A 276,761-nucleotide genomic window follows, 5' to 3' on the forward strand; every position below is an offset into this window, starting at 1 on the left:
CCCAGCGCCGGGACAATAAAAAACCCATTCCATCGCTGTAACTGTAAGCATCAGCGACTGCTTCGTCAGGGTTCGCGGCTCTGCGAGCCACGTCTGGACGCGACGGTAACGACGCCCATACTGATCTCTATCTTGCATTATCTGAATCCTGATAGCCTAGTTACGTGATGTATTGGAGCAGAGTTGTAATGACCTCATCTGTCTACTCAAAACTTGAGTGATTCTCATCCTTGGGTCACCCGTGTGACCAAACAACAATTCTCACCCAAAATCATATGCAACAAAATTTGAGTGATTATAACACTTCTGTCACACAAAATCCAAAACCACTGGATTTAAAATCAACGAACCAAAATAAAACATGAACAAAACAAATAAAAATGAAAAATGATAAATGCAAACAAATAAAACAAAAACAAATGAAACAGATTTATTCTATGGAATGCAAATACAAAAAATGATAAAATGCAAACAAATATAACAAAAACAAATGTAACAGATTTATTCTATGAAATGCAAATACAAAAAATGATCACATTAATAAATAAAAAAAATTACACCACAATAACAAAAAAATTACACTGAATAAAGCAGTGTAAAAAATACATACATACACTGTAAGTAGATTATAAAATTGTATATCCTAGTTGCCAAGAGTATCAATTAACAAGCAGACCTACAATGTAGCTGTATACTAGTTGCTGAAACGGTTGTTCATAGATAATGATCAGAAAAACATAAATAATAAAATTACACCAGAATAACAAATAAGTTACACTACATACACCAGTGTAAAAAATACTATACATACACTGTAACTACAATAGAATAATATTAAACTAAATGTAGCAGGCCTAGATTTAACAATAAATAAAGCCCAATAAAACCCAACTAAGAGTAGCAGGAATAGGGCCCAAACACATAAAGCCCAACTACAAAAAAAGGCAACGATCAAAAGAATAAAAAGAGAAGGACCAAATTGTAAAAGAACCAAACCCCACGCACACCAACTTCATCTGCAAGTAAAGACCCCCACACAGCAGCCGGATCTCCAAATCAGATCTAGAAAGAGGATCGGGGAAAAAGAAGATGGAGGAGGATGAAATAAACAAAGGACGTCAAGAACAAAGAGATTCTGAACCTCGGAGCACAATCCAAGTAAGCTAAAATCACTCCCCAACACATCTGATTACATAGCACCAATGGGATTTCATCAAATAAATAAAAAATATTGCCAGGAACTCAAAGAGAAGGGGGTCGATCAGCAGCACATGTGGGGAACAGATCCAAATTACCTGATGATGAACTCAGAATTGAATTGGCAAGGAAGTTACACAGGCCTAATGATGGAGCAAATGAGAAACTCATAAGAAGACAACATGGTACCTGCAATGCTCCAGGTAAATAATTACAACATTAACAATAAATTTACAAAATAATATATAACATATTACACCTACAATTATGTTGTAAAACACCAAACATTATAGTGTAAAAAACATTAAAGCACTTTTAAACTGATTGATATTTCATATGCAGGACCCATATGCATCATATACATCTCTGCTGCTTGGCAATGTAAGCACACAGGTAAAAAAGATCATGAAAAAATAGCACCTCTCGATATACTATAGTGAAGTACTAACAAGACATGTGGAATTTTTAGCAGGAACCTGAATTGCAAGGTTTATACAATAAAGGGAAAGATACATTCACAACTACTGAAACTGAATTTACAGAAGACACGGAGGTAAGAAAAAAAACTCAATTGATGCATTCAAAAAAGTTTCATTACATACTCAAACTTACAGTGCCATAATCATAATAAACAGGAACATCAAATGAGCACTGCAAGCATGAATGGTTACATCAATTGGGACTACAACTATGAGGAACAAGATCAAGAGGTAAGTGAATTTAACAGAAACAATAATTCATTGAAGGAAATAAACTTATCTTCTTCATACATGCATTGCAGATTGCAGGGCTCCAACATGAAACAATGGAAGGAGAAACCTACAATTGGAGAACAGATATTTTCAGCAATATGAACATTCAACAGGTAAACTAAATATTTGAAACAATACATTACACAAATTAAAAAACAAAAACTAGCATACATGAATAATTGAAAAACACAAATTGTTGAATACAGGAAACCATGCAGAGCACTACAACAACAAGTACTATGGCAGAATCAGCAGGAGTACATGATCTACTACAAGGGACATCACATAGCATCGAGCAGGCAAACTCAAATGAAATCTCAGACAGAATTGAACAAGACAAAAACAACACAAATGACCAAGAAGGAGAACAAATACTAACAGAAGAGGAGATTGAAGCATTTATACAATCAGAACAAAAGGCAGCAAGTGAGGGGAACAATGCAGATAGTAATAGCAGATACACACCGCAGTTGGGAATGGAATTTGACAGCAAGGAAGATGCCCACCATTTCTTCCACTTCTATGGATTCTTAGCAGGTTTCCAAATCATCAGCACACATACAACAAGGACTACAGACAAGAGAAGAAATAATGAAATTGTCAAAGCTGAAATGAGATGCCAAAGCTATGGCAAAACTAGAAAGAAGAAAACAAACGGGGATGAAGAACAAGAAATACAAGTTGAATCAAACGGCAATGACAAAGCGAAAAAAAGAAAGACAAATGTGCAAGTGAAAACAAACTGCCCAGTAGTGATGGTGGTCAAGCTTATTGGAACAAAGTGGAGGGTCATAAGGTTAGAACTAGATCACAATCATTCACTTCAACCTGATAACAGACAACAGCTATTCAGTGGACATAAGTATATGACTGAAATGGAAAAAGCAATCATAAGAACACTGAATGACAACAACATAGAAACAAGAAAGATGATTTCAGTACTATCCTATTTGAGGGGAGGTGTCACTGCTCTACCATACAAGAAAAAAGATGTAGCTAATTTTAGAACAAAACTGAACAGAGAAATTACTGGATCTGACATGAGGCAGGCACTGAACTACTTCACAGAAAAGAAAAGCAACGACCCGTCATTCTTCTACAAGTTTGATGTAGATGAACATCTCAGAGTAAAAAATATATTCTGGAGAGATGCAGATTCAATGAAGTACTATGCTGAATATGGAGACTGCCTAAGCTTTGACACCACATACATGACAAACAAATACAACCTACCCTTTGCACCATTTGTAGGAGTCACAGGACATGGACACACTTGCTTCTTTGGATGTGCCTTTATATGTGATGAGACAACTGATACTTTCAAATGGCTCTTTGAAACATTCATAGAAGCAATGGGGGGAAAGCATCCAGTCACAATCATAACAGATCAAGACGCTGCAATGAAGGCAGCTATACAACAAGTATTCCCTGATACAAAACACAGGAATTGCTTGTTCCATATCAAGAAGAAATGCTACAACAAAAATCTTAAATGCTTTGCAAGCAATGAAGGCTTACCAGAGGAGTTCGAAGATATCATAGGCAACAGCTTGACAGTAGAAGAATTCGAAACCCTATGGACAAATATGATTGCAGATTACAAGCTAGAAAACAACAAGTACTTCAACAAGATGTGGGAAATGAGGGAGAGATTCGTACTAGTGTACTTCAAGAATGATTTCTTCCCATTTCTACAAAGCACAGGAAGAAGTGAGGGCACCAGTGCCAGGATCAAACACAATGTAGGGCCTACATACAGCATCACAAGCTTCATTAAAGAGTACCAAAGAATAGTTGATGCAACAAACATAGCAGAAGCGAGGGAAGACCACGCTAACAAACAGAAAACTCCTAAGCACATGGAATTTGGATACAGTATTGAGCTACAAGCAATGGAGATGTACAATAGAAACATATTCAACAAGTTCATGACACAGCTAAAAGCTACAACAAGACTAAATTATAGACAAATGGAACAACAAGGTCAGTATGAGGTATGGGAGAAAGCAAATCAAGTACACAGCAGACATAGATTGAGGAGATACATAGTCATTACTGACCTGACACAGGGGACAGACGATTATAGTTGCATATGTAGCAAATTCAACAAGGATGGAATACTGTGCTCCCATATCCTCAAAATAATGGTAGAAACAGAAGTAAGCAAGATTCCAGATAAATACATAATAGAGAGGTGGAGAAAAAAAGAAAGAAAGATGAACCTGAAAAGGGTACAGACAACAAATGCAACAGATGACATCCCCAGATTCAACATACTGTCAAGAGAAGCAGCACAATTAACTTCAAAAGGATCATCAAACGAAGAAGCAATGGAATACCTATTAGATGAGTTCAAAAGAATTGGAAAAAATCTGGACATCATGCTAACATCAGGAAATGGAACAACACCTGAAGTAATTGAAGGTGCAGGAGGGTCTAGAGAAGCACAGCATAGTAGAGGCCAAGCAATACATGGTTCAGATGATGGATCAACTTTACAGGAACCAGAAACCATTAAAAAGAAGGGGAGACCAGAAAAACCAAAAAGATGGAAAGATATAGTAGAACAAGAAAGAGAGAAAGCAAAAAGAAAAGCAAAGAAGAACACAAAGAAAGGAGAAAGCTCAAGTAAGAAAACCTTACAAAATCCAAAGATACTTACATATATTTGCATATACATACATGTACATCAAATAGCTATTATATACTAACAAAAACTATTAAAAAATGCAGGTCCAAATGGGAAAAGCAAGAAGAAGATGAGAAGAAACTCAAGCAATGCAGACAATTAAAACAAAATGAAAGCACAAGCAGCAAATTCATGGAAGGGCAGCACCATCACTGAAGACAAAAGTTTCACATTATATACAAATGTACTAGAGATACTTGGCTAATATAGTTCATCAAGCACTGTATTTATGTTCTACCCTATTACACACAGATTGATATGAACGAGATGTAATGTCTGAGCTATATGAACATCTATTAAACATCTGCGGACCACAACAGCATTATTTGGTATCTGAGAAAAAGTGGATGATGTCTAGCTTTCTTCATTGTCCTGTCAAATTTTTTTAAAGAACACAATATTAAAAACTAAGAAAATATATTTAAAATTAAGAAACAAGACAAGCATAATATAAACTTACAGCAAACTCAAAGTTGGTAACAAGATCCTTACGACCAGAGTTCTTCGGTGAAAGGAGAAGATCATTTGCAAACTTTATCCTCAGATTAGGAATATCTGATTCTTTGAATAGAGTAAACAAAGAATTGCGAGGAGATTTCCAATGCTCCAGGAACATCATCACATAAACTCCAGAATCAGTACTGCAACAAAAAAATGCTTATTAAAAAAAAACTAAAATACAAATGCAAACATAAAAAATACTATACTAACTAAACAACTTACTAATTCGTAGCAGATTGCCTAGGGACATATGGATAATGCAACTTATAGTTGTTGAAACCCATGTCAACCAAACCACAACGCTTCCACCAATGCTTGAAGTTAGGGATCTACAAAATAATGAAAAAACAATAATAAAAAAGAAACTTAAAACTCATACTAGGATACATAATATGAATCCAAGAAAAAGAAAATAACATACCATTCGATCTCTCACATCTGCCTGGTACTCATCATGTAATGCATAATATGAATCCAAGAACACAAAAGAACGATCTTTTATATCAACCACAAATACAAACCAGTGCTCATCATGAAAACATGGGAAAAAAAGCTGAAAAAACAAACACATTGAACAAAAGTTATAAAAAAATTATATAAGAAAGATAAAAAAGGAAGGGAAGGGGAAAAAATACAATACCAGATCAGAACAATAAAGAGGCCTATTCTTGCTAGATCTAGTCAAAGCTCGATTCAAAATCTCTTCACTAGCAACATCTGCATCCTTAAGGAGATGATCCTAGAATAAGAAAAGAACAAAATAAATATAACGGTTGTGAAGACAAAAATAAAAAATATGATCAAATGAAATAAAACAGACAGAGAAAAGTATCTAAATAAAAACTAAAACTTACACAATGCTAACATAATAACAGAATGATAAAATAGAGGTGCAAATTCTGAACTCAAACAACAAACTCACTTAACTAAACAAACTAAAAAAGCAAAAGGAAACAAAACTTACAGCAATATTAGAAAAGAAGTAGTGGCACTTGGAAAGATCAGGATGACCAGACGCCTGATTGAACAAATAATAGCAAAAAGCAGCCATAACAAAATTATTGACCATACCACCAGGTTTCAAGGATTCACCAAGAGCCCAAAAAGTACATCTAACTGATCCAAACAATATTGCATCAACACTGCAAAAAAAATAAAAAATGAAAACATAAATAGAAGATATAGAAACTAAAAAAAGAACAAAACATTTCTCAAAATACAGACAACCACAAACACATACCCACTGTCACGAGAAGCAGCCAAACTACAGATAGCCTTGTAATTCAAAATTTGAGATTTGCTAATTTTGAATTTAGATCTTTCAATCTCAAACTCGTCACGTATTTTACGGCTAGGCACAACAAGCCTCCTAGGACCATGAATAGGCACCTTGCCACCAGTAGAAGAGTCTCTAATCTTGAAGTCAGATCTACTTGAACCACCAGCACCCTCAATGGGAGTTGAACAAGCATACCCAAGAGTCTTAGACAAAGATTGATGAGAAGATTTCAAACCAGGAATAGATTTATTCACATTAGAATTATACACATCCTCTGATTTCTTGCCCATTGACTTAAGCTTCTGACTTAGAGATCTTGAACCAACAATAGTAACTTCAGGAGAAGAAATCTACAGCAAATTAGAAAACAAAATAAGAAGAAACAAACTAGAAAAAAGATTAAAACTAATTGAGAACCACAAAACTAAAAAATCGTAAATATTACTTACATTGACAGGAACAACAACAGAAGAACCAACCTTCGATAAATGATTCAATTGAGAAGCAGAAGACACAATCTTAGACAACTTAGGAGTAATGCGAGCAGAATCATCATCAGAATCAGGAATAGTCTGCATAACAATTGTAGGCTGAAAAAATAAAATTAAAAATAAAACAACAAAGCACAACAAACAAAACATAAAAGTAAAACCAAATTACAATAAAAACACTTACACCAACATAATGATTGGGAGAAGAAAAAAGTTCAACTTCAGCATCAGATTCAGTACCAACACGAATCACATCGACATTAGTAATTGCAGGAACACTCTTGGAATGATTAGCACCATCACTAGCTCGAGCAACATCATGGAATATACCTTTTGGGACATCCAAACCAAATCTGACATGCTTGCTAGTACAAGGAGAAGAACCTAAAAAATTTACAAAAAAAAAATTAAAACATATAAATTTAATTAAGAAAGAAGAAAAAAAACTAACGTTTCAAAGAAGACCCTGCAGGATCAACGTCTACAGCAAGCTTCGCTCCAACTTGAGATGCAACTGCAACATCTACTAATATGAACATATCACATTAAAGAAATAACAAACTGGTCAAAATTAATTTACAAACAAAAAAATATAAGAGATCAACATACTTGGAACCTTTGGGAAAGAATGAGCTCCATCCTCATATATCGCACAAGGCTACCAATTTTTTTTTAAAAAAAATCAAATTTCATACAACAAAATAAAAACAAAAAACAAAAAACAAGAGAGAAAAAGTACCTCATCCAAATTAGTTTTATGAATACCAGTACCATGCTCTGCTACTCTAGGAGACAAACGAGATGCACATACTTCACGATCAGCTAAACCACTCTCATAATCAGCAAAAACCTTCAACACTTTAAGTACTAAATCCCTGGACTTTGATTTCAGAGAATAAACATGCTGCATCAACTTGTTGAACAACTTTTTGAACTCATCTGGAAGAGTACCAAGTGAAACCACATCAATAGAAATAGGAGAGAGACAACTCTTGCAATGATCTTCAATAACACTGAGCACAATAGCTTTTAGATCATCAGGAACATCACAACCACAGGCTTCTTCAAGCTTTTTCAAAAACTGAACATCATCAGAATCATCAACAACAGGCACTGACTGAGAACATAACGCCTAAGAATAAAAAAATTATTAAATAGGAAATACAAAAAAAAGGAATAGAGAGGTACAAAAAAATTAAAGAACAAACCTTATGATAGCAAGTCTTTTCAAAATCTAACAGAGGCCTCATACCATAGATAGAGGGAGATTTCAGATCAAGATCAGAATAGTCTCTAATCATATTTAGCTTCCACACTTCAATTCGAGGAAATGAATCAGGTATGCGACGATGCGAAAAATCAACATGATCAAGATACATAACCTGACAAAAAAAACAACTAAATAAATAAAAGAGTTTATAACTAAACTAAACTAAAAAATATATAGACAAAAAAACTTACAGCAAGATAAAACATGCATCCGCCAAGGGTACCACAACTTCTCTGACCAGCTTTCTTGCCTTGGTTGAAACTCTTAACCCCATCAAGCATCCAACGCAGAACAAACCCACACCAATCATAAGAACTGATTTTCTCAATATCTTCAAACACACCAAGGTAGCGAGGACTAGGAACAATATTTGAGTTGGGACAAAGGAAACAATGAAGAGAAACAACCAAGAAACAGATCAAAACTTCTTCATCACTTAGATCAACTTCACTGAGCTTATTGGCAAAGAAAGATATCTGAGGAAGAGAAGTCTTATCAAACTTAGAAAGAACAACAGCTCTTCCAGTGGAGTAGTTAGATGGAAAAGGAGTGCCACCAAGCGGAATGCCAAGAACAAGATTCACTGTTTGGGGAGTCAACGATATAACCTTCCCATGGATAATAAGATCACCAGATTTAGACTCAACAACAGATGCCAGCCACTTAGAGAACTTCTTAGGAACAAAACACTTATTGAAAAGCAAAAGAGATCCAAATCCATGACTCCTGATAACATCCTTCTTGTCTTCAGACAAAGAACCAATGACAGAAGCAAACTTACTGACAGACTGCCTAGTGAAACCATCAGAAGAACGCGGACCAGCCTTCTCTTTCTCAGACTACGAACGAAAATAAACAAATTAAAATCTAAAATATAAAAAAAAAGTAATTGGAATACAAATACCTGAGCTAGCAAAGCCATAGTCATCTTCCTCTTCAAAGACTTGATTCTCTGATACTGAAAAAAGAAATCAAATCCCAATGAGGCTGCTGGTTCAAAAACTTGTAATGCAAAAAAACTTAAGTGATTCTGTCTACTCAAACAGGCTCATAAAGACTTACATCTCTTAAACACTGCTCATAAAGACTTTTGTTGAAACTCCTAATAGCAGAACCACCAGAGGAACGGTCCTACAAAAATACAAAAAAACAGGCAAGCTTAAAATACATAAAAACCAAAATGATAAACAAAAAAAAAGAACTTACATCAGACAACATTTCATCATCAGAACTTGATTTATCATCATAAAAATCATCATCAACATATTGAGAACACATCACTTCATCACTCTCACTGACTTCTAAATCAACAAAATCATCATTAGAAGGTAAACCACCAACCCGACGCTTCTTCCGGGATCTAGTGGCCATCTACAATAAACAACTAAAAAAAGTCAAACTAACAACAAAAAAAGAAATAAACATACAGTGAGTTAAATTATCAATTGAATAAGTAAATAATGAAAAAAAACTACTTTAAATAAAACTATATTATCATCAGAATAGCATTATATATAACTGTATTACAATGACCATGAACTGTGTTACCATAGAACATAATATTAACTACAAAAGGAAACACAAATCAATATAAGACTAGCAAACTAACCATAAAAAACATTATCTGACTGTAATAGTTGCATACAAAAAATACATAAATCATCAACTACAGTATCTATACTAGCAACCAAGAAATGACAGCAAACATATTTTGATTGAACAACCACATAACCATTTCAAACAAGCATAAGCCACCAGAGCATCACACTAGGATAATTTGTTTTGTTCATGTTTTATAGACCACATGTCCAATACAGAATAATAATTTATATACGAATCAACATATTTCCATTCACAAAATTAATCAACCCAAACAAAAAAAACGCCATATGAAATTAACCAATCATACAGGCATCACCTCCTCTATTAACCAATCATACTATGACCAAAATCTACAATGGGCAACAAATGACCAAACCTAACCTAACACACAACCAGAAAAATCTAGAAACACGGAACGATTTGAACAAAAAAAATCAGAAAACTGGAACCATACATACCTTAGATTGACGACTGTGCAACTCCAAACCACCACCAACCAACCGAATCGAGGAAACCGCAAGCAAAATCAGATCCATCAAACATGCGCCAGCAGTACCAGAGTGGGATTACAACAAAGCAACAACAGCAAATCATCAATCAGGAAGGATTTCAACAGCAAACAACATCTTAAAACCGGAACCAAACATACCTTAGCTTCACGCCTGTGTAACTCCAAACCGCCACCAGTCAACCAAATCGACGAGATTGCAAAGCAAAATCAGATCCATCAAACATGCGCAAATCAGTAGCAGAGAGGGATTAGAACAAAGCAACAACAGTAGGAACTCGAGCGACAAAGGGAGGAAGAAGAGGAATCGCGAACCCTACCTACCTTAGCTTCACGCCTGTGCAACTCCAAACCGCCACCAGCCAACCAAATCGACGAGATTGCAAAGCAAAATCAGATCCATCAAACATGCGCAAATCAGTAGCAGAGAGGGATTAGAACAAAGCAACAACAGTAGGAACTCGAGCGACAAAGGGAGGAAGACGAGGAATCGCGAACCCTACCTGTCGCCTACCTCGTCGCCTCCGCCTCACCTCACCAGAAAGAGAGAGCAAATGAGAATAAAAGCAGCCGAAATGAAACGGACAGAAACGCTCCACACAACACAAGCGCGTTTCCCAAAAATACGAAAAGGTAGGCGCCGACAGATTGGGCCCACATGTCAGCGACAAAAGCAAAAACAGACGCACCAGATCAATCCAGAGCCAGATCCAACGGCCAAAAAAAACGTGTGACAGGAGACAAAGAATCACACGGGTGACCAATAGATTTGAGGCGGTGAGCGATGATCCAAAGAGCCGTATCGGTTGCGTCGTATCCTTGATCGCGAGCGCCTTGTTTTCTCTGTCTGCAGTCTGCTCCGCTGGAGATGTCCGTCCCACTCCCACCATACTTATATCCTAATTAACAGGCGTAGCTGGTTCGTGGTGACCATCGCCACGCCTTCACAGGACGCCCATCATCATCTGTGGTAACACACGGCCGGCGGCGTCACCCATCCAACAAGGGAAAACCACGATGGGCTCCAACGCGCGCCCCCACGCGGTGCTCATCCCGTACCCGGCGCAGGGCCATGTCACGCCGATGCTGCAGCTCGCCAAGGTGCTGCACTCGAGGGGATTCTTCGTCACCTACGTCAACACCGAGTACAACCACCGCCGCCTGCTCCGGTCTCGTGGCGCGGACGCGCTGGATGGCCTCGACGACTTCCGGTTCGAGACCATCCCGGACGGCCTGCCTCCGTCCGGCAACGACGACGACGACGTCACGCAGGACATCCCCACGCTCTGCGAGTCGCTTCTCCGGAACGGCGCCGCGCCGTTTAGGGACCTACTGACGAGGCTCAACCGCATGCCCGGCCGGCCGCCGGTCACCTGCGTCGTGCTGGACAACTTCATGAGCTTCGCGCAGAGGGTCGCCAACGAGATGGGCATCCTCGCAGTGGTGTTCTGCACCATGAGCGCGTGTGGCTTCATGGGGTATCTCCACTACAAGGAGCTCATGGACAGAGGCTACGTGCCACTCAAAGGTACGTTACGACGAGATGTCCAGCAGCCTTTATAGCTGTCGTCGACCATCAAGCGCTCACTCGTTGCTCTATGCAACAGTTTGCTCACATATATGTGTGTATGTGTTGTACATACTGCAGATGAGAGCTACCTGACCAACGGGTACCTGGACACGGTGCTCGACTGGGTGCCCGGGATGCCGGGCATCCGTCTGCGAGACATTCCCAGCTTCATCCGCACGACGGACCCGGACGAATTCATGGTCCATTTCGACAGCAACGAGGCCCAGAACGCGCACCGCGCGCAGGGGGTCATCTTCAACACGTTCGACGCGCTGGAGCAGGACGTCGTCGACGCGATGCGCCGCATCTTCCCTCGCGTGTACACCATCGGCCCGCTCCTCACGTTCGCCGGCACCATGGCCCGCCCCGACGCGGCGGCGATCAGCGGCAGCCTCTGGAAGGAGGACCTGAGCTGCCTCCGGTGGCTGGACGCCCGGACGGGCGGCTCGGTCGTGTACGTCAACTTCGGCAGCATCACGGTCATGACGCCGGCTCAGCTCGCCGAGTTCGCGTGGGGCCTGGCGCGCTGCGGCAGGCCGTTCCTGTGGGTCATCAGGCCGGACCTCGTCACCGGCGACAAGGCTATGCTGCCGGAGGAGTTCTACGCTGAGACGAAAGAGCGAGGGCTCTTCCTCAGCTGGTGCCCGCAGGAACAGGTCCTGTCGCATCCGTCGACGGGGCTGTTCCTGACGCACTCTGGGTGGAACTCGACGCTGGAGAGCATCCGCGCCGGCGTGCCGATGATCTGCTGGCCGTTCTTCGCCGAGCAGGTGACCAACTGCCGATATGCCTGCAACAACTGGGGCATTGGACTGGAGATTGACAACAATGTCACGAGGGAGGAAGTGGCACGGCTCATAAAAGAAGCCATGGACGGCGAGAAAGGCAAAGACATGAAAGCGAAAGCAACGATGTGGAAGGAGAAGGCCGTGGCGGCAACAGAAGGCGGCGGGACCTCGAGCGTTAACATTGAACGTTTGGTCGAATTCATGCTTGAAGGAAATGTTCCTACAGCTGCAAGCTAATTGTATGAACAGTACATGCATATGAAAACCAAAGTACTCCTATAATATTGCCAGTGAACTTGTATTATGCAAGTATAAGTACTGAATTCCTTTTTTTTTATGACGGTCAGTTTCACAGTAGAAAATATGGTGCCACACGAACATGTCGATTTCAGAATTCAGAGTGAAGATACAAGCTTGCTTGTCAGTATTTTCAGGTAGGCCTGTAGTTTCACCTGCCATGCTACAGAATGAACTGCAAATCATTTTATTCTTCTGTGGGTAATAAAACAGCAGTAGAAATTGGTGCGTCTCTAGATCAAGGGAAAGAACTTTATTGTTGCAATAATACTAGGTGGCTGTGGCTCCTCAATGAAAAACTGTACTGCATATTGAGATACGAACTAACAAGACGGCAGTACTTTTTTTGAACACTAACATGCCACCGGAACTTACGCTAGCGAATTCCTGAATTTTGAACTTGAATTCAGTCGGCCGTACAATGGATTCGATGAAGAAATGCAATGCAAGAATTCAAAAAAGAATTAGAAATAATGAAAGAACAAATCTTTGGGAACTTTTTCAGTCAAGATGTGAGAGTATCATGGACTCTGTTACAGACCACCAATTGTCTGCATCAGATTGGCATCAGATCATGTTGCCAGGATTCTCAGAAAGTCAATTTGGTGTGTTTGGATCAGAATCTGACACTACAGGCCTCGAATCTTCTTGGTTGTTTGTGATTGTAGCTGGAGTTGAAGAAGTTGGCTGAGCTGACTGAGAGCCTGCTAAGAATGCCAGCGTTAAGATAACAGTTTATTGAAAACAAAGTGATTGTTTACAGTTCTTTTTCTGAGATTAACTTATGTTAGATACATTCAACTGTCAAAAAATGGCATAATTTTATGATACCAAGATTTTATAGTAACAGGTATCTTGCAACATTAGAATTATTAAACCAAAATGTGTTTGTTCCCAAGGTTTCAGCAAGAAAGACCACGCTAAGTGACAATGAATGATAGAAGTAGCATACCAGATACATCATCAGATTCCCTTGAGACTGCATGAGGAGGCAGCTGGAGTCTGAAATTAGGCGGAAGCGAAGGCCCTGGTGGGAAAGAACCATCCATCTGTGCCGGTGGCTGCTGAAAGAACGGTGGTCGCATGGGTTGCTGCATCGGCGAGAATCCAGTCCTTGGACTTGGGCCACCAGGCATATACCCCATGTATTGGTAGGGTGGTCCTGAAGGAGAGGCTGGACCATACATCTGAGGGTAGTAATGTTGTAGCACTTGAGAATTGTACAATGCCTGCTCATCAATTTTCAGGTTTCATGGTTTCAGTTAGAGTGCCAGGTTGTGCAAGGGTCTCATTCTGGTACAAAATGCATGATTGAGTTTGGTGACAAATAAACAAAGGCCCTATCATGCAGACATTTTCAGGTTCCATGTATTCAAAGACGAGAAGTTTCAGTACTGAATTCAGAGTTTCAGATCATGGCAAGTAAACAGTTTGATTTAGCCATTAATTCATATTGTAATGCCAATTATTGCAAAAACAACAAAAATGACATTGAAGGCGAGGAGATGAAATGTAGACTGGATTGCTTGCCTGTTGGTATGGATAATCAGGTGGGTACCAGTACCTGCAAAAGTTTTGCAGAACATCTTCAGTGCCTTATAAAAGAATGGTAGTGATTGCACTGAGCCTGAGGCCCATCGCTGTCCCTCACTCTCAGAGACATATCTACCAACTAGCATGGTTGTAAAGACTAAAGATTATCTCAGGCACTTTTATATGCCGTGCTCATCAGGCACTATTGATAGTTTATTAGGAAAGTTCTTAATGCAATACGCAGCTCTCCTGCGTATTCCAGAAAAAAGTTTATTAGGAAAGTTTGTTGCTGTTCAATGCGCGTACACCCTGCAACAACCTAAAAACATCTGACCAGTTGGCAAGAACACATCAGAAGTTCTAATCATCAACAAACAAAAATGTGAGGAACCTCCAAATAAACATGAAAGTATACTTCACCACACTAGGAATTAAATTAAACAAATACCATACTTATGAATTCCAAAACTTGGTCTCAGAGAATTAGCTTGTAAAGCAACTATAGTAACTTGTATAGAAAAGAAAGAAGTATGAGGTACCAAATTGGTCATGAAATCTTACTGCAACTTCTAATGAGTATTGCACCTATATGATCCATGCCAATGGATTGGTACGGAGCACATATTTCCAAATATCTGTAGAACCAAGTGGAACTAAGAGATGAATGCAGGCAATCAAATCTGCAGCAAACCAACAAAGTTCATCTGCAGCAAACTAATGAGTACTGCACCTATATGATCCATGCCAAGAGATTGTTTGCAGGGTAGGCAACACAGCCCATGGTGGTCTGCTGTCTGGGGTAAGAGAGAAGGAAACAGAGGGTGGCAGTAGCGGGACCACCAGAGTTGAATGCCCATGCTGAGCTGCTGTCTCCCTCCCATCGGCCCAAATTTAATGGGCCTATCTCAGGGCCCAGCAGAAGAGGCATGGGGACACGTGGGTCCATCTCCGCCCGGCTCTTGGCAACTGAACCCCTCTGTCCAGTCCAATTAAGGAAACGATAACTGAAAGCTGCTCCGTGAAAGAAACATCGGTTCAGTGAAAGTGAAACGCACGCAGATGTCAGCTGCTAGCTCGGTAAATGGAACATCAACAAAGACCAATAACCTTTTGTTGTTCTCCTCCCACAAAAGAGCAGCTCAATAACTTGCTTTCTGTCACAACTCTATCTGGCCTCTAGCCCTCTACGGTCAGTTCAGCATGCAAATGCTCTGACGATTCATATGGCTGCGGCTCTCTGAACTTCAAAATACCCAAAAGCAGCCACAACGATAGGGAGTTGTCACGACCTAACGAGTAACGATGGCTATCCTCTCCGGATCAGAACAAGAAGTGAGGGAGAACAGAATGACACGGCCTTGAAATGGACATGTGCCGCCCTATCAATTGATAATTCAGAGTTGCGGTGTGCTCGGATCCCACGATGACGATGCACAGCTGCGGTGATACAGGCACGTACGTAGGCATACGGCACTCGCTACAAGCACACGCGTACGTAGGCAATCTGGCAATGCTCATATCACCAGCGCATCATTCTGAGCTCAGCTCTGTACATGGATCTGGCGGTCTGCAGTACGTATTTCTATGGCCTAGCTCCAGAAAGATTTTATTCTGAGGAACAGCTGAAACGTATAGGCGACAGGAGCACTCACCCGTACTGGTGGGGATTGTAGAACACCGTGGCGGCCTGAGGCGCGGTCATCTGGGACGGCATCCTGTAGGGCGACCCCTGCGGCTGCTGATCCGGCACGTGAGGCCCGCGGCCGGCACCTCCTCTCCCTGTGGTGGCAATGGCACGTTAATTAAACGCAATACGCACCAAAGAAATAATACACCGAGCAGTACAGTACAGAACAGTGCAGAGCAGAGCAGGCGTATGCATGCATATGCATGTATTTACGGACAGGAGCATTGCTTGCGAGAACAGTTGTGCTGCCTGTGCAAGGGAGGTCTCACCATGTGCCCTGCGCTGGACTGGGGTTTTGACTGACCAGCAGACGGGCTCTGGTTTTCTTTCAGCGTATGATGGCTTCGAAAAGCATGATCTTTTCTATGTTTTGGATAATAACAAAAAGATACCATTCCTTCGAAAAAGGAAAAACAATCTGTTCTGCACTGTATTTGGTCTACTACGAATAATAGAAAAGGAGGTCTCTTTAAGTGAGCATTGCGTAGATTAGCACAGTGCTAAACGATTCAAAGATGTCCTAGCTAGCCAGCACTTGAACCTACTCCATTTGGTGTGCATTATTGTGTGCGCGCTGTAATGCACTAAACAGTTCTGCAGAAATAGCATGCAGGTTGTTCTACTGTGAAAAAGGAGAAAAAAAGACCAAGGCCATTATAGGCCGGCTTATATAATTGAAAGCAACAGAATGATAATTATCACATAAATAAAGGGAAATAAAAAGGAAAGGTTCCAATTTAAAATAAGAGCCTAGCTAGGAGATCCAGTATATATCTGTAGGCAATATTGAAACGAAGGAATGTAAAGAAACTCTACTCTGAAACATATCGGATAGGGCCATAGGGGGTATATATAGAAGCAAAAGCTCACAAAGCTTTTCATGCCGCAGAATCAAGCATCTATTCCTCAAGTGGTTGACACTCAAACGGGTCAAAGTCTGGAAAGACTACAGGAAGAGTGGTAGTATATGCTGCCGAACATTTTGTAAAGCCATGCATCGGTTTTCACTAGAAAAGAAAGGCGGCTGGATTCCTGATTCTCCAGCGATAATTCCACCCCTTTACACCTCACTGTCGCTGGAACGATGCAGCATACCACCAATGGCGTGCTCCCGGTCAATGCAACTTGATCTTCCTCAGCAAGCAAAGAGGAAAAAATTAATAGTACCAGCCCCACCCCACCCGCACTCTTCTTCCTTCCGTCACCGGCATTCGGCCAAAATGCTACCAGAATCCATGCATCTTGTTTGAGAGATGGTTGTACCAGCACTTCATCGAGATGTCTAGACTAATTTATCACCAGCTAGGTTCTGTTCGGGACTAATTAAGTAAGAAATTGTGCTAGGCAAAGCCCTCAGAAATCTCCAAACGTATTGTCAGCCAGATTTCATTGCTATCCTAGACTGAACAAGGTGGTGGGGTGCCGCCGTGCCGGGGTGGGGATGGGGTGAGTAGACCAGATAGCGTGCAGGAGTGCAGCGAATTAGGGGGCAGCCACTGCAAGGCCAGCCTGGGCTAGCACACAGCCATGAGACCATGACGACTCGTGATGGAAGCCGTGAGCCATCAGCCATGGTTGATTAGTAGTAGTGCCTGCCGCCTCCCCCCGTCCCAATGCAGATATAGTAGTGGCCGTCCTCGTTCCCGTGTGCTGGCGCCCAGTGTTTCACCAGCTGGGCTGGGGGTGGGCCCCACCCATCTGCCAATAATCTCCCCCTCTCACCCAAGGAAAATCCAGAGCGGAACATGGTGCCCTAAATCAAGCTTATCCGTTTAATCGCGTACTGCCGCCGGCGCTAATCATGCCCCGGTTATTACTGCCATGCACATGCGCGTGCCTTGCGAGAGCAAGGAAAGTAAAAAAGACAGCAGGGGGAGCATTGATTTGGTTTGGTTCCTCGGGTCGCTCACCTCCTCTCGGGTGCTGCGCGGCCCGCGGCGGGCCGAACGCCGCAATGTTGCAGTTGGCGCGCCGGCCGGCGATCACCGGGTTCGGGTTCTGCACCGCCCGCGCCGCCGCATCCGGGTCCCGGAAAATCACCTGCGGAGATGGATACCACATCATATCAATCTGACGCAAAAGGCAGGCGGCGGCCGATCGGCCGGAGCAAGGTCAGAGGCAAAAGGCAGGGGACAGGGGTGGACTTACGAAACCGTAGCCCTTGGAGCGGCCCGTCTCACGATCGGTGATGACGACCGCCTCGAGTATCTCGCCGTAAACTTCGAAGTGCTGGCGCAGCCCCTCGGACGGCGTCTCCCACGCCAACCCGCCCACGAACACCTTCGTCAGCGTCGTGTCGCCGAACCGCGACCGGTGGTTATGCGGCCCCCCGCTCCCGCCGCCGCCGCCCGGAGGCGCGTGGGCCGGGGACCCACCGGGGCCAGAGGACGAGGACGAAGCCGCCATCGGCGCGCCGCACGTATTTGCTGTCTGCGCCTCGTCTCCCCCCTCCACTTTGGTGCGGTGCGGAGGCGCGCGGAGGGCTCTGGGCTTAGGCTGCTGGTTCCGCGCGATCGATGCTTGCGGGCGGGACGAGCAGCAAACTAGACCCGGACTCTTTCCTAGTGGTTTCGGCCTAGCCGCGTCTTGGGTCGTAGAAAGACCTGCCCTCCTTGCGGTTGCTCCTCCCTCCCCTTGGGTTTCCTAGTATACTTCTCCACTACATCCATAACCTCCAGGTCCCTCCCCCTCGGAACTCAGTAGAGATGGAGCAGGATGGATGGATGGATATGTTAAGAGAGAAAGAGGGAGGGGAGACGACGACGGCAGGCGAGCAAAAGAGGGTGGAGAGTTGGCTGTGCGCTGCGCTGGAAGAGGGGGTTCGGGTGTGGGATGACAGCTGCTGCATGACCCTTTCTAGTCTCGTTTCCAATGGACTATAATAAGCCCCTCCTGCAACAACGCCAGCCAGCCCCTCCTCCTACCTTGTTCTCCATACCATCATCTTTTTTTTTTTTATGACGATGATGATGCGTCCCCTCCCTCCTCTCGGCGAGGGCGAGAGATCAGCAGCGCTGTGCTGTGCTGCCACCTTCCCCCACTTGGGTGGGCGTCCTCCCTGTCGCTCTCGGGCGACCACCCCGAGCCCGGCCCCCACCCGCAAACGTAACGAACGGCGACGGCGTGGCGTGGCCTGGTGGTACGCCCGGCCGCGCCGCACCGCGTCGGCGGCGGCTGGCCTGGCCTAAGCCTACTACTACTACTAGCCTAGCCGGTAGCCGCGCGCTAGGTAGTACGCCTAGTTGGCGTAGTTGTTTGCTACTGGTTAGCGGGAGTTGCTTCCTTGCCCGCATCGGCCACCCCAGCGCAGCGTACTACCTTTGCTTTGCCACCGATGTGATCAGGTGTGGACAGGCGGACACACGCCAAGCGATCTAGCTGGAAGCATAGAACAAGGGGTGCAAATTCGAAAGCCGGCCAAGTGTACTAATCATTAATTTGCAAGGTGGTCGTCGTCTCCGCTGCCAACAAACGTCGTCGCCATCAATTTGGTAATGGATTCATTAACTGAGACCTGCCATTTTCGCACAACGTACGTCTTAGCCGACTTATACTACGCGGTTACACGGTTCTGTGGAAACAAACAAAAAAAAAACATTTGGTTCCACACCGTTAATTCTATCGAAAGACTTAGTACAAGCAGATTCCATGAAAGTGCCTACTAATTCCGAGTTGATGATGACCATGGGGATAATCGGGGGTCTTTTTCTTTTCGGTACAGTAGAGGTTAACGTGAGTCTTCATTTTCGTTATCCACAAGGCAGGTTAGGGCAGATGGCAGTGGACCACCGGTGCCACGTCAGCATGCGACGTTTCCCGCGTGGCGAGAGCCTTTGGTCGACCGTCGACGAAGACCCGTGCTGGCCGAGAAAGCATTGCAAAATTTTAAGGCACGTTGGCCTTGACCTCTCTCTCCCTTGTTCTTGATCCATTGTGGTGCGCAAATCAGTGACCTGTCATCTGCCTGCATTTTTGGCTCGATCAGCACCCTGTTTTAATTTTTTTCTCTCTCCCTCCTCTGTACAGCAAATCAGGTTTTCAGAGCTTGGTTCACTTAATATGATTATCTTCATCAACTTGCAACGCCAACACGGTTGATTATCACTAACTGACAGGAGTGTAATTTCCACGACAGTACGCACTTAGTTGCTTGAAACTATAGCACTACACGGAATCGGCCGTTGGGAGGCACAAGGAGCTGCTGCTGCAGCTAGCAGCCTGCACTTTTTTGTGAAACCCTTTTGGATGCAGACGATGCGGCCAGGAATACCAGAACACGCAACTGGTGACAGCAACCGATGGGCATGCCGTCGTCGACCATTTTTTTTTCTCCCGCTAATTACCAACCTGTCCTCTAAGCAATCCAGACAGACGGATAGAGGCGAGCTCGCAAAAATACTCTACTCGCGTCGACTCGTCGTCCCACTCCCACATCTCCTGTTTCATTTCATCCCCGTCCCCGGGCGGGCAGCGGTCCCCGCGCCATGAACATTGTTTTATTCTCCAGCGCGCGCGTCGATCGGCCATTAACAATGGGGCTAATAATCCGCCGGGTCGCTGTCAGTCGTCAGACGGGCCTACGAAATCCTCCTGCGAGCACGAGCATTGGCTGGCCACGGCCACCGGTCGGTTTCTTTAACGGCAAGCAACGAGCGAGGAGGTCCGGTGAAGGAGGTCTCGTAGAAAGCCAAGCCATGGAGCGGGAGGAACAGGGCCGCGTACATACGCCAAACGAGAAGGACGACGCCAAGTAACCCACCTCGACCTCGAGCCTTGTTGGACTGCACGATCCGTCGATCGCCACCCGACGAATCGATCATCCGATGTAATGTAACGACAGAGTATATCACTTACTACTTGCCCCCGTTTTAATTAATTTTCTCGTTATATGTATGATATGATGATTGATTGATGACGAGTGGATCTTATTAGCTGGTGTCTGGCTGGCTGGTTCGGGCAGCGAATGAATGTCGTGAATGCAGGAGCCATCAGACTATCAAAGACATCTAGCGGATGCATTTGTTTATCGTTGCTGGCTTGCTGCTCGCATTGTTTAGTTTCTGCGCACCTGGCGTCTGTTTCGGCCAGGACGACGACACTGGAGGTTTTGTTTGTTGTCAACTGGCGCGGCGCGGGATCGTTAGCGGCGGCCGCGCCTTCCGCGCGCTAGACAGCCGGCACCGGCAGCGGCACGAACACGAAGCTTGCTTGCCGCGGTACGTACGACACGCGGAAACGTCCATTCATTTCGCGGCGAGCCGGCAAGGCAAATCGCTTTGCCCGGACGCCGGAGGGAGGACGTGAACTGCACCAGGGCGCAGGTGGCTGGCAGAAGCAATGCCATTACTTGGTCCTGTACTCCTTTCCGTAGCCGATGACTTCTGTGTGTTTATGGATCGTGGCCCCGCTCTCTTCAGCAAATTTAGCAGCAGATCGTGTCGAGCTGTCGTCGATCTTACTTGCAATACTAGTTAGGCTGGGCCTACGGCACGGTGCAGCTGGGAGCGCTGCGTACGGCGAACAACAGGTGATGCTATCAGGCCAGAGCTCCGTCACGTATAGTATTACTTTCCAAATTTTTTTGAAAAAAACGGCTACGGTAGAATTTTCGTTTGTATATGATAAATATTATCCAATAATAGATTAACTAGGCTAAAAGATTTGTCTCGCAAATTATATATAAACTGTGTAATTAGTTTTTGTTTTCATCTATATTTAATACTTCATGCATGTGTATAAAGATTCGATGTAATAGAGAATCTTGAAAAAATTTTGAGTTTTGGGAAGGAACTAAACAAGGCCTTACATGGAGAGATGGAATCACAGAAATGGTGTATCGGCAGAATCCGCGCTTTGATTTCACGAGTGTCTTATGTAGTATTACGGGCCTACGGGTTTCACTTTGGGCTCTGTTGGAAATTAGCCGAGTCCAGCCAGATGCAGACTGGCCATTAGCCCATTACTTTGCTGGATTCTCATTGGCGACCGGCGTGTGACTGTACTACCCTGTATGGCTGTATCGGTGTGATGAAGGCTGCTTGCAATGCAAAACTTGCAGGCTGCAGCTGCAATGGTGGAGGCCTATGGGCTAATGGTTACGGGCCGGTGGGCTCATTCAGCATGTAGGACGCTTGTTGCATGGTGCTGTACCATTACTTGTCTCGAAAAATTGAAACCATAATACATCTTCCTCCCAAAACCATTTAAATATCTCCTTGGCTCAGTTACGGTTTCATCATTTTTTTTATTAAAAAATAAGTGGATATCTTATAAGTTTCTTAAACCACAAAGAATATCTCTAAGTTTGTAAAATTTATATCAGGAAAAAAACAGAGACAGATTAGGACATAATAAATCAAAATAAATATTTAAATACCTTGAAATCATATCTAAAAGTTTCATAAATTAAATTTATTTCTAGAGATATGCAAAAAGTATGAAAAGTTAGTTCTAAAGCAACATTTGGTGTGTACACAAATAAAGACATTCCACAACACAAGTACAAGATATAACCAACATGAATGCATACGACATTAAATATATGTTGCCTCAGCAAATGTATCCTATATCGTAGGCCTTGTCTAGTTCGTGATAATTTTTGAATTTGGCTACTGTAGCACCCCTATTTGTATTTAATAATTATTGTCTAATCATGGACTATCTAGACTCAAAAGATTCGTCTTCCAAATTATAGACAAACTGTGTCATTAGTTATTTTTTATCTATATTCATCCAAATATTCGTTGTGACGAAGAATCTTGAAAATTTTTAGGAACTAAACAAGGTCCTAACCAATCAGTGTATTATTCCACACAGTCGTCTTTGTTGACACATTCTACTTTTGCTAGAGTCTCTATGGACGGTAGCATTCATAATTTGATTTTATTTCTTTGTTGTGGATTTTTCAGGGAGATTTTTTTTAATTTTGGGAGTGCCTTTTGTTTAGGTTACTTTTAAGAGCATCTCTAAGAATATCCTATTTTTTTTTCTCCTAAAAGCATGATGTTTTCAGACTCCTAAAAGATATTGGGAGAAAAATATAACACCATCTCCAATAGTTTCTAATAAATGACTTTTAAAACAAAAATCAAATCAAATTGATCCCATAATGGTTTTTTTTTTGTGCGGCATTTTTTTGGCTGTGCCTTTGCTTCGTCCCACGAAACCCTTTGAAGCTCCTGCTGCCTTGTTCTTCTTCGCGGAACGAATTGAAACGAAAAAGAAATTGATCTCTGGTAGACGAGCAGTTAGCTAGCATATCATAGAATAATCCTGTCATCGGCCGATCAGTGGCCATGGATTGCTCCATGACGAGCAGCATCCTGTTGGCCAACACGATCCTGTTTGAGTTCGGCGTCATCCTCGTATGCATAGATGGCCATCGGGTTGTGCCGGCTCGACACGGTGTCATGTCTCTATGGGCCGCCGTGCCTGCTCATCAGCCCAAGGCACGACCCGTGGGCTGTCGGGTCAGCCCAAAAGTACACCGTATTACCGTACCAAACTCGTGTCATAATGGCTAGATAGGTTAGCAACAGGGCTGTATTTTTTATCAGGCAACTCAAGATGGCTGGATGGGTCATTAGCACGCCAGCAAGCCTACATTTCCTTTTTTTAAAAAAATTAGCAGGCTACATTTCTTACTAGGCTATTAAGCACTAGGCCATCAGGTCGTGTCTGAGCCGTGCCACGGGCCACAATGGCGGCCAGGCACGGCTTGGTGCCTCAGGCCATGTCGTGCTCGGGCCGGGCCAAAATGCCAGGCACACGATGCATGGCCAACTATACATCCTGGTGAGCAGCACGGTCCTGTACGCACTACTCCGCAAAGTGTACCAGATGTGTGTCTTCTCTGACCTGCGGCTCGGCATCATCCTTACCCAGTTTCGCATGCTCTCCCTCACCAACGCCACATCAACCTTGTCTTCGGCAAGATCACCGGCTTCGTCTTTGCACCCTACCTCTTCGCGCTCGGGGTCAAGATGGACCCCACCACGCTCCTCGACGCCCCCACCGGTGACTCCATCGTCTCCTACACCGACATCCTCTCCACCCACGTTCTCGTCACGCTCTTCCACATACCGCTCATGCAGGCCACCTCCAGTGGCGGAGGACAGGTAAAAAACAAGGTGTGGCAAAGAGTGACAAAGATTGATTACTTGCACAAAAATTAAGAACTAACACATGACACAACTTGGATAAAGAAGAGTAAAACAAATTTGAGGTATGGCAGCTGCCACACCTAGCCCTACCGAGTGCTCCGCCACTGGCCATCTCCGACATCATCTACGAGCAGTCCCTCTGCTCCTTCCTCGACTGGCCAGAGGACAAAGACCAGTTGCAGACGGTGCTCAGGGTCGTCGTCCTCATCATCGTCATCGTGTTCGCCTTGGTGTCCAGAGCCATGGCCGAGTGGGTGGGTGCGTGCAACCTAGAGAGGGCTGCCGCATGTGCTGAGGGAAGGATACACACGATTCTAGGAGCACGTAACTTTGTGCATATCGGGTGGGTTTTTCAAGTGCCTACATTTTAGGATGAAGGATTATGAGTTGTTGGAGATAGGGTTTTCTCATCTTTCTGGAAACTAAGGAGTAGAAGGGGATCTAGGGAACTCTTGGTCTCTTAGAGATACTCTAAGTTATTAAATTAAAGCTCTTATTATATTTGAAAACCAATCGTACCTTTCCGACTTCTTAATCTATATCTAATAATAAAGAGGTAAAATTTCAGCCTCTTTTTTGTCTGGATTTTTTTCGTCTGGCTATTTATATTGTCTCAACTGTTACCGTGCGGGAATCTGCCGACAATAATTTAGAAGCCAGAAAAGACTAGGAATCAAGACATCACGTTTTTTTTACGAGTAACACAATGCATTCGACGACTAACAGAATGCATTCATTAACAGCAAGAAGCTGTGAGTAACCTTACAGACGGCAAATATTTATTTCAATCAAATGTGGCAATTTATTTAATTATAAGCTAAGCTATTCAAATTCACTTTTCTCTACTTCATAATCCGGCAAATATTTATTTCAATCAAATGTGGCAATTTATTTAATTATAAGCTTTAGCCATTAATTTCAAAAATGTCTACAAAAATTTATTTATTTGCTTTAAACCAGAGGCATGCCATGGCTGCAAGGTCACTATATATAGAATTAAACACACGATTAACATATGTGATATGTCCATCTCTATTATGCAACAAAATTACACAAGTAATTAAAATGTATGATGTGACCACTAGATCTCTGAGCTATAAATTATTTATTGGTTGTAAGGCGTACTTCATGTTGCATCGTACGGGCATATTTTCCTAGTTATATCTAAAGAACGAATAAAATATAACTGTGTGTACTGTAAATGGATGGTTTATCTGTTCGTTTGATTTTAGAAAATTATTATGTGCGTTTTGTGAAGGACTAGTTTGGTTTATTTCTTAATGCATTATATACAACAAAAAGGTATAACTTATTTAGTACACTAATATAAATTAGTTGGCATTGCTATACCGGCGGTGATCTGTACATCGCTATGAATGTTAGGAATCTAGCTATTGGTAGGTGTCTTGTTTTTCTTTATTTTCTTAGGAACATAGGCCCTGTTCACTTAAGTTTATCTGCTGAATTTATCAACTATTTAGCAATATTTTTTTCTTACAATAAATCAGCGAACGGTACTTTTAATCATGCCTTTTTTGCCAAGCGAATAGGCTTCCATTCTAATGCCTGCAACGTTGTCATTAGCTTCAGTGTAATGTTTCGTTGTGACATGATGTATGACTATTGAGTTCTAAATTGGTGATCTTGCTTGGTGGTTTATATTTTTGTTTATTACATACTCCTTATGTTTTTATTTATATGTCGTATTAGGTTTGTCCTAAGTCAAATATTTGTATCTTAGACCATTAATTTTAAAACTATTATATAGATTGACTATAAAAAATATGTTTATAATATATAGTTAGTGTGTTGTAAAAGTATAAGGATTTTTTTGAATTACATGGTAAAAATTAATAATGTTTGACTTAGGACAAACCTAATATGACGTGTAAAAAAGAATGGAGAGAGTATAAATTATGTGTGGGTTTGTTTGCACTCAAGGTTGCTGAAAGATCCGTCTAGATTTTGATAATTGAGTGACGATATTAGTAGATCAACATGTTTTATGTTAGATAAATAGGTGACAAATAGTCAACAACATAGTTGAGCAACATAAAGCCATAAAAAAGGAGATGACAAGGTTCCAAGTGCAAAGGCTCAACAATGAAGTTTAAGATGGCTGATAGATGTAGATGACAACAATTGAAAGCAAAGCAAGGCGGATGTATATGTATAAGGTTTTTGTCATGGTGACTTTAGAAGTTGAATGGTTGAGTTTAAGATAGATAACCGTACTATAAAGAGATGAAAACTAATTGCTAATAAGTTTATCTATATCGGTGGTGCTTCAGATTGGTTATTGCTAACACTTTCTTATTGTAACAATATCATACGGGATAAATTGCTTTTGTTTTTGTGGAGAGCTTGTAATAGCCATGAGCAAATGAAACATGACGGTAGGCAAATGCCAATTGAGGGCTCTGTTTGTTTTTTTGACCAATTATAAAGCTTCATTGCTACAAATCCAGCAAAAGCATCACCTTGGGGATGACAAGGGCAAACAAACAGTGGGTACATCAAAAGAAGGGAGGGTCTCTTTTGCTAGGATTTTCACCTACAGCTGGAAACCTCCTCAACCTGGTAAGGTGAAGATTGACACAAAATTGGATCAAACCTCGAATTGTATTGATAACAGCAATGGATGTTTTATAGTATTACAACTCTGCAACCTCTACTGAAAAAGCCATATTCGGGAGACAAGCGAGGCGCTGATGAGCACGGTGAGCATACGACGTGCACGACTAATGCGTGACACAGGCAAGCCCGAGCTAGCGCGTGGTCTCATGACTGCGTCAAGGATGGGACCACAACCTTCCGTTATCAAAGATTAACATTGATGCTTCTTTTTACAAGGAAACCAGTACAGTAGGCCTTGGGAGTGTAGAAAGGGATGAAAAAGGAAATGTGATTCTAGCTACGACAAAAGTTCAGTTTGACTGTTTTGATGCTAGGGAGGATGAATTACTTGCCTGCAAGGAGGCTCTTCTGGTAGCTATACAATGAATACCTGATCTCGTCATTGTTGAAACTAATTGTTATGCCATTTGCTAGGTCTTAAACTCACTAAGTGATAATAGGTCTCGCCTAGCCCTACAAGTAAAGGAAACACGAGCGCTCGTGGATGAGCTTTTGAAGGCTAAGTTTGTTCTAACAAAGAGAGAACATAATAGGGTTGCTGATCTTTTAGCAAAACATGCTTATAAAGACTTGTCTTCAGCATTATGGTTGCGACATGTATCCAATTTTGTTGTAACATTATTGGCAAATGATGTAACCCTTCCTAATTAATAGAGCTCAACTTTTCTCGTAAAAAAGGTAAGGTATAACATCACATGTCTTAGATCGAGTGGCGTGAAGTGGAAGCAAGTGAAACATATGACAACATGATTTGAAAACGCTAACTCATTGTTAAAGTGATGTCGTCTTATGGGAGATCTATTGTTAAACGCTAACTCACTGTTTTTCGGACGGTTTGATCATCAACAAAAATAATGACTAACTTAGCTGTAAAATTATTATTGTATTTACTCTAAATGACACGTCTATACAAATTCAAGGGCCACTAAGGCATTTAATTTAACTCTTAGAAACACTATATATTGTATACTTAGTTAAGCTATAGGTCACGTAAAGTCAAGAATATTATTTACAGTGTACTAGTTTACGTGTTAAACTATAGATCACGTATATTTAAAAATAGCGGAAAGTCTATATAGCACTTACACATTTTCCCTCCTTATGCGCAATTTCCCCTCCGCCCACTCCTACGCAGCCGTACCGTGCTCCTCCATCTCCGCCGCCGCTCCTCCTCTACGTCCTTTTCTTTGCCGTGTCAACCTACCGAGCCGGCCTACTCCATCGACGTTGAACCTCGTTGACCTAGAACGCCTCCTTCGCCATCCTCTCTCTCGACCGACGAGCTCCTCCTCGCTGATCTCCTCTCCGCGCCTCCTACCTGCGTCGGCTATAGTGGAATTGATAGATCTGACGACGGTCATGATAGATCAGGCAACGGCCATGGCGGATCCGGCAAGATAGGCCTCCTCCTCGGGCGAGGAACAAGAAGAAGAGTAGGGCGCTGGGAGGAGGAAGAAGAGCGTGAGCCGTTAGATGAGAAGATGGATGGTTGAAAAAGAGTGTTGGGAGAGAGAAACAGTCAGGTTCTTACCAGATTGTTCTGCAGGCTGTCTTTGGCTCTTCGCATCCTCCCTCGACTCCCGAGTCCCGTTGCTTCCGCCGCATAGTGACGGCCCTAGGCTAACCCTTGAACTCCACCCGATTCCCCGTTCCCACTCGCCGAGCTTGACGCAGCCCACCTCGCAGCCAATGGAGGAGGGCAGCAAGGCGCAACTGCCGTCCCCATCTCACACTGAAGCCATGGAGCAGCTGGCACCCGTCCCAATGGACCAAGATGAGGGCCGGGAAGCCGCGGAAACCATGGAGGAAGAAGAAGCCACGGCCGCAGATGTCTCCGATGCCGCGGATCCCATGGAAGACGGGGAGGCGGCAGGAGACTCCGCGGCAGCCGCGGAGCCCATGGAGGACGACGCGCCCACGTCCTCCCCGACTCCCTCCGCGCCGTCGGCCACCGCGGCCGTCGACGACTCCACCATCGCGCGGAAGCGCCGCCGCCGTAAGAAGCAGTTCCCCGGTATGATCCCCACGGCCGGCGTCCGCGTCCTGCGCGGCTCCTCCTCCTCTTCCTCCCATACCGCGGCGCATCTGACCGGCGTCCCTCGACGCCGGGGACGGCCCCCCACCTCATCCTCTCTCCGCCTTGCCCGGGAGCTCGATTCTGAGGCCCTCATCGCTCTCGCTGCGGGGTTCCCCGCGGACTCCCTCTCCGAGGACGAGATCGTGGCCGCCGTGCTCCCACGCATTGGCGGCGCTGAGCAGGCCAACTACCTTGTCGTCCGCAATCACATTGTGGCGCTCTGGCGTTCTAATCCCCTCTCCCCCGTTGCCGCCAACGCCGCGCTCGCATCCATTCGAGCCGAGCACGCTCCCCTTGTTGCTGCGGCGCATTCCTTCCTGTCTGAGCACGCATACATCAATTTCGGTCTCGCCCCCGCCGTCCTCTCGCTTCCCCCACAGCCTCCTCCCTCTTCTCCTACCCCATCCATCCTCATTGTTGGCGCCGGACTTGCTGGTCTGGCTGCCGCAAGACACCTGATTGCGTTTGGATTCAAGGTGGCCGTCATTGAAGGCCGGTTCCGACCTGGTGGCCGTGTGTTTACCAAGACAATGCGTTCTTCTGCTGTAGAGTATCCCGACACTGTTGCTGCTGCTGACCTTGGAGGCAGCGTTCTCACCGGTATCAATGGTAATCCCCTTGGTGTCATTGCTCGTCAGCTTGGATTCCCGCTCCACAAGGTGCGGGATAAATGCCCGCTGTATCTTCCAGATGGCCGCCCAGTTGACCCTGACATGGATGCTCGTGTTGAAGCTGCCTTTAACCAGCTTCTGGACAAGGTTTGCCAGTTGAGACAGGTGATTGCAGATGGTGTACCACATGGTGTTGATTTGTCATTGGGCATGGCGCTTGAGGCGTTCCGGGCAGCGCATGGTGTTGCAGCTGAGCATGAAGAAAGGATGCTTCTGGACTGGCATCTGGCAAACCTGGAGTACGCTAATGCTGCCCCTCTTGCTGATCTCTCGATGGCCTTCTGGGATCAGGACGATCCATATGAAATGGGCGGAGACCACTGCTTTATTCCTGGTGGAAATTCCCAGTTTGTCCGTGCATTCGCTGATGGCATCCCGATATTCTATGGGCAGAACGTGAAAAGGATACAGTATGGACGTGATGGCGTGATGGTTCACACTGATAAACAGGCATTTTGTGGTGATATGGTGCTGTGTACAGTTCCTCTTGGCGTGCTAAAGAAGGGCGACATCAAGTTTGTGCCTGAGCTGCCAGCTCAGAAGAAAGAGGCCATACAAAGATTGGGTTTTGGTCTGCTTAACAAGGTTGTGATGCTGTTCCCACATGATTTCTGGGATGGCACGATTGATACATTTGGTCACTTGACAGAAGACTCTGGCCAGCGTGGTGAGTTCTTCTTGTTTTACAGCTATTCTTCTGTCTCAGGAGGGCCATTGCTCATTGCTCTTGTTGCTGGGGAATCTGCAGTCAAGTTTGAGCAGGCTTCACCTATGGAAAATGTCGAGAAGGTACTGGAAACACTTAGGAAAATCTTTTCACCCAAGGGGATTGACGTTCCAAATCCGTTGCAAGCAATATGCACTCGATGGGGCACAGACAGGTTTACTTATGGATCATACTCATATGTGGCTATTGGGGCTTCTGGTGATGACTATGACATTTTGGCTGAGAGTGTGCATGATAGAGTTTTCTTTGCTGGGGAGGCAACAAATAGGCGGTACCCCGCTACAATGCATGGAGCCCTGCTTAGTGGGTATAGAGAGGCTGCTAACATCTTAAGAGCAGTTAGAAGGAGAGCAAAAAATGTTAACTCTCCTGAGAAAATGGATATTAATGTTGAAGTAAAAGTGGGTGTTAATGGTGAAGTCAAAGACACTGATAAAGATAGCTGCATTGATTTGGACGATCTATTCCGTTCTCCTGATGCTGCTTTTGGGGGGTTCTCAGTTCTCCATGACCCATCTACCTTTGAACCAGATTCAGTTTCTTTGCTGCGTGTTGGAATTGGTGCTAGAAAGTTAGGCTCTGGTTCACTTTTCCTCTATGGATTAATAATGAGAAAGCATGTAGTTGTGTTGGCTGCAATAGAGGGTGATGAACAGCGGTTGAGTACAATGTACCGAGATTTTGGGACAAAACTGGTGGGATTGGATAGCTTGGGTGATGCTGGGGAAAGCCTTATTTCTCGGATAAAGGCTGCCGCTAGGAAATAATACCTAAGTCAGTATGTTGGAATGATTTACTCTCACCTGTAATAGTTTTCAGCCTGAGTGCTGAGCTTTTATGCTCAGCATAGTTACTGACCTCTGTAATTCATTTCATTTGATCAATTACTTCATATCTCTTGACTCTCATCAATGCATAAGTCCTCCCATGTTGTTCTAAACTGCTGATAAAACAGCAGATAATCATGAAAGATCATATCACCACATCAAACAATATGGGATTCCTCTATACTCATTATTGTTCGTAACTGGTACATAGTAACATTATTGTCTACACATACTCCCTCTATACTCGTAAAGAAAGTTGTTTTGGACAAGGTTTGTGTCAACCATTGAGAATATAAATCTTGAATAACTTTTAAGTTGTTGAATTTAGAAATATGAAAACAATATGAATAGATTTGTCTTGAAAAATACTTTCATAAAAGTATACATATACCACTTTTTGATAAATATTTTTATAAAAACAAGGAGTCAAAGTTAGGCTTTGGAGACCGTGTCGTTGTCCTAAACGACTTCTTTTATGGGTATGGAGAGAGTATTAGTTAGTGGTTCATGTTAGTTTTCTTTATTCTTTAGAGGAGATTTTAAATAAATCATCATTTTTTAAAATTATTCATCTGTGGTCCAGCTGTATGAAAAAAAATATTCTTCAAGAAAGGTATGTTGCTCTAGGGAATTTCCAATTCAGTTCAAGTTTGAACGAAACTATAAGGATTCTGACCCCCTATCCATACAAGTCCTTTGTTTGGTCAGTAAGATCATTCATCCTTCTACCTAGCAGTCAATATCTGTGGCCTAACACAAACATCTTGTGAAATTACATGGTATTGGTGACACATGTACACAGCTTGTGAGGAAACACTTCCACTTCTCCAAGTTTTAGGAAATAAAGGTAACATGATTAATTTCAGCACTATGTTTGTATAATTAGCACCATTCTATGATTCTTTTGGCCGCACAGTTATGTGGAACCTTCTTTTTATTGAGCAAAGTATAAGACTTATGTGACTCTTATACTACCAATCCCCGTTACAAGATCGAGCATCTTTCTGCTCACCGTACTTGGTCTTGACCATCTACTTCAATTTCAGGGCCTTGACATTATTTGTTTTGTTAACGTTAAGTTTCAAGGATTCACACTGTTATAGTTGGCTATCTAAGTGTGCCCTTTGAAGCTTCTTGGGACATATTTTTTCTCGAACATTCTTGGGACATATTGAACTTTGAAATATTCCAGATAACATTTGCATTTTCTCTGATTGTTTATTTGTTTCCTAGCTCTCGGATATAGTAACATGCTTGTCTTAGGCTGACTAAAACTGAGGAAAATTCTGATGAAAACTCTGCACTCGTTGATTGTTTACATGCTGTAAACAGAGCAACTGTAAATCTATATGCTTCTTCTGTAGCATATCCTGAACTCCAAGTATTATTACATCATGTTGCTTTAGCTGAACATTTGCCATCTGACCCAAGGTGAAAACCTCGCAATGTTGGTTGGACCATAAGTCTGCAATTAAATCTTAAAGTTTTCCTAGTTTGCTTGGACCTCATTGGTACTACTATACTCCCGTCTGTAGCAAATAATTTTTTTTCTATCGAATACACAGGAGAACTGCGTACCATTGCATTAAAAGAAGAAGAAAAGGAGTCATACAGAGACCTAAACACACAGACACACAGACCCAAACATACACCCACACTCACAAACAAACTGACTAAAACTAATCGCCTATGACTGAGGACGACCTGACCAAAGACCTAACCACCATCCCAAGCTGTATGCAGGGACAGCCCCTTAGCACCAGCTAAAGACCATAAAATGGCCTCCTCCTGAGCGTTCAAAGCCGTAGACAATTTAGGGGTAGCGTCATTGAAGACGCAGTCATTTCGATGGTCCAAGAACCTAGGATAATGAGAGAATTTAATCCTTTTCAAGCATCTTCACTTACTGTAAATACCACCTTATCCCACCAGGCATAAAAAAAAAAAAGGAATCGACTGGGTGCGGGGTAAGTGCTGCAAGACCAAAACTATGTAAGATGTCATGCTAGAATTGTCTTGCAAACACACATCCAATGAGCAGGTGCTAGATGTTCTCTTTCTCTTGATCACATAATAGGCGGATGATGAAGGCCTCGCCGAATGTCTGTAGCAAATAGGACCTGTCTGTAGCAGTTGTATTCAGACGGTGAGCTCTTGGGGGCATCTTGCAAATGTGTGTGTGATTACTTGCAACTCTTGGGCAACCGACCACAAGCCATTGCACCTGGCGCTAATTGCTAGCTTTATATGATCTTTATTAATGGTGTCATTGGATTCCTATACTATCCCCGCCCGCTTTGATACGGCTTGTCGTTTGTTTTTGGCGATGAGCAACACTGCTTATTTTGTGATATCTTCAATTGTATCTATAGGATTCATTCTCAGGAAATTGGATAATGACCTGAATTTGGCAACCCTTCTTTGACTACTGACGCTGAAGACCGTTTTGATTTATTAAATCATAATGTGCTTGCTGTCCTATTTGTCACCTGTGATTCAGCAGCTACAACCTTGACTATGAATGGCCGGCACCAGAGTTTCAGGGCTATGATACTGATCTGAACTTCACCCGAGATAAAATAGTAGCTGAATTCTTCCGTTCATGTTCATCTCATTCTTACATCTCCTGGATATATCTAGTCTTCGATGTGTGAACATGTATATATTTGGAAAATGCAACTGGCCACTGGTGAGGCCTTGTTTAGTTCGCGATTTTTTTTGGTTTTAACTACTGTAGTACTTTCGTTTGTATTTAATAATTATTATCTAATTATAGACTAACTAGGTTCAAAAGATTCGTTTTGCAAATTACAGATAAATTGTGTAATTAGTTTTTGTTTTCGTTTATATTTAATATTTTATACATGTGTCTAAAGATTTGATGTGACGGAGAATCTTGAAAATTTTTGAAAACTAAATGTGCTTTGTAGCAGCTAAGAGTATCTGTAAGAGATTAGCAAAAACATATTCTAAACTTGATGATTTAGCTATTTTGTAAAATAAAAGGCCACCCAAAAAACTGGACTACTCCAACAGTCTAGTTAAAAAATTCTATTAAGGGCTCACTCATCATAAAATAAAAGGCCATCATCTTTCTATCTTCCGCCCATACGAGGAAACCGATGATCACGGCTACCGCTAGTCCGTCCAGAGGCCGCTGCCGCACAATTCACGCATGGTTTGGCTTGGCGAGTGAGCCCGCTAGCTTTCTTTGACGAGCAAAAAAACGAGCGATAGCTGTGGCTATTTTTTTTACAACGGGATAGACAATATGTTGGAGGCATATTTTTTGTATTAACTATTAAAATATCTAAATCGGAATATGCGGAAGCAAATAGCAAGTCTCTTGCAGCTGCTCTAAGAGACTGACAGGACACGTTTGATATCCATGGATGAGAGAGAGAGATTGCGATCCATATTTTAGAGTTGTTTGGTTCACGATTCAGAGAAAATATTTCCTCTCTCTCTATATATGGATGAGCTGGTCATTTTTTTTTTGAAAAATGGCCGGTTAGATTCATCAAGATTTTCTAACCCCGTGTGTTTGGCCCAAAATCAGCAATAGATTGCACGCTGTACTAGTAACCAGTAACCACTAGTGGGGTTATTGGGCTGGTGGCGCGATCTTGGCAGCATCCCACACGGATAACATGGAGTGGCCATCTACCAACCTGCAGTATGATATCGACGACCATGTCAAATAACAAATAAAATCCTAGCTGTTCTATTTTGTCTCGCCGACGGGTCCCGTCCGGTGCTCGTCCTCACTCCGCTTTCCGATCCGTGACCACTGGTGCCGCTGCGGCTCTCAAACCGCGTCTGTCTCGATCCACTGAAGTGGAGTACAGGGCTACAGGCAGTACCCATGGCCTTGTATACCGCTGTGCATTCGCTACTTCATGTGCAATGCATTTTGTACATGCCGTATGCCTACTCCTCGAGGGGGCAATGGACGTTTCCTCACCATTGATTACTTCTTCTTTTTTTTTGTTTTATAGAAAGGGACGAGTCGCCATTGATTACGTTGAGCTTACTACCATGGCCCATGCATCGTCCATGAAGAAAGAGAACACCATCGTCCATGAAAGAGAACACGAGCAGCACAGAGGACAAGGCCAGGACGATAGATGGACGTCGTCGGTGGCGGGCACTGTGTATCCAGCCAGAGAAGCAGTATGCAGATTTATGGCTGAGGCCTGGTATAGTTCAATTTTTTTTTAAACTAATTTTACAGTTTATTTGTAATCTATGAGACGAATTTTTTTAGCCTAATTAATTTATAATTAGACAATAATTATTAAATATAAACGAAAGTGTTGCAGTAGCCAAAGTTAAAAGTTTTCTAAACTAAATAAGGCCTGACTCTACTACTAGCGAAAGAATCGAACTGCTGGTCAGCATGGACCATGGAGAGCTGGCAATTCTCGCGACCGACATGAATGGTCCAGCGTTGGCATGTCCTACACAGCACACCCCCGCTCCCCGTTGCATGTCCCGACCTTCCCTTCCAGTGTATAGCATTGAAAAAGGGAGAGGATCCGGCATTCGGTAAGGCCTTGTTTAGTTAGTATTTTTTTTTGGATTTGAGTATTATAGTATTTTTATTTGTATTTAATAATTATTGTCTAATTATAGACTAACTAGATTCAAAAGATTTATCTCGTAAATTACAGGTAAACTGTATAATTAATTTTTATTTTTGTTTATATTTAATACTCTATGCATGTGTCGTAAGATTTGATGTGATGAAAAATTTTGAAACTTTTTAAGAATTAAACAAGACCTAAGTTGTGAGCTAGAAAAATCTCTCCTCTTGAACACAGGATGCACGCATGGTAGTGGTGGCTGCTTGGCGCGTCCAAATCATTCCTCGTCACCCAACGTGCTAAGTGCTAACCCACCTTGAATTCATGCAGTGATGGATGACCTAATAACAGTCTCTGGCGATCTGGTCCGCTGACCATGTTTCATCATCACAATTCTGCCCTCTCGAGTAACCAATGCTCTCTCGTTCACTCATTGCCTCACAGTGCTCACACAGTCAGACGTGGGGTTGTTGATCCTCTTCGTTTGCGAGGTTAGTTTAGGCAGATGGCGACGGCAACAGAAGTTGAGGGACAACTAACAACCGTGGCCTAGCTTTATGGAAGCATCACTGACCCACTCGCCCCCCTCGCTTTTACACAGCCGCACGACGTCAAATCCAATAGTGATGGCAGTGGCAAGTGAGCCAGCGACTAGCGACTAGCGACCAGCGAGTGCGGCAGTGCGCGGCGAGCCCATGACCGGGAAATGGGCGCTGCAGCCTCGCAGGCAGAGGAGGTACCGGGTCGGCTCAATTCACGGCTGGGTGGGGCACATGGTAGGCAGGCCGGCCGTTTCGCCTCGCCTCGCCTAGTCGCCTGGGTGCCCACCACCGGGCGGCAGGAAGGTTCGGCCTCGGTCGCTCGCGCGTGGGCGTGGGACAGGGCGCGCGCCTCGGCGTCGTGCGGTCGTGCCGGCCCGTGTTATCCAACTCCAACGTCCATCGCTCCGTGCGATTTGCCTGTGTGCTCCGACCGGATGCGCCTTTCCAGCCGCAGCGAGGTGGCGGGCTCGCGGCGTCCCCCATGATCACTGACCAGTATCCGCCGCAAAAGCGGCGTCGGCACACGGCGAGCCAGCCAGCCACGCCCACGCGCTTTCCCGTCGGGTGCATGCGGCGAGCGGTTTTTCCCTGGTTTTAACTAGGGCCTTGTTTAGTTCACTATAGACAAAAACAAAAACTAATTACACAGTTTAGTTGTAAATCACGAGACGAATCTTTTAATCTTAGTTAGTCTATGATTGAATAATATTTGTCACAATAAACGAAAGTGCTAAAGTACCGAAATATTTTCACTTTTCGGAACTAAACAAGGCCTAGGATCGGAACGGCATGATTTCGTAATGTTCGGCACTGCCGCATGGTCATACCTATACACCTTAAAACGATGGGGTCCTGAATTTATGATACCAGAATCTAAGATCTGGACGCCATACTATTTGTCGTTCAACCCTAAGATTACCAACATTTTAGAATGAAGTAGTAGCGGTTCAGTAATGTCGACTGTCGAGTATAGGTATAGCATGTTCCGGTGCCCCCAATGAGGCCACCACACACAATCTAGCTGGTTAGAGTATTGCCACTTATGATCACTCAACAAGAGCAAAGACGGAAGGACTATTACTTCACGGATTTCAGCAACCAATCGCTTTCCCTCCTCCGATGTGCATCGTTTCTTTTGATGCGTGTATAAACTTGCCGCAGAAAACCTCGTCGCCCTAGTACACATGCTGAACCTGAAGGACTTTTTTTTTACCTGCAATCCCCCCGGATTGCACATGACATGCGGCGGCCGGCGGCGAACGGCGACAGTGGTTTGGGATCTAATGTCCAGCATAATTATTAACTAATCAGTCTGTCAATCATCAGTATTACTCTAATCTCTACGTGGCAGAGTTTAAAATTCAGCTGCAGGTCGCCACGGTGCCAGCACGTTCAGAAAAACAACGCGAGTAATGCGACATTCTGTAGCATCACGAGACCGGCCGAACCCAACACACGTCAAACGAAATCGGTACACCTCCAAAATCCCGCGGGACCCACGCGCATTAATTTTCAGTTCCATTCCCAACAGCACCACCACCGTCCCCGGGCCCAGTGGACCATGGCCCACCTGTCACTCAGACCTCCGAGCAGGCGAGCACCGTAATCTCCACATCTATCTATTTATACTAGTGTTAGCGAGTAACCCACCAGTGTCAGTGTCAGCGTCGTGTCCGTCCCGTCCCGTCCCGTCCCGTGTTCATCTAGCTGCTCTTCCCGTTCCGTCCTGTGACGCGTGGGCAAGGAGGAGATCCGGATTCCGGAGGGAAACGCCGAAGGGGGGAAGGGCCTCACTCGATTGCTACCTGGTCTGGTGCTGTACTGCTGCTGCTATCTTCTCTCCCCCCCATTACTCGTGTCGTGCAATGGCGAGGAGGCAGTAGCGCTCATTGGAGCAGCGGCAGCGGCAGCGCAGCGCAGGCCAACGCGGAATTACTCGCTGCTGCAGTCCAGTGGCGTAGCGGCCCGCGTGTTGCGCTCCATGCGGCACTGGTGCGGCTCGTGAGATCCATCCGCAGCAGCAGCAGCAGCCAGCAGGCATGTCGCGGCCGCTGTACAGGGGCGTCTCGGGGATCGGCGGCAAGCTGGCGGCGGCGGACGAGGCGTACTACGACCCCAAGGAGCCCAGCGAGAACGGCATTGGCGGCGGCGGCCGGGGCGGCGCGCGGAAGCGGCACCTCGCGGCCGCGGCGGTGAAGATCGGGGTCCTGCTGCTGGCCGCGGCGGCGCTCGTGGGCTCGGTCGCGTGGGCGGGGACGCTCTACGCGGGGCGCGGCGCCGCGGCGCGCGCAGCCGCCGCCGCCGCGCACCGCGGGTACCGCCGGCTGCAGGAGCAGCTGGTCACGGACCTGCTCGACATCGGCGAGCTCGCGGGCGGCGGCGTCCGCGCCAAGGAGGCGGAGGTGTGCCCGCCCGAGTACGAGAACTACGTGCCCTGCTACTACAACGTCACGGACGCCGTCGACGTCTCGGATCTGGGCGCCGGCGTCCTCATAAGCTACGACCGCCAGTGCACGCGCGACGGCAGGGTCACTTGCCTCGTCGCGCCACCAAGGAGCTACCGGATTCCCGTGCGATGGCCCAGCGGCAAGGGCTTCATCTGGAAGGACAACGTGCGGATTAGCGGGCAGGAGTTCTCGTCCGGGAGCCTGTTCAAGAGGTGTGTGAACAAAATTTGCTCCGTCGCTAAAATTCGAGGTGGTGGGTTTTGTCTGCTGGTTGTGAATTCGGTGGTTGCTCATTGATGACAGGATGATGGTGGAGGAGGACCAGATCTCGTTCCCGTCGGACGCCCACATGGCCGACGGTGTGGAGGATTATGCCCATCAAATTGCCGAGATGATTGGGTTGCGGAATGAATTCAATTTCAATGAGGCTGGGGTGAGTTATTGCCATCTCTTCAGTTTAACCTATGCTATTTACTAGTAATTACCTATTTGACTTTCAATTCTAGTGAAGGCATACCCAGAATTACTAGTATAGAACTGAACCAGTGACATTTCTGTCAACGAGGTGCCATTCTTTGGTACAAAATCTAATGCTTAAAAGAGTCACCCACTCTTGCTAGTGCTCTTGGTCAGCACCCTATGAATTTGCTGGCTTCTGCCACGATTTTCTGCCCACTTTGATTTTTTTCAGGATTCAGGACACCTGTACTTTATAGTGGTTCCATAAATAAGCCTTGTGATTTCCGTTGAGCATTTCCTTTGGGCTTGATACTTTTCCAAGTATTAAAATTTCTACTTCACTATTTATAATCATACCATGGTGCAATTTTAAGCAGATACTTGTTGTTCAGATATTCTATTTATTTGGGAAACAGTATTTCATTCATAAGTTGTTTCCCTGTCTGATTTATCAGTTTAAGATGATCCTTTTATATCATGATTTTTTATTCAGCAACAGTTGTCTGTCGTGGTCTTTCCACTTGGCAGTACCTTAGAAATCTTGCATGTTGAGTGGGCTGGCTGGAAAGTGCCGGTCTATTTCTACTTAATTTGACTTGGAAACTCTACATGCCCAATGTGCTGGAAAGTGTATATCAGAGCTTACTACTGTACTTGCAAAAGTATGTTGGCAGCAGGACCTTAGGATCTCCACTATGATCCTTTATTTAGAACATATATATTTTTTAAAGATCATCATACTACACACATTTGGGCATACTATGTAGATCACTTTATGCTCTGATTGGCTAGGGTAAGATTTTGGATAATTGTTATGTCTGCAGAAACTCTTCTTGCTGATTGTGTTTCTTGCTATGCCATTTTCAGGTTAGGACAGTCCTTGACATAGAATGTGGATTTGGTACCTTTGGGGCACATCTTTTTGAGAGAGATCTCTTGACCATGTGCATTGCTAACTATGAAGCATCAGGCAGCCAAGTGCAAATTACACTGGAGAGAGGCATTCCTGCAATGATTGGTTCATTTGCAACAAAGCAGCTTCCATATCCCTATCTTTCCTTTGATATGGTGCATTGTGCAAAATGCAATATCGAATGGTACAAAAATGGTATGTGTTAAAGTCTTCTTTCACATGTCCTGGCCCTCGTTGACAATTCAGCAATATCTTAAGTTAGCACTTCACATGTAAAGATCGGTATAAATGTTAAATATTTAAGGATATACAGTTGTGGGTAACTTTTGGTTGACTTCCAACCCTTGCCACTGCGAACTTCACATATATCTGATTTCTGTAAAGAAGCATCTATGGTAATTTCGTACTTTAGCATGGCTATAAAGTAGTATCTCTTACAGTCTTACTAAGAGGCTGTTTGGTTGCTAGCCACAGTTTGCCACACTTAACCTTAGGCAAGTTTGACCAAGTTGGCAAGTGTTTGGTTGACAACTAAGTTTAGGCATGATTCTTTTGGGCTCCACATGTCATAGAGTTAAAAAATGTGGCAAGATTCCTTTAGGCATGACAAAGTGTGGCAACCAATTTGCTAGCCACACTTTTTGTGGCTTGCCACACTTGCCTAAAGTTAGTTGTGTTAGATTATGGCTAGCAACCAAACACCCCCTAAATATGTAAAAATCGTTTTTCTCTGTAATTCTGCAGATGGCATTTTCTTGGTTGAAGTGAACAGGCTTTTGAGGCCTGATGGATATTTTGTATGGACATCGAATTTGAATACACATAGGGCCTTGCGTGACAAAGAAAACCAAAAGAAATGGACGGCCATTCGTGACTTCGCTGAGGGCCTTTGTTGGGAGATGCTGTCACAACAAGATGAGACAATTGTATGGAAAAAGACAAATAAAAGGGAGTGTTACAATTCAAGGTACTGTACTGCTTACCAACACCTACAAGCCTTATAATAATAAATGTTTAGACTAGTGATGAACTTACAGAGTCGTTTTACAGAAAATCTGGGCCTGAGCTATGTGGCCATGATCCAGAATCACCATACTACCAACCACTAAGCCCCTGCATATCAGGCACAAGAAGCCAGCGTTGGATCCCCATTGAACATCGTTCCACCTGGCCATCTCAGTCTAGACAAAACTCAACAGAACTGGACATACATGGTAAGTATTTGACTACATAATGCAATTGCAAAAAAAAATATGTTAGTGTCTTAATGTTCAAATGCTTGTCCATCTTGCTTTAAGGACCTTCTAATTTTACAGGTGTGCATTCAGAAGTCTTTGCTGATGATACTTCAAGCTGGGACTCCATGGTGCGAAACTACTGGTCTTTGCTATCTCCACTTATATTTTCAGACCATCCAAAGAGACCTGGTGATGAAGACCCCCAGCCACCATTTAACATGCTAAGGAATGTTTTAGATATGAATGCTCACTTTGGTGGATTTAATGCTGCTTTACTGAAGGCTGGAAAGTCTGTATGGGTGATGAATGTTGTTCCTACAAATGCCCCAAATTATCTACCACTAATATTTGACCGTGGTTTTATTGGGGTTCAACATGATTGGTAAGCAGTAGTCCATGATCTTTTTCTTCTGTTGATTTGAATTTGTTTTCCCCCCTATTTTGTTTCAGGTGCATGTTCTGGTAATGCTAAATCTTGAACTACTTTTCTTGATAAAGTTTTCCAAACTAAATTTCATATGCATGGACAGTCATAACTCACAAATGTTAATACATGCAAATTTTAGGCATATGGAAAGTTTTTGATGTAGAGGAATTTTTTTATGTAATTTAGAGGAATTATAGCATTCTCAATTTCACATAATTTTATTAGAGCACATGGAGATTCATGCACAAGTAAAGTATCAATTTGATAGACATCTTTCTGCATATCGATCTTTGGATCAACCTTCAGTTAAATGATGGATGGCTGGACATGTGTTTAGGTGCGACGCATTTCCAACTTACCCAAGAACATATGATATGGTGCATGCTGATGGCTTTCTATCACTTGAGAAGAACCACAAGCATAGATGTTCTACTCTTGACATATTCTTGGAAGTTGATCGCATCCTACGACCAGAGGTAAAGAAAATTTGGTTAATAACACTGATTTGGAATCCATTATTCAGTCGTGAATCATGTCTGTAATTCATTTAAAGGTTCTTGGATGCATGTGGAGCATAATGCATAACACTGCACTGTTTGGGTATTCGTGATTCTAATTTCTAAATGGTACAGACCATAAAATGGTTCATATGTGCCGTTCTTATTAGTGTTTCTTTAAGACAACTAGTGTTGTTTATTGATTGCACCATATGGAAACAGCCAGGGACATTAATAGAATTAGTACATATTAACTTGGTTTAGTTTCTTCAAAACTTTGGCCCTTGTATGGGGTATGGCCATATACTTTGGTAGAGCTATCTTTGTGATCATGGCCTATTGGTAATGTAGACTCTAATACTGCAGAGGTTTGTCTTTAGATTTTGCAATGGAAAAGAAAGATATCCTATGCTATACTTACATTTATCAACTGTACAAGTATAATGCACAATTGCCATTACCCATGATGAAGGAATGCAGCAGACTTATCAGACTAGTCTTGCACTGCATACTTCCACACGTGTGGAGCTCTACGCATCAGTCTTCAGTCATAAGATTATTTTATACAAGTGTTGTCTAATTTTTTTTCTGCTTGTTTGATGTTGATGTAGGGCTGGGTCATAATCCGTGACACCGCCCCTCTTATTGAAGCAGCAAGATCTGTTGTTACTCAACTCAGATGGGATGCCCGTATTTTAGATCTTGACATAGCTAGTGATGAAAAGCTACTCGTCTGTCAGAAGCCTTTTATCAGAAAATAAGGAGCATAGTAGACACTGACACAAGATATGGACTTATTCTTTCACCCTACACACTGCTACAATTATTGTCTGAGCACAACTGAGTACAAAGCTTGGGTCAAAAACACGGGAAGCATGATTCAGCTAACTTGTCACGCATCGCCATGGAACCGCAAGGTGCCATTAGATTGATCGGTCAAGTGCATGCTGCAGAGAACAGGCTTGGTGGCTAAGCTTTCCAGGCCAAGGTTTTATTGCCACGATATAGAGATGAAGCCATGAAAATTACCTTAGTGAAAACCATATCCAATAAAGGGATGATGCTGCGGTGTACATAATCGCGGCCAATGTGCCATATAGGTATAATTCATTTTTCCCTTATTACATTTTCTCTCTCTTTTTTTGTAACTGTACCAATTGTTTTTGTATCATGTATGTAAATTGGTTGGACTCTATATATTGGTCATCCCAGACTACAACCTAGTGAAATCAATATAATTATTATTTGGAGATGAATGATAATAATTTTTGTACATTGTCCGGAACAAGTGATACCTTCATTATTCAAGAACACATGGTTACTATAAGAGGAATGTGTCAATTGTTCGGCTGATCGTTTCTGCTGCTGATGTTGATTTGTTCTGAGAGAAAAACACAGTAGTGGCAGATAAGCTCAAGTAGTTATTACAATCCTGCAGGTAAGTTTTTGCTTTTGATGGCCATTTAGCGTTAGTCGCCAGTCGGAGCTACTGAGGTGAGCTGGCATTGCTCTGTGGTTTCAACATCCCGTGCTTTTGTGGAGGATTGGGCGTCCAGTTCATCTTAGCTGTAGTTTGCTATCCGCCACAACCAAGTGGGCTGTCGCATTGTGAGTTGTGACGGTGATGTGCCACCTTAATCCGAAGGAATTGGCTAATCATTCTTCCGTAGTTCCGTCCATTTTTCCTTTTTTTTTTGCGTGCTTGTAACTTATTTAGCTCTGCTAGTACTCTGGGCCAGTATTATAATATAAATTCACTAGAAAACGGCAACAGGATGTCAGCGGGTTAGAGGCTTCGTTAGAGCACACTTCATGAGGTCCTCAAAGCTGCAGCATCACACCGACTTAATGCAATTTTTTTTTTCAGTTTGCTGTAGTTATAACCGGTGCTTTTGACTATAAGCCCCGTTTGGCAGAGTCTCTATCAAACGGTTTAATAAGAGTAACTTGGAGCTGTTTTTTATGAAAAAAAGGAGAGCCTGAGCTGTTTCGAAGAAGCCACTCCTCTAAAACGGAGGAGGCTTTGAGAAAGAATCTGTTTTCTTAATATATGCCACGAAAATTCATTTTGAGTCAGGTGGAAGGAAAAATTCGTGGGCATTGATCAGCTCTTCATCGTTGACGATATCGCAGATCACATCTTCGCAAGCTGTGAAGTTGGTTTTTCAAATTTGCATGGACACATTTTGGGAGCAACTCATTAGGCCATTAGCAAGCATGCATTGTGGGAGCAACAAATCTTTTTTGCCCAAGCAGCAGCAGGAACAAAAAATGTTCCAATTTTTTACAATTTGACCTTTTTTTTGAAAAAAGTTCACAATTGGACCCCTGGAAAACTCAAATGCAGAAATGGACCCAGGGGGTCGGCGCCATGCATCATGGCGCCGAGGTATCACGTCTCGACGCCATGGATCACGGCGCCGAGGTCCTGGATGCGGCAAACATAGATTCTGACGTGGCATTGGAAAAAAAAAAGCTCGGCGCCACAGATCACGGCGCCGAGCTCGGCGCCACAGATCTCGGCGCCGAGCTCGGCGCCGTAGATCCTGGCGTCGACCCCTTGAATACCACCAGGCCGCGGCTCGCGTTCCTCTGTTCGCGAGGCAGTCTTCCTCGCCGCCGCCGCGCTCCCTGCTCGCCGCCGCCGCCGCCTGCTCGCCGCGCTCCCCTTCCATCCCCCGCTCGCCGCGTGCCCCGCCCGTCCCCCTACTCGGCGCGCGTGCCCCGGCCCGGCCCCCGGTGCTGCTCCCTCCGGCCGCGCCGCGCAGGGCGCCCTCGGGTCCGCGCCTTGGCCCCGGCCTTCCCACCCGCCGCCGGCTTCGTCGTCGAGGGAGCAGGGAGCCGCCTTCGCCGGCGTTTGGCGGTCACGGGGCAGGGAGCAGGGGGCTTCCCCTCTTCCGGCGGTCACGAGCCTGAGGCCCCTCTGCCCTGCGTCCGTCCGCTGCAGCGGCGGGATGTAAGTTTTTTTTTGAAATTAGTTATTCTAGTTTACATAATAATTGAGTTACTAATTTATTTAGAATACTTAGTAAACTGAAATAGCAAGTTTAGGTAGTTTTGTTAGAAGCCTAAATTTTGTTAGTTAGCAATTAGTAATTTATTTAGTTAGCTAGTTTAGGATTTTATTTAGTTAGAAGCCAAAATATCGAACCTAATTTAGCAGAATTCACATTGGTTTCTCTGTTTCCTAATTTATCGTAGTTTAACTATTTAATCTAATTTAGGTAATGTAGTTATTAATTGTTTTAATTTCTTTACTAAATTGAGATATATAAGTCTATTAGTTGTATATTAGCAAATATATCTATATATTAGCAATCCCAAATCCAAGTACATGAAGAATAATATACCCTAGTTAGTTAGTAAATTTAGTTATATAGTAGTACTCGTGTTAGTTAGTTACATACATTGTTAGGTGTTTTATATGTATTAGTTATATGCCTAGTAACATGGTTATTTTGTATATCAATTAGATGGACAATTTAGTAACTCTATATCATGGAGGAAGTGTGGAGAAAGATCAGTTTGGCAATGTTGATTTTGTTGGAATGCAAACGGTCCCTTTGATGTTTGATGAGCGGCCCTTGTTTTCTGAATTGATGGGTGGTGCTCGTGATGAGCTTAAATGTAATTCGAATGAAGAAGAAATCTTAGTTGAGGGGGTCATTCACCATGGCGGGTCAGGGACAATTTTTAGGCGGTTGGTCCCAATTGTATCCGAGGTTCAATGGGACAAATATGTCAAAACTGTCATGAAGAGTGAGTTTAAATGTTTGGATTTGGTTGTGCGCAACTTGTCCAAGGAGCCAGGCCCTCTAGTGGATTCTCCTCTTAATTGGCAACCACCCATTGGCCCTCTAGTGGACAATCCGGCACCCTCAGCTTCTCTGGTACCCATTCAGAACGTGGGTGTGGAAGATGTGGTTGTCGTTCCTGATGCTCAATCCGGTCCCAATGAGGTTGGCTGCGTACATACCCCTATGACCCAGACAATTCCATGTAAGTGGCGTAGTTGCATTATTCATTTTGTTAGCATTCCTTCGTTCGATTTAGTTGTCTCAATTGTATGCATATTTGTGGTTTTGTTGTAGGTGACAATCCAAGTAATGATTGTTGTCATCCTGTGCCTCCAACATTTAATGTTGACGCAGCTTTTATAGCATCTAATAGTTTGGATGTTAATATTGAGGATGATGAGGAGCCCTATGGCACAGCTAGAGCTGTTGATTCCGATGATGACCGGCCAGTTGCACCTTTAAGTGAACAAGAAATGGAGCTTATCAGACGTTTTTGTCCTGATCGTGATCCACTAGTTCACGAGTTTAGTGACCTCAGTCATTCTCAAAATGCTTATGCAGAGGGAAGAGATGATGAGCTGCTGGAGGCTCCTGAGCCTGGTGAGAGTGTGCAAATTCAGAAGGGCATGATCTTTAATGATTTGCCCAGCTTAAGAAGGTGGTTGCAACAATATTCTGTAATACGTAAAAGACCCTTCAAGGTGATGCACTCCCATGTTGAGCGCCGCTACACGGTTGTGTGTGAGATGTCAGATTGCAACTGGAGGGTCTGTGCTCGTAAACAAAAGGCCACCGGGAAGTTTAAGATCACAAAAATTGTAGGTCCACACACTTGTGCCCAGACTGACCTTCAACAGAAGCATCGACAGTTGACCTCTACACTTATTGCTAGTACGTTATGCACAACTTTAAAGGGTCAGCCCAACTTGAAGGTCAGAACAATTATGGACATGGCTCAGAAGATATTTAAATATGACATAAAGTATGGCAAAGCATGGAGGGCAAAGCAAAGGGCCTGGAAGATGATATATGGGGACTGGGAGGAGGGGTACGAGCAGCTGCCAGCAATGTTCAATGCAATGAAAGCAGCTAATCCAGGCATGCATTACGAGTACATTCCGAAGCCTAATGAATGGAGGAATGGGAGGCAGATATTCTTTCGTGCATTCTGGTGTTTTCCACAGTGTGTCCAGGCCTTTAGGCACTGCCGTCCAGTGTTATCAATTGATGGTACTTTTCTGCTTGGCAAGTACATGGGCACTCTTTTGGTAGCCATTTCCTGTGACGCTGACAACGCATTGGTTCCTTTGGCTTTTGCTTTGGTGGAGAGAGAGAACAAAGACAGCTGGGGTTGGTTCATGCGCCTTGTTCGGATACATGTCATTGGCCCACATAGGGAGGTTGGTGTCATATCTGATAGGCACCAGGGCATACTCAGTGCCGTACAGGAGCAGATTCCTGGTTATGCACCTTTGCACCATCGTTGGTGTACTAGACACCTTGCAGAGAATTTACTTCGGAAAGATGGTACGAAGGACAACTTTCCTCTATTCGAGGAGGTTGCTCGAATGCTTGAGGTGCCGTTTTTTGAGGAGAAGTTGGAGCAGTTAAAAACCGCAACAAATGCAGAAGGTAGGCAGTGGCTGCTAGGTTTGATGAGGGAACCTGAGAAATGGACAAGAGCCCATGATAATGGTGGATGGAGGTACGAGTTTCAGACTAGCAACATGGCAGAGTCATTTAATAGTGTGCTCAAGGGTATACGTGCCATGCCAGTCAATGCCATTGTATCTTTTACCTTTTATAGACTAGTGGCCTGGTTCAACGATAGACATGCTCAAGCATTGCAATTACAGAGTAATAATATGAAATGGGCACCTAGAGCTAAGAAGCACCTTGACAAGGCAAAGGAAAGGGCTAGAACACATGACATAGAGTGTTTTGACCATGCCACTGGCAAGTACCAGGTCACTGAAAGGGGTGGTACAACGTCAGATGGTGAGATCCGACCATCAAGGAGTTATATTGTTGTCCTGACTGATTTTTCATGTGGATGTGGGAGACCAAGACAGTACCACTCTCCTTGTTCTCACTATATTGCAGCAGCTAGGCATCGCAACTTTGACTACGAGACCAAGATACCATGGGAGTTGAGTGTTGATAGCCTTGTGCTAACTTGGTTGCCCCGTTTTGAGCCTTTCCTAGATGAGGGGCAGTGGCCAGAATACATTGGCCCAAGGTACATTGCAGATCCAGGTGCTCGCTGGAACAAACGTGGAACCAGAAAGCGTACGAGGCATAAGATGGTCATGGACCAGATTTCAGGTAGAACGAGGCGAGGGAGAGCAACCCCGTTTGTTACTGACCCCGAGCAAAATCAATGTGGCAAATGTGGTAGACTTGGACACAACTCGCGTACTTGCCATTGGCCGCTAAGTCAGGTGCACTTAATATTCTATGTACTTTAGTTGTTAAATACTTTCATATGCAACTTACTTTTTGGCAGACATACATGTTCTAGTGCTCCTTTGTTTAATATAATGACATTGTAATGTATTATTTTTTTCTGCTTAATTACTAACTAATGGATCAAATTTGTTTATAGGATGGAGCAGTTCCACCTCCTGGATCCATACTACGAGGTGAAGCACCGAGGACGACTCACTGCCGAGGGGGCGGTACTTACTTTGATCTTTGCTTTTCATTTATTATTAATTTGTGTACTTATGCATTAAATAACTTGATTGTATGGTTGCAGGAACTACCCCCGCTTCGACCTCGAACGCATGACAAGTTCGAGGAGATGCGGTATGACGACAGGTACACACCTCTGCTGCAGAGGGCTGGCCTGGATGTCATATCGTATCAGGTTCGTCGTGGGTTGCCTCCAATTAACCCCGCGGCGATCACAGCTTTGGTTGACAGGTGCACCATTTATCTATAGTAATTGTATGTTTTTTTGAACAAACTTTATCTATCTTTCTGAAAACCCTAACAACAATGTTCTTTAAATTGTAGGTGGAGGCCAGAAACTCATAGTTTCCACCTACCTTGTGGAGAGATGACTGTTACACTCCAGGACACTCAGAAGATCCTGGGTTTGAGTGTTAGAGGTCGTCCAGTTATCGGACACTGCAGGCCCGATGGTTGGAGGGCCAGAGTTGAGGCCTTCCTTGGAAGACCACTTCCTCCGGAGGCACCGACGCTGCGCACCACTGGGGTACCAATTGCTTGGCTTAGGCAGAGCTTTGGTAATTGTCCGGCACATGCGGACCAGGAGACAGTTGCCTACTACTGTAGAGCTTGGATCTTGCACCTATTTGGGTGTGTTCTTTTCCCTGACGCGACAGGGGACACTGCATCGTGGATGTACCTCCCGTGCCTCACTGACTGGGACACCACAGGTACTTTTCCCTTACACAGTTATTATTAATTTGGTTTCTTATGTTTACGTATGCATTGATTAAATTGATTGCAACGGTTTCAGGTACTTACAGCTGGGCTTCGGGAGTGCTGGCTTACCTATACCGTAGCCTTTGTGAGGCGTGTCGTCGGACCGCAAGTAGTTCTTCCGTCGGTGGTTGTGTTTACCTACTGCAGCTTTGGATGTGGGCTCGTCTTCCAGTTGGACGGCCCATAGTTGACGCTCCTCGGGAATGGTTTGCAGTGGGCAACCCTCGTCACCGTCCGACGTTTGCCCATCTTTGGGACCAGGCGAAAGTCGCCTTCAGCAGGACTTCACGTGCGTACGTACAGTATGCCAATGAGCTCGACACGCTTAGGCCCTCCATGGTGAGTAAAATGTAGTAGTTCTTGTTTATTGTATGCTCGATAGTTTGTCTAACTTGCCATATACATGTCTTATGTTTGCAGGTTAATTGGGAGCCGTACACGGCGAATGATGCGCTGCATCTTGGAGTAAGCAGCATGTGTAGCGAGGATGAAGACTTGTACTTGATGATCTGCCCTCTGATTTGCTTCTATGCTGTTGAGTGGCACCTTCCAAATCGAGTAGCCCGCCAATTTGGCTTGTGCCAGCAATGGCCTGTCCCTCCATTTGATACTTCCGTGGAGCTGCACAAGTAAGTTATTTTGGTAATTTATTCCATGCATTTGATAGATATGTTGACTGCAATTTATTCAAAGTTCAATATTTATTCAAAGTTCAATACCTTAAATGTTGCTGAAAATTACATGATTGCTGAAATTTATTTGCTACTTGGTCCAATATAAATCCTTGCTGAAATTTATTACCCCCTATATGCATGTTGGTACTTTTTACATGCTTGCTGAAATTTATATAAATGTTGCTGAAATTTACATGCTTAGTGCCTATCCATGCTTGCTGAAATTTATAAATATGCTATTGCAGATCCATGCTTGCTGAAATTTATATCCTTAGTCATTTCCATCGTATTTGAAGTGTGCTACTACAACCTACTTGCTGAAATTTATTTCATACCTACTATATTCATGTTGCTAGTTCAATATTTTAACCCCGTACTGAGTTTTAGAATCAATGTTGTTAAATCTGTGTTATTATTTTCATCTTTAATATTTAATTTTAGGATTGATCGTCAGAAGCAAAAGAAGACAGTTGAGTTTGAAACGTTGCATCGTCAGTACATAGAGGTGTGGGACCAGTTTCATGACAACCTCTACGAAAATGAGCAACCACATACCAACTACAATTTTCGTGCATACCTTACTTGGTACCTAGGTGTTACATGAACAAGGTTGAAAATTTAGTGGACCCAAGCAGATTATGCGTACCTTGAATCATCTGAGGATGAGGACACTTCCTATGACCTAGCAGCACGACAAGGGACACTTATCGAGGCAGCACCTGTCTTGGACCGAGTGGTACATGTCCTTTCCACTATACAATTGTACGATTGTTGTCCTTTCCACTTTATAAATTGCACCTATATAAACTAATACATGTCTTATCTTATAGGGCAACGCAATAAAGCAATCTGTACTTGACATCGAACGGTTTCCAAGAACAGGTGTGGACGAGCACACACTAAACAACTTTCTTGGAGTAAGTACTTGACATCGAATTTATCTAAGAACAAGTATTACGACCCTCATTTATCATATATCTAACAATATGAATTTTAATCTTTGCATAATAGAGACTAGCACGTAGGCTTAGGCGTGCTGCAGCTCGGTGCGGTTGCGGTACTAGTGCTGCGATGAATGTGCATGTGCCACAGGAACGACAATGCAACACACCTGTTGTGCATGGTACATCTTCTTTGGGAGGTATAATTTTATTAAATTTGTTGTTTATTTGAACTGAGCAATTTTCATGGTATGAGATAATGAATTAAGTGCACACATAATTTGAACAATGTTTATAGGATCTGGAGGACAGAGCTCGTCTCGGCCAACTATGGACACTTTTCAAAGCGATGATGATGAGGACGAAGAGGGGGTGGCCGAGGAGCGTGACTATGACGAGCTTGGGTTATCTCAGCTTCCTGATGCTCCTTCTACTCAGCCTACGCAGGTTGCAAGAAGGCGACGTCGTTCGCCTTGTAGGTACACTCCAGGCACCGATGCTCTTGGCCACAAGGGTAAGGGTAAGACTAGGAGGCGGTGAGGATGACTTCTGTGCTAACACCATGGTAGCAGCTTAGATTTGATGGCATAACTTCTGTTATTTTGCATGTATCGACATTGTGAACTTTGTGGACTATTTGTACTATATGGGACTGTATGGTCTCTGTGGACTATCTGAACTATCATTCCTGATGACGTATGTGCTTGTGTTGTGATATTTGGATGAATCAATGTTTGTATTGTACTGTGATGTCTATTTATAACTGTGGATGTACCAAAAATAGGGGAAACTCTTGCAAATTTTTTCCATGAATTATTCAATGTAGTGCACATATTCTGTGGTCCATTCCTATTGGTTTTCGCAGTGTAGGCTTTTCAGAAACAGTGAACCAATATGGCTTTTCATTGAATCATCACATCCGAAACAGTGAACGAATCTAGCCTTTTCAGATGACAATCCAAATAGACTTTTCAGTTTTCAACTAGGCTTTTCAGTAATCAAATCCAGGCTTTTCAGGTGCATTTATTATATACTACAACGGCTACCAACTATTGGGTTCCTATATATATACGCAGTGGTGAGAGCGTTGCTACTCACTTGAGATTGTTCAGTTCAAGTAAATATGTCTGGAGGGTCGTCTAGAGGGAAGGGAAAGGGAAAGGCAGCGATGAAGGGTAATCCCTTTCTTTGGGAGGGTCCTCTTGGTCCTAAAGACTTTGAGGAAGCAATTTATGATAGGTTCCCCCTTGAGAGCAAACATGATTTTACTAAAGAGGCACCACTGAGGGCATATGATGACCGAAAAGAAGAGTGGCCAAAATGTATGCATGGTGAGGATTGTTTGGTGCAGATGTACACAGAGGGGATAGATGGAGGGCGTCGTTTCTTCAAATGTCCACGAGCATGGGTAAGTCATATTACTAATTCAACCTTCAATAAGATACTCTCTTGTGCTAAAGCTACATACTTATTGCAGTCATCCTTGTCAAAAGAGAACTGTGGCTTCACCAGATGGGTCGATCCTAGACCTATTCATCCCCATGCAGAGTACATCTACTACCTGCAGGACCGTATCTTTGATTTAGAAACGGAAGTTAGCTGTGGTTACAAGGACGACGAAGAGGACGACAACAGCAATGCTACTGGCTCCCAAAACACAATCTGCAATGATCCATACTGCACATGCCCTAATCACAAGAACAAGGGCCCTCCTTCACCACCACCCCCACCACCACCACCAACAACGGGAGGATACTATGGAGAAGGGGCAACACAGTTTGCTATGTGGCCACACTACTAGGTAGAACTGAACTAATTCACAGGCCACATCCATATGTTTGTTGTTTGGTTTAATCACCTAAGGCATGTTAGGGTTAGTCAAAAGAACTATGTACCTTTGTGTGGTATATGTTCTCACATGCCATTCCCTGTGCTTGTTAATTGCTTGAATTACCTAAGGCATGTTAGGTTTAGTCTCGGACCTCTGCACCCTTGTTTGGTGCATGTTTTGACATGCCATTCAATGTGATGTGTGCTACTAGTTATGCAATATACTAGTTCGTTAACTTCTATTTCAACTAATTATCCTCATTTCATTGCCTATGCAATACTCAAATAAAAATATTGTCTACTAATAATGAAACCAAATTATAATTGCTAAAGTGCATTACATAACAACAAATTGAAAAGTCCAACACAAAACAATATTGTCCATGAACCAAACAAAGAACAAGAAGGTAATGTAACTACTGAGTGCAACGAGGCCACTTTCTCTTCCTCTGGGCATCTGGATTCTCATCAATCGCTGCCTTCGCTCGGCGCACACGCTCAAGCTTCTTTTCCCTCTCCTCCCGAGCCGCAGCAACACGTCTTCTTTCCTCCTCTTCCTTGTGCTCCCTATTTTGAGCCTCCTCTCTACGTCTCTTCTCTAATATCTCTGCACGCTCTGCATCCCACTCCTTTAGGCCTTGTAGAAGCCGCTTGTCGGACTCCTTAACCTCAGTGTCGATCCACTGCTCAAAATCACACAATGGTGGAGGGGTCTGCAACAAATATATTTGTTCAAAAATTTAAATCATGCTTCGTAGGACACAAATTAATAAGTGCACAATAGAAAAAATAACTTACAATAAAGTTACTGCGGCGTTGTTTTGGCGTAGGCTCCCAGGCAAAATTCGAACACATCCAATACCTCTGCCGATAGGTTTCCTCGTCTTCCGAAATTTCTACCTTGCAAGGATCACCACAAAAGCACATAGGTACTGGAACACCGCTAGGAAGCGGCTTGTGGATGTACGGACTACCGGTCGTCCGGCCATAGCTACAGTTCAAATAATTCAATTCTAAGAAGTCATAGCAAATAACGATTGAACCGAAAACTACAATTTACCAAATGATAAATAATAACGAATGAAATTTATCGAAACATGTCGAAAGGTTACCTTGGTTTGCTACTTTTTCCACGACGTGGCATTCTACGATTGCATAAGAAAAATATTAATCATCCATTCAAAAAACTATAAATGGTTTATCTAAGTCTACAACATACGTGTAATATAGGTCAAATCAATGAGTCAAAAACTAATATGTGAAAGAGTATACCTGGCTCTTCAAGATCTATGGAACAAATCAAACTTTTGATGGTCCAAATATTGAATCCAAATTCGTGCTCGGTTTTTGGAGAGAAAGAGCCGAGAGGGGAGATGAAAATATGAACTGTGTCCACGGGTAGCGAAGGGCGTCGGGCGATCTGTGGCGCCGAGCTCGGCGCCGTGATCTGTGGCGCCGAGCTCCCTGCCACGTCAGATCCACGTGAGAAGGCAGTCCATGACCTCGGCGCCATGATGCATGGCGCCGACCCCCTGGGTCCATTTCTGCATTTAAGTTTTCCAGGGGTCCAATTGTGAACTTTTTTCAAAAAAAGGGCCAAATTGTAAAAAATTGGGCAAAAAATGTCACGATGGATGGCCTCTTTACTGGGCCGCAGGCCTACTACTACTATTCAATTTAGATGGGCCTTCAGTGTTGGGTTGCCGGTTGTCGATTGGGCCGTTGGATGGCCGAGGAACGGCGCTCGGTTGACTTTCGGTGGGAATATACTAATCTGATGCTGGAACTGCGATGGGAAGGAATCGGTCCACGCCGCGATGGGCAGGAATGATAACTACAGCTACAGACAAACAGGGGGCTAAACTTTTAACAATCTTCATTAGTAAATATTATTAGTCCTCCTATAAAAAAATATTATTAGTCCTCACTAACTACTAGAAATTGTAAATAAACAAATCTTCTCAATCAGTTGTAGATTGTTTTTCTCAAATACACATCTCTTGTTTGTCTAATGTTATCCCTTGACTGTCTAATGTTAACTATCTAAAAAAAGATGTTAGTCTTTTTTTATCTTTCATTTAGACATTTAGCATTTATCTAAGATGGCCACTTTACTGGACCGCAGGCCTACTACTACTATTCTAGGCCGATATCAGTATCTGAAAGTGGTATCATATATATATATTTTTATACTCGATGAGATAGCCGGCTAGCCCCCTCACCCCCTGTAAGCCCTGCTCCGCCCATCACATACAGACGAGGGCGTTCTCCTCTCTGCAAAATCACGACAACCCGAGGAAGCTGTCCAGCTTTGCATTGGTCTAGCTGGACAAAAACTTCATGCAAATGGCGATGGCCACAGCCACAGAATGGACTGCGGCAGGGTCCAAATGCCGTCTCCTAAGATCAGCCATTCACCCGACGCGACCGTTTTGGCCTTTTCACTAGAAGACGGTAATAGCGGGTTGGAGGCTTCGTCAGAGCACCTTCATGAGGTCCTCAGCTACAACAGCACACGGACTTGTAAAATAATTTTTTTCCCTCTGTCAGTTGGCTGCAGTTGAAACTAGCTAGTGCTATGATAAAGACATCGCTTTCTAGTGTTATATCCACAATGCGCGTTTGGTTGTGAAATCATAATTCCATTATTGGCCAGCTGGGATAATCTAAGGAGCAATTGTAGCGACAGTGACATGGCATCTGAGCCCAAAAATGATTGCCCCACAATTCATTCCTCTCCCCATGGCTCCGTGCCTCCGTTCGATTCCAAATTACAGCTAGAAACCACAGATCGGCCACTCGGTGCTATACCGTCACTATGGCCCTTTTTAGAATCCATTATACTAATCATACCGCGTGGAATTTTCGATTATCGATTGCGCTAGAAGTTCAGAAGCGGCGGTAAAAAAAATCAGAAATAATCAAAGCGTTTTATAGAATTCTCGGTTTTTTTTTCTTTTGCACCGAGAATCAGATTATAATATGTAGAAAATGCAGAAATTGCACTAGCAGTCTCAATCCCCAGCAAGTGCGGTTCTTTTACCTCTTGTGAATTGTGATGGGACACAGACACAGGTACCAGATGCAAAGTTTGTCTACGAGAATTGCCACAAAACGAGCAGCAAGGCGCCCAGATTCTCCGGCGCCCAATTATCCATGACCCCCAAAAAAGGTAAAATCAGATTCTCCACGGCAGCCGCAGGGACTGTCCCGCCGCCGGAGCCCAAACTCCAAGGTCGCGCGCATGCCGCGACTGACACCCTGACAGGTACGCCCACATGTCATACACGGGCCGACATACACACGGGCCCACACGTCATACACGCGCCTCGTCGCGATCACGTACAGTCTCCCCCCCCCCCCCCCGCTGCAGGTGGGGCCCGCGCAGCGTCATCGCGTTCCGGTCCCGCCCGTCATGCCCGAAGACGACCGGCGCGCCCCGCGAGGTCCAGACTGGCTGGCGAGCGGCCCTGCGCCATCCGATCGTGATCGGACGGTTGGGTAGGACCCGAACCCGATAAAGCGACCCCCAACAGCGCGGACCTCACACACACACCGAACCCACCCACCGTCGCGTCTGCCGCCCGCCGCCCGAGTCGCCGTGGCCGCCGCGGCAGCGCCCTCCCGGCGGTGAGCGCAGCCCAGCGCGCGCGCGCGCCGCGGCCACGGCCGCGCCTCGAGGCGCCCAGATCTAGGGCCGAGCGGTCCCTTCCTCTTGGCCTTTCCCCGCTGCGGCACCATGGCGCGGCGGCTGCCGTGTTGGACAGCGCTGCTCCTCCCCTTCCTCCTCGTCGGCGTTGGTCCCTACGCCGCCGCCGAATCCCTGCCCCACGATGCGTGCCTGGTGCCTACTATCGTGGAATCCGTCCTTGGGACTCCCGGCACGTGCTCGACGCTGGATCGCCGCCCTGGCGACCCGGTCGGCGTCATCGAGGTAACATATTTGCAGCGTTGTGATAAAATAACCAAAAATAAAAATAAAAATTATGTATGCGAATTTGTTCGTTCCATTACCATACTGAGGTCCCATACAGGAGTAATTTTGTTGTGTGATGGAGTGGAAACTAGCAAATGATTTGTGATGCGAATGGTTTGGTATGAAAAGTTGGGGTTGCAAAGTTAGATGGGGAAAATATTGTCTACGGTTCATAACTATAATTTTGGTGGTGGTTCAGGTTATGTGTAAATAATTGCTTCTGTTCATTAGTTTAGACTTTGAGCAGCAATATATTGCTTATGTTATGTCAAAAACACTATTCCTATATAGTTTGGACTTTCTCCCACCTCAGACCTGATCTGAGCTGCTGAGCATAAGGATTTTCCACCTGTTGTATTTGTAAAAGTTGAATTTTACTAATTTTTATCCTTTCAGGGAGATGAGGTCACGTTGGCAAGGGCAGTTAATCTTCTTCATGCAAACAAGGATGACTATATTGCTGTACTTTTCTATGCGACGTGGTGCCCATTCTCACAAGAATGCAAACCAAATTTTGAGACACTGGCTTCCTTATTCCCAACTATTCGACATTTTGCATTTGAGGAATCTGCAATTAGGCCAAGGTTTGTCCTCGCATAGTGTAAAGAAAAATTATTTCTTATTGCAATACATCTTTGGGGGAATACTAATCTGATGGTGGAACTGCAGCATAATTTCGAGGTATGGCATTCATGGTTTCCCAACACTCTTTCTCTTGAATTCAACCATGAGAGTACGGTATCATGGACCAAGGACTGTTAAATCACTTGCAGCTTTCTACACTGACGTCTCAGGTGTGCTACTTTCTTCTTGTTGACCGACTCTTGTCTTCTATTTTATTGGGATGATATTAGGAGCATGATTGTCATAAGTCATACTCGTTGCTTTGTGCATTGAGAAACTAATCCATGTAGGATTGTGAGCTTGGCTTTTCCCAGCTTGCATGTGGTTTCTCATTTCCAGAAAATTTAAGCTTGTTCTTGGTGCTTACTATGCTTAAGTCATTTACAAATGGTAATTTTTTTCTGATGAAGGTATCAATGCTTCGGTGAAGTCAACTGCAGGGGAGGCCATGGTACATCCCTTGGATGATATTGAGCCTAAAAAGGAAGCCGAACAGGAAAATTGTCCATTCTGGTGGGCTCGGTCACCAGAGAAAATACTTCAGCAGGATACTTATCTAGCATTGGCGACAGCATTTGTTATTTTGAGATTGCTGTATCATCTTTATCCAAAGATAAATTCCTTTGCTAGATGGGCATGGAGGAGGCATAATCTGTTTTCAAACTTGATGGGGGCACATGAATATTTCCTCACCTACCTTGAGCAAGCAAGACAGAAGTTTCATAGGCTGTACCCTTCAAGTTCAAAGCGAGGAAATTTGCAGGAGGGGGCAATGAACGCGACTGCTTGGGCTTCCAAATCATTAGCATCTGTTTCGATTGGAGAACCAAGTGCTATTGGAAGGACAAACTCTACAAGTGAGCTAAGATGAAGTGTATAACCTTTTTTGTCCACAGGGATATATGTACAGTACAGTAGAGCGATCAGAATATGAACACCCAGTCCCAGAATCTGTTGTAACGGCTGTATTACTCTTTGTATCCTCCTTAGAATAAATACATCCATGATTTTCTGTTGTTGTTACAGCCCAATTCTTTGGAGGAATAAAGTTTCTGGTGTATTGAGCAGTGTCTTGTGTTCTGAAATATGTACTGTGTGCATGATGACTTCTGCTTTTTGGGGCCTTGGGAGCATCACAATAGGCGTATTGTCACTCTTTGCTGTCATGCGGAAAGTTGGTGTGGCATGGAAAATAGAATTTCAGTGTTGATGTCAATAAGAACTCCCATTTTGCTATATACTGCACAGCTACATATACGCAGGTACTGAAGTATTATTACATGGAGTACCATCATATAACATTTGTACATATATACAGATACTAAAGTATAGGTACTAAAGTATCTACATGGAGTACTAGATACAGGTAGTATCTACATGGGGTACCATCGTAGAAGATTTGCATTCTTCAGTGAACGCGCTACGCGAGCAGCCTGCGCGACTCGGCGTACCATCGTGTGTAGCAGCTCTCGAGGTTGGGCCAGTCGGTGTCGGGGCAGGCGGCGAAGTGGTGCAGCCAGAGCGAGAGGGCCTCCTCCTGCTGCTCCCAGCTGAGCTTGTCGATCATGTCCTCCAGGACGGCCACCATCTCCGGCCGTTCCCGGCTCGTCAGCACCGGCGCGTCCGTGCCATTGCTGCCGCGGCACAGCAGCGGAAGCCACGACCGCAGCATCGCCATCCGCTGCTCGGCTACCGCGGCCTTGTCATCCTTCCCTCCCGCGCTCTGCTCGAATTCCCTCGAGTTGGCGTGCTTCAACAAGAACACTGCGCATGAATTAATGCAGTAAGTGATCGCCCAATTCCTGTTTTCTTCGGTGCTTCATTGACCCATTATTAATGCAGGCACAGCAAAAACGTGCCAGGTTAATGGATGGTACTGTACGTATCATGGTGACACCTAGGTCGACCACGAAGAGGAGTGAAAGAGCAGCACTAGCTACTAGCTAGGGACAGCTCAACCATATATCCTCGTTCCTCCCCATGTTTGCAGCCGACCACGGTAACGAGCCTGTTCGCTTCGTATTTTTTCTGTCTTTTTTCTCACAATAAATTAGCCAACAATAATTTTAGCTATGACTTTAGCAGACCACATCATCTCGGCCCTCGTCCGAAACACCATGGGCATCGCATTTTCTCCCGCCACAAACGACGTGCGCGAAGAGTTTTTGACGTACCGGCGAATTTTCTCCACACCACAGATTTTCAGCACAAGCCCTCGTGAAACGGTCACGAATTCACAATATTACTGTGTTTTCTATGCGGTCTTCGCGAGTTTTGGACCAGAGAAAGTTCCGCAGCTCTTGGAAAAAAAAAAAGACGAGTTTTTGACGTACCAGCAAGGCGAAGCAGCGAGACCTGGAGCGCGGGCTCGGCAACGAGCGCCCGGCTCCCGAGCCTCTCCGCGGCGCCGAACAGCACGACGGCCTCGCGCGCCGCGCCGCACTCCGCCATCTTCTGCCCGAGCCACAGCAGCTCGGCGGCCAGCTTCTCCGGCGCGGGCCCGCCGAACCCCTCGTCGTGCAGCGAGGACGCTGCGGTGGGCCTCCACCACCACCGCATCCCCGTACGCACCGCGCGCACGGCCAGCTCCGTTCCGGGCCACTCCCCTCCCGCGGCGGACTCCAGCTGCCGCAGTGTGCGCGAGAACGCGCCGGCGAGCGCGGTCCGGCTCACGGCGCCGACGCGGTCGCCCCCCGCGCGCACGTTGTCGTCCAGGAGCCGCTCCGCGAGGCCCCGCACCAGCTCGTACTTGCGGGAGGCCACGGGGAGCCTGGACGCCACGGACAGCACGTGCGCTAGCGCGCGCCCCGCGCAGGTGTCTCCCGCAGGGCGCCCCGGCTCCTCCATGCGCGGCAGCGTGGGCGCGAGCGCTGGCGCCGGCGCCAGCGCGGAGAGGAGCATGAAGAAGAGGGAGATGAAGACCTGCGTGGCGAGAAGGAGGAGGCGGCGGAGCACGGTGAGCGCGCGCGCCGCCGCGACGGGGAGCGGAAGGAGGAGGAACGTGGAGGGCTTCTGCGGCGACGGCGACGGCGACGGCGACAGCAGCGGCGAGAAGGCCGAGACGAAGCTCGACGCGAGGGACGCCAGCGGGTCCATCGGCGTGCGGAGCTGCTGCACGCGCTGCCGCGTCTCCATTGCAGTGGGAGCACGGATGACAGAGCGCTAGTCCGTGGCGGAAAGCAAGAGAAGCGCAGCTATGCAAGGCGCCCTAGTGTTGCCGCGGCGCAAGAAACGTTCGCGCACGAAGGAGCCAAGGAGGCAAAGAGACGTGTTCTGTTCCTTTGACAAAGAGAGAGATACGGGAACGGAGCTATGACGCTATGTGCTTGCGGAGTATACGTACGTGTTCGTAGAATTTAGTGCTGTTCGCATCTGAGTGGTCATGTTTGTTTCACGGAGTTGCGTTCATGTGGCGGAGCATTGGTTTCGTTGGATAGATACTTCTGCCCGAATAAATACATGAGACCGATTGAATAGACAGGTAAAATTTTCTTTTTATTTAGCTGATCAACTTTTCAACATATTTGTCACAGCCTCGTAGGAAAGAAACTAAACGTGAATTCAGGCCTTATTTAGTTCGTGAAAAGAAAAAATTTAGGTAATATAACATATTTATAACTATATTAATTAGTGTCTAATCATAGATTAACTATGCTCAAAAGATTCGTCTTGCAAAATACATATAAACTTTATAATTAGTTATTTTTTTATCTATATTTAATGTTTTATATATGTCCAAATATTCGATGGGATGAGGTAAAAAAAAATTAGAGGAGAACTAAACAAGACCTCAATAGGAGCAAAGAACTATGCACAAGTGTCACAAATCTCCAACGGCAAACAGTGGTGTCTGGTGGCAACGGCCAAGCAGGGGCAACGGATCAACGCCCCAGAAATTAGACACTGCACTGCACAATCATGCACTCCAGCAGTGCCAAGCGCTCACAAGTCACAACTCACAAATGTGTTCTCGACCTTCAGTTCTACAGTGCATATATTGACGCTTTCCATACTGGACACAGTACAAATTTGTCGGATTCTCATCGCAAGAAGCTGCCAGGCCTATATACTCAATGTGACACTTCTGCTGTCGTATTATATCAAAATCCCCTCACAATCGTCGTGAGATACAAATTTTGAATGCCTCAAAGGGAGAAGAGTTTAATGACTCTTGGATAGTTTATCCGGAAGATGGCGCAGACACTTCTTTCTTTTACAAGCAGCCGATCAAAATTGCCTTCAACCAGGCGAGTCTTCAAAAAATTTACAAGTCGGAGGTGGTCCTGCTCCCCATATCACTTCAGGAGTTTCTGCAGCCTCCTCTCTGCTGCAAGGGCTGTTTTGTTCTGTGGTTCCAAAGCCAAAGCATGCCTGAAATCTGTAAGTGCAACAGATTATGCAATGAGCAAATGAGGCAGGCTCTTTTCATAAGGTTATGTGCATAGTGCATTTTAGTAGACAGTATAACACTGTGATAGTATTGCTTCAAGCAATGCAGAAAACTAGTTTGATTCTGACAGCTCATTCATAATAGAATCACAAAAGTCTTCATAACAACAAAATAATATAAATCAATTAAGACCCATCCTCCAAGAGTGACGAGAAAGAAACTACAGCACACGAAAATAAAAAATAAAAAATAAAAAAGCATGTTCAACCAGAAACATCTGCTGGGTGCAACTTTCTGACAATCAGCACAATAAAATGTCAACTTTAGTGTTTTACTATAAGCTGCTAAGAATTAATGCAATGACAGAAAAACTGCCCCACCTTGAAGTGCTTCTTTGTAATTCAAAGTTACTTCCCTTGCACAACCACGCCGTAGATATGCTTTAACATTCTGAAGCAACAAATGAAATTCACAGTAAGGATTTGATATTGTCATAACAGCATGATATAAGAATCATCCAGAAGTATCCAATAAACCTTTAAAAACTCCTCTCTTAGGGTTGACAATGCTACAGAAATGTCAACCCATAACAGCATGGGAATATTGCATCTACAAAAATCTCTTACCTTTCTATCCAACAGTAAGGCCCGATCACAATCTCCTTCGACCTGCTTAAGACTACATAAGATAAAATATGCCAGATTTAGTGTACTAACTTCAGGAAAACTTTGAGCAGAAAAATATGGCTGGTATAAAGTATACCGGCCCAGTTCTAGATAAGCTGCTGCTCTGTTGCAGTAATATGTTGCATTTGTGTCACTCAAACTGATGGCCTCTGAGTAAAACTCAATTGCCTTGCTCCACTGTCTTCTTTTGAAAGCACTATTTCCCTGTCAAGGGAGCACAGAATGATTTAGTTTGAAATGAACAACATGAGCTGAAGGAATGAACTCGGTTGCTTTAAGTTGGTGGCAGAAAAAACTCGAATAATTTTCTGGTACCACAACCACTACATGTTCATAATCTTGGTTCAGTATGTGTTCATACTTTTTATCTAGTCAATTTAATGCTGAGAACAAAGATCAAGGGGCTGCTTAGTTCTGGGCATAGCTCGCCTCGCCATGCCTCGCTGCATTGCCACAAGTGACAAGGAGCTCGCTCGGCCAGGCGAGCCGATTTGGCTCTCCCACAGGAGCAAGCCAAATCTTGCTCACACAGTCTTCGAAGCGCCAAGGCAAAAGAACAATACGCCCGCACTCACTCGCTATCCTCACTCGGCGATGTGTAATGGTGCTCGGCGACAGAACCAAGCAGGCCCCAAGTTGCCCTACGATACAGATTCAGACAAAACTAACTATATACAATTAGACATGCAAAGAATACTTTATCAGTATCATGCCTCTACCCGAAAAAAACTTTCTGAGGTCTAGACTAGGAAATAAGGCCATACCATGTTTCTTAAAATACTAATTAAGGACCCATCATTTTTTAGGACTAGAGAGAATGTGATGACATCTTCTAGTAGGAAGACTGGTATCAAGAAATGGTACTGATAAATTTTAAGATAGAGAGTGGACGAAGGGTGTTAAAGGTCTTTTCAGGACTAATCTAACTCATGCAACCCATCTTTCAATTCCATAATACTACTCTCTCCAAGCAAAAAAACAATGGTCAAACAGATTGTTCGCTGTTATAAAAAAACAAAGAGAAGAGAGAGATTGTTTGCTGAACAGACCTTTTCTTTCAGAAGCTCTGATGCATTGACATCAATATCAACATTGGTTACTGGTGCAGTTTCCAGCTTGGATGCCAAAACTACTTGGTCCTGGATGAGAGAATATGTATCCAAGACAGTATGAAGAAGAAACTTGTCCAATCCATGTGCTGCTACAAATGAAAGAGATACATGATGATCCAGATTTTCCATGGGAATAGTAACCTGCAAAAGTGAGAGGAGTCTTACATAGTTTTTATATTATTCTCAAGAGGAATAAAATAAGACAATGAAATTACATAGAGATACCGCTTTACCTCGCAACAACCAGAAAGTGCAGCAATGCCTACAAATTTGTACATTCTATCCTCAAATCCAGATGATAGCCTTTCTTTAGAGTTTCTCTTTAGAGGATATCCAGCTGTGGTTGGTAGAACTAAAATTCCAGTATCCTAGATAGCATCACACGAAACAAAGAGTTAAAAGCAAAGATATCATGGACAAACCCTTCACCCAATCTAATAATGAACTTTTTGACAAGATTTATCATAAATTAGCACATGGTGCAGTAACATGAAGGAATTCTCAAGTGATCAATATGGTCACTTATAGGAATTGATAAAAAAAAAATACATGCATACATTTTTATCATTTCTTCTGGGTCTACTATAACAAATGATAAATGTAGGATCCACTATCATTTCCTTTTTCATAGAATCATAATTTTACGTGTTAATTAAGACATTTTTTGTTGTTTTAACGAGGCGAGATGGGCGGCATGGGCCTAGAGCCACTGGGTTGTCACCCGAGGCATGGCTCGAAAAATTCGAATAGTCCCATTGTATTTCTATGGCCCTATATGCTGCTGTAAGACGCCCTTCTCCATCCGCAGGAGCAGGCCAAGCAGCGATTGGTGGTAGCAGTCCAAGCAGCCACCAGTTATCGCCCTATGTAGCTCGCTCACGATCCCTCGAGGCCTTGACACCCCAGCCATGCCTCGCCTCACTCCACCTCATGCATCTCCCACTCGGCATCTCTTTCTCACCGTACCCCGTGTGTCTGTGTCTCCCACTCAACATCTCTTTCTTGCCCCCTCCTCCCTTCACACCAGCAAACCCTAGCTATGCCCTGTTACTGACGACCCAGATCCTGCAGTACCCAATCCCAAGGGACAAACCCAGACAAGCTGCACCGGTGCAAGTCGCGCTGCAGCCGCAGATGCTGTGCGGGCGTGCTGCTGTCCCCACCAGGCACATCAGAACAGGGAGGGACAGACTTCTGAAGAGCATGAAGTTGAAGCCGTGCGTCCTTGTAGCATGACACACGCACAGCACGGAAGCCGAGCCACGAGAGAAGCAGGAGCAATATTACATGGAGAGCAGCACTGCAACAGCCTATAGAGAGTTAGAGACTGGCACTGCAGGTCTGCACTCTGCAGCATGCTAGGCTCCGACACAGGTAGATCGTAGAGTGATACCCACCAGGCACCAGGAGGCACACTGGGGCAGCCAGACAGGACTGCAGGAGCAGCGGGCAATAGCAAGGCGCAAGCAAGTGAGCATCCCATAGGAAATAACTGCATCGGCCCACCCCAATCAAGTTGCTACCCCCAAATTCCCTTTTTCTTTCTCGAAAACACATTCCCTACCATTGTCTGATTCAATTTCTTTGAATCGTTGCACATGCTGAAATCTGATTCTAATTGCATTGCATCTTTTACTGTAATTACACAATGAAGAGGACCAAGACATTGTCATCTTATTAAGATTTATCTTCCTGTTTCAGCTAATAAATTTTATCTGGATGTTGCCTTGCTCTGTTAGTACTTGCACATTGCAGCTTTTATACCGGTATTGGATTGTTGCCATAAGTACCCAATATGGGTGGTTCAAGCACTTTGGTTGCCCTAGTCATGCAGAAAGCAGATTTCCGCCACTCACTTCCTTATTCATTAGTTACAGCAGCATGAAGTTTCTAGAAAAGGAGCCAGTAAAAGGCAAACAGGGAAGTATCTGTTGTTAAAAAGTGCGATTAAGATAAGAGTTTTGTGAAAGGCTACCTTTAGAAGATTCTTGAGTGCAGCCCGCAATTCATTTCTTACTGCGTATAAAGATTTGATGTTTTCATGTGCAAAATTCACAGCTTGTAGTACACGAGTAGAGATATCAAGGCCAAGCTTAGGTTTAACAGTGTTAACCCACTCCTCATGGTTTGCTTTAAACTCGTATCTGAAAAATTTATTGACATGTAAGTCCCAAAGTAGTAGTTGATTCATGTTGAATTATAGAAAATACAAAGCAATAAAATAAAATAAATCCAGATCTGAAATAATAGCAACTGCGCAGCAAACAATGATTTTACAAGCATTAAACTATTGAACAATATCTATACTTTTATAAAAACCACAAGAATTTAGCTGATTAGAAAGTGGCATGTAGCGCAAGCTATGCAAGATGAAAAAAATTAATCTTCCCAACACAGACATCCAAGAGTTCACAAAGCACAAGAAGTGCACCATTAATAAAGTCCATCAGTCCATGCATAAGGTAAACTTTAACTACCTGATGAAATGGCGCCCCAACCAGCCAGTGATGGTTCACTCATAAGTCATAAAGACCTAGTCAACTCGGCAGATCCCAGAATCCAAGTGGTATGATCAGAGCACATTTTGACTAGCTCACAAAAGAAATCATCATCTCTGGTATTAATAGACGAAGATTTTAGGTTTTCAAGGTCTTTACTACCTAGTCGGCTATCCTTGTGTATTTATTTTTGACATTCCAACCACCCACCCACTCCATTCCTCGAGCAAAACTGTCTAAACAAGGAGCAAATGATTACTGCAAACAAACCTCTGCAATAACAACATCACTGTGGAGATTGCTTTCAAGGCTGATGTTCCTTCTTGTAACTTTGTAGCTGGTTCGCAAAACTCCTTCAGGCTAGGTACATTGGAACAAATATATTGGCCAATATTGATGTGTTTAGGTGGTTGATCTGCAAGATATGGGATTAATTTGTGGCAGATCTAGCTCAGTGAAGTAACAAACATATGAATTAAAGAAAAAGACACATCACTATGACTTACATCCACGTAATGCCTGGACAGCATTTTTTATGGCATGCACAGTTTTCTGATTAGAGACCTTTAGCAGCTGAAAGCAATCATCGGCAAAAACAATTTGCCTTGTTTGCTTAAGTCCACCTGCAGCAGTTGGTAAAAGAACTTCTCCAACACGGTGCAGAATACATGGGTCTCGTGCAAACCATCCTAACAATGTACAGAAATCAAGTGAAATAATAAACAATCTTTTAAAGAATCTAATGGCATCCCATTTGACACTGACATCGGTAACTGGTTTTCTGAGGACTGAGATAATGGTGCTCTAATATACACAGTGATCTTCTGTAAAGAATAAACACAGGGCTGAATCAGAAGTCTTAATTGGTCTCCCAACATATAAATTACTTGGTTAGATAATATTCACCATTAATTACTTACGCTCCAGAAAACTTTGTTCATCGGATATTATGTAACATATGTATTGTGACGAGTTACACGATCTTACTTTTTTCATACTTATTAAATTAAAAGTAAATTTAGTATCATTTACAATCCTTGTACACATGGTACACCTACATGCTCGCAAGAAAGGTATTCAGCTTGTGTCATAGAAGACATGAAAATTCATGTCAAAGTAATTAATAAATATAAGAACAAAAAATATTGAGGAACGAGAGAAAATACCAATTGTGTCTAGACTTTGTGAATTTGCTATGGTCCCAAGAGTAGATATAACACCATAGGAAGGCCTAAAACAAAGTAAACCACAGAAAGAAGCTGGGATTCTTACATCACCAATTGTATCAGTGCCTACAAGAATTTCAGAGGTTAACAGGTCAGTGGTAGGTAAATGAACATGGAGAAGTGGAAGAGCAAGACATAAGAACTGAGCTTAGCTCGGATCAAGGATTTGTATACAAACAAAATATGGGTTGAACTTTGTATTACAATATAAAGTGCATCGTAAAAGAGAAGTGTGAATATATTACAGTAGTAGACAAGGCGGAATGACTTCTCCAACATATGCTCTTGATGATATACCATTAAAAAGAAGGCAAATTTTCCGAAAAGACTCAATGTCAACAAACTCAAGGGCATAACCAACTATTCAGGATCATATATTGTACTGACAAAATGTTGAGTCACTGTGACATGCATCCAAACCAGCCCAAACTAGCAAGGTTAAAAATTAATTAATATTGTAATTGTAGCAATTGCCTCTAAATGGGTAGATAATGTTCCACAAACACATAACTGTTAGTCATCTACAAATCCTAGCGTGAGGCTAAAAATTTCATTTTGGTTCATTTCCAAAAAGAAGAAACACATGTAGAAATAAAATTGCAAAAGCGAAATACTAATCCTAACTGTGTAGAAGAAACACATGTATAGTAATATTAGGAAAGGTATATTAAAAAACACACTATTACACACAGACATCATTATCTTCATGATGCAGCAGAAAAATAACAGAAAATGTTCCATTTACATGGACAAGTGGGGGTTTATAATCAGAAGAAGTGGGTAGAAATCTTTCTGAAATACCAATAGCAAAGTCAACAAGTTGTGCAGCAACTGCCACAGCAGAGCCACTGCATGATCCACCAGGGACAAGTGAAGGAGAAACAGGGTTGGCTGGTGTTCCATGGTGCAAATTTTCTCCAGTGACACTGAAAAACATGATAAATGAATTTACAATGAACATGTAAATAGTAAAGGGGGTTTGCCAACAAAAGTATTAATTTATTATTGATGTTTGTGCAAAACTGCAAATAGCCATATTATTATTGTTAAGGTTTAAGGTCTTGTCACATAAAAATATGTAAAACTTAGAAGATAATCACAATTACTCCAGAAGGCACTTTTTGGAATTTGCACACCCCATTTCAATGCGAAAATTGTATTGTTTAATATTTTCCATGTCCAAGCAATGTAGATCATATGGTTGCATGAAAAAAAATGAATTGCGGAGATATATTTCATATTTACGGTGTTATATTTAACCATTTGACCTTTCCTATTACATCTATATGCATCACTAAGCTTTACATCCTGTAGCTGTCGACGATGATGCCAATAATTCACAAGTATAACTACCATTTCAAATGAAATCAATTCGAATCAAAGAAACAAACCCAAAGCCGAGTTCATCCATGATTGTCCTTCCAACGCAGGTGGCCCCCTGTTTCCGCAGCATTGTGACAGCCACTGCTGTGTGCCTCGCCGCCTCATGGGTGTTCTTCCAATCTGGGTTCCCAAACCCGGCTACATAGCCCTCGACCTCAAAGCTAAAACACGGCAAATACATGTACGGCAACTCAGGATCGCACAGAACAGACAAGCAGAGCAGGAAGCTTGCAGCAGGACTCACTTGTCACTAGCAGCGAAGGTCAGACCCGAGAGAAGGTGGCGAGCGGCGGGAGGCGGCGGCTGCGGCGGAGGGTGAAGCTCGAAGCGGTCGCAGAAGGATCCAGCGTCGGGTGGCGTGCCAGACATGCCCCGCAGCCACCGGCGGCGGCGCCGCGCCACCTCCGCGAGGACGATGACGCCCGCGACGGCGATGCCCGCGACAATCCAGACGCGGGGATTGGAAGCGATCGTCCCGCCGCCTCCGGCGCCGCCCGATTGCGACGAGGAGGCCATGTGGGGCCCCGGAGGCGTACGGAAGCTAGGGTTTAAGGAGGGTTTAAGAGAGCGCTCGAGAAGCAGTCGCGGGGACGGAGTGGGGAAGAAGAAAGAAAAATGTTGTAGGAGTAAATGCTTTGGGGGGGACGATGGGCTCTGCGATTACGCTTCAACTGTTTGCTCCTTTTGAGATTTTTTCGCGTTTCTTGCGGGCGATGTCCATTGCTGTGGGGCCTAGTGTCAGTGACCTGGAGGCTTGGTTTTCCTGGGGGATGGAGGCAGTAGAATTTGACTTGTTTGACAAGTCGAGGGAGCGGTTTGTTCCATTCTGAAAAAAAAGAAAAAGGAAGAAGTCCACTTTAGGTCCCTCAACTTTCACAAAAGTCTATTTTTCATCCCTGAACTTCAAAACCGGGTAAAATACATCCCTCAATTTTTGAAACCATGCATATTACATCCATAACATGGTTATGAGCGGTTTTGAAGGCAGTTTTGTCTTTTTCATTTTTATTTATTTTGGCTAGATATTTGTAAAATTATAGTAAATCACATAAAATTCATAAAATAGTAAATATGATTTTGTTGGACTCCAGATAAGTAGATCTACATAGCGAACATATAATATAGTATGCTTGAGTATAAAATTTTTATTGTAGCTTTAGAACTGTTTTTTCTATAATTAATTAGAATAATTCATAGCTATAGTTTGTATGTTAGACTAATTATTATGTTAGAAAAAACATAATTAAATCTATAACTAATTATTATATGTTTAAACTATGGTAAAAAATTCATACTCATTAGATCATGTATAACTTAGTCATAGATTTATTATAATTTAACAAGCATAAACCTAAATAAATCTATAACTAAGTAATACATGATTCAATGAGTATAAAATTTTTACTATGACTCAATCATAGAAGAATTAGCTCACCATATAAATTTCATCACAATTAGACCATAGAAAATGTAGCTATAATTAGTCTAATTAATTACAAAAAAATATAGATCTAAAGATGCATAAAAAAATTTGTACTAGAACATACTATATTATACATTCAATGTGTATATCTACTGATCTAAAGTCCAACAAAATTGAGTTTTCTATTTTATGATTTTTATGTGATTTACTGTGATTTTTCAAAAAAAAATCAGCCAAAATAAATAAAAAGAAAAAGGTAAAACCGCTTTCAAAACCAGGTCAAGGATGTAATGTGCACGGTTTAAAAGTTGAGGGATGTATTTTATCCGGTTTTAGAGTTTAGAGATGAAAATCAGACTTTCGCGAAAGTTGAGGGACCTAAAATAGACTTTTTCCAAAGAAAAAAGCGGTCTGTTCCGGGAATCCGGACCGGTGGACTTGTCTTGGGCTGAGTTGGATTTTCAGGCCCAGAAATACACGAACAATGAACGAATATCTGGGCCGCCACAGTTCGCTTAAAAGTCGTTTGTTTAGAAATTTCGATGGAGAGAAAGGGAGACTCCATACTCGATGAAAATGGCCGGGAAAGAATTTGTCCGGTCCAGCTTCGCTTTCTAATTTTCTGTGTTGTCCAGTCCATTTTTGTGTTTGCGCGGTCAAATGGAAGAGGAGGGTTCCCTCCCGTTTTTGCATAATCCCGTTCATTCTATGCAGCATGCCTAACAAATACATATTTTTGGTTATATGTTAGAGCTCTTTTACCTATTAACTAATGTTAATGTGTTAGCATCATGCAAGTCGATCTGGTTCGTGACCAGGGAGTGATGGCGGACTTAGGGGATAGAAACCTCATTGATTGGTGGCTGGAGAGGAGGGTACTGCTTGATTTGGAGTAGGCGAGTAGCGTCGAGGGTTCGGCTCGTTGGTTTTCCTCGTCTCTTGGGAGGCTTAGAAGGAGCGTAACATGAGGATCTTCAGGAATGAGGTCTCCACTGTGGCGGCTATCGTGAAGCGAATCTACGACAAAGGGGGTCTCTGGATTGATGTTGGCTTCACCCCGCTAGCTTCTGCATGGGCGTTCTTTGCTAACGCAAATGCCGCACATTTAACCGCCGTATAGCTTCTTAAGAGTTCGTGTTTTTGTTGGTTGTTAGCTTTACTAATGTCTCGCTTGCCTCTTGCAACCGAGTTGATGTAGCAAGCCTAACAACCGGTTATAACAAAAAAAACCTCCTTTCGTCTTAATGAAACACGGGCCCTAACTCTACGTTTGTGGGGAAAAAACATCATGCAGGTGAATATTAAACTGATGTTCATGCGCGTATATTACTATGTGATTTTGTACATATATTCTCGAGAATATTAGATCACGTAATCTTAATTTTCAGCTCTCCGTCTATTGTTTGTTTCCATATGTTCGCATATTCTAACTCCGTTTTTCTATCCGACTTTTTCGAATCCAATCCCCTTTATGCCAAAAAAAATGAAATTGAGCGGGAGAGGGGGGGTTTCCACCAGGGGCGGATCCAGAGTAGTAGCATGGGGGGACAGCTGTCCCCCTAATTTTTTTAAAAAACATCTAGTATATATACTCTTTAATAATATATACATATATAATACATTGTTGTATATAATTGCTAGTCTGCTCGGCTCATATAACAACCTTAACACTTTACATTCACAACTATTTTATCACCGTTTAGTGATCTAATTATATTATGTCTATATTTATGAATTATATCGTTTTCGTTCGTACCCCCACAATTAAAATCCTAGATCCGCCACTGTTTTCCACCAATTTCAGTCCGTTTCATCCCTCAAAATCAAATCAAATTAAAGTGCTGCTGATGCTTGCTGGGCAACAGTTCATCTGCTTGCACAATTATCAGATATTCAGTTGCAAGACGGAACATTTGTTGATAATAGTAATACCATAGGGCACAGGCTAACCGATGCAATGAGCACTACTACTCATGTCATCATGGATCTTCTCCTATACCAAGAAAAATACTGCATGCATCACGCGTCCAAGACGTTGCAGTTCATCCGGTACATTCTTCAGAACAGCAATTTCTTCTGCAGATGCAATCCACTTGAAAAGAAATTCTGCCCTCGCCAACTCGTGTCCCATTCTCCTCAGTCCTCACCCATTAAATTAAAAACGAAACAAGTTGCCAAGCTGGTATTCAAGTATTCGACGATTGCAAGTACAGGGTGCCGTCGCCCAGTAGTAGACAAGGCTTATTATGTTTGTCAGCTGACACAGCTCATGATTACAAGTCGGATTCATAATGTCAGCACTGATACTCTGACGGATTAACCATCTTTGACATTGTTAAAGGCGCCCTCGGCAGTCAGCCTGTCAGTAGGCCCCTTTTTAATTGTCAGACTTTGGTGTTAGTCTTCCGTGAAATTATGACCAGATTTGCGACACGTATGCTGAACCGACGAGTACATCAGTGACTGGTCAAAAATTTCATCTGCATTTGCAAGTTAATATATATGTTTTTGTTTTCATATTAAGTACAATGAACTAATTTCTTCAAATGATGAGCGTTACTATGCAGTCCTTGCTCCATTTTGTTCAGTCACTCTCTGTCACTGGCTCACAGCACCACAAACATTTGATTCTGGCAAACACAGCACGAACGGCATGGATGTGCAACAGATACATACTGCAAGGGTTAAACCCCAGCAAATTACAGGAGAAAGCGGCAGCCTTGTTGACAAAAGGTTAGGTTCGATTCCATTTTGTCGCCTGCAGCAAGTGGGCTGGGACACGGAGTAGCAGTTGCAGCGAGAACAGCGACGTAAATCCGTTTAAACAGACAGCACACACCGCAACAGTGTCAGTGTGTGGACGCCTGGCTGCCCTGGCAGCGTCGACAGCGAGCGAAACCAGTGGCAGTAGCAGTACGCGGGATCGCTTTCCTGCGAAGTTGGACATAGCAGATGGGAAAAACGCAGGTGCCGATCGATCGAGCAAACCTGTCCATCGCCAAAGGGGCACACGTCTCTGAAGGTTATGGGCCTATCTGCAGCCTAAATAAAGCTATAGGACAGCAACGTATTAACAGCCGGCCAGGATGGGAGTGTGATATATGCATGCGTGCGTGATTTTTGCAGACACAAATGAACACAGACAGAACTCTGAATCTGTGTCTCTGTGATGTGGTAACTGGTGTCCAAATGAACAAACATCTGAAAATGGTGGTACATCAACTCTCGCTTAACTGAAATGGCTATAAAATCCATCCATATTCAGCCGGCCTTTGCTAACTGCATAGGAGCTTTTCAGTCATCTTGCAACTTGCACTTACGAAAGTAAGCATTTTCCAAAAAAAAAAAACATTTTTTGGGTTGATCGACCACTTCAGTCTCTTCAAGAAATTTTCGAGAGTAGTGACTACAAGTGAGCGAAAACAAATACGCATCATGCCTCACTCGCTGCAGACGGAGACATGTCTTTTTCAGTTCTTTTTTAATACGAAGCTACGTCCTTTTTCAGTTGTCTCTAGTACGGAGCCTTTAGTACACTTAGGACACTGAAGCACTTATATATAATATAAATCTCGCTCGTCGTCAGTAATGTGGTGGACTCGTGCTCACGACTCAACCAGTGATTTTGACAGTGAAGGCTTAAGTCACAACCACTAAGGAAGCTGGAGTTGAACTAATCATGAAGGAAAGCTCCCCTTAACTTCGCCTATTATTGTCGATGCTGAAGCAGCACAGATCGGATGAAATTAGCATTTGGATTTGCATGCATGGTATATATTATAGCATTAGACAGTTGTTGGATATACAATAGTTTAGTGAGCTCGTTGATCCCTGATGGATGAGTTTGATATGGTCTTACTTTCTACTATACGTCTTTTGCAATTTACATCATAACCTGAAGTATTTTTATGAGCAGGTCTTAATCTTATGGCCAGTTGCAACCTAATAATGATCCGCAGGTAAATTATCGCCACGGTGTATCTTTTAATTAAACTGTAAATGCCTAAACGAAGTCCAAAGTTATAATGCTGTAAATAAAAGAGAGTTCTACCGAGCAGGCAGAATTAAACAACAGTTGATCTGTTCCTGCACTTCATCAACCTGATTGCATCAACAAACGGTAGCCAGACAGATGGTTTACTGAAATAATATCCTATGGCACAGTTAGAAACCCATGTCCGCAAGGAAACATCTTTCAGTTGGACTTTGACGAGCAGACTCCCAATCGCCGACGATCGGTAACGTCAGAGTACATGTGAATGGACAAGATGCATATCATTTTCTATAATTGTCTACATGTTAACAGTTTCATGCATGGGGTGGGGCATGCAGTAGCTTCAACCTTCAACAAAGAATGCAGCCTCTACTGAGGACCAGGGAAAAGGTTGTCAGATAGCAGGAGAAGCTTTATCCTATTGCTTAACTTGTTGTCCATGGCAAGTGATGCAATTGCACAGTGAACAAAGGAGGACAAGTCGCGCAAGACAATAGTTGAGGAAAATTGGGGACCAAGAAGCCTCCATCTCCTTGTGTTTGTCTCGGTTCGCTGTTCCATCTGGCTCTGTTGCGCCTGACATTGTGAATATATATATCGAGTATATCTTGTACTAGTTTACGATTATATATCGAGTATATCTCATAGTTTAGGGTTGTGAGCCGATATTGTTGTATGTATTTATCTGGGGAGAAAACTTGGTCCTTCTCGTCCTGTTGGCTCTCAATATGAGTCCATGCCTACTGTCGCCGGTCGCCGCCTCCATTCGCCAATGTCGTAGATGGGAAACGCATAAGCAACTCGTCAATCGGTTTCCACTCCAATCACAGTATTTGCAATGCGGCGTCACTACAACTATGGGAATGATAGTATTCGCCTTCTTCTCCAGTCTAACCGTTCTGGTACGTGTGGGTGGATGCTTGAGTATATATTTGGTACTTTAGGGTTGTGAAAATCCTTTCAGTTGCAAATGAGTTGAATAAAAATTTATACTAGTCCAAATTAAATTTAACGCACAAATTCTCCTTTTGCACTAGACATCTGAAATCAATGGACAAAAGGTTATGTGGATAAGGCTTCTCTGTAGTTGAGTCACTAGTTAGCAAGTGGTCTGTAGAGGAACTGGTTCCAGGGTATACAGATTCTACATACCTTGAGATAAGCAGAAGCAGCCGGGAGACACAATAACAAGGACCAGAGGTCCATAGCTTTAAAAAGGAAGGTTGGTACATTTGTCTAACCATCAACGATGGCATATTAGTACCCTTTTGGTGCACACACGGCACACGCACTCGTTGTTGTGGTTTAACCTCAAAGTGAGCATGGTCCGAGGCATTTGTCTGCTTCTGACGATGACGAGACTGCTAGCTTTCAAGAGTGTCGAGGTGGGCAAAGATCGTCATCAGCAAAAGGATGTTCCGGATGGAAGCTAATATAAATCGTTCGAAGTTCTTGGTCGCTGCCTGCACCAACTCCCCGCGCGCGCGCATATGTCAAAGAGGGTGTCATCACTTGCTTGTTCCAGTTTACATGGTGAAAGAAGAAATTAAACTACCTTTTATTTCTACTGACATGACACAGATGTGCGTCGCTGTGCAAGCCTCCGGGCGTGTCTGCACGTACTGTTCAGCTACCCCAGCCGTGGCTTCTACACGGCTTGATAGAGTAGTGATGAGGCTACTACTACGGTTATGAAACACTGGACTTGCATCTCTGAAATTTGGCAATAATGCCATCATGCATCTTAAATTCTGAAGCCCCTGTTTCTGAAATTTGGCAATGCCATGAGTTTTATTTCTGAACTTCCATTTAATTTCTGAAAGTAGACCGTTAGGTGATCTGAAACTCTGAACCTTCATTTCTTGAATTTTGGCAATGCCGTGATCTGATCCTTTGGACAGATAATTTCTCAGTTTGTATCCATGTAACTCACTGTCTCTCGCAATCAGGCCCTAACTGCTCCGAGCATAGATCCTAGCTGCCATATATACAGCAAGGCCCTACGACATCGACACATGAATGAACACTATAAGAACTGTCTGCTAAAGTTTTCCTTGTTTCTTAAGCACAACATGGTTGAATTTATCTAGTATACATCAGTCAATCCAGCGTCAGCGAATATCTCAGCAGATCACGGATTAAAAGATGTGGCCTATGGGAGAACGAGTTGGTGGGAATTTGAGGCCCTCTTTTATGTGTTGTACCTTTGGATGACTCATGCAGGGATCCAAGAATCTTTAGCCTCTATTTGAACTTAATTAGAGGCACACATCTATGCATGGCTGCTATCATTTTTGTTAACCCTGATGACCACTTCTTCTTTTTTAACTTGGCTAAATTAATGCTAACGGTAGTTCTTTTTTCTACGTGCAGAAAGAAAATTATTCAGAGTAGGTGCTTGTCTTCTCTTGCCCATCATCCTTCATGCATGGCATGAAGCTCTAGTAATAAGATATTTTTTTAGTATGTAGCCCTTTGTTAACTAGTGCTAGATATGCACCTAGATGCATTTAATTTTTGTATTTGACCAAGTTGTCTGTATGAGAATACAAGCGACACCCTAGGTGTAGAATACTATTCTACACCGAACTGTTATACTGAGAAAATTCAGTATCGCTCAGTATTCGTGTTTCAGTATTGTTCAGTATTTCGTGGTCCTGAGTGTTGGACAAGTTGATACTGAACACTCTCTAGTACTGCTCAGTATTTTTTCTACTCAGTTTTGACTTGCGGTGTAGAATAATATTCTACACCTAGATGTAGAATAGCGCTACCGTATATATACGATAATATTCTACACCTCCATTTACGATAATTTTATTTACTAATTTATGATAATATGTATACATATTTAAAATAGTTGGATTACTATAACACGTGAAGATATTTACCGTAATGCTATAGTAAACTACTTAGTAAAGAGTTACTATAATCTTGTAAATTAATATAGTAATTATCGTAACTCAAAGTGGCTACAAAATAAGTTATTTTGTAGCCAGCTACAGAGTAATAGTTCTATATATATATATATATATATATATATATATATATATATATATATATATATATATATATATATATATATATATATATATATATATATATAATGTAATATATACTTAGATATATAAAACCGCTGAGCTTCGAGCCTGCAACAAAAGTCTGGTCAGACTTAAGATGAATGACTAATGACGGCTTAGTCTGTCAAAACATGTATGATTTCCGATGTGGAAAGCATCAAGTAAAAAAACATGCATGCATGGTCAGCATGGATATATACTCAGAACCGTTATTCAGATGTATATAGACAAAGAATTGTATGGACGCATGTATGTTTCGTTGGTATACTGACTTCACATCGAAATGTCAATAAGTGTGTGTGTATATAGGCACGAATAAATAGATTAGCAATCACCCCATGACCGAGCTCAGGACTAAAATTAGTCCCTAGACAAGTGGATGCCATTTTGATAAGGAGAGATTGAAAAAAGGCGCCAGAGCACGAGCAAATTAAACAACGTACTAGCTGGAGACTTTATCTTGTTCGTTTGGCTGATAAGTCATGACAGAAAATACCGTTGACTGATTTGTTGACAGATTCGGCTGATAAGCTCAAACGACTGCATTTATAATTCAATGAGCATGCAAGACAATCATCACAATCAAATTCAAATGAAGCACCATTAACTGTTAATTATACGTGCCTCTTCTTCACTCTCAAACCTCAATTCATAGATCAGCAGATCTCCTGCTGTTCCTTTTTTAAGAAAATATTATACGTGCCATTGAGCATAAATCAAACCAGTAAAAAGACGAATTTAAGCATGATATGTTCTTTCTGCTGGGTTTAGGTAGGCAAAATCTTTGGAAAACAGTATTATTATAACGCGTCGACCGTGCGCCGCCTCGACAACTTCACCAAACGAGTGCTGCGGAAGGTTACCTCCCTGCTAATTCGTGAGCCGCCCAAGTTGCCGTCTCGTGCAAGTGCGGTAGTCCAGCTGCAGAGTAAGCGTCTAGCAGCCCAGCGCCTCTCTCTATGGCCTGCTTCCAAGCAAGATGGGATCATAATCATACAGCGGCCAGGTTTAACCATGGGTCTATTCACGCCAAGTGTGTCGGAAAGGAAGGCGACCTCAATTTTATACTCCCTACATCTCAAATTATAAGACGTTTGATTTTTTTTAACCTCTAAGTTTGACCACCCGTCTTATTCAAAAAAAATTATACAAAAATAGTCAAATTTAAGTTATTCTTGAAAAATTTTAATTAATAGACCAAACCACAACAAAAGAAGTGGTCTTTTGCACAATTTTTTAAATAAAGACGAGTGGTCAAACTTGGTGTTAAAAAGTCAAACGATTTATAATTTTGGATGAATTGAGTATGATTTACTATGTAATATAGAAATTTGAACATATATGCTAAGACGGGCCACAAGTTGTGATCCTTGTAGACCGTGTTTACCATAAACGCGTCGTTTGTACGGAACTACTCTAATTATAATAGACCAAACCACAACAAAAGAAGTGGTCTTTTGCACAATTTTTTAAATAAAGACGAGTGGTCAAACTTGGTGTTAAAAAGTCAAACGATTTATAATTTTGGATGAATTGAGTATGATCCTTGTCGTTTGAAATCGAACGCCGACGCTATACAACTTTACTAGGATCCAATGAAATATGTTGAAGAACGGCGCTGTCACGATCCAGCTCAAGGACCCTGACAACGACGTGGAAACGCTAATCAACCCACTCCGCGCGCGTTTTGTTTATATAAAATAAATAATGGGCCACGCCGCCACGGGGAGGATCGGAGGGAGCAGGCAGGAGGAACAAGTCAAGAAGTCGACGACGGCGACCACGGAGACAACGACGAGGCGGCCAGGCTCCCCCCATCCCATGCTCACGTCGTCCCCTCACCTCACGTACGTTGCGTGCATGGGGAGGCATTATCGTCCCGGCCCCACGCCCCCACGTCGCCAAAAGCACGTGGAAATGGATGGAATTAATTCATCCGCGCAAAAATCTACGTGGAAGCCTTAAAAAGTTGCCAAATAAAAGGAACTAATTAATCTTCATGGCTTTGGAACTTCGAAGCAAGGTTTTTTAGGTGGAGAAGGATCAAGACATTTGTCTTCCACTGCTGCGGACTGTGTGGCCCCGGAGCCGCAGGAGGTATACTAGCTAGAACGTACGGAGTACAGTATAGTGCAGTACTAGTAGTAGATAACAGCCACTTCTTTTTTTTCGGATATAAAGGCTGTAGGCTTTAGGTGCTGTCCTCAAATCCCAGCTGCAGAGTATTTTCGCGTGATCTCCGTGCAATTGTTCGGAGCGAATCTATCGCAAGATCTGGTCCTCACGCTGTTCAGCTTGGTTGCAGTTCAGCGACCTCATTTGTCAAGTGGATATATATCTGACCTACAGCAAGTGTCAATATGTGCTGCTACATAGGTTGCTACATTTTCTTTCTTCTTTTTTTTTAATACTAGCTTGATACATAATACTCCCTCCACTACATATTATGGACGATATATATATTTACTCCCTCAAGAAGCTGCAAGTGATGTCTATAGAAATTATAATGGTTTTAGCATTAAGAATGTTCTTATGTTTCCACGTACACTCATCATTAGCTCAAGCTGAGTAGTCATGTACCATTTATTACAATCTGCACTCTTTTCTCTGAACATGGTGGGCCTTGTTTAGTTTCAAAATTTTTAGCAAAATAAGTACTGTAACACTTTCGTTTGTATTTAACAAATATTGTCTAATCATGGATTAACTAGGCTCAAAAGATTCATCTCACAAATTACAGATAAACTATATAATTAGTTATTATTTTTATCTATATTTAATGCTCCATGCATGTACTGCAAGATTTGATGTGTGATGGAGAATCTGAAAAATTTTGTAAAATTTTTTAGAAAGTAAACAAGGCCCCAATCTTCTAGAACGATGTTCAGACGAGATGTTCCGGTCCAGTCCCGACTAATAATAATAGAACTAGCTAACTACGAAATGCCACGATCAGAGAACAGTATTCCACCTAATCGAGGCATTTACTTTTGGGGTTCAGGAGCAAGAGTCAAATTTCTGCATACGCAATTCCAGCTGTAACAGACTCTTTCATTTTGGTATACTTCCACAATATATTTTTTTCTTAGGTTATTATCTGATGAGATACAATGTATATATGCATTGCATACATGCGCATAGGTGGCTTAGTCACTTGCAGGTCCCATTACATGAGAAAAGAATCACATACTAGTACGGTGACATCCAAGAATATGCATGTTGGCATGGCAAATGATATATCTCGTGTGATACTACTGTACTTTTGGTGTGCTAACAAGTACCAAGCTGTTCCAAAAACAACATGTACAAACTTTTGAAGCAGATATATCATATATGTTACTAGTTTTCAAAACGAAAACCAATGTAAACCATCCGACTGTCTTAGAGCCACTGATTAATCAAAATCAGGTGGGGGATTCTCTCCCCTCCCGTCGACTTATAAAAAAAACGAAAACCAACTAATACTTGGATAATCTAAGACTCCCATTTTTATGTACAAAGAGTTGTTTGAAGTTGTTAGATGCATTTTTTTACTTGGAACTAGGTGAATTCCTCGCGCGTTGCTGCGGGATTTTCTTAAAAATAAATTATTATATGCATAGCATTACTATATGTTATTCAGTCTATTATGTATGTATACATATAAATTTGATTTGCATATATTTTATTGTATTATATCTAGTAATAAAATTACTAAGCTAATAGAATAAAAACTAATATTTGGTTACATTATAGAAGAATTAATTGGTCTATTATGTATGTATATATATGAATTTGACTTGTATGTATTTTATTGTATTAGATCTAGTAAAAAAAATGCTAAGCTAATAGAACAAAAACTAATATTTGGTTACATTGTAGAGGAATTAATTGGTGATGAAACAAATAGTGTATGTACATGATTTGTATGTTAATAGATTAAAGATTTAAAGTATTTCACATGATATAGATGATATGGTCATTTTTTGTAATTAATATGGGATGACATGGACTTAGTGGGGAATGATGTGGACACATTGCATGAAGAGAGAATTCATCTAGTGGGGTTTATTAGCTTTATAAGAGTTATAGATAGTAAAGCACTTCCTGGAGCCTGTGTGCTCATTTTGTTTGGAGTATCACAAGACATGCTGAGCTGAACTGATTAAGGGCAATACAGGTGTGATATTACTGCAAATAATCACACACACGTACAATAAGGAACGCAACATATATAATACTAATATATATAATGCTAAAAGAAAACAGAGGTGCTCATATTTCAACGTGGCTCTGAGATTGCTTGGCCAAGTAGCACTGTGTCTAGCAGCCTAGCAAGCACATCAAGACAACTAGACAAGTCAACAATAAGGATCAGGGACCCCTATATTTTAGCGTGGGCACTGGGCAGTGGACACAAAGACCCCTGCCCTGCCCTTCTACGATGTGCACGCTGGCATACTCAAGTGACCAAGGGGCATCTTAGTCATGTATACTCATATAAACTATGTTAACCTGGGTTCATCAGCAAACAGGGATTTCCTTTCCAAGTCTTTATATAGCGGAAGCTGTGTTCTGGTGACCAGCCACCCAAGGGACAGGAAGCTTCAAGGGCTAAGGGAGGCTGCAGGCAGGTTGTCTCCCTCCTTCCCAATCCCACCTGCACCACTCTACCCCCTGTCCCATTTCATCTATCAATGGGAAGGTCTCCTTGCTGTGATGAGAATGGTCTCAAGAAGGGCCCCTGGACCCCTGAAGAAGACCAGAAGCTCATGGAGTACATCCAGAAGCACGGCCATGGGAGCTGGAGAGCACTGCCTAGGCTTGCCGGTATGTGACAGGAACAAACCTCCATTATTTCTCAGTGTAACGTAAAAGAGGTCGATCGCTTCCATGTGAAAATGTAGCTCATCGATCTAATTGTTCTTGCAGGGCTCAACAGGTGTGGCAAGAGCTGCAGGCTGAGGTGGACCAACTACTTGAGGCCAGACATCAAGAGAGGGAAGTTCACCCAGGAGGAAGAACAGACCATCCTCCAGCTCCACTCCGTCCTTGGCAACAAGTACTACACTGCACCTCTTACATATGCTTTCCACCCACCACCCACTAGTTTCTTAGTAAAATCTGTTGCATGTCTGGCATCAAGCAGCATCAACTAGTCTGTTTCAATCTAATCTTCAAGAATTCATATTTGACTATTGTACGTAGTGCTATATATACTGCTATGCTAATCCAGTGTAAACTGTTGGCATGATCAAACCAGATGGTCAGCTATTGCGAAACACCTCCCTGGGCGGACTGACAACGAGATCAAGAATTTCTGGAACACCCACCTGAAGAAGAAGCTGATCCAGATGGGCTTCGACCCGATGACTCACCGGCCGAGAACCGACTTCTTTGCTGCTCTGCCTCAACTCATTGCTCTGGCCAACCTCCGCCAGCTCGTGGAGCAGCGGCCATGGGACGACCACACTGCCAGGATACAGGTTGAGGCGGTCCAGGCCGCAAAGCTCCAGTGCCTCCAGAACCTGCTCCAGTCTGCAGCATCCATTGCCACCAGTCCCAGCTCCAGCAGCATCAACACCAACACCATCCCCAGTGACCTGGAGCAAATCGGCCTCCTGAGTCCTCCACAGATGTCTTCCTTGTCTACGTTGCCTTCTCCAAGTTTCCTGGAGAGTATCAGTGGCCAAGACATAGCAGCTGCAGGTCAACTGCCTGACATCCAAATTCCTAGCTCTTTCTTTGAACAGCAACCCACCAGCAACGATGCCAACCAGCACTCAGACTTCACTCCAAAGAGTAGCGTTGAGGGGGAGAATGGAACCCCTAAAACGCTGCTGCTGTCAGAAAACTCCCTTCCGCCGCTCACCGACTTCCCCATTTCCAACCTCGGTGATGCTTGTGGTGCCTCAAGCTGTGACGGTAGCAGCATTCCGTTCCCAAGTTGGCCTGAGTTGTTTGATGAACAGTTCATTTGCGAGTTTGTATGAATTCTGACCTAGCAGGAGTGTGTGTGTTTGTGTTACTCTATAGTCTCTAGTTTGGTTTTCTTTTTCAGTTTTAGTTTCCTTCCCTTTTCGCATCTGTTTTTGTGCCATATTCTGGTGTGGGTCTCAGTTCAGAGGTGTAGTTTCCGCATGCTGTTTTTTTTTTTGAGTGCAAACGTGTGCTCCTATGCATACACTATATACCAAACACTTGTAAATATACGACACTATAAATTTTGAACGTTCGGATTCTCCATACAGTTTTTGCAAGACCCTAGTTGTTCCCTGGAACCCCACTAAGTTTTCCGTAAATCCTAAGCAATATATGATGTCAATGTGGTGTCATGTCATATGATTGTTAGGCATGAAATAGTATATAATTGCATAGGTATGGTGATCATCTAAATGTTCAACGCATATTAGTTGAAGAATTGTGCACCTGCATATTTTAAAAGTTAGGACAAAGGAATTTAGATGACACAAAACTCAGAAATCATATTCCAGAACCACAACGGACTCAAGTCATCAAGGCTGCCATTTACCAGCAAGCAACAGACTAAGAGACCAGTCCTCTCTTCTGAAGAAAAGCTTGTGTTATATTCAAGTTCTGAATGTTTTCTTGAAGAAATGCTATGAAGTAATCCACAATAGAAGAAAACTTCTAAAATGCTACTACTGTGAGAAGGAAACTTGTCTTCCCAGGCAGTTATAGGGAGTTGACTGAAACCTGTTGTGTCCAAAGAGCGACAGAAAGCAAGTAGCGCTGATAGGAAGCATCCAAACAGCTAAAACATATGCTGCTGTCACTGATAATATTTAATTACAATAATCATGCATCAATCAGGGAGCTTTTCTGAAGCAGTAATATTGGTTTTCCTTAGCCACTTGTCCTTATGTCCTTGTCAGAGGCCGAACATCTTTCAGGTTCAAACCATTTACAGGTTAGTTTCTTTTAAAATGGTATTCTTTCTTATGAGCAGGTAAGAGCTGATGCCTTTTCCTCCAAGATATTGACGGCTAGCATTAACAAACTCATTTCAAATCTCTAGCAATAACAGCACAGCTTTACCTGACACTGACAAGTGTCAATTTACAGTTGTTTTTTTTTTGTAGATCAATGCTTAAGCTTTTTGGGCATAAAGTTGAGAATAGATTGTGGTTCAATTTTCATATAGCTGAGGATACTGGAACGAGGAAGCAAACCAAGACACTAACTAATTTATGATGCTATAGGTTAGACACTACATTAAGCTTTTCATATCACTGAAGTAAACCAACATGGAGGTACAGAGTGATTGGAACTTGGAAAGAAAAAAACATATAAGACAAGCTGTTAGTATCCGTCGTACAATATTCAGTATTTCAAATACCCCAGCATGATCCCAGTGCATACTTGTCGGTGAGGGTATAGAGTGCAATGCGCTCCTAAAGAGAGAACTTATTTAAACAGTAATATCCTTTCCTGATGCAAATTGCCAACAAGTGATAACATTTAGGTATAACCAGTAGAAAATAATCATGGAATGTGAAAAGAGTTTGTGGTAGTAAATAGTAATCTTATTCTGGTCCTGCATGCGAACATTTTCTTGTTGCACCTTTAATTAGGAATTTGGTATTCTTCCTGTTAGAGTAAATAGGAATAGTACCATATTGTGTACCCACATAAGGTGTTAGTCCTATGTACCCTATATAATCAACTCATGAGACTCAATGCAATATATCAAATATTCCACCAATTATATTCTTCTTCATGGTACTCTAACATCCCTCCGCAGTCACAACGGGAGCGCTACAGACGGTAAAACTGGAGAAGAAGCTGATAAATAACACTTCCCATCCAATAAAAGAAAAGGAATATGATATTTGTCATCTATCCATTTGGAATCAATGTAAAGAAACATACAACAGGATTACAGGAAGATGGGTAAAAAAAAACAACTAATGTCAGAGAGTTTTGCGTAGCTCTGTAACTTGAAACTGCACATACTGGTTTTGACACCAGAGTCTAAATTGCTTTCAGCAGTGTTGTTCTATTGTTCTGACATTCAACCACCTGTAAAACTGTCTTTTTTATTACTGCCACATTGCTAAAACTAGTTTGTATAAATAATTAAATACAACTAAAGTTTTCTGCCAGTTTTTATTATTTTCAGAAAATACAAAACCACCTTTGAAACCAACTACAGGATTGATAGTTTAGTCGCCAAAGATTTCTCGTTTTCGAGTTGCATGGCCAAAAACAAACTCAGCCAATAGTTGGATGGCCAAAAATGGACTTCGCCTAACAGGACATAGAAGTCAGTTGACAAGGGTTTTTCATATATGTCTATCATTAACTATAGCTGGTTGTAATAGGGCATTACAAGGACAATTTAATCAGACCACTTATCAGACTCTATTTCTCATCTACCCAAGGAATTCAATACTAGCACATCGCTACTGAAATGTCATGGCATGGAACTTTTCATAATTAAAATACTTGAATGGAGCCATGGAAGCATCTAAAATAATCAAGGTCCAAGACTCCAGTCACAGTACTAGTGCTGACTATACACCAGTACAAATAGTAACAAGGATCAAAGCCAGCCCCTCTATCATCTACCATCTTAAGCTAATAAGGATATTGAAAATGAGGGAAGTTACAGCTTTTTGCTAAAGTTCACGGGCCTAATCATAAAACTTATGATACATCCAGAGATCCAGCCTGGTAGCTCTATCCAGCAAAATCTGCAGTGCATTGTAGAGTACAGTATAGGAGAGAGGCCCATAAGTCCAACATGCTTTGGTGGCAGTTGTACCCAGATACACAGCAGCAAGACTGGCTGGATAGTATCAGAAATCTAGGTCGCCGGCACAAGAGAAGAAAAGAACACCACTTTCAATTGTTCGATAATATGATGAAATTAGGTAAAAAAAATTACTGCAATTCCAACAAAGATTATATGTATAAGCTTAGTTATCTAGTTGAATGGTTCAAATTTTCAGTCATATTCTTCATTTGGGCTAACAGTTTTTTTCATAAGACGGAGAGAATGGGTCCAAATAAAGTGAGCAATATCGACATTGTCTGGTCAATATTTACAGATGCTTTGTAAGCTACTCCCTCCATTGCAAATTGCAAGTCGTTTTGGCTTTTCTACATTCATAATTTTTAATATGTATCTAGACACAGTTATTTGTTATGTTCTAGACACCCTTTTTTTCTATAAAGGGAATGTTTATGAAGCAGTGATATAATTCATAACTATTGAAGGTCACTACCATTTGAGGAACCCCCCCACTTCATATACATTGCTCATTTCCAATCTCTGGTGCCTTAAGATTCATTGATGGCACTGTAGAATTAGTACTGTTCCACTAATGGTCTTATATGGTCAGTCTCACCAATGGATGTTCTGAAGATATTGGAGGTTGGCAAAGGTATAGTCAAGCAATAGAATTATATACCAACAGTATAATGAACTAATAGGACTCAAAAACTATATTTGAAACTACTTTTTGTATTCATTGAAATAGAGGTATGAAAGCCCTAATTAATTAACTATAACAATTATATGCTCAACCCTGGCATCTCCAAGTGGCCACGTCACCCTAAATTCAGGCGTTGAGCCACGTCACCCCGAATGAATTTGCTTGGCCAGCAAACGGCCACGTCGCTCCAATTGAAGCCGAATAAATTGATGCCTCCTCTTCTCAAAAAAAAAAACACGGCCTCCTTCCCACACCCGGCCTGCCCTCCCGCTCCTCTCGCTCCTGCTCCTCTCGCAGTGCGCCGCCTCTGCCGACTCCGCCGCTCGCGCCCGTCCCCTTGCCCGCTCACGCCTTCCCTCCCTCTCCCTCTCTACCTCTCTCTTTGGCCGTGCTGGCACAGAGGTCTGGCCTGGCGCGGCCATCTCCACGTACGGCGGCGCCGCCGCCGCTGTGCGCAGCAGCCGCGCCAACAGCCACGGTGGTGCCGTGGTGGCCGCCAACGGGCACGGTGGTGCCGTGGTGGCCGTCTCCCAGCACAGCGCGGCACGCGGCTGCCTCCGCCGCGGCCTGCTCCCTGCGGTCCTCGCATAGTCCCCTCCTCGGTTAGGTCCTCCCCTCTCTCTCCTTACCTCTTCCTACCAGATCTCCCCTCCTAGCGTTCATGGAGGCTTGTTCCCGTTTGCTATGGATGGGGATCTATATGCACACGAACTGTGTCCCTGTTCTACAACAAACCCTAGCTGCCTGTCCTTACCTTTTCGCTATAGATTTGGCTGCAAGTTTCCTGGTGTTTATTGATGTGCATATCGTTATGAATTAGTAGATATTTTAAATGTGTAGTTAGCTACTGCTTAAATCTAGAACAACTCTTAGTTCTGACATAGGTGTTTGCTTCATCCAACTTCATGGTTGTCTTGAGTGTATTTTGTTTCCGTGGAGCATATCTATTTTAGGCCAAGCAGGTAGTCACTATTGTTACCAGCTTGTTCACATTTGATGTCTGAGGCTGAATTTATCATGTTTTAAGTTATCTATGTATAATGTAAGTGTTGCCATATTGGTCAGCATGTGGCACCGTGGCATTAGTCCCAAGTGCTCATAGCAAGCAAATTAGATCTGACGCCTTTTTCATGCTACTATTAAGAGATTTCACCAATTTTTTAGAATAGCAGCTCTACATCAGCTACAGTGTGTGTGCAAAAGTATTGAATATTTGCCTATTAAGATATTTTGGTTTTGTGATGAATTTTTTTTTCTCGCTTACAAGCATCTATGCCAAAAAGGTAATTTCTCTTTCAGAAAAATAGGTTCGTCTTGCAAATGTTATCTAATTCTTTTCATGGATCTGACACGGCAATCCATTTCTTAAAAGCAGAACAACACCCTTAACATTGCTGTAAAGATTTATGTGAACTCTTGCTTAAAGCATCTAATTGCTCACATGATAGAACACTTTCACGTTTACGGTCCACCCAAAGTTGTCAATTTATATTATATTGGTCAGTATTTATAGATAGAGCTAATGGTGGGAAAAAAAAGAATCGGATAGACCTCGCTAAAGTGGTTTAGCCCTATATTTAGGCCTTGTTTAGTTCCCAAAATTTTTTGTGTTGGGGTACTGTAGCATTTGTTTTTATTTGGTAAACATAGACTAACTAAGTTCAAAAGATTCATCTCACGATTTACAGGTAAAATGTGCAATTACTTTTTGTTTTCGTCTATATTTAATGCTCCATGCATGTGGCGCAAGATTCAATGTGATGGGGAATCTTGAAAAAAAATTTGGTTTTTGGGATGAACTAAACAAGGCCTTATGCATGTTGTAGCTGCTTGTTGCGTAAACACCTATGTGTATAATCCTAATTTTATTTTATTTTCTTTGTGCCTGCTTGTTACTCATAGACTTCAAGAGCTTGATTTAAGGAAAACATTTGTATTCATGTTTTTACGCCTTGACCTTGTTCGGCCAGCTTTACATGTCTGCTAATCTTTTTCTGAGCTTCAAGAGAGATTATCAATATGTAGTGTAACTACCTTTTTCTGCCACTATTGTTTGATAATAAGTCTTGCATGTACCTATATTTGAACAGGTCAGTTACAACCAGTCGGGCATTAGGTGACATTGGTTGCCTTATACTTGGTTATGTCTGCATTTTCCTTCACCACCTGATATGTAATTTACTTTATGGTTTACACTTACACGTGTTGCCTGCAAGTTGCATTATGAGCAGATTATGAGGATTCCCTTCCTTCCAATTTATTGTGGCGTGAGTGAGCTCTCCACGCTTGTGTGCGCTGGGAAAGACCTTTTTCTCCTGTGCTTCCTCTCCTTGCCATTGCCAGGACCGGGTTTATGTGTGGATCTGGCTCGCCGGCATCGCTGGAGGAACCCACACCGAAGCATCTAGCATATTGCACATGCTGAAGGTGCACTCCCTCCGCTTATCACCCTCCCCTCCCTTTACCTCTCTATATGCACTGCGAGGATCTTGCCTCCCCCCTCTCCTAGGAGCTTGTTGGCTCCTATGGTTCTCTTGTTTTTAAATGTACGGATCATGTGTACAACCGATATCCTTCATTTTACTATGATGATTAGTTGTTTCTTTCTTCATGTTATCTACTGAGGTTTTGGGATTGTGCAATGATGATTTTGTTACTGAGACAATGGAATTGTGCAATGATGGATGATTATTTGATTCTTCCATGATTCTTGCTATTTGCATTAGTTTTGTGATGGCAATGTCATTATGGCTCAGCGGTTCTCTTTTGCATGTGCTGTTTTGTCTTTATTTAGCCCTACATTTTGTGCGTTTGTTACTGAGCATAATTCCATTGTCAATGATGTCTTTGATCACATAATTTGTTAATTGTTACATTACAGAGCACATCCCGTTGCCAATGATGCATTTATTCGGCATAGATTCATATAGTTGGGTGGTTGCAATGGGACCCTTTGTTTAGGTTTGGTGCAGATCTATCCTCTTTGTTTTCTTCCTTATATGTTTTGGTAGCTTAACCTGCACTGCGCCTGCTGGTCAGTACAATTTGGTGGTTAGTATATTGTGCCCTTTGTACTATGTTTACCTCAGTATTGTTTTTTTGTTGCTATACGTTCTAAATGCAAGATAAAGCACTGCAATAGGAATTTTCAACCATAAAAAACAATTTACTGTGCTCCACGTGGAACATATATCTTTCTTAAGTCTTTATCTTGCTGTAAGTTCCATTTTCCATAAAGAGGTTGGTAGTGTGTGGTTTTCCACAAAGGGTTGTTCTCGATTGGTAACCTTATCTATGTGAACCAAGGCAGCATTAGCAAAGGTAAGCTTCTTTGTGTGACCCAAGGCTTGCCAATGTAACCTTCCTTCTCCATATTTGTTTCTCCTAACCCCTTGTTCTTGGTTTTTTTCCTCAGGGCAACAAGATATGAACAACAATTTCATATGCCGGAGAGAGATGGATTAGGAGAAGGAGCGAACCAATTTAATGATGGCGACAATTTTTTGATATAAAAGGTATTTACTTTATGGCCATCCCTTGAGTGCCATCTGATTCTCTATCAAATGGTTTCTTTTTATCTGTAGGCTACTTACTAAGAACAATCCATGAGAGGATAGAGGGTGAATCTCAAAGCATTGCATTAAAACTAGATATACAGCTGTTTTCCTAGCACTTTAATTCATAGTCAGTCTGCCAAGTCATTGGGGAGAATTAGATTGCTGCTTAGTCATCATTCTGTTGTGATTCTTAGATTCTCAATTGAATTCGTCGAATGCCTGCTTTTCCATGATGCTCACTAGGTTATACATGATGCTTACCGGATATCGCTAAGGTAATTTTACCAGGGCTCCTTGTGCTCTCTGGGATTAAACTCTACTCAAATGATAATTCTATTACAACATCCTCCTCTGTCCTCCCACTCTTCACACAACCCTTCCTTTTGCAAACAATTCATATTGAGTATGTTTTAATTATTGGTTCACTTTATTTATCTCATTCCATCGATTTTCAGGAGAGCCAGACATGAGCAAAGTGTGCGTTGGTCCATGTAGAGTGCATTGCCTACAAACAAGATATATGTTTTACCTCCAACTCTTAAATGTTCACTGGCGTCGCAATTGCTATCTTCGCATGTAATCTATTGATAAGTGGATTTTGTTTGCATCGCAAGTTATTGAACCCGGTATGAAACATTCATGGCCAGAGTTTCATAGGGCTATACTTGATGTTTTGATTGGGTACAGCTGCTGAGCTTTTTAAGAATTAATATTCTTGCAACTCGTTTTAACATGTTGTTCGTGTGCTTCGTTATGGTGCCGCCTGCTTGCCAAACATGTGAGGTCCCATTGTAAGATAACTGTTTATTCAAAATTATAGCATGTGATGAAGATTTTCCTCAATAACTGTTTAATGAAAATTATAGCACACGATGAATATTTCTTGCACATCAAGAAGATATATCCTGCATATACCCGCATAGACTTGAAAATGATCACCTGTGCTCGCGCGCAAATGCGCGCGGCTTATACTAGTAGGACATCAATTTGATTTGATTCAGCATGGCAAGAAAGCATGTACTTTCAGATGCAAATGACTGGTCATTCTCAATTACTGGATAGCATGCATGTCTAAAATGCAGTTTCACCTTCTTTTTTTTTTGGAAATAAAAAGTGGAGTTTCACATGTGAAGCAGATAAGAAAATTCATGGATAACACAGAATGAAGCGTAAACTTAAATAAATCAAAATTTACAGAAGAGACTAACGACTGAAATTCAGACTTGGATACCAATGCTTAGCAAAATGTAAACATGGAATACATAACAATGTAATAAGGGTTGAAATCACAAAGGAACCTTCCTGCAACACTCGCATGAAACAACTTTTGCAGATTGCCCTCTTTTGCGGCTTTCTACGCCTCTTTGTTCTCCCTTAGAGATGGTGGTGGTCTGACCACAATGCTCTGCTTCCATTTCCTATCAAGTTTCCTAGACAATCTCTTGTTGATTCCTTGTTCAATTTCCCGCTCTCTTTTCACAGTCAGCATACGAGCAATCTGAAGATAAAAATTTGAGTAAACAGAGATTTCTAAATACATGGTTAACTGAAAAGGAAGAATAGGAAGTGCAAAATCAGCATTAACTTGACAAATTCCTTTCTCATTGCTATCTCATTGATTGGGCCAATTAGAGGAACAAAGGTTTTAATCAATCTGCAGCGAATTGTTTGTTCTAGGCATGCATGTGTCTAGTCCAGTGAAAACTGAAAAGAAGGTGATAAATATGATTCCCAGTCATCTTCTTGTAACTTGTAACACATTTGTTTCTATGCCATGCAGGTCTTTCTTATATATTGTGATCAATGTCCGTATCATTCTGTGGCTTACAAGATTCTTTTATCTACATTCAGAAGTCCACAGAAACAAAAATTCTATCCATTTGCAGATCAGATTGTCATATAAACATATAAAGATCAAGATTTGGAGTATCCTTGTAATCAATTAATACAAAAGAACAGGCATAGAACCTGTCACAGCAGCGTTGTGAGAACCAGTAAGATTTTAACTTATAATTTAAGTTCCACCCATAAAATGCAAGTAACTGCAAGTATGGACTTTCCACTTGATATCATATATTAAGTGATCAGTCAGGAATCCCTTTTCTTTGTTATGACTGAGTCAGAACTCAAACTATCATAAACTCTCTATCACTGTATAATACAGATCGTAAAGTGAGCATATGGAGCAGGCCCCGTCAATTCATCCATCGTTTGAAAAAAGAAACTATCGATTTGTTTTTATGCTAATTTCCCAGATGAAGTCAACAACTCCGTCAACAAAACTCATACAGTAATGAACAGGGGGAGCAATGTACCCTCTTGCGCATGCGGCCGAACTCGCTGTTCTTGAACTCCTGGCGCGCCGAGCGCTTAAGGCGGAGCAGGAAAAGCTCCCCCTTGAGGTCGACCACCTCCTCCTCCAGCTGTTCCGTCGTCATGGCCCGGATCTCCTCCAGCTCCTGCTCCCTCTTCGCCATCGCGACCGCCGCCGCCGCGCGACGCTCCACTGGCTGCGACGCCGCCGCCAGTCCAGCGAACCGCGTCGCCGTCACACCACCGAAGCGGAGGGACAGGAATGCCGTGCGAGGAGGCGGAGCGGCGATGCCGCGGGCAGTGGAGGATAGGGGTGACGCCGCGGCAAGAGACATCGTCGCCATTGTTTCGCAGCGCTCGCGTTTTCGCTACCGCAATTTGGGCTCGAGGATAAGGGGATGCTGTGGTGGTTTATCTGTGGTTTCGTTTTGTATTGGTGGGCTGCCCGCACCAATCTTGAAGCGTGAGGCCTTGTAGTGGGTCACACACTCACACTACGTGTCACGTATGTCGGCTGGCAGTAAATCATGAGACAAAATTATTAAACCTAATTAATTCATTATTAATATATACTATGTTATTATAATGTTTTATTTTTAAATTATAGATTAATTGTGTTAAAAAGATTTATCTCACAAAATAGTCATAATTAGTTATTTTTAGTCTATATTTCATACTCTATGGATGTGTCCAAACATTCAGTGACATAAGGTGGAGAGGAACTAAACAAGGCCATACTCAGTGGCGGAGCCAGGAATTACATATAGGGGGGCCAACAAAAAAAAATCCAACTTGTCAAAACTAAGCATAACCGACGACTGCCTAGCTTGATTTATCGACTTAACGTAGGTGCTCGCATTTTCTATATGTATTTTAGGATCAAATGTGTTATTCTTCCCGTGTTAAACGACACATCTTTAACAGAAAGATGTTTGAGATGATTTTGTAAACCAGCTTGATAGTCGCGTCTCTACTTTTTTAAGGTGCTTCTTTATGTTTTGTGTTCCCCCCATCCCAAATTATAAATCATTTTAAAAATTTTGGAGAATCAAAATAGAAAGAATCACAAAGATTTATGTCATCAAATAGATATAATGTGAAAATATAGTTAATGAAGAATCTAGTGGTACTTAGTTGATATCATAAATATTACTATCTTATTATATAAATTTAGTCAAATTTAGGATGTTTGGACTCTCAAATTCATAGAATGACTTATAATTTAGAATGGAGGGAGTACGATTTTATTATCTAGAGAATACTTATAAGTATATATTAAAAAATTGTTATATTTTTCTTTTAATATAAATAAAAATAAATTTATACTAATAAAAATATTTGTTAACACATGTTAGGGGGGCATGGCCCCTGCCAGCCCCCCCTGGCTCCGCCGCTGATGATAACGTCCTTCTATCTCTACAACTAAAATCTCTGTCTCTACAACTAAAATCCGGCGGTTATCGGCCCCCCCCCTCCCCCCTCCCGTGGTTTCGCCCCCCCCCCCCCCATGGTTTCGCCCCCCCCCCCCCCCTCCCGTGGTTTCGCCCCCCCCTCCCGTGGTTTCGCCTCCGCCCCCCGCACCCCTCGGTCGCCCCCAAGCAAGCAGTTCCACCGGCACCCGCGGCCCGCCTCGCCTCGCTCCCTTCCTTCGTGCGCGGCAGCAGTTGCATCGCGTGCCTCCCCAACCCAAATCGCCGGTCCCTGCCACGATCTGCTACCGCATCAGCGCCCCACCGCAAAACCCGTGCTCCCGCCCCATCGCGACTCCACCGCCAACGTCGTGACTCCGCCAGGCCACCGCAAGGTGGTGCTGCTGCCGGTGCCCGCCGCTCCTCCCCGTCCTGCACTGCTGGGCGATCTAGGCGCGGTGGCGCACCCAGCGGCGTAGTCGACGCGGAGGTCGACGTCTCCGAGCGGGCGCATCGAGACGACCGTAGTCGTAGGGCTCGTAGTTGCCTCATCGTCATGTCTATGGTCCCCAACCCCCAGGTCCAGCATCTACGATCCTTTACATTGTGTGTTCCAATCGATGTTTTTCTTTCTCAATACGCTGCTACTGTTCTGCTATATTTTGGATATGGTTAGACATTGGAATGATTATCATCCACTTGGCTCCTTTCGTCCCCGGTTGATTTTATTCTGCTGCTGTTGCATGGCCTCCACTAGCACATACTGGGGAAGGCATCACTGGTTTGTCAGTGCAAGACTGTACAGTTTCAGTTCTGTTTTGTTGTGTGCCATCTTGCTTATAGTGATACTTAGTATGTTGTCCCTAGATTCAAGAATGACTTTGTTGTGGGAGCCTTTCAGGAATGACGGTTAGTAAGTTTCCCCTACAACCCTGGTTGTAGTCAGATTCTAACATGTGAGTTTATTTCGGGCTCTTTTCTTAGTTGATTGATCACTAAGATTGATGTGGACGTAGTTAAAAAATATATTAATTAATATTTTCCTCTTGGCAAACAAGAAGCTAAACAAAAGGAGTTGCTAACTCTGATGCTGTGCTGGTGTGAGTTGGCTTGAATGGCAATTAGGTCTGGTTCAGAGTTATTATTGTTTTTTGTTGATTTGAATTGGTGGATTGGTACAACTGCCATTACAAACATTGTTTTCTGCATGATCTGAGGTACAAAAATGTGTGCCAAGCCATAGAGTGGAAAATACAATATATGTTTGTGCTGATATGTATAACTCTGTGCAAATATGTTGCTTTGACTTTTTTTATCCATCTGAAATGTCTCTTTGCCAGTTTGCCATATTCTGAAGCTCTCACAATATCCAAATTCATTTGTTATGATTTTTCTCTGTCTAATTTAAATGTGTCTGCCATATTCTGAAGCCCATATTCTGAAGCTCTCGTAGTCCACACATTTCTGATTAAGACTCCTATTAATTCACATGTGTTGATTTTTTTATTTTGGCATTTATGTAGGTAACCTTGTATATGTCTCAACGTCTTTAGGAGATGCTCACAAATTATCTGAATCCACCATCCACAATCACATCCATTGGTCGGGTCTAGGCGCATACCATTCATTGAAATCAGAACCAGAAACTCAAGCATGGTCTATCCACGGTGGAACAGAGAGGTGTGGCTCCTATAGTCCTATTACTGAACCTGAACAAATGCAACCTTTTAACCCAACTCCTTTGTGTCGAAATGTTTGATTCATGCCTCAGTTTTCATCCCATTGTCAGCTAATGAATATAGCCATGTGCAGGCATATAGTGAAGGTGAATAACAACTGACTTGCTTGATACCAGAGATTGTAGTATAACACCTTGGCTAAAGGTATGTCCTTTTCGTTGAGTTACTCAGAGCATGAGATCCTAGACCATATTTCCTCTCAGTTCTCTGACGTTAAGTTTGTTCCTAAAATTATGTCATGGAGTAGAATTTATAATGAATAAATATACATGGAGCCTGACCACCTATGGATTGGAATATGATATACTTCAGTGCCTAAATCAGAATCGTTATCTGTCTGAATTCAATCTCCGGTCTGAATTGGTTAAGCACATATGTTATCCTTTGAATCATGTATGACACTTTAGGATATATTTTCTTCGTGTTTCTTTGCAGTTATGTGCTTCTCTGGTGGGACGATGTTATAGTTAGTCTCTACAAAAAGAAGCAACAATGGTAGCAACTACCTAATTGGTAGCTACAGAAGGTATTGCATTTAATAGTTATTAGTCTACCTCAACAATTATTCTTGGCAGAAAATAAAACTTGCACCAGTTGTCTATTCACTTATTACTAGGTACATCTATGCATTACACTCCATTCCAAATTATAATATGTTTTAGCTTTTCTAGATACATATTTTTTTCTAAAAACTCAAAACATTTTATAATTTGGCATGGAGGAGGTTACGTATAGTAAACAGTTTTTTCTATAGTTATAGAACATGTAGTGCACCATGCCTATAAGATGAATATTGAGTTTCAAATATTTGAGAAAATGCCTATCTGCTTTTAAATTGTCTTTTAATCATGCTTCTCAGCTCTATTCTCTTGAGCTTCCATCCAATCACGTCTGCAGCCATGCAGAAAGAAGCTCGAGGGTAAGCAAGGCATCGTGGTGGACCAAGTTGTGCAGCCATCACCATTCTTTGCTCACGAAACCAGGTAGGAGGGAGGAGGAAGGAGGCAATGACATAAGCTTACAATTTAGCTTAAACATCTTACCTGGTGATGTTATTATTTCAATATTGGCTTAGAAGGATACACTTAGCTAAATTGAAGTACTAAGCTTTGTTCGCGAGATGTTTGATCAGACAAAGTGTTTCGGAACTTAAATTCAAACAATGTTGCATATAAGATATTTCTGCTATATGTGTTAGTTGGAAATTAATATATATAGGATTATAACCAACTGGCAAAATTTGCTCTTGAATGACCTTGGAGAAAATACAATGTTAAAGAGTGCACATGGGTAACGTTGCTTCTCTTCTTATGTTCCTTACATCTTTTGTGTAAATACCATGTTATTCTTAAATACCATATTACTGAGATGCTCCTTTTCAATTACAGATTCTTATACCACTTCAAACGGTTACAACATGCGGTATTTATAATCTTTTTGTTCTAGACATGTCTAGAAGAGCTCTCTACATAGTAGACCAAACTCCTAAACCTGATCTCTACAAGATTCAACCACTAAAAAAATATACAAACAAAATTCAAAGGGTTTCCACTGTCCTAAATGAAGTCATGAAGGTTTCATGCCTTTGGTGGCGAGTTGATTTAATCCTCTTTGACCATAGAGTTGCAGAAGTCAACCAATTTGAGTTAAATGGATAACTACTTTTACAATAGAAACTATTCGTTCTTATATTCTACTATATATATATAATAGTAATAATTTAATGCTTCCTCAGGGACTTATCTGGTTATAATGTTCTACTTGCCATGCATGCTTGGAATGGTAAAAGGATAGAAACATCCATTTGCAATAATGTGAGTATTAACCTTTGTAAATAATTATTCTTTTTTCACCTCATATATTTGTTTAACTATAGCTATATATGTGTATAAAAATTTGACAGGATAATTATGAAGTGAGGAAGCATATATTGCTACACCTACTCACATATACCGGAAACAAAAATATAGCCAACATACCGAAAGGTGTTCGAGATTTGAACGCTATATTAGTCTCACAAGCAAAAAACAATGAACTGTTTCTTATTTTTTCTCTATCAGTGTGAAGTTAATAATGTCGTACTTGTTTCTTTATTTTAAATATAAGTAGATTGAGATGTGTGTTTTAATATTAATTATTGTTATATTAATTGTGATGATATGGAAATTTACGTATAATTTGTTGTGCGATGTGTTACCCGTAGCAACGCACGGGCACTCAACTAGTAAAAGTAAAGACCCGAAGCTTATCGTCTCCGGACGTTTATCGCCCCCCTCCCGCGGTCGTCGCCCCCGCCCCCCACCCCTTGTGCTACCCCCCACTTGCCTCGCTCCGGAGAACCACTACGCGTGCACGACGCCCAACTCCCACCTCGTCTTGCTCCGAGGAACCGCCGCCCCTACGCCCTCGCCGTTGCCATGACCATCGCCGGCTACTCGTCGCCCTGCCTCGGCGCATGTTTGACGCTGCTCCGCTCTCTGTGCCGTGCAACCGCCGCCACGCTCGCAAGCCGCCTAGATCCACAGCTCCCTGCGCAATAGGTCGCCATTGCTCCCCGCGCCTTCGCCCTCGCTGTTGCGCGCGCCAGCCCGACGTGTCCGTTGTCTGCGTCCGTGGAGCGGAGTGAGGTCCTCGCCTTTATGGTTGCAGAAAGCACATTCAGGCCTGGCCGCCATTGAATACCCGACTAGACAGCCCCGCCGTCGAGGTGATCTCGCCGTCTTATTGATGGTCGCCCCTGACCGTGCTGACTGAGCCTCGTTCCGGCCATTAGATTGGCCGTCGGTGCTCGACGGTTAGAATCTGTAGTTAACCAGTGATTGTCATGTCTGAACTCTGAATATGAATGATAATTTTGTAATTTGGCCATGCAATTATCTGGTTCTCTTGATAAAGTGATAGACGGCTCTGTGACGTGCTGAGAGCCTGCATCCTGCTGCGTGTTCGCACTAGACAACATGTTCATGATATATTGAAGTGCAGTCTTTTAGGATTTGAATTTGTTGAGTCAAACTGATACATTGTGAAGCAGCGACCGAGTTTGGTCTTGCAGTCATTTAGGACTTTGCAAGTTCAGGTGATGTCCAGTCTTCTTCCCTTTGACAAATTCAGTATTTGCCTACCACTTTTCGGTCCGACAACTACTATGATGGTCATCAATCTATAATACTACCTTCTTGCATCATCATGAACTTACTTTATTAGTCATTTCCTATGTCTATGGATGTCAAAATAACCTCCTAATCCATCCCCTACCTTGTCAAAATAACTCAGTTTATAAGAATTCCAGTGTCTTCCTTGCATTTGATGAAATGCCTATCACATGTCATTTTTTATATTGCTTTGTCTTATAGAATAGCAAATAAAGAGTTTTGTGCACGTGCTCAAGGGTGCATCTATGGTGTCTTGATTCTCTTATCCTCCCTCAAATTAACACGATGTAAGTACCTGACGATTATGTTGTTATTGTTTTATTGTTCAAAAACATATTATCTACTCAGCATGTATGATTGGTGTATGTTGCAGCAAGGAGCGGTGGCTCTCGCTCGTGGTGCTGGTACCAGATAGGAGGCGTCCTTGGAACCCCTCACCCCAACGTCATTGAGCCTGCCACTTTGTTCCCGGTCACTGCAACACTTGCACTTCCATGAGATCAACATGGTTTGTTTGAAACCCGCTTGTCCATGCGCGCACTAGCCAGGTGAGAAGTTGTTCTGAGTTGTGAGTTATCATTTGGATGAATTACGTGATGTGCTTCTTATTGCATCATATGGCATGATAAATTGGCCATGGATTTCCTCTTGTGACTATGACAAATTTCTGAACTTCTGATGCTTGGGGTTTCGGAGTTCTGTTGGCATTAGGGCTTTCCACCTTCAATGGAGGAGACAACGCCAATGATTATGTATAGGCAAAAGAAAAACTAGCTTAATGTAGTGGTCTGCTTAGATTTGTTTGGGAGTAAAGGTAGCAAGGTTTTTTTTGTTTTGTTTTCAGTAAGCTTACAAACAGATCACATAGAAGGTTGCATTGAGTTTGGCACATCATCTTTGTTCCATACTCAATCTTGGAGTTTGTCATGATTAACGATTTGGAATCAAACTTAGTGGCTAAATTTGTGCAGTGGCTGCAAAGATTTGCCATAATGCTTGAAAATATTCAGCTAATTAGAACCTATGTCTCTGGTCATCCAGCCTAAGTATTGATTATGGCACATGCATTGATTTTTATTAGTGAGCAATGATCAATACTGTTTTCAGTTAAAGAAAATAATATTGTTTTTTAGTCAAGAAACAAAGAACAATGTGTAATGAACCAATGGATGGAGATTTGTGTGTGTTGTTTTCAGGCCTAGCAACAAGTTATCTAACCTTATTTTTATTTTTATCTCTAACCTCTTATTTTAAATTGTATATGTTAGTGTTGACAAAATTTCCTATTAGACTTGGTTTTGCCATGACAATTAACAATGCACAGGGCAGACTATCCCCAGTGTTGGTGTATATGTGCCTGAATCGGTGCTCTCTCATGGTCAGCTGTATGTTGCACTATCTAGGGCTACTGCCAGACCGAACATTAGTCTTATCGTCCCACCCAATGATAAGAAGGATAGAAAAAAAAGACAACGATAAATGGTACATACACAAAAAATATTGTCTACAAAGAGGTTCTCACTTTATGAAAAGGTATTGTCTTCTGTTTTGTATAAATGAAAAGGTATTGTCTTCTATTTTGTATAAATATTATATTTTCTTACATTTGCATCCTTTGTTACTAACATTTATTGTATTCATTTGCATTTTAGATAATAGAAGAAGTCTGAGAACAATAGGAGACAAGAAGCGTATGATAATCTTGTAGATATATGTAATCAATTAATGAATGGGTGAGATTTTATATATGTCCTACACGTACGGCTATTTATCGAGAGATGATATGTATATCCATAGCAACACACAGACACTTAAGCCTTGTTTAGATAAAAAAAAAACCCTTAACTAGTCCTAGAAAAAGGCAGGATCAACGAGAAGCCCGGTACAACGGGCACGCAGCCACGCACGCACGCGCGAAGCTCGTGGAGGTGAGACGTGAAAACGACGGCTCCTTCGAAAAGGCGGAAAGTCTAAAGTGAGGCAATAGTCGGCGCGCGGGCAGCCCCACCCGCCGCCGACCACCCGTGTCTACTCTTCTCCGTCCCGCTGCCGTCCTCGCCCCGCAACGCAACTACGCGAGCGCGAGCGCCGGCCCGGGCGCCAACACGTACTCCCTTCACAAGCCACACCAATATACCAAGCCGCCCTCGATTATACTAGCGCCACCGCCCCAATCCGCTTCGCGAAGCGAACATATCCCTCCCCGGCCTCGGCTCCCTCGCCTCCTCCTCCATTCTCCTCCTTCCCTCCCTCTCTCCTCTTTCATCCCTTCCTTGCAGTCCCCTTCTCCTCTCCTCCCGCCCCGACACCTTGTTTTTTTATCCATCGGTGTCGACGAGGGGAGCGACGAAGCGGAGGACGTCCCAGATCTAGGGTTCCCCCGCTGCGTGTCCTTCGAGGAGATAGAGAGGGTCTGCATCATGAGGGCCACCGGGGAGCACACAGCTGCGGTGCCCATCCTCGTCCCGCCGCCGCCTGCTGCTGCTGCTGCTGCTGCGGCCTCTGCGACCGAGGAAGCCGAGAAGAAGAAGAACCGCCGCCGCCCCTCGCGGCGCTCCAAGCAGGCGGCCGTCGCCGCGCCGCAGGGCCCGCACGCGGACGCGGCGGGGCCGAGGTCGGTCAGATCGATGCCGCCCATGCACGTTGGCAGCGGCGGCGCCGGTGTCGACGCCGAGGCAGAGGCGTCCGCGGCGGGAACGAGCCAGTCCTGCCCCCTGCTGCCCACGCCGAGTCCTACGGAGGCGCCTGCGTCGAGGGTGGACGGGGGAGCTCCGGCGATGCGGTACTTCCAGCCTCACTGGCCTCAGCGGGCCGTGGAGGACGCCATCAAGGTATTTGCTGGTGCCATGTGATGTGAGGGTTGTGGCTTCGTGTTTGTGATTTCGCGTGAACTGACACACTGATTTGATGCGTTTGCTACACAGAGAGGGTATGCGTTCGTGGGGAAGTTCAGGGTGAACGCTCACAACCGAAATGAGGCAAGCATGGCTCGGTGATCTGATTACTAACGTTGTACTGTTCCCTTGCAACTGCGTGGTAACGTTTGAATTATGTGATTTTGCAGGCGTACTGCACGATTGATGGCATCCCCGTGGATGTTCTCATTACAGGATTGGCACAAAACCGAGCGGTACGTACATCTCTGCATGCATGATGTGCTAATTGTTGGGTGTTTACGAAGCTGCCCCATAAGGAAGTTTTAGTGGGTACTGGATAATGGAAAGGCAGGCTATCGCGCTAAGCTCGTGTCTCTGTTAACTGGTTAGGCATGTGGTTCTTTGCTTCGCTAGTTACCCAGTCAGGAGGATTTGAAACGGCGTCAGATTTGGCACGAAATGTGACTCAGGTCAAAATTCAGCAATATGCTGTTGTGCCTTTCCTTCCTGTGATATAGCATCACCAACTATCAAGTTTTGTCATGGTAGAAGTGGGCATCTCAATTTGTGCTGAAAATAATGCGTACCTTCTGCACAACAGGCACATAAAGTATGACTAGCTTGTCCCCTGCACAGCTGGTTGAAGCATGCTATACCTTATATGTGTAGTGTGCTTTCATGTTGAACTTAGGGCAGTCCCAACCCAGAAACCATGAGATAGTTTCCGTGAGTGCCACGTCAACTAGAGATCGCTGCAAGAAACTACCCCTCAACCCCTCTAGTTTCTTTCGCTGACCTGCATTAAATTTTGTTGGCACTTTTTGGACCCATCTTCTCTGTCCTCTATCCACTTCTCTTCCCCTGCCTCGTCTCTCACCATGGGCACAGCCACACCGGCCACAATAGAGCACATGGCAGGGCCTGCTAGGAGTGTGCGCAGCAGCCAGCAAGGCTCGCGTTGCAGGCTTGCAGCTACTGTCCAGGCGAGCAGCATGGCGGCAGGCGGGATGCGCGGCAGCGAGCAAGGTGGTAATTAGGGGCACGTGGCTTAGAGTGTGACACAGCAGCTGGCGAGGCCCATCTCACAGCTGTGGGCAGGGCGCTCGGCCAGGAGCGTGGCACGGTGGCTGGCAGGGCCCGTGTCGCAGCGGTGGGCTGGGCGCTCGGCCAGGAGCATGGCACGACAACTGGCGCAGGTGGAGTCCCATCCGGTAAGCGCGGCGAGAGCAAGACGGATCCACATGGTGGAAACGACACGATGCTCCAATGCTGGAACTAGTGGTTTCTTCACTCCTTGGAGGTCGGGACTCGGGACGACTTCGTTTCTCACCTGAGAAACTGTTTCTCTCTATCACCTCCTTAATTATGTTGCCACGTTGGCCATTTGCTTAGTTGGCAAGCTGTTTAATGCACATGGAAACGACCCATCGAGTCGTGTTGTGACTGCCCTTAGTGAGGTCTGTAACCAGCACCAATTGGCATTTCTGGGAATAACATGTGACCATTGGAATTATTACCACAATAGCTTTTACTTATGGAAATGATTCAAACAAAGCTGCATTCTTAGTTTTACCCTATTGATCATTTCTATTGGGTTTTAGTGTTCTGCTGCAGGTGCGGCGCTCTCCCTTCATCCTTTCATTCAGTAAATTTTATCTTTCATCTTGCATGCAAGAGGCTTTTCTATTTGTTTACCAGTACTCCTAACAAAGATTATGCTTCCTAAACAAACAACTAGTGCTATAGGTGATATGCATATGTCTGTATCTGCTTTGTTTTTTTTATTATTAGAGGCTTTTCTATTTCTTTACCAGTACTCCTAACAAAGATTATGCTTCCTAAACAAACAACTAGTGCTATAGGTGATATGCATATGTCTGTATCCGCTTTGTTTTTTTTTTTTAATTATTATCTTAATGTCTTACCATATGGTTTGTTATAAGGGTCGAGTTCCAATGCCTGCAGTGCCTATACCATTCTGCTCTCTAGCTGTGCCTATTTATGCTATGCGGATTTTGATCTCACAGCATCATGTTATCTCATGAATTACATTGCAGGTTGAAGGTGATCATGTTGCTATCACACTGGACCCTGTTGCTCACTGGACCAGAATGAAAGGTCCGAATGTTGCATGCAACCCTGCGATAGGAGGAGATTCTGTGGTCCGTGAGTTTAGTGAAACCAATGGGAATCATAGTTGGAAGAAAGGACATGCAGATGTTGGCTGCAGGTTTGAAAATTGCAGTAACGCTGTACCTGTTTTGGATAGGATGCATCCCCCTCACAAGAACAGTGGTTTTAGTCAAGCTGTTAATTGTGGAAATGGGAATGCTACTGTCCCTGAAAGGAATGTGAAAGACTTGAATGATGGAAAGAGTGAGGCTGCGAGAGCATTACAAAGGATCTGTGCCATGATATGCTCTCATCCAAGCAGACGTCCTACTGGGAAAGTATTATCAGTCACTAAGAAGTCTCCGCGCCGTGATGCCATTGTAGGTTTCCTTGCTTCTTTCTCAGAGTTCCCTGATGGAGAGCAGCAGAAAAATCAGATGGGTCTAAAGAGGATGAACAACGTAGCATCATCAGTTACAGGCTTGTTTCATCTCTTGCCTACTGACCCCAAATTCCCTCCGATGGTTGTGAGTTTTAGCACTTTGCCAGATAGTGTCATACAGAGCCTAAGGGGTGATGCAGCTTTTGAGAAGGAATTGGTTGCTGCACGAATTGATGAATGGAATGAGGAAAATATCTATCCCTATGCCCATGTTATACGGTTCTTGGGGAAGGGTGGTCATGTTAAAACACACATGGATGCTATATTATTTGAGAATGCGATATCTGATGCTGAGTTTTCCCCTGAGTCCTTGGCATGTCTTCCTGACAATTGTTGGAAGATTCCTCAAAAAGAACTTGAAGCAAGAAAAGATTTGAGGGAGGTCTTGTCTTTTACAATAGACCCTCCAACTGCATCGGATCTTGATGATGCTATATCAATTCAAATACTTTCAGGAGGAACTGTCCGTGTTGGGGTTCACATTGCAGATGTTTCCTACTTTGTACATCCAGAGACTGCGTTAGATGCTGAAGCTCAAAGCCGATCTACTAGTGTTTACACCCTGAAACGCAAAATCTCGATGTTGCCTTCAAGACTTTCAGAAGTGGTTTCGCTTAATCCAGGTACAGACAGGCTTGCCTTTTCAATTATTTGGGATATTGATCCTCATGGTAACATAATTAGTCGCTGGATTGGTCGAAGCGTCATCTTTTCATGCTGCAAGCTGTCATATGAACTTGTGCAGGATTTGATCTGTAATGAAGCCAGTCAGGCTAGATCTGCTATTTCTTCTTTTGAAGTACATGGTAAATTTGAGAGAGATGATGTTATCAAGTCACTTAGAGGCCTTTATGAAGTCACGAAAAATCTGAAGGAAGTTAGGTTCAAGGGTGGGGCTCTTTCTCTTGACACTGCAAAGCTTATGATCTTGTTTGATGAGGATGGGGCTCCATGTGATAGCTATCGCTATGTGAGGAACAATGCATGCTTCATTGTTGAGGAGCTAATGTTGTTGGCAAATATGTCAGCTGCAGAAATCATATCTAATGCATTTCCTGATTGTGCCTTACTTCGTAGGCACCCTGAACCTAATTTGCGGAGGTTCAGAGAGTTCGAGGCATTTTGTGCTAAGAATGGTTTTGAATTGGATGCTTCATCATCTGGTCAACTACACCTTTCACTCTCTAGAATAAAGGAAAAGTTGCAAGAGGATCCTGTTATGTTTGATATCCTCATGTTTTATGCTTCAAAGCAAATGCAGTCAGCAGAATACTTTTGCACAGGGGACCTGATAAGCAAGAAAGATGATTGGGCACATTATGCGCTGTCTGTCCCTTTGTATACACACTTCACTTCACCACTTCGAAGATATCCTGATATAATTGTTCACAGGACTCTGAATGCGGTGATTGAGGCTGAACAAGTGTATATAAAGCAAAAGAAATTTTCCACAGGCCGGAATGGAGTCAAAGCCTCTTGTGAATTGATGGATAGATGTTTTACAGGCCTCCAGTTGTGCAAGGATGCTACTGAATCTGAAGAAGGAAAAAAAGTACTTTCTGCTGCAGCTAAGAAATTTAAGGTTCCTTACTCTGAAAATCTCGGGGAGATCGCTGAACACTGTAATGAAAGAAAGTGGGCTGGTCGCCGTGCAGAAGATGCTGGACAGAAGCTCTACATGTGGGCTCTGATAAAGAACAAAGAGGTAACTGGTCTGGTGCATTACGATTTCCAGCTTTTGAGCAAGTTTTCCGTGAGCTTTATTTTGAAATTCTGCTGTTTTCATCTTTGCAGGTCGTGGTCTGCAATGCTAGAGTTCTGGGGCTTGGACCCAGATTCATGTCAGTTTATGTGCCCAAGCTTGCGGTATGATTTTTTGCCAACCCTCATATAAAAGGAGCATTTCATTTTTCTTCTTCCTCACTGCAGTGTGATTTTATGATGCAGATGGAACGAAGGATATATTATGATGAAGTTGAGGGCTTGTCAGTTGAATGGTTAGAAGCCACTGGAACGTTAGTGCTTGATGCATGCTGGAACAAGCCTGCTCAAAGGAGGGGAACTTATCAGATGAAGTGCAGGCCAATTGAGGAAGTTGCGATGGTGGTGAACCCTTCAGAGTTGTCTGAAGAAGATGAGGAATCAGGGGCAGCAGAAGCTAGCGGCTGCACTGCCAAGTCTGTTTTGTTGAGTGGCGATGCAGTGAAAACTCAGACCGCTCCAGCTGTTCTGCCCTTGGTGATACATTACCTGAGTGACATCCCTGTGGTTCTTCATGCAATTGGTGGTGAGGATTGTGCGGTGGACATTGGAGTAAGACTGTACATGGCGTCATACTTCGAGTTATAGGAAACCACCTGTCATGATAGGAAATAGTCGGTCGATTTTCAACAGTTTCTCAGTCGAATGAAAGTAATAAAATGATGGTAGGCAAATTCCAACTTAGTGCTGTAGATATTTCATTCATGTTCCAGCGCAGAAAAAGAAAACCCCAACCCCTATCCATTCTTGAACGCCCTGTGACATTTGAGGGTTTGCTCGAGAGTCAAGTGGCTTCCGTTTTTATTCCCAGGCTGCTTGATGAGGACTGAGGTACCAGAATGGTGGAAGAGGGGAGTCTACATTAGTGCCGCACTATTTTAATAGTCTCTTCAATGATTTTCTGCTAGCTTGTGAAACCACCTGAAGTATTTTTTTTACTGGTGGGTTCGCTCAGATGTTGAAGCTGGTGTTTTGTTACTTCGGATAATAAAAGTCTCTTTGGTAACTGTCTATTGCTGTCGTTTGTGTAGTTGTGTTTTCTCGAGGTATATGGTGCAGTATTGCAGTGCTCCTTTTGAAGTTGTGGTCGTGTAATTATTCTTTGCAATTACAGTTTTATCCGTGCAGATCATGCGAGCAACTTAGAAATGCTGTAGAATTAACATTTTTGAAGTTGTGGTCGTGTAATTGTACTCCTAGATATTCGTTAATACCGAGGGATAATCTGATGCTGCGTCTCAGCACAATTTGGAATGGCTACTAACTACAGGATTTTGGCGTTGTTCATCTAAGGCCTTGTTTAGTTTCCAAAATTTTTTAAGATTTTTCATCGCATTGAGTCGAATCTTTGGACAGACATTAAATATAGATAAAAATAATTAATTGTATAATTTGTTGTGATTATTTACTTCCATTTATCTAAGGCCTTGTTTAGTTTTAAATTTTTTCAAGATTTTTCATCATATCGAATCTTTAAATGGGTATTAAATAGGCTTTGTTTAGTTCTAAATTTTTTTAAAATTTTTCATCATATCGAATCTTTGAACAACATTAAATATAGATAAAAAAATAACTAATTATACAATTTGTGTGAAACAAATCTTTTAAACCTAGTTAGTCTATGGTTAGATAATAATTATCAAATAGAAACAAAATGCTACAGTAGCCAAACCTAAAAATTTTTACGAACTAAACAAGGCCTAAAATGGTGATTATGCAGTGTTCTGAGTTGGGACCGTTCATCGGTGGACATTTAATTTGATTGCTTCCTGACCAAGGCTTTCAACAGGCTGACACCTGTTTCATGAGTTCTGGTAGAAGCCTGATCCATCAGTTACAGTTTACCTCAAAATGCCCAACACTGGAACAACCAGCAACGTACATGTTTCGCCATGTGGCACAGTGGCAGTAACAAAAGTGCAATATTTACAATCTGAGCAAACTAGTACTACTGGTCCTGCGCACAAAAATGCTCGCAACTCTCAAAGCCTACTAAAAACTGTACAGACGTGACATGTCTATTTGGATGTTCAGCTGGCTATGGGAAGCTCACCATCGACAGATTCCTGGTTTCTCAGTCCTGCAGATTGTCAGCATCTCCTCGTATTTGGAAGGGTAGACGAAGCCCCAAAGCTGCATTAATCGAGAAAAGAACTGTTAAATATTGTCTTTCTCCCAAGCTCGCAAAACATGTGACGCCCATAAAAAGGCTCTTTATGTCCTTTTGCAGTATTTCCGTTGATTGATTAAGCTTGAAAGAAGCTTGATCATTTGGATGTAATTTGTTCACCAGGAAGAAGATGCAGAACACACTGCTTGAATGTTCAAATACCTCAACATCTTTCACTGAGAAGTCTGAAGAATGCGATAAACACCCGTTGTTAAAAGTCTCTGAATTTGAACTTGAACCAGTCAAACTGCAAAGAGAAATGCAGAAAAGAAAGGTGAATTGTGCGGAAATTAACAATGACTTGTATACTAGTCGTGGATGGTGCGAGATATTACAGGTCAGAATCAAGATAAAGTGCAAAATGACCTCCTCCCCCCAAAGCCATATAGTCAGTGGAGCACACCGTAAAATAGTTATTTGCACCTGCAGTAAGTTTTTTACTTTTAGATTAGATAAAGGAAGCTTATTGAAAACAAGACTATTACATCAAGATGATACAACTGGTCTTCACATCACTTCCAACCTCTGCATAATTAAAATTACACAGCCTAAAATATTTTAAATGTTACACAATCCTCAAACTAGATTGCCACCTAAGTACAGAGGTAAAAAAAATCACTAACTCTGTAAAACAGTTATTTGCGCCCGCAGTAAGTAGATTTTCAATAGCTTACACAAAGAAAAACAGTTCTCAGAATGAACAACAAAGTCACAGCGGCATTGGTAAATTGTTATATTAAATGCACTGAAATAACAAGAAATGGATAAAACTGAAAGATACCTGTCGGTCGATATATGACAGGGCGATTATGCAAATTAGTGAAAACAAAGGAATTATTGGTCCCCTGCAAGATTAATTTGCAGAATATTCAGCACACGATTTTTTTTTAACAAACAATTTATCAAAATGTTGAGCCGTTGAGGCGAAAACCTGATACTTCTTTGAACTGGATGGCTGTAATGGGGCCTCAACTAAACCACCAAAAATTGTACCTTCTTTATCCCCAACAACCTGTAATGTAACATAACATCAGAAGATGAAGAATGGAAAAGTAGCAATAAGCAATCTATGGCACTTTTTTTTTGTGTGTGAAATTATATCAGATGATGCTATGAATGCCCATAAAATCCACATCATCAACAATATAGTAATTTATGGAGTTAAATAAAATCTACCGCTTAAAAATATGAAACAGTCAGCAACCGTGGAGGTGAAACATGCTGCCGCTTCTTAAGTAATAGTGAAAAACCATGACATTTGAGCTACTTAGGAAACAGTAACATTACCAAGAGTGAGAAACCAGGGCAAAGCATGCTCCTTCTATATAAAGTAGATAAAGATATGCCATGCCTCCATGTACTGCACAGCTATGAACATAAACATTAGATAACAGTAGACACACATGATCAAAAGTTAGAACATATCAGAATAGGAGACATCTTAAACCTGTATAGCAAGACCCAGTTCCTTCCCTGGGCAAGAACAGGGAGAGATGCATAAAGAATTGATTGCATCCGTTCTGACAAAAGAACAGATGGTTCCGACATAGTTGGCAAACTACTAAAGGAAACAACTTCCTTTGGTTCCTGGCGCTCCAATACAGGTGCAACTGGTTCAGTATGAGTTATTGTCTCCCTGTCAATTTTAGGCTCTGCAGTTGTTTGTTTGAAACCACCAATCCTTGTCGCCTTGTTAATGATTTTTCCGATGGAATGCTTTCCCCTACTTATCAGACCTGTTCTTCCCTTGCTTCCCTTCCCCATGGGTGTTAAAGTAGGGTAACCCATGTCCCCATTCTGCTCAGGAATTATCTCCATTGAATCGTTATTAGAGCTCGATGATGACAAAAATGAGATCAAGAATGCTCTAAAGGAAGATGTGTCAGGTCCATCAAGGCTGTCAGAATTGTGCTCAGAATCTTTATCATCCTCCAAATTTTCTTGCACTTCGTCAACCTCCTGCAAAATTCCAAAGAATTTGAAATATAAACTCTCAGTAACATGAGATGATGAGTGAAAGTCTGATATGGTTAAAAGTAAGTGCTAGTACTAACTGGAACCAAACACATGTACAGAAATAATCATCTGGCAACATGCAACAGACTCCAGCATGAAAGAGTAAAAGAGAAAGAATAAAGAAATGGAAAGCTACCAAAATACCATCTGATCAACTTTGGCCTTGCAGCTACATCTATCAACCACTCAATGACATCATAAAAAGACTAACTTAATTGAAAATTTAACCAAAGAGCGATAGAACTTGGTTTCCATCAGAACTTTCCCTCTTGACAAGTGAAAACACACAGGAAATGCAAGATACATTGATGGAGTAAACCTATATCAGTGTGCCCTTTGCATACCATAGGCATCTAAACATCCTTAGACCAAAATTATTTCAGGAACACAGATTGCCTGGCCCAGTGAACAGCCCTAACTGTATTGGAGCGCCAATTTCTGAATAAGCCCATACCACAAGAAGCAAATCCTCTGCGTGAACTAAACAAGAGCGCTTGCCAAGCTAGCAGCAGTTCCACCAACCAAAGCCTGTCTTAATTAGCATCAATCAACACTAAACCCCCCAGGAATCGCACACCAAACCCTAACGATAGGACGCCCCAGCTGCGAAATCACTCTTTACCCGAGCGGATGACACAGCCCGAGTCGCCCAACCGCCCGAATCCGGAGCGCGAGCGAGACCACAATTCAAAACCGGACCGAATCGCCTGCACGAGAGGAGAGGAGAGGGGATGGGAAGGGAAGGGAGCGGGGATCCGGTGTCTCACGGGGAGGTGGGAGGTCTCGCGCTCGGAGACGGGGTTGAGGATGACGGTGGTGAGGTCGGACACGAAGTGCGCCGCCTTGCTGCTCAGGGACGGCAGGTACCCCATCGATCCTCCTTACGGGTCCACGCCCACGCGCTCCACGGCTGCTAAATTTGGGAGGTGCTCGTCCGCCCCTGGCGCTTCCGGAGCTGCGCTTGGATGGGTGGGAGAACCGGAGAAGGCGGAGCCGGCGAGCGCCGGAGTGACTTCGAGGGGGACGAGCGGATTTGGACTCGTTCGGTGGTGAGTCTCGATTGGATATTTGGATCCCTTTTCTTTTTCACTGACGTCGTGGCGAGTGGCGTTGTCCGCGGCGGTTAGCGGGTAGCGACGCCGGCAGCAGCACACCGTGCGCGGGGGAGGCGGGTAGGCGACGTGTATTGTGCACTTCAGCATTGAAGAGCATCCATATGCGATGTTTAATTTAATCCATATGAGATGTGCTAGAGAAAAGATAATCTCTATAAATTCTTATCCATATGAGATGTTTAATCCAAATGAGATGTGTTAGGGAAAAGATAAACTCTATAAATTCTTATAACAATAAGAAATTTTGATAAACTCTAATCATTATTGTCAATAATAATCATGGAATTCATTCTATTTTATTAAAAAATATATACATTTACAATTATAAAATAAGTTTAGAATAACGTCATAAATTTGTATCTTATCCACCTCTATTATTATAAAATATAATATAAAAGACCTCCCTAAATTTTATGTAAATTATTCACTCGCCTCTACCTTTATAAAAGATAATTTCAAATAACATTTTACAGATATATCTAAATTACTCACCTCTACAGTTAGAAAAAAACAATACAAAATAACATCTAAACTATGCACATACGTCATCATGAAATACTATTTAAACAAACGTCTTTATTTGTGTCTAAATAATTCGCGTATGTCTTTATGAAACATACCATTCAAATCTATTTATATATGCTGATATAAGGTATTATGCAGAAAAATTAAATAGCTATAAAATATTATGCTATATATGCACGACCTATATATATATATATATATATAATTTGTGCACTTCACTCACTGTTAAATTAAAATAAGCATAATGCTGTGTGCCACTACACAAGTAAACATGTACTCCCTCCATCCCTAAATACTGCTATTTCTAGGAGAAAATTTTGTCTACAAATACTGCTATTTCTACTAGCATACTCAGTCCACCAGCCCATTTAATTATCCTCGAAACTTGCGTGGTTCACCAACTCATTTAATTTCTTCTAGGGAGTAGTACTTTGGCGCATGGTAATTGGTTGAGTCTATTCAGTTGACATTAAATGCAGCTCGTTGGAACCAGAGAATCATGACTTAACGTGCATGATTAAATGGTGGAACCTAAATTAATTAAGGGTAGAATGGTCTTTTGTTTGTCACACTAATCTATCTGAAATCTGCTAGAAATAGCAGTATTTGGGGACGGAGGGAGTATATATTAGGAGAGTTAGTTAACAAATTCTAAAAATTCTCACAAAATAAGAAAGATACATAACCATTTGTGCTATTGTAGTATTTAAAATGCAATCTACGACCTAAAATGTTTATTTTCTATGGAATATAAAAAGGTAGAGTTAATAATGATACAAAGATAAGAGTTTCAACTTAAATAAAGGATTAAAAATCCATATCAACCAACAAGGTCAAAGTTGAAAATGAAAAGCTATATTTATGCCGTCCTAAGATTGACGGACCAGTAGCCAAATAATACACATCGCAAGTATATTACAGAGTCCCCTTCGGTATAACAGTGCTCAAAATTGTCAGTGACCATACTGCATCTTCATATATTACATGCTTCAGGCTTTCAGAGTAGAAGTACCACTATCCTTTGCACTGATGCAAGAGGCTACTAGGGGGTCTCTAGTGGAGAAAACTATGTCACACGGTGCGGCGGCGGGACAGTCTTCCGGTAAGAGGGTTTCTGCAGAAGGAGCTGTGCTACTGACTGATCCATGGGGTTCGTCTGCGTCTCGGTCCATCTGCCTGATTCGAACCTGCCACGTAACATTATAAACATATTCAGGACCTGAAATGGTGGATCAAGGTACAGTGATTCGACGAATTAACGAATCTATATCAGAACATGCATGGCAACCTATCTGAACTCGATGATCCCAATCCTTCACTTGAACAAGCAACACGATGCTTTTGTTCAAGCCTGTTGGCCAACCGGTATAGCGAATCCCTTATGCGTCCTTTGGTCTCCAGACCGAGCTGCATGGCACATAAAAATTCTCTAACTTTCACATGATGAAAAGGGAGACAGCATCACGAGAATGGTTAGGAAATGCTGTGCCAGTAACTGTAAATCGACTACCTGATTCATGCCATACTGAAGCTTCTGAAAGGAAAGATCCTTTACTGGCACGGCGTCCAGAACGATTGCCGAGCCAGGCTGCCCATGTAATCCTGCAGAACTCATGTCCTCCGCACAGAACTGTAACTCTGCACACTCCAGAGCGCAGCTGCCTGCAGCAAACTCTTCTGGAAACCGATGCTTCGGCGCTGAAGTGGTGTCGCTCTTCAACATCTCAGGCTGTCGTTCACATGTTGCCAGTGGAGGAAAATACATGTCCAGTGGATTTTCAGCCATCTCCTCCAGGATTGTATCCGGAGCCCCGTTAAACGGGTCTCTAGCCTTCGTCGCAGAACCAGGAGCATCACGAGCAGTAACGGTGTCTGGCCCTGAGCAACAAGTAGACGAACCATCGGTGCACATGGTGCTTGATGCCGCTGGGACTACTCGCATTTCCGCACTCGATGAGCAAAGAATAGCCTCTAGCCCTTCCCAGCCACCCGTTTGGCTGGCGAGTGATGTATCATCAAACGGGAGGAAGAGTTCGGCATCCCAAAGACCGGAAGAGGAGCTGGCATGTGCATCATAATTCGAGGCTGTACCACTACTGATTGCTCCGTTCCTGCTGGACTGTTGCTTGGTTTTTGTCGTATTTACCTGCATAGGACAATCAAAAGAGAAAAGATCAAAAAAAATTTATCAATCGAGTGTATAAGCTTTTCAGGAAAAAGGATGATATGGACTCGTGATATTGACGAGGGCAAAGTTATTGACTCTTGGTGTGATAAGAGAAGCTACCCTTAACTGGTAGCAAATGCTTTGCATCATACTAATGGTAGTAGAGAAAGTAATCAGGAATTAATTAAGTACCTTCGGAGTGTTGCTGTCGTTTCGATCGATTGAGAAATCAATATCGTCAGAGTAGCTGTTCCGTACTAGCTGAGCTTCTGGTGAGCAATTTGAGGACCATAGTATGTCCTCGAAATAATTGCTCCCTATCTCAAACGTTGGATCGAAATTTCTTCAGAAAATGAAAGGTGAAAAAAAAATTGTTGAGGCATCACAAAACGTGGCGTTGCTGATGGCAAAGGAACATGCTAAACATGGCAAGCAGATTATTACCTCAGGCTTGCCTCGAGATCGTCGAAGGCGACCAGCTCAGGCCAGTCGGAGAAGAACATATCATCCCCCTTGCTGTTGTGGGCATCTTGGAGTTCTGGGACGACGGGCTTGCCTCCGGTCGAAAGAACGCCTGGAGGACTGCGGATACCTAGGCATCCTTCAGCACTGAACATGTCATGGCCTTGAAGTAGCATACTGTGGTCACTGAGAGTAGAAAAATCATCCATCGCGTTGATCTCGATGCTTGAAAAAAACTGCGAAGACAAACGAAATTAACATCACAGACAGAGGAGGAGGAGGAGGAGGAAGAAGAAGAAGAAGAAGAAGAAACGGTGACAGAGCTTGACAGTGAGGAACTTGTTTCTACAGAACACGTTTCTATATAGTACTGCTACTCTACTAGTTCCCATGCCTTTCTATGATGCAGAAAACCAAGAAAAAGCAACCGCCCTATTCCTTTGGCAGATAAGTCATAACAGAATGTATTGTTGGCTGATTTATTGCAAGAGAAAAACACTACTAAATGATTGGTAGATTCTCGGCTGAAAGAACTGGAGCAACTACAAATTCAGCTGTACTACTCAAAGAACTGGAGCGAGCCATACCTCGTCTCGAATTCGTGCTGCTCGCAGCAGTCGCAGGCGACGCAGAGCTTGGAACTTCACAGCTGTCACCAAAAAAAAAAAGCTTGGTACTTTCACAGAGTACCTGCGAGCCCGACGGCAGCACAGTGAGGCCTAAATAGGAGCAGCGCGGGAGCAGATCGCCCCAGCCATTATTCGATCGGTGGACGAGAATTAGGCGCGTGCCAAAGTGCCGGAACGCTTGTCTAGATGCATGCGATCGGTGACGACGACGAGTGGACTCTTGTGTCTTCTCCTCCCCCGGCCCGGACCCCCGGTCGTGTCCGAGAATGGCAATTCGGCACAGCTCTGTCGCGCCCCGACGACGACGGGACGCCGGAAACGGCAAGGGGGTGGGCGCTCTGCCGCCCGGTTTCTGGCATGCGAACAGCGACGCGCCGCGCCGCGCCCGTGGTAACGTGCACGACGAATCGGCGCCGGCCCTCGCGATCACATCAGGATCAGGTTGGTTCCACGGACGGCGGGCGCGGGGCTATGCCATCCACACATCCACTCTTTGCCTACGCCGAACGCGGCCGCGGCCGCGTCTTTCGTGAGAAGGGCAACGCGCGGCAAGGTGGCGACAGGAGAGCGCGAGCGCGAGGCCGGCAACGATTCCGGTGAGGTCCTGGGGCGGCGTGGTGGCCTTTGACGATTGGGGTGCCGCATAGGCATAGCTCGCTGCCGCTTCGTCGTCACCGAGCTTTCGAGGGCGGACTTGTCGCCCTGCTCCGCTCTCGGGGGGGTTTGGCCACGCCGTGCATTTGACGTGCGACGACATGACGTTTCACGTGGGGATTGAGCTGTTCGATCGGGTCCGGGTGGCTGGCGGTGCGCTACAGCAGTTCGATCGATCGGAGGCTTTGTTTGCACGCATGCATGTCAGCATGTGCGTGTAAATCTAGCTTGCTATTGCTAGAGGGATGTGAATGTGATCATGTAACTGACAAGGACCAAGCAGGACACAAGCTAGGTCTGTGCAATCTTGTTTCTGAGCCATGGGGACTTGGTGGCAACTAGAAATGATTCCACGCGGTCGTCTTCCCTCGAGAAACACTGAAACAGCCATGTGCGTGCGATGGCAGCTAGCTTTGGGTTTTCTGTGGGAACTAGGGGGGTTTACACCCCTACAGAGAAACTTAAAATTAATTTTAAAAAGGTCGTACAAACAAGAAAAATTAGAAATGGTTTTTTTACAACATAGTTTACAGACATGTTCTTAGAAGAAGACCAATTTACAATAAAGTTGTGAATCTGAACACGACGAAGATGGTGTTGTCCGTGGCGCCGGAGATGACGAAGCCGCTGATGGAGGGTTGTAGGGGCGTCGAGGACGCGTAGTCGCGTACACCTAGGCAGAATAACCGTGCAAAGCGTTGGTTGAAGGCGGGCCAATCGAGCCATCAGAGAAAGAGCACGCCGGCGATTGAAGGATTTAGTCGAAGGTGTTGTCGCCGGAGATTGGAGATGAGGGTTGAACCTGGGTCCCAGTGGGAGGCGGCGCTGTTGGACAAGCACCAGGACGGGAGCCACCTTGTTGTCGAAGAAATCACCAGTACCAGAGGCTGCTGTGGAGGGGACGAGGCGGGCGGCCGGGCGAAGTCGGTGAAGACGGATGACACAACCGGGGTAAAGAGGAGGTGAGGGACCACACCAGGGACCAGATCCACCCACAAGGGGATCCGATCCATAGGCGTAGTCCTCGAATTGACCCCAACTCCGGCCGAATCGGGGACAGCGGCATGAAAACTGAAGCAGCGGGCGATGTGGATGGACGGAGATGGAGATGCTTAAGTGGGCAAGTTTATTTTATTCGTACTAACCTTGGAGGCGGCGATGGTGCAGATGAGGAAGCCGATGAAGAACTCAACGACGACAGCGACGGCGGCGACACGCTGCAGGTAGCTTGTACCACGACGGGTTACATCCATATAAGCACCAAATTGAAACTAGAAATAAGTACCAGCTAAATGTACGAGCTACTGAGGACGGGCCCCTCTCCCTGCGCACTCCGGCGAGCTCGCCAGAGGCGGGTGGGAGGGGGCCGGATGGAAGGCGGCCAGGAGCGCTAGGAGGGGAGCCTTCGAGCAGAAGCCAAAACTCTTGCGTTCGTCGTTGGTTGGGAGTTCCGGAGAACTAGAAATGTTAAAGAGAGCAGAAGCAGAATAGAAAGGGGACAATTAAGACTTTAAGAGACCCAAAAGGAACAGCTAGCTTTGGGTTTTTGTTAGTTTTCTAAATTTACTGATCTGAGTGATCTCCAAATTAATTCTGATCAACGTACTCATATAGAATTTGTACGCGGGAATGTTTGCGTCGATTCAAAGCGAGCGTCTTTATGGTTTCGTGCCCAACTCTGCGTAATGAATTCCGTGCTAATGCACGTTCAAGAAAAAAACTCTATACGTTCGTACACACGCGACATGAACACACGAACTAAATCATATATAGTGGTCCTTCAAAAAAAAAAAATCATATGGTAGCATGACGTTGATACCATGACGTACATGCTCAAAGGGGGAATGCTTAGCGTGTCAGTTGTCTTGTAATCGTATTTTTTCTATCAACAACAATATATTTTTTCATAATAAATCAGCGAACAATATTTTTAACTATGACATTTCAGACCATCCAAAACTAGAAGGCCTCTGAAGAGTCAACACCACATAGGCACACATGACACACCATGACACCAATACACCATATACGTGAGCGGTTGAATATTCTCTTTGGGTCGGCACACCACAGACCACACGACACGGCATCGGTCAGACGGTCACACCTGTCCTTTTTCTTTTTGTGATTACGGTCACACCTGGCTGCTGTGTGCACGCTATATCGAGGCCGAGAGCTGTGATGTTTAGGTTTGGGCCGGGCTCACTGGCTCAGGTTCCTTCTGTGGCACCGCGAGCTGGCTCAATTGAGTTGGTAGCAGTTACTGTTATGTGTCCGTTCATATCACTGCCAAAGTGCCAAACTCTTTGCCAATTTGCTGGTACACGTAGCTCCTAGCTAGGCCTAGTCGCACAGAAGTGTGCGCGTGCCACTTGCTGGAAGAAGTTGATCTGTACACTAGAGTGGCAGTAGTTGGAGAACTATTGGTACACTGTTTGAAGCTCTAAGACCTGTGATGGGGGTCCAGCCTTCCAGGTTCCCACAGCAGGTAGTGCGAATAGTCATATTTGGCGATTGAAACGTTTCCAAGCAGAAGTTGTTTGCCGTCCGGGGTCCGGCCTACCGGCGGAGCAACAGCACAACAACATGCTTGTCAAAAAAAAAACAGCACAACAACATTCAGCAGCCGGCGTCGTCGACGCGGAAAACCCGATCGAAATCTCATCGTCGTACTTCTCGTCTCCGATCCACTCATTCAGTCATGCAGCCGGCGCTGCGCACGGTGATGCACCGGTCCGCACATGCTGCATCCTGCATGCGCGTTAGGACTAGCTCGCGCATGAGACGTTTCAAATTAGGTTTACAAGATTTTTCATCATATTAAATCTTATAACACATGCATAAAAATATCAAATATAGTCATATAGATTAAGACAATAAATAATTGTATAGTTGACAGAACTAAGTATCGGTCAATGCATGGTAAGGTGCGCCACATTTGTGAAGACAACTACTACATACATCTCATTAGCATATTTATAAATTTCTCATCAATTTTCATTATAGAGAAATTTTGAATTGCAGGTGGATATTGCCTGATCCAAGTAGTATGAATAAACGTGAACGTGAAAAGGAACCCAGAGTCCTAGCCAGCCTCCACCCAACCAGCCGTCGCCGCGTCCAATCCAATATACATATATGGATGGTCATGTAACCGTGTGAAGTAGGCAGATTTTGCTCTACTTGCTGAATTGCTCTGTTTTTGTTATGACTAAAGTATCATTTCATGTTTGAACCAGTATCCTTGTCATGTAGGCCTTGTTTAGATCCAAAAATTTTTGGATTTTAACACTTGAGTACTTTTGTTTTTATTGAACAAACATTGTCTAATCATAGAGTAACTAGGCTTAAAAGATTCGTCTCGCGATTTATACGCAAACTGTGCAATTAGTTTTTGTTTTTATCTATATTTAATGCTCCATGTATCTGCCGCAAGATTCGATGTGACGGAGAATCTTGAAAAGTTTTTGGTTTTTGGGTGAATTAGACAAGGCCTAAGTTAGATGACACGGTTTCTAATTCTTTCTAGTTCGTGGAAAAACATGTCAATAACTGCTGAATTTATGTTTCAATTTAAACTACAACATTAGTCAGGACCTGAGATCTAAGTTTAACAAATCTCTCTTTAAGCAGAAAAGCTAAACAGTGAGCTTTTCAATTAAACTGTCAGCGACTCTCGCTCGCCTTTTTTCTCTCGTCACCTCACCTGGCGCCACAGCAGCCAGTTTCAACTTCAAGTGTGTCAACTAGCACCGGAGGCCTAGTATCAACGACGAATTAACCAGTCTGCTGGATGCTACTGCATCTTTCACGACTGACAGGATCATGCAGGAGTAAACGCATTAGTATCAACGACGAAGTATCGACAGTATCAGTACTCGAGGTCCCTACATTTTCAGAAACAACAAAAGCATCAACGACGCCTTCTTTTTAACAACAGTAACAACGACACTTAACTAGGTGTACATCGTGACCGCGCTGTCACGGAACGTTCTAGTAGTATTCTACGCAGGCTATATACCACTAGCAACACCGAATCCACGATGTGCTCATTGCTCTGTCCCTGCTGAATGCCACACCATCAACATCACTGCGCGTCTGTACCCAGACGTCGTGGCCGGGCCGGCGGCGGTCGTGGCCCCAAAATAATGGAGAGCCATGGACACGTACGTACGCGTGGCGGGTCCCAAACGCCAACCACTTCGCCACTTGCCCACCTCGGCGTGTCCCTCGCTGGCTGGCCGGCTGGCCCCCACCCCGATCGGCAAGGCGAGGCATTCTCCGGAAACCCCTCCACACCCCACGCAGAGACCCCTCGCCTCACCTCCCGGCGTCTGTTCCCCGCGCGCACCGCGGTCTCCGCTCATATCTGCCCACATCCCATTCCCAGATCCCACCGATCGAAACGCGACCCCGAACCGACGCAATGGCGACCCTCACCGTCCCCTCCTCCGTCCCGGCCGTCGCCGAGGACGCCGAGCAGCTCCACAAGGCCTTCGAAGGTCCCACTCCGACCCCGACCGCATTCCTCGCTCGCGCTCTCGCTGCACTGCACGCGCCGACGACTGACGCGCTCCGCGTTTTCGATCGATCGCAGGTTGGGGCACCAACGAGAAGCTGATCATCTCCATCCTGGCCCACCGCAACGCGGCGCAGCGCCGCGCGATCCGCCGCGCGTACGCCGAGGCGTACGGGAAGGAGCTGCTCCGCGCCCTCGGCGACGAGATCCACGGCAAGTTCGAGGTAGGTAGCAGCAGATCGAGGGATCGAAAGCACGCGCGCGATTGATTGACTGACTCATCTCGGTTGATTGGTTCGCTCCTAAATGACCCCAGAGAACGGTGATCCTGTGGACGCTGGACCCCGCGGAGAGGGACGCGGTGCTGGCGAACGAGGAGGCGAAGAAATGGCACCCCGGCGGCCGCGCGCTGGTGGAGATCGCGTGCGCGCGCACCCCCGCGCAGCTCTTCGCGGCCAAGCAGGCGTACCACGACCGCTTCAAGCGCTCGCTCGAGGAGGACGTCGCGGCGCACGTCACCGGCGACTTCCGCAAGGTTAAGGCCTCGGATTTTATGACGATCTGACGTTTGCTTGTATATTTGGATACGTACTGTAGATCACATCTGCTCTCGTCGATAGGTAATCTTGATCTGTTTGTTCCCGACCTGTAGGCCAATCAATTCGTTGCTTGTTATGTTTTATCATTTACAGACTCTTCATGCTCGTCTCTGACATTACTGTACATTCTGATTCTGAAGGGGATCTGATAATCCTGCTGGTTTATTTAACTAGTCATACTGTTCATTTTTGGAATCAAGGGGCAAGTTTGATGTGCGAAATCAGATATTGATTTCCTCCAATGTGCGAACTTACTGCTGCATTATTGTAAATTTAATTAGGTTGAATGGACCGGAATCACCGGACAATAATTAGCAACATGCTAATCTTGAATTAGGCTGGATGTGCTTTTTATTGCATTTGGATATATGTATTTAGATCATCCGAGAAATTTTGTGGCTACTATCTGCGAAGATAAGATACTGATTTCCTTTCTCTTCTTTCACTAAAATTAGGCCATTTAGTGGCTGTCAACTTGCTACTATTCATTTAAGTTGGATGCTCTTTTTGTTTTTTGGACTGATAGATGCCGCTGAATAACGCCTTTTGTTAGTAGAATAGAATTGAAAGTTGGTAAAATAAGTTCTGAATGATCATTTCTTTGTTTCAGCTGTTGGTGCCTCTTGTAAGTGCATACCGCTATGATGGCCCAGAGGTGAACACGTCTTTGGCCCATTCTGAAGCCAAAATTCTTCATGAGAAGATCGATAAAAAGGCTTACAGTGACGAGGAGATCATCAGGATTCTCACCACACGGAGCAAAGCTCAGCTACTTGCAACATTCAATAACTACAAGGATCAGTTTGGTCATGCAATCAACAAGGTAAATAGTGATAAAGCAAGCTCTCGTTAGTAACCTCTGCGACTTGCACTATCCATTCGATTTATGAACCCACCCCTCTTAAAAAAGCTCTTGTTAGTAACCTCTCTGACATGCTAATCTTCCGGGATCGATTTCTTTACTACCCCTCCTTTGTGCTACATAGATGACATCAACATGACCAGTCAATCAGTCAACTAGGTGAAAATCAATTGTCGCTTGTGAAACTCTGGTTTACTCATAAAATTGTCTCTGTTATTGTCTGGCTTGCATTTGCATTTTTTCTGCAATATCAAATGCTTGTAAATTGCTACAAGAGGAATTATTTATAGTTTTTAAGTGATTTTTCGGTTGCTGATGCTCATAATGTTGTTTGCTGCTCACTTCTACAGGATCTGAAAGCTGACCCCAAGGATGAGTTCCTTTCAACACTGCGAGCGATCATCCGGTGCTTCACCTGCCCTGACAGATACTTCGAGAAAGTCATTCGACTGGCTCTTGGAGGCGTGGGCACAGATGAGGATGCTCTCACCAGGGTCATAACTACTCGCGCCGAGGTCGACCTGAAGCTAATAGGGGAAGCTTACCAGAAGAGGAACAGTGTGCCGCTGGACCGTGCTGTTGCTAAAGATACAACTAGAGATTATGAGGATATTCTCCTTGCCCTCCTAGGGGCGGAGTGAGGAGGCGTGCCTCAACTCCATCCCATCTGCTCCTCCTTGTTTGATGGGAACAAAAAACTGCATCGATGTGGTATACACGTGGTTGTGTTTTTGAACAATAATAAGTTTGTAACCTAGCCTGCATTAGCAGCGCCCGTTAAATAAAAAAAAAAACCTTCTCGATAAGCTTGTTATCTTTTGACTGCCATTAATACAACCTGTGTTTATTGTGGCTATCCTTTCCTGATGACTGATGAGAAGATTCAGACTGGATGCTTTCTCTTTTTTTAGTTTTTCCTTGCCTTTTCTGGCTATTTATTAGAACAGTCGTGAGTAAAGCCAGATGCTCATGCCGTCATGCTGTACTGTATTCAACTTGTGGCGCAATCCGGTGACGAGGGAAATGTTCAGACGTGCTTGCCAAGTTACTCGTACAAGTTTTCAAACGAGCTTGTCAAGTGTTGTGACCAAGACTTCCTACAGAAGACGCATGCTGCGTGCGTGACACGTAGAGGTTCACATCAAGATATCACAGGATGGTGGCAACCTCTAGTGCCACCCAGTTGTTACGCAAATTGTCAATTCAGGCTCTTGCACCGGCTCCTCTTATGGATGACTTCAAGCAACACATCTGAATATTCAAAAAAAAAAAAGAGCAACACATCTGGATAGCTTCGTCAGTTTCGTATGCAGTACTGTGAAATTAATTGTCAACCATATGAATGTCCAGTCGTCCACGCATCAGTGGCTGTGACTGTCTGATTTGTCGTTTTTCCTTTATTTTGCCACTCCTTGTAGACTGCATCTCTCAAGCAAAAGGCAAAAACACATGGGGAAAAAATAACATTGACACGCCTTTGTTCCAAGCGGCAGTAACATTTGATAAATGATACCTAGCCGCCCTATGTGATAGTGTACGTAAGCACTTTGTAATTAAAAAACCAAGGAGGTCAATCGAGAGGTGATTTGCAACTCATGAGCTGATGAGCATGATTAATGCATATCTTGTGAAAATAACAAGCACTACTGCCATGGGTGGCACACATGGTCACATGCACACAGTAATAAACACAGCACCCTTGAACACAAGGAAATTAGCAAATACCCCACCGATTACCATCGATCCTTGAATAATCGTTCCATCACCGAGTACTTATTAATCGATGGACAAATCTCCCCACGAGTCGAACTCCGGCGAGCCGAGGTCGGAAAGGCCGTCAAACACACCCAGTGGCGCGAACTGCGGCTGCTGCGCCGCCAGCATCACAGGCGGCACGGCCGGAGCGTCGTCGGGGCTGCTGCTGCCGCCGCCGGCAGTAGTACTACTACTGTTTGTCGCCTCCCAACTTGCGTGCCCATGCTGTTCCCGGCCGGCACATCCTTGCCCCGAGGCGGCGGAGACGGCGACGAAGGGGCTCGCCGCGTGCACCCTCCGCGGCAGCGGCCGGAAGATGGCGGCGGGCGGGAAGCCAGTGAGCTCCTGCACCATGGCCCGGAAGTTGTTCACGTCGGTCGCGACCACGGTGGTCGAGGAGCGGCGCGACGCCGCCGCCGCCGCGTGCTTCTTGCTGCTCTTGCATGTGGCGCGCCGCGGCTGCACGGCGGCGGCCGCGGCCGCGGACATGGACCCGGACCCGGACACGGCGGCGGTCCGGAGGACTTGCTGCTGGCCGCCGGCCGGACGATGGGCGGAGAGCTGGAGCGAGCGGCCAGCGGCGCAGGGCTGGTAGCTCGTGTCGAACGTGGCGGTCGTAGTACGCGCTGCCGCCGTGTGGTCTTGCTCGAAGGAGTACATCGGTGGAAGCGTGGAGCTTTTTTGCTTTCAGGGTCGTCGTGTCAGGACGGCACGAAATGGCGCGTAGGGGTCGCCACGGGAGTTTGATGTGTATATATAAACAAACTTGGGCGTGGCCTGTGGTAACTGGGAATCGTGTCATGCATTGTACGATGCTAGTGACAGTGATGCCATCTCCAGGCTCCAGGGGCACCGGGGACCTAGCTAGCTCGATCGCTCAGCAGTTGGGGTCATCGGCTCACTTCTCACGTCTCACAGCAACAATTAAAGATATTTTACTAGTTATTAGACCTGAGCATGGAGATTTGTATCGACCACAGCGAGTGTCGTGGTGGTTTTGACTTGCGCAGTGATCGACGGCACCTTTAACCTTATCTACTAGATGCATATTGTTATCTTTTATGTACTGATATAACGCATGCATATTGTCATCTTTATGTACACTAGTGAATGAAGCAGCAGCATACTCCTATAAACTAGTATGTGCTGGTGAACCACAGTACACAGTAGTGTCCGAGAAGCTGCTAATCCTAGAGAAGCTTCTTCGGTCCTAATGGACCAAGTCGCAAGAGCCAATAGGGCAGATCAAACGGTTGTGGGGCGTTGCGAAATGGTGCAACGAGTGCGTACTACGGCGGTTCATCTTGGTTGGACACGTCAACACAAGGTCTGTGACATCGGCTTTTCGGTCGAGTAGGACGGACTCGGCCTCCGCAGCCACACACTGACACACAACAACGCGCGTCGATCTCATCAGTTCCTTGCCACATGGAACCTCTGTGACAACAACTGACAAGTCCTGTTGATGCCAAGAATTCGCGTCCTGTCGCGTCGCGGTCACACGAAACTTGGGGACAACTCCAGCCGCGTCAAAACTGGGTCAACCAAGGCCTTGCTTAGATGCGAAAAGATTTTAGATTTCGTTACTGTAGTACTTTTGTTTGTTTGTGGCAAATATTGTCAATTATGGACTAACTACGATCAAAAGATTTATCTCGCAATTTACAGTTAAACTGTGTATTTAGTTTTTATTTTCATCTATATTTACTGTTTTATGCATGTGTCGAAAGATTCGATGTGATAGGGAATCTTGAAAACTTTTTAGTTTTTGGGTGAACTAAAGTTCCACCCAAAAACCTAACACTTTTCAAGATTTCTCGTCACATTGAATCTTGCGGCACATGTATGAAGGCCTTGTTTAGTTCCGAAAAGATTTCGGATTTCGGTACTGTAGCACTTTCGTTTGTTTGTGACAAATATTATCCAATTATGGACTAACTAGGATCAAAAGATTTGTCTCGCGATTTCCACCTAAACTGTGTAATTAGTTTTTGCTTTCGTCTATATTTAATGCTTCATGCATGTACCGCAAGATTCGATGTGACGGGGAATCTTGAAAACTTTTTGCTTTTTAGGGTGAACTAAACAAGGCCGAAGCATTAAATATAGATGAAAACAAAAACTAGTTACACAATTTACCTGTAAATTACGAGACAAATCTTTTAAGTTTAGTTACTCCATAATTAGATAATGTTTGTTGAATAAAAATAAAAATGCTATAATGTCAAAATCCAGAAATTTTTTGAAAGCCTAACCATTGCGCCTCTATCTCGACGTGCACGCAGGGCAGAATCCTAAGGGATCTACCATTCGTCCACCGATCGATCCATATAGGCTTTGTTTAGTTCAAAAAAATTTGTAAAGTTTTTTCAAAATATTTTGTAAAGTTGTTTGAATCTTGTGGCACATGAATAGAGCATTAAATATATACTAAAAAATAACTAATTTTATAGTTTATCTATAGTTTGTGAGATAAATATTTTGAGTTTAGTTAGTTTATGATTAGACAATATTTGTCAAATACAGAAAAGTGTTACAGTTTCTATTTGCAAAAAAAAATTTAGAACTAAACCAAGGCCGTGGTAGCATTCTGCATTCAGACTAGACTAGCCTAGCATTTAGGCCAGTCTCAGTGGAGGTTTCACCAGGATGTCATGCACATTTATTAGAGCGCCATGTCAGCAAAACTGCACTTTTTGTATGAAACAAAGAGGAGAGAGAAGGAAGTAGTTCCACCATGATGAAACTCCACGTGCGTTGTTTCCCACGCGGTGAAACGGGATGAAATCCCCACTGAGGGCCAAATCGTTTCACCATCTTGCATGTGATCCAATCATTTTGTAGCAATTAAATGCTTTGCTTAGCCTTGGAAACAACAAAGTGAAATGCTTCATTGCTGGGGTTATTTCATAGATGGTTTCATTTCAATCTCAATAACGTGTTGGTATGTGAAACCGTGCAATGATACTGTCCATTGAGACTGGTCTTGCCTTACGTCCAACTGTGGGGCGTTGGACTCTTTGACACATGAGATCGAGCTGAGTCCGTGACACGGGATAAATATGCACCTGGAAAATATGGCGTCTGTAGTGACGACTTCGGCAGTGGCGTGGTGTGGCGCGTGCTGGTGCTAGTGCTGCTTGCACTTCCATCATAGAAGTCGTGCACGTGCAGCTGCAGCTCGCTTTCTGAGTATCCACGATGTACCTGGCCGCAGTGCCGGGTGGTGGGTGCCTCGCTCTACTCCATAACAGATGGAGACGCCGAAACCGAAGATAAGAATCACCGAGGCCACACCCACACGAGGCAGCAATCGGCTAAATAAGTTTTTTTTTTTTTGAAAAAAGGTTTCAACAGAAGCGAGTCATCAGTAGGCAACGTAAAAAATATTTATATTGTTCTAGGATTATATGAATATAGATGATGTTACTATCAATTTAACTTTTTACCATCAGTCGAGTGTTGAACTAATTTTTTTTCTACCTCTGTGGGCCCTCAAAAATATGGGACAGCCAGTCTGGGCTTGAGCCATCCAGCCCACCCTAGCAACATGCAGCACCGCTGTCCAATTTGTCGGCCGCAGGCCCAACGACGGGCTTAAATTTTGGCTTCATATCTATATTGGCTCGCTTAAATTTCTACTCAAGGCTAAATTAAGGTGGCCTAATTTTCTCTTAGTGAGCTCCATTCGTCGATAAACTACTATCAAGTCTGTTAGGAGCACGAATTGATCATAAATTAATTGATTGGGTTCTTTGTGATAAAACTTGTCTATCCGAGTTTAAGTTCTTAACTTAACACGGGTACTCGTATTTTCTTGTTTATTTAATCAACAGGCTTAGTCCTTTAGAAGTGGTCAAAGGGAGAGTATTCTGCATACGTGTGTTCACCTATTTAATCAGTGGGCTCAGTTCTTTGGAAGTGGTCATAGGAATAAGGTTTGCGTACTTGAGTATGTGTATGTTATGAGTGTCTGTATTGTACTATGTAATTTAAAAAAGTTTTTAGGAGTACAAATTAATCCTATCCATTTCCTTATTAGCTCTCCTATGAATTTATTTTTTTATCATTTGTTTATTTTCACTTGTAAATTCATAGTTGCCCTTTTCACCCTAAAGTATCATCCCAGTATCATAATCCCGACAACTTATACCTTAAGAAGCCACTAGACGACTCCATCATTGCAGCAACATCCATTAACGCCTCAAACCCTGTTAACCATACTATGCAATCACAACTACAATGCTAGTGAGTTGTTAATCTCAATCATACTAGCAATGCCACTAAACCTTGATACCGGTCATGACGTATTCTCTGCTTGTGACTAGAAGGATCTAGCAAGAGCCTAGAGGCCGGGAGAGGGGGTTGAATATGCCTATTTTTACTAAATCTCACAAACTCGATCAAACTGTCAAGCCATGAAGCTTCAGGGTATCTCTGTAGATCGAGCCTCGACATCGCAAAGCATCCAGATAGATGCGTGGAACCTCCATGTGTTAGAGCACAAATCGAAATAGAGCGGAATATAATGTATGAAACTTAGATCGATTGTGATGCCAGCCTTCCTAGGGTGTTAACTTTGTCCAAGCACAGGTTGCACCTAGAACTCATGGAGAGAGAGAGTAGATCGGGTGGAAACCCTAGAAATCAAATTCAAACACGCAAGTAATATGCAACAACAAGCGCAACACGCATGACACAAGAATTTATCCCTTGGTTCAGTTTGCCACAGAAGCTTGGCTACATCCATGTTGATGAGGATGCCACCAAGGTCATGGAGTCTCCTTCAACCCGCTTCTTCTCCAACTCATCACCAAGGTACTTAGTCACAAAGGGCAATACAAACGTCCCCATACTAAACCATAATGATTGGGAGCCCCTAGGCAACCTCTAGGCTCTAGCTGTCTAAAAGCAAAGATCTAAGAGTAACAAACACACCAGGTGCCTAGGGCTAATGAAGCATCTTGATCTTCTGTAGCTTTCTCATTATCTTAGAGCCAACACCTTAGGGAACCACTTAGATATTGGACAAAGGTGGTTGGGGCATCAAAAGTAGGAGAGAGAGGGGGTGTTGTTGGTCGAGTTGGAGTGATGAACGAGAAAGATGACCGTTAGGGTGACGGAGTGGAGTATAAATACCTCCATTGCATCCATAGTTGACCGAACAGACAAAGCGTGGAGGCTCCGCCTATTACATGCACACGATGGATCAATGGCATGTGTGACCAGCGGCATGACAACCCGGGGGTGACAAAGCCACAACCTAGAGGCACAGCTGCCAGAGCTCCACACCTAGACTGTAGGGGCGATAACATGCGTGCGATCGAAGGTGGTCCAATGATTGGCGACATGGGGCGGGTGACGACTAGCTAGTCAGGTCCAGCCTAGGACTCCGAGTGACCAGGTCCGTAATGGTTATGACTTTCTGCGACTGATGATAGATAAAGGAAGTGAGTAGTTAGTGATTTACAAGGTGAGTTGTTCACTTGTGCTGTTTACATAGCTACAATTTGCAGGATTTTTTTGGATGCGGTTGAGAATACCCAAGGTTAAAATTGTGGCTCCCTCGCTGCTTCTGCATCCCATTGTAGATGTGCGATAGCCTCCCAAGCTGAGGTGAACTCGGCTAACTCCAAAGGTGAGAAAATCGGTAAGACATGTTTGACCTGTTTTCTCGTGGCACGTCTGCATACACGTACACACGTGTGGTGGATTTTGATGATCCGTTTGATCAAACGTTGTTGTTTGGATTCAGACGAGCGAACAGGCTCTGCGTTTCCGATCTACTGTTCTCAAGTCTCAAGTGGCGATGGGAGTTCATCATCATGAACTCGCGCTAGAAGTTGCTGATGAAGGCAACAATGTCGGTTGTCCTGAACGTGTCAAGGATAGTGACGGCCCGCGTCGGCGCGCATGCAGCTCGCAAACTTAATGGAAACAATGACGGTCCAGACGAGCGAATACACAGGAAGCATAATTTAGACGTGCATCATGCAACCTGATTTGGAAAATTAATTAAAGCAGGCATGCAAGGGGTTGACGAGAGAGCGCACGGTACGGTCGCGTGCCACCGTCACCGATGGGAATAGACCCCCCCAAAAACGACGGGAGACCGGCCAGCAGACGCTTTGCCAACTCGGGGTCGGGCCAGGAGGATCTCGCATGTGTCTTGCACGTCCAGTCCAACACGTTTTCGGGAGTTGCCGGTCGGGTTTAATTTGGTACATGAAGCAGAGAGAGAATAATGGAGGGCCGGGGTACACTCCAGAACTGCACGCCCTCCCAGAGGAATGTGTCGTGCGGTCGCGTCCACCCCGGCACTCCCTCCCCCACGCGGCCGCGGCCGATCCTACCACGAGTCAGCCAGGAAACCTTCCGCTTCCAGCCGCCGGCCGGGGATTTCAGCAGCCTCAACGGCAGCACACGTCAACGAAAGCGAGGCAACAGTGAGGCATTGCCCATCCTGTGCTATTTCCCTTCGTACGTGCAAGCCATGCTGTCAAGCTATTGCTCTGTTGGGTTCCAGGGCTCCAGGCAGGCGGCAGCCATCCAAGAAAACATTGTGATGTGGCTCACTGGCTCCTGTGGTGAACAGGTGATAGCGAACGAGCAAATCCTCACAAGCTATAGGCCGGGCCCTACAAGGCTATAATTAGTAATGAGGAAACGTGAGTGGACCGCTACAGTTCAAAAGCAGCTATTGTTAGCAGGTTTATCGAAATATTTCTTCTTTATATATAGAAAAAACGAAATCGAAATATTTTTTTTGACGATCTGATCATGGAATGGCTGATGTGAACGTTCTTAACTAATAAGGAAGAATTGTGGTGGCTGTTTACAACTTTTTCAAAAGAAAAGGGAGTGACTCTCTAATTGATTCGCGGTGGACTTAGAACAAGGAAAACTAAACGAGAGAGATACTAGAGAGAAAAAAGAAAACGCTTCTGACTTTTTTTTTCTTGCCTCCCTAGCCGCCTAGAGCAGGTGTGGGATGTGGCTCATGAACGCGGCACGTCCTTGGTCAACTGGGGGCATGCTCACACGTAGTACACTACTACTCAAGCCCTCTATTATTGTCTCTATATGCGCATATATAATTTGCTTTGCCCAGCTTCCTCTAGTGCTTCGCGTGCCTCCGTTTTAAACACAAAAACAACGTTGCAAACACGGTCCAAACTAAACCCAGATGCCACCATAACTACCAAAATCTAGACGTTTGACCTAACCAAGCCATTCACGTCATGAATGCGTTAACCAACTCATGGATGGTCCTTGTCTCCATGACTCCACAGCAATCAATGGAGACTACTACACATCTCCAAAACAAAACGGATGGATGCATGGAGACTTAAAAAAAACAATTGAGGCCTTGTTTAGTTCTCAGAAAAATTTGCAAAATTTTTCAGATTCCCCGTCACATCAAATCTTTAGACGCATGCATGGAGTATTAAATATAGACGAAAATAAAAACTAATTGCGCAGTTTGGTCGGAATTGGCGAGACGAATCTTTTGAGCCTAGTTAGTTTATGATTGGACAATATTTATCAAATACAAACGAAAGTGTTACTATTTCTATTTTGCAAAAATTTTTGGAACTAAACAAGGCCTGAAAATGAAAGAAGAAACTGAGAACTTGCACATGAGGGCCCATGGTCCCAGCTCCAAAAACACAAAGGGGGGGTTTCTTGAAACACATGCAGTTTAAAAACCGCGTGCTCCCCACATTCCCACCCCCGTCGTCGTTGGTTGCCAACCAGGAGGAGCCAACGGCCAGCAGCACACCTCCTGGCTCTGCCTGCCTCTCCATCTTTGGCACTGCCCCCATCATCCCCTCTGCCTTCCCCGCGCGCACGACCGCACGACGCAGCACTCCGCGGGGCCGCGCGGCCACGAGCGTCGCCACGGTCATGGTCGCCATGACGGAGCCGCGCGACCCGCCGCCGCCGACCGGCTGCGCCATGTTCGGCATCTACAGCGGCATGTTCCGCCGCCGCCGATCCGCATCCATGACCTCCCTCCACCGGATCAACGGGGCATCCTCGCCCGCCGAGGCCGAGGCCGCGGCGCCGGCGAACCCGGCGCATCATCGGAAGCCCGGCGTGCTCCACGACTCCTCCTCCCTCGTGCGCCGCCCCAACGCCATGCCCGTGCCGGCGCCGGCGCAGAACGGCGCCGTCTCCCGCGCCGCGCCACCGGCGGCGAACGATAGGAGTAGGCCGGCCACCAAGGTGGCGAACGGCGGCGTCGGCGGCCCGAGACCCGCCGTGGAGCCGGCGGCGGAGTACACCGGCATGGCCGCGGAGCTGGACAAGATGATCCTCGACCACCAGAGGGTCAAGGGCACCACGCAGCTGGTGCGCGCCACGTCCGGCAACATGATGCTGCACCGCAACCTCGGCAACCTCAACGCGGGGGGCGGCGCGCCGGCGCGCAACTCCGTGGAGCGCGGCGCCAAGGCGGCGAACGAGCGGAAGGCCCCCAACGGGTACGCGTTCTCGGGAATGGGGAACATCGTCAAGGAGCCCAGGCCGGCGGCGGGGGGCAGCGAGCTGTGCCGGGCGCTGTCGCACCGCACGGATCCCGAGAAGCTCAAGGAGATGGGCAACGAGGAGTACCGGCAGGGGCATTACACGGAGGCGGTGGCGCTCTACGACCAGGCCATCATGATGGACGCCAGGCGGCCGGCGTACTGGAGCAACAAGGCGGCCGCGCTCGCCGCGCTCGGACGGCTCATCGAGGCCGTCGGCGACTGCAAGGAGGCCGTGCGGATCGACCCTGCGTACGATCGCGCTCACCACCGGCTTGGCGGCTTGTACCTCAGGTACGTGGGACATCTCGCAGATTTTCAGATCAAGAACACTACAAAATTTCGTCATTCCCTTCCGTCTTGTCACTGTCATCAAAATCTGTTTCAACTCTTGCTCATCAATTGTATGGTGAAAGTGCATGCATCATGCCTATTTTTATCTGTTAATTATTATATACATACGATTTGATATTAGTACCGGTTGCGCTTTTAGTTAGTAATATTTTTTGCGAAAAATTAATTTGTATTATTTAGTGCTGCTACAACATTGAACAAAGGAATCTGATTTTATAAAGTACTAGACTTTGTGATCTTAGTCTCTGTGGAGTGGGTGCTTGCATTTGTTACATTTTTTTTTCATTTCTTTGATGTGCAATGGTAGTTGAACTCAACCGTGCACGTTCAAACGTTCCATCACGGTCCATTTATATGGCACTGTCATATAATTTATTTATCTGTACAGTGTAGTTTGATCTTGCACGGCATCTGAAACTGAAATTGAGCATTGATCGTTAATTTTGTTCAAAGTATATTGTTCATGAGCCATGACTACAAAAACACAATATTAGCACCATTGGACTAACTAAAGTTACTCAAAATTTTTAATCATATGCACGTATATAAATCATGGCATGCTATAACAACTAGTAGCAATAGAATATCTCTTAGGCCTTGTTTAGTTCCAAAAAGTGAAAAGTTTTCGGTACTGTAGCACTTTCGTTTGTTTGTGACAAATATTATCCAATCATGGACTAACTAGGATCAAAAAATTCATCTCGTGATTTACAGCTAAACTGTGTAATTAATTTTTGTTTTCGTCTATATTTAATGTTTCATGCATGTGCCACCAAATTTGATGTGACAGAGAATCTTGAAAACTTTTTGGTTTTCAGGGTGAACTAAACAAGGCCTTAGCTACAAGCTACTAAAATGAAATTGATAGTGGAGTATCTACTTCTATGTCACCCGTGCACTTTGGTTTTAGGATGGCGAAGATGGTGCGTAGGAATGGAATTATCCTTTCTTGGTCGCCTCCACCTTTTTCACCTTAACTGCAATTACTACAACCCCTTGATGATAAGACCATGTCATTATTTTATTCCACATGTTCTCGTTTGGAACGTGCATTAGGTCATTGGATTAGCAGGTCAAGCACAAAGTGCACAACCTTCTGCCTTAATTTCCGCTAGCAATTTGTAAGATCCACGTTGATGATTGGTGCTTTGAATAGCTAATCACTTCCTCGGCAAGCATGCTTACTCCTCTTTTTCAAGTTCATGATTGCACTAATTGAAAACTGTCAGAGAACGGGTCTCTGCCTTCATTTTCCTACACTCTACTCTACACAGCAATTCTTTTAGGATGTCATTAGGAAATCACCGAATCAGATGCCAACCATTGTACTACGTACAGTAATATAGAATTGTCGTAAACTCGTAATCGGTTAAATATGTAGAGAAATTCACTGCATAGCGTAATGGCTTTCAGATGGAATAAAATTGTTGAAAATGTCAAATGGTTTCTGATACCCATCGATTCTGTTGCTCAGATTAGGAGAACCTGACAAAGCCATCTACCACTTGAAGCAATCTTGCAATGAATCCGCGGGCGCAGACGTTGCTCGTGCGCAGTCGGTGAAGAGCCGCATCGCCAAGAGCAGCGACGCGCGCAGGCTCAAGAACTGGATCACGGTGCTCCAGGAAGCGCAGGCCGCCGTGTCCGACGGCGCCGACTGCGCTCCACAGGTCAGCGCTCGTCCGCCATGACATGTGGCCGCACAGCTCCACGAACCCTCTGCACTGCACGTGCGGCTAGCGTTCTGACAAACGTGCTTTCTCCCGGTGAACTCTGCTAGGTGATGGCGTTGCAAGCCGAGGCGTTGCTGAGGCTGCAGCGGCACGACGACGCGGACTCGCTTCTCAGCAGCGCCGCCGCGCCAAGGTTCGGCGTCGACGAGTCGACCAAGTTCTTCGGCACCTTCGGCCACGCCTACTTCCTCATCGTGCGAGCTCAGGTCGACATGGCTGCTGGAAGGTCTGTTCATTCCCGCTCCCGCCCTACAGAATCGCACATTCCAACAACAACAACAAAAATGGCGTGACCACGTCACGTGACGATAGGTTCGAGGACGCGGTGGCGACGGCGCAGACGGCGTTTCAGCTGGACCCGAGCAACCGGGAGGTGACGGTCGTGCAGAGGAGGGCCAAGGCGGCGGCCGCGGCGCGGCTGCGTGGCAACGACCTCTTCAAGGCCGCCAAGTTCGTGGAGGCGTGCGCCGCCTACGGCGAGGGCCTCGACAGGGAGCCCAGCAACGCCGTGCTGCTCTGCAACCGCGCCGCGTGCCACGCCAAGCTCGGGCGGCACGAGAAGGCCGTCGAGGACTGCAGCGCCGCGCTCGCCGTGCGCCCCTCGTACAGCAAGGCGCGGCTCAGGAGGGCGGACTGCAACGTCAAGGTGCGCTTGCTGTTCTGCAAATGCAGACAGTCTCCCCGTGCGGAAATTTTTTTTCACTGCGAAAAGCGCAAACGGCAAACGGGTGATCTTTTTTTGGTGTCGTTGTGTGTGTTCAGCTGGAGAGGTGGGAAGCGTCCTTGAGAGACTACCAGGTGCTGATCCAAGAACTGCCGGAGAACGAGGACGTGAAGAAGTCTCTTTCTGAGGTCGAAGCCAAGCTCAAGAGCCAAAGGAATGGCGGCGCAGCAGCCAGATCTCAGCACTGACGCCATGTAACTTCATGTCCCTTCTCCAGTTCTTCTTGCAGCTCGTATTCTGTGTTTCTAAACAGGGAAAAAAAATTTTAAACCGCCTGCTAAATTGGATACTTGGATTGTTTATACACTGTTACAGAAAACTAGAATTAAAATTAAAGTGCGCACTCATATTCCTTGGACTAATGATTCAAGTGTCGGTCCTAACAAACTTCAGTGCTCTTTATCTATCAAAATTTTAACTGGTTCATAGGTGGTAGATGGTCACGCGTACAGATAAACAAACAAATAAGGAGTGATTAGAAAATTCGGTAGATTCCTTGACTCTGCACCATCTTCTTTAAAGCAAAAGTTCGGCATGTTGATCATAGGAGAACCTGTTTTTCTTTGCAGGTTTCTTTATTCTGTCGGCTACCAGAGAAATCATCCGCAACTTCTGAAGAGGACAAGGTTTTCGACAAAACAATTCTGCACGCGCCGTTGCACAGTTTGTTATACCAAATCTGCATGTTTTTTTTGTTCACCATACACAAATTTGCAAAGAGAATCAAAGGAATGGAACTGTACATAATACTTGCTCCAGTGTGATGTGTAGTTAGTTGAATGTGTTTGATTCCTTGCGAAAAGAAAGTTGATGTATTTGGTTGTCGCCTTGTGGCCCAGAGATTTGTGAAGATTCAGTTGATTTGGCTCTGAAACTGAACAACTACAGACTGATGAAGGCTCTGCTCAAAAAATGAATGATCATCTCGAATCTAAATTATGTGATCGTTGCTTTCGGCAAGGCCCTCTTTTGCTGCAACTGCAGCCGTTCTCCTTTTGTTTTCAACTGACAATTTCAGATGCAAATCTTTGAATGACACCTTTTCTTTAAGAAACCTCTATGTAGTGCAGTGAGTTCCTGCTCGTCACTTAAAAAAGAAAAGTTGGCTCGGTCTATAAAGGACACTCAACCCAATTTGCATGGTTTATAAGAGAAAAAAACGACACAAAAATGGAGCACGATAGCACAAACAACTAAACCCCAAAGCATCCCGAAATGAAAAAGTCCACCTAACCCCCTCAACTTGAAAACCAGATTTTTCACACCTTGAACTTTCCAAAATTGTCAAATAACCCCCTTAAAATGGTTTTAGTGGTGATTTTGCTACAGTAACTGTGGTTTTATCTTTTTTTTCTTTTATTTATATTTGTTGAATCTTTAAAAAATCATAGTTAATCATAGAAAAATCATAAAATAAAAAGTACAATTTTGGTGGACTTCACACGAGTAGATCTACACAGTAAATATATAATATGATATGCTTTAGAACAAAGTTTTTATTGTAGCTTTAGATCTATGCTTTTCTATAATTAATTAGAATAATTTATAAATCTAAATCTATAAAAAATTATATTAAAGCATAACATATTATGTGTTCATCATGTAGATCTACTCATGTGGAGTCTAATAAAATTGGATTTTTCTATCTTATATATATATATATATATATGAATTTTCAAAAAATTAGCGAAAATAAATTTAAAAAAACACAAGATCGGCGTCTCTGTAGCAAAACCACCATCCAAAACCATTTGAGAGGGTTATTTGACCAGCTTTAGAAAGTTCAAGGGTAGAAAATCTGGTTTTATAGTTTATGAAGTAAAGTAGTAGTTGAATGAGTTATATAGACTTTTTCCCATCCCAAAATAGCTTCGCGGCAAATCCTAAAAGATAGAGTCTGCCGTGCATCATTTTCCTTTAGGGCTCGTTCGTTTTGGCCCGGAACGGCCTGGATTGTGGCCAAAACCGTCCGGATCGAATAGGCCCGGTTCGAAACCAGGCCGGATCAAGAATGGTCGTTCGGTTAGATACGGCCTGGAATACAAACTGGCCAATCCAGGCCTTTTCCCCTGCTCTTTGGCTCGGAATGGAGACGGGCCCTCCTACGTCCGGAACTTATCCCGGGGACGGCGCAACACGCGACTCTCAACTCTCGACGGTGCGGCACGAGGCGACGGCGCGGGGCATCGCAAGGGGATGCGACGGCGCGGCACGAGGCAGTGACAACCGCTTCCCATCGAACATCCGCACTCTCCGTCGTCTTCTCGCTGGTAACGCATCGCCTTGTCTTCCTTGCCCCCTTCTCTCCCCGGCGCTAGGGTTCTTGTTTGCCTGCACTTGATCCATCGCTCGATCCTTGCTAGATCTGCCGTTGGGTCCAGGCTGGCGACAGTGGCGAAAATGAAGGGTGTAGCAGCAGTGTTGGGCTCCGGCGAGCATAGTTCAGTAGATTGTGGGAAGAATGGCAACAGGGCTATGCACTTCGTTTCAGGTTTGCTGCCACACTCAGCGCGAGCACCAGTAGGTGTAGGTCAGTGCATGCACCGCGTGAAGTGGCCTAGGCAACACAATATGTTTCCCTCTTATCCAAGCATTTCAGCTTCTTAGACGACATTAGGATAATCATGCATTCCAAAAACTATCCCAAGCATTGAAACACAAAAAGAAAGTCATGAAAAGTTGAAAGAAAAAATCATCGATGTGCAGAATGCTAGCATTAAGCATCCAAACAAATTCCAATTCCAGTTCAAACAATGACTTTGACAGGAGGAAACAAAAACAAATAACTTTTCAGGGAATCAGGAAAGGATAATAACGAGCATTGTAAACTGGATTTTTGGTTTCTCTTGTATATTTGGAGTTTGAGTTGAAAAGTAGGATGCTACATGATATCACATTCTATACATTGACTCTCTATTTTGCCGTACTCCTGTAACCTCCCATAATCAATTCCAAACCATACCTTAGAAGTGACCATAGCTAGGTTTAGAAACATAGCAACACAGAGAACTTAAGAAGGAATGAGCGAGCAACATTTCCCACCTGATGTTTCTCTTCAAGATTTCTCAACACTCAAACTTGACTGAACTACTGGCTAGCCTATCTGACTTTGCCTAAAATTTAGCATAGTTATCTGAACCAAACATCATAACTGCATCCTCAAAAGTTCACAGATCATCAGTCAACATTAATTCCTTACTGAACCAAATATCATAACTGCATCATAAACATCATAATCTTTGTGACACATCAGTTACTGCAACTCTGCGTGCTATGCTCTGAAAAATGACAGCTGCCATGGTTGTTGTATCTTTATTCATTTATTTGTTTCTCACAAATTGAAATGCATAAGGACTGTGCTTCATTGTTTGTGAATAAAACTGAAAATAACCTACAATATGAACATATTGGTATCACTTCACTTCTGAATATTCATCTATAGGTCAGTCTACTTCAGTTTGGCTCAAAAATGCGATGGTCTAACTGGTCAGTCTACTTAATTGCTGAAACTTGATGTTTTCCTTCTATTTGACTACAAGAGTCCTTTAGTCACTGAAAAACTTTGAGTTCTCTGGGCTTGGTCAGTCAAATAACCTTAGATACCTTCGTAGGAGCAGTGCTACTCTTGGTTCTTGAATTCATATACTAGAGATCTCCGTTGGCTGTGTTCTATGTCTTGCAGACAAAATTTCCAGTTTAAGTGTTGGCTGCTTTCTTAGTTTCTTATAGACTAAATTGAGCTTCTTCTTTGTTTTAAATGCTTGTGAGTTGTTATTATTCTTTGTTTTTAAGGAGAAAGGTAGGGACACTTTAGTCTTGCAATTCATTCGTTGGATTCCCTACTCAGTAGGGTCTGCAGCTTGGTCATTTGTTTCTATACCTGATAAATACCTTGGTTCAATATATGACCATACTATTTATATTTACTAAAGTCAAACAACTGTTTGAAGCATATTTGGATACTCAACTCATTGTAAATCCTTGATCACTTTGCAACAAGAACTGTAGTATTTAGAAGAGCACAACTCATCTGTATAGTAGCCAAGGCCTACTTGGCTAATTTTTTAGTAGATAGGTGTAGTACTGTTCATTTAGGCCCTTGATGAAGTGTAGATTTAAATAAAAGACTCATCTCCACTTGGTTGTGTCCGTGCGCGCGTGTGTGTGATTTTGCGTGGGCCTGAAGGGGTTCTGCATAAATTTGTCTTTTTGATAGCTTGGTAGATTGGATACAATGTTTTTTGTCTTTAATTTTTGGTCTCCTATCTAGGGAAGTTCTTTAGATCAATAGAAATGCAAGAAATGTTCCGTTGATAGTTTGAAAAAGATATTCAGCGCGATATGTGACATAAACAGATGCACTTTTTCTCTGTGCACATAGAATACCTTCAGTTTTGTTCTGTTTGCATTTGAAAAATGAAGAGCCAACACATATAAGTTGGCATTGATAGCTGCATGTCATTCTAACTGCTGTCCCATTTTAGAAATGCATTGTATTTTTTTTCATGACCCTATCGAGCACATTTTTCATTAATATGGAGAATTATATGTATTTTTGCCATTTGTACATATTTCTTATTTTTACCAAACTAATAGTTTGTTTGCACCCCATCTCACCTCTTTCTATTGGTCAGCGATAGCTATATCATAATGTCCAATATTTCTATTTCAGGTTTTGAAGAACCTAAGGATACTGAGGTAGTACAAGGTGCCCAGAACGTTTGTGTTTCTATCAAGTTGCTGCATAGAACCCTTGCATTTTAAACATTCAAAGATCTAATCTAAGATTTGTGCCAGATGTGATCTTGTGGAAACAAGATATTACTACAAGATAGAGCAAGTAGAAGACCCCTTTCAAAGTTTCAATACCTTGATTTTTGATGACATGACGCGGTGTCAACTATAACTGATGCACTTTTGTATTCCTTATCACTCGAATTTATGCTAGTTGCAGACTTGCAGCTGCCTCTCATGCACTTTTGTCAGTTAAACATCTGGATATGTATACGCATCAGATTCTCAGCCCTGGATTTATCCCTGGCTAGCCGAACAATCAAATAGAAGCATGGGGATTGGTTCTGCCAGGGAATTAAACCTGCCCAGGGAATGAGTGACAGCAAGGGGATCAACTAATTCCAGGCCTGGATTGATTCTTCCCCTGGATTGGATCCCCAGCTGCCGAACAAGGCCTTAGCGGTTCCGACTCTCCACACCAACGCTGAGCCACCCACCAAAACAAACACAGTTTTGTTGTGTGTATGTGCTTGAACACATATGTATGGAACTCGTTTTTTATAAAACAAATACGCATGCAAAAGGTGTTAATAAGGCATTGAAAAATTAGCTCATATTCGTCAAGTTAATATGAATGTCATGTCCATTTTTGAAATCCATATTTGTATCGTTTTTATTTTGCTCAGTCTAGATTTCATCTTCTTTTTAATATAATCGATAACTCTTTGTGTGATTCGTTTAAAATAAACAAAACTATTGCATTTCATAGCAAATGTAAAAACCATAACACTACTTTCACACATGCATAACTGATGTAATATAATGATACACAACTCTCCTACATGTTCGAGAAAAAAGTTAAAATAATGATCCACTAGAAACAATAAAAAGAGCCATTTGAATTCACTTAGTTGGCACAAATTTAATGCCCAATTATACATGCATGGGACTATGCTTGCTACACTTACAAAACAAATTTAATCATCAAACAAGTAGAAATAAAATGATTCTTACCATAATACCATTGTATACGAATAGTAAAACATTCAGGGACAAGAATCTATACTTGCTGATACATTTTTTTGACAAGTTACTTGCTGATACATTGTTCATCCAAAATCATTCAAATGAATACATCACATTGCTCAATCACAATTTAGCACATCTTAATGAATATAGACTATAGTGCAATGTCATATGAAGCAAAACTTGTGGTTGGAAAACAAACCTTTACTAACTCAAAACCATAAGGAAAACATATAGATAAGCACACACGTCAGTCATATCATTCTATATACAATACCACAATTTTTTTACGTGGTATATACATCTAAGAAATTAGTAGTAAGAGCAAAGGATGGATTCATGTAATAGTAAACTTTTAACTTATAATGTGGAAGGTGGGTGATTTCAGTGCTAATCCTTGGATTAGCTTTGGTTCCGTGTATACTAAAAATTCTATTTTCTCTTAATAAAATACGTGTCACAAGGACAACGGTCATGCAAAAAAAAGCAAGGATGAACCTACAGGATATGTCGGTTGGACCATGGCAATACCCTATAGATTGGGCCCAACACAGCCCATGTTTAGCTTACCGTTGCAGATCGACAGTTAGAGTCTTGACTTCCAAATCCTGTGATCGAATCGTAGCCACCTCGCCAGTGATCTTCCGCTCTGCCGTACATCGTATAGGACTGACGACAAACTGGTGGTGGCTGTTGGCTGGTAGTCTTGGCTCCTGCCTAGCGGTGACCCATTGCATGCAAGATAGGCTTTTCTCTGTGCCCAATGCCGCAGCCACCGAGCCACAAGGACATGACATCGCAGCCTTGTCCGCCTTATTCGTTTGGCTGATAAGTGATGATAGAAAGTACTGTTGGATGATTTATTATGAGAGAAAAATACTGTTGAATGACTGGTAGATTGTCTTTTTTTTTCAATCTGTCCTTTGTCGCTTCCATCCGAGCATCTCCTCTAGTTTGCTACTACCAATTTCATTTCTGCCATGTTTGCCTAGCTGATTTTTGGGCTGATATTGATATTGATTTGTTGTGAGAGAAAAACGTTATTCCATAGCTAAAAAACAATAGTGATAAGTACAAACGAATAATGTAGTCTGACATTGTTTCTAAACGAAGGATTCTAAATTTGCAGCCACCGCATGCATATAGGTTGGTCCTCTACTCATTGTTACTAGTCCAATATGTTTATGTGCGTACTGATTTGGATGATCATGGTTAGATTCTCCTAACCTAAATTAGTGAATGGGCAAGCCCTCACATTAGCATAAACAAGGCTCCCTTTTTGAATTCTCGAACGCTCAATTACATATCAAGTGATCGAATTACGGAGTGCTTGTGTATTTTCAACTATTGATTTGGTATTTTTAAATTGTTTGTATTGCAATTATGCACTGCTTAGACTTAATTATTGAATGTAAGTATCATGTTAGATTTTACTCTATACCAAATTATGGGCCAAATTTTATATATGTTTACCATATTGCTAAATGTATTTTATTGAATTAGTATATAGAATTTAGATGTGGTATACCCTTAACAAAATTCAAGATCCATCACTGCTAAGGGAAACTATCATGGTAAATCAAATGTGCTAAAATCTGGTTCTGTTACCAAATATAAGAAAAATCATTAAAATTAGCGGAAGCTTTACAAGATCATATTAGCACAAATTGAATCAACCGTATGAAACCACTTTCATGTGTGCATAGCACAACTCAAACCATTCTTGTGCGACCCCCCCCCCCCCCCCACATACGGACATACCTACTGTTTGCCCTGCGAGCTCTTTGTTTCTTGAAAATATTTCTCACCCCTCTACTCTCACTATTCCCTCGATGGTGAGAGAACTGTTATGTGTGTATTCTCTAATGGCATATATGCTTTTCCTCGTGAATGTTTTGTTATTCCCATCATATCTTTTAGTGGGAGAGAACAATACACACGCATGTGTCCAGGCTCTACTTATGTCTATGATCTTGCTCTATCTCATGCAATCTTCCGCGAAGAATGGTTTTGATCGGTTTTGTTATTAACTGGTTGTCATACATACATATATACTCCCTCCATCCTATAAAAAATAATGTCATTCTCACCTCCCAAAAAGTCAAATATCTTTAGCTTTAAACAAATACACAGAAAAAAATATTAATATTTATGTTACATAATTAGTATCATTATTATTTTTATAATAAATTTATTTAAAGATATAAATGTTTGCAATATTTTTTACAAACCTAGTCAAAGTCGATAAAATTTGACCAGCATGTTTCTCAAAGCGACACTTTATATGGGACGGAGGGAGCACGTGGTGGAGTGATCAATTACTAGTTCTATTAGCCAAACAATCACATTGTGATCAAGAAACTAACATGGATGCATTAATGTTCAGTCACTAGTAAATTGAGTGTCCATAGCCATCCATTAGTATCGCATTGACACGCCTTCAATATAAGACCTTAAATGTTCACATAATAGTTATTTTTTTTATGTAAGATCATAGTTATTTTTTGAAGGGAGAAGAGAAAGTATTTCAACCCATAATTCTTTTTCTAAGAACTGTCACACATAGATCCTTTATGACAATAATTTTTTTATAATTACGTGGACCGCATTTTAGTTAAAATAATTTAACAATGTTGTCACTCAGCCACTAAAATCACTGAACTAAACTCTTGCTAGTGTCCATGTTTCTTACACCTTGGTTGTTAGCTGTCAGTCAAGCGTTCTGAAATATGCAGCTTGCGTCGGTGAACTTCCAAGTGACTCAACTGCACTGCCTGAAGAATTGAAGAAAGATTGATAATCCACGGGCCCTAGCTACTAGGACTAGGAGTAATGCAAACTTTGCGAGTAAGCTATCAGTTTCATCAACATGGATCTCAGACTTAAAGCCTCCTTTAATCAACCTGTTTATTCTCTCTGTTAGGCCCATCAGATGATAGCTGAGACAGTGATTGCCGGTGGGCAAAGGCTACTAGTACACTTCTTGTTGGAACATGGAGCATATGGCCTTGTTGGGGAGTAGTTGGTTTGTCCAAAAAATGAAAGCTACAGCTAAATTCCGACAGACCGACATCACTGTAGGATCTGTCCGTAAAAGGGCCTGATCTTGCCGTTTCCTCACAGCTCAAATGAGCTGAACAGAGGAAAGCCAATGAACCATGCCAACAAAGCATTCGGTTTCCAGGAAGAAAAACGAGATATTCTGAAAAGTTCATCATGGAGATTCTGGTCCATCATTAGTACAGAGTAAAGCATCTAGGGAATTTTATCTGAATGCCAAAGAGAAACTTTACTAGCACGAAAGGATGAGCTGTCAAGTTCATCATACAGGCAAGCACTATTCAGTCTGGCATATCACCGGCCAAGTATACCTGGGTAACATTTAACAAGGGACATTACAGCACTATTTACAGAGCAGAAATGTTTTGCAGAGAGGCCAATACAGTGGCCTTGGCTAAACCAATTCTGCTGTGTGCTGATCATACCCTTCACACGAGCCTTATGCAAAGAGTAGTAGAATTCTCAACAGGGTCGAAAAAAAGGAGAAGAAAAAAAAAACAAGCGAAGGAGTAAAAGGTAAACAAAAGGCACATACATTCCTTGTTGAAATGATCACTGCGATCATCGCTTCCAGCTCCGGCAGCGCAGGACTGCGTCATCACCGCCGACGATCCAAGTCTCCTTGGCAATGTCAAGGGATACCTTGAAGAAGTCCGGCGAGTATGTCATGAGCACAAGGCTCTCCTTCTCCTTCTCTTCCTCTGGAGTCTTCTTGGCGCTCTTCACATCCTCGCACTCCTCTGCCTCTAGCCTCCTCGCTAATCCCTTTGCCGGCGCCGACCGGCACCGCATCAGCATCAGCGCGTTCGCCGGCGGGACCGCTTCTTCCTCCTTGTCGTCCTCCTGGCTCTGTTCCGGGTCTTGTCCCTGCAGCTTCTTGGCAGACACTTTCTTGCCTTCCTCCAACACCATGAACCACCGGGCCAACGCCGCGCCGTGCTCTGTTTCCTTCTCGGTGCGCGGCGCATCGTCTTCATCCTCGTCCTCGTCCTCCCCGGAAGTGTACCCCACGCCCACGGCGCCGGGGAAGCTGCCGAAGCAGCCGGCGACGTTGAACCTGAAAGCGCCGTGCAGGGCGTCCAAGAGCGCCATGGCGTCCTTCTTGATCCCCAGAGCCTGCAGCCACGTGGCCTTCTTGGTCTTCTTCCCACCGCCACCGCCACCGCCACCGCTTCCGCCGCCGGGGCCCTTGGGCTTGGCCGGGCGTGCCTTGATCTGCCCCACGCACGTCACCTTGGGCGACGTCGGCTCGTCGTCCACGGGGACATCTCCCGCGCCGCGCCGGCTCGGGTTCCTGGCCGTGGCCGACTTGTAGAGCCCGCTGGGCGGCATCGGCCCCGCCCGGCTGGTGCTGTGGCGGCGCTTCACCACCGGCTCGGACGCGGACGGCCGCGACGGGCTGCAGATGGCCTTGGGCGGCATGAGCGCGAGGTGCGCCCGCGACGGGAAGCAGACGAGCAGGTCCGTGACCGCGCCATTGCTGCCCCTCCCGCCCTTCATCGTCGCGACAGCTCGGCGCGCAGCAGCTCGATCGGCGCTCCCTCCCAGCGTGCGGCTCCTCCTGTGAAGCATGGTGCTGTGTGTGACTTGCGTGTGTGTGAGAGAGAGAGAGTGATGATGATCTGTTTATACTAGGTGTTTGTTAAAAAGCAGGCGGCCTCCAGCTTTCAGTTGGTGGCAGCGCTTAAAAAAACTAAGCGTCATCATGGAGAGAAAGCTTATGCCAACATGCACTCAGTCACTCACAGCTGCATAATCTCGTCGTGATGCTGACGTGTAGACAAAAATGATGTGTGTGTTAGTTGCCATGCTGGGTAGTAGTGTATAAACAGTGGTATGCTGCTTGGACACGTTTGCGGTGACATCGAGATCAGCGTGGTGTTCGGTTCATGTGTTGGTGTAGTGTTTAGCGGCTAAATTATTCGGATTTGGGAGAACTAATCATATGAGAGTCCCTTTTGTGGTCCTTGCTCTTTTTTATGAATATACTTTCTTAAAATTATATGATCTACACTACTGGTTTCTCTTTGAAGCTACATAGATTAATTTTTTCTAAAAAATAAAAATAAAAGCTAGGTAGTTCATATGATCATCCATCACCATTAGCTTAGGCCGATCCAATCAAAAGAGTACTTTTGTATTGTTGCATAGCATATAGGAGAGAATTGCTCTATGCCAAAGTGCGTCATTATGAAATGAGCCAAGTACGCTTTGTTCTACTAGTATATGTAATTTTCAGGAGCTCGTCTTAGTATTATATAAGTATATGGCCATCATAATAAGAACATGTCTTGATTAGAGGGTATTCAGAGCAGATCTTAACAGTTGACATGATTGACTTATGTACTCTGTATCTGCAGGCAGCAACTGGAGAAGGAAGGGGGGGAAAAAGGCAAATGCGCACGGTTTTGGTGTACCATCCATGAGACGTACGTACGTGCAGAGCCAAGGCAAGGCTGGCATGCACGCACCTAGCCACCTAGGCTAGTAAATTCCATGCTTCTGCCGTGCATGATCTTGCCTAGATTTGTTCAATGGGATTTGTAGTTTTGTACACCGCTGGCTGTGAATGTGATCGTCTTGTTCTCTCCGGGCCGGAGCCGGACAGGCCTCTGCATTTCTAGGAGACGCTAGGGGAAAAAAAATGAAGAAAACAGAGAGATACAGAACCACTCCAGCGAACAGCTGTTTGCGGATGTAACGGCTTTGAGATTCTTGCTGCAATGGGCTGCTCCACTACCGTGGCTGGCACTACAAAGCTGCAGCCTACAACTATGATTAGCGTCTCTATCCCACGCGTTTAGTTGATGCAGACAGTATAAACGATCGCTCGTAAAACGCACCGTGTTTGGGGTGGATGAATCATGAATTGCTTCTCATCGTACCGATGCTATAGGATAACAATACTACCGACGGTACCTAGATCCTAGCAGCAAGGACCATCTTTTGTCAAATACCTGAACCTGAATCTGAAGTAACCATGCGTGGATCACAACTGGAGATGCGACGCTGTAGGCAGTATACATGTACTACTACAGTTGCTGGTGGTGCCGCGGGTGCGTCCAATCAATGAAACGCGTACTGCGTACAGGCCCCATAACTCACGCCGCCCAGTACCTCGTGACAGTCACGGCATCTCCGAGTGGCCAGTGCACGGCAAAGGCCAAAGGGGAACGGGGGTGGCCGGCGGCGCGGCGCCAAACCGCATAATGGCCATGCGGCGACGCAGTTTTTCTTATGAATTCCATTCCGTCCCGCCCGCGGAGAGATACATGCATATATATATATATATAACGCTTATGATTGCCGCATCTCACAGCCACGAAGCTTCAAATTAAAAGCCAAACTAACCCAGCGGCAAAGATGATGCACACACATACCCGTCCAAACCAGAGCCACCCTGCAGATATATGACATGATATTTGCGGCGCGTTTGTTAACTACTACTACTATGACTATAATACTACTAATCCCTCCATCAACGCTCCTAATGATGGGCGTTCTCGTACGATTAGCGCCACCAAATCATCATCACCGCTGCGCTAATGCTAATGGCGTCGTCGCGCGTCGCTCGCGGCAAATTGCAATTGCTTGTGTTTTGTTTAGCCGCGTGCCAATGATGAGGGATGGGTTGTTGCGCTTGCTTGATTTGACGGGAGAGCGAGCGCGGCGACGTGTAATGTAAAGATTAAAAAGAGGAGCCGTGCCTCATTTAAAGAAGAAGGAAGGGGGGGCGCGCCATTATGAAAGGGGCGATGCACTTGAGAGATAATAACCCCCGATGGATGATGGCCATGGCTGGCCTGGCCCCTACCGTCCACTCGCAAAGATTCCCGATCCCAAAGCCATGGAGATTGCGTTGAATTGCATGCGGGGGTCGCTTTGCATTGCCATGCTGTTTGGGGCCTAGCAAAAAAAAATTGTAAAACAAGATCGATTTCTATTCACGAAATTCGTGAGTCCCCGATCGTTCGCTGGAGGGCCGTCCAAACCACTTTTATTTTCTCATCCATCACGGAGAGAAGCAGAAGCGCACAAGAACTGGCGTCTGGGCTGAGCCGTTCTTCGCTTGGGCGGAGGAAACGCACCTGAGCTTCTGGGCCTATGTTGGAATTTGTTTGACGGATCTGAGCCTGATCTCGTCCGGTCTAAGCATGAGGTCCATCTGAAATTTTGGGTAGGCCTGTCTATCTGCTGAAATGGGCTTGTCCCTTTAATGAGGGTATGGGCCTTTTTGTTTCAAATGTTCCGAAAGAAGGCCTCTAGGTTTGTTTATTGTCATTTGTATGTTCCATTCTATACTCCCATTATTATCCAAAAAAAAAACGTTCAATTCTATACCTCTCAGGCTTGGGTATTCGGGTTATCCGAAAAAATAAGGGTTTTGAGAATTTCGAGTTACCAAAAATGCTGCTAATGTGCTACTGATTCGAGTATCAAGTTTTGTGCCCACTCCTATACCTCTTATAAGGAAAAAGAAAAATCAATCTCCTGATCCAAGGATGCTGCTGTGCCATTTCCGAATACTATACTAGATGTCTATACCCAAATTTACTTGATAAACCTCGCATTTTTGCCATCCAGATCCTTGTACCATCGATGTGCTTAATAATTCTTCAACTAGGATGAAAATCAAGGTCGGAGCTGTCAATGATAAAGACATGGATCTTGGAGAAGAAACTTCAGCTAGTATCCAAATCCAAGCATTGGCAGCTGCAAGAAGCAGGGATGATAACGCGGATTACCATTTCCCAAACACATGGATCAAGATCCAACACGTTCATCTACAAAAACAACCAAACCTGCACGCTCCACATGACCACATCACGCGAGGTGGCTCCCGATTATTCGACTCGCCGCGCACGACTCCAGTTCATCATCGTCATCATCATCATACATGCATCGTGCCGCACTCTAATCACGAGCGCGTCGTGTCGCGGCCCACAACTTATTACGACTTGCCACCAACCAACCAAGCCACCCAGGTCGATCCAGGCGCGTGTACTCTCTCTCCTCTGCCGGCCGCCGGCCACGTCACGCCGCCGCGACGCTCTTGCCATCGGCGCTGCAGAGGTCGCGAACGGCCTCGAGCTTGTAGGGCGCGGCGTCGGTGGCGAGCCACTGCTCGACGGTGAAGAGCTGCTGCGTGCACCCCTTGTGCGGGCCCGTGACGGTGACCTCGACGTAGTTGCAGTACCAGCCATGGTGCTCGCCGGTGCCGTCGGAGATGAGCCGCATCCAGCACGGCGGCTTCGCCATGCAGGGCCCGCGGCCGCTGAAGATGTCCAGGTTGCCGCGCTCGAAGTAGGCGTGGCCCTGCCCCATGAGCCCGCCCCAGGAGGGCAGGTCCGAGATCCCCACGCCGTTGCCGTCCGCGCCGGCCAGCTGCAGCGTGATGTTCGCGTCCGTCCCGGCCTTCCAGATCGACCCCGTCCGGATGAACACCGTGTACACGCACTCCATGCTGTCGCCGCCCACGCCGCTGGCGTCCGCGCCTCGGATGAGCTGCGACGACGCGCCTCGGATATATGACTGACCCGACAGGTGATCGATGAATGTGTCAAGAGACCCATGAAAGGAAGGGCGGTTACCTTGATCTCAGTCGGGGGATCGCGGCCGTGCGCCGGCACGGTGGCGGATGCGGCCACGGCGAGGAGGAGGAGGAAGACGGCGAGCTTGGCCATTGGGATCCGAATCCAATCGGCGTGTGGGGCGACTGGATGAGTCTGAGCTTCGGGGAATGCAGGAGCGGATGCGGTGTGGATCTTATAGGACGGAAGTGTTGTTTATGCATTTGTGGGGCCCACTTGCCACTGTGGCGCTGATCCGATCCGATCGCAGTTTTGTCCGCCCACTTGGCACGGATCCATCGAGCGATCTGAGGATTATTCAAACGAGAAATTCGTGGCACATGGGGCCATCTCACCAGCTCTACGTACAGCGCGGTACAAGTAGGGCCTTGTTTACTTCTAAAATTTTTTGAAAAATATAAATAGTAACGCTTTCGTTTGTATTTGACAAATATTGTCTAATTATGGACTAACTAGGGTCAAAAGATTCGTCTCGTCAATTTCGACCAAACTGTGCAATTAGTTTTTATTTTCGTCTATATTTAATACTTCATGCATACGTCTAAAGATTCGATGTGACAGGAAATCTGAAAAATTTTGCAAAATTTTCTAAGAACTAAACAAGGCCTAGACTAGAACGGGCGCGCGCGTGTGTGTGTGGACGATAGTGCCAGTGGCACCCTTCACCGTCCAGTACGAATTTGAATTATAGCGGTAAGAAACCTTAATCCCAGGGTACCCACAATGTGATAGAAAAAGTAGCATGCCACTATGGCTGAAAATACTATTCACTAATTTGTTCCAAGAAAAAACATTGTTAAATGACTAACAGATTCGGCTGATAAGCTCAAGCGAACATGCTCAGATTCAATTCTGACAGCTTAACAAACAAAATCGTTCCTAGCAGAAAAATGCAGCACATACAACACACACTCTCGCTCTCTGGAACTTCGTGTGAGGCACAAGGGGCATCATATGGTACACTACACAGGCTTAAAAAGGTTTACCCAGCGTACAGTTTACCAAGCACTCAGTCTAAATATTGGCCATGCTAACTAGTTATCAGTCAAATTGCTGCCGAAGAGCCATCTCCGTTTCACTCTTCCAGGATGCATGCGACGATTGCCCCCTCATCCTCTTGATCTTCTCCTTGTCCTTGACAGTGGAACCCTTTTTCTTTTCGGGCTCTTTTGTCTGCACAGGTCTATCACCACACTGAGGGCAAACCATACCCTTACCATGTGAATAGGTCTTTGGTACACCACATTGGAGACACATCCTAAACAATGAGGCAAAGTCACAGTAAAGACCACTAATAGTATCGTTAGGAATTCTGATAGATATTATTAGAGTTCATGTAAAACATGTACACAAGCTATTTCAGTATACTTGTTTCATTGCGACATTGATAAAAAAAAATGACCATACCTCAGAAGATCAGCTGCATCTTCTGGCCCAGGATTTGCAGCACCTATTATTCTTTTTCCATCAACAGAACCAGATGTCACTGAACCTGAGGGGTTGGCTCCAGTTGTGGTAACTCGCTCGCGGATGGCAACTAACTGCGGTTTCGCCACCACAACAGCACCTGGAGATTATTTCCAGTTATATCATAAAGGATGTTGCATATATCTGAAATTGCATAACTGGCATGAGCACATACTCAGAATATCATCATATGCAAGCACTCAAGATGAAACCTGCTCTACTATCATCTCAGCGCCAAGCTCAGAAATATTGAGGTGGTAACCCATAACAGAACAGTTAACAGGCACATGGGAATATGGGATGATGTATGTATGTTCTGGGGTATTACGTTTGAGAAAACAAACCCGCTTTACTATCATTTCAGTGCCAAGCTCAGAAATATTGAGGTGGTAAACCATAAAAGGACAGTTAACAGACACATGGGATGATTATTGATGTAAGCATGTTCTGGTGTATTGTGTTTTGAGAAAACAAACCTGCATTACTATCATCCGAGCGCCAAGCTCAGAAATATTGAGGTGGTAACCCACCATAACATAACAGTGAACAGGCACATGGGAATTGGGATGATGTATGTATGTTTTGGTGTATTACGTTTTGAGAAAACCAGATTTTACAAATATTTCCAATCACCAAGTTTCAAAATAAAGGTAAAACCATAAAAATAGACACAAGTATCATCCTATTTACTTAGCTTGGTGAGGCCAACTAAGTATTTCTATGCTAGTCACAGCACAAAAACCGTATATGTGTCATTATTGCATCGTCCTGAAACATTATCGTGGTATTGCTTGATAAGTTAATACTAGCCCCAATAATTACAGCGCACAAATAAGTACAACTTGTAAGTTGTAACAATAACCTAAGAACAAACATCAAACAATAGTGTGCACAGTCAATAGGAGATATCATGCTGAAAAACAAATTGAATCGATATGCCACGTTTCTCGTCATTCAACTGTGTGACGCCTACTTTTTTTTCTGAACAACCATGAACCATGTTTACTTGGTCAAATGCAGTTATGAATCAAAGAACCACCCAGTGGTGTAACAAACAAACAGAACCAATAATTATTGCATCTTTTGTTATGTTCTGTTTCCTTGGAGGTTATGCGCTGCCGACGCTTTTGCTTTAGTGTTTTAGTAGTGTTTGGTTGGTTCTCTTCTGAAGAGTTCATGTGTAGCAGTAGTGGTTTCTGGTATTTTCTTAAGAGTTGGTGGAACCAGCAGAGTCGAGTACGGTGGTTTGTAAAACTTCATATGCTTTCTTATAAGCACGGTCTTCTTTTTTCCAAAAGCAAAACAAACATAATCAAATGTCTACAAACTATAGAGTATAGAGTCCGCATTTTTATTTTCAAAATAAAGGCAACTCTTGAAGTGTACCACCTGATTGTACAAAGATTTCATATTTTGAGGGGAAAAATGTACAAAGATATATGCCATGCAATTGAAAACAGATGAACACAAAACTGAGGCTTTAGAAAGTTAGCAATGCAATTCTATGATCAAATATCTTCATTAGTGGAGCTCCATGGTGGCCAAGACCCAAGATAGATCATTCCCTTTCTTTCCGACATGTATTGACATTACAGCAAGTCAGCAAATAGATAATATCTAAAAGGGTAGCTCTATGACTCTATGTGCAAAGGAATAATACACAGTACATCAAATTTGCCTCTTCCTAATTCTTATTCTAAGTTCCACCGTCTTGGGAATTCTGGACTGAAATCGCATCCAGAGTCTGTGAAATCTTATCTAATACGTTACAGTTACTGCTGTAAAATAACTACGCCAATTCTCTAACAATGCAAGACCGGCAACTACTACATTGGTAGCAATCTAATCGACCTCCATGGCCCTACCTTTACCAAAATAAACAGGGAGAGCGTACCATGTTGCCCTGTTCGTCAGCACTAGTTTAGCAAGTCTGATAAACATAAACCGCTACTAACCCGACGATCAAAAAACAGTGGTCTCCAATTTCCACTTCAATTGAGTCCTTAAATCTACTTACCTGGAGGCGGGTGCTTGCTCCCCTCTTTCCCACGGCGATCGAGTACACCGAGGGCCTCCGTCCCTTCCTCGGGCTCGGCAACCCTATGCCTCAGAAAGTCCGGTGGTCCCGAGACATCGGCGAAGGCCTCCAGCGCGGAGGGCAGCGAGGAGTCCCCGTCGCCGCCTCCGGCATCTCCCCCCTTAGGGTTTGGTCGGCGGCGGGGCTTGGGGGCCGGCTTTTGAGGAGCGGACCCCTCGTCTCCGTCCGATCCGGCTTCCTCGGCTGACGAATCACCGGACTCGCTTAGCTCGGTGCCGGCGGCGGGGTCGTCGTCCTCCTCAGCGGAGGAGTAGCCCTGGAGAAGCGACAAGCTCATTGTGTGGGCTAATTTTTTTTGGTTGTTTCCGTCGCGTCAACTGGCTGCAAGTCTAGTATAGCAAATTTCATGGCGTATGATACAGAGGTGTTTTACGGGCTTAATTTTGAGCATTATTGGGCCTTAATTGGGCTAAATTGTGTACCACCAGACCTCTCTCAAACGAATACTAGGCCCACACGTGGGCTGTATGGGCTTACTATTTGGATAGTTGGAAATATATGGGCTTACTATTGCAAAACACCTAGTATGTTCTGACTTCAAAAAGAAAAGAAAAAGTGTGTTCTTCCTCCCTGAAGTATCACTATGTCTCATTTTTCTTCATAAAATTTTAAACCAGATATCTTACACTCTAAGTTCTTAAAATCATTCATTACTTTCTGTGAAGTTGGGTAAATATCTGTAAGGTTTTTAAACCATAGAAATGCCTATTGAGTTTATAAAATTTCCGCCCAAAAAAATCTATATCTAGAAAAATTCTATAATATCTAGACGTATTCTGTGATCTAAAAACATTTTCAAGTATTCACTCATTGTTAACTAAAAAGACAAATCCACCTTCAAAACCGCTTCAAACTGGACAGAAAGGTAATTTGAATGATTTTTAAGAGTTTAGGAGGTAAGATGTCTGATTTTTTTTAGTTTAAAGAGAAATATCAAACTACGACGACGGTTGTTCATGGATGTAGAATAGACATTTTTTTAAAAAAATAAAAATATATGGATGCGGGCTCACCACCATTAGAAAGTATAAAGACACACAAGTGTGACACAACTTTCATGAGAGTTGCTCCTACATAATATAACCGGCAAGTTGCCAAATTTTTTCTCTGTCTAAAACCAATTGAATCAAACGACTTGCGGCTAAAGCAACTACACCTAAATAAAGAAGATCTAAAAAACTATCTATCTAGCTAAAGGAAAGAAAATCCTCAAAGAGATGCTTCCAAGTCCAACCATCAAGCAAAAACAATTGCATTTCCAAACGACCGACCACGTTCTTAGGTCTGGTGGGTAGCTCACACGTGCGTCATTTTCCATGTGCCTGATCTCTTCCTTGCCAACCTGACACACTTCATCAGTAAGTCAATCATGACCGGTTAGCAGCAGAATCCAGTAACTAAAAATTCCCCACATTTTCCATACATACATACAGTTCCCAACCACATACCGATCGAGCTCCAACGACGACGACCAATCACCTATGATTGGGTATTTTTGTAGATATTTCCTAGGCGGCGCCAGGTCAGACACAGACAGTAGTTGACCCCGCCGGCGCGAGTGCGCGAGCTCCATCGGCGCCGAGGAGGACAAGGGTTGATGTCGAGCACAGTCAGCACCTCGATGCTCCGGCGATCTCATTGCTCACCGGGATCGTATTCTTTAGTGGCATCATTGTCAGGCACCTGTCTTTACCTCAAAATTGTCTGCGATTTTTCAGTCCATGAGCTGAATGCGTGGAGTATACAAGTAGTGGGGCATCTTATGCTGCATTTTTTTTTCTCATGTGCTGTCACTCTCGTGGATGCAGGATGCTAATATAAAGACCGGCCCCTAGCTAGAAATGGAGTCGGAATATGAACTGGTGAGGATGCAACAACCGTCACTCTGAAAGTGCGATCGCAATCGTGATGGTTTAACCACTAGGAAAGAGACCGCACGGATCCATGGATGGATGGATCGTTTTTGTTTGGTTAATCGAGTAATCAAAAATGGTTTTAGTTGGACCAAGCAATCAGCTGAAGGTTGCTAGTGCCAATCAGATCTTAACTAGTCTCTTAAAAACAAGTCATAGGATACGAACAGTTGACCTAGCGAGTTATTTCGCTGTCGTCCTCGAATTATTAGCTTGCAGTAATCTTGTTTGCAGCTACTCTGATTGGACTTGTTTTGTCTGCTATGTTTGTTCCAATTGAATATTCCTGTGCTGATCTAATTGCTTTGTCTGTGTGTCTGTCGTTACGTAGATGGCCACAATTTCTCAATACCAAATTGCCGAGAGAAATTTTGTGGATTATTGTTCGTCATCTTCGGCCTGAATATAATGCATTTGTACGTGTGATGGCTACACCGTCTGTACGCCACACTCACAAACTGATACACACTGACAGAGTGCATGCATCACTAATGAGCCAATAACAATAATACCGCTCCAGTCTCCAACTAAATGACGATCGAGTAATATATGATCACACGGTATAGATTAAGCGGAAAACAGTTAGGCTTGCAATTTGAAGTATTAGATAAAATTTCTCTTGATTATAATATACTTTGGTTCTCCAAAGCTGCTACCTATTTGGATGCAACATTTTTTTTTCAAAATTATGGCATTATCAAAACCGTAGTGGTTTTTTAGCTTTAGAAACACAATTTTTCAAAAGTACGACATCCAAATGGGCCCTAAAACAAAGAAACTAGTTCTCTGTTTGTAATAACTAAAGCTAACAATCGACGCAATAAGTTGTGTGTCTGTCGCTTAGGCAGAGGCTGAGAGATTGTCCCAAGGCCATGTATCAACTCGACATATTAATATTGAGATGAAATAAAATCTTCTTTTTTCAAAAAAAAAAAAGAAAAACCGCCATGAACACAAAAGAAAACAATCAAACCCTTAGCTAATGACAGCTACGTTGATTTTTGCTGATAAGACATCAAATTAATAAGAAGACAGAGATAAGCTATATCTTCGTGGTGATACTTCTTGGGTACTACAATCAGTTTAAATCATTGAAAACTGACTAACTGAGCTATCCATGTGGCCCACAAATTCATAATCAAACATATCTATTCGTCTTGGTCAGCTGGCTAATCTGGAAGGAGAGAAATTTAAGGATGTTCCATGCAGCGGAATGCACTACGACACATGGTGGCACTCATTCAGGAGGAGATCAAGACCTAGTGCCTTGCAAGATACAGACCTCTGCAGTCGCTGCTACCTTTGCTTTGATGTTACACAAACTAGTGCCTGTAATCTGCACTTTCACAAACCAGAGCTAAGGTTCAGTAACGGTTCTCGGTAACTCTGGTTACCATAGCCGTGTCTTTGTAACAAAACTCTTATGCTTAATGAAATACGTGCTTAGCACGATTGCAAAAAAAAAAAAAAATTCCTTCAGCCTCAGAAAAACTTGACCATAGACATTAGCTCAACACACATTAATTACATGAGCACATAGGTGATTAACCAACTAGCTAGCAACTCCCTTTTAATTAGTCCAAGCATGGATGCAAGCACATCTAGACCACTAAGTTCAAAATCCTTGTTAGGGTGAATTTGGATGCCTCTTTATTCTCGACTAGCCAAGGACTTTGAACAAACATAGGCGAAGCTTAAGTTCCATCGCCTATAGATGTAGGGTGTTTTAAAAACCTTTAGAACAACTAATAAGCTGTACAGTAGATAAAAGACATGTATATGGACCACTCAATGAAGTATATATTTAAATTATAATAACAATACAATTAAAATCTGTCCATTCATCAACTATTAACCTCCCTTTCAAAAAACAACTATTAACCTATGTCACCAATGACATGTCCCTAGTAATTATTGTGTGGACTACTTCCTCAGCTCTAGATATAATGGATTTTCAGTTCTCCACCATCAGATAATATACCAAATAAAACCAACTCTCTAGAGAAAAACCCGTCACATATCTACCTCATCCAAAAGGTAAACTATGAAAATACATTGCTATATATTTAATAATCTTAATTTGATATCTTAAATGTTGGTATTCTTTTTCTATAAACTTGGTCAAATTTAAGTAATTTAACTTAGAAGAGAACAACCGAAAACTTCTATATTTTATTTTAGGATGGAAAAGTGTATACCACCTGCATGCATGCATGTTTTCATATTATTTTGGGACAATTTTGAATTCTACAAATTGAAGTCCCAGTACTTGTGTGTAGGTGGAAGTAGTTTCGGCGCCGTTACGAGTTGGAAATTGGAACCAAGTATGTACGACATCAGTTGGCTGGTTAGGCGTGCATAAACCTACTGGAAGCACATGCCACATGGGTTCGATCGGATTTCGTCCTAGTAGCCCCTATAGAAAACCAACACGTCCGCCATGCACGTCGATCTGCGCAACCCACGCTAGCTTATCCGCGCACGGAGCGCGCGTAACTACCGGCCGAATCTGCACGCACGAGCACACGGCGATCGCAGTTCGCAGCGGGGCACGCGCACACGACCACCACCGTCGGCAAGCAGCAGCGCGCATCGTCGGCCCCGGCCCGGCCAGCCGCCGCGCGCCCTTGCTCGGCGGCCGGGCCACCACGTACTCCGCCTGCCGCGGGCGTCGCGTCGTCACGTGTCCACCTGCAGGCTGTGCAGCCGACACGTCGAGGAGGCGGACACGCATGGGCGGCCCCGGCACGGCGCGCGTCGTCGCTGGTGGCCCGCCGGTGTGCGCGTACATGACAGACTCTGGCGCCGGTCGAGCTACTGGCGGCCGGCAGCGCCCCCGCTTGCTTGCCCGGCCGGTAGTAGCCTTTTAGCAATCTGGACCGCGGGCTAGCGCTGTGGCGTGGCGTGGGCACCGGCCGGACTTGAGCAGCAGCGTCCCTGACTGACCTAACCTAACCGATGGACGGATCCGCCGCGTCTTTTCGCTCGCTGCACTGCTGCCTGCCGGCTGCCGGTGCCGGGCCACGGAAAAGCGCCTGGATCGTCCTGGTGGTGGCTGGCGGCGTGGCGCCCCGCACGGCAGACGAGCGCGCGACACATCGTCGATCTGCCAGCGCCCCGGACGGCTCGCGGTCGCGGCCCCCTCACCTGGGCAAGGGCTCTCGCTCGCTCGCGCGGAACTAAAGCTGCGCCCGCGAGCGTGGAGGACGGCACGCCGAACAGTCCGCGCGGCCGTCACCTCACCAACACCATAGGCAGCAGCGCTTTCCACTCTCGTCGGCGCAACAGTAGTTGGGTGCTTGCAAGTAACGACACATTTGTACTAGCTAGCCCACTCGTCTGCCGTCGTACGTATCCTGCATTATCGTCGTCGTTGAATTGTCTAAGCTGGTTTAATAATTTACGAAAGATTTGAGCTATGTACATTGCCTCCCAGCAGTGTGCCTACGAGCGAGCTGAGGTGACAAATATTATATAGTAGGAATGGAAAAACCAGATGGATTTGTGCGATCGATAAAATAAAGCTATGTGTGTGTGTGTGTGTGCGCGCGCCTGCCTATGACGACGACGAGCCTCGCTCGCTCGTGGTCTTAACCTGGCGACTGATGATCGGCTAATGCTTTAATCTGTAGCAAAGTAGTAGCCGCATCAAAACGCACGGAAGGAGGGCATGCACGCATGGGACGGGACGGGCTAGTCGATAAAGCTAGATCTGGCGGCGCCGGTAATTTGTCATGACCCAGCAGCAGTTTAAGCTATACTCCTTCGCCTCACCCTCACACACCTGGCTAGAGTAGCTAATAATCAGGCTAGATTAGGACCATGATTGGCACGCATTAGATTCTCGATCGGCAGTCATGCCGAAGCTGCCCTGCCGGTTGGCTGCTTGCACTACTCGCCGTGCAGTGCCAGTGCGTCGTGTCCCAGATCCATCCCCTTCGTTCGGCTGTGAGATTCAGTTCATGTTCATCAGAGACGACGGCGGCACCAGGTAGCGTGGCTCATCATCGGCATGCAGCTCGGCACGGTCGACAAGACCTGCCCGGCCGGCCCGGAGCCAACCACCAATAATAGAGCCAAGTGCTTGGCTATAAGCTAAATAATTAGAGCCAAGTTATAAAATAAGTTGTCTCTTACTTGTCTCTAAAACACATTCTCTTTCTTCTTTCTTCTCACAACATTTACTTTTTGGACCCACTACTACCTATGCATCCGTGCCCAGCTTGGTGCTTAACTAAGAGCCAAGCTATCATCTCTCTCCTCTCTTTTCTCCTCCACATCAGCATTAGCTTGGCTATAAGCGTACCTGCTGCTCTAACGAGGGGCATGCAGCAGCCATCTCGATCGGCAGGGGGGCGGTTAGTTTTAAGTAATTTATTTATCTGTCCGGGGGCTGGCCGGGCTTAGGCACCAATCATGAGCTAAAACAAACACACTGCTGGACTGCCCTGCTTTCCACATATGAAAGGTGCGTGGGTGGCAAATTTAGTGTGCGCGCCGAGGGGGACACTTGTCAAATGTCAAACCCTTTTTTCTGCTGGACACCTGCCGATGCTCCAGCCTCCCTCCTCTAGCTACTCCTACGCGCGCGGTAGCCGTAGCCAAGAGAGCCGGAGCGATAGATGGAGGTGCGCCTGCACGTACAGCACGAAAAGCATCGCGGCTTTAGTGGATTCCAACTCCTTCCTCAACCCATCAGATTCCTTTACACATAATTTGTGCCTCGGCGGCCAGTCACCACGCCTTTCCATCCATCCATCCATCCATCGATCTATACCTAAAAGCACATGTGACTACACATTAGTAGCAGCAAGGAAGTGGTGCCCCTGGAAACGCTCACCTCTCTCTCTCTCACTGTCTCTCTGTCTCTCTTGTGCTGTCTGTCTCTGAATCTCTCTGATGCTTGCTTGCTTGCTCCTTTGACCTTTCTCCCACTCCTTGCCATGGAGGAGGAGATGTTTCGGTTCACTGACATGTGCAACAAATATACAGTATGCTGCTAGCTAGCTACAAGTATCGTGAATGGGCGTACCGTACCTCTGTAAATGTGAAGAACTCTGACCGGATTATATGAAACTCAACTGGTACAGGTTAGGGGGCGTACCACATTGAGGCGCGTAAATATGGACTAGTTTATTCATATATGATGCTTGCGACGATATGGTACGTTCTAGCTAGATTGTTTAGGGTGGGTGAGTGATGGATGGATAGCGGATTAGATGATGATAGATAGATCTCTCCTCTCCTGAGTCTCCTCTCCTCTCCTCTCCACCTGGGAGCCATGTGGGGGGTCTGGCTCCGCTCCGCTCGCGTCGCCGGTGTCCCTTGGTTCAAGGGCAGGCACGCACAGGCACACGCACAGGCACAGGCACAGGCACAGGCACAGGCAGACAGCTTTCTCGTCCATCTCCAAGGCCTTTGGTGCTGGATTAAATACGCAAAGCAGCCTGGATCTGTATAAACAAGCAATTCCTCCCTGCACCCTATAATGGTTGCAGCGCCTATTCTATCGCCCTGATCCCTCTTTAAGACTTTAACACCTTGTTTAATCGCCGCTTGAGTTGTGGGGATCTCAATGCCAGATTATATTACGGGGAAACCATAACACAGTAGTTTATCGATCGGCATGCAGTCGCCTGTGCCTGTGACCTGTGAGCTAGTACTAGTAGTGTGCGTGCTCAAGGCGCGCGCTGCGCATGCTCGGCCCCTTGAATAATGCCTTGTTGCATGCATGCCTGTGTTGGCGTGTGGGTCTGTGGGAGGATGGGAAACAATGCTGCGTGCGTCCGCCTAGTTCGCTACTGCTGCCCTGTGCCCTCTCCTTCTCTTCTTCTTTTTTTTTTTGATGGAACTCTCTCCTTCTCTTCTCGATAACTGCTGCTAGCTACTTCTTGCTTGACGACCATAGCTTGCAAGAGAAAACGACTTCATTTCTTCGTTACGTCAGTGATGAAATACTAATGGCCGGCCGTATGAGTTTAACTGTTCAACATTCAGGTTATGCTACTGATTTCTGAAAAAAAAAATTATTTAGTTATTTCAGACTGGATCCTTTGAATAGTGCAGCTACAAAAGAAAAGTTTAATTGCGGGCGGGGAGGGAGAAATTGGATGGTGACACACGCACACGCCCCTGGCCCCACACAGTACTGCAGTACAACAGCTCGCCATCTCGTTGTCGTTGCCGCAGGGATTAGGCGTTTTACCCCAATTCCATTTTCACGGTCGTTCAGCGATTTTCTATCCAGCGAACGATCCAACGCCAGTCGCCCACCCTCCTTCCCCTACTTCCCTTTCCATCTACTTTTGACGTCATCATGAAAAAAAGCAAAATATTTATTTCAAATTACTATAACTTTTGAATGATGTATCTATTTTTAATTCTGTTTACACCGATGTGTTCAACGTGACGAGGCGAACAAAACTAGACCCCACTTCTATATGTTTTGAAGATTTTTATTTTTTAGTAGCAATTTATGTATATTAACTTATAGCATATAAGTTATATTGCTAACTTTTTCTGCTAAGTTATGCTGCTAACTTATTCTGCTAAGTTTATTGTATAACTTTTGTTTGTGTATAATAACAGCGTAACTTTCTATATACACTAGTGTATTAGTTGTATGACTTATGTACATAAGTTGTATTGTGTAACTTATGTCTCCCTCTATTCCAAATTATAAAATATTTTGACATTTCTATATATATTGATTTTGCTATGTGTATACATATATAGTTGTGTCTAGATACATAGTAAATTCAATTTAGAAAAGTCAATATGTCTTATAATTTGAAATAGTGGGAGTAAACTTTTGTACATAAGTTATATACTATAACTTTTTGAGAACGACTAAGTTAGAAATGTTGAGTTATTCCTCGAACTTATGTTGTCTAGAAGCACTTCTAAGTTAGTACTGTTAAATTTATCGTGAAAGTTATGCTTTTTAGTTCCGTTTTATAAGTTATGAGCACTGCTTCTTAAAAAAATAAAGATATATTAAAGAGCGGGTGATTTAGCAAAAGAAAGTGAAAAGAGATTCGAATGCCTCAAAAGAGAAAGAGAAACGATTCCTGTTCTATGCAAAACTAGAAAATAACATATGCACTTTCTAAAAAAGAAAAGAAAATGACTGTCGGAAATTGACCGCTGGTTTCACTTCTACTGAAAACGTTCGGTGTCGCATTTTACCGGCTCCTGATTGGATTGCAGCAAATAACACTTGAACCGAGCCAAACAACGCGGGGTTGGTTGGCGTCCCAATTAAAGGCACAAGAAGACACAAAAGTACGAGCGGTGGTGAGGCCAGTCTGAGTCGTCCCGGCCCTAAGCATCCATCGATCGCATCTGCCATCACGCACCTTTCATGGGATCGACCGCGCGATGGGTCCAAACGGACGGGAAACCCTACATGCCCGGCCGGGACCCCTGCCCTGTAACTGTAACCATCAGAGATCACTGCATGCGGTGTGCTTCTGCTTCTGCTTCTGGCCGGCGGCCGCTTGGTTGGACTGAATAATGCACTTCACTATATGCAGTGCAGGCTCCATGGCGATGGTAAGGTTATATATGCATGGTTCACTTTAATAGTTTAATGCGCTCCTGTTGGTGATGCTGTTTTCTAGGTATCAGATGAAGCACAACTCATATATACTGTACAGTATATATCAAAAAAAAATTTGGTGGAAAACAGGAGGGGTTGTCACCTACTGAGGCATTGTTTAGATCCGAAAAAATTTTACATTTCGCTACTGTAGTATTTTCGTTTGTTTGTGGTAAATATTGTCTAATCATAGACTAACGAGGATCAAAAGATTTGTCTCGCGATTTACAGTCAAACTGTGTGATTAGTTTTTGTTTTCGTCTATATTTAATGCTTCATATATGTGCCGCAAAATTCGATGTGCCAGAAAATTTTGAAAACTTTTTTTATTTGGGAGTGAACTAAACAAGGCCTGAAACAAACAGAGGAGTCGACTTGTTCAGGTAATGTATGTACTCCAGCAGTGCTGTACTCCATGCACAGTGTACAGTTCTACATATATGGGCCCTCTACATATGCAGGACAAACGGACAAAGAGGGCCAAGAGCTAGAAGCCACCGCTAGCATCAGTCCAAGGGAGGGAAGTGCATTATTGTGTGTGACTGGCAATGCTTCCCATTTGCAGCAGCAGTTAGCCAGTTACTCGTTTCATGTCGCCATAGCTAGCTAGGAAAACTTCTTTCGGGGTGATAAAATTAAAATCACGCATGCATATGATCGAGTGATGATAATTGGTGGTCCCGACCAGTCAACTCTTGGCCACTGCATTATGCGCGCGCGCGTATGGTCTCTGATAAAGATCGATCGATCAACATTTTAAGCAGCACTGCATTGGCTTTTTTCAGAACTAGAGCACGAGCTAGTGCCTCTAGAACTGTACTGTACACACCACCATACAATCACATGATCGAGAAGAATATGCATCGAATCATTGTGAGCGTCATATCTGGACAGCAGGACAGGGTGCATGAGCGAGAGAGAACACAAGAAGGCTTCTGTCACTTACTCACACTGCTTACTTAATAATCTATATATGCGTCGTCTACCGAGGATTAATAATAGGAGGCTGTGCCTAATGACTCATCTTGAGAGAAGAGGAGGTTTGGCCTGATCAAGGCCACGAACTCCACAGATTGTTAATTGTTAGATCGATTGATTATGCCTAGCTAATTTCAAGCGCTTACGTTACCGGGCAGCAGCAAATCCTGATCATATCTCAAGAACTTAATTACTCCATTACTTATTCAAATAAAGATGCAACCATAAAATATTAGCACCCACATTCATCAGCAAGGACCACGGCATAGTTGGAGGAGGAGCGGGCCTATGGTATGCCTTCTGAAGCCTGAAGGAATCACGGGATCTACAGCGTGAGTTAGTATAGGCGCATGTAGATCTCTGCTATGTATATCGATTATCGATCGATCGCCATCTCAATGAGCTGTCCCCATCGTACAATACACGCCCAAAAAGTATTCAGGAGCTCGCCCGTATAATATCAGGCGTTCGTACCCCAGTAACCGCAGCTGCTTGACACGAATCAGCTGCGCCCAGAGCTCACACATGACTGTATCTAAGTAATATTTGTTTTGGAGATAGCTTTGTTGTCATGGTAAGAACTGGCAGGTGGAGATCACTGACTGCAGGGAGCTCACATGCCGCCTCTGCGAGCTGAGAGGTGTCGTACGGCATCGTTGCTTCCCCAAAACTCCTTTTTCCCCACTTCACGTTTGCTGCTGCTTGCATCAGTGTATATATATTTATCGTCATGCGATCATCAAAAGAACAAACACAAAGGAACATGGCATATGCATCCGGCTATCTGTAGGATCGATCGAGGTACGTACGAAACAATAATTTGCAGAGAATATATAATTCATGCATTACTTGGATCTTACTTTCATTCACTACATTTTACAGAGGGTACGTACGTACGCGAACAGTAGCTACTAGCTAGTTACATGGGGTGAAGTGTGATGAACCTTCTCTGTTTCTTTCAAAGGTTCTTCTACTTCTAGGACGGCAGGTAGCTTTGCAGATGCCTTCCAGACCCATGGGGGGACGACGACGAGGGACAAAAATAACACGAGAATGTGGAGGTAGTACATTGCCTTGGAGTAGACACGGTTACTGTATTCGACAGTAGCGCCAACATGCTCAAAACATTTTTTCAGTGACGTTGTGCTTTGTGTGTGGCCTCTTTTTCCTCGGTGGCGCAGCACACAGTGGTCAGGGAATCGAAGAACATGTAATGCAGCAACCACCACGAGTCGGTTTCAGAGGCCACCACAAGCGAAGAATCGTCAGAGCGAGCTGAGAGAGAGAGAGAGGGAGGGAGGGACGGGGAGAGACAGGAGAAGAGAAAAAAATTTGGTGGTGGTGGGGTATGTTCGCATGATTGGACACCGATTCAATCGATTGACTAGTAGTCGATCGCCCGGCTGCTGAGTCCTGAGCTGAGCTACACCCGCGGCCGAATCATCGGTGGCGCCGAGGATTTCCGCTTCCATTCCGCCAGACGGAGCAGGAAGTCCATCACCTCGCCGGGGTCCTGCAGGGAGTAGGAGGCGTTCGTCTCCTTGGGGCACTTGGACACAAGGATCCCGATGCCTTGCCCCCTCTTCCTCAGCACCTGATATGATGATGCCACGCGAGAAGATTATTAATTATTAGTAACAAAATAGTCAACATATAATCACCGAGAGATTCAGCATAGGGCAGATGACGATGAGATGAGCACCTTGAAAGCATCCTCGTCGGTGCGGTCGTCACCGATGTACACCGGGAGGACGTCGCTGCAGTTGGCGAATCCTGGAGGGAGACAGCGAAGAATAGGCGGTGTGTCATCAGCTGTGATTTGTTTTGGACAGGGGTGTGATACGCAAGTACTGAATGAAAACTGCAAGTGAAAACGACAGTGGATGACACGGAGAGAAGAGCGGGTTGTTTGTCGTAATGCACGTACCGAGCGATTCGAGCAGGAACTCCAAGGCCTTGCCCTTGTCCCACATAATGCTCGGACGGATCTCCAGAACCTGATGTACCAAAGTTCCAGCAGTCTTGCTGATCAGTTTCTTCGCTACTCACTCACTAGTAGTGCTAATATTAGGCAAGGACAAAATCTCAGCTGCATATATGCCTGTTGGGGTCAAGTTTAATTACCTTCCTCCCTTGAGTGAGCTTCAGCTTGGGGTAGTCCTTGATCACTGCCTTGACTTGCTCTGCCAAAGCATTCCATCTCTGCAGGAAGATAAGGGATCAGGGGCGTGGTTAAGAGTTAAGACAAATGGTGAGAATAGATTAGCCGCGCGTGATCGATGCAACTTGGCGTTGAAGTGTGGTTGGCAACTTGGGCACTTGGCATACCAAGATGGAGTAAGGCGTTGCCTACCTTTTCATCAACACATCTGAAGTGCACGGACAAGCAGAACTTGTTGTTCTCCACCTTGGCGCCAGGCGTGGACTTCGTCTTTTCCACCAGCGCCTTGTACACCTGACAAAAAATGGGATTCACCGCGTGCATGGCCATTGTTAATCTCCTCGTGCATCGGCTGGAGCTGGACTTCACAACTTAAGCACAAGTGGACAAGCTAGCAAGTGTTCTTCTTCTAATCGATTTTTAGCAGCAGCGTAGCGCGTACCTCGTCGATCACGGGGAGGAACTCGCTTGCAGGTTGGCATAAAACTGACTCGGGCTGCAGATACGATTCAGAGGGTAAGATTTGATCAGCCAAAGTCATGGAGTGCAGAGGGTTGAGGATGATTGGTAGTCTCGCCGGACGAACTCATCAAGGAGATGAAAAGTGAGGAGAGCTAGCTAGAAAGCGTACATTGGAGCTTGGTCCCTTGATGTCCATGCCATGGCTGCCGGCGTAGTAGAGCTCCGAGAGGTCGACGAAGTTGCGCACCTGTGCAGCGCGAGAACGAAGAAGCAGAAAGCCAAATCAGCCAGCGGCTTATGCACGCGCGCGCGTGCGAGATTGTCAAGCGTTTGCGGTGCTTTGACTGGTGGTGGCGCAGGCAATGTACCTTGTCGCGGCAGCGCCCGCTCACGATCGCCGTCGGGAAGTGCTTCGCGACGTCGCGCACCGCCGCTCTCATCTGCGCGCAACAGCACACCGCAAAGGGGAAAACGTCAGTCGAGGATGAACTTTCTCCCGGCGGACGACCGCGCCGGTTACCGGGGTAGAGCATCAGTACGAGGCCTCACCGCGTCGCTCATGTACGCGGCGTCGGGGTCGGCGACGATGGGGGAGAGCGTGCCGTCGTAGTCTAGGAACATGACGACCTTCTTCCCCTTGGACGCGCTGGCGATCTGCTCGAACTTGGCGAGCGCCGACGGGTGCTTCCTCTGCAGGAGAGGCCAAACAGGGTTAGCATCGTCGTACCTGAAGGCAACAAGCCATGCACGCTCGTGCAAGCTCCCGACGCGTGTCAAGAAGACGGAGCTAGCGCTAGCGCTAGCGAGCGCCGCAAAGAAGAGTAGCTCAGCTCACCATCCATGCCGTGAACTCGTCGACGTCGGCGGCGGCGCGGGAGCGGGTGGGCGAGGAGGCGCGCATGGCGTCGACCCAGGTGCAGCTGGCCGAGCGCGCGGCCGCCGCGGCCAGGTCGAGGTACCGCAGGGACATGGCGCCGGCGGCCGCGCCCCGGCAGGCCAGGAGGGCCGGGCTCGCGCCCGGCAGCGCGGCCCCGGCCGCAATGCCCATCTCCGACACGACCACGTCCTGGTTCGTCATGTGTGCTTCCGCTTCACCAGCGGCCCAGGCAGCAGCAGGTTCGACGGACTCGTGGGAGGCAAAGCCGGCGACTTTCTCGATCGTCTCGTCCCCCCAACACGAAGCACTTGGGGGCGGGACGAACGCAGCGTTAGGGGACCTGGGGGAGTGTGCGGGCTTGAGATGGGTGGGTGGATGGATGCGAAGTGGGAGGACTGCGGGGTACTTATAGCTCCGGGGTGGGCCCGGAGGACCTGCCACGTTGGATCCCGAGTGGAGCCGACGTCTGGGCCGGGCTGCTTAGCTGGTAGGCCGCAGCGGCATTGGTGCATGATGGCCCTGCTCCCCCCGTTCCGTATTGTTTTGTTTCGTAGCATGCAAGGGCAACTTACACACAAGACCGCTTTGCACTCTTTTGCCCATCCTTGCTATTTTGGGGTTTCTCAAGGGTGGGAACGGTCTGAGCCACCGACCCTCCTTCGAGCTATTGGGTAAGTACTTGATATAGCCCACGAGAACAAAATTAATGGGCCACATAGACGGGCTTCAAATTGGAACGAGCCACCCGACAGGTAGATCTAGGGTGTTTATTGGGGTCGATCTCGATAAAATTGGCAAATCCTCTAACAAAACATAGTTCAATCTTAAGAACAATTATACCATTTAATGAATTTGACTTCGTTGATGTTTTCGCCATTAGGTTAAACCCATGTGACCCACTCAAGCATGATGTCGCCTTTCTACCTCCATCCCACCTTAATGCCGATATGCAATTGTCACATCTAGTTTGAATTGGACCCATGTGCGTGTTGATGTGAGATTGTCTAGTTTTAGACACCTTAGGCCTTGTTTAGTTTCCAAAAATTTTCAAGATTCCCCGTCACATCGAATCTTGCGGCACATGCATGGAGTATTAAATTTAGACGAAAACAAAAACTAATTACACAGTTTGCCTGTAAATCGTAAGATAAATCTTTTGACCCTAATTAGTCTATGATTAGACAATATTTATCACAAACAAACGAAAGCGCTACAGTGCCCAAAATCCAAAATTTTTGCCAATTAAACAAGGCCTTAGTTATTGTGGGTGGATTAGATGTTTCTAGAGGACTAGAGGATATGTCAGAAGCCTCGCGTTACAATTCACAAAAAAGCATGGACACAATATAAGTGGGTTGGTGTGAGCGTAAGGTCCAATTAAATGATGTGAATCCCATCGAATTCTAAGAATCCGAATAAAAACAATTGTAACAGTTTTATTCGAATTTTGGATTCGAAAAATCAATGAGTTAAAAATCCCTCTAAAATCTTGATCACAACTGGTGTGACAATAGTTTACAGTGATTTTGACGGACGGGTATTTGTTGCACACACACCATACAATTCCTATATTAAATCACTCAAGTGTGGTTTACCATACAACGAGCAATTTTAACCAAAAAAAACTCAGCCCTTGAGGTAAGACCTCCCCTGATGCATTGACAGAGAGAGCTCTGTTAATTTTCTATGCATGTATTGGCTGAAGCTATGCCAACTTAGGCAATGATAGAGTGTTGCTTTTGATAGGAATTGTAAGCAAAATGTTTGTACGTTTTTTATAACAAGACTCAGAGCCTACGCGAGAAGTATGGAAGCCACTAGATGATGGCTAATGATGAATATTTATGGTGCATATGACAAGGACGACTGGCATTGGAGTGGTAATCCACGATGACAAGGCCGCGGTGCAATTATGTTCATGAAGTTTTCTATGGAGAGGGTATGGTACGACTATGCTCGTGGGTTTTTGTATAGAGAGGTCACGATGTGGAGGAGACCGAAGCTATAGCCGATCGTGAGGGTCTCTGCCCTCGCAATGGAATAGTGCAGGCAAAATGTCATGGTGGCTAATAGAGTGGGTTGCGATCCTGTAAGTTCTTGGTCGATGAGAAAATAGTAGTTGGTAGGCAGTTGCTGGAGTGGTGAATATGTCAAACGAAAAGTTGGTGTAATAGTGCTGCCAACGAGCTCGCACAACTAGTGAAACTGATAAATCTTTTAGCGGTTTGGCATTTCTCCTTGCTAGCATGTGTCAAGCATATTATTGCTCAGGGATGCAACTCTATTTTTGGGTAATATATAAAGCTCTTTGTTCTCTCAAAAAAGTTATGATATAGCACATTCCATAGGTTTAAAGTTTCATAAAGTTAGATGGAAGATAATATGGTGTATATATGTGATCACTACTAGTTTTCATTATCTACAAGTTGAACCCACTCACTCCATCCTAAAAAACTTAACCTTACAGAATTTAAAATTGTCAGAAAATAAATGATTTTTTCACTTCTCATATCAATGTACCCTTCATTCTATGTAAATATTTTTCAATATATCACTATCTCTTTTATTATTGTTTTCTGTCTACGACACCTTTTTATTCTTTCTTAATTCTCATGTTCAACTAAAACGATAAATGTTTTGGGGCGGAAGGAGTATTGTTTTGGCGCATAAGGGCACGTACAACGGCACGCTGGCCGTCGTCTCCGTGCTGTCAATTTTACAGAAACCCCCCCCCCCAGCCTGCTACAGTGAATGAGGAGAGATAGTGAAGCCGTCGTGTGGTGAGACGACAGCGAGTGCTCGTGCTCCCAGGCGAAGAAGACGGCTGGCCGCGCGTCGTACGGCGCCGCCGTCTCCAGTCGACGCCCCGCGGATCTAGCTGCGCGGGGGGGGGGGGGGGGGGGGGGGGGGGGGTGAAGATTGCGCGCCAAATCTCCCGCCAAATGTCTCAGTCTCGCTATTTCTCCCCGCCATTCCATGCCCTCGTCAGTCTCGGCCGCCGTTGCACGCGTTCGCCGGTAGCTGCCCCTTGCCTCTCCCACGAGGGCCACGATGTCTAGTGGAAGGACATCTGTTTTGAAGAGGACGACCACATCGGCTTCGAAGAGCAAGGCGACTGCAGCTCCAGCAGCGGTGATGGCGGCGGCGACAAGGAGACTTCCTCGGGGAAGCGGCTCGGCCCTCGCACCCACCCGCACCGGTCTCAGCAACGACGCGGCGGCAACTTTCATCGGATGCGGAAGCAGCTCGGCCCCAGCACCCAACCCCTCTGGTCATATCAACGGCATGGCAGCAGCAGATTTGATTCATCTCCAATCCCTCGCAGACGACATCAACTGTTCATCAGTCCATGGCAGACGAGGATACCCAGTCGCTGCTGGTTATTCACATGGTGCGGTGGTGATGGATTCCTCCCTGTGAGGATTTGGGGTTGTTGGCTCTTCACAGGGTAGATGTGGCTCCATCAGTCCAATTTCACCTCCATTTGGGCATCATTCAAGTTGGGATACAGCATGGTAATTCCCCAAGACATGTCGTTCTCTTTAATTTATTTGTTGATTTATAAGTTTAGATGTGTTGCTGCTTGCTTGTCATGAACCAAGGTTTATTCCAAATTATAAGCTGCATATTGTCATCATTCAGTTATATAGACTCACATTCAGCAAGAAATTTAGTTTTGAATTTAATCCATACAGACTTAGTCAGAAATTCAGTTAAGAAATTCAGTTGTAAATTGAGTTAGAAATTTAGTTTGAAATTCTGCTAGTTCTGTTTTGTGTCATCGTCCTTTCTACTTTCTAGCTAATTCTGTTAGTGTCTTGTGCTTTCTAGCTAATTCTACTAGTTCTGGACAGCAAGAACATTCTGATGGTTGTGCTTCTTGTTCAGTTCACTTGTTTTTTATTTGTGTCATGTGCACTATTGATATGCACAGGCTAGTGTGAACTAAATTATACATGCCATCATTAGCTACTTTCTGAGAAGTTAGTTTGTGTTGTATCACTCAATTCGGATTTGTTTTGCATCAATTAGCAATACAATGGTATATAGAAATGTTATTCATGATTGATCATGGTTATATGAAAGCATTAAATGATTTGTAGACAACCAAATAGACAACAGCTGTCTATGGGTTGTATGAGGTGTCTGTTTAGCCGTCTGTATTGTAAATTCCAAGATCTTACAGACAGCAGCTGTCTCTCCATTGTACATGCCCTAAAACCGTGCAAAAACACCGCGCGGCATGCCATGTTAGATCTCTCTCATGTGCACAATAAACTGATCAGAGCATTGACTCATTAGTCATTAAGATGATAAACTTGTTGGCCTATTGATAAGTAGGGTTTGTGTGGTCCAGACTTTGCAGTTACGTAGCTGACTGAATTCATCGAACCTAGACACCGCTACAACAAGAAAGGAAGAGGCGTGTGCACGTATACTCTGTTCAAGGTTGAATTATCCAGTCTGCCACTAGTTATTTTCTTTGGAGGTTTCTTTCACCGTCGACCTCCAGGACAAAACAGGGCCATTGCTGCCATTCTTCAGAGAACACAATTGACGCCTCATTATTATTTCCTTGGTTCATATTCAGCACGCGTCGCCAAGTTAAGCTGCTGGAAGTTTCAATTACAGCTTTCCCTCTAATATTCGTTTTTTTCGTATAGCTACTGTATTAAATTTGTTATGGATGAAACGAGGATGGTATTATAAAAATCTATGAATGTGCTGCATATAATTATGCGCTACTCAGCTGCAACTTCACATGTTAGGAACCGCCAATTTGTAAGAAAAAAGAAATGATTCCACCCGGCCTTATATATAGCCGAAGTTCGTTGCTTCTGATATTCTCCTTTTTTGGAGGGTCTGGGGACGATTCTGATTATCGAAGATATAAATTTGCATATGCTTAACCGTACAATTATATGCAAAGGACACTGCTTCTGACTCACATGTTAGGAACCGCCTATTCAGATTCTTCTTGCTGTCAAGTGCTGTGTAACTGTACTAATCAATCAATAAAGGAAACAAACAACTTAAAAAAAGAAGAAGAAGAAGAGTCAACTAACATATAATTCTCTGAAACCTAAGTTGGGCACTCAGCAGCTTTCATTGGGCAATATCTGCTCTAGCTTTTACGCTGTTAATTTGTTTGATACTCTTCACTAAAGATGTAACTAAATTAATAGATAAAAAACACCCGCTTTGCATTGTTAGTGGTGGCCGGCAACAACCAGGATCAACAAACCAAGCAATTACAGTATAGTACACTGTGCTACCAAATCTACCTTTAATCTATCTTCCGTGTGTCTGTGTGCGTACTTGCAACAACAACACAGCATACTGATTTTGATAATCATGTTCATGGGTCGGAAAGATGGGGATAGGTAGGTCAGGGTCAGGCTCGTCTAAAAAATGATTACAGATATCATTAACTGAACGCTTGCTATCAACTCGCAGTCGCAGACATTGTTGCGTGCCATGCGTATTTGAGATGGAAAGATCGAGAGAAATGTTATCTGCTCATGCCACATGGACTCGGCACCCAAATCTGAGATTTTCAGGGCCGTCGCAATCGGGTGGAGAGCTTGCTAGTGCGCGGTGCGAAAAAAAGGAGAAAAAAGCTAAGGGATGGCAAAACCATCGTCGCGTGTAAAAGAAAAGAAGGCGACCACTTTCCGCGTCCCCCACCCAAGTACCCATCGTTTTCTGCTGCACCCTCCTCCTCCCGGCTTTTGTTGCCTTTTTCCTCTTTAGTTTGCACCAACAAATTAAAAGTGCCTTTTCTGCCAAAAAAAAACGGCCCATGATTATGCGTTCTCCGTTTCCTTAACAGCCTGGACAAATGCGTTTTATATTCCTGCATCTAGTGAGTAGGATCTTGGTTGGAGTTTAGTTACCAAATTGAAGTCGATCTGTTGAACTCTAGGCATCAGCTAGCTGCAGGTCACTGCTTGCGACATATTGTGTTCTTCTTGATACGAAAACTTTAGGGCCTGTTTGGAACAAAGAAATACAAAATAGAGGAAAGGAAAAAAGTAGAGGAATAGGATAGCAGTGTTGTGAGAAAACAGAGGAATAAAAAAACGTAGGAAGATATAATTAGAGGCGTTTGGAACGCAGGAATTTATACGGTGTGATGAAAAAGAATAAACATTTGTTTTGTTATTTCTAATGATTATTAAAAGGAAAAAGAATGGTAACTGGCGCATCATCCTCGCAAACTTTCGAAGCAGTTCAACCAGTGCACCACCGCGGTTCACTTCAACCGTCGAAGCCTGAACTTTCTCTCTCCGTGAGCGAGCGGCGACGGCGATTTGCCTCAGACTTCTGCGAAAACACGAGCTCGAACTGGATGTTTTGTTTCCTGCGTTTCTACAAGCGAACCAATCCTTTCCTTTGGAACGGCAATATGCTTTCCTCCATTCCAAACACCAGATGATGTCAGCAAACTATAGGAATCGATTTCCTTTAAAATTCCTACAGAAACCCTCCGTTCCAAACAGGGCCTTACTTGTAGCTTGATTTTATTAAGGCCTTATTTAGTTACAAATTTTTTATAGTTTGAGTACTATAGCATTTTCGTTTTTATTTAGCAAATATTGTCCAATCATGTATTAACGAGACTTAAAAGATTCATCTCGTGATTTATATGCAAACTGTGCAATTAGTTTTTGTTTTTGTTTATATTTAATGTTCAATACATGTGCCGCAAGATTCGATGTGACGAGGAATCTTGAAAAGTTTTTAGTTTTGGGGTTAACTAAACAAGGCCTAACTGCTCCTGCACTCTAAGTTATAAGTCATTATAAGAATTTTGGAGAGTCAAAACATCTCAATTTTAACTTAATTATGAGAGGTATTACACGCATGTATAAGAGTTATATCTATGGTAGACGTCTTTGCTCAGCAGCTGATGAAAAGTCGTCAAACTATTTTTGATCCACATGCCGCTCTTCTTCCAACATGCACTACACATTTATCACGAACTCACCCTATTCTCTTGTCTTAGCTCTGAGCTTGATGACTCGGTCGTCCGACCCTTGTGTTCCTTGCCAGGGAGTCTAAGCATCAATATCAACATCTGTCGACGAAAACTGGTCGGCAGTCTACCTTAGGGTATACCCACGGTAGTAGTTTATCGGTAGACGGTGCGCAAACTACGAACTCGATGGTGACGCAAGACACGGACAAGCTTTTTATCCAGGTTCGGCCGCCGAGTTGGCGTAATACCTACGTCCTACGTCTGGTTGTATTGATTTGTGTTGAGAGAATCGTATATCCTAGGGGGGTCCCTTGCCTCTCCTTATATAGTCTGAAGGGCAGGGTTACAGATCTGGAAACTAATCCTAGTCGGTTACAATTGTCATAGATAGTTCGATAGCAATTCCTATTCTAACCGACTAGAATCCTGCTTGATCTCCACATCTTGCTTCCTTGCGCGAAACTCCAGGCTGTCGGATCAAGCCTTGGACTCGTCTCGTAATGGGCCAAGCCTCCTGGCCCAAGTCTAGCCGTAAGGGTATAGGGGTCTATCCCCCAAAAACATCGAAAAAGGAGAAACAAATAAAACCAGAGAAACATGTTACAACACACAAGATTAAAAAATATATAAAAACATATTAGGTTTTGATGTCTTACGTGCAACTTGTCCATTTATTGGGCTCAACGGGTGTGAAACCCGCTTTGACCCGATCGGACGGCCCATATGGCTTATTGGCCAGATCCGACGGTTATTAAGTTAGCGGGCGATGTGGGCCTATCGGGCGCTCGCAGTTAGGTGCAGGATTCGTTTATAGAAGATTTCACTATGCTCATGCATGGGAGGCTAACAAGCAGTAGAGATCATTTTTCTTTGTTGGTTTGCTAGGTTAGTTGATTGGGTTAGAAGGGTGCAAAACTCTTTTGCATTAGATATAAGAACACTTGAAAAAAAATATTGCACATCTACATAGAACTTGGCTAGGTTTTTATAAGCTGTTTCTGAGTCTTATTAGTTTTTAAGTGCCCTAATTCAGGCCTCTCTCTTAAATGTTTTTTGTCCTCTTCACTAATATTGTTAAGCATTTTTGTTCTTTCATCTCTCACTCTCAACCTCGTCCATCCATTCCTTACTCTTACCATCTCGCTTTGAGTTTACAACGGCAAAATCTTTATTGGCGCCACACCACTCATGGTGTTGTCTAGCCACCCGAGCACGTGCATGTTGCGGCATCGTGTAGCCTACCTTTCACATTTTTTAAACTCCCATCAATAGGTGCACCTAATAATATATAAACACACGATTAAGTTGGGTCAATCTACTCTATTTTTTCATACATGATTTATTATTTCTTGCACTTGCATTTATTACGGGTCTTGAAATTATTTCATTTAAGGTTAGCCAAGTTTAATTAAATCTAATAAAAATAAATGAGGTCATGTTAGGATTCAAGGAGAAGATTCCAGAAGTTGCTTCCAGAATCCAGCTTTGGATCCAACAAATATAGCTTTTGGTCAGCTTTTACAATTTATAGAACTCCAAATTCTATAGTGTGATAAGCTGGACAATCCTAGTTTTTTTTTAGCTTCTAGACTTGATAAGAGCTACCTACCCTTCACTTCTTTTTCTAACTTATATGGGCAAAAGGCAGAGTAAGGGTATTTTACACATTTTACTTCAAGACCTCACATCTCAACTTTTGGAATCTAGATTTTCACAATCTAGCTTCTAGAATCTATCTTTTACAATCTATAGGGTACCTAAACAGAAGTTATCTCAGTGTTATATATTGTCATGAACACCACAGGAAATTATATGTCCTGTTACAATCCACATGTTTGCTAGTACAATCCACATGTTTACAAGTTGTACCCTCCCAACGCATGCATGTAGTGGTGCTTGAACTGTGGCTAATGGACCGTAGCTGAACAACTGCCCATGATCCCAGTTGTGAACTCGATGCCTCCTTCTGTCCTTCACAATACAGGCCGAGACCGATCGAGTGACGGACGGTCAGGTCGGGTGCCGCGATAAAAGACGAGCCACTTCTGGGATCCCAACAGTTACGCCAGACAAAGCGAGGCACGCAGCCTTCCGTGGGTTCCGCCGGCCCCTCACCACTGCTGTGATGTGGGCCTGTGGGCGGTGGCTGCTCCCTCCGGTCGAGTCAGCCGCGCTCCTTTCCATCTCGCCGCTGCCCCTGCCCGGGGGCCGGGGCGCGTGGATCGCCCGCCCGGTCGATGCTCGCCACCAGCCGCCAGCCGCCAGCCGCCGGCCGCTAGGCTAGCTGTACTGTGACGAGTTCTTTCTCTGGCGGCCGGGCCGGCCTTTCGTGGATTCAGTCGCGTCGCGTAGCTGCTGAGCAATGTGTTGCGCGGTACGGGTACCATCGTACGCAGCCACACGTGGTTTCGCGTCAATTCTGAAGGGAGGCCGGACGCGGATGGGACGGGACAGGGTGCACGACACGCGTCAATACACGCCGGACTCGTGAACGAACGGTCAGGCCACGCCTGACGGCTGACCGTGACCTACCGGCTGCGGGGTCGGGGGCTCCCACCTCGGTTGTCGCGCGGCCAATCCCCACGGACGCAAGTACGCGCCGCCTGCGAGCGCAGAGCGCGTTTCGTCGGAACGCGACCGGGGCCCCGCGGCGTGGCGCTACCTTGCCCGAGAGCCCCAAGTAGAAATAGCCAAGCTTCCCAGCCGGTGTTGCCCATGCATGAATGCATCTCGACCGGACTTGTCTGTATGCTGTCGTGTCGGTTGCGTCTAGTGTAGGTGTAGCTATAGGCCTTGTTTCTTTATTTAGGCCTTATTTAGTTCATCTAAAATTTAAAACTTTTCAAAATTTTCCATTAAATTGTTGCAGCACATACACATAGATAAAAATAATAATTAATTATATAGTTTGGTTTTAATTTACGAGACGATTCTTCGTGTCTAATTAGTACAGTACATAATTAGATAATAATTATCAAATACAAATAAAAATTTTATAGTAGTTAAACTTAAAATTTTTTCACCAACTAAACAAGGTCTTCTCTTTCTGCTAGCTCGTAAGTTTTTTGCTTTTCTCTTCTCTATGTGACATCTAATTCTAACTTAGAGATTTGCTGGAGGTGTCAGAGTTGAGTCATACAGCATGCTCTCTTCCGATTCCTTTAGGCCCCTGTTTAGTTTCCCACCCAAAATTTTTTCATCCATCCCATCTAATCTTTGAACACATGCATGGAACATGAAATATATATAAAAAATAAACTAATTACACAGTTTGGTTGAAAATCGCGAGACGAATCTTTTAAGCCTAGTTACTCCATGATTAGCCTTAAATGCTACAGTAATCCAGATGTGCTAATGATAGATTAATTATACTTAATAGATTTGTCTTGCAGTTTCCCGACGAGCTATGTAATTTGTTTTTTATTAGTTTCTAAAAATCTCTCCCGACATCCTTCCGACATATCCGATGTGACATCCAAAAAAATTTGCATCTCCAATCTAAACACGGCCTTAGGAATCACCGGTCGAGTCGGCACACTGCATACACGAGCAATAATAACAGTGTAAGGCACCAACTAGTAATGTAGGAGCACATGTAATTGTGTATCCTTGCAAGTTGCATATTTATACAGCAGGAGCAGCTAGCTAGTAACCTGGGTCCGGGGCTTGTAGATTTTTTTTAATTATTATTTTTTAAGATAAGGGGCTTGTAGATCATGCTATACTACATAGCATATTTATATAAAAGGAAATATCAGACTGTGTAAGTGATGACACTGGAAAGGTACGACTACAGGCAGCCGGGCAGGCATGGCATATTGCACCGTGATGGACAGCACCTTTGGATTTCACGTGGCCCAAAAGGTTCCCATCTTTCCGTCGAGTCATTTTATACAAAAGACGGGCTTGCTATTGGCCACCAGCAATTGCCACCAATGATCTGATCGCCATTGTGCAGCCTTCCTCACATGGATCGTCCATGGTTTTGCTTTGAACGATGCAACGGAACGGCAGTCTCGGAGCAGTGTGTGAGAGAGGAAAATATACACACTCTACTCGTATGCATGTACTCGTGCTCCAAGCATTACAACTCTCTCTCTCTCTCTCTCTCTCTCTCTCTCTCTCGCTGTGCCTCTCTGTGATCAAAACGCCCCCACACGGGAATCTAGACTTTGACCTAGATTCTGGTGGAATCTGAAAACAGCACGCGAGATTCCATCGGCATCGGCGGCAAGACAGGAAAGACCCAGCCTCGTGTCAGCCAGTCACATGCATCAAGCAGGGTTGCTTGTGCAGTAGGAGTACCATCGAACTTGTCATGTCGTTTCTTGGAAACCAGACCGGACACCGCTGTACACAGTGCTAGCACTATGCACGTGTTGGTGCCGGCCCGACGGCCCGTGTATGTGTATCTGCACGCTTATTATTTAGTTCCAAATGTAGGTATAGCAGCGATGATATTATTGGTATTTTAGCCATGTTTTTCCACATCATCCAGGGGCAATCGCTGTATTCCCGTATCAATGCAAGTTTGTCGAGACTCTGCTGGCCAAAACCAAGGGACGCCGCTTGTGCGTGACGTACTGGTGCACTGCCGGAGCAAAAAAAAAAAAAAAGAAGACTTGCTGGATTGTGTTTGCCCATATTGTTGCTTCGAGACTACTACGAGTTGTCTTCCCTTTTGTCGCACAAAATGTGTCTCCTGTAATGTTTTTGTTTACCCTTTGGCCTACTCTTGTCACTTCCCATATATACAGTACCTTTCTTAATAAACAGTACATAAAGTCATAAACAAGTCTGCTGTACTTTGTAGAGACATCGCTGACCCGTCAAAGCAGGCGACGAATTGGACGATGCTGGGGTGCGATGCAGTGTAGGTACAGTATGTGTGGCCTGGGTCGAGCACTTCTGGCGGTCCAAACTCCAAAGCCCAGCACCACCTCAGGTCCGCGGGCCGCCAGCAGATGCAAAGCCCTTGTGGTCATCGTGCCCCGCTCAAGGCCCAACCAGCCAGCGCGTTCGGTTCGCCGCGTGCCTATCGGCCCACGAATCACAAGACCGGCCGCTTTTGCAAATGTTGTTGATTGAGATGGATGGTTCGACAAGGAACGAGGGTTCCTTCTGGAGCTCTTCCTATCATAAGCGCTTCAGGTGCAGGCCCAGGATGGACACTACTGGACCACGAATCCTAGTGGGCTGTGGCTTCCGAGACCCGAACCGGAAGCAGGCCAGTTCGCGACGCTCCCAGAGCCTCCGACGCAGCGAATTCTCCGCCATTTTCCTTTCCTTCGCGGCTGCGGCGCCGGCGGCCTGCCAGCTTCCTCCAACTTCAACAAACCCGACTACAGAGTTCCACTTCCACTTCCACGCCCGTCGTCCCCGTCGCGATCAGCGGTGTCCAATGGCAGCTTAGACCGGGGGGCGGGCCCTCCTGAACGTCGCGTGTTTTGCAAGCGGAGGCGCGCAGGCAGGATGGACGACCACCTGCACGCGCTCGCTCTGTCAGCAGCAGTTGGAAAACGATGGCTGCGGCCAGCAAATGTGAAGAGCACAAGACACCAAACGTGGCGCCAGCGCCGCTGCGCCGGACAGGACAGGCAGAAGCTGCCGGAGGAGAACTACCACTACCAGGGGCGTCGTGCGTGCGTGCCTGCGTAGCACGGCAGATCAACCTAACCGGACTTTAGTTGGTAGTTAAAACTCCAGAGCAGAGGCCAGAGGGCTCCAAGTGCTTGCTTCCCTGCCGATCAATGGGGAATTGATTACTTGCATGCCCTGTAGGTTATTTCATTCATCACCAAGGACTTACAGTGTGTACTATACATTTACGGAGTGACAGTAGCTGCCGTCATTTGAGAAACTAAATTGTACCAAGCATATCACATCCATCCATAGTCCATCCAAGTATCCGAGAAATCAATTGCGCTTCCAGAGCTAGTTTGACGGCAAGCAAATGAAGATAGCAATTGTACCCGTGACTTGAAACCCGATAAGTTTTTGCTCTATTAGAGTTTAGGGTCACTCTTTGTACACGTGTGTTTGTTAATGGATAAAAACTCATACCCAACGGGTTTGCGGGTACATATACGTTCCTGTTACACCCATACTCGTGAACCCGTGGATAAATTTTATCCGGCTCCATATTGTGATTCTTTTATTAGTTAATTATTTTATATGCTCACTAAATATATTTAGAAACTTTTGGATAGAAGTGAAATATTGAACAATTGTATAGACAAAAAAAGAACAAGCCAACTCTTCTTGTTTGGTGGACGAACCATCAGATCCTATTGTGGACCGGCTTGGCCTTCTGGCCCAACTCCTACAACGTGGTCTAGTGCTAGTGCCAAGCATATTAGTCCCACCTTGCTGCGTTAAGTGCGCGTGAAGTAGATCATACTCTATAAAACTAAGGCAAAAGAGCTTGAACTATACAGCTGAAGCATACTGCTTGTTGTGCATGGATAACACGTGGGTACCCGTTACCTATGCGGGTACAGGTACAGACACAAATCTGTACCCATCAACGGGTATGAGTTTTCTAACGGGCATAATTTTTTGTTGCGGACATGGGTATAGGTTTATTGTACCTAGCTGATATGTATCCATTGTCATCTGGAGAAGCGAGCACACGATCCTATCATCATCGAATGCCCATTCGCATCTTTGCAGCAGTTGGCGGATTCCATCGCTGGACAAATCCGTCCCGCGCCATAGAGCCAGCCAAATAAAGTTGGGCAGGCAGCTACGCAGCAATATAATTGCCGGTCCACGTCGCCGGCGCTTTCCGCGACTTTGACGGCCCCTCCTCTACGAGGCTACGGGCTACGGAAAGATTTGGGCGATGTGAAAGCATCATATGCCCTCCGGTCTTTGCTGCCTCTTCACTTTCATCAGATCCGTGCATATCTCCGAGTGTTCTCGATCGCGCCATCTCGTCGTGTTTTTTTGTATGTTTTTTTGGTGCTCCTGCCAAGTAAGAATGTGAAAAGGCGGCACGTATAGGCCTCTGAGGTCGTTCTTGTTTATTGTAGGCTCTGTGCAGGTTCTCATTCCTTCGTCTTTGCGTTTCATTCAGGATAAAGGATTCTAATGGAGCAGTGTAACGCCCCAACAGGCAACAGGTGTGTATATGCTTGGTGCTGGTGCTAGATATATGTTTCGGCTGCAACTATGAGTGGACGCGGTTGCGCCCAGATCGAAATGCTGTCTGCACGAATACTGAAAACATTGGAAGAACATCTCCTTTCATTTTGTGTGTGTGTGTGTGTGTGTGTGTGTGTGTGTGTGTGTGTGGAAACAAATTAAAGTTGGCAAGAGGTGCGCCTGTCGCTTAGGTCCACTTGCCAGCCAGATTTCACAAAAGGAGCTTGTACAATCAACTGTTCCTGGGTTCTTTTGCGGAGCAATTGCTGGAAGGAATGAGAACAAAGGGACAGAGATAGGCGCTCAACTCGTAGAGAGGGCGTTGGTTGGGGACGCCTCATTGTCTATGGCCTCTCTTTATGCTATGCCCTTCTTCTCTCACTCACCGGCGACCTGGATGGGCGATTCATAATAAAGAAATGCGTCTAGTGGCAGTGGAAGGTAAGGGCCGTCGTCGGACGCGGAGGCGATGAGGATTGGCTGGTCCGCCGCGGCCGTCCGGTCGTTTTCGCCGGGCCGGGATAAGCTTTTCAGAAATGCTGCTGATCAGCTGATGGGCTCGGCCGGCCGCCGCAGTCCGGATCCGGATGCTTCTGCCGCGCGAATCGCATCGCCATCTTGGAATAAACTAATGGACGGATCGGATTGTGGATGGGCGTGTACGTCTCGGTTAGTGCTCTCGTGTGCATCCTAACCAAACCACCATCCACCATCATCCGAATAGTTAGGCCCAGTTTCGAAAACTGAAAAGTTTTCGATACTGTAGCACTTTCGTTTGTTTGTGATAAATGTTATTCAATCATGGACTAACTAGGATAAAAAGATTTGTCTCTGATTTACAGCTAAACTGTGTAATTAGTTTTTGTTTTCGTCTATATTTAATGTTTTATGCATGTGCCATAAGATTCGATGTGACGGGAAATCTTGAAAACTTTTTGGTTTTCAGGGTGAACTAAACAAGGCCTTACTGTAGTGGTAGATGAACGATGACTACAAAGGCAGCTGGTGACTGGCCACTCCTAAGTCATCGGCAAATTAACTAGAGGAGTTACAGCTACCTCAGCACGCGTGGAACACTGAAGACTTGAACCTCTGATGATCAAACTCATCACATGTCAGTCCTTTCGTGGCTTCATTTCTTTGAAAGATCATGACTGAATACTGATGTATAGGACTGTCTCGGTCTAAAACAACGCAATTCTTGATTTGCAGTCAAACCAATTTAAGTTTGATTGAGTTTATAAAAAAATAATATTAACATTTAAGAATTAAGACTCCAAATATGTATATATTATAAAAATATATTTCATTATAAATATATTAGACTTATTGAGTATGCTTATTATTAATAATTTTATATATAAATTCAGCCAAAATATAATGATGCTGATGCTGCAGTAGTGGCTCATAATTAAGATCAAGTGAACAGGAACAGGGACCGGCCCTTCCCTCTGCCCTACTTCGCCTCCATCAGTGGTGTGCTTGACAGTTTACACTCCGCAGGCTGAAGTGCCGTGAAAGCTTGAGGCTAAGCTTTCCATGTGGCTTGCAGTTCAAATAATTGCAAGCAACATCAAATTATTTGGCTTGTTTCCAACAGGCGGTTGCCAGCATGATCTCTGCTTTGAGCTACAGCAGAAAACAAAATCAGGAGCCAAAAGCCACAGTTCCACAGCTTAGATCCCAAGTCACAATTAGGCACGCCAAACAAGAGACGTGAGACCAAGAAAGACACATCATCAGAACACATTCAAGATGAATAGATATACACATGGTAAGCCAGAGGAATTACTTAAGAAGCAACTGATAGATCATAACACTTAATAACACAGGATTACAATGACTTTCTCGACTGGCCGTGCCGTGAGAAAAAACAACCGGCAGCTCAACCAGGAGATTAGCACATACTTACTGCTGCATCACAACACTGGACGACGATGTACTAGCTACTAGTTTACTCACTGCTACTCGCAGCCGCCATGGCCGATGTCTAAAATGCCATCGAGCCACCGCCGCTGCAAACCCCAAATCGAAAATTACACAGAGCTATCATTGAGCTGACACTGACTGAATCTTGCTGCTGCTACTACTATAGCAGTTGTAGTTGATCGTTCACGAGAGGATGGAATCCCAGTCGATCTCCCAGGACGGGTACTTGCGGAGGTGGAAGGTCTCCGTCTCGTCCCACGGCGCCTCGGTGAAGTCCAGCTTCGCCATCTCCGGCACGGGCGGCGCCAGCGTCGGGGAAGGAGGGGAGCCGGCGGAGCCCGACTCCTCCTCCCCCTCCGTCGACGCCGACGCCGAGCACTTGGGGGAGTCCGGCGGGGACCCGGCCGACTCGTCGCCGGAGGAGCCGCCGTTCTTGGAACCCGTCAGGGACTGGCAGATGGCGGTGAGCTTGGCGTCCACGGAGGCGTGGAGCGGGCCGGCGAGGTGCGCGCCGTCGCGGCGGAGGGCCGGGAAGTTGAGGCGCGCCATGTCGCCGCGGAGGCGGAAGGCGGCCTTGTCGTAGGCGAGCGCCGCGTCCTCGGCGGTGTCGAAGGTGCCGAGCCACAGCCGGGTGCGGTTCTTGGGGAGGCGGATCTCTGCCACCCACTTGCCCCAGTGGCGCTGGCGGACGCCGCGGTACAGCTTCGACTGCGCCGGCGCCAGCGGCGGCGATCCGGACTGCTTCATCGGCTGCGCCCGCGGGCCCAGGAACGCCGCGTGCAGACCCCTCTGCTGCTGCTGCTGCTGCTGGAACATGAACTGGGCCTGGATCTGCTGGATCTGGGCCGGGCCGAGCTGGTTCAGGCCCATCTGCCCAACCATGCTCGGCGCCGCGTAAGGCGACGAGTAGAGTGGCGGAAGCTGCGAGAAAGGCGAGGAGGAGGAGGAGGTGGCGGCGGGGGTGGGAAGAGGCGAGGTGGCGAAGCTGGTGTAGGAGGGTGTAGGCATGTAAGAATCTTGGGACATGGATGGAGAAGACGAGTAGCGATGGTAGGGAGAGGAGGAGGAAGCACTCGTTATAAAAGGCTCGAGTGCTTTCGCGAGCTCCTCATCCGAGGGGGAGGAGGAGGCGATCTGGTGTGCGTTGTAGTACTTGTACATGTCGATAGCTGCGGCCATGAGGACTACTAGATGCAGAAAGCTAAGCTTGGCTGGAGCTAGAAGAAGAGATAAAAGGAGCTTTTTTGTTATGCAAAATCAAAATAGGAAAAAGTTTGGAAATCAGACCTGTTCCTCAATAAAAGTAGAGAAACGAGGTGGGTGTTTATGCAAAGAAAAAGGGGTGGTGAGCTGACAAGGGTATTGCAAAACAACCCTTTCGATCGAAGGCCAAACAAAAGTCGGCAAGAATCCAGAAGAGAAAAAAGGTTCTCTGGATCTCTGTTCCCCCTAGCTAGGAGAGGTGTGATGAAGTTGAGAAAAAATCCTAACCCAAGAACACGCTTCTTTTGAGGATTCTAATAAACCCAAAAGAAGAGAGCCTCTTGAACCGGACCTTTCTTTGTGCTGTGCGTCCCTGCTGCTAAAAGAAGAATCAGAGAGTTCAGAGAACAAACCTGCGCTGCGTTGCTGATGATTTTTGCTCGGATCGCTCAAACCTCACCGTGGAGCTGGATGGGATGTGTGGCGTGGTGTTCTTGTGGAGGTGGGGTGGGTGGGGTTGAGGCGTCTCTCTGGGGAAGAAAGGTCCCGCGGCCAGGCCCTTTTATAGTGCCAGGCTTGATGAGGCCGTGCACGCGAAGCCAAGCGGGCATCTCTTCCTCGCTGCTCTCTGCGGTTTCTTCGCCTCGGTGGATTAGCACAAAATGATTCGATTAATCAACTGAATAATGCTCCGTGAGTGAAAAAAATATTAAATGCAATTTGGAAGCAGGCCTGTTGTTGCTGTCGTCCATGGCGTCATCCCACGCGATGTACCACGCGCGAATGCCAAGTCGCAGCCAGTCCTGATCTGCCACATGTGCACATGGTCTCGTGTGATTGGGAGCGTGGTGGGCTGGATTGACTTGCCAATGGTGGCGCCCTTTGTTCTTTCGAATTAGAATTTGCCTTTTTCTTTTTTTTAATCAGGAATTATTTGCCTTTTCGATCACACCAAGAGCTAAATACGGGTCTTCTTGGTTGGCTTCCCAAATTTGCCAAGCCAAAGATTTGTGACAAGTAAAAGTTGTCAAAATTTGGACAAAAATATTGTTACAAGTTAAAATTTTCCAACATTACCCTAGCATGTCTATAAAAACATATTGAATTAATATATTAGTTTAAGTTTTCTCATAAATAACCGAATAGTTTCAATCATGTGTGGTCAAACTATACCAAAACTTTTAGACATTAATAAACAAAACTAGTATTTGAGTTATGACAAGCTTGGGCAAACTTATATTAAGACTCCATATCCCTTTTGATTTTTTTTATTGTTGCCATGGAAGCGTGATTTGTAAGTGTGGCGACATTTTTGTATTGTATTATTTATTTATAGCACTCTAAAACTATGGTTTAGGGACCACGTTTTACATTTCTGCACCCTTTGCATTTATGAGGACAATTAATAATAAACAAAGAGAACAAGAAATATATTTTCACAACTTTTGATTGCCATACATATAACGTTCTTGCGTTTATCTTGGGCAGAAGTGTGATAAAGTCGATGTTGTTTTCATACGGAATGCTGATGTATGAAACCGTGAATTCGTGTAGTAGAAACAAATTTGAGTTTTTTATTTATTTTTGAACGTTCTTCAACCAGGAGCTGGTGAGTGATGACTGATGAGGTTGTGGGCACACCATTGATTTTGACCTCAAAAAGGACAATTTTGAATCGTACCTCCTCAATTATATCGCCAATTGTAGGTCCTGCTACGGGCAACTGTACAATTTGATGACTTTCTTATTGGCTAATCATGGTTCCAGAAGTCCTCACAGCCACGTGATAGGTGATACTATAGTATGGAGTCCCTCTCATGAGGTTGTTTCGTCAAAACTATTTGAGAAAAATACATGAGAAACGAAAATCAATCAATTCCTAGAGAGCAACAGACCAAGAAAATAAGACGAGATGATTGAAAAATTCAAACTTTGTTGGTTCCAATCGATTTCCAAGTGTACCGGGGACTAGGTCATCACCACCGTATGGTTTTCCACCATTAATCCCCACGATAAAGTCATGCCGACGGTGATGTTGGAGCCATTTCATTGAGAATTAGAGGACCCTGCTTGATAAGCTAAAACTCATAAAAATTCATTAACAAAAGTTGTAATTGATCCAAGCATATCAGCTTATTGCTCATCAGTTATTAAAAAGTCAACGAGCTAACTAGCAAGAATAATTCGTTAGCTGCCTTCAGCCAGCTAATAGGTTCACAAATGATTTGTGTAACCACATGTAAGTTGAGTGATCTAAACAGCCCCTATTAGTCGGATTTTATTAGCAAACTTTACCATTGATCCAGCACATTGTAGTTTGTGGGATGCAAGCGGCAGGGGGTGCTGCAAATTGTAGTAGATATAGGAATATAAACAAGCATCTAGGGGGAAAATGCTTTACTTAAACCGGGTCAAACAGGTCATGAAGGATGCAAAATGCGTGTTGGCCACATTAATGCGCCATTGGTAAGGCGATCACAACATCCTGCCGGACAAGCCATTGCATCGCACGTCAGGACATTTTCGAGTTGATTTTTTTGATGGCGGAGAACTGCTCCTGCCCGATGCGTGCTGCCATCTGCCGACAAAAACCCGCGACCAGAAGAAACTCCAGAACCAGCCAACGGCTCATAAATTTTGCCGGCGGTAGAATGGCAACACGAGCACGATCGCACAAAACCGCTGCGATTCTGGTCCAGGCATGCGAACAAAAATATCTGACGAAGCGCATCCGAGCCGCGCGAGCACGGCCACGGACGGGATGGTGACACGGCTCGCGCGCGGGTGAGAATGGGATGAGATGCGGACGCGCCCGGTGGTTCGGTTCGGTTGGAGCCGGCGACGGACCTCGCTCGCGACGACGCCGTGGCCGCGGGCGCGGATCCATGTGGGCTCCGACGCGCCCCCCTAGCTCGTTTCGGGTGGGGCGGCCGGTGACGTGGGCCGAAAGCGGACGGGCAACTCGCCCGCGCGCCGCGCGCGTGGTTGCGGTTGCGGGTGCGGCCACGCCTTGGCGCGGCGGGCGGGCGTGCGCCGACGGGGAGTCGCTGCGTTTTCGGCAAGGGAACCGAAGCATTTCGGCCTGGCGCTGGCGTGCCCGGCTCGAGTCGCACGGGTTGCGCCAGCAGCTGGCGTGGCCTCCTGTCCTGCCTGCCCCCCGAAACAAGACGCGAGGAAAACGATGCGGTCTTTTTCACCGCAGTTTGTGCTGGTGGTAGCTCTCTAGTCTGCTTCCGGTTTTTTTTTTCTTTTATCTACAACTAAAAAGACCCGGATGATATCGTCATACCATCCATCGGCCTCCCTCCCTCGCGTGTTGTCTCCCCCGCAAGAAGAAACTTCTGCGGCTCTGCGCCCACCCCGCACGCGCCCTCGTCTCCCCACGACCCCACGCTTCCCACATTGCCGCCGCCGCCGCCAGCCTTCCGTTGCGGCAGCCTCTCCTGCGTCGTGCACAGATCTGACGGCCTGCACAGCGATCTGTCGCAACATGAATGTCGCACGCAGAGGCAGACGGGGTCGCGGGGTACAGGCGCGTGGGTGCAGGGCCACAGCTCGAGGTTGCGGCGTGACCAAGGGGCGGCAGCGGGTCTGGGTGCCCACGGGATCCATGACCGGCGTGCGAAAATTGAAGGAGAAGAAGAAGGTTGACCGGTAATGGAAATTCTCGTCGGAGACAAAGCGACCGTGGTTGGCTGCTATGGGCTCCTGCTGCCCTGCTCGGTGCCTTCATGTTTCTTTAAGTCTGCAGCACTGGTTTCAAATTATTGCTCAGACATTATTAATCAAGGATACGAGTTCAACAAGGCTGAGAAGATGGATCCGAGAAGAGCCGGCGGCCCGGTATGATGAGCTCCCGGCGACGTTGACCGTCTTGGCCGCTGAAGACATTGCTGATTCCATCGACGCACTCTACCACAAGGACGAGGCCATGGCTGGTGATGCGCCTCTCTCCCTTGTGCACGCCTCGGCAGGTGAATGCCTCAGAGAGTCAGAGTGACTGACCGATTGGACTTGACTTGTAGAACTCAAATCTGAGGTGATGGAGGCGCTCGACGACGACAGTTGGATGTTCGCCGCGTCACAGTCCCGCATCAACCTTGTCTCCAGTCCTGGTAAGAAGAGAACACAAGAACAGCAAGGTACTGGGATTCTTCCTCAAATTAGTTGCAGAACTTGGTTTTCTGGTCAAGTTTTTTAATCTATATACATATGGCCTGAGTTTAGTGTTCCTGTTCCTGATGAATGAGTTATGTATATTCCTAACATGGTTGCTACTGATTTTATTTGTATTTCTACCCCCATTGGGGGCATGTGTTTATCAGGTGCTTACCTACCCAAGCAACACGTACGGGAAACTCTCGGAGCTGGGGCAGGCATCCAAGAAAACAAGGAACTTCTAGGATGTAGATGCTTGCGCTTGCAAGAAGCCTCATCCATGACTCCATGATGGTAGTGAAGGCTAGGATTCCATCTAGGCTGCAGCATCAAGGATGATTTGGTCCAGCTTCAAATCAATCTGGTTGCTTCCTGCTAATTCAATCTCAGGCACATGTATGGATTTTCAAGTGATTGAGAGGTCAATGTCATGGTATTGTTCATGGTCCAGTTAAATTGGCTCCCAATTCTAATTTTTTGTGCTGATACATGTATTCCTAAGCAGACTAGTTGAATATATTCATGGGCTCTCCTTCCACCTGTGCATGTTCTAACACTATTGGCTCATATATATTTCTTCTATTTTCTGTTAGGTTGTTGAGCTCCAGCAAAAGCGACACCTTGAGAAAATGGAATGACCAGCATGTAAGGTTAGGGGCCAAATCACTTGCAAATGGAACAATATGGTTGGATCAGGTATGGCATGTAGCTGCTTAGCTTTTTTCTTAATAACCAAAATCTTATGGTCTCTGCATTTAGGAAACACAGAAAAACTAAAAATCTATTAAAGTGTTGTTGAAAATAACAATTCTATGATCAATTGGCACTGCTACTCTAATATGAACTCTATTTTAGTGTGTCTGAGTCAGTATATGTTCATATGTAATCTATTTTAGGTTTGTAAATTACGCAGAAAGGTAGAGCTGTTAGCAGACTTGTGGCATTCAATATAAAGCATTAAGTATTTTTAACGGTTTGACAATTATATTTATAAATAGAATAATTTGGCATCCAGTTCAAAACAATGAATAGCTTCCAAAAATGAGATTGCTGGGTTAGGACAACTGTCCAAAGTAGTGGATGCTAAAAATAAAGTTATAATTACTTTTGGTGATCTTAGAGAAGTATATAATGGATGCAGTAACATGAGGTATTTTCTTGTTTAACACATGACAGTTGTCAATCTGTCACTAAGCATTTATTTTTACTTAATTTACCAACGATCATAAGCTTTGCAGGTATCACAAATGACCATAAATAGAAAGCTAAAGAACATGGCCCATCTATTTTCTAATTGGGTGAATATTCTAGTCATCATTGGGCATCTTTGAATGTGGGTGTTGTATCGCTGAGGGACCCTGTAGGTTCATCGAGACTTCTACAGAAATTGAACTGTATCCTCTGAAGTGTTGCAAAATTTCTCAAAATCTTCTGGGTTCTAAACTGGATATTGCAGCGCCCATCTTGGGCATCCCCCAATCAAAGGGCAGTGGTGACGGTAAGCATGTTGCATAGTCGTGGGTTCTATATTGTTGTTGCATACACAAATTAAGATGAGTCTCGTGTCTGTTGGAGACAGTCTAAATGAGCTCCTTCATAGAACATGACTTTTTGAAAATAAATTAAATTTCATTATTTAACTTCACAATAGTGTTATCTTATTGTGTGATCCGTATGTTTTTATTATAAAAATTTAGTTGTCCCGTAGCAACGCACGGGCACGTTACCTAGTATATATCTAAAACTCGGTGAATTTTGTGGTCGAGGTTACGGGTGATGGCAGGAAAAGTGTGTTGACGTATGAGTACGAGATGGATTATTGACCACTGATTTTCGAAGGCTGTCATGTATGCATGTCGTTCGTGTAGCTAGAATCCAGGTTTGGCCTAAAATCTGATGTGACATATTTGTATGTTGCAGTTGAACATGTCCAGGATGAGGATCGATCATGAGCCACCGGGAAGCGTCTAGTAGTACATACATTATACTTATATATAAGTAACATCAACAGACAACGGAAGCTAACGCTCGCGGCTACCAAGCTCACAGTATTCAAAGATATCCCTTGGTTTAATCTAGGAGGGCTGCTGATCAAAGACTCATCAATAGGATAGGCACCACGCACTAGAAAACTGCGACATGTTCTCGTCAGACCCATATCCTTCAACGACGCCAGGTTAATTAACCTCGATCAGACGCCCCCGTTAGATTAGATATGCTTGTTAATTCCGGATGAGCTCATCGAGCTCTGCAATTTAGAAAATGTGTGGTCACCGGAGCTCCCAGCCTGGCAACCCTTGGCTGAGCTGTTACTCTGTTAGCGGCATCTAACTTACTGTGCTGTAACGGTGACATGATCGACTGGTATTCAATCGTCTGATGATCTGGCCGCAGCGAAACACTGGCACCAGCCTGCGACAAGAGAGTACAATACCGTCGAACAGTTGGACGTCGCATCAGTGATCCGACGGTGATTCGGGCGGAGGTGGTGGGCGGCAGGCGAGGCGAGGCGCGGACGAATTTGTGGTGGATGAGAGGTGATACGATACGAGTGTGCGGTGTGCCTGCCTGCTTGTGTTTGGTGTGAATCCCACGGACCCCCGGCTCCGCGTCCGCGTGCCGCGCCCAATCATTCGGTTCACATCGGATAATTTCCAGCTTTTCTCCCGGCTCCCCTCTCCTCCAGTCCTCCTTTCTCCTCCACTCCACGCGCCCTCTTATCTTCGCCGTATCGGCAGGCAGCCTATCAGGGTCTCAGCTTTTACACACGCACAAGCTCTGTCGGCTATCGTTGGCTCGCGTATTTTGTGCTTTCTTTGACCAGTCCGCAACTGATGGAGGCCATGGAGCCCTGGAGCTGGAGGGTGGAGCGCCCTAGCATACCATGGAACAGAAGATGAACAAGAAACCTGCTCCAGTATGTTTTTCTGGTTGCGTTGGACGGAGTAGAGTTTGAGAGAAAAACGATGCCATATGAAGCAATGATATTCCTTTTTCTTCTTTGAAGGACGTAGTAGTATGAAGCGATGATATTGGCAAAGGCATATACTATTGGCAGCCAGTTGGATTGTAGAAGAGTGCAATCCAAATCCAAACAGAGGGCTCCCTTGTTTGTGTGTTCTCCGTAGTGGTTTAACCATCGCAAGTCAAAAAGGCGCGGTTCGTGGCGAGGGAGGAACTCCCTTGTACTCCAAGCGATCCGCACTGCCCCAGCACAGTCACGCACTCGATACGGATGATATGGACGCTGCTGCCCGTGATCGCCGACCCAATCAATAAAGCAGTTTCTTCTGTTCAGCTAAAAATGACATTTCACATTTGTTGCACTCGAGTCTCGCTAAAATGGAGGAAACCGAGGAACACGAGATCACAATGATCCCAGACATTCGAATGACCCGGCTGATGTGGGCAGCAAAACCACGCACAGGACGTTAATCTGATTACTTTGTGTATTTTTCTCCTGTTTCATCATGAGAACGCTAGCTGCCGATGAGCGCTGAGCGGCAAGGTAATTCCAGCGTATTGTTCCCCGTGAAATTCCGATCCGGCATCTGGCCTGACACATCTGGCAGGCAGGCGGCTGTGTTTACAGTGTCGCCATCCCCCGTCCGAGCGCCGCGAGCGCAGGCGCACCTATCTCATCTTTGACTGGGTGCCTCCCATGACCGGGAGGTCCTGGAACGCGGCTTCTGCGCCATGCCCGTCCTGGACCTGGAGTGCGTAGCATAAAGAGCGCGCCACTACGGCCACCCACCACCACCACCAACCTCATCCATCAACCGCGCTCGCGCGTGTCCCCAGTTCGTGTGGCGGTGGTGGTGGTGGCGGCCATGTACTCCTGTCTGTCTGCCTCTCGTTCAAATTTCGTTCAGATCAATCACTCACCGGCGGACCGGCCTGGCGTCGTGCCGCTCTTCGAGGCTTCACCGGGGCATGCATGAGAACAGTGCCGGACTTGCCGGGTACCATCCGAATCCTGAGAAGATATCGCGCGGCGTGCACACATGTGCGCCTGCTCGCCGCGGCGTCCTCCTTTCCTTGCTCTGTGCGCGCTCGTGCCTCTCGCTGCGGGCTTCTCATGAGGAAACCACTGAAAACCGCAGCGCGGACGAGACCGGAGACCAGAATGCGCCGCTTCTCATCAGGATCAGATTGTTTAGGGCCAAAGAACCGCAGCAGCACAGCTGCTTTGCCTGCTTGTGGTGCTCGCTTGACCTCGCGATGTACAATTATTACGGAGCCTGGAGTCAACGAGCGCTGTTGGAAGGCTGCGAGATGACTAGCTTAGGGCGTAGTCAAATAGCTAGTCTAACAGGAGTTCTATTTGTAAATAAGTAGTAACTACCAGATGAGATATAAAAATAATAATAATGTAACAATTTTATTGGCTGTTAAAAAAAGAGATCAAATAACCAGTGACTTCCAAATAACTAATCTAGCATGATCTCCTAAAAATATCTCTCTCACGTAACTCTCTATTATAGTGTTTTTTCTTATCTATGTCTCATCTAAGTTATTTGCAAATTGTTATTTATAACCAATAAAATTCTTTCAGGATAAGTTATTTGAGAACTGTTGTAGACGCCCTTACAGATCAATCATGCATCGGGTTCTCCAATCAGGCGCCAGGTTACAGCTTGCATCAACGGTTTGCATCCGAGACACATCTGATTGGCGTCAGATTAGTGACAACGCAAACTATCAGTCTCTGCCAAGCTTATTTTCCTTCTTTCGCAGCTGGAAACCACATAGTAGGTGCTAGGGCGCACATGGTTTCTGTCTATTTACAACAGTAACTGCACATTGGCGTTAACAAAACTAGAGCTGCCTTGTGTCTAGTTGTAACTTGTAAGTTCGTGCTAAGCTAGCGATTCCGCAACTGTGAATCTCAAGAAACGACATATTTTTTTTCTCAAGGAATTGAACGGGTACAACAAACCTGTCCAGATCAGATGGTACTGCATCTGAACGTGGCAATGAAAAGGGCGAGCGTTGTACTCTCAGAGCTTTGGAGCTTCTTCATCCAAAGGTGTCTATGGAACTTGCAATGTTCATTACGCCAAAGCATCTTAGAAAAAAGGTGATTACGACTCGATGAATGACGCTATGATTGCAAGAAGTCAACTTTCATTGCTTGCAAGGATTTCTCTTCTCCAGAAAGAAACAACAACCACTACACACGTGGTATAAAGTATTCTCTTCATTCTAGATGGTAAATTCGTTTTGATTTTTTAAAATACATATAAAAATTGTATTCTTAGAAATATTGGTTGTAGACCTGAGTATTTAGCGGGCCCAAGCCGGGTTTCGCCCATGGCTATCCCACTAGCCACTAGGTAGGTCGGGTCTATTTTTTTTCAAGGTGGGTCTAGTCCTGGGCCACTCACGTATTTTACAGTGTAAAAGAGCAAAATAGTATTTTGTTGCGGGCTCGAGCCAAGATTTTTTTTCTTTATAGCAAGAATTTGTGCCCAAGTTCATAGATAGCGTAAAATCCATAGGGCTCGGCCCGAGCCCATTGGCCGGGTCAGGTTGGTCCAATTTGCTCGGATATACTAGAATGACTTATACTTTAAAACGGATGGAATTGTAGATAGTTGCCTATTTTGCATTCATATTGTTACGACCGGGTATTGCTCTGATGATACCTGAAGTCAAGATCACTAAACTCTGAACCCTGTTGCTTTAAACCTCTCCAAAATACAGAGTCGGTTTAACCTTGAATTAGGAACTGACTATTGTTTCCACTTTAGACAGGACCTGTCCGTTCTTCATGAAAGGTAGCAGCTTGATCAAGCATCATGACGCCTAACGTGTCATTTTCCATTTTTGATACAGTGTTATTAATCGGGCGAAACCGAAAGGAACAAACAGCAATTGTTGTGCAAGCCATGACTAGGACCTCCAGCTAACTCCAGAGTCCAGAACGTTGGTGCGAACAATAGCCATTTTAGGGTCCGATACATCTTTCAGGCCCGTCGGTGCAATCTGCGTCCCTTATTGCAGCTGTTGTTACTAATACTTGTTGAGGTGGCAATTGGTAGTACATGCTAGCTTGATGCCCGAAATAGTCCAGCGACTCCAGCCTTCTCTTTTTTTTCTTTTTTTTTTAAAAAAAACAGCCTTTCCAGCAGACAAACACTGAAAGTCAGTTTATAGGAAACAAGCCCATGTGTACAAGCAAGCCCAAGTAACCACTCTTTAGGTGGGCTGCTAAATGGGCAACAGAAAGCCCACTACAGAAAGCGTTTTATCTTTTTGATGACTTTCCACTCCCCGCCCTGAAAGGCTAAAACAACTCCAGTTGCCCTGAAAGGCTTCAATCTCTTCTTTGCGTGTGTACATAGGCGCACGCGTGTGTGTATGTGGTGTGAGTGTGGAATATATGTGGGTTGCCCGTGTCCATTGTATCCGATCAAAAGAAAACTCCAACCACAGGGCTCTATATTCCCATCCTTTGAACATATGGATCTCTGCAATAAGCAATTTGTCTATAATCTGACACTACCAGTGGAATACATGAGATGTGAAAAAAATAGCAATATCCAGTGCTACCACTTTCCAGATGAAACGTCCACTGGACAGGTTGACCAAACACAAGATTTTTTTTTCTTTTGATTTGACACAGAATTTTCACTGAACCACACACCATTCTCCTGGTTCTTTAGAATCTCTAGCATCAGTCTTGCATATGCTCTCATGGTCTGAATCAACTATAGTTATGCCCGCATTGCTCCTTTTTCTAGCATCAGCATCTTTAGCCTTTTTTTCCCCATAAACGAAGTTTTGATTAAAATCATCATAATCTTTAGCCTAGGCCCTCCACTGGCTACCACATTGACAAAAAAAAATGCATGCCTGAAAAAGTAAAAAACCGCCGTTACAGTTCTCATGATGAGCATATGATGAAGTCAGAAGACAGTAAAACTACAATCCTTCTGGGGATAAAGTAAAAAATGGACTGATGATTTAAGCTAGCTAGGTACGACGATGTCACTTCTATTCCTGGTTTGTAACTCTGTGTTACTGATGAGTGAGGACAATGTCCGCAACTTCTGCTCGTAGGACCTCAACCTAAGGTGCATGCGTTAGCCCCTGGTCTTCAGAAGAAAGGCACAGAATGCAGAAATTGCCAGCAGAACTAGCCCGTCGAAGTCGTTTGGATCCATTCAAATCAGTAGTCCTTTTAGAAATACTTGCGAACATTTCTCTGATTGCATTATGCCAGATTGGCTTAGCTACCTCAAGAAAATTTAAAACAGCCAAGACTGGAAGATCAACACTTCCCACATCAGGTTCCTCCTTGTCATCTCGTCCATGGAAGTCTGATCCACCAAGCTTCAGAAGATTGTAAGTATCTGCTAGATCACTCAATCCTGTTCAAGAAACATTCACCTGTTACCTGTTACTCACTGAAAATTTCAGATATAGCATACAGAAATAAAAAGACACAACGAATAATTTAGTAGACCATGAATTGTTTATAACATGAACATAGCCATCTTGTTCATACCAGAAACTTTCCCATCGCTTCGGTAAACCTCAATACCATGCAAACCAGCAGCTTTCAAATCCTTTACCACAGCAGCAGGGTTTTTCAGTGCCCACGGATGAGCTAAAACTGCTACACCCCCTGTTCGACAAACTAGTTGCACCACAGATTTCCCATTGGGCTCACTACCTCTACAAATGAGCAAAATAAGTTCAAAATTTTTTTTTGATGCGAAAAATAAGTTCAACATTGTTAAATGATTCCACGTGCATAGGGGACAAATCATGAACATACTATGACTTACGTGGCATAAGCCGGTCCTCCATCGAACAAATACCTGCTAAAGGCCTGCCTTAGATTCTCCACATATCCAGCATCAACCATGGCCCGGGCCACATGTAGTCGGCCTGGCGCGACTCCATTCCCTGCTATCTTGCAGACATCTTCCAGCTTCATTGGCATGCCGAGGTCCTTAAGTTTCTGTAACATCTGTTTGGCGCGCGCATACCGTCCATCCCTGATAATGGCCAGAAACCTTTCTAATTCTTGAGGTTTAGCAGGTCCCCAGGCACCATAGTATGCAAGTATGTGCACAGGTTCCTCAGCGCTCATTTCGTCACCACTAAGAATTAAGCACACTCTCTAGTCAGCATGTCAGGGCCATCATATAAGATCGATCGTGAGAGGAGTGTTACCTAGGCGAGTGCACGGCGCTGATCTCCACGCCAGGGATGATCCTGATTGGATACTGCTTTGCCGCTTCCACGGCTTCTGGGACGCCGGCCATAGTGTCGTGATCAGTCAGCGCAAGCACTTTCACCTGTGCCGACCAAAAGGCATTAGCATGTAAAGTTGTAGAATCTGCAATGCATAACTCACACAACCAGTGAAATACACATGTGAATGTCTGGATTGACCACAAAACGAGCATGCACTGACAACAGACTTTACTGAACTATGCGTTTGTGTGCAAAAAGTATGCAAAGGAACAATGCCTGAACTATGCTGTGCAGACTTTACGACGCAGTCTGTTGCGAAAGCCGAAAGCTTACCCCGTTGCGGTGTGCGCGCTCCACGAGGTCGGCAGGCGAGAGCGAGCCGTCGCTGAACGCCGAGTGCGCGTGCAGCTCCACCGCCACGCGCGGCCTCCGCCTCCCGACATCGCCCGCTTCATGGTCGCCCACCGCTTCGCGACCAGGGCAGGCCCACCGGAGCACGGACCTCCGCGCGGCTACCTCCTGCTCCGTCGGCCTCTTCCTCCTCCTCCTCCTCTTCTTCTTCTTCCTCTTACCCTTCCTCTGCTGTACTGCTAGCTCCGGATCTCCCGCGTCCGGCGCTGGCGTGGCAATGGCATCCGCCGCCACGACCACGTCCTCCTCGTCCTCGGTGCAAGCACCTGTGGGAGGAGGCACCTGCCCCATCGAAATTCGAAACCCCGCTGCGAGTGCGAGCGTGCGCGCGCGGCGTAATAATGAAGCGAGTGTGATGAGTGGGTGAGGACTTCCAACCTTTGTCAGGGCTTTTAAGGCCTCGTTTAGTTCCTAAAAAATTTTACAAAATATTTCAGATTCTCCGTCACATCGAATCTTTAGACGCATATATGGAGTATTAAATATAGACGAAAATAAAAACTAATTGTACAGTTTGATCGGAATTGACGAGACGAATCTTTTAAGCCTAGTTAGTCCATGATTGGACAATATTTATCAAATACAAACAAAAATGCTACAGTACCCATTTTGCAAAATTTTTTCAACTAAATAAGGCCTAAGATGTGCGGTCGCCGTCAGCGATTCAGCGACAGGGGAGGAGGAGGAGGACCGGGGTCCGGGGCGGTCGTGCGCTGCGCGGCGGATGAGGAAGAGGGCCAGAGCCAGAGGGGGGGTAGGGTAGGGGTAGGGGCCGTGCCGTGCTCGCGTCGCGTCGCGTGCCGGACGTCTACAGATTGACAGACGGCCATGAATGTGGCGGCCATGCGCATGCACGCGTGGGCCTCGTAATGCTTGCCGCATTGTGGGCCGAGGGCCGAGCTGAGGTCGAGTGAGAAGTTCTGTCTGCCCGGGCCCGGCAGGCTAGAGATTGACCAGGAGGAGTCCAGGACGTGATAAATAGGCCCATAACTGCTCCAATCAAGAGGCCTGCAAGGTACGTAGGCCTGTTTCCCACTTTCTCACGTGACCAACCCACCAACACATCCAGATCACTTCGCACCTATCGATTTGGGCCGTATCATCATTTCCACTAAGGCCTTGTTTAGTTCCAAAAAATTTTGCAAAATCGACACAGTAGCACTTTCGTTTGTATTTGACAAAAATTGTCCAATCATGGACTAACTAGGCTTAAAAGATTCGTCTCGTCAATTTCGACCAAACTGTGCAATTAGTTTTTATTTTCATCTATATTTAATACTCCATGCATGCGTCTAAAGATTCGATGTGACGGGGAATCTGAAAAATTTTGCAAAATTTTTTGGGAACTAAACAAGCCCTAAAGGCGTCTCCAACTATATAAATATAATAATATAATATATAATATGTATTCTCCCCTAAAAAACTATATAATATATTCTGATAATATATACTCTCTTCATCCCAAATTATGAGTCATTCCAAAAATCTTGGAGAGTCAAAACATCTCAAGTTTGACTAAAATTTATATAGTAGGATAATAATATTTATGATATCAACTAAATATCATTAGATTCTTCGTTAATTATATTTTGTAGTATATCTATTTGATGCCACGACACTTTGTAACTTTTCTCTATAATTTTGGTTCAACTTGAGATACTTTTTTTAATAAAAACTTGAGATACTTTGATTATCCAAGATTATTAGAATGACTTACAATTTAGGATGAAGGGAGTATATCCCTAAAAATGTACAATATAACGTAGAACTAGCTATAAGTTGAAGAGAGGACATCGTGAAATTTGTGAGATTTGTCTTTTAGCTCCATGCTTTTCCTTCTTATTATTTAACTTAAGCTAGCTCTAAGACATACTATTGAAGACACTCTAAGGGCACCCTTCAATGATCATTAGATGACATAGAGAAGAGTTACATACAAATCTCTTGAGCTAGCAAAAAATGAAAAAGAAAAAAAAAAGCTAAGCATTTTACACATATCAATCCATGAGAGACATAACTTCTTAAACATAGAAAATGACATAGCAGCTAAGAGTTGATGTCTATCTTTGCTGCGAGAAATGTGGTGGATTACGTGGCATGATGACGTGGATAAACAAAATACTTATGTGTCTTGTCGATATGGATATTACAATTGTATGACTAGTGGATTTTAGTTGTGAGTGATAGTGTATTACTTTGTTAGACAGTTTGTATATTGAAAAGAAATATAGTGACTTGCTGACATGGACACTATAATTGCATGAGCTAGAGGATTTTTAGTTATGTGTGACAGTTGGTTATTTAGTTGGATAGCTTGTATGTTGAGAAAAATAGATAGTGAGGTTTAGTTTTATAAGAATACTAAGAGAATACCCCGCGCGTTGCTGCGGGGATTCCAAATAATTTAAAAAGAAATTAGACTATTTATATTTATAGTTATATGGATGAAACTATCTTAAATTAATTTTGGTGAATGGTTTGGCTGACCAACTAAATGCATGTTAGTGGATGAAGAGATAACTATCATAATTATATATGCTAGTTGGCTATAACTGCAAGTTCTAGTGGATTGTTGATGTGGATTGCTTGCATGTTGAGAGAATTCTCTAGTGGGGTTTAGCTTTATAAAAGTATAAGATAAGATAAGATATAAGATTTTGAGAAACAATAGGAAGATTTCGTTTCTTAACGATAAAGGTGAATTGGTTTTTCTAGCTTTTTGGGTGTACCAAATGAAGCCTATAAACTTCGGTCTCAGGATCACATTGGCACAATGAATGACAGAAACTTTTAGTATGCTATATTTGACTTTTTATTAGTTAACTAGTAAATATGCCCGTACGTTGCAACCAGTGGCGGACCCAGGATTTGGTTAGGACTAGGGCCAAATTCTAGTACCGAAAAGTCAAAAACTACACCGTCGTCTATATAATCTATGTATAAAAATTGTTATTACAAAGAAAATTTTTTAGATAAGAAGTTCTCCAACTACATATTGTCATACAACTTTTAAGAATACAACATTGAACTACAAAAATAAATACTTAGCAATAACAAGAATATAACATTGAACTACAAAAATAAAAACATAGCAATGATATGCTACATTTGCATTTTTCATGTCCTTTTCAGTAACGCCTAAATCTAGACACAAGATGTGAGAGTTAATTAAAAAAGACAAACAAAAAAGTAAGCTTACTTAATGACAATGTATTTGTAGCCTAAATGTATCTTGTAGCGTCAGAGAGGATCGTAACATTGTTCATTCGTTTCCAAGATTCATGGTGGAGTTTTCTTTTGTTAAGATCAGAACAGATGTAGTAGAAGAATTATAGAGGATTCAATTACTTTATAAATTGGATCAGGGCTTTCTTGAGGCCGTGACAGAACTTGATGAAGCGTTGGTTGGTCTTCTCCAGTCCCTTCCTCTCAGTGATGATGTTGTCTCGCCTACTCGCCCGACTATGGTGCGGTGAAGCACTGGCGGGCAACGAGCACCAGTTACGAGCGGCGGCGCGAGCAAGCAAAGCATCCAAACGAGAGGGCGAGACAACAAGAGAATAGGCGTCGATTCCTAATCTTTTTGGGCTGGTTGGCATTAAAGCTATTGGGCTAAGGCCTTGTTTAGTTGGAGAATTTTTTGGTTTTGGCTACTGTAGCACTTTCGTTTGTATTTGATAATTATTATCCAATTTTATAGACTAATTAGGCTCAAGATTTATCCTGCAAATTATAGGCAAACAATGTAATTAGTTATTTTTTATATCTATATTTAATGCTTCATATGTCTGAAGATTCGATATGACAAGAAATCTTAAATCTTTTTGAAAATTAAACAAAGCCTAAACTCTGATAAATTAATAAAACAATGGTCCAGAAATTAAAGAGTTGTATCTAGAATACCTAGTCTACGACTAGGGCCAAGGCCCTAGTGGCCCTAGGCCTGAGTCCGCCAATGGTTGCAACGGGAGGTGAAAAAACTATAAAAGTTAATGGAAAATATGTTACATCGTGGATATCGCAAGTTCTGCGATTTCTTGCAAAGACCAATACAAATATGTATTCTAATGTTGATTTAAAACTATACAGCCTTGTTTTTCAGATCCAAACTAAAACATTCTGCAGGTGAGTTCCATATCTCAATGACTCAATGTCAAGCCATTTTTCAGCACCCATGCTGACATGCTCGCTGCCTTCATACTTGCACAAGTAAAGGAGCGTCTGATCGGGGGAAGAATAGCTTAAGGTCTTGTTTAGTTCACCCCAAAAATAAAAAATTTCAAGATTCACCGTCACATCGAATCTTGCGGCACATGCATGGAACATTAAATGTAGAAGAAAATAAAAACTAATTACACAGTTTTCTCGTAAATCACGAAACGAATCTTTTAAGCTTAGTTACTCTATGATTGGATAATGTTTGTCAAATAAAAACAAAAATGCTACAGTGTCGGTTTCCCAGGGATTTTTGGAACTAAACAAGGCCTAAACCTATTATTTCCAAAGGATGCAAGTCAACCTGGTGTATTTTGACCCATATAATGGATATCCAAATTTAGCAACTCCTCGGTAGACTCCTATATGCTAAAATCTTCAAAAAATTCTTTAAGAATAACTCTTGTCGGTGTAAAAACAACAAAAAAAACATAATACTACTTAGTGGAACGTCATAAAAAGTGAAGAGGAAGAAATAGCAACATAAAGAAGCATATCTTGCTTGATCCACTTTTGTCCTTGTCGGCTCTTGTAGGATAGCACCAATAATTTTCCAACGAGAGCTCTCTGGAACTATATAATGCCTCTGCAGCTAGTTTCTACTAATTTCCAAGACAATCTGCCCTGTCCCTGAAACAATTCATTCGAGCTGTCCATACTGAATCACATATATTTGGAAAAGCGAACATAATATCAACTATAGGAAAGGCAATGCATATTATGGAGAGAAAAACCAATGCCAAATCAACTTTGACAGGCATCGATGTGTGGAAACATACTAACAACAAAATTAACAGTTTAATAAAAGGTATGGTGAGAAAAAAAATCACATACTAAGGCGCAATTATATTAGGAAATTGGGAAGGCATAGCCATAGATTTCTACAGCTCTCAATGCTTGCATCGAGAACGAGAACTGAGCACATTGCACATAATAATTTAAGTCCTCAAAATCCTGATAATAAGCTACTACATCAGCACAATTGCTGCTAGGCGAAAGGATTAAAAAGTTTCAAACACAAAACTTAAGTACGGAGCAACCTTCAGCTTCAAGTGCAAACTTATTTAGCATCGTCACATGGTGGAATATGAAGAAGCTCTTGTGGAGTTGAGCATGGATCCCATTCATAGCACCCCTTGGGAGCATTACGAGCTTCTTCTCCAGTGAGGACATGGAATGGCACTTAGTGTGAAAACCACATCATCTCTTCCCTTGTTATCCTCCAGCTTCTCGTTGTGTTGTTAAGTGCCTTAAACACTGACACAAAAACCAAGCACTTTCACAATAGGCACCACAGAAATGCCTCTGGCAGGGTTGTAGCTATCAGGAATCTTGACCAGTTCATACATGTAAATCATATTATCATGTGTAAATTGATCCCAGTGAGGGGACCAATTCTGGTAGAGCCCAAATATCACCTTTCTTAGTAAAATTCTGTTGATGCCTCCTAGACCTTTGTCACACTTGACCTTATGTGAGAAGATATTTACTTGGTCAGTATGCTCGGAGACATCAAACTTTAACTCACCATAGGTCTTGGATTATCCACATGAGATCCAACTGGAGGCTCTGGATTTGGAGTTGTTTGCTTTGAGGTGGACCAGTATAACTTGAAAAGGGCGAGTGGAAATGACTTTTCTGATCAAAGCATAGTAGCGAGGCATATCATTTTCATCATACATGGCCCATACTTGATCATTTTGAAACAAACTTTCAGAATGATCACCGAAACTGGAGAACTCTGCATGCATTAGAGTCAGGCATTTTGTCAGAGCCTTCATCAGGAGACGACTATTGGTTCAAACAGCCCTATTTGGCAGGCATATGGTGCTCTATTGCTGGATTAGCACCAGTATACTTCATCTTCCAGTTCCTTCTTGTGTTGCTTGTAGTTTCTCGTCATGTATACCATGTCTACTTCAGGTACCATCCATTGCCATGACTTCAGCTTTTCTTTGCTTACTGCTCTTCTCCCTCTCCTTATCAACCCTTTTGCTAACCAACTCCAGGACATCTGGAATTTATGAACTTGTTCAGCTCGGCAAGATCAGGATTAGAAGCCTCCGAAAACATGATATCCCAATGGCACCTTTTTCAATTGAGCTCTCAAATATATAAATAGGAAAAAATGAAGGAGTTTGTGTCGAACTTGGAGTTCATATCAACTTACATTTTTTTTCCGATCTGAGCTCATTCAATTGGATTCGATTCCAACTCGCTACGTCTGTCTTGCTGGACACCTCTGTGGCAGGAATCTACTGCCGTGCCCGGCTGCCTCCGCCGCCGGCTTCTCGACAGGCTATAGCCCTGTTCGCGCAGAGCCTCAGCAAGCCTAGCACGCCAGCCGCTGTATTTTCCGCCTCCGTTCTTCCTCGCCTGTAGCTCCTTGTCCTTGCGCCTCCGTTAGTGCCCATGATGAGAGTAGCGACAGCCTCGTCCCTGCACGCGGAAGGAAGGAGCAGCGGCGCTGCGTGTGGAAGAACGACAACATGGGCACGGGAGGAGACGATGCAGACTGCTCACCGGTGCTGCAGGCAAGACAAGAGGAGCGGCGCTTCGTGCGGGACGACGTCGCTGGACCATCGCGGCGGCGGAGCAAGGAGAGGAACATTTTTTTAACCGAGCGACTTGAGGTTAATCCCGTGCAGCACTATATGCGAGCGAGTGGACCAGATGGAAGGGAGTGGGCTGGGACAGTTGGGCCGATTGGAATGGGCCAGACGAAAATATGGTCCAGACGAAAAAAGTGGCTGAAATTTTGCCTCTTTATTATTAGGTATATAGATATATGTTAGTTAGCGCTAAAAACATCGTTTATGAATTACACAATATAAACTTAATGTTGGCTTACGCACATCTACCGCAGGACGTGTCAATGGATATGTCACTTGCCACTAAAAAAAATGTAGTTAGAAATAGAAATAAATCTAGTAAACTGTGTGCATGTGTGAGGTGAAAGACCTGAACCCAGCTGAGCCGATTGCACCATAAGAAATCTAACTAGCTAAGTTAAATCTAAGAAATCTGAATTATCTTCACTCGTGTTTTCTTCTTTCTAAGGCTCCAAGCTATAAGTCGTTTTGGCCTTTTAAGGTACACAACTTTTGCTGTGTATCTAGATAGGTACGATGCATGTACTATAGTAAGGCCTTGTTTAGTTTCCAAATTTTTTTAAGATTTCTCGTCACATCGAATCTTGCGGCATATGCATGAAGCAGTAAATATAGACGAAAACAAAAACTAATTACACAGTTTGTCTGTAAATCGCGAGACGAATCTTTTGACTCTAGTTGGTCTATGATTGGATAATATTTGCCATAAACAAACGAACGTGCTACACAAAATATTTCACAAACTGAACCAAGCCTAAATTCCAAAAAGTCCTTTCACATGGGGAAAAATTAAAATTAGGGTTAGTTTGGCAGGCTCCCGTTGCTCTTGTGGTGCAGATTTTTCTTGGTGGAGCTTAAACCGTTTTGGAGATCTGCTTAGCAAAAATGGCTCTAATGACAAGGTTTGAAATAATTTATGTTAAATTTGTAGTTTTCTAAAAGTACTTGGCATCCTAGATTTTTTGCCAAAACCATAAAAAACAGTCTCCAACAAGTTGACAAAACTACTTGACAATTTTGTGAGCTTGGCAAAATTCCCCCTTCACTTGGCAAATATGCCAAGTCCTCCATCGCTTGGCATCACGTGTATCCCAATTTGCCAACTAGTTCTGCCAACTTGTTGGAGACTCAATTTTGTGATTTTAGCAAAAATCCTAGGATACCAAGTTCTTTTGCCAAACCCAAATAGTGACATTTGGTTTTTAAGACTAGGCAGAACTATAAATTTGCTAAGTGAGCTTTAACAAATAAACTGTTGGAGAAGATCTTTTTTTCACTTGGCATTTGTTTTTGAGAATTGGTAAAATTATAAATTTGTCAAGTGAGTTTTAACAAAACGGTTAGAGTTGGAAGTCAAGAAAAGCTACATTTTAAGATCCGAAACTGAAGACGTTTCAAAACGGCCAAGTAGTCAAAAACATTCAATACAAATTTAAATTTAAGTATTATGTTTAGAATTTTGTGTACCGTTTAACTGATTCTGAACTTTTTCGGGACAAAAGAAAACTGATTCTGAACTTTTTCGGAGAAAAAAAAAACTGATCATGAAACGACTCACGCGGCTGACGCGTGCGGCGCGCCACGCGTCGGCCGCGCAGGTGCGGATTCCCAATCCAACGCGCGCGGCGCCGGCGCGGGGACTCGGCTCCCGCCTCTGGGCCCTGGCGCTCGCAATCCCAACCGCGCGGGCGCGGGCGCGGCGTCCCCTGCCCTGAATTCTGAATGCGAGCGCGCGCAGCGCTGGGGCGGGTGGGGTGCTCCCGGTCTCGGCTCGCTCAGGTCGCCCGCTCCAGTTTTCCGCCTCCATTTTTGCTGGCTCCACCAACAAAAACCCGACGCTCCCACCCTTCCCTTTTCCTCCCCAAACCCGCGCTCCCATCCTCCGTGGCGTGCACCGCGCTCCCCAGCTCCCGCGGGCGGCGACCTGGGAGAGGCCGGGCGGCGTCTCACGGCGAGGTTCGCGCTCCAAACCCTACTCCCTCCCTTCCGTCGCCTCACTTGCGCTTTCGTTTCCGGCTGCCGAGTCCACAGTCCACGCGCGTGAGGAGGGAGAGGATCCTGCTAGGTTTCCCTTGTTTTGGCACGCTTGGAAGGCTGGAACGCTTGATTTGTCCCCGGTAGCCGCTGGGTTTGTCGCTGCCCGCGCCCCCCTCCCTCCCCTCCCATGGGTCGATTGTAGTCGCGGCGTCTCTGCGCAAGAGTTGGGGATCCATGGCTTCTTTCGCTCTGAATTTTAGCCTTTAGGCATAAGGGTACTCATTTTGTTACGGTGCTATGACCTTGATTTAACAACATCGACTTCGCATTTTGATCTTTGGGCGAGATTGGGAGGATTACGTCTTAGAGAACCTTGGATTTTCTATTTGTTCGTCTGCGGCATGCATTGTCTGCTTCAAATGGGCTTGGATTTGCCCAAAAATTGAATTAGCAACCCGCGCATGTACTTGATTCCCCTCCTGCATTGGCCAGATCCAGTTGTGTTGTTTTTGTATGAGCAAAACCTAGCTATTTGTTTAGCCTACACTATCCAGCTTGGAATTTCACTTTTGCCGTTACCTCAACTGCTCAACACAAGGTCTACATGTTGCTTATTACGTTTTATGTCTGTGGATTGACCAGGCATTTGAGGCCAGGGTTTTTTTTGGTGCTGTTAATATAGCTGATTGGTGAGGGTCTGGACCTAGCAATGGCGGAAAATACTCATGGTAGTGGCCGATGCGCGCTTGGGGACTTGACGAATGTCCTTTGCAAGCGACCAGCCACATCAGATCTGGAGAAGAGTACAGGTGGGATAAAGATCAGACGGATTGAAAAGGACACTGGGACTGGGAAAGGGTTTGATGAAAATGCAAAAACCAGCAGTAGAGGGAAGGGAATTGTATTTGGGCATTTGTTTGATGGTGTTGCCAAAGAGAATTTCGAAAGGCCTTCTATCTTTCAGAACACTAGGGTTCAACACATGGCTGCCGAAGCAGCTGGGCTGTTATCCAAGGAGGCCAGTGACTTGAAGAACCATTATGCATCAATTGATTCATTTGATCTCAGTGATAAGGAGCAGGATTCTTCGCTGGAATCTGAAGGTGACTACGATGATGAAGATAATGATGAGATGAATGGTGAACTGCCACACCATTTTTGCACCTCAGAGCTAGCTAATAAAACATCAACAAATGACGACGAGTGCTTGACTCAGGAGGAGATAGTTGGTTCATCAGGAAATCAGAAGCCTCTGTCTTCATTGGATGCTATGGCAGGTGGTGACATGCCAAGTTCTAGTATTCAGCACGCTTCTATGAGAACTGGGGGTTTGGAAGAAGCTGTCGCCACAAAATCTTGTGCTTGTTCTTTCTGTCTTAAGGGTATGTTCACATTCATTTCTTCATTTCTGACGCATTTGCTTATGTCAGCATGATGGCATGCAAACATATATCTTACCTTTGTTTCCTTGCCCCTGAAATAGCTGCTTTTATGTGGATGGATCTCCATTATCAGGATGCAAGAAGCCGGCTTTCTGGTATGACCACAAATTCAACTCCTTTTTATAAGATGATATATATAAGTAACTAAGTACTTCTGATTTATTTATGTTGCTACATTTTACTGATGTCAATTCCTCTGTGCCGATTCCTTAGTATTGAAGAAAAACATCAAGTTTGCCAGGTTGTTGGAGGAAAGAAGTAGAGGAAGTGAATATGCTGCCAATGTAGCCGGATATAACTCAAAGCGAGCTGTGGGAATGGAGTTCGAACTATCTCAACAACAGAGATCACTCTTTCTTTATACAGAAAATGCCCTTGTCCGCGAGTCAACACAGCTTGTAAGTTGTTCTACCCATCTTTAACACTCCTTGCTTAGTACAAAATTTGTTGTTTGTGTATCTGTATCTTGCCAGTTGCCATCAATATGCACCTGTGATTATAGCAAAATAATGTGTGGCAGTCTGTTCAGCATACATCTGCTTGCACATGTTGATATGGTTTAATTGCTAGAAGGATCATGGATTTAAGAGAACGATCTGTGATAATTGAAACTCACGTGTTTTCTGCTTTGGGTCTTAAATCATTTATCTGGAGGCTAAGACAACAGACAAATAAGACCCCCCTCATATTTTTCTTTTGCAAACAGCTGGGAAAAAACATAACTATCATATAGGTGGGAGTACTAGCTCAATACTTGAAAGTTGAAGGTGCATAGGCTGGTGGAATCTGTAGGTGTAACTAAAGAATTAGTCCTTTTATAAATATCATGTTATTTGCTTCATGGTTCTGTTGCCATTTATCTTAACTCCTATACTTGTGAAATCATTTTATCGTTGTCTTTGTTCACAGTCGGGAAATTGTTGGGGCATACTACTTTGTGATCCTTTTTATCTGCTGTCCTTGTTTTCCAATACATTTTGCAGTAAATTACTTAAAAGTTATTGTATCTTCTAACTATGTGAGAATCTGGCCTCAGTTTTGAAATGGAGTTGTGCTGAAGAACTTTCATGTTAGTTACTCCCTCCGTTTCAAACTATAAGACGTTTTAGCTTTTCTAGATACATCGCTTTCACAACGCATCTAGACATAGTGTATATCTAAGTGCATAAAGAAAGCCATGAATCTAGAAAAGCCAAAACGTCTTATAATTTGAAACAGAGGGAGTAATAGCCATTTTTCTTCTTGGGCATGTGACAAGTGTTCTGTTTGGTTCTATTTGATTGCTCTATGCACAAATCTTTAAAAGACATTTCTATTCTGGGGTAAATTGCTGGATTTTGTGACGGTGCCTGTTTCGTACTCCCTCCAGTCAGTTTCAAGTGATGTTTTGGCCTCAAATTCTAACACCATGATGCCGTAATAATGACTAGACATTATTGCCATGCTACCCCTACTTGCATTACTTGGTCTACTTAAATAATCATTTGGTCAAAGTGCATGCATGTGTCTTGATCGGCGTTAGTGGATGCATGCAACCAGAAAAAAATATTCATGACCATAATCTTGATTCTATTGTCCGATCTTACAACTTTATGATCTTAAACTGATTTCTTAAGGAAAATCTACAATCCTACGTTGAAGTTCTGATCCGATTCAGGATAGCAATTTAAACAACCTTGTTCATGACCATGGAATCCCTTTTTTTTTTCTTTTTCCTCTTCCTGCATGCCGTTTGTGAGGATGAGTGTTCAAGTTATGCAGGGACATTAGGCCTTGTTTAGTTCCCAAAAAATTTTGCAAAATTTTTCACATTCCCCGTCACATCGAATCTTTAGACGCATGCATGAAGTATTAAACATAGACGAAAATAAAAACTAATTGCACAGTTTGGTCGGAATTGACGAGACGAATCTTTTGAGCCTAGTTAGTCTATAATTGGACAATATTTGTTAAATACAAACGAAAGTGCTACAGTGTCGATTTCCCAGAATTTTTCGGAACTAAACAAGGCCTAACTATACAAGTATGCAAAATGATAGGTAACGGGTCGAAGGGTAAACGGTGGGCGAAAGATCCTAAACTGTAAACTGCATTTTCACATATGGCTACTTTAACATGACTGGAGGGAGTAGAGAGAAATTTTCATCCTTTCTTTTTGAGAAGTCTATGTCTTGAACTTTCAATCGATTAGCCCACAAACTGAGTGTTGGTCAAGCATTCATTCTGATTCTGCCATGTTCTGAGTGATATGTGGATTAAAAAGATACTGAGAAAATTATACGGTTGCTTTGGTGAGACTGTCAATTCTGGTTGTTTTAACTGAAGTGCTTCTGAGTCTTTTTATTGCCTTGTTTTCGAAGATTGCTAGTCATGCTTACAACTTTGCTTCAAGTTCTTTCAGGCCGTTCTGAAATCCACTTAGAATTCTTTAACTTAAGCATTTGGATGTGTAAATTTGATTATATTGCATTCGCACATTGCATGTGACATCTTGCATGACATTTTTCTATGTATCCATCTTTTGGTATAAGGTCAGCTTATTAGTTATGTTTATTATTCCTTAGTGTATTTATGTTATGCCACTAACTGTATTCCTTTGGTTAATTGTATTTTTGGTTTATGGTTCTGTTCTAATAGTCATATTTTCTTTTATTCAGCATTCTACTTTTGTGAAGTTGAAAGAATTGAGAGAGAACTGCAAGACAAATCTTGAGACGATCAGCAAGTCTTCAATGAGAAAATGAGTGCTGCATGTTGCGCTGCTGAACTGTTAGTTTTCCTGAGACTTAGTATGATCAGCTGGCTTGGTTTGAAGCAAGATGTGCATTGAGATTTTTCCTCAACTTAGGAATTATGATGCTTACCATCAGTTTGGCACTTTGGCTGTAGTGATTACTCCTATCATAAAGCATTGTTCTAGTATGTTTTTTTTTTTGGATAAGGATTCTAGTATGTTTGTAGGTGATGTAAAAATAACCATGGTAAGGTAGGAACTGTAAGACATCGGCATCTTGACTTGTACTTTGCAGTGAGCTTCTTTCATATGAAAATTCTTTCCTCTCAGGGTTGTTTGTTTCGCTAAAAGGCCAGGTTGAAAAGTATTGTTCGCTGATTTGTTGCGAGAGAAAAACACTATACCATGACTGATAAGTACTATTCTTTTACTGAGTGTTATTCTTGTACGCTTGGTATATCTTTTTAGTAACTTAAGATAAGAGGGTGTTTGGTGGGGGGTGATAAAATTTAATAGACACTTTAGTATTTTCGTTTTATTTGATGATTAGTGTCTAATTATGAACTAATTAGGCTCAAAAGATTTGTCTCACAAATTATCCTCTAGTTGTTATTTTAGTTTTGTAAATAGTATATATGTAGTACTTTATATATGTATGTAAACATTCAATGTGATAGGTGATAAAAATGTGATAGGTGATAAAAAAAATCACATGAAAGGGGTCTAAGATTTTTTGATTTTCACCTTGTTCGCTTAAGCTTATCAGCTGAATCAGCAGTATTTTTCTTTTATAATACGGAAATGAGATTTATAGTTTTTTTTCCTGAACGGAGGAGACTGTCGTCGGTGCTTGACTGCTGTCACATCACATCCACGCAAATGCTACCAATCATGAGAAATGTGACGGTCTTGATGGACATTGATGGCGGCCATGTCATGCTTATTTATCCTGTAAACTAAGAATAAACTGTATAATTAATTATTTTTTATATATATTTAATGGTTCATGCATGGATAAGCCATGTAGTTAGTTATTTTTATCTATATTTAATGGTTTATGCATAAGTTTAAAGATTTGGTATGATGAAGAATTTTAAGAAAAATTAGGAACTAAACAAAGCCTCAACAGCGATTTTCTCGTAATGGGAGGCGATTACGGAACAGATATCTTCAAATGTCTCTTTTGCCATGACCATAATAGTTGGAGAACATTATTAAAGAGTAATTTAGTTTGAGGTATAGGGCAGCCTGCCATCGTATCACTTTTTTTTCCTTCTTGGAGACAATAGTCATTTTGTCGTCCAAGGTTCAATTTTATTCTTAAACTTTTAAAATAATTATTTTAGTCTTCAAACTTTACTTTTGGGCTTAGTTTTATGTTAGGACTATTAAAATGATTGTTTTAGTCCTTGAACTTTGCACTTTGGACGCACTTTCTCTCAATAGATATTTGAGGGAGCAAAATGACTATTTTGCCTTTCTTGAATGAAATAACTTTTTCACATCATTTCTCAAAAAACTAATAATTAGTATAAACATCTAGAACATAGGTATTTCACCAATTTTGAGAAATGGATCTCTCATGCTGCACCTCAAACCAAACTTCCCATAAGCTACTCATGTCTGCATTAAGCAAAACGCGGGACTTACGAGTGTAGCCTAAGCGACTCATTAAACGATCATATAATTGTCTAAAACATCCCCACCTACATAGATATATATACACACTGACGCAATGGAGCATATCCTCTTCCTTCCCTTTTGCGATGTGGCGCATTGACATCTTGCAGCGAATTAGGCCATGCCAATCCTACACGCCAGTACACGACGTCGTCAGCTAGTGGTCCTTGGTGGCGTTCGTGCCAAGTTATATCCATCCCAGTGCAGCAACCCAGCAAGAACATGGCTCCTGCAACAAATTAGCAAATCTCTTGCCCAACACACGCCGACTGCCCACTACTAATACACACTTCACTGCATATATCAGTGAAGCTGAAGCCCACAAGGTGTCACTGAGTCCTGTGTCACTACCTCTCAAGCAGTCTCAATGATGATCTTGGCATAATGCACGTCCAGAATGAGTGTTGTCTGCCAGGTCAACACAGCATGTTCTTTTGGAGATAGTGCGTCGTAAAAGTGGTAGGAGAGATCTGCCTTTTTTTTTTCCCGCGAGCATCATGTTGAGAGAGCATCGGAAGAAAGAATGGCACAAAAACTAGTTTAAGCGATCGACCCGGGCTATATCTACCACGCATGTGTGCGCGATTATTATCGCTTTTCGTGGAATTGGTTTGGGGACATTGCCCCAAACATCCTCACCAAACCTTTTGACCCCGGGCCACAAACACATTCGCATATTCTATTGCCAAATCGAAACCTGAATTCAAGGCGCATATTCTATTGCCAAATCGAAACCTGAATTCAAGGCGCTACTACACACTAGTGCCTTTTGCATATTCAGTAATTCAGTAGTTCTGCATAAACTTGTCATCTCCTTTTGCTCCATTTCGGTTACCTTCGCTGCCAATCAGTACACGAATGCTGCCACAGCTGATGACAGATGTAGGAGTAGAGACTAGTCAGTCCACGCAGGTCTCACTCAAGTTATTACTGTGTTCAGACGAACAAACGATCGCAGTTCCTACGAAGAAGCCGGGAGGCACAGCTGCAGACATGTCGAGCTCGACACTCCTCCACAAAAGCGGCAAGAAGTTAATGCCGCTTTGCATTTTAAAGATCGTTTAAAATATGCACGACGAGGACAGCGCCATGCCAATTATGGGCGACGGATCGGCCGGCCGGCCGGCCGGCGTCGAGTGCGCGTGCGTGCGTGCATGGCCGGCGATCGGCCTGCTGCGCTGGCTGAGGATCCCGGCGTCGTATATGATCGTGCGGCCGCGTAACGCATGCTGCATGTGCCGCTGCTAGTTGGACGCTGTCCTCATTCTCCGAGTACGTTGTGGGCGCGCAGTTTCTAGATCCACGAATAACCGGCGCCATCATCCAAACAGATGCATGCGATGCGAGCAGAACAAATGCCCGATCGGCGATCGCCCGATCTACGGACCGACCGCACTGCATCTGCATGCCGCTACCGGACGATGGACCAGACAAGTGTAGAGTCCCCTTTTACCTGTCAGCTCGCTAAAGTGTTTCTGTAAGGCCTTGTTTAGTTTACCTCAAAAACCAAAAAAATTTTAAAATTTTCTGTCATATTGAATCTTGCGACAAATACATAGAGCATTAAATATAGATGAAAACAAAAACTAATTGCACAGTTTGTCTGTAAATCGCGAGACAAATCTTTTAAGCCTAGTTACTTCATGATCGAACAATGTTTGTCAAATAAAAATAAAAACGCTACAGTGTCAAAATCCAAAAAAAACTTTTTAGATCTAAACAAGACCTAAGTATCCAGGACTCCATGTACTGTGAAAAAAGTTGTTCTCCTCGTGTTTCGGAACAGGTTACCAAGAACGCTACGAAGAACTTGCTGAGGATTCAGATGTTCTGTTCTGTAGAACTTGGGATTGCCAACGGTGAATATTGGCACAAAAACAATTGAGTCACGGGTCAACAGGTCCGGAGAACCCTTGCCGTGCCTATTACTAGTAGGAGCTACCAATCATGGCGTCAAATTAGCCCGGCCGGCGCATGCAGTGGAACGGAAGGTGTTTGTGGTTTTGCCCCCGAATCGACAGTCGTCAGTCCGGAGTCCGGACCTGACCAGTAAGCAGCACCTAACTCCACCACTTAGCCTACCTCGCTCGTTGATTACTCTATTCAGCGGCAAGCAGATCAGTAATGGCACGGAAAGTTCTGCGTCCTCCTTGTGGCCTTTAAGCTGCTTTTTTTTTTGGTCTCCTCGCCGACACTCAACTTGCTGTTCAATATATCCACTTCGTCACTTGGCCACAGATCATCCAGGGAGAACTGTGCTGCGATATGGGATCAGAACTGCCTAAGCTACCATTTTATTTTTGTTTTTTTTTGTAAAGATAATTTGCGGCACACAAAGGAGAGCTCGGAACTGAACCCTGAACATCTGCAGCGAAACCAGCGGCAGAGTGCAGACATCATGCTCAATGATGCGTTATTCTGTACCTTTAATTTGCCTACGAGGCTATGACTCCACTTCTAAGGTTTTTCCAGAGCTCGCATCCATCGGTCGCATTCAATTTCTGCGTGCCGTATCGCTGCAAAAGGATCGATCTTGCTCGACGTCTTGACTGTCTTCGGTTTAAACGGGTTTGCTTTGAACATTGAGGCTCTGCCTGATCTTTTGATGAACACCCGATTGACAGTGTCCACAATGCATGCCAACCTGCCATTTTCCCAGGCCAGAGGAACACTCTCCATCTTTCGCTATGTTCCAACAGTGACACCTCCTGACTGGCTCATGATCCAATTGTCACGTCTCCATCTCCTCTCCGTCAGTTTTGAACAAACATGGCAGCCTGATGCTGCAGCTTCCTGTTTGCCGGTGCCATCTTGATCGATCCACATCTTTCGTGATCGAAGCGGAGGTGACTCCGTGATCTGAGCAAGTGCATGCACCACACTGCGGCAGGGAGCTCACTGAGCACGTCGCGTCAAGCAATGTCGCTATCTGACAATTGTTTCCCTGGACTGGACTCATGTGGCCATGCCTTGGCGATCGGTCCCAGGCCTACTCTCTACAGTTCACAGGACTTGTCTGCGGCTGAATTCGGGCACCATGGGCAGAGCCAATTCACGAGAAGATGAAAACCCCATGCGAAACTATTACTACTGCATCGCGATCGATCTGGCTATAATTCTCGTCTTGTACAGCCGTCACGTCTGCATTATTTGACCGGCCAGCGGACGCCGCTAGTACTGCTAACTGCTCCGTCCGGTCCTCCGTCCTCGCGATGGCAACGTCAATGGCGAAATTCTGTCGCGCGGCGCTGTAGGTTGATGTCAATTTAGTATCGTTACATTATATATTAATTATATTTTTATATTATACTTATTTGATGTTATAAATCTTTGTATTTGTTTCTATAATTTTTGTTAAATTTGAGATGCTTTAACTTTCCAACATTTAAAATGAATTATAGTTTGGGATGGAGAAAGTGCTCTACTATGCTGTGTTTTAGACTCTACGTTGGCGGCAGCGCCGGTCTAAGCACTTGGAAGTTAATTGGACGCGGCCGCCGCCACGGCGAGCAGCACCACGCGTCGCCGCCGGGTCTCCGAGGCTAGTTTAGCTTGTCACGGGCGCTAGTCCGGCCAAACCCAAACATGGGCGCGCGGAAGCGGAAGACAGCAAAGCACGCATACGGCGACGAACTGTACTCCCCGTCCGGGGGGTCGGAGAAATTACGCTGCCCAATGCACACACCGACAGGTAGCCAGCCATGTTCTGCAAGCATTCACCCCACTGCGAGCTAGCTACGGCACTCCAGCCGGCCACTACTGCTAGCTAGTGCTAGTGGTGGCGGCCACGAGTGCACGACGCGCGCCGCGCATGGAGGAGTCAGGAGGAGGAGGAGCGAAGCTTTTTCGCGGATCTGAATCGCGACGCATGCAGTTCTCCCTCCGTAGCTAGAGGATATGTAGGATCGTGCATTCGTGCTGCCTGTTTGCGTTGCTCGCATGGCAGGCTCGCTTGTTCGCCCAACTTGCTTCGCTTTCGGAGAATGATGACTGGATTTTCAGCTGCTTGTCGTGTAAGGAAGAGTGATTATTCCATCATGCATGCGTGCGCATTCCTTCTCCCGGTGGTTTCGATTGCCTTGGACCTCAGAATTGGCCCATGAGTTTCTCTTCGAGATATCGTAACAGGGCATCCACTGATGATCTACTGTACTGAAGAATAAAAAATATGTCTAATTATCCGGAGATAGATAACTTGTTACTGTGCTTTTGAACTCGCACTCGCTAAAAGCCATCAGCACTGACATATCAGATAATTCATTTAGATTTCCACCAGGTGGTAGTGTATATATATATATGTTCATTAATCGCGAACCAAAACTGCTTGCCAATAATACTGCCAGTTAGTTTAGTACACTGACGGCAGTGAACTGGGCAAAACTGTCAACAAACACGGACAGTGACCTGCACTGTCAGTAGACTGTAGACTGTAGACAACACAGTCCCCGCGCATCGCGTCGCGCTCGGCGCCCCCCTCTGCCAGCCAGCTCGATATATACACACGCCTGCCGAGCAAGCTCTGCTCACTTGGCGCCGCGACACACGCGCACACACATACAGCCATGGGAGGCGGCCGCGCGCTCTCCTCCCTCCACGTCGTCCACGTCGCCACCGCCGCCGCCGCGCTGCTGCTGGCGGTCCTGCTGCAGCTGCATGGCGGCGCGGCGTCCGAGCCGCCCTACACCTGCGGCGCCGGCGCGCCGCCCAACATCCCGTTCTGCGACACGGCGCTGCCCATCGACCGGCGCGTGGACGACCTCGTCTCGCGGTTGACGGTGGCGGAGAAGATCTCGCAGCTCGGGGACGAGTCCCCGGCCATCCCGCGGCTCGGCGTGCCGGCGTACAAGTGGTGGTCCGAGGCGCTCCACGGGGTCGCTAACGCGGGCCGCGGCATCCACCTCGACGGCCCGCTCCGCGCCGCCACCAGCTTCCCGCAGGTCATCCTCACCGCCGCCTCCTTCAACCCGCACCTCTGGTACCGCATCGGCCAGGTACACGTACACCGCCTCTCTGCTTCTCTCTCTCTCTCTCTCTCTCTCTCTCTCTCTCTCTCTCTCTCTCCGTGCTATGGTAAACGCGCGGGGCATGCACGACCTGCCCATCGTTTTCACGTGTCCTTTGTGTTGCTGTGCGACGACAGCAGGAGAACGTGGCTGTTTCACGACTAACCACTGCCCTACTGGTAGTAGTACGCGTGATTAGTGATAATTATCGCTTTTCCCCCTAGAATCTAGATAGGGGGGCCATCTCTTAAATTGCTACTACTAAAATTAAAACAAAATGGAAGGTGATCCAGCACGTAGAGCGTGAGAAATGATGAGGAGGGGCACTAGAGCAGGCCATTTTCTGCAACAAACTCCAAAGAAATGCCGCGTGTTCTTGCACCTAATTTCACCAACCGGGTGTAACAGCTTTTGAACGCATATACGTACCGTAACGGTAGGTGCATGCAGCTTTTCTCCTTTCGGTCAAAATTGATGGAGGCGATTCGGGCCGTTCCGTTCGGTCTTGACTCTTGAGCAGACTGAGAAATTCACAACAAACGTTGTACCACTCGTGTTGTCCTTTTGTGCTATAAAAAACAAATGAAATGTAGTTTCTGAACGGAATGTAGTGTCTCAACTGTACTGTACCTAACAAAGTTGATTTTTCTTTTTTGTCTATTGTCGAGCATTAGAATTGTTCTCTGCTATGTGAGCAAATCTTGAAAGCAGAGAGTGATGTTACTTACTGATGATGCGACGTCGACGGGCAGGTGATCGGCGTTGAGGCGAGGGCGGTGTACAACAACGGGCAGGCGGAGGGGCTCACGTTCTGGGCGCCCAACATCAACGTGTTCCGTGACCCGCGTTGGGGCCGCGGGCAGGAGACCCCCGGCGAGGACCCCACGATGACCGGCAAGTACGCCGCCGTCTTCGTCCGCGGCGTGCAGGGCTACGGCGTCGCCGGCCCCGTCAACTCCACCGACCTCGAGGCCTCCGCCTGCTGCAAGCACTTCACCGCCTACGACCTCGAGAACTGGAAGGGCATCACCCGATACGTCTACGACGCCAAGGTGATTCCAATGCCTGCCTTGGCACACACTGGCAGAGTCTGTCTGTATGTTCAGGTGGTTTTATTATCTGGGACAAACTGAAACGAAATGCAAAACACTTGTCTCTTCTCAGGTGACGGCACAGGATCTGGAGGACACGTACAACCCTCCGTTCAAGAGCTGCGTGGAGGACGGCCATGCCAGCGGCATCATGTGCTCCTACAACCGCGTCAATGGCGTGCCGACGTGCGCCGACTACAACCTGCTCTCCAAGACGGCGAGGCAGAGCTGGGGTTTTTACGGGTGAGTCTGCTGCTGCAAGATTTGCTGAAAAGGGCCCGTGTGACAATGACAGATATCTACCACCGGCACGGCAGTTTTCGGAGCCTCCCTTGTCGTGGACCTGCTGATAAAGATAAACTTTTGGCTGAAGTTTTAGGCCTTGTTTAGTTTGGGAAAAAATTTTGGATTTCGTTACTGTAGCACTTTCGTTTGTTTGTGGCAAATATTATCCAATCATAGACTAACTAGGATCAAAAGATTTACAGGTAAACTGCGTAATTAGTTTTTATTTTCGTCTATATTTAATGCTTCATGCATGTGGCGCAAGATTCGATGTGACGAGAAATCTTGAAAAATTTTGGAAACTAAACAAGGCCTTACATGTCTTGAGCTGGGCAGTAAACTTTTGTCTGGGTGTATGGATCGGAAGCAAGGGCAGTAAAACTTCAGCTAAAAGTTTATCTTTGTCTTGCTGATACTTGCACGTTTTTACATGTCTTGATTGATCAGGTATATCACCTCAGACTGCGACGCTGTGTCCATCATCCATGATGCACAAGGATATGCCAAGACGTCAGAAGATGCAGTTGCAGATGTGCTCAAAGCTGGTACGAGCTCACTGCTTTAGTTATTAACAACACAAACACATCCTAGCATTAGGATGGATTAATCCGTGATCATACTGTCTGAATATTTTCTTTTTGAAATACTCCTGGGGCTATTTGGACAGTCTGTTACGATAGGTGACTGAACTTCAACTAAAAGTTGATTTAGCATTTTGGCTCCAACTAACTGCTCCTGCATGCTCATATATACTACCTTTTATCCTGTTTTGTTGATCTGATCATCTGAGCAAGCAACCCGATCCGCTACAAATAATTGCTATCATGACGAACATCGTGATATCATAAGATTCCAGATGTCACAGAAAAAGGACCAGATAAGCATGTATAGTAGCTATTCTGCTATCTAGTCTAAAACGACTAAAGCCTATAAGTGGTCCAAATCAACAATTACAGTGAAAACGAGACCCACATCAATCAACAAAGCAACAAAAACCAATAATGCGGCAGTTTGAACTTCTCTCAACGAAATTCAAACGAGTTGGTGAAAATTTCGTGAAAACTGACAGATGCCATGCCCCCCCCCCCCCCCCAAAGACACTGAGAAATACGTTTCTGACCCTTTTTCGTATTCCGATCGGAAAACTTTCAGGAATGGACGTGAACTGCGGCGGCTATGTGCAGAAATACGGCGCCTCCGCGCTCCAGCAAGGGAAGATCACGGAGCAGGACATCAACCGGGCCCTGCACAACCTGTTCACCGTCAGGATGAGGCTGGGGCTCTTCAACGGCGACCCGAGGCGGAACCGGTACGGCAACATCGGGCCCGACCAGGTGTGCACGCAGGAGCACCAGGACCTGGCCCTGGAGGCGGCGCAGGACGGCATCGTCCTGCTCAAGAACGACGGCGGCGCGCTCCCGCTGTCCAAGTCCGGCGTCGCGTCCCTCGCCGTGATCGGGTTCAACGCGAACAACGCCACCAGCCTGCTCGGCAACTACTTCGGCCCGCCGTGCGTGACGGTGACGCCGCTCCAGGTGCTGCAGGGCTACGTGAAGGATACGAGCTTCGTCGCCGGCTGCAACTCGGCCGCCTGCAACGTCACGACGATTCCCGAGGCGGTCCAGGCCGCGAGCTCGGCGGACTCCGTCGTCTTGTTCATGGGGCTGGATCAGAATCAGGAGAGGGAGGAGGTTGACCGGCTGGACCTGACGCTCCCGGGACAGCAGCAGACCCTCATCGAGAGCGTCGCGAACGCCGCGAAGAAGCCGGTGATCCTTGTGCTGCTCTGCGGCGGGCCCGTGGATGTGAGCTTCGCCAAGACGAACCCCAAGATTGGTGCCATCCTGTGGGCTGGATACCCCGGCGAGGCCGGCGGCATTGCCATCGCACAGGTCCTCTTCGGAGAGCACAACCCCGGTGAGGTTTCGTCCATTTCCTCTGAACGAATAGCTCTGGCATGGCAAACCACCAGCTCCTAACACAAATCATCTTCTTCTGCAGGTGGAAGGCTTCCCGTGACGTGGTATCCCCAAGATTTCACGAAGGTGCCCATGACGGACATGCGGATGCGCGCCGACCCAGCCACGGGGTACCCCGGCCGGACGTACCGGTTCTACCGCGGGCCGACCGTGTTCAACTTCGGCTACGGCCTCAGCTACTCCAAGTACTCCCACCGCTTCGTCACGAAGCCCCCGCCCTCCATGAGCAACGTCGCCGGCTTGAAGGCGCTGGCGACGACGGCGGGCGGCGTGGCGACCTACGACGTGGAGGCGATCGGGTCGGAGACGTGCGACCGGCTCAAGTTCCCGGCGGTGGTGCGGGTGCAGAACCACGGGCCCATGGACGGGAAGCACCCGGTGCTGGTGTTCCTGCGCTGGCCCAACGCGACGGACGGCAGCGGCCGGCCGGCCAGACAGCTGATCGGGTTCCAGAGCCTGCACTTGAGGGCGACGCAGACGGCGCACGTGGAGTTCGAGGTGAGCCCCTGCAAGCACTTCAGCCGGGCGACGGAGGATGGCAGGAAGGTGATCGATCAGGGCTCGCACTTCGTGATGGTCGGCGACGACGAGTTCGAGATGAGCTTCATGGCATGATCCCGGTTGTGAATTGTGATGCTCTCTTAACTTATTCAAAAGAAAAAGGGTAATTGGAGCAAGATTACGGCATTATTGATGCCTGAGGTTCATTGATAAGAAGTCTCCCCGCCTCTCCTTCTATTCTTTTCGAACAAGCTAAGGGAAGTAGGAATTATATTGATTACTAGCAAATATGCACGTGCGACACACACGTATTTCTATGTGAGAACCAATAGAAATAGCTCACACATAGTGTCTATGGTTATTACAGGCTTACATACTTTAACGTGTGACTGTCAAAAACAATGGTATAATTAAAATAAAAAACATATATATATTGCTATAGCAAGTAATAATTGACATAAATAGGAAAAATAGATTTATTAAACTGAGTTGAGTGATTTATTATTTAAATAATGTAGATAATTAGGATTTAATGTTTTTCTTAGTTCCTTTGCTGTTCATCTATATGGCATAGTAAGCAGAAATAAATTATAACATAATTTTACATGATTATCATAAGTCACAAATGCAACCAAACAAGAAAAATTAATCAATTAATTTAACATACCTTTGTGACATCGGTAGTTCATCCATATACACAATAGTTTTTGTCCTCTTTCTATTGAGATGAATAGCTTTGTTTTGGCTAAAACCTCATCTTTGGACAACACTGTTTCAGAAATACAACAATTATTGATGTATCTATTTTTTATATCATATTTTACCAATCAAACAAATAAAAATGATTTGTTGATATTATATTTTTACAAACATAAATCCAATAATCTAATCAGGTCAAAGATAGACGGACGGATCTTCTAGTCGTCTCCCTGCTACCTGCATGCTCTCCTCAAGTGCACGTGTGTGCCTAGAAGTGGAAGCTATGGAGGTCATGACCCTCGCATGGCTGCCCATGAAGGAGCCGCATCTGGCCGCTCTCCAAGGGCCATCCGGCCATGGCCACGCTCCCAACACCGTACATCATCCTCTCACTACTCCGCCGCCGCCGACAGCCCTCCGTTCTCCATCGACCCTCGCAGCAGTCATGGGGCGTGCACGAGGTCGTTGACATGACGGCGGCGGTGGCCAGGGCAGGGAGATGGAGAGGCCTAAGTTTTTTCCCTCTACGATGGCGGCAACAAGGGTCGCGTTCGTTGCATGGGGTGCAGACTCTGGGTACATACAGACGGGTACGTATATTGGTGGGTTGAGAAAAAATTAGACTCCGACCATGAGACGTATTTAAAATTGAATCTTGGTTTAGGAGTCTTATAGAGGAGTCTTATATCAAGAGAAGTCTTACATCTTAGTCTTAGTAAGGGCTCATCTAGCACGATGTATAGATCGAACGATTATTATAGTGGGAGAGCACCCTCAAAAAAACTCGCTCTTTTATAGTGTGATGATTAACAGATATACTTCACAAAATAAATCATATAAAAATCAGAAAAAACTAAACCATTGATTCGGTATATTCTAATAGTCATTAATAATAGTAGTATCCATTTAATCTATTCCATTTTATATTATAATAAAAAGTTATAAACCTGTAGTGAAGTGACTGTGATGACTAAGAGAGGATGAAATTAAGTCTCTTAAAGGCTACGGCACAAAAACCACTTATAAAATACTAAACAATTCTATTTAAATGTGTACTGTTCTTTTTATAAGTATATTGCTATCTATAATGCAAAAGAATTTTACACTATGGCCCTGATTGGTTTGCGGTCAAATTGCTATACCAAGGATTTGGCAAGCCAAAGTTAGGTAAAAGTTTTACTATGGATTTGGCATGCTAAATGTTGGTAGCAAACCAATCAATAGCCAAAATCATGGCATGCCAATTCTTTGGTTTGACAAATTTTGGAAGCCAACCAATCAAACCTTATAGATTTAAATCACACACACCAGGAAATACGAACACTAAACACAAAATCATAAATAAAACACAATTTTAGTTAGAAAATACAAATTCATGAACAACAATACGTGGAACGCCAAATCATCATCATCATATATCCTTCTTTATAGGGGAATCATGGTATACTCGCCAAATCATATTTTTGGTTAGAAAGGGGAGGGGCCAAAGGCCCAGGTATTGGTACATTGGGCCCTCGGCCCACGCATAGGCGGGCCGTCGTGCTCGTAGAAACCGGCCGACTTGAATGGCAAGTGCGATGGACGCTGCCTTTGCTCTCGTGGCAAGTGTGATGGATGCGCCAATACCACTAGCAGCAGCACGGCCCAGGACGCCAGAACTTCATAGTTGAAGCAGCTCTGCCTTCGCTTCTAGAAACAGCAGGCCGTGGCTGTGAACACGTGTCTTGCTGACCTTTTTTCGTCAAGGGGATTCGGCCCTTAGCAGCCGGGGTACGGGAACATGGGCACGTTCCCCGTTCCGGGAACTTCGTCCCGAAACGTGGAACGGGAACATCATGGAACATCGTTCCCAAATGCGGTGGAACACGAATCATATATAAGAGCAATCATAGGAACGTCAGTCCCAAGCGACTATGGAACTTCGTGGTGTGTGTGCATAGTGCGCCGTGCCCGTCCGTGAGCGGTCGGTGAAAAATCTAGATGGTGATTGACTCATTGGCCTAGACCTGCAATGAGCCTTAAGGTTGGAGCTTAGCAGCCGGGGTACGGGAACATGGGCACGTTCCCCGTTCCGGGAACTTCGTCTCGAAACGTGGAACGGGAACATCATGGAACATCGTTCCCAAATGCGGTGGAACACGAATCATATATAAGAGCAATCATAGGAACGTCAGTCCCAAGCGACTATGGAACTTCGTGGTGTGTGTGCATACTGCGCCGTGCCCGTCCGTGAGCGGTCGGTGAAAAATCTAGATGGTGATTGACTCATTGGCCTAGACCTGCAATGAGCCTTAAGGTTGGAGTTGGATAGCCCTAAATGAAACAAAAATACAATAGTAAATTATATCACGCTAGGAATCGAACTCATTTGGTTCAAAGCAACACGTAAAACTACCTGAGCCAACCACTACGTCACAAACACGTTCCTTTAAAAAGTGGAACGCGTTCCGCAACTTAAAGGAACGAGACGAAGCTATATACCCCCTACGTTCCATAGTTTATGAAAATATCGTACCGCGTACCACGTTACCGTATCACGTACCCTATGTTCCGGGAACTTGGCTGCTAAGATTCGGCCACCCGGAACCGGCAAAAGTCCTCTCAACATCCAAATCCAATCAAGCGGACAAAAACCACGAGCAATCAACACGAAAAGGCAACTACCGTCCTCACCTTCTCCATCATCATTACTACCACCAGATGATCGAGAGCGAAAGCATGCATGCATCGTATAATCCCCAAGCACAATTAATGGCCGAAAAGGTCGTCCGCGGAAAAAGACGCTTCACGTTCCAGTTCCACAACCTCAACAATAAAAATACGGGCGTAGTACGTACTACTACTCGTCAGGGAATTCATAATACAAGACTTTATTATAGAGTCTAAGATAATTAATTACATATTATTTATAGTATTTTGCTGATATGGTAGCTTATTTATTGAAGAAAGAGATAGAAAAAAATAAGACTCCAAGTCTTGTTTAAAATCTAAGTCCACATTGTTCAAGGTAATAAATAACTTTAGACTCTATGATAGAGTCTGCATTGCGAGTACCCTCACGAAGACATGAACACATACACACGGTTGCACCTAAGTTTTTTAAGAGTGTTTGGTTGGGTGTTAAAGCCTAACAGATATTGTAGCATTTTTGTTTTATTTAGTAATTAGTGTCTAATTATATACTAATTAGAATTCGTTTTGTAAATTATTCTTGAGCTATGGTTTTAATTTCGTAAATATTCTATATTTAGTATTCCATGCATGTGTCTAAATATTTAATGTAACATGAGTTAAACTTTACGGAGCAACTAAACGAGGCCTAATATATATATATAAACACACGAGATCACAGTCACGGCGTGAAACCGATCTGATCCGGCAGCAAAAACTATTTCCACGCCGAGCACATGTCCTCATCCTGTGATCCGGATCGCAGCAACACCAACCGGAGGGCCAGCGCTGCACACAGCTCAGCGCCCGGCGAGTCGCGACGACCCCACTCTGTCGTATGCGCCGGCAAGTACGCGGGCGTGGGTCCGTCCCGGCCGTCCAAATACGCCACGTGAGAGCCACAACCGACGGGAGCCGTCCGATGCGATGCGACCGCCCCCCCACCTCCCGTCCCATTGCATAGGATTTTCCTCCCCAGGCATGGGCAGTCCCCATCCCCACCCGTCTTCGCTTCTTCGCGAGCAGAAGGAGAGGGTAGGAGGAGGAGGAGGAGGGGGACGGCCGGACGGGGACGTTTCGCGCATCCTGCCTCGCCCTCGCCGGCTTCCTCCACTCGAGCGGCTCGCTGAGGTGAGCGTGCGCCGAGAGCTCTCGTCCTCAACTCTTGCAGTCTTGCTCTATGCTGCTCTAACTTATTGAGGGGGATTAGACTTTTCGAGCGCCTTTTTGTACGGAAGATTGCTTGCTTGCTGCTGTTGTTCCTAGCGATCTGGTGATCGTGCAAGGAACCCTCTATCACGCGATATGTGGAGGAGGTTTTGCTCCATGTGGTCGTTAGCTTGGACGAGGCAATCGCAGGCTAGGGGTCTCGCAGCGTGCACTGTGTCTGTGTCTGTGTCTGATGGAGTAGGATATCCGTTGCGTCTTGTGGTGACATATGGCCATTTCGTGGAGTAGTTGGATTTCATATTTCAGCCAGGAGAGCGGCCCCGTTGACCCGTAGAGGTGGCGCAGAGGTGTGCCGTGCTTGAACTGGGATTTTGCTATTCTGGGCTCTGCTCGTTTACTGAAATCAAATTGGGAGGTAGTACATGGTTCCCGGGGAATCTGGGTGGTTCCTGATGATGAGGGCTGTGGATTTGTGAATGTGTTATTGACGTGATTTATCTGAAATTTTGTTTGCCGGTTTGGCTGTGTCTTTGTTGTCTGTTTCTTTAGCTGGTTATGCAAAGTCAGGACTCGGGGGGAAAACTCGATATCCTTGATATCATAGATTGCGGCATTATGATGGTTTCGTTTCTGCCTGCCCTGTCCTGCTGTCCATTAATATTGCCGTAGTTGGTAGTGTTTTATTGCACTACTACTAGCAGTTGTATGTCAAAGACAGAAAAGGCGCTCTATGTTGACTATATACAGAATTTGGTTCTTTATACGTGGGAGTGGGTATGTTTATGCACACAAATATGATAATTCTCCATTATCCATATAGGTTTATTCATACACACGTTTTTAGCATGTCAACTATTAATTTTCATTGTCTGTGCATTGCACTCTAGCATGGGCTCTGTAAAGTTGCTTTAGTTTACCTCTAGATGTGTTCTGACACTGCATGTGGGCTCTGTGAGGGTTTTTAGGGTGTGTTTGGTTCACGTTTTCGACTTGGCCTGGCTAGCCAACTAAGCCAGGGTACCCCAAGCCTGGCTCTCCCAATGCAAGAGGCACTTGTTTGGTTCACTTGCCTTAGCTAAGCCTGGATTGCTTTGATCATGTTTGGTTGTCTGGTCAGCTTGAATACAGTCACCTCTTCCTTGTTCCAGTAGCTTTACCTCTTTGAGGCATTACATCGAACAGTTTGTGAGCACTCACCGTCGCGGCTCGGGAAGACGACCCTGGCCATGGCTCCCGCTCGAGGACCCTAGCCATGGCGCCCACCTTGCTCCAGGTGCTCTCACCGTCGTGTCTCCAGGAAGACGATGAGCGCACTCGGTGTACTTGCCGCGGTAGAGGCGGGCGCGGACGACGGACCAGTCACGGCTTCGGTTCTGGAACGCTGGGCGCAACCGATGGACGTAGGCGCGACCCTCGAGCACGACGAAGCGGAAGGTGGCAGTGAGGTGGGCGCGGTCGAGCATGGCGCGCGTGATACCGCCCGCGGCGCGCCATGGGCGGAGGTCCTCATGGATGAAGCAGAAGTAGGACGGGCATGAGTTGTTGAAGGATGGCGAGCCGCCGGCGGAGGAGGAGGGCAGGGGCGGGCTCCGGGAGGCGGGGCAGATGGGGAGGGACACCACGCCGCCCACCTTGCTCCAGGCGCTGCCGTCGGAGTCCTAGGCGCGGGCTAGATCTGGAACTCGCCGCTCGGTGCGATGGGGTGAGGAGGAGGAGAAGGGCTCGCCGGGCGGTGGGGTGGAGGAGGAGGAGGGCTCACCGAGCGGTGGGGTGGAGGAGGAGGAGGCTCGCCGGCCAGGTCTTCAGGAGGAGCCAGGCTTGCCGACCGAAGGTGACGGGAACTATCACTCGCCTGGTCGCCCCTGGCCAAGCCAGGCTCCGCGAGAACGCCCAAATCGGGCATTTCCAGCAAGCTACTCAATTCGTACGGAATGGGCTTATGGTAGCCTGGCTACCAAGCCAAACAGGGAACCGAACAAGTCCAAGTTGTATTATGGAAGCCTGGCTAAGGCCTAGACCAGGGAACCAAACACACCCTTAGTTTTCTTCTGAACATGATATGTTATCTTTACTGTCTAGACAGTCTGTATGTGCTTAACTGTGCTTGATTCCATGAGCTCAGTATCTAGTTCAAATGCTAGCAGAATTGTACAATCGTAAGTTGTGAATGATTTTACCATCAGCACTTTTGCTGTGCATGTCTGCTGAAATTCTGTTTTTACTTTGCATGTCCTGCTGTTTTTTCTCCCTCGCCTGATCAGATATAGTTATTCTCCTTTATGTAACTTAAACTGAAGTTCTTACAAAGCCTTTTGATTTTATTCTGGTAGGAAATAGTGAAAGAGAACTATGAGTTCAGTGAGTGGTACAACCAATGGCCATGGGAAAGAAGCGGCATTTTATGAGGAGCAGCTGTCCAAGGTGATTTCATATCACCAGGATTCAATATTTTGTATGCTTGGTACTAAGTGGAAGAGCTCTAGATATAAAATGCAACTTAAACTTGTTTGTCTCCTTTCCTTTTTCTTTTCCAGTTAGGCACCCAAATATCCAATTGTTACCATTACCTCATATAGAACTCATACAGTGTGTGTTCTTATTTTTCTTTTTCTTTCGTGTCAGATTGGTAAAGTTAGAACTGACCTAGGACAACTATCCGGAAAATCAGCTCTATATTGCTCAGACGCTTCAATTGCAAGGTACCTGATAGCAAGGAACTGGGACGTAAAGAAGGCTACTAGAATGCTGAAGAAAACCTTAAAATGGCGTTCAGAATATAAGCCAGATGAAATCCGTTGGGTGAGATTTTTTTCTAAGTCATATTGCTTTGAAGGACGTGACAATGGTACTCGTGCGATTAGGCTTATGCCAGCACAGTGAAAATTTGGTGGATTATGACATCTGATTTGATGGATTCTTATCTGGCAGAAAATCTTATTTTGCATTTCTTTATGTAGGATGACATATCTGATGAAGCGGTGACGGGAAAAACTTACCGAACTGATTACTTTGACAAGATTGGGCGGAGTATACTTGTCATGAGACCTGGATGCCAGGTTTGATAATGCTCTTCTGTCCCCTTTTTTCACCTATCTTTTCTTTTTTTTCAGACGTGAATGTGGGGAGTTCCCCACAACACCTTTCTTTCCCTACCATTTTCACTGTTGAATGCACATATTTATATGCATATAAACACATGTCTAATTCAATCATTCTGAGTTGCTATTTTATTTTCAGAATACAAAGAATCCCAATGGGCAAGTCAAGTACTTGGTGTACTGTATGGAGAATGCAATTCTAAATCTGCCACATGGTCAGGATCAGATGGTTTGGCTCATTGATTTTGCTGGTTTCAACTTAGGTAACTTGTCAATTCAGGTGACAAAGATGACGGCAGATGTCCTACAAGGCCATTATCCTGAAAGATTGGGTGTGGCAATTCTTTACAATGCTCCAAGGTTTTTTGAGCCTTTCTGGAAGGTATGTCTTTACAATCTTTGAGCTTCTTATTTATTTCATCAGATATGTAGGATGACATGTTCCATGAATACATCATGTCCTGACCAATTTCATTCACCTTCCTACATGTAGACTCCAGTAAAAGATTGGTGTAACATTTTTAAATTTCCATCTTGATATTGGAGTAAAGCATATTTGTTTATGTACTTATTCGGTGTGTTCCACTGAGCTTGCTACTGCAGCTAGGGATGCAAGTGGGATAGCCCGCGAACCCGCGAATAGGCTTAATTTTGTGGGTTGTTCGTGGCACGCTTGCATCTCTGCAGCAGCAGCCAGCCATAATGAAACACTAGAGAGTAACTGAAGCAGAACAGCAGCAGCCAGCCAGATATTGCCTTGTAGTTTTGCTGTACATAAGTATCAGCTTCATATGTATCAAGGAAATTAAACACCTGATGTTACTTTCAGTTAATAATAAATTCATCATACATTTCAAGAACTAAAATCTAGATCTGAATGTAGATGGCAAGCCCCCTTCTTGAGAAGAAGACCAGAAACAAGGTAAAGTTTGTATACTCAGACAGACCTGACACCATGAAGATCATGGAAGACCTTTTCAACATGGATGAGTTAGAATGTGCATTTGGTGGCAAGAACCCAGCTACTTTCAATATAAATGATTATGCTGTTAGGATGAGAGAAGATGACAAGAAGATGCCATTATTCTGGAGCCCTGAGAATTCAGCTCTAGCTTCTGAGCCATATCTGATGAGCAGCCAAAAGGCCCTAGAAAGCATCTCGGGTGTGAAGACCGAGGAGGCTGGATCTGGAAAGAGGGAAAACCTGGAGACTGCTCCTGAAAAGAGTGAAGAATCGGATACCGAATCTGAAAAGGAGGAACAAACACGGACTGAATCAAGCACAGTTGAGCAGAAAAACTTGCCAGGAGAAGCTAATGCCCCAGCAGATAAAAGTGGCGTTTAATCTGATCTCTGAGTATCACCATGAAACAAAAACTCTAAAAATTGATAGAATCTCTACCACAGTTCACTAAAAGATGAACACGAAAGGCGATGAGAAACTCTTTTAACACGGCAAATCGTCATGCCTGACTTGTTTTGTAGTCAGGCACCTATTTCTCTGTCCTCACAATTGAGGAACCCATTATGGTAAAGAACTAATACCATAATGTTACCCTCACTTTTCAATTTTCATGACAGAATGTGATCCGGTGTTCAGTTTCTGCTATGCCCTTGTATTTACTGGGGAAAAAATACTATTGTATCTGGCAGGCATGTTATATGCTCGATAGCAAAACCGCAAGCGCTTTTCACCAGCAGCTGTTGGGTGAAATACCATTGTTCACTTGTATTCTGTTCAGTAACCACCATTGACTTTCAGTTAGTATACCACTTGGTACAAGACAAGTGTTAGGCTTGAAAAACTTCAGCCTTTTCGCTACAAACGTTTCTGATCTTTGTAAGCTGCTATATTATAAACAAAAGCTATCATCACAAGTCAAAATTTCAGAAGTCATCATAGAAGCTGTGTCTCTTGGGTATCGCGGAGGAGTCGCAATGGATCCTAGCGTCCAGAGTTGAGTAGCCCTTTCTGATCTTGCTCCCACTATCTACATCGGCTTCGACAACGAACACGCTGCAGACAGGCCTGTGATCGGAGAGCCTGAACTCGCCCCTGATGTACTGCAGCTGCTCGATGCCCTGGCCGTGCCACAGTATCCGGTCACACCTGCATCATCAACATGGAACATTCAGAAATATCAGTCTGCCTCAGGAAGCCTCAAAGCTTTGGCATGTCTGAATCTTCAACCCAATGCTGTATTTGTTCTGTACCATGCTGGCGTTCGCCGTTTCTTCTTCGATTTCGCGGTCTCCCATACATATGAGTCGGAGTTCTGCTTGTACTTGTATGTAGGGGCGAAGTAGATCTTGCCCTCCTTCCACCCTTTGAACACTCTCCCGGCTTGTCTCTCCATCGCGAGCTGTCAATGAACGATATTGTCAGCATCAGGTTTTCTGAGTGATAACCACGGTAAATTTTACTGCGTTTCTCTGTAGTAACACTGTAGCATATCTGAAAAATCCTGTTCATATGGAGATTTTTATATATATATATATATATAAGATATGGAGAGTAGTTGATATGATACCTGATCTTTCTCCAATAAGATGTCCCACTCATTCTCCTCCAGCAGCGCCTTAGTTTCCTCGTAGCTCAACGAGACTCGGTAATTCAAATCCCCAAGCCATATGATCCGGCTGCGTTGCATGGACATTGATTCAGAGGCGTAAGTAAGCGGCAGGGGGTGTAGAAAAGAATGATCTGCCCTGCCATGTTTTTTATTTATTTTCAGTGGACGCTTGCTTACTCGTGGTCAATGATCTTCTCAGGAACGCGCTGGCCGGGCACCTTGCAGATGCGCTGGAACTGCGCGTTCTTGAGGATCTCGGCGACGTCGGAGTTCCTCCGCACCTCGTCGCCTTCCTTCTCGCCGGACGCCAGGTGGCAGCACACGAAGCAGATGCTCGTGTGGTGCAGCGTCATGCTCATGGCGATGCATCCCTGGTGATTTCAGAGTCAGGCGCTCGATTGATCCTAAGATTCGGCATGCACTTTGCAACGCGATCGATCGAGAGGAGACGCTTGCGGACCTTGTTCCCGAGGCGGCCCATGATGCCCCGGCCGACGCAGTCGACCCGGAGGTGGCCGACGTACTGCACGAGCTCCCGCCGCACCCACACCGACAGGAAGATCCCGACCATCTGCTTCCTCGCGATGAGGCAATAGTTCATGCCGGCGCCCCTCTGGTCGCTGCCTTCGATGGAAGGCAGCGCGTCGTCGTCGTCGACGGCGCCGCGGTTCGGCGAGGCTGCGGCGGCCTCGACGCGGTAGAGGAACTCGCGCATCTCCCGTGCCCGGCGCTGCATGGTGGACGGGTCGGACATGCAGGTGCACGTCTTGACCAGCGCGTTGTCGACGCGGTAGCTCTTGTTGACAACCTTGAGCGGCGGCGGCTTATTATTCTGCGCGAAGAGCTGGCCGCCGCTGGAGGACTTGGGGATGGCGGTGCTGCTGGGGTCGCGGCCGCCTACGCGGACCTGGGACGGCTGGGCGTAGTGGGAGGTGGTGGACTCCGGCGGCGAGAGCTCGTCGCCGGAGGACTGCCCGTCCTGGGCCGGCGGCTTGTTCAGGGCCTGGTAGATGAGCTCCATCCACTTGCCCGCCGGCTCGTTGTCCTCCACGACCAGAACGTTGCCCGCGTTCAGAGGCACGATCTCCTGAAACCTTTGCGAACGTCCAAATGCATTAGAGTGCGATGATGACGCAGGATGCATAAAAACTTGGCAAAACGAACGAAATTGGGAAAATAAATCTGTACCCCAAGACGTATATATCGGGCAGTCCTTCAATCTGCAGAAACTCTTCAAGGTTAATGCTGCTGTCAGGAGGCTTCCCTCCCACATTCCATGTGCCTACAAACACCCTGCAAGATCGTCAAACACGGTCCAGCTTCAAGTTTATATTCAACAGATAAGGCAAAAGGGACGCTCGTAAACGAACAGCACTGTACTAGCTAGAGAGGAAACAGCCAAAAACAGGTCATCAAGCAATGAGCTTGATGTTTGCAGAAGCAGGAGAAATTAATTAGCGTCAAACTCCAATCCAAATGGCAAAGTTTGCTGTTACCGGTACTCCCGGGTGTCGACGTTGGGTCTAATGGGAGAATCCAGGCAGCTCAGAGTCAGGTTTTCGATCCGCGTCGTGCAGTGCCGATCTGAAACACAAAGCCCAGCGAGCCGTCAGGCAGAGCAGAGCACATTCTCGGCAGCAGATCACACAGCCAACGTGGCGCATTGTCACTGTATCAGTATCCTCGCTCGCATGATCGGGCTGGCGACTGGCGTTACCTGAGAAGCTCTTGCGGACAGCGGGGGACGCCTCCAAGAGGTCCATCCTGTCGCCGCTTTTGCCCTCCAAATCTGAGGAAAACAACGTGAAACCATGCATCGGCAATAAATCCAACCGCCGGCGAGCGCTCGGACTCGGACCTGCCGCGAGCATCCGCCGGCACGCACGCAAGAACGCGCACTCACCGAAGACGATGTCCCGCCGCGAGAGCAGCTTCTTGTCCATGCCCCTCCCTTTCTTGCGGAAGAGGCCCGACATGAAGGACTGCGGGAGCAAACAAGCCTCATCAGCCACATTGCACGCACGCACGCTTCCGGGGAGGGAAAATGGCCGGAATGCATGGATGGGGCGGAACGGGGTACCTTCTTCTTCTTGCCATTCTTGACGAGGAACTCGTCGACGGAGGCCGGCTTGGGGATGTCACAGGGCGCGTTGTGATTTGACATCCAGCTGACGGTAAAAGACGCGGCAGGACCCGACCCTCATCCGGAGGAGGCCGTCGTGGTCGTAGGGGCAGCGGGGGCGCGAGCGAGGCGGTTGTTTTCTTTTCCCCCGGCAAAGCCAGAGCGAAACGAGGAGTGGTGGGGTAAATGCGGGGGGGTCAAAACGGGTGGCGGCGAGGGAATTGTGTTGTGCTGCCTTCAAATGGAAATGGGCTCCCTTGCCTCCAATTCAGGAGTGCTTTGCTGTTGGCTGTTGCTGCTGCTTTCCTCCTGGAGCCGTGAGCCGTCCCGTTGATGCTGTCATGTCTACCAGAACACTTGTTTCTGCTGTTAGCAAACTGGGTGTGTTTAGACGCTGGGTCACTCACTCACACCGCCTAGGATGCCCTCCTCTCGCTCTGCCAATGTCTTCTTGGGTTCAATGATATTAGCACCAATGTCAGGAGTGATCAGCATGATGCGTGTTTGCTCTACCATGAATTATTACATGGAGTGATGGAAGAATATGCATGCTGTGAGTCGATATTTGGCACTTTGGCAGTGAATGAATGATAAATGACTGTACTTCAAGTCAAACCAACGGGTACGGGCTTATGATCTCCAGCTGCAGGATAGGAATCCAATTTGGCAGGGTTTGATGGTAGAGAGTAACCACGGTTGGTGGTTGACCTGCAGCCACAAATTTTATACCACCGACTTCTGCCGGCCTTGATGCCACCTGCGCCTGCGCGTCAGTTTATCATGCGCCGCTGGATTTGTGCGAGGCTGAGTCTGGAATTCTGCATCTTTCGTGCTTGTCGGCACAATGGATGGACAATGCCGCAGAACCAGAGAGCAGCTACAACAGGATGCTCGCTGGCCAGGCCAAAAAGATCCCAATCGAATGTCTGCCAAGCTAGGCTACAACATTCCGATCACACACCGGGGCAAAAAGGAACTGATGAAATGGGGGAACAAGCATTCGATAACACCATTTCGTTTCATGCCGTTCACCATTAGTGTTCACTACTGCGCCATTACAAATATTTCAATCTCAGCGAATGGGGAACACCAAGAGATAACACAACTGACATCAAAATCTATCCCCATTTGTATCTATAGCCCATCGCCTAAATTATCATCTATTTTACTACCAGGTGCTGGAAGGATTCTGAAGAGAGAAATGAGCTGCTACAAACTTGTAGGTCTCAAAGATTCCAAATGATGAACAGTAGGAGCTTGACCCCTTCTTTTGGGACCAAATGTATGTTCGACGGATGAGTAGAAGCAAACGAAAAGCCTACAAACCATCAAGAGTAAATGATTAGTTTTACAAATGTATCCCTTTGGAGAAATCAGTTACTATACAAGGAAATAACAAATGTTTACCTAACAGATGACTACTGAAACATGCCATCAAGCTTCTGTCTGTACTGAGCCAAATTCTGCACCCCAAAAAAAAGTTGGAGATATAAACTTTTAAGACATTTAAAAAGTTTGCACCACAAACCATTCACAATAAGACAATACAACAATACTGCTGCTTTGTAATTACGATTAAAATCAAATAGATTCAATCGTCTTAACTTTAAATATTAAGAGCTCAAAAACTGCAACTGATGCTTCCTAGATATGTCAATTTGTTTGGAAAATTACACATTAAATCTGAATGTTGTTTCATCCCAACTGGGAAGCAGAGAAGATTCTTACCTTGGTATAAGCATAGACACCTGCTTCAGAAGGTCCTGCGGGACTTCCTCGCCTGATAAATTTCCCTTCCTTAAATATATACAGCATAGGAATGCCAGTAGACAACTCAAGGCTGATAACCTGAGAAATGAAGGACTTGTCAACAATCTCAATACAAGAACACTAATTGTGAAAAGTGACTAAAGTACAAAACAAACATAAAATACCTCTTGAGAAGTCAACTTGTCCAAATGCATTATAATCGAACGAAGTGAATTCCCATGGGCAGCAATCATTACATGCTTTCCAGCCACAAGTTTAGGAATAATCTTAAGGAAGTAGAGACAAGAAACATACCAAGGTTACAAAGTGCACGGGAAAAAAAATACTGAATTGCAAAGCAGGACTGTGTTTGGTATTATTAGGCGATATCGACAGAAACAGATTCAGAATTAGTTGGTAGAGATAATTGACGGCTAGCCATAGTTTCAAAACCAAAGCTTGCAACATCTGACTTTTGTAAGCATACTCCCTCCATACCCAGATTAGTTGACGTTTAGGACATGATTGTGCTTACCAAGGAGTCATTAATTTGAGGTATTTTTCCCTGTCTACCCCTATTAAATAGGGTATCGGGTGCATTTCATATGAGAAAACTACTCAGCTCAGATGGTTAGTGCAGCGAGGTGTTAGGCTGTAGAGCAGTGTTCGACCCCTTGTGGCTTCAAATTTTTTGGGGGGGTTTTGGTTTGCACGGCATTGTTTGCCTGCATGATGGGCGCTCATGTTTGCTGGTTGCAAGTGTTTGGCTGGGCGTGGCGTGCTGGTCGCTCGCGGTTGGCTGGGCGTGACGCGCGCTAGCGCAAGAGGAGGGCAGGGGCAATCGCGTCCTAAAGATAGCAGGTGGGCGTCAACGACAGCTTTTGTGAAAACAGGTGTTGAGCCTAGGACGTCAGGTAATCTAGGTATGGAGGGAGTACAAAGCAACATGTAAACTGAAATATCAGTGTCTGATAATATCCTTACTTGGTCCTTGAAATAAGCAACTGCTCTCTCTGCACACATCTCAAGGCTCTCTCCATTTGGGGGAGGAATATCATAACTGCGACGCCATTCATGAACTTGTTCTTTACCAAATCGATCAGCGGTTTCTTGCTTGTTAAGACCTTGAAGCTCACCATACCTTAGATGGCCAGGTAGAATTACATGTTAGGTTCAACAAGAAATACCACGATGCACCAGATAATCATTGTAGACTGTAGGAAACTCTTACATTCGTTCATTCAACTGCCAAGCTGTTATGACAGGAATGGACTGCTTCTTTGTCTCTTCACTGTATATCTGACTCCACTTGTGAGCTTGTTCACTCTCATTGTGCACAATGATTGGAACCTAAAATCGTCAGCGGCAGATGTCATAACCTCTTAAGTTTATTAATTGCAAATATGAACACACACATATGAATACTGGAAATTTAAAAGGAAAATATTTTAAAACCTTCTTACGGCGATGCTGCATCATGGCAAGCATAGCGGTCATCTGAGCCCGAATCAGCGACGAAGTGTATATTACATCAACCGGGATGTTGCATATCCTTTTCCCCGCCTCAATCGCCTCGTCAACACCCTTAGGGGTCAGGGGAACATCGACACATCCAGTAAACAGGTTCTTCTCATTCCACAACGATTCTCCATGCCGTATCAGAATGAGTGCGCTTTCACCTACAAGCTCATGACCAACAATCTTATAATGTCAGTGAATCAATGTTTCATAGAACAACTTTGTGACCACTGCGCTGCTCAGTGGAGCTGACCTTAAGAACATACCTGATTTCTTTGGAGTTGCTCCACTTTTAGGGCTCCCCGGTAGCTGAACCGGCTCAATCACTGAAGATTGGGTGTTTGAAGCACAAACTAAACCCAAATTGCGGGCACTGCGGCAGCGACGCCCTACTGAGACAGAAAGCACGCAGCTATTTCTCCTATCATGATGGAAGCAGCCTGTGGGCAGCAATTTGATGGACGAAAGCACATGCTGAGTTGTGGAACTGGCCATCTGTTCCAATATACATACAGCAAAATTAGTTGAATTCTTACATAGCCAGCTAAGGGCTTAAAGCCCCACTTGAATGCAGTGGTATTGCAAGAGACAGTGTAATCACTAAAGCCTGCTTATCCTAACATTGAGCAACCTAGAGATAAAAATCAAATCAAATCAAATTAAAAAAAAGGATCATTAGGATGACCACTACAAACAGTGGCAGCTGTAGCAGCTTAAAAATAGCAGCAACGGAATCTAATTAACTCATCAAAAATTAGCAATACCACTGCAGAACCTAAGCAAAGCACGAAGATTACATACGTGGGGAACCAAGGATGCCGAACCCTGGAAGAGTAGTGACTCGGGAACTCGACAGGGAGCGGAGGGCCTCGTTTAAGGTCCGGTTACCCGGGCGGCGGAACCGATCCCTGTCTCCTCGGCGAGATCTGCGGCGGCGGCGGGTCACGGTCGCGGAGATCACCGGGGAGCGGCGGCGAAACCGAGGGGCAAGGGGCGAAAAGGGCCTCGTTGTTTGCTTTGCTGGTTCGTGTGGGCCGTGCTCCCAACTTCTGGTGCGGAGCGGCTCGGTCGGTTTTATAAACGACCGGGAGGGCGATGGGAGTTGTTGGTTTGGTTGGTGCATTGCGCATGGCTCCCGGGTTGGTGCCGTGGGAACAAAGAGGGTGCCTGCCGTCGTTTCATGAACCGGGGACTCTGAATTTTTCAAGAAATTTGGAGGAAAAAACTAGTAATTTCAACTCTGAGCCTGTAGGAGTCACGAGAGTTTCCTGCTGCCTCCGTAGTAAAACGCATGCCATTTTAGTTTTGTTTAAAGTATAGTTTTTCTAATTTTAACTAAATTTGTAGAAACATGTATACATATGGTATACACAAAATAAATACAGTATACATATTTTATGATGGATTTAATGAACTAATTTGACATGTTAAATGTTAGAAAATTTTCTAACATAAATAGGTTGCGTTCTTGGGGTTGTCTTTGTATGCTCTGAACATTTGTTGGACTTTATGTGCTATTTGTTTGTTTTTTTTTTGAACGAACACGAGAGGCCTGAGGGGACCTCTACTGAATTTGTATGTTTCTTATCTTATATAGAAATAACATATCATGTGATTGTTGACGTCAGCTATGTGAAAAATTTAAAGCAGGGTGTATTCGATTTGAAGCCATCTTCGGATCGATTTTGGATGGTTGTTTCTCCGCTCCTTGTTTACAATGCCACTTGCTACTCCTACGTTGGCGAGGATTTGTTCTAGTCGAATTTCTGTGGAGGTGTTTAGCGAGTAAAAGAAATTGGTAGATTGCTGAAAGCCTGAAACCATGCGCTGCTGCAGGCTGCAGCTGACTTCTGATGAGCGACATCAGTTTCTGTTATTCTGTTCTTTGGTGCTTTGCAGTTGGCAATAGCCAATAGGTGCACCCTCTGTTGTTCAACCTCTCTGCCCTTCCGTTGTCGAGAAAGCGTTTCTTAGCTGGACCAAACAGCTCTTGGAGCTCCCAAGAACCGCCAATGGCATAGCCTGGCTATCTCTGATCCCTCTTGGCCATAACAGAAGAGGTGAGGCCAAATCACACTGAAACTTTTTTATAACCCAAGCCCCAGCATTTCCTTGTTATGTGACAGTGATAGGGCCCTGTTTAGTTTCCAAAATTTTCCTAATTTTTTTCAAGATTTCTCGTCACATCAAATTTTTGGACGCATGCATGGAGCATTAACTATAGATAAAATAAATAAATATAATTGTATAGTTCGTCTATAATTTGTGAGACAAATCTTTAAAGCTTAGTTTATAATTGGATAATAATTATCAAATACAAACGAAAGTGCTACAGTAGCACTTTAAAAAAATTTCGACAACTAAACAGCCCCCAGTATCTAACAAGCAAAACAGTTTTGCAATACCGATGTGGCGGTACACTGGTACAACGGCTAATGCGGCTTGGTCCTACATTGCGCTTTCGTTTCTGCGAATTTACGTCTTCAGCCCACGAGTTATTGAAGAACTCCACGCCTGAAGACATGAGTAGGCGAGAAGCCTGGCTACTGTTGAGGGTTTGACAAAAGAGCGGTCATTTTAAACTGACGAGATGCTTCTGGGATTTTCAGCAAGCAGGTTGCCAGCCATGGAAATGGTGCCAGTGGTTAGCTTCGCCTTTGTTGCTTCACCAACCTCCCCAATTCAGGCAAGCAGGTGGGTACCGTCTGAACCGATTGATGCCCCTTAATTGTCACAAATGGGGGGTTGTTAGTTAGCACAAAGGATATTCTCTTGACCACGTATATTCCATTTTCTGGTGGCTTCGTAACAACAACGGGATATGAGAATTTCCTCCAAACTATGGAGTGGTAGGATGCATTGCCCTTGCCCCATAAGCATGGAGAATTTCTATGTCAGGCGACAGTCAAAGCTGCTGCACGTGTGTCAGACACGAGCACGAGACCTCTGCATATTCTAAACGTGAGTGTTTCACCAACCATGTGAAACCAAACGGTGGATTTAGGCGGCATGATTAAACGGTGAAGGGTTTGACGCCATTTGCCAGTCCTGCTGACTGAGTCAAGTCCATATCGCCTGTGCAAAACTGTAGCACTTGGCATGTAGTAGTTCGGATGACTTGGTCGCTTTGGCTGTATCAAACTGCTATAATGAACAATATGATTGGTCTTTACAAAGTTCCACAATGGCACTATTATGTTATGAGCTATAACGATGGTTTATATCATTCTTTTATTCAATGCAAGTCGCCCGCGTACCGTTTTTCTGCAATCCATGGAATACAGAAATAGGCCTGGAGCACTGCCAATCGAGTATGTATAATGAACAGTAGTCCTATGCACAAGCTTCTGCAAGTGGCACCGCAGGTGCTTTGACCACCAATCTTCTGCCGGATAAACTTGCCCCTGAAACTCTCCACGTGTTCCAGGAAAGAAATGCTATCTGCCAAGGTAAAAGTCCCGACACGTGATTAACAATCATGGGAAAGAAACGATCGTTTACTCTGAGAAGAAGAATGCCAATTTGCCAACGTGATTCACAGAAAATCATCAGGCGAGTTCAGAATGCTGTGCACCGAACTATACCAGACCTTATTTGTTCTAGGTCCTGAATATTCCTTTGCCATCGAGTGCTCACTTGTAAATCCCAACGAGGTAAAGATCATATAGAAGTGTGGCGTTTCCGGGAATGTTGCAGTCTCCTGTAAAAAAACTAGATGGTCTGAACTCTGAAGTTCTGAACACGTGTTCAGTTTGCTGATAATGCTAGAGTTACAGCAATTCTGAAAATGCTTATCTATGGTGCAGTCAATTGCTATTGCTACAGAAACTTTCACTGTTATTATTTTCCAAGAAAAGGGTGAGAAATTGACCTGAGAAGCAGCCTGCTGGTTCAGGCCCGTACCCCAGTGACGCAGGTATCATCAGCTTGCGCTTTCCACCTGAAGCAGGTTTGCAACGGAGTCACGAAACAGCATGCCAAAGCAAAGCCTCTAATCATCTAATGCACAACTAGCTGCTGAGTTCTGCCCCTACCAACAAGCATGGGTGGCACACCGCCGCCGCCACTGATCCCCTGTTCAAGCCCTCGGAGGATCTGCAAACGGAAAACGCGAAAGAAACAAACGATCATCTAGTGGCATGAAAAAATGAGGGTCGTTTTCAGTGAGCAACAGATGCTGCATGCACACCTTGCCTGCGCCTATGCGCATTGTCAGTGGCCTGCCGCGCTTGTAGCTGCTGTCGAACAGTGTGCCGTCAGGAAATCTTGCAGTGTAGTGCACCTGACGACCGTCAAGAGAGAACGGATTAGGATCCGAAGCAAGCAACACAGAATCTAAAACAGGATGGCATATATATTACTCATATATACACAAGGGAAATTGGTCCTGTCCACGGTACAGAGCAAGTTGAATCAAAGGAAATGGCAGGGCATGCAAGAAACCGTTGTTTCGGTACTGACATTGATGAGCTCGCCGCGCGGGGGCTGGACACCGGTGCCAACCTCGACGTCGCAGTACGCGAGGCCGGACTTGACGAGGCTCAGGTCGCACAGCTTGTCCCCGACCGTCGCGTAGTACTCGACGCGCGTGGCGCCGGCGTCCCCCGCCGGGATCAGCAGCGCGGCCGAGGCCAGGAACCCCGCGCCCAGCGCCAGCAGCCCTCTCCTGCCCGCGGCGGCGTGGCGAGGAGGAGCCGAGGAAGTGGACGGCGACGCCGAGGAGGAGGAGGCGGAGGACGCGGAGCTGCAGGGCGCGACGGCGAGCGCTCTGCTGCTGGGCCTCGGGAGCAGCGGCGTCGGGATTTGGCTGGACGCCACGAGAGACGACAGGGAGGAGATGGGTGGTGCCATGGCTGCTGGCTGGTGGCGTGGATTTGGATTATCCCCGAACTGTGGCTGCAAGGCGCGCAGGCTCCGGTAGTTATAGCGACGCCCCCCGAAATTCGGCGCGCCGAGGCAGCTTGGCGTGGTGGGCTCTGGATGTTTGAGCCGGCCACTGCGCACTGCAGTGCAGGCCCGGGGGATTTGCCGGGCCAGGCCGCGAGTTTCGGGGCCGCCGAGCACGCTGGATCTCGGCCCATCGGAGACGGCGGATACGACGCGTGCAGCCCGGAACCCAACGTTTACCGCCGCCGGGCGGGGATGGGGATGCATTCGAGAGCAGACGTGGCAGCGCGCCAAGTTGGACGCCACGCCACGCCACATGCCTTGCCCTGTGCTCATGCCGCCCGGCGCGGCTTCGCCAACGTGGTGCGCCGGCGGGCCGCGTCTCGGCACGCGTCCAGGACAGTGAGGACGGCAGGCGCGACGCCTGGCAGGCATAGGCAGCAGTAGAGCTGAAAGACTACTGCTCGTGCAACAGTTCGAAACGCGTCTGCTTGCATGAGCCACTAGACTCGGAAAAGACATATCACATATGCTAGCGTGACCGGACACCTTCGCGTACAAGTGCAGTGCATTTTGGGGCCGTTTGTCTGCTTCGAAGCAAGGCTTATCAGATCATCAGACCATAGTTTGGTTTGAAAGGAAGGGCTCCAAAAAAGCTTGACTCAGTACCATATTTTCCAAATTATAAAACGTTAATTTATAACGTCTTACGATTTAGAACAAATGGAGTGCAAATCTTTTGAAATTAGCGGTTAAATTATAAATGTTTGATTTAGAGCAAAGATACGCCGACAGGGTGCGTGCAGACACGGATGGCCGTCCAAAATACGGCACCAACAGGGGAATCTGTCCCTCGAAATGAAACTACAGAACGTATTCACTTGAGTGAAGAATATTCCACACCGGTGACGACCTTTCAGAGAAATGAACAGAGAATAAACAAACAAATAAAACAATCCACGACAGCTAACACTTGTCCGGGGACTCTGAAGTGCCTCCCATAATTTGTGTCGTCAGCTGTGACCACCAGAACCCTTCTTTTCCTCACGTTTTGGTGGTATATAACGACACAACGCAATACAAAAAGTGAACCACTTGCCTAATGCCAACCAGAAAGTACAATATGGGACCTGGTTAGGATAACAGCTGATGGAGAATCTACAGTTGTAAATCCATTAGTTTTTTTTTTTTTGTTACCGCTTTCAGCTCTTAGGTACAATCATTTTTTTTTTCACTTTGAAACCATAAAAGAGGAAAATTCAGAGTAGCTTCCCCCCCCCATGTTTTTCCAACTGGAAGCCTTTCTTGTGTTACCTTGCTCCTTGTAAAAACTGGCAGGGAGTCCCTTTCCCAGCGGCCAAACCAACCAGCATACAGCAACCATGAGTTTTATATGTATATGTTAAACTCGCTGTGAATGTCGTATTAGTGCCGCGACAGGCGCATGCATGTTCATGGCATTTCTCTATGTCCCATAGCGCAGCGAGGCCCTGTCGAGAAGGAAAATATCTAGATGAGAGAGGATTAAAAAATGGGACGGTTTCCCCATCCACGGCAGGAGGCGATGAAGTACGCAGCTGGACACTTGACTCTGAGAAATGCTTGGGAGTTGTGACTTGGAGGCGGCCGAAGTCACGGACAACCAAACGCTAGTACTTTCGTTGCTTTTTCAGATCAGGGCCTTGATTAGTTCCTAAGAAATTTGCAATTTTTTTTAAATTTCTCGTCACAACGAATCTTGTAGTACATGTATAGAGCATTAAATATAGATAAAAATAATAACTAACTACACAATTCGTATGTAATTAGCGAGACGAATCTTTTGAGTCTAGTTAGTCCATAATTAGACAATATTTGCCAAATACAAAAGAAAGTGCTACAGTAATTATTTTGCCAAAATTTTGGAACTAAACAAAGCCCACATCCATATAAAGGCTGTTTAAGCCTTGTTTAGTTCCAGTTTTTTTTCTTGCAAAATAAACATTGTATTACTTTTATTTTTATTGAAGAAATATTGTCCAATAATAGATTTCTATTTTGCAAAACAATTTGGAACTAAACAAGGCCAAAAAGGCAATGTGACGCAAGCTTAGCACCGATATTGCAAAGTAGGCAGAAATATTGCAATGGTAGCATGATCGATTGAGAAAGAACAGACCATGGCATAGTATATCCAATAATAAGCAGGAGAACGAACAGAAATATCGCAACGGAGACACATGCCTATTTTTGTGCATCCAGACTTCCAGAAGCGCTGCCATGAGTGGTTGTTTTTTTTAACCTAAAACTGCTGTATTTTTTTTAGCAATTCTATGGAACTTTCTTTACTTCTAAGTTCTAATACTAGGAGGTAATACTTCAAGCCTAAGCCGTTTTTTTATCAAATCCCCTCATGAAGGGAGAAACGCAACCAGGCAGGGGAGCAGTCATTACTTTCATGCGCAGCCTTTCCATCCGTGCATCCGGGACACAGCATCAGGTGGGAACTGGAATATTGACAATAGGTAGATCATCAAATTGCGCCAACTAAATTATCCCATGCATGTTAGGCCAAGTCCAATTTATTTCACGTACATTAGACCAAATCCAAATTATACTAATCAAAACATGTTACCATGTCTTCTTTAAAAAGATTTACCATATCTAATAGATTATGCATGCATCAATTAAATTTAGAACAAAAATATTTTTATATTAAAATTCCTAACTATCCAATCTAGTTAATTATACTAAAACAAAATTGGCAAGAGTTGTGCCACATTTTACGGAGATGAGATTGGGGCCTTCACAAACTTACCACGGCTTATTAGCTCGAGCATATGAGGGGGTGTTTGGTCGAGGGTGTTAAAGTTTAACAAGTATCGTAGCATTTTTGTCTTAGTCGTCTTAGAGCCTGTTTGGTTCCTTTAGTGATCCTACTAAAGTTTAGTGACACCCTATTTGGTTCTGTTCATTAAAGACCACTAAAACACTAAATAAAGACCATATTACCCTTAATTAATGCAAGCAAGGCAGAATTAATAAGGGGTATCACCTGTAGTCTTTGCACTTTAGTCACTTTAGCAACCTCTTATCTACTAAAGCCACTAAACTTTAGTGACTCTTTTATAGGAGGTGTTTGGTATTTTTTGGCTAAAAGTGACTAAACTTTAGTCATTAAACTTTAGTTGGGGTGAACCAAACAGGCCCTTATCTAGAAATTAATGTCTAATTATGGACTAATTAAGCTCAAAAGATTTATCTCGCAAATTACTCTCTATCTATGTTTTTAGTTTTGTAAATAGTCTATATTTAATACTTTATGTATGTATTTAAACATTAGATATGATGGACGGTGAATTTTAGCGAGAACAACCAACGCAGCGTGAAGCACCGGTCGTGGCTCGCGGGGATCCATATGCCGCATAATGAAACGAGTAAATAGTAGAGAAGAAAAAAAAAGAAGGGAGAGAGAGAGAGAAAGAAACTGACAGATGGACCCCAAGGTAGGTGTCTCATCCTATCTTTTAGCATTTCTCATACAAGCATGTCATGAATAATTCCGTCCCTCCCGATTGAGAGTGACCATTCATTCGTTCCATCGTCTATCTTGGAACAAACACAGGTGTTGTTTAGTTACACCAGAAATTAAAAAAAATCAAGATTTCTCATCGTATCAGTATTAAATATAGATAAAATATAACTAATTACATAGTTTGTCTGTAATTTATAAGATAAATCTTTTAAATCTAGTTAGTTCATAGTTAGACAATAATTACCAAATACAAACAAAAGTGCTAGATTTTTTTTTCACCCAAATAAGACCTTGTTTAAAAAAAATTCATCACATCAAATCTTATGACATATGCATAGAAATAACTAATTGTATATTTTATCCATAATTTGCGAGACAAATATTTTAAATCTAATTAATCTATAATTAAACAATAATTACCAAATATAAATAAAAATATTATAATATTAAAATCTTAATTTTTTTAATCTAAACAAGGCCTAACTAAACAATGCCACACTTAGGTCTTGTTTAGTTCCAAAAAAATTTGCAAAATTTTTCAGATTCTCTGTCACATCGAATCTTTAGACGTATGCATGAAGTATTAAATATAGACGGAAATAAAAATTAGTTGCACAGTTTGGTCGAAATTGACGAGACAAATCTTTTGAGCCTAGTTAGTCTATAATTAGATAATATTTGTCAAATACAAACAAAAATGCTATAGTGTCGATTTTCTAAAAAAATTTAGAACTAAATAAGGCCTTATCTGGTCCGCCCCTTGCTCTTGACCTCTAGTCCAGTAGGCAGTAGCCCTCCAGATCGCAATTCCCATGTGTCGAATTAGGACGACGATGATAAAGATCCGGACGTGATATGTCAAGCCAGCCTTAATGACAGCCCTAAAGTAAACAGTGCCGTGCTTTTTACGCCGTGGAAAGCAACACGTCCATAGATGGGTCACTGGCACGAGTACTAGGTACTACAGTAGGCGCGCACAGGTGTCGAGTGACGACCACAGACGAGACGATGAGGTGGGGTTCTCCTCGTCCTCGGTCATGGCCGGTCAAAAGCTCGTCGTGTTCGTGAGGCGGCCGGCCACCGTCGTTGTGTGTCAGCAGACCTGCCGCTGTTGCGGCTGCCGTGCAACGCCGCGCCCGCGCAGCGGTGGGTTGTCCTGCTCTTGCGGCCCGCAGGTGGGGCGACCGACCGATTGATTGCATCGAGACTGATCAGATCACGGGCGTCTAGACCATGCAGCCTGCCAGGACCACACCGTCTAGAATGTGCAGTGCCGCGCACGATCACACCACGCACTTGTCCTCTTGTGTTGCGCGCCACACCACACCACACCAGACTGCTTTTCTGTCTGTCATGGGAGATGAGTCCTGACTCCTGAGAGTTTGCTCTCCTCAGCTGGGGAGCTGATTGTCAAATTTGCAGCCGCTTGACAGCACAAGTGCACAACGTGAGTGGAAAACAGACAGAAAATGCGATACGAGCAGTAAGAGTGACAAGAATCTGTTGTTGCAACCCGGGTCCTTTTTTTTTTTTTCCTTTTGTTTCAACAAGAGAACGCCATGTTTCCAGAGTTACATGCATCAATCACCTACTAATAAATCATTGACGCATTCATCACTGCCGGAATACTAGAGCTAAAGCTGTACTATGCACAGAACGCTCTAGCATGGCGAAAACTACGGGCCGATCGATCGATCGATCTGGCGTCGCTGCTCCTGCTGCTCCAAAGGCGCAACAACATACTCCACCATGCCTTGCACACGGACTAGGCGGCGGCCACGGTCTCCCCGCCGCTGCCGGACTGGTCGGAGCCACTGGCGCCGGCCACGGACGGGGCCTCCTTGATGGAGGTCAGGGAGCATGTCTGTTCCATGCGCTCGTCGTACTCGATCTGCTTCTCCCTGCATTCTTGGCTGCAGAATGCCACCTCGCCCCTGCACGTCCCAAATATAACAGAATCCAACTTGTCACAAACAGACAGACATATTTTAACAAATTACTCCATTCAAGGGGGAGAAAATACAAACTCTTTAAACCAAAGGTAGATGAGGGATTGTGACAACTGATTAAAGAACTGTGTAGATGGTTCCAAGTGGCAACGCTTATATCATAATCAACCAACAGCTCATATGATTGGTCACCTAGTAATAAATGCTTTACTTGGAGTGGCTAGTGGAGTACAGTAATATAGGCGCTTGGCTCATAATGTAAAATATACACACCTACATGATGCGTCAAACTACTAAGCATTTTGAAAAATTGGAAATAATTGACAGGCTGAAAGGAAGATTCGCATCAAATATTCCTTCCACTAAAAAAATAGGGGGAATTAGATTCACATACTACCCGTCCCCGAGTACTAACTAGAACATGCCGGGCGCTGGTGGAATCGGATGGCAATTAATTCAACAAAACCAAGCAGGATCACATAATACTTCGACATAGATCAAAATAATTCCAGTAACTCAATAGACTGGAACAGATCGAATAACTCAATAGACTGGAACAGATCGACGCAATAGACTGGAACAGATCAAAAGGCACGATATCATCACGGCCAGGGAATCGAGAGCCATCATCATGAATACAAAGGGCACGAAATGCTAACGTGAAGAGATCGATTGGAGTGAGTCCGAACCTGTAGATGAAGGTGTCGTAGCCGGGTCCGAGGCGGCGGTTGCAGAGGCCGCATGCCTTCAGAAAGGCCGCTGTCTCCACCGTCGTGAATGGGCCGTAGTAGAAACTCGGCACGGCGCCGCCACCGCCGCCGGCTCCTATCCCGGCACCGCCGGCCGGCAGCGAAGAGGACGACGGCACGCCGGCGCCCGCCCGCTCCTGGCGCCGCCCCTGCTTCGCCGCCGACGGCACCGTCACCAAGCTAGCCGTCCGCGGCAGCACCTTGGTCCGCGGCCGCTTCCCCAGCGCCGACCCGGACTCGATTCGCTCAGCCGGCTCCATATCCTCCTCTCTTCTCCAGCTCCCGGCGGCTGGCGCGCCCTGTGATTCCAGATGGCCTTTTCCGTCGCGAGATTTGGAGAGGTGGGGGTGGGGGTGGGTGGAGAGAGGGGTTTTGCGGAGCGGCGCATAAAAAGGGCGGAGGTGAGGGACGCCTGGAATCCGGGCCGTCGATCTCCTGGCCCAGAATCTGTTCGATGCTTCCGATCTGGCGTGTGGACTGATCCGTCGTTTGCCGCGGTTCACAGCTCCGCTAGGTGCACCCCCATTGCGCCCCCCCCCCCCCCCCCCCCCTCTGGCTGTAAATTTACCAGTACGCTAAATACGTTTCTGTATTGAGTGCCAATTCTGTATCATGTACAGTACATCAGTATAAGCGTAGCTAGATTGAAGATGAGGCTAAAAACATGCTCGTATTAGTGAGTTAGACAAAGGCTTTGACATCATTATAGCATGTCTCTGCTGGTGTTATTTACAGCAAGTATTTGTCGTCTTCGAATCTTAAGGTGTAACGTACTAGGAGTATATATTTTTTTTAAAAAAAAACATACTAGGAGTATGCTTTTTGTACCTCTGTGTGTGTGCGTGTAAATTGTCGCTATACGTGATCTGTCTGAAACCCCACCGCACCAGAGTTTGTCTTAGCGTATTGACCGCTGACAATGATGCTTGCGTCCCCAGTGCACACGCCTTATACGTGATTTGTTTCGTGTGCTCCTCGTAAAGTTACCTCAATAGAAGGCGCGAGATATAACCATTACAGTCATTAGCTACCAGGCCCGTCTATGTGAGATTTCATATCACTATTTTTAAGACTCATACGGAGTTTGTTCAAAACAATATAGACAAGTTTTATAGTCATAAAACTCATTTCATTTCATTAAAACTTTTATTATATTTTCCTTCATCATTAATATTATATCAAATTAGCTTATTTATAGTATGTTCAGATCCATTGGCACTAAAAAGTAGCTAGCTAGAGCAACTCCAAGAGTCTGGCTAAAATTAGTATCCAAATTATGTTGTTTAACCATTTAAAAAAGAAGAGATCCACACTAGTCTTGCTATTTTATAGAATCATATAGCTTGTGTTAATGGTTGACTATATATAGCAACGTAAGGAATAGCTAACTTTCTATTTTATAAAACTATATAGCACATTTGTTGGAGTCTACCTTTTATTATACAAATTCTAAAATAGCCTCCACAATTAAATAGCCAAACCGTTAGAGTTACTATTTTTTAGCTAGCTAATTTTTTTATCAGGGAACGTGGATCCACCTGCTAACAATTGCTAATATATGGTTGGATACTGAATTAAAGGTACATATAAACTATTAGCACTTATTAGCAACTATAAACCTACTAATGAAACTAATTGTTAGCAGCCCTCCCTTCAATATTTAGAGAGTATGTGTTAGTACGAGATCACACTATCAACTTAAGTAATGATTAATAGGTCTGTTTGGATCCACTAGTGCTATAAATCATTAATATCTATGAAATTCACATGAAACTTCATAAAACCTTGTTTGGATGTTGTTGGATTCACCTCAGTCCACATGTGTTGGAGTGAATTAGGGTGGAATTTAGTTCAAGTTCTACTCCAATCCACCCCAACACATGTGAATTGATGTGAATTCAACTACATCAAACAAGGTCTAAAACTGTCCTCGAACCCACCCCCAACCCAACACACACAGGAAATCCGGCGTATGAATTCTGTGATTGAGGAGACAGCACAGCTGCACAACAGTGCGCTGCCTCATTTCCATATGGTGATTTCAGCACCTGAATTACCACGTTGTTATCCGATTCTACAGTAGCAAGCAAAGTTCTGCACCTTCGCCGTGCCAAGTAAGTCCACCTCTTTACTACTAATCCCTTCAGCTATCAACACGTCCTCCAGATGATTGCACCATCGATAACGACCACATACCCATTGGCCTTTGGTTATTCCGCACAAAACAACCATAGTTGCTCTTGCTCCATTGCCGCTTGTCCCATAAAAGGTTGCGTCTCTGTATTGATCGTCTATTTGCATTAGGACTTCTAGCATCCATGTGACATATTTGGTATTTGGTTGCCGCATACGGACCCCAGGCAGTTTTGCAGTGTTGTCTAGCATTTCTGCCCGTCCATAACGATCAGCAACCACAAAAGTGGATTGCACCAGTCTATAACATAAAAATTACATTATAATATATCTATATTCAAAGAGCATGTCAGGTGATATTGATTCTTTAGCAAATAAAATATACTTTAAGGGAAATTAAGAGATAGAATTGTTGATTTGTCTGATCAAAATACATTAATGACGGACACGGCAGTCAATCTGCTATGTTGATGGATCGGTACTGTCTGTCTATGTCCTATCTGTTTATCCAACCATGTCATACAGTGAACTGTAACTGTAAGTACGTTGCGTGCTCACTTTTTTCTTCAGAAGTTACAAATTTGTTATGGGATCTAAATACATTTAGGGGCCAAAGTTTATGATGCGCACATAATTCATGTAGCATTTTAGTGGTTATTTTATTTTATTCTTCTTCGCAGTTCATTTATATGTTTAAACGTCATATATTACTTCTAGAAGGGAAGTATAAAAGCCAACGCGACAAATTTATCTCTTCACTCCACAATGGCTAGACGTCTAAATCGAAGTTGTATATTACATTAAGGTTATGACAACGTAATTATAATAGTTAATATACTCCATCCGTCCCTTTTTAATTGTCGCTTGCGCTTCCCGAAAAATAACTGCAGGCAATTATATATTAAAAAATATTAATATTTATAATACATAATTAATATCATTAGAAAGATATTTGAATCTAGTTTTTTAACAAATTTATTTGGAGATATAAATGTTGCACGTATTTTCTACAAATCGAGTCAAACTTGTGGCACGTACACCAACAGCGACAATTAAAAAGGTACAGAGGGAGTATGTGTCAACAAGAGTGACACATAAGCATTTATATATACGTGGCAGAGAATAAATGAGGAGCCGTCTCTATGCGTAAAGACAACCTCAACACAAGATGATGTATACTTGCTACATTTCTATCTAATGACTCACGGAATTATCAAGGCATATTAATAGATGTTCCAACTATATATTTGTTATGTTTATGTGATGTTAAGGGCCTCTTTGGTGATTCTAATTCCCGCTTGACAACAATTTATGTGTAAGAGGCATACCAACATTACAGAAGAAAGAGTCATTTTCTAGTAAATAGTAGAGGAGTCAGAGCTGGTTCATGTGAGTTTTATTTACATTAAATATATTGTTATATAGGTATATTTTATGGCATAGCCATGGATCGACCTACAGTTGTGTCCGGGTATTCCCGGGCATATCCTATATTTTTGGAAAAAAAATAATAGGTATTTGAGGTATATATATGTATAATATACATAACATGTTAAAACTATATTTCTCTGTATCTCTGGACCATTTTATTCAGCAATTCACCTCTAACTCGAAAGCAGGCCATAACCCACGCGAATCTAGACGGCACATGGCTCATCTAACTTTCCCACTCACTTTCCCACTCCCCCAAAATCTCAAAACCATCAGGCTTGATCCGTAGGTGTAGGGCAGCCGCGCACTGACGCATAGCCGCGCACTGACGCATAGGCAGACACTTTCGCGAATCTCAACCACGCACCGCCGTTTTCAGTGTGCGCCGCCGCCCACGACTCGCCATTGACGCGCAGGTAGGCGCTGCGGTCTGCGCGGACGCTCGCATCGCCGACATCACCGTGCTGCCGCTCCGGCGGCTCTGCTCCCTGGCATCGCCGCATCGGGCGTCCCTACGTTGTCGCGCGGCCAGTCGGCCACGACGCCCCTTTTGGTTGGACTCAGAGGTAATAAAACTCAAATCCCTTTCCTTTTCCCTTTGTTGGTTCTATTAAATGTCATTTTCATATGCAAAATAAAATTTATAGATGTGCAATGCATTTGATTCTTTGTAGGCAGTGGCATTTCCATTCTAAAAAATGAAGAAGTCGAAGAAGTCAGTTGATTTCGCTGAAATCAATGTGGGAAAGGGTCACAAAGGCACCAAGGGTACATTCCCCTTCGCCTTCCACATCAAGACCACAAGTAATTAGCATTGAGAGTCATGCTGAAGCTCAAGGTACCCTTGCTCAACTAGAGGCAGCAGCAGCAAGAGAACCAGAAACTGAGATAGCAGTTGTCCCCAATGATCAGATTTCAGTTGAACCAGAGGTAGCTAGTAATGAACTCCAATCTCAGTTAACAACAACAGTGTGGCAGAAACAAAACCTTCAAAACCTTCCTCTTTTATCTCCTATTAGAGATGGCAAATTTGATTATGAATCAAGTGGGGAAGTTGTTTATGCTATTGAATCTCTACATCATGACCCTAGAAAGAGGAGACCCATTAGAAGGCATCCTGTCAATGAAAGGAACTCGGTGATCAGGGGATATATTGCATTGGGTCTTGTCAACCACGCAACCATGACTTTCCTATTAGGTTTATTGGAGGTAAACCTAGACGCTTTATTCCTTGGTGGTTTGATGAATTTACTTGGCTTGAATATAGTGTGGAATTAGATGCTGCATTCTGTTTTGTGTGCTTTTATATTCAAGCATAAAACAAATTGTTCTAGTGGAGATGCTTTTGTGAGTGGAGGATTTAGAAATTGGCATTTGAAAAAAGAGGATTGAGAGGCATTGTGGGTCTGTGAATAGTTATCACAATATGGCTCTAGAGAAACACAATTCCTTTATGAGGCCTAAAGCAACAATAGTTGAGAACTTTGCTTCCACCACCTAAAAAGAGAAATGTGAGTACAAGTCACGGTTGACGTATTCACTTAAATGCTTGAAATTTCTTTTGCGTCAAGGGTTGGCTTGTTGTAGACATGATGAAAGTGAAGATTCACAAAGGGAATTTTCTTGAACTTCTAAATTGGTTAGTAGAAAACTTTGAAGAAGTTGCTAAGGTAGTTTTAAAGAGTGCTCCAAAAAATTGTACATTGACTACCCCTAAAATTCAAAAAGATATCATCAATAGTTGTGCCAAAGAAACTACAAAGCTTATCATGGAAGACCTTGGTAGTGACTACTTTGCAATACTAGGTGATGAATCTAGTGATGTGTATGACAAAGAACAATTGGCTCTTTGTTTGCGCTATTTTGACAAAAAGGGAAAGGTAGTTGAGAGGGTTCTTGGGGTTATCCATGTTGAAAACACTGCCTCTTTGACACTTAAAGATGCAATTCAGTCCTTGCTGATGGAGCATTCACTAAGTTTGTCTATGGTACGTGGGCAAGGTTATGATAGAGCTAGCAACATGAAGGGGCATGCCAATGGTTTAAAGAAACTAATTATGGATGAATGCCCCTCAGCTTATTATGTACACTGCTTTGCACATCAGCTTCAGTTAACTCTAGTGGTTGTTGCTAAGGAAAACTTAGATTGTGATTGGTTTTTTTATCAGCTTAAGTTGTTGTTGAATCTTATTGGTAATTCTTGTAAGAAGGTAAAATGCTACGGGTAGAACAAGCACAAAGAATTGTAGAAGAACTAGAGTTGGATGTGATTCAATCTAGAAAGGGCCAGAATCAAGAGACGAGTCTATGTAGTCCAGGTGATACTCGTTGGGGGTCTCACTACAAAACTGTTATGCGTGTTCTCTTTATGTATCCTTCAATTAGGAAAGTTATCAAAAAGGTTGGCACAGATAAAACTCAAAAGACAGTATAACCAATCACAAACAATGTTGACAATCTTTGATTTATTTGAGTTTATTTTCAGGGCGCACTTGATGCAAAATGTACTTGGATACATGGCTGATTTGAATCATGCTTTGCAAAAGAGAGATCAAGATATTGTTAATGCAGTAGAGCTTATTTATCTGACAAAGATTCCAATGCAACAAATGAGGGAGGATGATGATGGGATGAGTTTCTAAAAGACGTCCATTCTTTTTGTAACAAGCATAAGGTCAAAATTCCTGACATGGAATATTTCTATAGGTCTATTGGAAGAGACACGAGGTTCTATGTGAAAATCAATAATATGCACCGTTTTCATGTGGACATGTTCTTAAGTATTATTGATAGATAACTTAAAGAGCTGAATAACATATCGATGAGGTAAACACAGATTTGCTTGTCTACGTGTTAGCATTCGATCCTGCTAATTCATTTGTAGCTTTTGACAAAGCAAGTTTGGTTAAGCTAGCTCAATTTTATCCCAATGATTTCTCAAGACTAGAGTTAGACCATCTCCCTCGTCAACTTCAACTCTTTATGCGTGAAGATGAAAAATTTAAACAAGTGAACAGCCTTGCTGAGCTTTCTGGCATGCTTGTTTCTGAAAAAAGCACACCAAACATGATCTTATGTACAGACTTCTCAAATTGGTCCTAGTGCTACCTGTAGCAACTGCTACAGTAGAAAGAGTGTTTTCAATAATGAATTATGTGAAGAACAAGTTGAGAAACCGGATGGGAGACTAGTACTTGAATGATTGTGGTCACATTTATTGAGCGTGAGTTCTTTTTGTAAGTCAAAGATCATGACATCATTAGTCGCTATCAAGCAATCACGGATCGAAGAGTTAAAATTTAATTGTAATTTTCTTCTAATATTTTGTAATCTCAACTTATTATGGAACAAATTTAGTTTGAACTACATGTATCTTTTATCTAAGCAGATCTGAACATTTTATGTTGTTCATCTAAATTGTTTTTACCATGCGCATACCCTGCTCCTAGTTCCACAACGGTATGAAACTATTCACTGAAACTAGCTAAGGGCACCCTCAACAGTACGAGCAGGTTACTAGTTTTAAGACAACATTTCTAATAGTATAAACTTTTATAGTACATAGCTCATAATATAAATAGTTTTATATGACACTCCTGTATAATCTCAAAATATGTGTGAGACTTACTCTTAATCAAAATATACCTTTTTCTCTTATATATTAGTATATTAAATAATATGTTTAAGAACACCGTTGAACCTGCCTATGGGTTATATAGGCTATAACTCAACTTAGGTCGTACTGAATTCAGAGTGCTTTGCATATCAAAATCTTAACATAAAACATTGAGAATATCAATAATTTTAAAAATGATGGTTGATCTTGTATTAAACATGTAGCCATGGTACACAAATTTTAATCATAAAATGATCACATGAATTCTTAAAAGCAGAACTGACTATTTGTAGATAGTTAGTAAAATCAATTTTAATTAGGCTTTTGAACATGATTGTTGTGACTAATAATCTCAAAAGGTTGTGCATTATTGATCAATTGGAATTATGCATCCTAACATATATATATATTGTATTCCATCCGTTTCAAATTATAAGTCGCTTTGATTTTTTTTGGTGCATCAATTTTGCTATACATCTAGATACATAGTAAAATGGATGAGCCAAAAAAGGTAGAACAACTTATAATTTAGAATGGAGGGAATACTATTGAAGTAAAAATGTTGGCACTAAAATCCAAAGTTAATTCCCAAAGAATTGAACCATCTCCAAGATAGTTGGGTTGATATAAATCTACCAAGAAAGCCCTTGTTCTAATCAATCAAACATGAAGAAAATATATTGTTGGAAGTATCAGTATGCATACCTTTAGTCTTAATCCTCAGCACGTTTATATCACCAGCAAAAGGACTCATGTTATCAGTTGTGATTGTGAGTATTAATCTGTCAGTAAGCATTTTTACCGTTTGTACATGTCGACATTTTTTTTAGCCGTAGAGATAATACATGTTGTACCGTTTTTTTTAGCTCCAACCAAAATGGCTCGGTTGCGCGTCGGATCAACGTGTCGTGCTGTGCTGGAAGCACCTTTGGAATGAGGTGAGGTAAAACGAAGGAAAATCTGCCGAGATTCTTCGTCGAGCGCCTTTCAGTCTTCCATTTCACGAGATCGAGCAAAATATCCTGGGGCTGCCAAAATCTATGCTCTCACCACTAGTACTACTACTACATCGGAAAAGACTCCGCCTGCTGAAAAAACAAAGACCCAGTGATCTCTAGCGATCGTCGACAAGTGTACGTACGGACCAGGACTGGGCCGCCATCAGGCAGGCAACGGGAAACACGTCACTTCGAATCTTCGATCCGTTTCCGTTTCCGTCCGGCTTCCTCATGGCCTGGCCCGTCCCCTGGGTCCGTCCACTTTGGTACGTCCAAACAAAGCCCGTAACGTAATGCCGCGTGTGACGAAAGCCAAGTGCCCGGCCGGTGGCTGGCTGGCTTAGCTCCCACTACCAGCGTAGAGGACGATGCATCTCTCTTTCTAAAGAACGGAAGGGAACGCGTTGCAATCAGAACTGATCGATTTCTCGTATCATCGATCACCGTATCGACTACTAGCCGAAGCTGCTGAAATCTTATTCGAGATTAACGGACCGTGTTGTTGGTATACGTACGTGGGAAGATATCACCGTGTATATTGCAAAAGAGACGTGCTTTTTGAGCAATATAGAAACATATCGGATACGGAATAGGGCAACAGGAGATATCGAGTGATAATACCACCGTCTGGGAACATCGAATCAGAGTAAGAAAGAATCGTGTTGTTCAGATCATTTTTGAGAACAACAAACAAAGGCAGCATGCACTAGCAATATCGTGGGACCAGTTTGGCGCCAAATCTTGCAGTAAAGCTGATCAGGTGACTCGTCACCACAGCAAGTTCGTGAGCTCGCATTCGAGGGCGGGTTTGCACGCACAGTCTCAGCAGATTGACTGCTGCAACAAAGCACATCCCCCGCCGGTCAAGTTTTACGACACTGAGCCGCACACGAATTGACGAATTTGAAGTGGTGGGCGAGCACGCAACTTTTGCCAAACCCATTTGAAACTTTCAGAGATCCTTGCCGATGCATGCCAACCCACCCGGCCACAGCACCGTGCATGCTTTCCAGCCTTAGCTGCACCACAGAGATGAAGCCATGAAGACCTTTTTCACTGCATGCACCAAGGGCAATGGATGGCGAATTGGCGATTTTCAGATGCGCAGCGCAGGGATGATGAGTGAGCCTACAAAAAGGGAGGCTTCGCACTAGCATAAAAAAAGCCGGTTTTACCTCAGCATGCACCCTTGGGATCTGCCATGGGTCTCAACCTGATGGTGTCACCGTGCACCCAACTCCATTGCTCTCGGACCCCTTTACGTAAGGGAGATCATAGAATTTTCAGATAATCTTTTATGAATCATGATCCGTCGCCTTACTTTTCCCAAAACGTTTCAAACGAAGACAGAGAGAGTGGGAGAGAGAGATTGAAATGCTAGTGTGTGCGCCTGTGAGAGAGACAGACAGGGATATTGATTGACCTTCAGAGCTGACCTCATGTTCCACTGCCTGATGGCAGCGTAAAGAACGGTTAGGGATCTAAGCACATAGATTAGCAATGGGAAGTTTGCCTTTAGCTCCTCTGTGTGCAGTGCAATCGACTTAAGTATTCTTCCCTAATTTAACCACGTAGTAGTAGTAGTAGTCGTCGTCCTAAACTCTGCTGCATCCTTCCCTAATTTAATTAAGCACATAAAAACCTGACGAGATTTACAGTGACGCTGCTATGCCACCATATAGTAGTCGTTACTGCCACACTACAGCTACTCCTGCTTGCTAGTATCTGCTAAACCACGAGCCTGAGCTTGACAATTGAAGTTGAAAAACACACGCAGGCGTCACATGACGGAGCAGGCGTTGGGGTTGTCGTCGCTGAACAGGCTGGTGATCTGCTCGGCGCCGATGGCCGCCTCCATCACCGGGGCCGGGTAGTACGGGTAGTAGTAGCCAGCCGGGTTGGCCCACCTCCCGTCGTGGGCCTGAAGCTGGGCCGCCCCGAAGCCGTAGAGGGCTGCGGCTGACGGGCCGTAGTAGCCGGCAGTGCTCTGGGGCCCCGGCCCGGGCCACGGCTCCGCCTTCTTCCCCGTGGACTGGGCCCTCCGCAGCACCGCGGCCGGGTCCACCTCGCCAGTCACCGTCACCTTCTGCTGTAGCCTGTTCACCTCCACATGCTGCACTCCTGCAGGCGGCAGCTTCATCAGAGTTACTGTATTAATCCCCGGGCGTCTCTTCACGAAAGCACTTCGATTTCAAAGTGGAACTTGTTGGCTAGAGTCGGTATATGCATCTGCATTATTGCAGGGGAAAAAAAAGGTATGCTGGGAAAAGCTTGTGCTGAAAGGACATGATGGTCATTACTGACTGACTGATGAGTGAGTGCAGAGTGCAGAGTGCAGACTGCCGAGTGCAGAGAGTCATTCATGTAATGGTCAAGGGCGCAATGCTAGCGAGCAACGAAAACTTGGTGCGAATGCGTAGTAGGGACCAGAGGGGACGAAAGTGGCGGATGACCAGACCAACCTCTGATGCCGGAGAGCGCTTTCTTGACCTCGCGCTCGCAGCGCTCGCAGTCCATCCTGACCCTCAGCTCCACCACCGTCTGCACCAGGCGGCGCCGCCGCAGCGTCGTCGTCGTCGTCTTCCTCTTCTTCTCCCTGGGGCGGCCATTGATCGCTCTCAGAAAGCTAAGCAGCTGCCTCATGGCGCCTCCCATGGGGGAATGCAGCAAGGTGGTTGAACAGGTGAGGGAAGGAGCCTAGCTAGGCTACTCTGGACTCTGGAGGGACACTGTTGTCTGGCTTTGTGTATGTACGAGACCGGCGCCCGGCAGGAACTGATCGACTTCGGAGGCCTTTTGAAGCAGTAGCTAGTAGGCAATGCAATGGTGGCGAGATGCATGAGTTTGTGTGACTGAGTGAGGGGACGGGAGAGAGGAGAGGCTGACAAGAGAGGAGAACACGACGAGCGGGGAAAAGTGAGGCGAGGTGAGGACGGCGAGGTCTCGTCTCATGTGACGGTTGAGCTGTGCAGTGCAGCGCAGTGGAATGGTGGTGCGGTTGTGTGTTGCAGTAGGCCAATCAGACTAGCAGAGCACGAACCGGCGTTTCGCGTGGGGCGAGTGGAGTGTGCAAGAAACCGACTGCATCGCTGCACCTTTGGAAAGTGGATTTGGCCATGCCCATCACCCCATCGCTGCACTCTACTGAGATGGACGATGTGCAAGCAACTGCGAGTGCGAGGGCATGCATGCTCGTTTCCCCGCCATTTCTGAACGTTACATGGAAGCATTTCAAGTTGGGGATTACAAGAAATTCAGGATGAATCAGGCTCACAGCAAAAAGCCAGGGCGACGCCTGCTACATGCGCAGGGCCTACAGCCTGCCTAGTAGCTAGAAAAGGTTCAGACTTTGAGACCGATTGTCGCGGGGCACAGGGACGGGAGAGATCCAAGGGGCCAATAATGGGGGGCAAATACAGCTTATCTATCTATTAACCACTAGAGCAACAGAAAACACCATATATAAAGCACATACAATATACAGGGCTATCGATTAGTAATACTATCAGTTGTTCATGAGATGAAGAACACAGTGGACATTGTCAGTAACAGCAATGAGTAAGAGCTAGCTAGGAGCATCTGTAGATTCGTCGTCGCACTGGAGAGCGGAGCCGTGCCTGCCGTTGCAGGCGTCACGGCCGGGGAAGTCTGCTGCTCGTTCGACGGCAACGGGTCCTCTGGACTGTCGCGCTGCGATGGGCCCAATGGCACCGTCGTGCTGTTGTCAACGTCGCGGCCTGCGTTCACAGGTATGGACGTTAAGACTTCCGGAGTACCAGGTGAATGGTAGAATTTGGTTTCTGGCAGATGGCTTACATTCAGAGCGGTACCAGCCCAGCTCCATGCTTTCTCTGTCGAAGACAACATGGTATCCAACCAAGAAATTCTCTGCATTTGGAAATAATTTTGTATGTATAAACATTATTAGATACAAAAAGATCAAACCGCACGATTTATTTGGGCACTTACGGGCAATAATTCCAATAGGTTCTGTTGATGGCAGCACAGCTAAGCAGAACCCGGCAAGTGCTCCCTATACCATAAATCAGCACACAAAGATGATCAGCTGCTACAAAACTTCCATGTGAACAAGGCCTGCTCATAAAAGGGTCGCTCATTAAGGGGCTGTTTGGTTGCTAGCCACAGTTTGCCACACTTTACCTTAGGCAAGTTTGACCAAGTTGGCAAGTGTTTGGTTGACAACTAAGTTTAGACATGATTCTTTTGGGCTCCACATGTCATAGAGTTAAAAAGTGTGGCAAGATTCCTTTAGGCATGATAAAGTGTGGCAACCAATTTGCTAGCCACACTTTTTGTGGCTCCTCACCAACTAGCTAATCAGACGCGAGCCCCTCCTTGGGCGGATTTCTCCTTTTGCTCCTCAGCCTACGGGCACTTGCCTAAAGTTAGTTGTGGTAGATTATGGCTAGCAACCAAACATCCCCTAAATCCCAAGAACTTTGTATCCTCCTAATCCCCTCTCCAAACAGGCCAACGAAAACATCATATTCTAGGGGTTTATGGGCTAATCAGTCATGCAAACTAAACAAAGCATTTATCCTGCACATACTTTAAGATCAAACAAATGTGGCAACATGAATACTTAGCTAGCTAAGTTGTGCATGTAGACTTTCATGTACTAACTCAGATCAAGTTATATATCAGTATGCTATGGAAGCAAGCTCAAGTGAGCCAAATTTCTATTCTGGAGCTTAGGCTTGACAGCAAAAGGACACAGTTAGAATTCACTTGACATGACTATCCATCATTCTCGGCTGATTGATTTGAGGACAGTATTTTTTCCTTGCCCAACAAAGAGGACATACCTGTTTGTCATTAAATGGCAAGATAGGATTAACAGCCTGGAAGCTCTTGTTTGCAGCAAATGCCAGGGTTATGGTTGGCACATCAGGCATCTCAAGAGGACTGCATGTAATCACATATCAGTGAATTCCTCCCACACAATCAGAGAAATGAAACTACGACCTAAATGAAGACAGAAGCTACCTAGCACTGTAGCAATATTTCCAAGTACTGTCTTCATAAGGCACCTTTGAAGCATTCATTTGTTTGTCAAACTGAAATTTATATGAAATTAGTACTGATTTACTGAAAAATATCCATTAGCGAACCAGCTGCAAATGCGTGGATGTTCACCTCCATTGTGAAAGCCTTGTAAACGTCTGGAGGAAGAGAAGTAAATGATGTTCCACTATCGACTAAGGCCTGGAAGCTAGTACCCTCAAGACATTTATGTCCAATACAAGACTTGTCGACATTAACAGCATAAGTTTGACTGGAAAATTAAGAAAGAAAGATGTAAGTGTCGCTTTAAAGAATTTCAAGAACCACTGCAAAAACTGATTGCATTAGTTGATAAGTTAATCACTTTGAGGCACTCACAGTTTGCCATACAGAGGAACAAACGGTGTAGACTGTTGAGAGGACACTCCTTGATCTCCAAAGAAAATTCTCCCAGAACTATCTTCCTTAAAGCACATCGAGAAGGAATTCCGAACTAGTCCAGCTCTTGCAAGGAAACTAGGAACTGAAATATCTGCCATTCCAAGGCCAAGGAGTCCATCCGGTGCAATACCATCTAGATAGTCACCGCTTTGCTTTCGACCACAGCTATACCAGAAGGACACACTATGTCAGTAAAACTAATTTCAGAAAGTCAGCAAATCATGACAATCGACTATTGAGCAACATCTCTAACTCCAGTTATTTTGTTACAAGATAGCATTGAAGCTCAGTAGCAATCCAAGATGAAATCAAAAGGCAATAACTAAGTGAGTGGCTATTATAAACATACTAATGTCTTGAGCAAATGCACAGATCCGATAACTACAAAGCGTACATAGTATTTTTTATTTCATTTTTTTATAAGGACTCTTATATATTAACCTTAAAACCAGAAGTGTACATAGTAATTGAGTACTTCAGCAGTAACATACAGCAATGACAATGTTGTTCGCTAACAACGATACATGTGAGCACAATGTGATTTGTCAAGTAGCATTACTCCTTTATGCCATGGAAACAGTATTGCTTATATGAAGCAAAAGTACAAAGTTCCTGTTGACTGAGAAAGCGGCAGAAAATTACCCAATAATAACTGAAGCGTTCACTGGTACATGGCCCTCCCTGGAGTTCAAGTGTAGCGTATCCTCAATTAGCAAACCAGAGCTGGTGGTATTTTCTGAAAAGTATTCAATGCTGTATGGGCAAGGCTGCTTTGGGCTTGTGCAGCCTGAACCTGATTTGCATAGCTCATGGCTGCAAGGAAGATGCCGACTTGTTGTTGATTCAGCAGGCTTGTATATTCCTAGATCTCTATCCTGCATAATAGATGCTCCATTTATGACGGAGCACCTGCCAATCAATCACTAGAAATAAGCACTAAACTGCTTAAAAATATGGTAGTCTCCTCATGTTTTTGCACTTGTTAGGAAGACACAGAAGAAACTTAAAATGAACAAAATTGATAAGAACCAGAGTTCACACATGACACCACCACTTGGACTCCTAAGCCAGTCACTCAGGTAAGAGCTAAAATTGGCAATGAATTGCAGCTGTGCTTGTGCAACTTACACTGGACCATTACACGAGATTCATAGCATGACAAATGTGCCATTTTGGTGGTAGCACAAAATTAATTGAACTACCAAAATTGCAGCTAAACATGAACAGTTAGGAAATTACTTTCCATCAAAATGTAGATGGATTTTTCTTGTGGTGTTTTAGGGTCACATAATGGTGTGCATACTTTGCGCCACAACTTGCATGCGGCCAAGAACAGTGACTATAGTGAAATTTAAACTGAAGATGACTGCAGAGACACAATGAGAAGTTTATAGATCAGAGATCAGTCATGTTAGTTTCCAAGTTTAGAACTGCTTTGCATTTTTTCCCAATAAGTTCCATAGTCAATGAAGTTAAAGCAAACTGCATGTCATGTATTAGTTTCTTCAACTGAGGTTTGTGCATTATGTAATAGATAGAAATGTGAAGAGTCAGGTCATCATCTGCCACAGCAATTTTACATGAACAATTCAAATATGTCTTTGGAAAAAAAAAAACAGATTCTAGTAGGTCCCAACTCAAGCTGACAGCTGTGTCACAATACAGACATCTTCAGATATTAACATCAAGCTACTGAACAAAGGGGATGCATACCAGATTTCCACGGTAGCCAGCCAAAGGGGCACACTCGATACAGTCACAGGGTACCCAGAACAGGTCACTTCCAGTATCCAATGCAACCAAAAAGGAGGTAGTAGGCGTCCCAACATCCACCCAAGCGTAATATAACCTTCACATGCACCCAAAGTTAGACGAAATAAGATTAGCTTACAACATTTGCAGCAAAGCACGTACTAGCTCCGCAGGTAAAAACAGTAAAACACAGCTTAGTACTGTAGTACCTAGCTGTCTAGCTCTGACAGTAAAACACAGCTATGGCTATTCCGACCAAAATGGCAATGCAACCCGTACGGGTAGAAGAAATTTAATCCGTTAATAACACCGATTTTTTTGTAGCTGTCTCGTAGTACGAATTCAAAATGTAACATTCACAGTGAAGTTGAACACAGTTAAAAGTTGAGGGAGAGGGACGTAAGATCCAACGGGGGCAGGGAATGAGGCGCACCAGCCTAAGTCGTTGCCGGGGGAGAAGGTGCTGCCGCCCTTTGAGAGCGAGAGAAGCTGGTACTTGCCCGCGAGCCGCCGCTTCTGCCGCTGGAGATCGCTCCTCACCAGCGCGCGGTAGTACTCCCCACTTCCGCGCTGCGGCCACCACCCCGCACGCGGGCCCGCCTCCAGCCGGGCCTCGTCGGACAGACGGTGCACCATCCTCGAAGAGAGCGTCGCCGCGGCCTCGGCCACCGATGCTGCCGCCGCCACGGCGACCAGCTGGAGGGCGAAAAGGACCGGGAGGCGCATGGGCGGATCTGAAATGAGCTCGCGGGGTGGATCTCAGGGTAATGCGGTGCGGTGGATGGAGGGAGAGGATCTGGAAGCTACGTTTCGCGAGCTGGAGACGAGGCCAGGAGCATGGCAGCGGTGGTGGGTGGTGAGCGACCGTGTAGCGGGGTAGGGAAGGGAGCTGGAGCGGCGGTGTGGAGGTGGTGACGGTCTGGACGCTAGCGCAAAAGGGAGGAAGGAGGAGACGGTATCGGTAATTTTCTGGAAAAGACCCTGTAGGGGTTCCAAATTTGTTTGAGAAGAATGTTCAGCGTTGGGTGTCTTGTCTTCAACTGAGGTTTGTGCATTATGTATACATTTGTCGATCAACTTCTATAGTTATAGGTGTATTATTCTTGTCGTTGAGCATATTGCTATTGTGACTACATAGTACAAAGGCTAGATTACACGTCAAACTATAGAACATTAGAACTTGTTAATCATTGATAGAGTCTGTCTAGACTATTGATACCGGTAGGCAGAGACATGAAACTATGAGCCTATTTGTTTGAGTTTTTTTGCTGAATTTGTCATCTATTTAGTTGTGTTTTTTTTCTTATAATAAATTAGCGAACAGTTTCAGACTGTACATGACTTTTTCAAGTGAATAGACTCGTAGTAAGTTTTGTAGAATACTTGAGAAACGGAGGACTTGGCGGCTTATTTACACAGGTTTGTTTAATGGAGTTTTTAACAGCAACGGTCCATCCCGCTCATATGACCAGAGTCCGTCCCCACACAGGCACACAGCCCACTCGAGGCACCGCGCGTGGTGGTCCCCACGTGTCCGTGGTGGCGCTGTGTGTCACCCGTTGGTCCCTTCGCGTCCGCGTGGGCCCTACACCACCGGATGGACGGCGCAGACCAGACGCTGAGGAAGCGTGCCCCGGCTGTCAGAGATAAAAATCCCCGTGCCGCCTTGCCAGCTGGCTAAGATGCGGTCCCCGCTCCCTACGCTTATGACTCGTTAACTCTCGATTGAAGTTTAGGTTTTGTTTAGTTCTGAATTTTTTTTATTTTGATTATTATAGCACTTGTTTTTATTTGTAATTATTATTTAATCACAAACTAAATAATTTTAAAAGATTTATTTCATGATTTACAGTTAAACTGTATAATTAGTTTTTATTTTCGTCTATATTTAATGTTTTATATGATGTAAGATTCGGTGTGATTGAAAATCTTTAAAAAAATTTAGTTTTTTTAAGTACACTAAATAAGGCCTAAAGCAAGCATCATCAAATCGTCCAAATGCTTCATGCCAATTCAAGTTTGAATCTCTGATTGAACTGCCGGAGATGATACAAAGCTAATTCAGATTTATGTATTGTATTGGGCCGGATTATCGGACCTCTCAGCCTAGTTGCCTCAGCGCACGAATTCTTTAGAGATACCCAATCAATGATGGTGTAGTACATACAAAAAAAAAGAGCCTTTATACGACGTGACAAATGGCAAGGGCCGTGCTTTCTTTCTGTACCCGTCAACGCCCTCCATGATACTGCACCATGTTTGCTCTCAAGTCCTGAGAAAAGGTACTTTGCCAATAATTCTTTCCCTCCGGTCCCGTCCCGTCCAGCAGCTGAAAAAGATACGGAAAAGCTGTTATTTTTAGGCCCTGATTAATTTTTACGTAAAAAACTTTTCATTCTGTTCTATAAAATATTTGACACATGTATAAAACACTACATATAAATAATAAAATAATTAATTGCATAGTTTGTATAGAAATCATGAGACAAATCTTTTAAACAGATTAGTCTATAATTAATCATAATTACTATTTATCTCATGATTTTCAAATGAGGTATGTAATTAGTACTGTAATATTTAAACACTCTTTTGATATTCCTAAATTATTTGATGTGACGTCTAAAAGTTTTTCACCCACGAACGAAACTAAGACCTAGAAGAAAAATGGCTGAGACACGAAGAAAAATGGCTAGTCGGCCACGACGAGTCACGAGCCAAAAGCACGGATTTTACAAATTGACGGTCGGTGTGGACGTGTGGTGACGCGGCGCCGGTACACATGACTTGCAGCCATATTTTGGCTGTCAAATACGTACTCCGTCCTAAGCAGCATTGTTTTGATTTTCTAAAAAAGAATGTATTTCTTATGTCCACAAATAAATGCATGTGTTATTTTTTAATCAAATTTTGTTAAGTTTGACTAAGACCTTGTTTAGTTTTCTCTAAAATCCCAAAAATTTTCAAGATTCTCCGTTACATCGAATATTTGGACGCATACATAGAGCATTAAATATAAATGACAACAAAAACTAAATTTACATATTTAGGCATCGTTTAGTTCGTGAAAAATTTTGAATTTAGCTACTGTTAGCACTTTTGTTTGTACTCCATCCATTCCAAATTATAAGTCATTCCTTGGAGAGTCAAAGCATTTCAAGTTTAACCAAAATTATAGAAAGAATTACAAAGATTTATGATATTAACTAGATATAATATGAAAATATTTAATAAAGAATCTAATTATACTTAGTTGTTATCATAAATATTATTATCTTATGATATAAATTTGGTTACACTTGACATGATTTGACTCTACAAGATTCTTGAAATGACTTATAATTTAGGATGGAGTGAGTATTTGACAATTATCGTCCAATCATGAACTAACTAGGCTTAAAAGATTCGTCTCGCAAATTACAGGTAAACTAATATTTGTAATATATATCGTTAGATTGAGTATACTTTCATAATATACCTATTTATAGGTTAGATTGAGTATACTTTTATAATATACCTATTTATAGATATAAATATTGATATTATTTTTTATATATCTAGTTAAATTTTAAAAAATTTGACTCTTTAATAAATGAGATGTATATTTATTTGTGGACATGGAAGTAATAAAGAACAAAAGCATTATTTTGTTGGTATACTTGTACTCGCTGATTTTCTATCATGCATGGAGCGCAGACGAACGGAACTCCTTGCACTCGCAGTCGCAGGCTGGAACATATAGCGACTCACCTCACTGTCACTGTGTTTGTTATGTTTGTTTTGTCTTGTTTAATTGCCTCAATGCGAGTGCCCGGGCGCCACGGACAGCTGCGCATCCAGGAGGGCCGCCACTGCGACGTCGGGTTGGGAAACGGAAATGCTTTGGCTTGGCTGGCCGGCGTTGCTGCTTTCAGAATTGAGAGGAAACGTGTTGCCTCATGGACGCACGGCACGGGCAGGGGCAGTCGAGCACGACACGAACGCCGGCACGCGGCGCCTTCCTTCTCCGTCTGCTTTCTTCCCGACCGGGCCCGTGGGCTGACGGACGGACAGTTTCCCATGGACCGGCGGCACAGGCCCATTCCTGATCGAGTCTTTACGCTTCATTCATACCCCCGTCTTTGACAATTTCTAATTTTCTATCCTGTTCCATTTGCCATTGCAACAAAATATCGTCTTCACAAGGGTCGACGGATATGACATCAAACAGGGTCGTTGAGATGAGACGACATCAAACAATCTTACCTGTCATTTCGTATTCAAGCAGCAAACCCACACAAACCCACATTTCACAACAGCTTACAGCAATTTAATCAGTGGGAGCTACCCATACAGCAACACATCCATCTTGCGATTTGGACTTGCATAGATACGCATACGCCTGCTTTTACACACAGCAGTATCCTAAATTCTCAGATTCAGCATCTCAAGACCAAATATCCAGAATGTGGCCAACAGTGGATACATCTCAAGAGCAAGTTGCAGGTTGCAAGAGTCTGTTAAGACTATTTAACAGGAGCTAGTTTCAGCATCTGAACTAAAAATCATGTGTATTGTTATAGATCAGCACGGTTAAATCCTCCCAACTCATGGAGCTCAGGTTTCCACGCTTCGGATGGGTACAGAAAATGTAATGACTGCACAGTATATGAAGATGCCACCTGGAGCGTCCACTTGACCGTCCTCAGGATTAGATTACCTGTGTGGAATCGTTTTTGACCAAATGAGATGGAGGAAGACGCTTCACAACTTTCTCAAGGTATAGAATTACTACGAGTGACGAAGGCAATAGAAAAAAAATTATTATATTCTTCTCCACAAGGAAGCACAACTCTCGGAACCAGATAACATAACAGAGGTCCAGGGGTTCCAGAGATTAAACCTCCCTCTATGCAACAGTAACACTAAACCACCATTCATAAGTTCACGATGCTGACAGTTTTTTAAATAACAAAATCACTACGAAATAACACAGGGCAACAGTATTTAAAAATCTTAATATGAACCTTTTTCACACTAAATCTGAGTTAGGGGAATGGGTCAGATGCAAAACTCTCACTAGGTTTTATCATGTTGGTCCGTTTTACAGGGGATCAAATGAACTTGAAAAGTACATGAAAGAGCATACTTGCAGTTATACTTTCCATTTTATTAAAGCATCGTTTGTCAATGCAGGGCAAAATGAATCACTCAGTAGACAACAACTATAGCAATTGTCACACAGTTGAGTTCTAAGAATCCAAGCCAATTAGTAGGCAAACAAAGAATGAAGAAAGATGAGTGGATCAACAATGAAGAAGAATCAAACAAAACTGTGACAAAGAAGCATCAGCCATATATTTCCCAGGCAACATACAGTTTGGTCATATACCTTTATGCTCTTGCATACTAGCATGCCCAGGGAAACCATATCAAGTAGTGGTTGAACCAATTTGCCAAGGATCACTCTTTCCTTTCGACCTCACAAAAAGCCCCCATAAATAGTTCTCACCATCTATCCCTATTACCACAGTAGAAATTAGAATCTCAAAATATGCATTTGATATCTTTTCAGAATATTGAAATGCACTCTTTTTTCCAGGTGCACAATACAAATTAGTTGGGGAAGAAGCATTGTAAACTAGTGCAGGTGGTTTATTTTCTTGCATGAAAAGGAACAAATAATAGAATCACTAACACTGAGAATCAGGCGGAAGAACTTCCGAGGAATATATCAATAACTTTATGCCATCAATATATGCCCTTAGAACATAATTGTTGGAGTCTTCTAATAGATTAGAGTGCTTCTTTTCACACCTACAAAGCAAGTTAGGAACAAATTCACTGAATGTCTGAAAGCACAGTTATTGACTTACTAAAATATATATGTTTCAGCACATATCTATGGGCGAAAATGTTGATACCGGAACCAGAAACCCTACCCAACAGGTTTATCAAAAAAGAAGAACACGCCAATGTCTTCATGAACAGGAGGGATAGTCTCAAAAGACTTTGGCCAGTCATTCATTCGTGGTAATAACTCCAGTTGTAGATCACTGGGTATCATCTTGATAGTATCATAAACTCTGGATGACACTTTTGAAGGAAACTGGGCTTTAAATTCACCAAGATTTAGCTTTGCGCCAGCATTAAAGACATGAAAGCATCCCCTAAAGAGCAAAGGAAAGCTAAACATTAGAAATACATATAACATTTTGTGTATACACACACACACACACAAGTGCTATTCTACACCCTAGGTGTAGAATCCAAAGTGTTATACTGAACAAAATTCAGTATTTTTCAGTATTTCGTGGTCCTGGGTGTACGACTGGATGATATTGGTTCAGTATTGCTCAGTATTTTTTCTGCTCAGTTTTGACTTGCGGTGTAGAATATTCTACACCACTCAATAGCCATTCTGACTGGCACATCTGGAAGGAGAGAAATGTTATAGTTTTTAATGGAGATAGGAGTCCAGAGCAGGCAGTCTTCATAGGGATTAAGGATGAGTGTTCTGATTGGGTTTCAGCGGGGGGAAGGGTACTTAGTTACCTAAGGTTTGCTCAACATTCTGTGAGTAATTAGCCTAGGTCCTCCACAGTATCTCATATGGCGGTCTGCTGTATGAGATAGCGCCTCTCGCGCATGTAAGATTGCAACTCTTATCTTGCTTATTAATACAAAGCCAGGGAACCGGATCTTTCAAAAAAAATAGTATTAATCTGCCCTTGAACTCTAAAAAAAACATGTCTAGTTAATTTATTACTGACACAAGAAAATTTTCATATGAAGGTAAAGGTTGTTGAGGCATAACTCACCTCCAACAAATTGCAGGTGCTGGGCGTCTTGAATATTCCACAATTGAACCTATAGTGAGCATCACGCCTTTGTTCTCGTTCAGACTACATCCAGTATCATCATCTATTGGTACATTGAAAATGAACAGAAAAGGTCACTTTATTAGTATACTTAAACCTGAGATAACATCAGAACAAAAATCAAAATGCGGCACAGAACTAAATGTATATTGAAACTAAGCCCCCTTCAAATGTCATGATACTGATATTAAACAACCAAGATAAAAGGAAATTTCTGTAGGCACATACTTGAAGCGCATAAGGGCTCATCCTCTGTCTCAGAGTTAGTTTCTCCTTTGTCTGCATTCACTATCTTCTTTTCTCTAGCTTTGTGTTCAATCAGAGAGTCATTTTTTACTTTAACTGGTTCACTTGTTCTGCATTTATGAATTATAAGCATGGAACCACCAGATCCTGTTTCACAATCCATGTTTATATCATCATTTTTTGCCTGATCATGACTTGCAGCAGTTGATCGTTTTGTGGCATGTACTTGCGTGACAGTACTATTGGCGGATGTGGCATGTACTTGCGTGACAGTCCTATTGGGGGATATGCGCTTCATATTTGACAACTGTTTCCCATGCAGAGGAGATACCGAATGAGCTTGACTTTGCCGCATAGCAAAATATGGGCTGTTATCAGTCTTTGCCTGACCATGTCTTGCAGCAGCACATCGTTTCAGGTTTTGCACTTGTGTGTCACTCCTGCTGGGGGATATTGACTTCATATTCGATGGCTGCTTCATGCCTGGAAGAGATGCAGGATGAACCTGCCGTTGCTGCATAGCAAAATATGACCTATCCTCAATTTTTGTTCGACTATGACTTGCACCAGCACATCGTTTCAGGGCTTGCACTTGTGTGTCACTCCTGCTGGGGAATACACAATTCAAATTGGATAAGTGTGTTGTAGTTGAAGGAGATGCCTTGCTTGGCTGCGGCACGGCAAATCTTGACCCAACAAGTGGTGGCCTCTCTCTACTCAATAAAGCCACTTGTTCAGAAGAGTCGAACTTCACTTTAGCATTTCCAGATCTGTTCGGAGATTTGGGACTTATTTGAGGCACTACGTTGCTGTGACTGAGGTGCAACTTTGAAGTTTCCCTTTCGTTCATCATATCGTGACCATGCCTTGGCTTTTGGAACTCTGTTTGCCCACCTTCACCATAATTGTACAAGAACATAGAGTAGCTGAGTAGAGTTTATTGATAATTGTGAAAGTGAGATAGGTGATCAAAACCAGTGAAAAGATATTACCTTGACTAGGTTTTGGGCCCCCATTAGCATACTCTTGGCATTCGGCACAATACCATTCATGTGGAATATCATATGTCAACACCTTCATACAATAACTTCAAACAGAAAACAGAAACACTTTCAGAGAGCTAAATAAAACTTTCCACATTCAACAATAGAGCTAAATCACTTTCATTTTAAAAGATAATGGATGTACTGCAAAAAAAACAAATTAAATGGAAGTGACACATTGTAGAACAGCTAAGAAAGTTTCAGGCCTAATTATTGCATCGGTTATCTATCAAAGAAGACATACTGGTTTTTGCCCCCCAAAAAAAACAATGGTTTTCTATCATTATCAGACATACAAATATTTCAAACAATTGAAAAACAGAGACATGTGCAAATTCAGGGCAGATGACCACACATATATGTACATTTTCCAAGTGCTTCGGATGTGAAAAATAAAGGGATTAAAAACTATACAGGGCAGACCAGCAAATGAGTTACCCGTGTTCATAATCATTGCACCGAGCACACTCCGCAATAAGCTGAGAGAGGCTACCACTGCCACATGTGCCACACACCACAACGTCCTGCATGAAAAGGAAAATATTGCATAGTCAAATACATAGATTATTGTGTTCATCTAATTCTTTCATACATACCTTTGAGACATAACCCTAAGCGAGGAAGAAATATACAATGCAATAAGAAAAGCAAAGTGAAAACACATGATTTTGTCAAAGAAAACAAAAAGGGCTCCCTTCGTCGTCCAATGAAATTAAATCCCTTGAACAAGTCAAGCATATCATTACAATAAACCTAATTTAATTCAGATGCAGTGAACTGGCTGCACATAAACAAAGATACAAAATAACAGCTTAGTAGCTTACAGTTGAATATCCTTTTTTTTTTAAAAAAATACTATGGTTTCTTAAGTCAATTGTCCAACGGAGTTGTGGATTACCGGCAGAATATTTATGGTAAATGCGCGCTAACTCCATTATCAAGAATAATGGTGTTTTAGAGGTTTCATAAGGTAAACTGCAGACGATGTATTGATGAAAAAGTACAAGAATAGCTAGCCACGGTAGCACTCTTAACTCCCTCCGTCCAAAAAATAGTGTGATTCTTGTTTTTTAAGAAGTCAACTAATTTCAAATTTTTGACCAAATCTATATAAAAAACGTGGTAACATTTATGATACCAAATAAGTATCGTTAGATTAATTATTAAATATATTTCTACAGTAAATCCATTTGGATACATAAATATTGCTACTATTTTCTATGAACCTAGTCAAACTTAGAAAATTTAACTTAGTATAAACCTAGCTGCATTCTTTTTTGGACAGAAGTAGTAGTAATTTATCCTAATTTTGGTCTATGGAAGAGACTATTAACCAACAGACCCTTATGGGACAAAAATCAAATTGATTGAGCATGACTGTGGTGAAGCTTTTGCTATCCCTGCCTTAAAAATGTTAATCAAAAGTTTCCTAACAAAGAATGGGAGCTTGCTCCGATAACAACTAACACGGTAGATTCAAAAAAACAAACCTAAGCACTGAATTACTAAAAGTGAATGGAATAAGCAAGATTGGAAGAGTTCATGTTTCTCTAAGACTCTAACAAGAATCGGACCAATAGTAACAAAGAAGCCAACAAGATTAATTTGAAGGCTGCTTCAAATTGCCGATCATTAACAATACAGAATACACAACACCAACTAGACCAATCGCACGGTAGATCACACCAGTAATAATCCTATAAAGATGGGAAAGAAGTCGAAAAGACACACACACACAAAAAAAAAAAAAAAAAAAGAAGAGGAGGCAACCAACTCGTGACAAAGCGTGACGGGCGCGGAAAGATGTGGTTTTTGAGTCATTCCAAGAAGGCGAGTCCGCGAGTTGGATTTAGCATCACCACAGATCGAGAGAGCAAGAACGCAAAGGGACGCGGCCTTCCAAACCCCAACCATACCGCACCGCGATCACATCACAGTTGCGCCAAGAAGCGCCGCGCGACCGACCGCAATGCTCGAGCACACTCCAAGAAAGCGTCATCCTAGAGTTTTTTTCCCACCATGATGACAACAAGACGCAACCTGCTGATGCCCAACGGTGAAAAGAACCATAGAGTTTTCCCTGGAACAAGAAAGATGAGATAGAGAAGAGCGCGGGCAAGAAATGCAGTGTGGAAGAAAAGCGCCGCTAGAGTAGTTTCTCACCAATTGCGCCATCCGGCCGTCGACCAGGCGAGAATTGACAAGAGATGCCGTGATTGGAGAGATAAGGGGGCAATTGTGATTGATAGGGCAGGCCGTCAGGGAAGAGGAGCAGGAGCAGAAAGGCTTGCAGCTCGCAACAGAGGGACGAGGGAAAACCCCAGTCCCACGCACCGATCTTACCAACTTCGCCGCATTTCGCAACTTCGCACAAAATCTAACCTGAAGACATCACGAGATCTCAGCGATTACCTTCGTGACGACGGAGACTGCATCATTCTTGACCAAGCCCGTGGCATTAGGGCCGCCCACCATCTCTTCTGGGACCGAATTCCGCCGCCGGTGCCGCCTCGCCGAGCCCGAGATACGTCCACCGCTTCTACCCGCACCTCATGGATTAGGTGGAGCTCGAAGACGAGCCGCGATGCGGAGGCACGACGCAGTTGCGGCCTGCGGCGGCGGCGATGAGCTGCGACACTAGAGGAGGAAGGGCAAGGATGCGAGCGGACGGAATTCCTATGCACTTGGCTCCCGTGCAGTGAGCGACTACCACGTGAGCCTGATGCTAGTCCTAGTAGTTGACACTGACAGGACTGAACCACTGAAGACTGTTTGTTGGAACCAGTAGACACGCAAGAATTCCAGTCTCCGGGGTGTCAAATGCAGAGTAGACCCATCTGCAACGACCGTTCGCTTCCGAATTTTTTTTTTGAAAACCGTAGCACTTTTGTTTATATGTGTTAAGGTCGTATTTAGTTCACGGTCGAAAAAATTTCGGGACATTTTAGCATTTTCGTTTGTTTGTGATAATTATTGTCCAACTATGGATTAACTAAGCTCAAAAAATTTGTCTCGTCAATTTCGACTAAACTGTGTAATTATTTTTTATTTTTATCTATATTTAATACTGCATGCATGCGTCTAAAGATTCGATGTGACAGGGAATCTTGAAAAATTTTGAGTTTTTAGGTGGAACTAAACAAGGCCTAATTATTGTTCAACCATGGACTAACTAGCTTCAAAAGATTCATCTCACAATTTTCAGACAAATTGTGTAATTAGTTTTTATTTTTGACTATATTTAATACTCCATGCATGTGCCATAAGATTCGATGTGACGGGAAATCTTGAAAAGTTTTTGGTTTTTAGGTGAACTAAACAAGACCTTATTATTTTTAGGGCCTGTTTGTTGGAACCTAGAAATATCACTGAGTTTTGCAGAAATCATTTAATTTCATGCTATCTCCAACAGTTTGGTAAAATTCGTTTCTCAAATCTTGTTGTTTGCCAACTCCTAAAATAATATGGGGAGAAAAAAAGATTTCATCTCCAATAGTTTGCCAAATTTAATTTCCAAAAACCCAAAAGCCCGCTAACGAAACGAAGAGCCCCACTAAGCGAACGAAGAGCCCTGCTAAGCATGAGGAGAAAGACTAATGCTAAGCACGGAGCCCGCTCGCATATTTGTGAGCTAGACAATGAGATATGCCAAATTAGAAAAGATGGAGTATTATGATGCCAAACTGTTGAAGAATATTTTTCTTCATTTTACTAAAGAAATTATGGATGAAAAGTCATTGGCCAAACTGATAGATGTTAACGTAGAAAAAACTCTCCACATTCCAAATAGGATCTTACTAGGTTTTGTTTGTCGGGGCTAAAAAAAATCAATTAAAAAGAGTATAAAAATTATAGTGCTTTCGGATCACCAAATACTATAGTCTACTACATTTATCTTAAAATAAGTGTCGCTATAAATTCCATGTAAGACACATTATTTTAAGATTAACTAAATTTATAGAAAAATATTAGCAACGATATAAGTTTTTATGAAATTATATTCAACTATTAATCCGCTGATACTTCTTACATACCATAAATATTAGTATTTTTTTCTATATACTTGATCAAAGTTTAAGTTTTTGTTACTCCCCGAGAAATGAGAATAACATCTATTAGACATGGTGTTTTGAGCCACACTAAGATTATATAATCATCAATTTTACGTCAAAGTACCGAAGCAATGTAACTTGAAGAAAGGAGTATTATAATTATAGACCTCAAATCTTATGAGTGTCTACGTTGTATTGTGTAATTCTAAAAAAAAGACAAGCAATCATGACAGTTAGTTTCATTATAACTTTCCTTCGAATAATTTGATCCATGAGACCCTATAGTCTTTGATCCATACACAACTACAACTGCATACTCCTACATTTTTTCGCATTAAGCAACATCCTTATAGTTTTTTTTTTCATGTACACCATAGGATCCTTTTTCCTCACTGTTCTCATTGCCCTAGGCAGCACGCTTTATCGATGCAGCCTTTTGAATATAGGAAGTGCTACATTTTGCATTCAATAAACTCTCTTTTGATCAATCTAAGTAAAAATTTATAGGAGTCACTCACAGTATTACTCCTTGGGTTACAACGCACAAGAGACCAAGACTCACGAGAGATTTCATAATTACAACAACGAAAGTCCAGCTAATAATATTATGACCACCCCCTCCTCTTTTTCTTTTTCTTTTCCTTTTTTTTGGGGGGGGGGGGGGGGGGAGGAGGACCCTCCTCTTTTTCTTATGTCCTTACCACTTGACAAGTGTATTACCACCACATGTGAGTTATGTTCCCAACAATTTACAACATTGTGCAGGGAAAAATATATTTATGCAAGTGTCCTGTTGCCTTGGGTGGAAAAATCTCAAGTTATGAATTAAGAGCTTGTTTAGTTCCAAAAAAATTTCGGATTTCGCTACTGTAGCACTTTCGTTTTTATTTGACAAATATTGTCCAATCATGAACTAACTAGGATCAAAGATTCGTCTCGTGATTTACAGACAAACTGTGTAATTAGTTTTTGTTTTCGTTTATATTTAATGCTTCATGCATGTGCCGCAAGATTCGATGTGACGGAGAATCTTGAAAACTTTTTGGATTTCGAGGTGAACTAAACAAGGCCTAAAACAAACTACAATTTGCCAGTTTTTTCTCACATATGAGCTTACCTCATTGTCAAGTCCTCAGGTATCTTAGTCTGATTATCACTTCATATTATGGATGACAGGTTTTCTCATATGAGTTTACAATGAACAATAAATCTACAATATGTGGTCTCATTTACCATTGTTTTCGTCACCAGATTTTTAAGGAGTTTAATAGCATATCAATAATATTATTACCTCACTTAAAAGTTTTTGGAGGATTCCAAATATCTAATTGATCAATAGATTCAATCAAGTGGGAGTGCCAGGCTCCAATCAACAATGGTGACCTCATCCAATAGTTTGTCCACAGATTGGTGACAAGGCTTTGTCATTGTCTCAGACGTTAGGTAGGGATGCCTCCGAATAGTCATGCATGTTCCTCATGTCTCTTATTCATGTGTAAATAATATTCCATTTGTTTCAAATTATAAGTCATTTTGATTTTTTAGATATATAGAAAAAGTTATGTATCTAGAGTTCTAGAGATGATGTATATTTAGACTCGTAGCAAAAGCTATGAACCTAGAAAAACCTGAACGACTTATAATCCGGAGTGGACTTGGAATGAATGGAGTATGCAACAAACAAGATCAATAAAGCAATAAGGCAATCTTTCTCTTATTCTTATGTTCAATCTATGTCTCTAGTTTACATTCAAGCATTGTGATTTCAAAAAAGATGGTCTAATAGTAATTGGTGGTTTTTTGAGGGATAATAGTAATTGTTAGTACTGTCACTTGATAAATACTCCCTCCATTTCAAGATAATTTGTTTTG

The 276,761-nt window shown here is 44.2% G+C and overlaps 36 protein-coding genes and 5 long non-coding RNA genes across 51 annotated transcripts; 18 read left to right on the forward strand and 23 right to left on the reverse strand.

Moving 5' to 3' along the window:
- On the forward strand, window positions 1,380-4,741 carry LOC8075684 (protein FAR1-RELATED SEQUENCE 5). The gene is made up of 7 exons (XM_021459577.1): window positions 1,380-1,400; window positions 1,540-1,578; window positions 1,670-1,750; window positions 1,833-1,907; window positions 1,979-2,062; window positions 2,156-4,577; window positions 4,683-4,741. Exons 1-7 carry the CDS (start codon window positions 1,380-1,382, stop codon window positions 4,739-4,741), a joined length of 2,781 nt encoding a protein of 926 aa, XP_021315252.1.
- On the reverse strand, window positions 4,784-6,229 carry LOC110435069 (putative ubiquitin-like-specific protease 1B). The gene is made up of 6 exons (XM_021460404.1): window positions 6,104-6,229; window positions 5,780-5,878; window positions 5,561-5,692; window positions 5,362-5,468; window positions 5,099-5,279; window positions 4,784-5,010 (listed from the first exon to the last, which is right to left on the reverse strand). Exons 1-6 carry the CDS (start codon window positions 6,206-6,208, stop codon window positions 4,993-4,995), a joined length of 642 nt encoding a protein of 213 aa, XP_021316079.1. The 5' UTR covers window positions 6,209-6,229; the 3' UTR covers window positions 4,784-4,992.
- On the reverse strand, window positions 6,328-9,293 carry LOC8075685. The gene is made up of 7 exons (XM_021460402.1): window positions 9,242-9,293; window positions 8,371-9,137; window positions 8,118-8,291; window positions 7,361-8,041; window positions 7,094-7,293; window positions 6,868-7,008; window positions 6,328-6,768 (listed from the first exon to the last, which is right to left on the reverse strand). Exons 4-7 carry the CDS (start codon window positions 7,446-7,448, stop codon window positions 6,328-6,330), a joined length of 870 nt encoding a protein of 289 aa, XP_021316077.1. The 5' UTR covers window positions 7,449-8,041; window positions 8,118-8,291; window positions 8,371-9,137; window positions 9,242-9,293.
- On the forward strand, window positions 11,082-13,137 carry LOC8066215 (7-deoxyloganetin glucosyltransferase). Its single transcript, XM_002452485.2, has 2 exons — window positions 11,082-11,817; window positions 11,938-13,137. Exons 1-2 carry the CDS (start codon window positions 11,307-11,309, stop codon window positions 12,882-12,884), a joined length of 1,458 nt encoding a protein of 485 aa, XP_002452530.1. The 5' UTR covers window positions 11,082-11,306; the 3' UTR covers window positions 12,885-13,137.
- Window positions 13,179-19,108, reverse strand: LOC110434867 (RNA-binding protein 38-like). Of its 2 annotated transcripts, none has more exons than XM_021459644.1 (6): window positions 18,313-19,108; window positions 18,075-18,204; window positions 16,130-16,256; window positions 14,475-14,508; window positions 13,897-14,173; window positions 13,179-13,651 (listed from the first exon to the last, which is right to left on the reverse strand). In XM_021459644.1, exons 1-6 carry the CDS (start codon window positions 18,568-18,570, stop codon window positions 13,542-13,544), a joined length of 936 nt encoding a protein of 311 aa, XP_021315319.1. In that variant the 5' UTR covers window positions 18,571-19,108; the 3' UTR covers window positions 13,179-13,541. The 2 variants fall into 2 exon arrangements, with proteins under 2 accessions (XP_021315319.1, XP_021315320.1); XM_021459645.1 differs by having other exon boundaries at window positions 13,179-13,648; window positions 18,313-19,085.
- On the forward strand, window positions 28,022-31,350 carry LOC8075687 (lysine-specific histone demethylase 1 homolog 1). 2 transcript variants are annotated; one of them, XM_021460342.1, is made up of 2 exons: window positions 28,022-30,378; window positions 30,460-31,350. In XM_021460342.1, exons 1-2 carry the CDS (start codon window positions 28,437-28,439, stop codon window positions 31,203-31,205), a joined length of 2,688 nt encoding a protein of 895 aa, XP_021316017.1. In that variant the 5' UTR covers window positions 28,022-28,436; the 3' UTR covers window positions 31,206-31,350. The 2 variants fall into 2 exon arrangements, with proteins under 2 accessions (XP_021316017.1, XP_002452532.2); XM_002452487.2 differs by having other exon boundaries at window positions 28,024-31,350.
- Window positions 38,052-43,674, forward strand: LOC8075688 (probable pectin methyltransferase QUA2). Its single transcript, XM_002452488.2, has 8 exons — window positions 38,052-39,052; window positions 39,144-39,273; window positions 40,167-40,407; window positions 40,957-41,179; window positions 41,263-41,426; window positions 41,529-41,832; window positions 42,215-42,353; window positions 42,986-43,674. Exons 1-8 carry the CDS (start codon window positions 38,433-38,435, stop codon window positions 43,133-43,135), a joined length of 1,971 nt encoding a protein of 656 aa, XP_002452533.2. The 5' UTR covers window positions 38,052-38,432; the 3' UTR covers window positions 43,136-43,674.
- Window positions 49,763-50,936, forward strand: LOC110434897 (serine/threonine-protein phosphatase 7 long form homolog). Its single transcript, XM_021459791.1, has 3 exons — window positions 49,763-49,963; window positions 50,045-50,253; window positions 50,740-50,936. The coding sequence occupies exons 1-3, from the start codon at window positions 49,778-49,780 to the stop codon at window positions 50,900-50,902; spliced, it is 558 nt and encodes a 185-aa protein (XP_021315466.1). The 5' UTR covers window positions 49,763-49,777; the 3' UTR covers window positions 50,903-50,936.
- Window positions 53,304-54,480, reverse strand: LOC110434898. The gene is made up of 4 exons (XM_021459792.1): window positions 54,342-54,480; window positions 54,182-54,214; window positions 53,868-54,060; window positions 53,304-53,782 (listed from the first exon to the last, which is right to left on the reverse strand). Exons 2-4 carry the CDS (start codon window positions 54,211-54,213, stop codon window positions 53,486-53,488), a joined length of 522 nt encoding a protein of 173 aa, XP_021315467.1. The 5' UTR covers window position 54,214; window positions 54,342-54,480; the 3' UTR covers window positions 53,304-53,485.
- LOC8075689 (5'-adenylylsulfate reductase-like 3) lies at window positions 56,649-58,742 on the forward strand. The gene is made up of 4 exons (XM_002452489.2): window positions 56,649-57,003; window positions 57,442-57,629; window positions 57,715-57,839; window positions 58,080-58,742. Exons 1-4 carry the CDS (start codon window positions 56,809-56,811, stop codon window positions 58,538-58,540), a joined length of 969 nt encoding a protein of 322 aa, XP_002452534.1. The 5' UTR covers window positions 56,649-56,808; the 3' UTR covers window positions 58,541-58,742.
- On the reverse strand, window positions 58,882-69,633 carry LOC8066217 (outer envelope protein 64, mitochondrial). The gene is made up of 15 exons (XM_021459578.1): window positions 69,209-69,633; window positions 68,973-69,125; window positions 68,383-68,507; window positions 67,522-67,647; window positions 66,862-67,044; window positions 66,626-66,770; window positions 65,833-66,001; window positions 64,091-64,225; window positions 63,795-63,998; window positions 62,822-62,949; window positions 62,686-62,737; window positions 62,440-62,509; window positions 61,968-62,047; window positions 60,003-60,831; window positions 58,882-59,433 (listed from the first exon to the last, which is right to left on the reverse strand). The coding sequence occupies exons 1-15, from the start codon at window positions 69,478-69,480 to the stop codon at window positions 59,090-59,092; spliced, it is 3,015 nt and encodes a 1,004-aa protein (XP_021315253.1). The 5' UTR covers window positions 69,481-69,633; the 3' UTR covers window positions 58,882-59,089.
- Window positions 81,951-83,688, forward strand: LOC8066218 (transcription factor MYB41). The gene is made up of 3 exons (XM_002452490.2): window positions 81,951-82,270; window positions 82,373-82,502; window positions 82,704-83,688. Exons 1-3 carry the CDS (start codon window positions 82,138-82,140, stop codon window positions 83,431-83,433), a joined length of 993 nt encoding a protein of 330 aa, XP_002452535.1. The 5' UTR covers window positions 81,951-82,137; the 3' UTR covers window positions 83,434-83,688.
- Window positions 87,130-91,212, forward strand: LOC110434524. 3 transcript variants are annotated; one of them, XR_002452028.1, is made up of 4 exons: window positions 87,130-87,503; window positions 88,992-90,222; window positions 90,317-90,416; window positions 90,914-91,212. It is a non-coding gene; the product is annotated as an uncharacterized LOC110434524 (long non-coding RNA). The 3 variants fall into 3 exon arrangements; XR_002452029.1 differs by having other exon boundaries at window positions 87,131-87,503; window positions 89,133-90,222; XR_002452027.1 differs by lacking the exon at window positions 87,130-87,503 and having other exon boundaries at window positions 87,510-90,222.
- Window positions 91,608-93,192, reverse strand: LOC8075691 (50S ribosomal protein L29, chloroplastic). Its single transcript, XM_002454206.2, has 2 exons — window positions 92,774-93,192; window positions 91,608-91,956 (listed from the first exon to the last, which is right to left on the reverse strand). Exons 1-2 carry the CDS (start codon window positions 93,113-93,115, stop codon window positions 91,813-91,815), a joined length of 486 nt encoding a protein of 161 aa, XP_002454251.1. The 5' UTR covers window positions 93,116-93,192; the 3' UTR covers window positions 91,608-91,812.
- Window positions 94,314-97,648, forward strand: LOC110434491. Of its 2 annotated transcripts, XR_002451996.1 has the most exons (6): window positions 94,314-94,760; window positions 95,704-95,860; window positions 95,993-96,063; window positions 96,355-96,445; window positions 96,779-96,902; window positions 97,308-97,648. It is a non-coding gene; the product is annotated as an uncharacterized LOC110434491 (long non-coding RNA). The 2 variants fall into 2 exon arrangements; XR_002451995.1 differs by lacking the exon at window positions 97,308-97,648 and having other exon boundaries at window positions 96,779-97,197.
- LOC8066219 (DIS3-like exonuclease 2) lies at window positions 101,100-107,333 on the forward strand. The gene is made up of 6 exons (XM_002452491.2): window positions 101,100-101,902; window positions 101,996-102,049; window positions 102,136-102,201; window positions 104,005-106,206; window positions 106,296-106,367; window positions 106,449-107,333. The coding sequence occupies exons 1-6, from the start codon at window positions 101,492-101,494 to the stop codon at window positions 106,848-106,850; spliced, it is 3,207 nt and encodes a 1,068-aa protein (XP_002452536.1). The 5' UTR covers window positions 101,100-101,491; the 3' UTR covers window positions 106,851-107,333.
- Window positions 108,075-111,631, reverse strand: LOC8075692 (oxidation resistance protein 1). The gene is made up of 8 exons (XM_002454207.2): window positions 111,216-111,631; window positions 109,880-110,391; window positions 109,720-109,792; window positions 109,364-109,444; window positions 109,214-109,277; window positions 108,768-108,855; window positions 108,595-108,679; window positions 108,075-108,395 (listed from the first exon to the last, which is right to left on the reverse strand). The coding sequence occupies exons 1-8, from the start codon at window positions 111,318-111,320 to the stop codon at window positions 108,312-108,314; spliced, it is 1,092 nt and encodes a 363-aa protein (XP_002454252.1). The 5' UTR covers window positions 111,321-111,631; the 3' UTR covers window positions 108,075-108,311.
- Window positions 112,925-115,682, reverse strand: LOC8066220. Its single transcript, XM_002454208.2, has 6 exons — window positions 115,305-115,682; window positions 114,700-114,953; window positions 114,448-114,598; window positions 113,599-114,234; window positions 113,377-113,495; window positions 112,925-113,275 (listed from the first exon to the last, which is right to left on the reverse strand). The coding sequence occupies exons 2-6, from the start codon at window positions 114,924-114,926 to the stop codon at window positions 113,155-113,157; spliced, it is 1,254 nt and encodes a 417-aa protein (XP_002454253.1). The 5' UTR covers window positions 114,927-114,953; window positions 115,305-115,682; the 3' UTR covers window positions 112,925-113,154.
- Window positions 120,249-122,833, forward strand: LOC8066221 (annexin D7). The gene is made up of 5 exons (XM_002452492.2): window positions 120,249-120,499; window positions 120,595-120,740; window positions 120,833-121,051; window positions 121,726-121,938; window positions 122,328-122,833. Exons 1-5 carry the CDS (start codon window positions 120,424-120,426, stop codon window positions 122,616-122,618), a joined length of 945 nt encoding a protein of 314 aa, XP_002452537.1. The 5' UTR covers window positions 120,249-120,423; the 3' UTR covers window positions 122,619-122,833.
- LOC8075693 lies at window positions 123,435-124,639 on the reverse strand. The gene has a single exon (XM_002454209.2). The coding sequence runs from the start codon at window positions 124,390-124,392 to the stop codon at window positions 123,754-123,756; it is 639 nt and encodes a 212-aa protein (XP_002454254.1). The 5' UTR covers window positions 124,393-124,639; the 3' UTR covers window positions 123,435-123,753.
- Window positions 130,049-130,584, forward strand: LOC110434334. The gene is made up of 2 exons (XR_002451765.1): window positions 130,049-130,178; window positions 130,259-130,584. It is a non-coding gene; the product is annotated as an uncharacterized LOC110434334 (long non-coding RNA).
- LOC8066406 (inactive TPR repeat-containing thioredoxin TTL3) lies at window positions 131,428-136,031 on the forward strand. Its single transcript, XM_002452493.2, has 6 exons — window positions 131,428-132,554; window positions 134,089-134,284; window positions 134,395-134,573; window positions 134,660-134,993; window positions 135,110-135,265; window positions 135,641-136,031. Exons 1-5 carry the CDS (start codon window positions 131,428-131,430, stop codon window positions 135,257-135,259), a joined length of 1,986 nt encoding a protein of 661 aa, XP_002452538.2. The 3' UTR covers window positions 135,260-135,265; window positions 135,641-136,031.
- LOC8075694 lies at window positions 144,068-145,541 on the reverse strand. The gene has a single exon (XM_002454210.2). It carries the CDS (start codon window positions 145,461-145,463, stop codon window positions 144,453-144,455), a length of 1,011 nt encoding a protein of 336 aa, XP_002454255.1. The 5' UTR covers window positions 145,464-145,541; the 3' UTR covers window positions 144,068-144,452.
- LOC8066407 (PLAT domain-containing protein 3) lies at window positions 148,560-149,650 on the reverse strand. The gene is made up of 2 exons (XM_002454211.2): window positions 149,483-149,650; window positions 148,560-149,396 (listed from the first exon to the last, which is right to left on the reverse strand). Exons 1-2 carry the CDS (start codon window positions 149,573-149,575, stop codon window positions 148,926-148,928), a joined length of 564 nt encoding a protein of 187 aa, XP_002454256.1. The 5' UTR covers window positions 149,576-149,650; the 3' UTR covers window positions 148,560-148,925.
- LOC8066408 lies at window positions 150,238-153,369 on the reverse strand. The gene is made up of 3 exons (XM_002454212.2): window positions 152,967-153,369; window positions 150,890-151,049; window positions 150,238-150,740 (listed from the first exon to the last, which is right to left on the reverse strand). Exons 1-3 carry the CDS (start codon window positions 153,322-153,324, stop codon window positions 150,524-150,526), a joined length of 735 nt encoding a protein of 244 aa, XP_002454257.1. The 5' UTR covers window positions 153,325-153,369; the 3' UTR covers window positions 150,238-150,523.
- On the reverse strand, window positions 164,358-167,404 carry LOC8066409 (probable trehalose-phosphate phosphatase 4). Its single transcript, XM_002454213.2, has 10 exons — window positions 166,997-167,404; window positions 166,711-166,851; window positions 166,530-166,601; window positions 166,331-166,408; window positions 166,142-166,195; window positions 165,892-165,993; window positions 165,663-165,740; window positions 165,466-165,535; window positions 165,241-165,311; window positions 164,358-165,132 (listed from the first exon to the last, which is right to left on the reverse strand). The coding sequence occupies exons 1-10, from the start codon at window positions 167,237-167,239 to the stop codon at window positions 164,962-164,964; spliced, it is 1,080 nt and encodes a 359-aa protein (XP_002454258.1). The 5' UTR covers window positions 167,240-167,404; the 3' UTR covers window positions 164,358-164,961.
- Window positions 169,947-171,882, forward strand: LOC110434503. Its single transcript, XR_002452008.1, has 2 exons — window positions 169,947-170,553; window positions 171,396-171,882. It is a non-coding gene; the product is annotated as an uncharacterized LOC110434503 (long non-coding RNA).
- LOC8066410 (ethylene-responsive transcription factor ERF060) lies at window positions 182,944-184,845 on the reverse strand. Its single transcript, XM_002454214.2, has one exon. The coding sequence runs from the start codon at window positions 184,272-184,274 to the stop codon at window positions 183,279-183,281; it is 996 nt and encodes a 331-aa protein (XP_002454259.1). The 5' UTR covers window positions 184,275-184,845; the 3' UTR covers window positions 182,944-183,278.
- LOC110434371 lies at window positions 187,763-189,606 on the forward strand. The gene is made up of 4 exons (XM_021458260.1): window positions 187,763-188,236; window positions 188,324-188,440; window positions 188,624-188,889; window positions 189,050-189,606. Exons 1-3 carry the CDS (start codon window positions 187,999-188,001, stop codon window positions 188,746-188,748), a joined length of 480 nt encoding a protein of 159 aa, XP_021313935.1. The 5' UTR covers window positions 187,763-187,998; the 3' UTR covers window positions 188,749-188,889; window positions 189,050-189,606.
- Window positions 195,324-197,427, reverse strand: LOC8066411 (3',5'-nucleoside bisphosphate phosphatase). Of its 3 annotated transcripts, none has more exons than XM_021458259.1 (5): window positions 197,001-197,427; window positions 196,644-196,768; window positions 196,286-196,570; window positions 195,970-196,139; window positions 195,324-195,832 (listed from the first exon to the last, which is right to left on the reverse strand). In XM_021458259.1, exons 1-5 carry the CDS (start codon window positions 197,367-197,369, stop codon window positions 195,531-195,533), a joined length of 1,251 nt encoding a protein of 416 aa, XP_021313934.1. In that variant the 5' UTR covers window positions 197,370-197,427; the 3' UTR covers window positions 195,324-195,530. The 3 variants fall into 3 exon arrangements, with proteins under 3 accessions (XP_021313934.1, XP_021313933.1, XP_002454260.1); XM_021458258.1 differs by having other exon boundaries at window positions 195,970-196,133; window positions 196,253-196,570; XM_002454215.2 differs by having other exon boundaries at window positions 196,253-196,570.
- On the reverse strand, window positions 202,108-204,070 carry LOC110434490. Its single transcript, XR_002451994.1, has 2 exons — window positions 203,464-204,070; window positions 202,108-203,307 (listed from the first exon to the last, which is right to left on the reverse strand). It is a non-coding gene; the product is annotated as an uncharacterized LOC110434490 (long non-coding RNA).
- LOC8066413 lies at window positions 205,663-210,480 on the forward strand. The gene is made up of 5 exons (XM_002452494.2): window positions 205,663-205,861; window positions 206,525-207,264; window positions 207,366-207,419; window positions 207,538-207,722; window positions 209,982-210,480. The coding sequence occupies exons 2-5, from the start codon at window positions 206,592-206,594 to the stop codon at window positions 210,066-210,068; spliced, it is 999 nt and encodes a 332-aa protein (XP_002452539.1). The 5' UTR covers window positions 205,663-205,861; window positions 206,525-206,591; the 3' UTR covers window positions 210,069-210,480.
- LOC8075695 (probable beta-D-xylosidase 7) lies at window positions 216,251-220,941 on the forward strand. Its single transcript, XM_002452495.2, has 6 exons — window positions 216,251-216,729; window positions 217,494-217,793; window positions 217,906-218,075; window positions 218,565-218,662; window positions 219,270-220,034; window positions 220,119-220,941. The coding sequence occupies exons 1-6, from the start codon at window positions 216,301-216,303 to the stop codon at window positions 220,709-220,711; spliced, it is 2,355 nt and encodes a 784-aa protein (XP_002452540.1). The 5' UTR covers window positions 216,251-216,300; the 3' UTR covers window positions 220,712-220,941.
- Window positions 224,938-230,039, forward strand: LOC8075696 (random slug protein 5). 2 transcript variants are annotated; one of them, XM_002452496.2, is made up of 6 exons: window positions 224,938-225,097; window positions 227,467-227,557; window positions 227,759-227,935; window positions 228,094-228,192; window positions 228,374-228,616; window positions 229,118-230,039. In XM_002452496.2, exons 2-6 carry the CDS (start codon window positions 227,486-227,488, stop codon window positions 229,577-229,579), a joined length of 1,053 nt encoding a protein of 350 aa, XP_002452541.1. In that variant the 5' UTR covers window positions 224,938-225,097; window positions 227,467-227,485; the 3' UTR covers window positions 229,580-230,039. The 2 variants fall into 2 exon arrangements, with proteins under 2 accessions (XP_002452541.1, XP_021315682.1); XM_021460007.1 differs by lacking the exon at window positions 227,467-227,557 and having other exon boundaries at window positions 224,950-225,097.
- LOC8066414 (type I inositol polyphosphate 5-phosphatase 5) lies at window positions 229,939-233,091 on the reverse strand. Its single transcript, XM_021460006.1, has 10 exons — window positions 232,888-233,091; window positions 232,711-232,789; window positions 232,525-232,596; window positions 232,304-232,391; window positions 231,996-232,100; window positions 231,268-231,901; window positions 230,985-231,178; window positions 230,766-230,874; window positions 230,449-230,597; window positions 229,939-230,344 (listed from the first exon to the last, which is right to left on the reverse strand). Exons 1-10 carry the CDS (start codon window positions 232,969-232,971, stop codon window positions 230,122-230,124), a joined length of 1,737 nt encoding a protein of 578 aa, XP_021315681.1. The 5' UTR covers window positions 232,972-233,091; the 3' UTR covers window positions 229,939-230,121.
- On the reverse strand, window positions 233,907-237,310 carry LOC110434942 (2,3-bisphosphoglycerate-dependent phosphoglycerate mutase-like). Its single transcript, XM_021460008.1, has 9 exons — window positions 236,998-237,310; window positions 236,463-236,691; window positions 236,134-236,357; window positions 235,910-236,028; window positions 235,663-235,819; window positions 234,864-234,965; window positions 234,658-234,777; window positions 234,337-234,392; window positions 233,907-234,247 (listed from the first exon to the last, which is right to left on the reverse strand). The coding sequence occupies exons 2-8, from the start codon at window positions 236,689-236,691 to the stop codon at window positions 234,348-234,350; spliced, it is 996 nt and encodes a 331-aa protein (XP_021315683.1). The 5' UTR covers window positions 236,998-237,310; the 3' UTR covers window positions 233,907-234,247; window positions 234,337-234,347.
- Window positions 239,323-241,101, reverse strand: LOC110434943 (photosynthetic NDH subunit of lumenal location 4, chloroplastic-like). The gene is made up of 6 exons (XM_021460010.1): window positions 240,658-241,101; window positions 240,386-240,478; window positions 240,231-240,291; window positions 240,068-240,136; window positions 239,786-239,896; window positions 239,323-239,637 (listed from the first exon to the last, which is right to left on the reverse strand). The coding sequence occupies exons 1-5, from the start codon at window positions 241,045-241,047 to the stop codon at window positions 239,829-239,831; spliced, it is 681 nt and encodes a 226-aa protein (XP_021315685.1). The 5' UTR covers window positions 241,048-241,101; the 3' UTR covers window positions 239,323-239,637; window positions 239,786-239,828.
- Window positions 246,084-247,665, reverse strand: LOC8066415. Its single transcript, XM_021458496.1, has 2 exons — window positions 247,236-247,665; window positions 246,084-246,531 (listed from the first exon to the last, which is right to left on the reverse strand). Exons 1-2 carry the CDS (start codon window positions 247,553-247,555, stop codon window positions 246,363-246,365), a joined length of 489 nt encoding a protein of 162 aa, XP_021314171.1. The 5' UTR covers window positions 247,556-247,665; the 3' UTR covers window positions 246,084-246,362.
- On the reverse strand, window positions 257,067-258,734 carry LOC8066416 (heavy metal-associated isoprenylated plant protein 20). The gene is made up of 2 exons (XM_002454220.2): window positions 257,936-258,734; window positions 257,067-257,594 (listed from the first exon to the last, which is right to left on the reverse strand). The coding sequence occupies exons 1-2, from the start codon at window positions 258,126-258,128 to the stop codon at window positions 257,254-257,256; spliced, it is 534 nt and encodes a 177-aa protein (XP_002454265.2). The 5' UTR covers window positions 258,129-258,734; the 3' UTR covers window positions 257,067-257,253.
- LOC110434373 (aspartic proteinase-like protein 1) lies at window positions 258,919-263,792 on the reverse strand. Of its 2 annotated transcripts, none has more exons than XM_021458269.1 (10): window positions 263,125-263,792; window positions 262,653-262,788; window positions 261,582-261,814; window positions 260,877-261,104; window positions 260,631-260,769; window positions 260,481-260,551; window positions 260,300-260,399; window positions 259,443-259,506; window positions 259,290-259,361; window positions 258,919-259,210 (listed from the first exon to the last, which is right to left on the reverse strand). In XM_021458269.1, the coding sequence occupies exons 1-10, from the start codon at window positions 263,415-263,417 to the stop codon at window positions 258,987-258,989; spliced, it is 1,560 nt and encodes a 519-aa protein (XP_021313944.1). In that variant the 5' UTR covers window positions 263,418-263,792; the 3' UTR covers window positions 258,919-258,986. The 2 variants fall into 2 exon arrangements, with proteins under 2 accessions (XP_021313944.1, XP_021313945.1); XM_021458270.1 differs by having other exon boundaries at window positions 261,582-261,848; window positions 263,125-263,788.
- Window positions 266,920-273,631, reverse strand: LOC8066418. 2 transcript variants are annotated; one of them, XM_021458958.1, is made up of 9 exons: window positions 273,250-273,631; window positions 271,276-271,361; window positions 270,787-270,881; window positions 269,777-270,688; window positions 269,489-269,591; window positions 268,610-268,837; window positions 268,366-268,484; window positions 268,060-268,182; window positions 266,920-267,387 (listed from the first exon to the last, which is right to left on the reverse strand). In XM_021458958.1, exons 1-8 carry the CDS (start codon window positions 273,310-273,312, stop codon window positions 268,100-268,102), a joined length of 1,689 nt encoding a protein of 562 aa, XP_021314633.1. In that variant the 5' UTR covers window positions 273,313-273,631; the 3' UTR covers window positions 266,920-267,387; window positions 268,060-268,099. The 2 variants fall into 2 exon arrangements, with proteins under 2 accessions (XP_021314633.1, XP_002454267.2); XM_002454222.2 differs by having other exon boundaries at window positions 268,060-268,188; window positions 273,250-273,629.

The sequence above is a fragment of the Sorghum bicolor genome, chromosome 4 (assembly GCF_000003195.3).
Source record: "Sorghum bicolor cultivar BTx623 chromosome 4, Sorghum_bicolor_NCBIv3, whole genome shotgun sequence".
Classification (NCBI taxonomy): Eukaryota; Viridiplantae; Streptophyta; class Magnoliopsida; order Poales; family Poaceae; genus Sorghum; species Sorghum bicolor.

Coding starts and splice junctions, on each gene's coding strand:
- LOC8075684 (XM_021459577.1), top strand. CDS start 1,380: ATGGTACCTGCAATGCTCCAG. Junction 1,751..1,832: donor AATTTACAGAAGACACGGAG/GTAAGAAAAAAA, acceptor CATAATAAACAG/GAACATCAAATGAGCACTGC. Junction 1,908..1,978: donor ATGAGGAACAAGATCAAGAG/GTAAGTGAATTT, acceptor CATGCATTGCAG/ATTGCAGGGCTCCAACATGA.
- LOC110435069 (XM_021460404.1), bottom strand. CDS start 6,208: ATGGTCAATAATTTTGTTATGGCTGCTTTTTGCTATTATTTGTTCAAT. Junction 5,693..5,779: donor CTCTTTATTGTTCTGATCTG/GTATTGTATTTT, acceptor TTGTTTTTTCAG/CTTTTTTTCCCATGTTTTCA. Junction 5,469..5,560: donor CAGATGTGAGAGATCGAATG/GTATGTTATTTT, acceptor ATTATTTTGTAG/ATCCCTAACTTCAAGCATTG.
- LOC8075685 (XM_021460402.1), bottom strand. CDS start 7,448: ATGTTCATATTAGTAGATGTTGCAGTTGCATCTCAAGTTGGAGCGAAG. Junction 7,009..7,093: donor CTCCCAATCATTATGTTGGT/GTAAGTGTTTTT, acceptor TTATTTTTTCAG/CCTACAATTGTTATGCAGAC. Junction 6,769..6,867: donor CTGTTGTTGTTCCTGTCAAT/GTAAGTAATATT, acceptor AATTTGCTGTAG/ATTTCTTCTCCTGAAGTTAC.
- LOC8066215 (XM_002452485.2), top strand. CDS start 11,307: ATGGGCTCCAACGCGCGCCCCCACGCGGTGCTCATCCCGTACCCGGCG. Junction 11,818..11,937: donor AGGCTACGTGCCACTCAAAG/GTACGTTACGAC, acceptor TACATACTGCAG/ATGAGAGCTACCTGACCAAC.
- LOC110434867 (XM_021459644.1), bottom strand. CDS start 18,570: ATGGCGGCTTCGTCCTCGTCCTCTGGCCCCGGTGGGTCCCCGGCCCAC. Junction 14,174..14,474: donor CTGATTATCCATACCAACAG/GCAAGCAATCCA, acceptor ATTGATGAGCAG/GCATTGTACAATTCTCAAGT. Junction 13,652..13,896: donor GGAATCTGATGATGTATCTG/GTATGCTACTTC, acceptor TGGCATTCTTAG/CAGGCTCTCAGTCAGCTCAG.
- LOC8075687 (XM_002452487.2), top strand. CDS start 28,437: ATGAGAAGATGGATGGTTGAAAAAGAGTGTTGGGAGAGAGAAACAGTC.
- LOC8075688 (XM_002452488.2), top strand. CDS start 38,433: ATGTCGCGGCCGCTGTACAGGGGCGTCTCGGGGATCGGCGGCAAGCTG. Junction 39,053..39,143: donor TCCGGGAGCCTGTTCAAGAG/GTGTGTGAACAA, acceptor CATTGATGACAG/GATGATGGTGGAGGAGGACC. Junction 41,180..41,262: donor AGGGAGTGTTACAATTCAAG/GTACTGTACTGC, acceptor GTCGTTTTACAG/AAAATCTGGGCCTGAGCTAT.
- LOC110434897 (XM_021459791.1), top strand. CDS start 49,778: ATGTGGGCTCGTCTTCCAGTTGGACGGCCCATAGTTGACGCTCCTCGG. Junction 49,964..50,044: donor ACACGCTTAGGCCCTCCATG/GTGAGTAAAATG, acceptor TTATGTTTGCAG/GTTAATTGGGAGCCGTACAC. Junction 50,254..50,739: donor ACTTCCGTGGAGCTGCACAA/GTAAGTTATTTT, acceptor ATTTAATTTTAG/GATTGATCGTCAGAAGCAAA.
- LOC110434898 (XM_021459792.1), bottom strand. CDS start 54,213: ATGCCACGTCGTGGAAAAAGTAGCAAACCAAG. Junction 54,061..54,181: donor GGAAAAAGTAGCAAACCAAG/GTAACCTTTCGA, acceptor TTTGAACTGTAG/CTATGGCCGGACGACCGGTA. Junction 53,783..53,867: donor AACGCCGCAGTAACTTTATT/GTAAGTTATTTT, acceptor TATTTGTTGCAG/ACCCCTCCACCATTGTGTGA.
- LOC8075689 (XM_002452489.2), top strand. CDS start 56,809: ATGGCGCGGCGGCTGCCGTGTTGGACAGCGCTGCTCCTCCCCTTCCTC. Junction 57,630..57,714: donor GAATCTGCAATTAGGCCAAG/GTTTGTCCTCGC, acceptor GTGGAACTGCAG/CATAATTTCGAGGTATGGCA. Junction 57,840..58,079: donor TTTCTACACTGACGTCTCAG/GTGTGCTACTTT, acceptor TTTCTGATGAAG/GTATCAATGCTTCGGTGAAG.
- LOC8066217 (XM_021459578.1), bottom strand. CDS start 69,480: ATGGCCTCCTCGTCGCAATCGGGCGGCGCCGGAGGCGGCGGGACGATC. Junction 66,002..66,625: donor GTGATGTTGTTATTGCAGAG/GTTTGTTTGCAG, acceptor TAAATTTTTCAG/ATACGAGTTTAAAGCAAACC. Junction 64,226..65,832: donor CACTCAAGAATCTTCTAAAG/GTAGCCTTTCAC, acceptor GATGCTATCTAG/GATACTGGAATTTTAGTTCT.
- LOC8066218 (XM_002452490.2), top strand. CDS start 82,138: ATGGGAAGGTCTCCTTGCTGTGATGAGAATGGTCTCAAGAAGGGCCCC. Junction 82,271..82,372: donor AGCACTGCCTAGGCTTGCCG/GTATGTGACAGG, acceptor TTGTTCTTGCAG/GGCTCAACAGGTGTGGCAAG. Junction 82,503..82,703: donor CACTCCGTCCTTGGCAACAA/GTACTACACTGC, acceptor TGATCAAACCAG/ATGGTCAGCTATTGCGAAAC.
- LOC8075691 (XM_002454206.2), bottom strand. CDS start 93,115: ATGGCGACGATGTCTCTTGCCGCGGCGTCACCCCTATCCTCCACTGCC. Junction 91,957..92,773: donor TCGGCCGCATGCGCAAGAGG/GTACATTGCTCC, acceptor TTTTATCTTCAG/ATTGCTCGTATGCTGACTGT.
- LOC8066219 (XM_002452491.2), top strand. CDS start 101,492: ATGAGGGCCACCGGGGAGCACACAGCTGCGGTGCCCATCCTCGTCCCG. Junction 106,207..106,295: donor CTCTGATAAAGAACAAAGAG/GTAACTGGTCTG, acceptor TCATCTTTGCAG/GTCGTGGTCTGCAATGCTAG. Junction 106,368..106,448: donor TTTATGTGCCCAAGCTTGCG/GTATGATTTTTT, acceptor TTTATGATGCAG/ATGGAACGAAGGATATATTA.
- LOC8075692 (XM_002454207.2), bottom strand. CDS start 111,320: ATGGGGTACCTGCCGTCCCTGAGCAGCAAGGCGGCGCACTTCGTGTCC. Junction 109,793..109,879: donor AACTGGGTCTTGCTATACAG/GTTTAAGATGTC, acceptor ATAGCTGTGCAG/TACATGGAGGCATGGCATAT. Junction 109,445..109,719: donor GCCCTGGTTTCTCACTCTTG/GTAATGTTACTG, acceptor GTTACATTACAG/GTTGTTGGGGATAAAGAAGG.
- LOC8066220 (XM_002454208.2), bottom strand. CDS start 114,926: ATGGATGATTTTTCTACTCTCAGTGACCACAGTATGCTACTTCAAGGC. Junction 114,599..114,699: donor GATCTCGAGGCAAGCCTGAG/GTAATAATCTGC, acceptor CATTTTCTGAAG/AAATTTCGATCCAACGTTTG. Junction 114,235..114,447: donor ACGACAGCAACACTCCGAAG/GTACTTAATTAA, acceptor TGTCCTATGCAG/GTAAATACGACAAAAACCAA.
- LOC8066221 (XM_002452492.2), top strand. CDS start 120,424: ATGGCGACCCTCACCGTCCCCTCCTCCGTCCCGGCCGTCGCCGAGGAC. Junction 121,052..121,725: donor TCACCGGCGACTTCCGCAAG/GTTAAGGCCTCG, acceptor TCTTTGTTTCAG/CTGTTGGTGCCTCTTGTAAG. Junction 121,939..122,327: donor TTGGTCATGCAATCAACAAG/GTAAATAGTGAT, acceptor TCACTTCTACAG/GATCTGAAAGCTGACCCCAA.
- LOC8075693 (XM_002454209.2), bottom strand. CDS start 124,392: ATGTACTCCTTCGAGCAAGACCACACGGCGGCAGCGCGTACTACGACC.
- LOC8066406 (XM_002452493.2), top strand. CDS start 131,428: ATGCAGTTTAAAAACCGCGTGCTCCCCACATTCCCACCCCCGTCGTCG. Junction 132,555..134,088: donor CTTGGCGGCTTGTACCTCAG/GTACGTGGGACA, acceptor TCTGTTGCTCAG/ATTAGGAGAACCTGACAAAG. Junction 134,994..135,109: donor GGGCGGACTGCAACGTCAAG/GTGCGCTTGCTG, acceptor GTGTGTGTTCAG/CTGGAGAGGTGGGAAGCGTC.
- LOC8075694 (XM_002454210.2), bottom strand. CDS start 145,463: ATGCTTCACAGGAGGAGCCGCACGCTGGGAGGGAGCGCCGATCGAGCT.
- LOC8066407 (XM_002454211.2), bottom strand. CDS start 149,575: ATGGCCAAGCTCGCCGTCTTCCTCCTCCTCCTCGCCGTGGCCGCATCC. Junction 149,397..149,482: donor ATCCCCCGACTGAGATCAAG/GTAACCGCCCTT, acceptor GCGTCGTCGCAG/CTCATCCGAGGCGCGGACGC.
- LOC8066408 (XM_002454212.2), bottom strand. CDS start 153,324: ATGAGCTTGTCGCTTCTCCAGGGCTACTCCTCCGCTGAGGAGGACGAC. Junction 151,050..152,966: donor GAGCAAGCACCCGCCTCCAG/GTAAGTAGATTT, acceptor AATAATCTCCAG/GTGCTGTTGTGGTGGCGAAA. Junction 150,741..150,889: donor GATGCAGCTGATCTTCTGAG/GTATGGTCATTT, acceptor CTCATTGTTTAG/GATGTGTCTCCAATGTGGTG.
- LOC8066409 (XM_002454213.2), bottom strand. CDS start 167,239: ATGACGAACCAGGACGTGGTCGTGTCGGAGATGGGCATTGCGGCCGGG. Junction 166,602..166,710: donor CCGCGTACATGAGCGACGCG/GTGAGGCCTCGT, acceptor TGTTGCGCGCAG/ATGAGAGCGGCGGTGCGCGA. Junction 165,312..165,465: donor GTTCCTGCTCGAATCGCTCG/GTACGTGCATTA, acceptor GTCTCCCTCCAG/GATTCGCCAACTGCAGCGAC.
- LOC8066410 (XM_002454214.2), bottom strand. CDS start 184,274: ATGGCCGCAGCTATCGACATGTACAAGTACTACAACGCACACCAGATC.
- LOC110434371 (XM_021458260.1), top strand. CDS start 187,999: ATGGGCTCCTGCTGCCCTGCTCGGTGCCTTCATGTTTCTTTAAGTCTG. Junction 188,237..188,323: donor CAAGGACGAGGCCATGGCTG/GTGATGCGCCTC, acceptor CTTGACTTGTAG/AACTCAAATCTGAGGTGATG. Junction 188,441..188,623: donor GAGAACACAAGAACAGCAAG/GTACTGGGATTC, acceptor TGTGTTTATCAG/GTGCTTACCTACCCAAGCAA.
- LOC8066411 (XM_002454215.2), bottom strand. CDS start 197,369: ATGGGGCAGGTGCCTCCTCCCACAGGTGCTTGCACCGAGGACGAGGAG. Junction 196,769..197,000: donor AGCGCGCACACCGCAACGGG/GTAAGCTTTCGG, acceptor TGGTCGGCACAG/GTGAAAGTGCTTGCGCTGAC. Junction 195,833..195,969: donor AAGCGATGGGAAAGTTTCTG/GTATGAACAAGA, acceptor TTTCTTGAACAG/GATTGAGTGATCTAGCAGAT.
- LOC8066413 (XM_002452494.2), top strand. CDS start 206,592: ATGGCGGAAAATACTCATGGTAGTGGCCGATGCGCGCTTGGGGACTTG. Junction 207,265..207,365: donor TTGTTCTTTCTGTCTTAAGG/GTATGTTCACAT, acceptor CCCCTGAAATAG/CTGCTTTTATGTGGATGGAT. Junction 207,723..209,981: donor TCCGCGAGTCAACACAGCTT/GTAAGTTGTTCT, acceptor TCTTTTATTCAG/CATTCTACTTTTGTGAAGTT.
- LOC8075695 (XM_002452495.2), top strand. CDS start 216,301: ATGGGAGGCGGCCGCGCGCTCTCCTCCCTCCACGTCGTCCACGTCGCC. Junction 216,730..217,493: donor TCTGGTACCGCATCGGCCAG/GTACACGTACAC, acceptor GTCGACGGGCAG/GTGATCGGCGTTGAGGCGAG. Junction 218,663..219,269: donor TGCAGATGTGCTCAAAGCTG/GTACGAGCTCAC, acceptor GAAAACTTTCAG/GAATGGACGTGAACTGCGGC.
- LOC8075696 (XM_002452496.2), top strand. CDS start 227,486: ATGAGTTCAGTGAGTGGTACAACCAATGGCCATGGGAAAGAAGCGGCA. Junction 228,193..228,373: donor TCATGAGACCTGGATGCCAG/GTTTGATAATGC, acceptor TTTTATTTTCAG/AATACAAAGAATCCCAATGG. Junction 228,617..229,117: donor TTTTTGAGCCTTTCTGGAAG/GTATGTCTTTAC, acceptor ATCTGAATGTAG/ATGGCAAGCCCCCTTCTTGA.
- LOC8066414 (XM_021460006.1), bottom strand. CDS start 232,971: ATGTCAAATCACAACGCGCCCTGTGACATCCCCAAGCCGGCCTCCGTC. Junction 232,597..232,710: donor GCGGCGGGACATCGTCTTCG/GTGAGTGCGCGT, acceptor TGTTTTCCTCAG/ATTTGGAGGGCAAAAGCGGC. Junction 230,598..230,765: donor TCTTATTGGAGAAAGATCAG/GTATCATATCAA, acceptor GTTCATTGACAG/CTCGCGATGGAGAGACAAGC.
- LOC110434942 (XM_021460008.1), bottom strand. CDS start 236,691: ATGGCCAGTTCCACAACTCAGCATGTGCTTTCGTCCATCAAATTGCTG. Junction 236,029..236,133: donor TGCAGCATCGCCGTAAGAAG/GTTTTAAAATAT, acceptor TGACGATTTTAG/GTTCCAATCATTGTGCACAA. Junction 234,778..234,863: donor ACAAGTTGACTTCTCAAGAG/GTATTTTATGTT, acceptor TTCATTTCTCAG/GTTATCAGCCTTGAGTTGTC.
- LOC110434943 (XM_021460010.1), bottom strand. CDS start 241,047: ATGGCACCACCCATCTCCTCCCTGTCGTCTCTCGTGGCGTCCAGCCAA. Junction 240,479..240,657: donor CGCGCGGCGAGCTCATCAAT/GTCAGTACCGAA, acceptor GACGGTCGTCAG/GTGCACTACACTGCAAGATT. Junction 240,137..240,230: donor TGTGCCACCCATGCTTGTTG/GTAGGGGCAGAA, acceptor AACCTGCTTCAG/GTGGAAAGCGCAAGCTGATG.
- LOC8066415 (XM_021458496.1), bottom strand. CDS start 247,555: ATGGAGCCGGCTGAGCGAATCGAGTCCGGGTCGGCGCTGGGGAAGCGG. Junction 246,532..247,235: donor TACGACACCTTCATCTACAG/GTTCGGACTCAC, acceptor TGGGACGTGCAG/GGGCGAGGTGGCATTCTGCA.
- LOC8066416 (XM_002454220.2), bottom strand. CDS start 258,128: ATGGGAGGCGCCATGAGGCAGCTGCTTAGCTTTCTGAGAGCGATCAAT. Junction 257,595..257,935: donor AGCGCTCTCCGGCATCAGAG/GTTGGTCTGGTC, acceptor TGCCGCCTGCAG/GAGTGCAGCATGTGGAGGTG.
- LOC110434373 (XM_021458269.1), bottom strand. CDS start 263,417: ATGCGCCTCCCGGTCCTTTTCGCCCTCCAGCTGGTCGCCGTGGCGGCG. Junction 259,362..259,442: donor ACCTATTGGAATTATTGCCC/GTAAGTGCCCAA, acceptor TTCCAAATGCAG/AGAATTTCTTGGTTGGATAC. Junction 259,211..259,289: donor GGGCTGGTACCGCTCTGAAT/GTAAGCCATCTG, acceptor CTGTGAACGCAG/GCCGCGACGTTGACAACAGC.
- LOC8066418 (XM_002454222.2), bottom strand. CDS start 273,312: ATGGTGGGCGGCCCTAATGCCACGGGCTTGGTCAAGAATGATGCAGTC. Junction 271,362..273,249: donor CAGTCTCCGTCGTCACGAAG/GTAATCGCTGAG, acceptor CTTTTCATGCAG/GACGTTGTGGTGTGTGGCAC. Junction 270,689..270,786: donor GGGCCCAAAACCTAGTCAAG/GTAATATCTTTT, acceptor ATTATGGTGAAG/GTGGGCAAACAGAGTTCCAA.